Source organism: Podarcis melisellensis (genome assembly GCF_964234715.1).
Source record: "Podarcis melisellensis genome assembly, chromosome: 15".
In the NCBI taxonomy this organism is placed as follows: domain Eukaryota; kingdom Metazoa; phylum Chordata; class Lepidosauria; order Squamata; family Lacertidae; genus Podarcis; species Podarcis melisellensis.
The window spans coordinates 23,164,076-23,408,698 of record NC_138532.1 but is presented as its reverse complement, the minus strand read 5'-3'; the positions used below and the strand labels follow the sequence as shown (position 1 = coordinate 23,408,698).

Here is a 244,623-nt window from a genome sequence, read left to right as displayed (position 1 = left end):
TCTTCCTGCATGAGTTCAAATGTCAAGAGAGCATGGGAGACAGTCATACAGCAGTTGCACTTCAGAGCATGAATTTCTCTCATCACTATTCCGGTGGGGTGCTCCAATCAATGCATCCCTAGTTGGCAGGAGCATCCCAAATCAAGATATCTGCACGGATTCTAAGAGAAGTTAGCAAATGTTGAATGCAATTGCCTCAGTGATGAAAGGTCAACAAGGAAATTTTAGCATATTTGGAAGTGCGGTGTGAAGATCACTGGGCCAGTCAGTGCCTTTCAGTCTAACCTACCTCACAGGGGTGTTGTGGGAGTTTAAATGAGGAGGAAAACCACGGACAACACTTTGAACTTTTTGGAGAAAAAGATGGAATATATCTAAAATAAATAAACAGAAAATAGATTTTTTTCCCCCTCCAAAGAGCTCATGGGATTTGAACCTTGCTCTCTCCCAGGTCCAAATTGGCACTATAACCACTACACCACACTGCCTTTGCTGCTGCATGAAGTGTGGAAAGGTCTGGCACAGTACATACGCCCTCCACCAGAACCAGCTGGTTATCTCCCTGCCCAGCTTTCTCTGAGAGAGCCTGTCTTTATATCATCAGCTTCAGTTCCTGCCTGATTAAAAGAGGGCAGGAAGCTAATTCCTTGCTTATTGGAGGGTCGAGAAGCTATCTCATCACATCTGACTGGAAAGTCTCATAGATTTTAACTCCTGTCTCAGCCATCTCTGCATTGGTTCCCCTTTCAGGAGGATAATTCCCAGCCAGGCGCCTCGAGGACCGAGCCGCCTGTTTGATCTGAAGCTATTTAGGCCCTTTTAGTTGCGTCATAATCTTCACGAAACTTGGAACAATGCGCAAACTGAGCCTGGCTCCTTCCCTTTTGTGTTTTGCAACCACTTTGGAGCAGCCGCTAGATCTCTGCCCACCCCCCTTCCCCTCCATCCCTATATTAGGATTATGGCCATTAATTTTAGATTACAGGCGCAACAGCATCCAACTGGAGAGGACAAAAGGCGAGAGGAAAATAACATCTTAGATTGGGCCTGACTGCTGACTAATTAATGTGCATGGGCAGTCATCACATATGCTAAAAGCGACCTCCTCCTCCATTGCTAATCCTTCTGCAGTCAAAACACCACCATCCACACAGACTTTGGGGGGCGGGGAATTTGCAGAAGTGCAAAAGAACTTTTGAGGGGAAAACCCTCAGTTATGGTGAGGGAAACGCCCAATAAGCTGAGAAGGTAGCATTGATAGAATTGCAGACAAAACCCCTATAATGCAGGAATTTGTTGAGCAGGGGGTGAAATAAAATATCCTAGAGAAGGATATGGCTGGATGAAACCTTAAACAGAGCAATCTGAACTGCAGTTTTATTGCAAGTTGCCTTGTACAGGCAAAAAGGCCCCCCAGTGTAAAGAGAGCACAACTGGATCTGGCCAAAGGCCCATCTCATAGAATCATAGAATCATAGAGTTGGAAGAGACTACAAGGGCCATCGAGTCCAACCCCCTGCCAAGCAGGAAACGCCATCAGAGCACTCCTGACATATGGTTGTCAAGCCTCTGCTTAATGACCTCCAAAGAAGGAGACTCCACCACACTCCTTGGCAGCAAATTCCACTGTCGAACAGCTCTTACTGTCAGGAAGTTCTTCCTAATGTTTAGGTGGAATCTTCTTTCTTGTAGTTTGGAACTATTGCTCTGTGTCCGCTTCTCTGGAGCAGCAGAAAACAACTTTTCTCCTTCCTCTATGTGACATCCTTTTATATATTTGAACATGGCTATCATATCACCCCTTAACCTCCTCTTCTCCAGGCTAAACATGCCCAGCTCCCTTAGCCGTTCCTCATAAGGCATCATTTCCAGGCCTTTGACCATTTTGGTTGCCCTCCTCTGGACACGTTCCAGTTTGCCAGTGTCCTTCTTGAACTGTGGTGCCCAGAACTGGACACAGTACTCCAGGTGAGGTCTGACCAGAGTAGAATAAAGTGGCACTATTACTTCCCTTGATCTAGATGCTATACTCCTATTGATGCAGCCCAGAACTGCATTGGCTTTTTTAGCTGCCACATCACACTGTTGGCTCATGTCAAGTTTGTGGTCAACCAAGACTCCTAGATCCTTTTCGCATGTACTGCTCTCAAGCCAGGTGTCACCCATCTTGTATTTGTGCCTCTCATATTTTTTGCCCAAGTGCAATACTTTACATTTCTCCCTGTTAAAATTCATCTTGTTTGTTTTGGCCCAGTTCTCTAATCTGTCTAGGTTGTTTTGAAGTGTGATCCTGTCCTCTGGGGTGTTAGCCACCCCTCCCAGTTTGGTGTCATCTGCAAATTTGATCAGGATGCCCTTGAGTCCATCATCCAAGTCGTTGATAAAGATGTTGAATAAGACCGGGCCCAAGACAGAACCCTGTGGCACCCCACTAGTCACTCATCTAGTCTTGCATCCTGTCCTCACAGTTGCGGGGAGCCCACAAGCAAGATTTGAGGGCAACAGCGCTCTCCCCATTTGTTGATTCCCTGCAACACGTATTCAGAGATATATAGATTCCACAACAGAGGCACAATATCGCCATCACAGCTTCTAGCCATTGATAGCCCTGTCTCCCCCATCCATTTGTCTAATCCTCTTTCAAAGTCATCCAAGTTGGTAGTCATCTTGCAGCAGTGAATTCCATAGGTTAACTAGATAAATAAATCCCAGGGACGCTGGTGGCACTGTGGTCTAAACCAGTGTTTCCCAACCTTGTGCCTCCAGATGTTTTTGGCCTACAACTCCCATCATCCCTAGCTAGCAAGACCAGTGGTCAGGGATGATGGGAATTGTAGTTCAAAAACAGCTGGAGGCACAAGGTTGGGAAACACTGGTCTAAACCACAGAGCCTAGGGCTTGCCGATCAGAAGGTTGGCGGTTCGAATCCCTGCCACGGGTTGAGCTCCCATTGCTCGGTCCCACTCCTGCCCACCTAGCAGTTCGAAAGCACATCAAAGTGCAAGTAGATAAATAGGTACCATTCTGGCGGGAAGGTAAACAGCATTTCTATGCGCTGCTCTGGTTCGCCAGAAGCGGCTTAGTCATGCTGGCCACAACATGACCCAGAAGCTGTCTGCGGACAAACGCCGGCTCCCTCAGCCTATAGAGCGAGATGAGCGCGCAACCCCAGAGTTGTCTGCAACTGGACCTAACGGTCAGGGGTACCTTTACCTTTACCTATGTAAATAAATACTTTTTAAAAGAACTTCTTTTGTCCTGTCTCTTCTAACATTCAGCTTCATTAGCTGTCCCCGAGTTTTAGGAGGAAAACTTTTTCTATCCACTTCCTCCACCCCATTGTATACACCTCTGTTAGGTCACCTCTTACTTATTTTCTAACCTAAAAGGCCACAAAAGTTGCAACTTTTCCTCAGAGCTGATTTGCTCCATCCCCTCGGTATCTCAGTTGTGCCAATTCAGTGACCTTGCTGCCCTCCCATCCCCTCTTCTGCTATATTGCCAGGTGTCAGTTAACAGAGTGAAGAGCCTGGCTTCCCAGCTGGGTAGGTGATGGTTTTGTGTTGCTTCTTTTCCACCCTGTGTTGCAGCCCTGGTGAAATGGCTGCTAGCGGGAGACATTTGGGAGTATATAAATGACATGGCGAATAATCATGTACCCTGCCTTGAGCTCCTTAGAAGAAAGATGAATTAAATAAAATGGACTGTCCATGATTCGTAGGGGCAAATGCAAAATATGTCCCCTGGGAGCTTTCTCGTACAATTTCTAATTGCAGTCCCTACCCCTCCGCTGCTCATTTATCGGGGAATGAATTAGATGCTTAATGCAGTCAATATCTAGCCTCTTGCCCCATCAGATCAGAAGAAAAATCCTTGCTATGTACAGTGGTACCTCGGGTTAAGTACTTAATTTGTTCCGGAGGTCCATTCTTAACCTGAAACTGTTCTTAACCTGAAACACCAATTTAGCTAATGGGGCCTCCTGCTGCCGCCGCGCCGCCAGAGCATGATTTCTGTTCTTATCCTGAAGCAAAGTTCTTAACCTGAGGCACTATTTCTGGGTTAGCGGAGTCTGTAACCTGAAACGTCTGTAACCTGAAGCGTCTGTAACCTGAAGCGTATGTAACCTGAGGTACCACTGTATTGCTTTTTTTTCCTTTTACTGATATGAGATGAGCGGGATAGGCAGCACAGGTAAACATTTTTTTCTACTGTGATTCCTAAACTCTGGAACTCCCTGCCCTTGGAGAGCCACCAAGCTATTTCTCAACTGCCTTCACTGGCAGGGAAAACATCCTAACCAATGGGCTATCGCCATTGCTGCATTTCTCTACCAGCATCCCAAAGGACTTCCCCATTTCTCTTCAATGGAAGGAAGAGCTGTTATTTGTCCATGCGTCATGAGATGCAACTAGTCTGTTGAAGTGCACTATTCTTGAGCGCACTCGAGTACACTTTGAGTTCAGAAAGGTAGTGTCTGCGCGCACAAATTTGAACTCAGACGTCTGCAGTTCTGTTCCAACATTCTGACCACCATGACCCCACGCTTCCTCTGGCTTCTGGTCCCGATTGTTAATGCACCTCTGTCCTGATAACCACTACATCACATGGGCTTTGTTCAGATGAAGTGTGTGTGTTTCTACAAAGAAGAAAATGCAGCATACAAATCAGAAAATTAAAAGAATATGTAAGTACTCCTTAAGGAGGGCCTGTTGAGGGAAAAGTTATGATGAGCCACTCGCTGTGGATGGAAGTCAGACAACGCAAAACACAACATACGCATATACACAAAACACAGGTCTCCGTGAAATGGCACAAGAACTACCAGGCTTGCTGGGATCATTTCCCATGTGCAGTGAAATGCTTTCCTTTCCCATTTTTCTTCATCCAGTATAAATGAGTTCCTCTGGGATGTGGACTGCCTTGCAGGAAAGGGAGAAGGTAAGCCTGTGGTTGAAAAAATGGGTGCTTCAGAGCTTCCCATCCATGGCCAAGAGGCAAACTACCGTATTTTTCGCTCCATAAGACACACCAGACCACAAGACGCACCTAGTTTTTGGAGGAGGAAAACAAGAAAAAAAATATTCTGAATCTCAGAAGCCAGAACAGCAAGAGGGATCACTGTGCAGTGAAAGCAGCAATCCCTCTTGCTGTTCTGGTTCTGTGATAGCTGCGCAGCTCACATTCGCTCCATAAGACGCATACACATTTCCCCTTACTTTTTAGGAGGGAAAAAGTGAGTCTTATAGAGCAAAAAATACGGTATTTCTTGAAAGCAAAACAGCCGATGGGAGAATGCATGTAAACGTACTGTATATAAAGTAATTGATTCTAAAATGAAACTGGACACCTGTAAGAAAGACCCTGAGATACCCAGGCAAATTGCACGCTAGCTGTTCGCGTTGAGATGTTTGTACTAACTGTATCCCCCCCCTTGCTTTAAAGGGTGGAAAAAAGACCCTGACAGATCAACTTTTCCCTGCTCTTGAGAGAGGGAAGAGGTTGCTTTCGAATTTCTGCTGCTTAAGTATGATTTATTAATAATAAGCCCTTTAATTAGCAGACAAATGGGTTCTAAGAAGGCAAAGGGGGGCGGAATATGCTCCTCGCTTTCCTTGTCCGCGCTTATTCCTGATTGATTTCCCAACAATACCTAATTCTATTATTCAAAGTGATTTCCCCGCGGGTGGCAGTTTATTTCTGTCATCAAATATCTGATGAAATCTTTAGGCATGAAATATTACGCCTAGTAGCAACAAATCGCATATCGTGCTAACAAGTCACAAGCTAGCCGGAGTTGGCGTTAGAGTGTAATTTGAAAGCGAGTGAAGTGATAATGCCATGTGCACTGCTTTTGTGAGCATGCATTAATGTGTCTTTGACTCGGCTGCCCATTGACAGCAAATTGACTTCTGCTAATAGAGTGCAGGAGGGGACAAGGCACTTGGAGGGGGGGGGGGAGCTGGAGCTGGGGTGGATTGATGCAGCAAATAAAGAATATTGACCGGCAAACCACAGTGCCTTGGTAGCCTTTAATCTACGATTGCCCTTGATGGGAATGTTTTAATGCAACTTTAGCATCAATTGCATTTGCAGGCCGATGGCCTGCCTGCTGGGTAGCGCTGGGCAAACGGGAGAGCTCAGAGTGTGTGGCCGCTTCAGAGCTCATGGCTATCGATCGCTCGGGGCTCAGGAGCCTGAGTTATAATTATTTCATTAAGCTGCTTAATGGTTATCAAATATGAACCCTTCCATAGCTCTGCTGAGGAAACGTAGGGAGTTGAAGTTTCCTCACTAATCCAGGGGGATCTCGTTTTAGGAAACTGACAGATGCTTGCAAAGCATCTTGTTCCCTCCTAAAAAAGTAGGAAAAAAATAATATTTTGCAGGGATCAGCCCAAAGCAAAACCGAAAGTGCTGTATTCTCTTCCCATCACACCCAATAACATACTGGAATCATCATGCCAGTCTGTTTTCCCATCATTGCCTCTTTGGCTTCATGTATCAGTGTAAAATTCTGGCCTATAAAAAGTACAACCAATAGAGATTCAGTGGGAGCCTTCTGTGTGTTCCCTGTGGAACAGCCCTTCCTTCAGATGTCAAGGAGATAAAGTACTAGAGTACATAACTTTTAGAAGACATCTGAAGGCAGCCCTGTATCAGGAACTTTTTAATATTTGATGTTTTACTATGTTTTTATATATGCTGTAAGCCGCCCAGATTGGCGGGGCCAGATGGATGGGGTATAAATATTATTATTATTATTATTATTATTATTATTATTATTATTATTACTATTATTATTATTAAATGCCTGCAGAAAACTTGTCTATAATGGTTAATTGATGCCTGTTCTTAATTTTTAAATGGTTTATATTGTATGCTTTTATTGCTGAAAACCACCTTGAGATATATATATTAGGACACAGCAGTATACAAATATTTTTATAAATAAAATATTCATTTAGGACTCAGTTGAGCCAAGGGTTTTTTCTCCCACTATCAGGTGTTAAAATTGCAGCTGCAATGCCAAAAAGAGATCTGTTTATTACCATTTTTGAGAATCGCCACAGTGCTTCTCTCGTTTATGTTCTGAGTTTCCCGCTGAAGTGCTACATACTGTACCTTTTGTATCTTATGGCCTTTGGGTCCCATTGTTTACTTTCATTTATGTCTATGCGTCTGTATTGCACGTAAACCCACTGAGACTAGCACTGCACGCATTCGATGAAATGGTTCTAGTCCAGTGGTTCCCAAACCTTTTCTCCCACAGACCCCTCAAAAACTACCGACGGTATTGGCAGTCCACCTAACAATTTCTCTGCCCGTTGTGGTGATTGCAATGCACTGTGCTAGATGTTGTGTGATTTTTAATTGTATTTATGCAGGCACATTGTGAACCACCACTTGAACGAAGCTCATGGACCACAGTTTGGGAATCCTTTGTTATTTAGTCGTTTAGTCATGTCCGACTCTTCATGACCCCATGGGGCAGAGCACACCAGACACTTCTGTCTTCCACTGCCTCCCACAGTTTGGTCAACTCATTCTGGTAGCTTCGAGAACACTGTCCAACCATCTCGTCCTCCGTTGTCCCCTTCTCCTTGTGCCCTCCATCTTTCCCAGCATCAGGGTCTTTTCCAGGGAGTCTTGTCTTATCATGGGCACCCTTACTTTACTCCAATTATCTTTGACCTTTTCATACCTAGGACCTACTTTTAACCCAAACATGCATCAGGGGACCCAAGATCTCTTAATCTTTTACCATACATCTGCATGGCAGTAGTGCTCCTATTGCAACCCACTTTGGATCAGGCCATGACATTATCATCATCATCAGCCTTCCTCCCATCTGACTGCATGCCCCACTCATTCTTGGCAGCTCCCAACAAAATATTAAAAGCACAGTAAGGCATCAAACACCAAAAACTTCCCTGAATAGGGCTGCCTTCAGATGTCTTCTAAAAGTCAAGGAGTTGCTTATCTGTTTGACATCTGAGAGGAGGGCATTCCACAGGGTGGGTGCCACTACCGAGAAGGCCTTCTGCCTGGTTCCCTGTAGCTTCACATCTCGCAGTGAAACGCCAGAAGGCCCTCGGCGCTGGACCTCAGTGCCCAGGCTGAACAATAGGGGTGGTGATGCTCCTTCAGGTCCTGACCCACCAGCTGAAGACCAGCACATCTACTGTATGGAAACCTATGCACAGAAATGTTGTTGCACCAGCCTAACACAGTTGTCTCTCTGGAAGGTCTGGCTTCCAAAGCTCTCCTGCCTGACCATTCACTTTTTGCCACCACACACAGGCCTCCTTGCCCCTTGGACCTACTTCCAAACACAGCCTCATCCCTTTCCTGTCTCATGTTAGCTCCCATGTCAACCCCCTTATCCTCACATCCCTGTGTCTCTCAGCTCTCCTCCTGCTTTGTCCCCTTTCTTTCTCCTCAGGTTCTCTGCCTGCAATCTGACAGCCCCTTAAGATGTACAACAGGGAAATCAACTCCCTTTCAAAACAAACAAGCAAGCACACACCTGCCAGGACTTTAGTACAAGCTACCTGCCGAGTCCTAGAAGCCGTTTGCCACGAAACCAGTCAGGGCCAGTCCAAGACATTATGCCGCCTGAGGCAAAGGACAAAATGGTGTCTTTCCATTCCATACACTGAAGCAGACCAGGACTTCCTTTACGGCTGAAGATGGTATTGCATCTTCCACCACTCCTAAGGGCAGCAAGCTGGGTTAGGAGGATATAGGGAAGGCCATGGGGGCACACCCAGTGTTGCCCTTCAACGCTTCACTGCCATTCCCCACTTCCTGCATATACTGCTCAAGGCAATTGCCTCATTCTGTCTAATAGCAGGGCCAGCCCTGCAGCCTGTAAATGTAGTCAGCCTTATTTATAATAATTTCCCAATCAAAACAGAGCTTCATGGCTTCCTTATCACGAACAGCAGATGAAGGGACAAACATGTGCCTGGGCTGTATGCAGTGAAGGCTGTTCTCATTGGGGCAAGGGGGGCACTGCCCTACTAACCTCTCTCTGCCTTCAGTCAGCCCCCACCTACATGCCTGTCTTCTTACAACCAGGGGGATAATCCTGCCTCTCAACTTCTTCCTCCTCAGTCTCAGATTTGCCCTTGCAGAACTCTGCAGGGAGGTAGGTGGGGACAAAACAATGATTTATTTATTTATTGCATCACTTACAGTTGGCCTCCCTGCCTTCCACCCTACCTATTTTATTATTATTATTATTATTATTATTATTATTATTATTATTATTATACCTGTCCTTTACCTTTATGTCCCAGGGCGGGTTACAAGAACCTCCATTGACTGTACCACTTTTGATTACAGGGTGGCTCTCAAATTTAGTTTTATTTATTTGCATATAGGTTCTTGAGAGCTACTAGGCCTTAGGAAATAGCTGGGTTTGTTTCCATGGCAGCCCTTGGATGGAGCCAAAGAAGCAATCCGTATACACAATAATGATGTATGATGAACACGTTTACATCCCAGACTAAGTCTTCATTCCCCCTCCCCAAGTGAATCCAGAAAACTTTCCATGTCCACAAACACTCAGGTTATATCACATCAACACTGCACAGCATCCCATGTTCAGATGGCGAGGGCGGCATTTGTATTCAAGCTTTGCTTGGAAGCCAATGTATTCATTTTCACCTTTATGTTTTTAAAACCCCGGACACTTCAGGAAGGCTCAGCCCCTAATTTTAACAACCTGATTCCTAGTTTTTTCCCCTGGCTAGGTAATGCAGCTCAGTAGACTCCTTTATCAGTATTCTCAACTGCCTTCCAACAGATGCTCATTTTCTGTTGCCTCAACCCACGCTGACCTCATTTTCTGTCGCAGAGCAGCCAAGGAGATGGTCAAAATTAGTTATATTAGTGGCTCCTGATACACTCCGTTTATTTGTGAGGCGACAAATATTTCAGCCATTAGGATCTTTCCGTCTCTTATCAGCTTAAATGCACTCACTTATATTCCAAATCACTTCCTAATTTAAAAGCCTATTTGTCTAGATTGTCAAAGGCGTAGGAAAAGGAGCGGGGAGGGGGAAAAGGAATAAATAAATAAATAAATAAAACCCCGCAGAAACCCGCCAAGCACTTACACTCTGATAGGGCTGTACTCTTACGCGCAAAGTCCTAATCACTTAGTGTGCAGCAGAAGCATGTCACAATCCCAGAGATGGAAATGCGATCCCCTTGCTGAATATGCAGCCTCAGAGGTCCTGGTTTTGGGAGGGGAAGGGGGAGGCGGCTTGCTGTGCCTCCCATCTGAGCAACGAGGGTAAAGGCCAAAGTCTGCACATGCTCCTGTTTTGATGCTTTAGCATTAATCCCGAAGTGTGGAAAGTCTACCTTTCTGAAGGGCGGGGGGGGGGGGGACTGTGGCTCAGTGGGAAAGGACATACACAATGCAGTTGTTACAGAGTCTTCTCGGGTTTTCTCAGTTTCCTCTCAAATCCCCTCACCTCATCAAACCCCCCTCCCCTTTTTCAGATGGTTGCCGCTAAGGTCACATTCACAACATACATTTAAAGCACTGTGGTGCCACTTTAAACAGTCATAGATTCCCCCAAAGAATGCGGGGAGCTGGAGTTTATTAAGGGTCCTTAGAGTTGTGAGGAGGCCCCCATTCCCTTCAATGTGCTACAAGAAGAAGAAGAGGAGGAGGAGGAGGAGGAGAAACCAGAGGCTTTTCTCCTGGGCATGGTCAGCCAATCGGTGACAAAGAAGGACAGAACTTTTTTTATGTATGCTACAACAGCAGCAAGAATACTTATTGCAAAGTATTGGAAGACACAAGATCTATCCACCCGGGAAGAATGGCAGATGAAGGTGATGGACTACATGGAACTGGCGGAAATGACTGGCAGAATCCAAGACCAGGGAGAAGAGTCGGTGGAAGAAGATTGGAAGAAATTTAGAGTTTATTTACAGAAACATTGTAAAATTAAGGAATGTTAGAAGGATGTTGGAATGAAGTTACGTGGTTTTAGCAGAAATGTTATAAAGGATTAAGTAAAAATAGATTGTTAATTGGTGAGAATGTAAAGTTACATTATATTAAGATAAATTATTAGGATAAAAATGTGGTATCATAGTGCTTTAAATGCATGTTGTGAGTGTGCACTGCGTCGGTTTACACACACACACACACACACACACACACACACACACTCTTAGTGTATATGAATGTGCATGCATCTTATAGAGTCATAGAATAGTAGAGTTGGAAGGGACCCTGAGGATGATTTAGTCCAACCCTCTGCAATGGGGATCGAACCTGCAACCTTGGCATTATCAGCACCATGCTCTATCCAACTGAGCTGCAAGCTTTAACCCAGCAGGAGCCAGATGCAAACCATAGCTTAGACACTGTGGGGGGGTGCTCTGTCCTCCTCCACTCCCTTCTCCCAGTTAACTTCTGTCTCCATGCCCACTTCCCTGTGATACCACCAGGGCTTGCACCCTGAAATATCAGAGTCCAGGATGCTCTTGACCTGGCAACCTTGGTTTCGCAACCTGTTTTTAAAGACTGTGTCAGACTAAAATGTGACACAGGCTCTTAACTTAGCCCTGCAGTTTTAAGCAAATAAGAGATGTGATTTGTAAGAGACAAAAGGCAAGAGAAGCATTTGTTTAAACAAAAATCAATTTCTGTCTCCTTCTTTTTGTGTGTGTGCTGTATTTTGTTTTCTTGTGTCACCATTTTTTTAAATTTTGGCTAGGGACCTCTAAAGTTGGAACTAGCCCGGGCCTGTCTTGACCTCTGAGAGGGCCTGTGGGAACTCAAGAAAATGTTCATATTTGATGGGACATAAGGACAGATGACCAGAGATCTAATTTACAGGGGATTTATTGAGAGGGAGCTGTGCTGAACAAACCAGATGACTGCTACAATCCTCATCTCAAGGTACATGTCATTTTAAAGCCCTCAGCAGAGCCTAACAGGGTTCTCCCTACCTGAGCAGTCTTGAGGCCTGGGAACATGTTCTTAAAAAGAAACAGATTAGGATCTCAAGATTCTGCAGAAGTCATGGGATTCAGTGATGATACCAGCATAGGTTCCCAGACCCTTTGTTCATGTTGCTTAAATGAAGTGATAACGAATAAATGCTCGAGGCTGATCAATCCTGTTAAACAACTGGGCAAGTGGCTCTATGCATAAAATCAATAAGAGGGCAGTTCCCCTCCAGTGTTATCACTATCGACCAAAGGCAAGGCCCACCTGGACATTTAGCCAGTTACTGGAGACCAGCACAGAGGTCAAGATCATAATTTGGCAGCTATGGAATTACTGAAGGCTTATTTTTATGACTTACGTTATAAGAAGTGCACTGAAGGATCCCGTGATGTGGCAAAATGACTCGCTCTCGAGGCTCTCATATAACTTCCAGATAACAAGGACTGATACTGCTGAGGAGATCAGAGACCTTCCTGGCTGTCAGTCCTGGAAGACCTGCTTCCTGCCTTGCTGGCCTTTTCCCACCTGGCTTAACTGATTTCAGCTACAAAAGTTGAGGCAGCTGAACATACTCTTGGTAGGGGATGTGAGATATGCCAGGGAAAAGAGGAGCTGGGTTGAGCAGGGAGGACCCTGGGCAAGATACTGGGCAAGGAGGGATTTGCTGTGGGGGTGGGATGCGTCCAGGGAGATGGGGGCATTTGGCAGCCTCCCAGCTGGCTCCAGCCACCAGCCGGCAGCCGGGCAAACTTTGGTTCCCAGAACAGCATCAATCAGCGACACAAGCCTCTGAAACGTTCAGAAGCTGTGCATGCTCTTATCAGCAGAGTGAATAAATCCTCACAACAGAAGTGGCGGACAGAGACATGTGTAAGCATTATTTACAGGCATTTATTCGGCATAGTTCAGGAACAAAGGAAAAACATGTCTGCTTCCCTTCATGTCCAGCAAAACAGCAATCTAGCAAAAGCAATATATAAACGGAAGTTCCCAGCAAGCTGGTGCTGGAAGTAAACAGGCATGTGACACACAGCAGTCATGCCTGTTCCTTTTAAGGTGGAACGGAACTATATCCTAACAGCAGGCAAGGTAAGGTACACATGGCACAGGCCATTAGTGACTGTGTCATGTGCCAGGCCCTCCTCCAACTGGGGGGATTGCAGCTGTCCTATCAGCCAGCCCCCAGGTCTGTGGTTGCTGTTGCTAAATGCCAGGTCGGCTCTGAGTACCACCTCCCACATCCATTATCTGTTTATGGATGAGGAGGCTGATTGGGTTTGTATTACTGAGTCTTGGGTGGGGAAGCATGACAGAGTTGGTCTCTAGCTGTGCCCACCTGGGTACTCAGTACAGCATCAGGACAGACGAGGGTCCAGGTGTCAGGCGGCAGAGGATCCAACCCCCACGGCAGGGCAGCAGGAATGGATAAGACAAGGAAAAGTTCTTACCAACTGTTCTTTATTCAATATTCACAGAGAAAAGCTTCGAAATGCTGCCTTTGGAATAATGGTGTTGCCCCGAGTAAGTCTCATGCATAACAGCTACAGGCGCTGAAAAGTGCCCTCTGCCTTTGAGCTCTTTGCTCTCCTACTTTCAATGCTTGCCGGGTTCGGGGTGTGTGTGTGTCTGGAATGCTTTCTAAAGACACTGTGTCTGTCAACTGTTGCCCCCCTAGTGCTTCTTCTTCTTCCTCCTCCTCCTCCTCTCCTATTATTTCCCACTATTTCCCCCTCATCTGCCTCTGAACTGTGATCTCAAACCCCTGTTGTAATTCTGAACTGTCTTCTTCTTCTCTGGAAGGGTCAGGCTGGGGAGGCATTCTCCACCATTCCTCCTCTGCCCAGTCCCTGACACTGGGAGAAGGGGTTGCTGTGGTCTATAGAATTTTTTTCTCTCTCTTTCTCTCTCCTTCCCTTCTTACCTCTCCCCTCCCTCTCCCCCCTCTCTTTCCCAGGCTCTCTGTCCAGTTGAGTGAGGGTCCTGAGTGTGTGTTCCTGGCTTTGGGCAATTGGGACAAATTAGGGATTCTGCTGGTTTACTGCCTACCTCACTGCCCAGCCGTTTCATTGCCTGAGCTGACAGAGCTGGTCTTGGAGGCTGTGTTGAGGAGTCCCAGACTGCAAGCTTTGGGAGACTTCAACATCCATATCCTCCCACATTTCTCCGATGAAAATAGGGACGTCCCATTCTATAATGCTAATTTTACTATTTATACCCCACACATCTTACTGGGTTGCCCAGCCACTCTGGGCGGCTACCAATATTTATAAAAAAAAAATAATAAAACCTTAAGCATGAAAAAAACCTTCCCTATACAGGATTGCCTTCAAATGGCCCGCGGGTCAGTTAACTCCATACCCTCCAACATTTCTCCAATGAAAAAAGGGATGTCCTAAGGAAAAGTGGGCCATTCTGGGATCAAATCAGAAACTGGGATGGCTTCTCTAAATCAGGGACATCTCTGGAAAATAGGGGCACTTGGAGGGTCTGCAACATCCATGCCAAGGCTGTGGTGTGGTTCAGGACTTCATGGCTGCCATGATGACTATAGGGCTGCCCAGTATGTCATCCACCCAATGCACATTGCACACTAGCTGCCAGTTAGTTTCTGGGCCCAATTCAAAGTGCTGGTTTTGACCTATAAAGCCTTAAGAAACTCGGGGCCGCAGTACTTCAAGGCCCACCTCTCCACATATGAACCAATGCGGACCCTGCAATCATCACCTGAAGTCCTTCTTTGTGTGCCACCTCCATGAGAGTTTCAGTGGGAGGCAACACAAGAATGGCTCCCCATTTGTGGCATGGCTGTCCCTAGAGAAGCTTGCCTAGTGCCTGCATTGCATTGCCTGCATTCAGGGCCATCTTATCCATAGGCACTAGGGGTGCAGGGAACCTGGGCGCTGGACTCTCAGGGGTGCCAGGCCAAGAGTCCGGGGCCCAAGAGTTGAGTCTGGGGAAGAGCCCGACTATCGGTTGGAGTGCTGCGGCAGGCTCTTCTGCTGAGGGTGGCTCTGTGCCATGAGTTCGGGGGCGAGCCAGCAAGCCAGCAAGATGCTGAGGCTGCCAGCCGGCTCCGCTCTCCTACGTGCCTGGGACTGGGCAACCTGGGGGGGGGGGGCGCCAGGTGGAACTTTGCACCCCAGCACCACATATGCTTAAGACAGCCCTGCCTGCATTGCATATCTTTAGGTGCCAGGTGAAAACATTTCTCTATAACTAGGCCTTTTAAATGTTCTTATGGGAGAGGAAGTTATTGGTTTGTTTTTGTTTCATATGTATTTTTTGTTCTTATTTTGTGTTTTTATGTTGTGAACTGCCCTGTCATCTTCAGATGAAGGGCGGCATGCAAGTTTACCTTAATAATAATAATAATAATAATAATAATAATAATTTGCTAGCTGAAGGTGATTGCTTAATGGCATCCAGTGGCTAGTGGCTACTAGCCATCTAATTAGTTTGGTGATTTGAATGTAGGCAGTGAAGCAGGTAGAAGCCTCAGTTTTGCTGCTGCCTTGGGAAAAGGAACTTTGGGCTTTTTGGAGCCACTGAAGACTAACAAAGACCGCAGTCAAAAGTCCACTAGCCTTCAAAGTCTCTCTCTCTCTCTCAAACTTGCTCGGTATTCAAACTGCTTAAGGGACCTTTCTGGGATCTACCATTCTCGCATCAATTATATTTAATGACTTACCATGTCACCCAAAAAATTAAAAATAAAATGGAGCACGCTTCATAGTATTTGTCAAGTTTCAGCATTTGGCTCGTGAAAACGCTGGGAGTTCAGCTGCTGATGGAAATGTATTGATTTTTGTCCCCATATTGAATGTTTCAGAAAGAAAGGAAGACGAGGGGGGAAAATGCAACTCCCCTGGTTCCAATTAAAATCACCTGTTAACTTTAAAAAGTCCCTTTTAAAAAGGGTTTAAAAGATTTTCATTTAATTGATTCCCATGTAAAATGCCCTTTACAATTACCACCACAAACTAGTCGGTACCTGCTGGGTAAAATCCTATTTGAGATGTTGATCAAGACTTCCACACTTACCACTTTTCATACTGAGTTTTAAATTCCTTATTGATAGCTTGCATCTGTCAGCAACAGATATTTTTAGTGAGTTGCAAAGAAAAAAGAAAAGAAAAAGGAGAAAGAAAAGCTTTTAAAAGATTGGAATGGCTTTATTTTGATTGTGGTTGCAAGTGTTAGCTAAGCTGTGAAAGGCCTGAGACATACAGACCGCTGGGCACACACCTTAAACTACAGGGGTGAAATGGTTTGATTCTCCTGCACCCTCATCCAGCCCCCCAAGTTCTTCTGGGATGACGTTTCCATCTCAGTGAATGCTACAGTACAATTGTGCACGGTGGAGCCAAACACGCACCACAGCCATGATTTCAAAGCATTTCTGCTATTTTGAACTGTGTGCACATAACTCCCATGTTGGCTAAAGAAAATTTGAATCTGTGGCTGAAAGTCAAGGGTCCTGCATCCTTTTCCAGGACACTCCATTTACCCATCCCAACTGGTTTCCTATCCATCTTCCAACAGACACTCAGCTTTTTCCAGCATCCTTAGGAAAAACACTGGGCTGTTTGGAGGGAAGAGTTTACCCCTTCATTTCCCCTGTTTTCTGCTCTCTCTCTCTCTCTCTCTCTGCTTCTGGAAACCTGAGATTGCTGAGATCTGCCTCTTTTTTCTAAATAACCCCATTTTGACTATGCAAACATCATCACCCAGTACCAGAGTTCTCTATTTGTATGTTGAATGTGCTTGCAATCAGGTAACTTTTGAAGGTCTGCTTCAGACCCTGGTCACTTCCAGCCACCTAGCGCTAACCTAAATTGTGGAAACTTAGGCTAGGGACCCTTTCAGTGTAGGATCTTTCCCCACCCAACCCAAGAATCGAAGGTGGCGATACAGTTATTTTTACCTGTAGAGTAATGTATATACAGTGGTAACTCAGGTTACATACACTTCAGGTTACATACGCTTCAGGTTACAGATTCTGCTAACCCAGAAATATTACCTCGGGTTAAGAACTTTGCTTCAGGATGAGAACAGAAATTGTCCTCCAGTGGTGCAGCAGCAGCGGGAAGCCCCATTAGCTAAAGTGGTGCTTCAGGTTAAGAACAGTTTCAGGTTAAGAACAGACCTCCATACCTTCTTAACCCGAGGTATGACTGTAGTCAGAATTTTGGGTTGGTTTTTTTTAATCCTTATGCTTACTATCTGTAGTTAAACAGCTTTCATAGCCCATCATAAACCTGCAAGAGCTGTTTGAACAGAGACAGTAAGTGGAAGGAAATTTCCTGCCCTTTTGATCTCCTTAAAACAAACCTTTAAAAAACCATATGTATGTATGCATGCATGTATGTATGTCTTTTTTTGCCCACAAGGCACACTGCAGAGCACCATGGCTATGAGATCCCAGTCTCCCTCCAGCTGAATTTGTCCAGAGGCATCAATACATATAAATTAGCATATGCAAATGTCATGCTGATTTTCTTCACAGGCCTATGTCCCTGAGTCCTTCAAGTGCCTAGCAACCTCCTGGCTGTGATAAACCCCTCCACATCAGCATTTGTTCCCAGTATTTGCAAAAGAAACGAGAAAAGTTGCTTAATTTGAGTTTAGTGGCAACCAACTGTTGCTGACGTGAAGCAGTCACGTTTCTGGACAATGACATTTTTGAGCTTTCTTTCTTTCTTTCTTTCTTTCTTTCTTTCTTTCAAAAAATCCTCACGGATTAGACTGCTCATTTGCTAAGGTTGAAAACATTTGGCCTGCATGGAAACGGCAACAGACAAGACCCTCTGATCCTCTTCTTTCTTGTTCATTTAGGGGTGAAAAATTACCAGCAAGAACTCAATTAACCTCATATTCTGCTTAGCCTGGTTTGAACCACGAGCCACCTAAGCCAATACTTTTGCTCCATTGTTCTGACAATAGTGGCATCTGTTTTATTATGAGTGCCTAATTAATTCAAGCATTGGCACTTTTAATAGGTTAACATTGTCGGGACTTCCGGGTCGGCGCCATCGCCGAATGGCGGGCTCCCTCCGAGCTCCGGAGGGAGCCTGCTCGGCAGGGGCTGGGTCCTACCGCACCGGCGATGCGGGGACCCTCAAAAACCACGGCCAGAGTGAGGCCGTGGACATGGAGACTCGGCTGGCACCGTTAGCGCCCTCCCGGCTCGTGAAGGAGCCTTTTTAAAGGCTACGGATCGGGCGCCGGGGAGAAGCGTGGTGCTTTGAGTTCTCTGCTATCCCTGCCGAGTGCAGCCGCATGCCATCCGGCGGAGAGCGCTGACTTCTTCTATTGAAAATTTGGACCTAAAAGAAGAACCCGTGAGTAATTGGATTATGGATTAAAAAAGAGGGATAAATTTTTAAAATCTGGAGCGAACGGGGGAGGTGGAAAAAAGGAAGTCAGCCTACCCCTTAATTGTAGAAGAGCCAAAACAAAGGACTTAACGACTAAGATCGAGCGTATCTCTATCTTCATGAATTAGCAACTTTGCGAGGGAAATTTATAAGACTGTGCTGGAGGAGAAAAGTGGAATTTGTATTAAAAAAACAACCCCCCCCCCCGGAATCCCTGGAGTGATCCGCGAAACTACCTGGGGAAGAGCATCGGGAGTTTTGACAGCTGTCAAAGGCTGTCAAAACGGAAGAATAAAGCAGGGACTTTGCTTTGAGGACTTTGCCGGATACATTTGTTTTAAATTGTATACAAATTGTTTCAAATAAGGATTTACAAACTATTTGGACTAATGGATTTGATCTGGAAGGGAACTTAGTTACTGCGATCCACCTAGAGGAGCTGAGCGACATTGCATGTGTTTTTCTTAGGAAACCTGAACAGTTGTAACTTTTAATCTCTTGGGAACTGCAGAAATGGAACATTGTTTTGTCTACAGAGGGCTACAAACTACAGGAAACAATGGATTCTTTAGTTGGAAAACGAAAGGGACATGACATAATGTTTTGCTTCTGAATAACAAGCCTCTGCAGAAAATAAGAAGGTCATGGAAAAAGAACATTTTTGCGGGAAAACAGGGAAACAGAAGGAGGAGAGAGAATGACAAGAATATGGAAACATCATGAACTGGACAGAATTGGGAACATTTGGGACATCCAGATTTGACAAGCTTATGGAAATTAAATGGGAGTTTCTTACTCCTGGATATAAAAATCTGGATAGAAAAAATGGGCCCCTTTTTGAGACAGACTCCTTCCAAGATTGGACATTTGTAATTAAATATGACTGGCAAACTACTAGAGGGATATGGATTAAGCGGGTAGGAACTTCAGGAAGACATTAGGATGAAGGGATAGAAGGAACACAACAGAGAAAGGGGGGAGGGAAATTTGGAATCCAAAGGTTGTAATCTTTATATCTTTTTTTCTTTTTTTATAAAATTTTGAAAGGGGGAACTCGTGGAAGGGAAAAAATCGATCTTAGGGGATGGGAATTTGGAAAAATTGGGTTATTGATGTTAAGTGAGTCATGGGATAAAAACTTGTTGAATTTAATTGCTTATTCGGAAGATTTGGAACGCAATTGGGGGCGGGAAGGGGAAGTCCTGGCTTTGGTTTTGGAAGAAAGTGTATGAATTGGATCTAATTTGTTTTTAATTTGGAAAATCTTAATAAAAATTATATTAAAAAAAATAATAATAGGTTAACATTGTCTTTTGGGGTGAATTCCACCAAAAAGGGGAAAAGAGGGTGTCTCTCAATTCTTTATTTGGGGCATATTCCCACAGTTTGTCCTCATTCCAATGAGATTCTGTAGTAACAAGCAGACTGCAAATGTGGGGTTTTTTAATAATAAAAAAATGACTTTCCTCCAGAAATACAAGTAATACTCCACACACAAAATTACCATGTGCATATCCAATGTCTGTCCTACTCAGAACAAATTTATTGAAATTGATTGGCTTGATTAATTTGGGATATATTATTTTCAGTGGTTCTACTCTAAATAGAACTCAGTTGGATGCAACCTAAATTATACAAAATACATATTTCAGTGGTTAATAAATAGATTCCTACCATAGGGTTGCCATATTTCAAAAGGTAAAAACCAGGACACCCCAAAATTGTTGAGGTTTTTTTTTAGGAAACCACCGAAGGTTGTTGAACTTTTTTAAGACAAACTCAAAAGTTGCTAAACTTCTTTTTACAAGAAAGATCCAGGACAAAGCTCTGCTCTTGGAAATTCCCCCTGGAATACATAAAGCTTCTATTCTTTTCTCCTTTTCTTCTCATATTGATCCGCCAGTCACATATTGACCATTTCTTTTCCTTTATAATGTTTCCATGATCTGTCTGTTTCAGTAAGACACCCGTATAATTTGGCTCTGTATTTGTTATATAGGAAGATAACACTAGCTAGCTCTGTTCCTCCACATGCAAAAATGGGTAGAGATCACCCCAGATGACAATTTAATAGGCATTGGTTTTAGAAATCTATTATTATTATTATTATTATTATTATTATTATTATTATTATCATTATTAAAAAATAATCCAGTCTTTCCGACTCCAAATACAAATATCTTCTGCTATCCAACAAGGAAGAAATAAACTTTATTTTTTAAAAATATTTTTATTAAGCAATTTCAACATAACAAATTATCAAATCATATAATCACATACATTATTTCCCTCCCTCCCCCCACCAGCGACTTCCCTCAGCTCCTCTCTCTGATTTCTCTGCACATATTATTCCCTGCATGTTATAAAATTATACATCTCCTTGCATGGTCTATCTATCATGTTATCAACCAATAAATTTGTGTATGTTTATTCAAAACCTGCCAAGGAGTCCAGTTCATTTTGTTGTCTTTTTAGATAATTTGTAAAAAGTTCCCTTTCTTTCTTAAAATCACAGTTGTCCTTGTCCCACAGTTTGTATGTCAGTTTAGCCAGTTCTGCATAACTCATCAATTTTTCTTGCCCCTGTTCTTTCGTTGGGGTTTCTTCATTCTTCCATCCTTGTGCTATCAAGACTCTTGCCGCTGTTGTAGCATACATAAATAAATTCTTTGTTTTTCCTGGTAAGTCTTGTCCTAGAATCCCTAACAGAAATGCTTCTTCTTTTTTTTACAAATGTCATTTTAAACTTTTTTTCCCAATGCATTATATATCGTTTCCCAGAATTTTTAAACTTCTCTACATTCAGGAAGCAATAAACGCAAGAAAGCCCTGAGCCCTGAGTTAGAAACTCTCTTCAGAATGAGTTTCAGAATGAGGGTGCATTCCTTTTAAGGTAACCTACTGAGGACCACTTGCCAGTGGTGGCAGGGATCAGAGACAAAAGTAGGTGGAACAGCAAACATGAAATGTATCTTAGTACAGTAGGCTGCCTTCTATGCACACTAGCTCACTCCTCTGTATCACCCTCCTAGGCAAGTGGGAGGCATCTTGAGAGTTCAGGGGCACATTCCAAAAACATTGGTGTGTGTTTTTTTGTGGGATGCCATCCACTGGGAGCAGTCAAGTACAACATTCCTTGTAATGCTAGAGAAGACATGTGAGGGAAAGTTTGGTCCAGCCAGTCGAAAGCTCCTGTTCCTCCTGGCTGGAGCATCTTTCCTTTTGTATGTGATAGAAAGTGGCGTTACTTAACCTGTCCAGGTAACAAAAGGACGAGTCACGCAGCACCCACCCCCCTGTTTTTCGCTTCCTTCTTCGTCTGACCAGCTTCCAGCTAGGACTGCTCTGCTAGCTCTCAGCTAGCAGAAGCACTGGGATTATTCCCCCATATGGGGTAGATCCACATGTACATATTTGTAACTAAGTCTGCCTTCAGGAATCCAACTGTGAACTGATGTAAGTAAACCTTTTTTATGGTCTTTGATTAAGATTGTGGCGTCTTTATTCTTTTAAGAGGGATTCAAGGGAACTTACCAGGAACATACAATTCAATCTGAGACAGATTGAATTGTATAATAGTCGAAGGCTCACACGAGCCTGCAACCAGCTATCTGCTGTGCATGTTAAAATGGGAATGTAAACTCTGCTAAGTAAAGGAACTTGCTAGCGCAAGTTAGGAAGGATATTAATAAACAATATATCATGTCCTCCCACCCTGAACATTCCCACATTTTTGAAGCGGAGCCAGTGAGGGGGGTGACCTGGGGAGACAGAGAGGCTTGGACAGCTGCATTTGGTACCCAGTCCTAAGGTTCTCCATTCCTAACTTAGAGGCATCCTGTCTCTGCAGAGATATTTGTTATCACTAATAGACGTTAATATCCTCCACTGACTGTACTTCATACTGTTCAGAAAGCCTTATATATTGTTGCTGGGTCTTGTGACAGTGAGTTCCGTGAGTCAATTAAGCAAGTTCAGATTAGCTCTTGGATGCACTGAACAGACTGCAGTATTTACATTTCAGTTAAACATATCTCAGGGATCTGAAAAATATTGTTTAATTTGCATGAAGAAGCTGGTCATCATGTTTTGTAAAAAAGGTTGTATAAACTTAGCAAAATATTTGCTTCTAGTCTGAAAAAACCATATGCTTTCTTTTTAAAAGAGCAAAAGTGTGACTCAGCATTTCAATTTTCTAGACTGGATGCAGGAATGTTAATAGGGCAATTAAGGAGATAATTTTCTGTATCACTTCGTTGCCAAATATTTGCATGCCTGGAATATGGATCGATCAATCACATTGCTTAGTTATTAAGCCATTTTATAATATTGCATTATTTAGAGCTGTATTCTGCATTTCTGACTAGAATTCATTCATTGCAGTGATATATTTTCATTTAGCATTGTTTGTGACTCAGAAATAGTGCACTTAATTTTTGTTTTTATGTTTTTAATCAAATCCAAGATGGAGGAGAAAGAAAATAATTAATATTTCCCTGACTTTGCTGATTACTAATAGAAAGTGAAGCAGGACAATCACCCCTTACTGTGCTTCCATATCTTCTCTCTCTCTCTCTCTCTCTCTCTCTCTCTCTCTCTCTCTCTCTCTCTCTCTCTCTCTCTCTCTCACACACACACACACACACACACACACACACAGACAAACTATCACTGCACAGCCCCCATTGGTGGATCTGCAGTGCCTCCTCACAATCTTGGATTTGCATGAAGTCAGGGTGGGGAAAGTGTGCAAAAGGGAAGACAGGTTTAAAAATGGCAGGCACAAACAACAGAAGACGTTTGAATAAAAGAAACTAAGAGGGGGAAAGTGGTCAGGGACGGGCTTTGGCCTTTCAAATTTCAGCAGTGCCCTGTGCAAGTCCAAAATTGGCACTCCTCCCCATCTCTTGTCTTCCGTTCTGCTCAATTCTCTATGCTATAGTTGCAATAATAATAATAATAATAATAATAATAATAATAATAATAATATATTTATATTCTGCCCACCTGGCTGGGCTTCCCTAGCCCATAGCTGTCAACGTTTCCTGTTTTTTAAAGGGAAATTTCCTTATTCTGAATAGGATTCCTCACAAGAAAAGGGAAAAGTTGACAGCTATGCCCCAGCCACTCTGGGCTGCTTCCAACAAAATCCTAAAATACAGTAATCCATCAAACATTAAAAGGTTCCCTAAACAGGGCTGCCTTCAGATGTCTTCTAAAAGTCTGGTAGTTGTTGTTCTCTTTGACATCTGGTGGGAGGGCGTTCCACAGGGCAGGTGCCACTACCGAGAAGGCCCTCTGCCTAGTTCCCTGTAACCTCACTTCTCGCAGTGAGGGAACTGCCAGAAGGCCTTCGGCGCTGGACCTCAGTGTCCGGGCAGAACGATGGGGGTGGAGATGCTCCTTCAGGTATACTGGGAAGATGAAACAAGATAAGACTTGCAGGACAATATGGTTAAAAGTGCTGTAGAAATGTTGAATAATAATAATAGACTTCAGTGAGACCATAAATATCAACACAATTGATTTGTGGGTTTGGGTTTAAACAGAAAAATGAACTGCCCACCAAGGTGAGGACTACTGGGGAGGGAACAAGGTCCTCTCAGAAAAGCCTTAAGTCTGATATGTGTGTTGTGGGCGAAGCAGAGTAGATTGAAAAGCGCCAGAAGACAGTGCCACATGCAACTCTTAACGATAGAAGGAAGCATTTGTGTTCGGCAGTCCATTACTGGAAATGCATATTGACGTTTTGTTTTGATGCACTCAAAAGGGTCTTCGCATCCTGCCAGAGGTCAGTTATTTGTAGGTGTTATTAAAAAGTTGTTACCCTGATTGGAATAAATACTTAAATATGAAATAAATAAAAACAAAACGAAGGCTGTGGGCCTTAATGGATGGATGCAAGGAAGGGCTGAAGAGCGCGTAAGTAAACTCAGGCGTCCACTCTTGTCTACTGCATTAGATAGTCACAGCGACTGCCCCCCCTCTGCACTTTCCAATCACAACAGCTAAATTAGAAAAGATGGTCGCCGTTAATTCCCCCAAACAATCACTTAATGGGAGCCGCATTATTCCATGAAATAGGCGAATGGCGTACTGATCCATTTTATGGGCCATCAATAAGCGAAACCTTGCCTGCTTTTAAGATTAAGCCAAAAAGAGACATGGTAAAGTGTGTGTTGCCGGGGGTGGGGGTGGGGGGAGGAGATGGAAGGAAAGTGGAAAGCAGGGAGGGGGAAGGGAAGGAGTATTTATCTTTACACAAAATTTGTGCGCCAGCAAAGTGCAGGCAGTGAGAGGAATTTCAATTATTTAATCAGAAGGAAAATGGAAGCGCCTTTAAGTGTTGTGATTGGAGCCAGAGAAATCTAATGTGGGCTGACACCGAATATGAGGGAAATGGGAAAGAAATTAAAGCTGCTCCTACTTAAATCATGGGGCTACAAATGATAAATTAGTTTCTCGATGCTTTCATTTAAGTGTTTAAGTGGAAGGTTTTATTCTTAATGTAGTGTTGTCACACGAAATAAAGCCCTTATCCGCCTCTGGGGCTGGCTGCTTTTCTCTCTCCCTCCTTCTCTCTCTCTCTCTCTCTCTCTCTCTCTCTCTCTCTCTCTCTCTCTCTCCACACACACACACATACATACACACACTTTCCCCTCTGTGTTTGCTTGATTTGGAAGCCAGCGGGGAGCTGGGGTGGGGGGCGCAGTTGAAGAGCCACAGTAACATTTAGTATTCTTTTGTCGAAGCAACCCCTGCAATATGCTTTCACCGCACGCTCATTAAGGTAATAGATGAATAATGACTATTAAAATGCACTAGGCTAAATGAATTTAATGTGTGGGTTGGGAAGGAGGGGGGAGTTATTGAGGAGCACATGGGCAAAGCTCATTTGGAGACGATACGATATGCATTTCTAAATCAGAGCTGTGTTTTTAGGAGGTGCGCGTACAGAAAAATAAAATCCAGGCAGGATGGGCCTGTATGTTCAACCTGGTAGGGGAAACGTGTTGCAGTGTGTGAATTAAATTAAAGTTTTGTGTGAAAAACCCTTTGGTACACATGTTTCACAGTTTCTACTTTTTACACTCGCTTAGCCAATTGATCGATCAATCACCCATCTTTGTTTAGTTACAGGGCTGAACGGACTTTAACAAGTGGCACACCTCTAGTGAAACAGCCTGTGCATTTGACATACAAGCAGTAAAAGTATTCCAATAGAGTTTTTAGGCTACCCTTCAGAGGGGGGGAAAACCACATTGAGTTAAATGATCTGACTTCCAATGTCCAGTGAATAACTATGGAAGGACCATAATTCAGTGGCAGAGCACGTTCCTTGCTTGCAGAAGGCTGGTGATTCAACCCCTGGCATCTTCAGTTAGGACTGGGTGAGACCCCAGCCTGACTCCTTAGAGACCCACTGCCAGTCAGTGTAGGCAACACTGAATTAAGACCAATGACCTGACCAATAAGGCAGCTTTCCACTGCTGGTTGATCTGCTGGTGTCAGATGAGAACCATTAGTGTTGCGGGGGGGGGGGTCCACTTTCTCAACCAGGCCCTGGCGTTAAGTAGAACCTTTGAGAGGATGTCATTTCAATCGGGAAAATTGTGGAGGGGAAAGGGTTAACTCAAAGACACTTCCCTATTCAAGGTGAATTCCCACCTGTGGCTGCATCTCCTGGGTCAAACATGGGTCACTGCCCCAAATCAAGAAAAACAACAGTTCCCTCCCCCTTTTCTTTTACAACTCTCTTACAAAACGCTGCAGTCTCATTGTTTGCTGAGACCTGGGCAAGAGAGAGTCTCTCAGTTTAACATATGGAGTATGTTGAAGTGATATTGGCTAAGATCAGAGGCCGTATTTTTAAATGTCATGCAAGGTAATATTCCCGCCTTCCTCCCCATCTGGAGTACCTCCTCTTTGGAAATGTACAAAATGGCATTTGCCAAATGTAATCTCCAGTTTAAAAGCAGCATTTGAAGATCCATTTACCTGATGCAGAGGAGAAACCTGCCTTTCCACCCCGAAGACCTGTCATCCACTTCTGGAGTGCTTAAAACTGAGTGCCCAGATATGGAGCAAGTTGAAACAGTCAAGAAGCAATCTAAAACAAAAACAAAAACAAAAAGCCATGTGGGTAATGCAGGTTACTTAGATCTTTCTAAAATACATGCCTCCTGTAGCCTGCCCCCCCCCCATTTCATTCTGAAGGTCATGGTACAGAAAAGTCCAGCTAATGGAACCTATATTTTGCTTTGATCCTCAAAATAAAGCTCACTCTTTTTCTTTTTTAAAGTAGCCTTGGTGCAGCCTAGATGGAGAAAACCAGATACCAAAGAGAGCTTTAATTGTTTGTTTGCTGATAAAAGAGCATCCCTTTCCCATTTTGGTGGGGAATAAATTGGTTAAAATTGCATAAAGCCTTGACCAGTTCTTTGTGACTGTGCATTATGATGGATAGATTGCAAAACAGTTTAATGCCCTTGAAAAATCACATAAAGGAGAAGAGAGCCATGATCCAAAGGCTCTGGGCATGCCCAGTAGGAGTTCTGCCTCCTCTGTCTTGAACAGCCAGCTATCATGCCATAGAATAAGCTGTTTTTTGAAAGTCTCCTATGTGGGAAAAGATGGTAATAGCACAGTCTTAGTCCACAACTGAGTCCATGCCAGTTGAGTAGGCAGGATGAAGCAGTTGTTTATGGGTTTTTATTTATGCATTTTCACAGACTTAATACATACATCTTGCAGTTTCTTTTTCTAATCTCATGTCAAAAGACTTCCACATTCACCCCATCATGGTTCCTTATTTATTCGGGTTTGTTTGTTTGCATAGCCTTTTAGTACCATTTAGATAAATAGGTACTGCTCCGGCGGGAAGGTAAATAGCATTTCCATGCGCTGCTCTGGTTCGCCAGAAGCAGCTTAGTCATGCTGGCCACATGACCCGGAAGCTGTCTGCGGACAAACGCCAGCTCCCTCGGCCAGTAAAACGAGATGAGCGCCGCAACCCCAGAGTCGTCCGCGACTGGACTTAATGGTCAGGGGTCCCTTTACCTTTTTGTGGGTTTTTAAAACTGCATTTCCTCCAAGGAGCTCAACATGGCTTATGTGCTTCTCTTCCTCCCCATTTTATCCTCACAACAACCCTGTGAGGTAGGTTGGACTAAGAAACTGTGGCTGGCCCAGAGTCACCCAGGGAGATTCATGGCTGTGTGGGGATCTGAACCCTGGTCTCCCGGGTCTTAGTCCAAAACGCTAACCATTACACCACCCTGGCTTTCAGATGTTCCATTGGCTTATCTGTGGCATATCTGCAACCCAGGGTAAATGTGACAGAAGGGCTAGTCTGTCCCAACTTTGATATAACTGTGCACGGATATCTAATGTGTGCATAGAATTACAGTGGTACCTTGGGTTAAGTACTTAATTCATTCTGGAGGTCCGTTCTTAACCTGAAACTGTTCTGAACCTGTTGCACCACTTTAGCTAATGGGGCCTCCTGCTGCTGCCACGCTGCTGGAGCACAATTTCTGTTCTCATCCTGAAGCAAAGTTCTTAACCCAAGGTACTATTTCTGGGTTAGCAGAGTCTGTAACCTGAAGCGTATGTAACCCGAGGTACCACTGTATGGGTAACTGTTTTGCTGTTCCACTCATCAAAATACTTGGAATTTAAGTCATTCAGAGATAACATTCTGAATCCTTTTTTTTAGCAGGAGATGGGATGGTGATTTTTTTCTTATATTTTAAAAGAAACTTGACCTTTTTGGTGGTGTTGTTTGGGCAGTGGATGGAGAAGAGAGAGCATGTCCTCTCTGGTTCTAACATCACACCCAGAAACTTCGGTAATAGAGCAAATACTTGGCTGTTGGTGAACTTGGTCAAACCACTTGAACTCTCTGTGTGCTTTCATTTCTTCCATTATATGAGGGAGGAGGATAATTCAATTTCTTCCTCTCATTTGAAAAGCATTTTGAGATCTTGAGTGCATTGATTTATTACATCACCCTGTTTGTGGACAACGTCTAATGTTTCTTTTACTCAGAGTACAAATTGAGCAGCAGTGACGGGAGGAGATATGTGGAAATGTAAGAAGACCTGAATTATTGTGTTGACACGAAGGTTGAAAGCAATCGCTCTTTCACACATTGCATATTACTAAGCCTGAGTTTGCTTCTGCACACAAACTAGAACCTCATGACTGCCCTGAGTGCTCATGCAATGCTCATAATGAGTGCCTGAAGAAGTGAATTGGAATGATTAGGAAATGTGTTTTATGTGAGTTACATCCACACATTACATGTTGTGGATATGCCTGAAATGCCATAGGAATGCTCCCCCGACCTGCAACATGTGAATGTAAAATGTCTGCAAGGTTCACAGAGGCTTATTAATTACTTACTGGGTTCCTGAGCCTGAAAAGCATTGCAGTCCCCAACAGCAACCTATGAAGATAGCCAGGTCCAATATGGCAAATCACTTGAGGTAAGTGCAGAGGAACTTGTTGTGCAAAGTAGATTAAAGATTTGACAGTGCTCTGATACAGAAAAATGTCAGAAAGAAAAGAAAGTATTTTTCTCCCCCACTCTTTGCATTGAGGATTAGAAAGGAATCAATTGGCTTATAATGCACTTCTAGAGCTTCTGATGTCATGTCCTGACCACAAGTGGAATGGGTAAGGGAAGATTTTTAAAGTTTTGTTTTGTTTATTGTTACATTCCCTGTTGTCTTTGTCCATGAAGTGAGAGCTGGACCATAAAGAAGGCTGATCGCTGAAGAATGAATGCTTTTGAATTATGGTGCTGGAGGAGACTCTTGAGAGTCCCATGGACTGCAAGAAAATCAAACCTATCCATTCTTAAGGAAATCAGCCCTGAGTGCTCACTGGAAGGAAGCTGAGACTCCAATACTTTGGCCATCTCATGATAAGAGAAGACTCCCTGGAAAACACCCTGATGTTGGGAAAGATGGAGGGCACAAGGAGAAGGGGACGACAGAGGACGAGATGGTTGGATAGTGTTCTCGAAGCTACCAGCATGAGTTTGACCAAACTGCGGGAGGCAGTGGAAGACAGAAGTGCCTGGCGTGCTCTGGTCCATGGGGTCACAAAGAGTCGGACATGACTAAACGACTAAACAACAACAACATTATTACATTTCAAACACACCTTTCTCCAAGGACCTCAGGGTGGTGTGCATGGTTCTCCCCCTCCCTTTCAACCTCACAACAACCCTGTGAGGTAGGCCAGGCTGCAAGACTGTGACTGACCCAAGCATCGCCCAGTAAACTTCCAGGCAAGTGGAAATTTGGACCCTGGTCTCCCAGGTCCTAGTCCAACTCCCACAGCAGTACTACTTAAACTATCTGATGTGGTGAATTGGCAAGTCTCTCCCCCCCCCCCCCAGTGTGCCATTGTCCAGTACCGTATTTGGTCTCTGAAATGTGGGAATGTTGAGGATAGTAGGAGAGGATATATTGATTAAATATTATCCTTCCTCACTCACACTAGTGAGCTAGTAGCAGAGCACATTCCCTTGTACATTGCAGGAAGCTAGTTGATGGATTCGTGAGAATCATTTCAATTAAGTGATTCAGTCTGGCTTGTCCAGATTGGCTTGTTCCTGGTAAATCCCCTTTAGTTCCCTCTTGAAAACAATAATGGCACAGAAGTCTTCTTTTAAAAGGAATGATAAGGTTTACTTACATTCAGTTCACAGGCAGGCTTTAGCTTGTAGTTACAGTTACAGAGAAAAGCGTGGGTTCATCCTCTGTGAGGGATGAGCCCATGTGCTGCTGGCTGAGAGACAACAGACAGCAAAAGAGCAGTAGCAAAAGAGAGGAAGATGGCTGCCTGACTAGACCCTTTATAGGGTCTGCTAGGGTCACGCCCATCTACCTGGTCACAAAAAGTGGGAGGATGCTCCAGACCAGGTGTGACAGGAAGTACTCCTGGCTGGAGCAACATTCCCCTGTGTGTCCACTCTGGGCAAACAGGAAATGTTGTATTTGACTGTTTCAGTGATGTTACATCCCACATGAAGCATCCCACCCAATCTGGGCTGTGGTGGAGTTGCCGTGGACCAGTCATATAGGACCAAGCAGAGACCCAAAGGCTAACATCTTGCTCCAGCAAGTTCCAGAATCCAGCTGAGCCTATCAGATTCTCCTTCCATCTATCCACCTTTGAGGTGCAGAGAACTTAAAAAAAGGGAGCAATCTCTCCTGGTCACTTGCACATTATCACCCTCCTGGTGTTTCCAGATGGGTTCATTGGCATCTTTGATGAGCACAGAAAGGAGATCGCAAGACTCTCTGTGGAAGCTGCAGTACTGTAGTTCCTCAGGGGGTTCAGATGTTTGGATTCTAGTTGTTGGGTTGGGGGGAGTCTGTCTACTATATCCTGGGTCAGTACCATGGCCAGCTCCACTGCAGTCTGAGGTGTCCAACCACAAAGGACTGCTATGTAATGATGGCTTGAAGGTATATAAAGTATCTTGTGATTGCATTATTTGACCTTTCGCTCTTTTTTCTGCTCCTGGTATCTTACTGTTAGATCTCTTTATGATGAACTGTTGAATGAATCACTTAATTTAGTCTCCATTTTATATTGACAACAATCCTGTAAGGTAGGCTAAACTGAGGGATAGTTACTGACTTAGGGTCACCCGGTCAGAGATTAGAAAATGGAGGGTCAATGACTCTGGCACAGACAAAACTTCAGACACTCCTTCCCAAGAAACAGACATCTTATCAAAACCTGGGCTAATGTTCAGTTCCTTAAGGACTTGAGGCTCAGGACCACAGCACAAATTTGCATAGCATTTGCATATGCTAATAAATGCATAGTTGGGTCTCTGAGCAAATTAAGACAGTGGGTGTTTAGTGCCTCACAGGTCCTGTGCTTTGCAGCTCTGTAAGATAAATAAAACTTTGTTTTAATAATGGGTGAGGAGATCTGGAGCCAGTGCAAAAGACTTCAGGTTCAAACTTCCAATGTCACCCTCTAATATAGCCCCTGTACCCCAAATTCCTCATTCTGGCTCATTTAAAGCACCGTGCTATTACTTTAAATAGTCATGGCTTCCCCCAAAGAATTCTGGGAGCTGTAGTTTGTTCAGGGTGCTGAAAGTTGCTAGGAGACCCCAATTCCCCTGCCAGAACTCCCATTTTCAGAGTTCCTCGTGATGAAGGATTGATTGTTAAACCTCTTTTGGAGGGGAGAAAACAGGGTCTCCTAACAACTCTCTTTGAAGCGGTGTTATTGTGCTTTAAACGTATGGTGTGCATGAGGCCTGGAAGAGCGACATGGGACACTAGGGGGCTATCGAGTGCTGTCAGAGTGTGCAGCTGGAAGGCAGAGAGAAGATCCCTGCAGCTAGCAGCTGTGAATGAGGTTAGAGGTGTTGTTAGTGACCACAGCAGTCTTTAAGGCAGAGGTCAGCAACAGAGCACCGACAGGTGCCAATGTGCCCATCCGGTACTTCTCATGGCACCCACAAAAGGTATCAGAAAACATTCCTTCCAAAGTAGAAACCAAAGAGTCAAAAGAAAAGACACCTGTCTAAGATGTAATGGGAGGGAGCATTCCAAAGGGCAGGTGCCAAAACACCAAAGACCCAAATCCTATATTGTGCATAACAGACCTCCTGATAAGGCACTATCTCCATCTGGTACACAGGCTGAGACCCTACCTGCCCACAGACTGTCTCACCAGAGTGGTGCATGCTCTAGTTATTGCCCGCTTGGACTACAGCAATGTGCTCCACGTGGGGCTACCTTTGAAGGTGATCTGGAAACTACAACTAATCCAGAATGTGACAGCCAGACTGGTGACTGGGAGTGGGTGCCGACGCCATATTACACTGGTCTTTAAAGACCTACATTGGCTCCCAGTACATTTCCAAGCACATTTCCAAGTGTTGGTGATGACTTTTAAAGCCCTAAACAGCCTTGGTACTGTATACCTGAAGGAGCATCTCCACCACCATCATTCAGCCCAGATGCTGAGGTCCAGTGCCGAGGGCCTTCTGGCAGTTTCTTCACTGCAAGAAGCAAAGTTACAGGGAACCAGGCAGAGGGCCTTCTCACAGTAGTGGCACCCGCCCTGTGGAATGCCCTCCCATCAGATGTCACGGAAATAAATAACTACCTGACTTTTAGAAGACTTCTGAAGGCAGCCTTGTTTAGGGAAGTTTTTTTTAAATAGCTTTTATTTTGCTTAAACAGGTACATATAAATATAAACAACCAAAAATTACAAAGGAATTGTACAAAGGGAAGTTTTTTAATGCTTGAAGTTTCATTCTGTTTTTAGTTTTCTGTTGGGAGCCGCCCAAAGTGGCTGGGTATAAATAAAATGATGATGATGATGATGATGATGATGATGATGATGATAAAATCATCATCATCATCTGCAGGAGGAACTCACCTGCAGAGCACAATGATCAACTGGGTATATATGGGATGGAAAAATCTTTCAGGTATTCTGGTCCCAGATCATATAAGCAGGGGTGTCCAGCTTCCAAGAGACTGTGATCTACTCCCGCTATAATTAAACTGGCAATGATCTACCCATTGGATTGACTGGAGTTGTTGAGCTAGGACATGATCAGCCAAAGTGGGGTGGGGGGGTGGGCTGGGCATCAGGGTCCCATGATCAGGGCCTTGCAGAGCCAGGCGGAGGCCCGGGCCAGGTAGATAATATGCCCCCCTTTTTTTACGCTGGGGATAACTGAAGTCTTATAAAGTAAGTGTGTGTGTATAATATAATATAATATAATATAATATAATATAATATAATATAATATAATATAATATAATATAATATAATATAATATAATAATATAATATAATATAATATAATATAATATAATATAATATAATATAATGTATATATAAATAAGCCACCTTTGCACCTCTGCATTCGCCCCAGTGCATCCCCTCTGATTGTGAATATGCTGACCGAGGCCCGGGCCAAGTGGCCTATATGGCCCCCCCTCTGTCTGGGCCTGCCCACGATTGATGAGGATCGACCAGGAACATCCAGCGATTGACAGGTAGATTGTGACTGACCTGTTGGACACCCCTGTTCTAAAGTATGAATGAGGATCCTGTGGTCCCATCAGCCCCAGACATCATGTTCAATTGTTAGAGATTGTACTCCAAAACTATTGGAGGACCACATGTTCCCCATCCCTATTCTAAAGAAAGTGCAGGTAGATACCCACTGCTTTAGACCTTTGGAGTTGCAATGGATGACTTTTAAATATATATATATACCGGTATCTTTCATTGCACCAGCATGTAACCCATCCCAGCACAGATGCAGGGCACAATGCCAAACGGAGGCAGAGAACAAAAGCTGGAGAAAACCTGGAGAAGAGTTGCAATCATCTACCGAAGTTGAGAACAATAACATGATTCTGTACGTCATTGAATGGAAGCTGGGAGGGTGCAAACTAAAAGCCCCGAGATGTGAATGAAGATGCGGGATGATGGCAAGATGACCTGAATGAAGGAAAATTAACCAAGTTAATGGGCTATGGCAACAATAGAATGGATCTATAAGAGAAGGGGGGATTAGTCGGGATCTCAGCGCACACAGATGGGGTTTGGTTTAATAATTACACTGGTCTCCAGGGTACAACTGAGACCCACATGCATACCATGGTTGCTCCGGGATAATTAGTATGTGACCAAGTGAAGAAGAAACTTAATTGAAAAACAGGATTCCAGGGAAACATCTGAGCTTCCCAATTCTGCCTCGACCAGCATCCTGTCTGGGGTGAACAATGAGGCACGTGTGACACAGTGAGGGTGGCCAGGTGATCTTGCCGCAACAGCAAGCATTTGGTATGGACAGTTCCCTTTCTTAGAAAGCCTTGAAAGAGCTCTGCCTTCCTTACCATCTGATTTTCCGTGAAGCACCACCAGACAATATTCCTGATAATGTCGACGTTAGCCCCCCTCCAAGGAAGGGAAAAGTATAATTAAGGATTGGCCAAGTGGCATCAATGGCAAAGGACAATTAGTGCAGTTGAGCAGGAAAGGCAAGTGCCACCACTTATTTTGTTGATCCTGACACACTTTTAGTTATTTATTTATTGATTCCACTTATATCCCATTTTTATTCCCAGAAGCTCAAGGTGGTGTCAGTGGTTCTCTACCTCCTCAATATATCTCCACAACAACCCTGTGAGGTAAGTTAGGCTGAGAGTGAGAGGCCAGCTCAAAGTGAGTTTCATGACCCAGTGGGGATTTGAACCCTGATCTCCCAGGTCCTAGTCCAAGCATAGGCAAACTAGGCAAACAGGTCCTAGTCCAGGCATAGGCAAACCCTCCAGATGTTTTGAGACTACAATTCCCATCACCCCTGACCACTGGTCCTGCTAGCTAGGGATCATGGGAGTTGTAGTCCCAAAACATCTGGAGGGCCGAGTTTGAGGAAGCCTGATTTAGAGCATTTGTGCTCCATTTTTCAGCTAAAAAAAACCTCCCAGAGTACCTAGCATGCAATCAAGTAAAACAAGGCAGTTCTCTCCCAAAAGCTAACAAACTTAAAAAGGGAAAGAAAAAAGGTCATGACACTCAAGGGGAAAGAGACGGGGAGGGAAGAGGGGAAAAACAAACTCAGGCACTGGTTCTTGAACAGCTGTTCTTATAATAACCAGCTGGTGCTGTTCAAAAGCAGGAGGTGGCTGGTGGAGCTGATCTTTTGGCCAAGCTGGTAGAATGAGCTCTGCATGAGCATGAGTGGCAAAAGGTTAAGGAACCACTTCAATTTGAAAAATCCCAGTTTCTTTATTACGGGAGTGGGGATCCTTTGGTTTAAGGCTGGTATGGAGAACCTCAGGTCTGGGTGCCCTTATCTGGCCCTTAGGATTCTCCCCTGGCCACACCCCACACTAGCCACACCCCCTTGGCCTAGGACACGCCCCTTCCCACCCCTGCTTTGCTGAGTGCTTTTGCCTGGGAGAAATGTGTCCTTGAAGTCTCTGATACTTCTTGCTTTCTTACCTGGATGGAGGATCTACAGAGCAGTGTGCGAGTGCTTTATAATCTGAAAAAAGAAGTTCTGAGCATCTCCCCATATATTATTATTGTCTTCTTGAACTAATCTTCACAAGGAGGACCAGAATCATGATTCTTATTTAAAGGGAAAGTGTGATTCTCGGGGGGGGGGGGGAGGAATATTGACACAACAGTGCTACAAAGGCTTACTTTTAAAAAATCAACAGGCCTGTGATACAAGCTCTTTCCCGTTCTCCCAACGCCTCCACTTTTCTGCTTCCCAGGCTACAAAAAAGGAAGTTATTCCTTTCCTTTCCCCCTTTTCTGGACAGGGGGTTGATCTTTGAGCACTCTGCCTTGTTCCTTTTAACCTTAGTCCTTCTGCTGTACATGCTTTCTCCTGCCCCACCCCCACCCCCTCCCCTCCCCTCCAGCTTCTCTCCTGCAACCCTCTAGGATTTGCTGAAGTCCCATTTCTTTAATCTTCGAATCTTCTTTGAAAAAGAAATATCGCTGATAGCTAAAAGAGGAGCTCCCTCCCTCCCTGAGAAGTAATTGCATTAGATGAAATGGGGAGGCAAGCCGCTTAGCTCTCTCTCCCTACCATGGCTGGCTCCATTAATAAGTTGGGTTTGTAAGCCTGTTCCATCACTATTAATTCATTTGCCTCCCCCGTTTGCTCCTAAGAGAACACTTGTTAGCCTGTTGGCTTTCTAACACATTGAGCCCAAATCCTAAAGTGATGGAGGAGCTAGTTTTTCAGGGAAGGGGCAAAGCATGGAAGAACTCTTCTCCTATTTGTTCTGTGGGCACAGGTGCCTATACAATTCCACCCCAAATGAGACCAACTCTCTGTGCATGGGTGGGTGGATAAAATACTTAACCATTTGTAATATTCAAAATATTGGTGCCTTCATCCTATTGTACTGCAATGTATTTGCTTTTGAATTTTATGGGTTTAGATACTGTCATGATAGCCAAGTTGTTTGCTAGTTTTTGTTGTTTTCTGAAAAATAAGGGGGGGAATTTATACACGGTCTTTTTTTATAACCATTATCCATTATAATTTGTATGTCTGGTTTATCGGTGGCACTTTTCATGACAGAATTTGCTCAGAAGTAGACCTATAATGTATGACTGTATCTAACACTCTCTGTCCACTAGTGCAGCGACTCTTTCACTAGCAGGTGAGTGGGTTTTAATGTGCAGTCTGTGGAATCCAGTGCAACAGTGACTCCACTCCCATTGTTCAGCCGGACACTGAGGTCCAGCTCCGAGGGCCTTCTGGCGGTTCCCTCATTGTGAGAAGTGAGGTTACAGGGAACCGGGCATAGGGCCTTCTCAGTAGTGGCACCCGCCCTGTGGAACACCCTCTCATCAGATGTCAAGGAAATAAACAACTATCTGATGTTTAGAAGACATCTGAAGGCAAGCCTGTTTAGGGAAGTTTTAATGTTTGGTGTTTTATCGTGTTTTTAATATTCTGTTGTGAGCCACCCAGAGTGGCTGGGGAAACCCAGCCAGATGGGCAGGATATAAATAATAAATTGTTGTTGTTGTTGTTGTTGTTACAGTATGCAGAATCTATTGCACAACAAATTACCAGTAACCTGCTTATTCATTGCCTTGCATAATAATATTTGACTGGCACAAAACATTTCACCAGTGGAGAAAGTATGCTGCTAAGCGATGTTAGCTTAGCTCTATACTTGATACAACCCATAATCTGTCTAGGACACTGTCACCTGCACACTACTAAACCATGTCCCCAGATTTCAGCTACTTACCATTTATAATTTCCTTTCAGTACACTTAAAGCACCTGTGACCAAAAATCCCTAAGAAATCTATTGATTTTTGCCCCAATCAATGTTAATATATTGGGGGGGGGGAATCCCATGTGCTTTGTCAAACAAACAAAAAATGAATCAGAGAAGCAGACATATGTGGCCTTATTTGGACACAACACACATGTCATTTGGGACATTGGATGCATGGATTTGCCTTAGGACAGTAAAATGTACCCCCCCAAAAAAAATCTATGTCAGTTTCTTTGTTCCCAAGAAGGGTTAACTAAATGTAATAATATCCAATTGCAAGGTGTTGTGCCTGATTAAATAATATTAAGTCAAAGTGAGTTCTTATATCTCAGGAGGAAATATCAACCATAGTCGTAAAACTCACTGATACATGGAGTCATATAATTCCAGAGCAGGAAGGGAACCTTAAGAGTTCGTCTCATTCAACCTCTGCTCGGTACAACCACCACACCTGTCAAAGATGGTTGTCCACTGTCTACTGAAATGCCTCCATTGGAGGCCCATCATCTCCTGAGGTAGTCTGCTCCACTGACACACGGTGAGGGCAGGTTTGAGCATCCCCATTGGGTGGAAGAGCATCTGCTTTGCATGCAGAAGGTCCCAGGTAAGGTCCAACCCCATCATCTCCAAGTAGGGCTGGAAGAAAACCCTGCCTGAAATTCTGGACAGCTCCTACCAGTCCATGCAGACAACACTGGACCAATGGTCTGGCTCAGTTTAAGGCAGCTTTCTATGTACGTAAACAACTCTTACCATTAGGAGGGTCTTCTTATCGTTTAGCCAACATTTGCTTCCTCACAATATCTGCTCATTAGTTCTAGAGAAGCATAGAACAAGTCTGCTCACTTTTCTATGAGTCAGCCCTTCAGATACTTGAAGGCTGTCATCGTGTCTCCCCTTAAACTTATTTTGCCAGGTGAAACATGCACAGTCGTCCCCCCCCCCATCCTTTTCCATGGGACTTGGTTTTCTGACCCCTCACCAGCCTGGCTGTTCTTTGTACATGCTCCAGTTTGTAAACAACCTTCTCAAAAGGTGGTCTGAGAACTGGACAGATTATTCCAGGTCTGTATATGTGTACAGAGGAAGGCATTGTCTCAGTGATAAACATGGAAGAGGCAACTACTATTAAAACCAAGGGGAGTATTACAACTAGGTCTGACTAGGGCAGGCACCCCCAAACTCAGCCCTCCAGATGTTTTGGGACTACAATTCCCATCATCCCTGACCACTGGTCTGTTAGCTAGGGATGATGGGAGTTGTAGTCCCAAAAACACGTGGAGGGCCGAGTTTGGGGATGCCTCAACTAGGGGAACTGTTCCCCCTCCAGATGTTGCTGAACCAGAAATCCCATCAACCCCAGCAAGCATGGCCGGTGGCTGGAGATGATGGGAGTTGTAGTTCAGCAGCATCTGGTGTACCAAAGTTCCTCCACACTTGTCCTGGGGACTAGGACCAATATATATTCTGGAGCTGAAATCCAAAAAGAGCTGCTTTAGGTGTCTCCAAAGGGTGTGTTTTGCTGTATTTATTTTACAGATAGATATCAAGTCCTTCCTCCAAAATGACTTGAGCATGCCCAGTGGGGTTTTCTTCATCTGCTGAACAGCAGACAAACCTATATGCAACCCCTTTCAGTGGAGGGTAGTGCATTAGGGCAAATGGGGCACTGCCCCACCAACCTCAGCCTGCCCTCAGCCACCCCCACCCCCATCTGAAACCACAGAGCCTAGGACCTGCCGATCAGAAGGTCGGCAGTTCCAATCCCCGCGATGGGGTGAGCTCCTGTTGCTCGGTCCCTGCTCCTGACAACCTAGCAGTTCAAAAGCACATCAAAGTGCAAGTAGATAAATAGGTACCACTCCGGCGGGAAGGTAAATGGCATTTCCGTGCACTGTTCTGGTTCATCAGAAGCGGCTTAGTCGTGCTGGCCACATGACCCAGAAGCTGTACGCCGGCTCCCTCGGCCAATAAAGCGAGATGAGCCCCACAACCCCAGAATTGGCCACGACTGGACCTAATGGTCAGGGATCCCTTTACTTTTACCTTTACCATTAGGGCAAATGTGGCACTGCCCCACCAAACTCAGCCTGCCCTCAGCCACCACCACCCCATCTGCCTGTCTTCTGACTTACAACCAGTCCAAGGAGTAGCCAAGCCTAACAGGTTCCTCCTCTTTGGCCTCAAGTGTTTCCTTTTGTGGAACTCAGCAGGGAGCAGGGATGTGTGTGTGTGTGGAACAGGAATTTGTCAGCTCTGTTCTGTCTCTCCCTCCTGTTAGGGTCCCTGCCTTGTGCTCTACCTGTTCCAATGGGCACCAACCACTAGTGACCCCATCTAAAATGAAAAGATGCACCTAGCCAGTTCGGTGGAGCCATGATGAGCATCCCAGGAAGGATGCACACCCAGATGATTTCTACTGCATCATCTTCCACAAACAGCAGCTCTCACTTGTTGGACCAGGGGAGACTGACTTTCTCACAAGCTTCTGGGCCCTCTTGTTTTTCTTTAGTTTTCGTTGCAGCAAAAGGAACCTTAACAATCCAATAAAGCAGAGTGATGAAGTGATCTCTGAAACACTGAGACATGCTGCGGCCGTTATCTTCCTGAGGCCATTTTCATTATCCAGCAGACAAACATGTGGGAGTTAGGGTAACATTAACTCATGTTCTCTGAGTTGCAGGTTCATTAAACTATCATGATTGCCGTTTCTATTATTTTCGGGGTTTTGCCATTTATTTACCATTTACAAGCTCATCCATATGTATGGCATGGTTTACACTTCCTGGAGAACTGTACTTTTCAGCCTAATTGATTCTGGTAATTAATTTGTTCTACCTGCTAGATCAGATGGAGCTGCTGTCTGTGCGCCCAAGGATTACCACTTGTCTTTCTAACATCCCTCCTAATTATCTAATAGCATGGGTTGCGAGAATTCTGGCTCTATTAAAACATTTTGACTATTAACAGCCCCTGACTGGAATTGTGATGACAACTCGATTTTGACAAATTAGAGCTTAAAATCAGGAGATGAAGGAGGAGTGCCTTCTTTTAATTTCCCCGAATTTAACATCAATAATTAGAGCAATTTTCTGAGATGCGAGCCGAAATTATCTCGGCTATGATGTGGTGTATCACCCTAATTTTAGCAAATTGACTCTGGGGAAATGAATGTTACGGATAAGGAGGGGGTAAAAAAACAACATAACAAGCAGAGGGAGAGGCGAGGAAAAGCAGGCGAAGGTAACAAGGGGTGAGACATAAGATTAGAAGGCAAATGAGCTGGCGGAAAATCCCAACAGGATAATGTCTGGGAGGGGAAGAAAAAAGAAGTCAGAAAGAAAGATGTGATGGGGGGGGGGGGGGAAATTGATGGCCCTGCAATAATGCAACTTCGCAGGGAAGGAGAAGAGGGGAGGGAAGCTTCGGCTAGAAGTTCCTTGTTTTGCTCTGAACATTTTTGGCTTAAAAAACACCTATTGCTCACAACCATTGTTGGAACACATCAGGGCAGTAGAACTAATGGAGCACAGCAGAGTAGACCTCACAGTTTACCTCCCTGCTCAGTTATGCTGCCCCCAAACAAATTATATTGGTCTTGCCTACCTCACAGAGCTGCTGTGCAAAGAGATTTAAATTGTGGTGGTTATCAGAATCACCACTAATTGATTGATTGATTGATTGATTGACTTCTAAACCACAATCTCAGGGTGATTTATACACAAGAGTATTAAAAACAGTTAAAAACAGCAAATACCGTACTTTCCCATGTATAAGACAGGGGTTTTTTTTACTCAAAAATAATGTTTAAAAACACGGCTCATCTTATACACAGATAGTGAATGAAGGGGGGGGATTTGGGAATTTGAGACCCCCAAAATACACAGGGGCGTCTTATACATGGAAAATTATGGTACATTTAAAACAAGACTAAAATGTGAACATGGGGGTACTCGTGGTAAAGACACATTTAGCCAGCTAGGAAATCATGTCAGAACAAAAAGAAAACTTCAATTGTTTCTAGAAAGTGTAGGTAGCTTGTTGGATCTTGACAGGAATGGTTTCCCACAGAACAGGGGCAGCCGTCCTTAAAGCCCTGCTCTGAGTGACTGTGGAGCGGACTTCTTAGATCTTTGGAACTCATAGGAGAAACTCTCCTGCAGACCACAGTGATCTATTGGGTTTATAAGGGGCAAGGCAGTCTCTCAAGTAAGCATCTCCAAAACAGTGGCGTAGCGTGGGGGGTGCAGGGGGGGCCGGCCGCACCGGGTGCAACATCTGGGGGTTAGGGGGCACAAATCCACGGGTTAGGGGGTGCAAATTACTTGCCTTGTCCCGGGTGCTGACAACCCACGCTATGCCACTGCTCCAAAATATGGCCGTCAGGTCTCTGCTTCAAAACCTTCAGCAAGGGAGCATGGGCGTAGCCATGGGGGACAAGAGGGGCAGCTGACCCTCCCCACAATCAAGCAAATAAATAAAAAATATTTAACTAAAAGTAGAAATAATCAGAATATTTGAAACTGAAATGCTCAATGAGCTATCAATGGACTATGCTTACTGAGTATGCACACAAAAAACTGCATCGGGAAAAAGGAGGAATTTGAGAAGGAAATGCTGGTTTCCCCCCAGCAAATCCAGCAAAACTTGTTTTAGCTTAGATTTTTTTTAAAAAAAAAAGATGGAAAAAGGTGTGTTCTTTATAATTTTGCAAAATGTGTTCTTTATAATTTTGCAAAATATACTTGTTAACCACATGAAAGGTACCTGATGCTTTTTTTAAAAAAATCTTCTTAGCTTTCAAACAACTGAAGATTTTGACATATTTTGACTTGGAGTCAAAAGAAAGTGATTTAAAACAACTGTTCTAGAGACATTTCATTCTGAATCTGCTAGACAGAGCCAGACAGAGGATGATGAGAGGTGGGTGTCTCACCTCCCCAACACAAATCCTGGCTACGCCCATGCAAGGGAGAGCTCAGCCCCGTCCCCCCGCCAAGGGAATTGATTCCATTGTCAATTGTTAAATTCTTCTTACCATCAAGAAGATTCTACTAAGGTTCCATCATGGAGGAGATAGGGCTATATCAGTGGCTTCTAACCTTGATAGCTATGTTCTACCTCCACTGTCACAGGCAAGATGTTTCTGAATGCCAGATAATGGAAACCACAGGAGGGGGAAATGCTCTCTTGTGCTCATGATGTCCTGCTTGCAGGCTTCCCGCAGAGATCTGTTAGGTCACTGGGAGAACAGGATGCTGAACTAGATGTGCCATTGGCCTGATCCAGCAGGTCCTTCTTATGTTCTTAAAATTTACTGACTTAGAACCTAAGCCCAATAGATTGAGTCCTTCCCACTAGGACATCAGAGAATAAATCTTTGCCCTCTTCTGTGTTCTGAGAGTGCTGTCATGTCCCCATATGATATCATCTTCTCTTTGCTAAACATACCCAGTTCCCTCAACCATTCCTTCTAGGTTCCCTCCCCACTCACTACCCCCAGTATCCCTGAGCATTTTTGATGCATTCCTTTGACCCATTCTCAGTTTCCCTACATTTTGGAACCTGGAACCGGATACAGTGTTCCGGATGAGCCCTGACTAGTGCAGAATAAAGTGGAGAAACAAAGTTAAGACTGAAAGACCTCCTAAATGTACATGCAGTCAGAGGCTGTTTGAACATCATTGGCTGAAAGCCACTCCTTTAAACTCATTTCCAGTTTCCATCAGATGCCATTTGGACATTTCTGTTGTTGTTAGATACATCAACCACTTGGATGTCTTCTTGTTTTTGCTGGGAGATTAAGGTGTGGTTAGGTTACTCCTGTTGAAACCAATGGAACATAGAACCTGATTCTGGGTAAGTGAAGTCAGAAGTGATCCCCACTGGATTTAGCAAGGTTTGCTCCCGGCGAACTATGCATGGGATCACAGTTTTAGGCCTTAGGAATTTAGGACTTTGGCCAACCAGGTCTCTTCTACTGCTACCAACACTGTTAATGATACATTCTTAAGCACCCTTAGTAGGAAGCAAGTCCTATTGCATTTGTGGGCAAATGTGCATAGGATTGGGCTGTTAGTGGCTTGGGACATTGTCCTAACCTAAACCATCATATAATCCCTCTCTGTGCCAATGCAAACATGCAACTGTATCTCAGACAACCTGCACTTCTTTTTCACACAGAGGGATTCTTTCAGTTGTGATTTCTGATCATTTCTACCACACTTTATTGGTTTCAAGCATCTATATACAGCTTCATGCCATACTTTCCAAGGCTCACTTTTAAAATGTACAAAGCGTACTGCGGTCCTCAACTTGTTGGTTCTGGCTCTCACAGATGGAGAACTGAGACTGGGAGATTGTAGGGCCACCCCCCTCAGGCTCTGCAGCTGAGCTATCATTCCACCTCCTATTTTCCCAAGCCATCCCTCAAACCAAAGAGCCACGCGGTCGACCAGGGATGCTCAAATAACCACCTTGAATTTGACACTGAAAGTACTTCTGTGTCTGAGAAAAAGAGTATGTGTTGTCCTGCATGATGATCACACATGCCTCGATTGCAGTGCATGTGCTCATGAAGTGGCCACAGCAGGGGGCAGCTATGGCCAATTGTGGCTTCTTGTTGCACCCAGGAAGAAAACATTGCTGGCAGTCTAGAAAGTACACCGTGCCTGCATTTTCCATGGGAAGGTGTGGTGGCGCAGGGGGTAGGAGGGGCCTATCCCTCTGTATCCCCTGTCCCAAAGTGGACACCAATCCCTTCCCACGCCATCCCTTGGCGCTCCTGCTCACTGCCCCGCAAGCAGCGTCCCCTGCGCTCTTTTCAGCACCACGGACAGCGTCTCCCCCCCGTCGCTTACATTCGCCACTCCTGTGGGTGACATCGGGCAAAGCCGGTTTTTCCCTCCGCCCTGCTAACCCGCGATTGGCTCGCTGGAGATCCCCCTTCGGAGCGGCCCTCAAAGGCGCAAATCCTCTCCCTCCCCCCCACCCCCAGCTTCCGAAAGCCCTTGAAGGATCCACCTTGCTCTTCTCTCTTGGCTCCCTCCAAACCGTGAAGGGAGGAGGAGGAAGAAGAAGGCGACTGAGAGAGAACCCTACTCCTGGTTGGCTTCAAAAGCAACAAAAAGACCCAGAGAGACAGAGGACAAGAGCCAGGGAGTTCTTTTTGCGCCCCCCAGCCCGGATCCGCGTCTCCAGAAGCGGGGAGATGAACCTCAACTTCACCTCGCACGCGGTGGCCCACTCGGTGTCTTCCCACAGGCCAACTTCCTTCTTCATCGAGGACATCCTGCTCCACAAGCCCAAGCCCCTTCGGGAAGTGGCCCCCGAGCACTTCCACAGCCCCCTGGCCTCTCGGGTCCCTCTGCTGGACTATGGGTACCCCCTGATGCCCCCGCCGACCATCCTGGCGCCTCACCCGCACCACCCGCTCCATAAGCCGGATCACCACCACCCTTATTTCTTGACCACTTCGGGTAAGCGCTCCTTCGCCGTCGCCTCGCTGCCTTTGGCTTGAGGAACCGCGCGAGTCTCTGTCGTGTGCGTTGCCTGGTACCCAAACTCGTGCCGGTGTGTGTCCGGTGCCACAGGTTGGCTATTGTTGGTGGGTGGGCTTTTTTCGGGGAGGGGAGGCTTTAAAAAGGAGAGGAAGCTGCCCGCTTTGCTGTCCAAGAAAAGGCAAAGCAAAAGTCCAGTCAAGTCTATCTAGCCGCGCTGCTGATGCGAACGGTTTAGTCGAGAACTCCCCAAATCCGATTTCATCCAGGTGGTTACCAAACTTTCTTCTTTACGCACAAAATGATAAGATGCGGGTTGAGGCTTTTAAAAAATTCAGAGCAGCGAGGGCATCTTCCGTCCCTGCTCTCTTTGATGAATCATAGAAGCGGGGAAAGGGCGCTGGAAGTTTGGGAATCAGCCCCTTGACGCAGAGATCCTCCGCTTGCGTCGCGGGCACGAAAATCCCTCAGTCTATATGAGTTTCAGTTCGTCCTTAAAAGAATCGGAAGCCTTTGGAAGTAAAGTCCTCTTGGTCTTCCAAGGTTTCTGACTTCCGATGCTCAAAAATAAATCAAGCCAAACCTTAATAACTTTTCAGCAATGTCACGATTGAATCTGAAATTCTAAAATAAAACGCGGTAGGGAACTTCTTTCCCACTGAATACAAATAAATAAATGAACTCACGCGGTTGCTGTTTTCCTTCAGACTTTTAAAGGGGGTTCTCTTGAAGAGGAAGAGAAGACAGATTGATATTTTGTGGAGCGACCAGTGGTTGAAATTATAATTTAACCATGAATCATTCTCAGTTTGTAAACGAAACCGAAAACGAATATTGGATTTATCTTCGAACCGAATTCATCCCACTATTTAGACTCCAGTATTTAGAATCCGTGAAAAACAAGACGCTAATTAATTTAGAATAGAGCCGGAACCAATTGTCATTTTGACCAAAAGAAAAAGCATCAACCCGTTATCTTTTAGAATGTATAAGACTTGCATATTTACAAAGGGATAGAAAAGGGAAAGGGAAGAAAAGGCAAAATATCAGACGAAAACTTAAAATTTATTTAATTAGAAATTATAAGTAATATTAGGGAACGTTGCTTGAAATTGCACAGGATTGTAACCCTGGGAAGCTTTTCGAGAGTTGCCAAGCGCACAAGAATGTTTCCTTGAGATGGTTTGATTCAATCCCGTTTTTTCTGTCATGAAAATGCAAAATCAAACAAATATAAAATAAAATTTTAAAAAGTCGATGAAGGAAAACATCTTGGAAATACGAAAACAGTAGTCATGAAAAGAAACACACGAACCTTGCAGCTTGTCTATGAGGAATGTAAACGACACTTAAGGGTTATACGATGTATCGCATACAGAAATAATGAGCCGCAGTGAGCGCATGTTTTTAAAGGCTTCAACGAAATCAGATGCATAGGTGTCGACTCCCTGCGGCCCTGGGTGCGCGAGCACCCACAAAATTCCCCATGAAGGGGCCGCGCACCCACAAATTTTGTCGCCAGGGCCATGCACGCTGCAGGGCACCCACGACCCCGGGTACCCACGGTCGCGGCCAAGCTGGCATTCCTGATCAGATGTGAAGTCAGGCTGGCGGGTGCAGACGGTCACTCTTCCACATTCTGCTCCCACCCGCAGATCCACCTGAGAGGTGATCAAATAAAATCCTCCTTAGGACTCAGCAGGATGATAGGGAAATAACTCTGTTTTGCTGGCCACCAGGGTGAACTGACACCCGGTAAAAGAGTCTTCTGCAATGCATCCACTCTGGGACGTGGAATTACAGGGCGTTTCTTTTTAAATGACGAACTTTTGCAGAGTCTTAAAAGCCAGAAAACAAAGGAGAAAAACGAGGGTGGAAGCAGAAAGGGGCAATAGCTGCGGAGTTGGTCACAAATACTTAATGACCCATTTGGACTCACATTTGCATTTGGGAGATTAGGTGGAGGCTAGATCAACTCTAGGAAACCTTAGCAATGAAAGATGTCAGAGGAAGCGGTTGATGCTGATGCTTAATGGCCTCCGGACTTGCAGGCTCACTTTATTTTCCCAGGAAGGCAGAAATTCAGCAGGAAAAGCTCTTCCCGCCGCTGTGCTGGGGGAGGGGAAAGCTTCACCGACAGATTTTCTGTCTGTTACGCAGCAAAGTCACAGGAGCTCTGCCATGGCTAAAGAAAAGTCCTCCTGAAATCCCCCACCAGCCCAACTGATGTAGTGGCTGACAACGAAGAAGTCCTGAGTTCAAATTCTACATGCGGGGTGAGGGTTAGGACTGCTGGCAGGATCCTGGCAGGGACACGCACGCAATTTGCTTCTAATGCAACCTACTGCTTGTCCACTCAGAAGTCGGTCCTATTGACTTCAATCTACGAAAGCGTGTAAATGTGTGAGGTTGTAGTCTTTTAGCTCTGCCTCTGAAGCCACCGCTGCACTGAGCTGTTTTGGTCGGTAGACCTTTAGCAGAGACTGTTCGTTCCTTTACCCTGGAAGAAAGGGGAGGGGAGCTTTGTGTCTTCCGGGGAACTGGGGTAAGGGTGGGTGGGCTGGAAGAAGAACGTCCCACTTCTGTCATGATCGACGGGGGAGATTTTGGAACGGGGCGCAGGAACTGGCTCAGGTGCTGAGCTAAGAAGACACCACCTCCCAGTTCCTTGAAAAAGCGCCCCGCAGCGTCCAGAGTCCAAGCACTCCAAACCACGGAATGAGTTGCTCCGGGGCTCTTCAACCACCGTTTGTTTCTCTTAGAAACCCGCCCCAATTTTGAACCGTGCTCACTCACGTGCGTAAAAGAGAGGTTTGGGAACAGAAAAGCAGACCTCGCGCTTAATCCGTTTTAATTAATCCGGGCCAAATGGCAGAGGATTTTCTACCCTTTCGGGTGGCTGCCTGAATTCAAAGAAAGTGGAGTGCGGGGGTGGGAGGGAGATGAGGCCCAGGACTGGGTGGGAAATGACACGTATTAAAACGAAGTTTAGTGAATAGGGGAAATAATAGGTAAATAGCCCCTGTCCAAAGATTAAGTGGGGAATATAGAATTCGGGAGCTCAGTGCTACTCCTAAGAGGCAGTGTGGTGGTGCTAGGTGTTGGGAATGGCAAAACAACAACAACAACAACAACAGCCCTACTCTGGCGGTTGCAATGCTACCTTTGTGGCCGCGGCTTCCCCATCCCCGGGTGCGTTCACATAAAGGAGGCCGCACGGTGGTTTGCAGTCGATTTACTGTTGAGGCCTCTCGGCGAATAGGCGCTGCGATGGCTACATGGAGCTTCCGCGGGCAGGGGCAGTCTACCTCTGTTTGGCGGAGACCATGGCGCCTCCACTTCCAGTGCCTGGACTTCTTAGAGGGCATTAGCCTGGGACTCCACGGACCTTTATCTCCCCCCTCCCACCAAGAATCCATATATATCGATCTCTCCTAAAGGTGGGCTGTGGGTTGTCGGTGGGGCGCCTGGCAGGCCCGCCACGGATCCGCTCGTGTCTTCCTTGCAGGGGTGCCGGTGCCCGCTCTCTTCCAGCCTCACCCGCACGCCGAGCTGCCAGGCAAGCACTGCCGCCGTCGGAAGGCCCGCACCGTCTTCTCGGACTCGCAGCTCTCCGGCCTGGAGAAGCGCTTCGAGATCCAGCGCTACCTTTCCACTCCCGAGCGCGTCGAACTGGCCACAGCGCTCAGCCTCTCGGAGACCCAGGTAGGGCCGGGCTGGAAGGATGCGGAGGAACGAAGCGCGGTGGGTGGGTGATTGGGTGCAGTCAGGCACCCCACAAAAGACCCCGGCCCCCAATGGGGGGGGGGGAGAAAGCAGCTGTCTTAAAGGGGAGTGAGCCCCGGAACGTTTTCCTCCCTCCCTCGAGAGCCTTGGGATGCCGGGTGACCGAGGCTGCGGTCCTCCTGCCTACGGCCTTACTCGGGAGTCGGTCCCATGGAGGACACGGGGGGGGGGGCTTACTTCTCAGGAAACATGCGCAGGATGTTGCTTGCAGCTGTCATAAGTCCTGGCTCAGTGTGTTGAGAGCCTTTCTGTGTGGTGGAGGCGAAAGGAAGAATTCAGGCGGCACAGAACGAATTTAAACAGTATCAGTAAAGCAAAATGGTCGTGTCGAATTACTTTTAATTGATTTGAGTTCTCGTCCTTTGAGTAACAGCCCCGGCCCACGGGGCAGTTTATGATATTTCAGTAAAACCAGAACAGTAAAATAGTAGTAGTGGTAGTAGTAGTAGAATTATTATTATTATTATTAATAATAATAATAATAATAATAATAATAATAATAATAATAATAATATATTGTAGAGTTGGAAGGGATCCCGAGGGTCATCTAGTCCAACCCCCTACAATGCAGGAATAATAATAATAATAATAATAATAATAATAATAATATAATATGATGCAATTGGGACAGAATTTAAAATCATAAATCAGCCCTCCCATAAGTTCACCAGAGAGATGTCGCAAGTGAAGTGACCCAGAATTAGCACAGAAGCTCAAAAGACCTGCCCTGAGGACCCTTCAGTTTGCATGCCAATAATGGGAGGGCAACGGTGAAGCTAGTGGGGCATGGAGATGAGCCGATGAAGTTTTGCTACAAAGTCGTGCAATGAAGCTAGCTTGTGCATGTTTACTCGGAAGCAAGCCTTAAGAATCCCAGTAGGATTTACTAGCAAATTAAGCCTACCTGGGATTGCAGCCTTAGGTTTCCTTTCCCTTGCGCAACTCCATGCACGCTTTACCTGGGAGTAAACCCCCGCTGAATTTATTTGGGAATAAAGAATGAGGCACCCAATATGAAACCCACGGTGAATGGGGGGGGGCAGTTTTTCTCTCCCCATTGCGAAATCGCGCGCCCGCGCCCGCCCGCCCGTGTGTATGTCTCTCTCTGTCTGTGTGTGCAAGTGAAAGAGAAGGATGAGCTGACATTGCGGGGTGTTGAACAAGCCCCCCTTACACAACCTCAGTTTCCCACCTGTCTAAGGCGCCCGCTTCTTCTCGGGAGTTATGGGCAGAACACTCTGCAAGCTTCCGTGAACCTTGGAGCGGCCACATGCTGTGTTTAATGGCAGGTGAGCGCTAGGATCCCCGTGAAACAGTCTAAGAAACCCAAAGAAAACTGGGCTCCTAAATAGTTGTCCTACGTGTTCACAATGCAGATGTGGACACACGGAGGCATTTCAAGTCCTCCCCGGACTTTCCACTTGCCCTAGAAAATGTAAACCGGTTCCGAATCCGGATCATCATTTCCCCGCTTTCTTTTTCTTTCAAACAAGGGAACTTTTGTTTGTCCGCTTGGCAAATGTGCCTTTCCCATTCGGTCCCCTCCCTTCCACCCCTTTCCAGTGCCATCCCACCCCCTCCGCAGGGATGGCGTTTGGGAGGAAGGAGTTCCGAATATCTCTTCCTTCTGACGTGCGCCCGAGCCAACCCTCGCCGCTTCTCCTTACAGGTGAAAACGTGGTTCCAGAACCGTCGGATGAAGCACAAAAAGCAGCTGCGGAAGAGCCAGGACGACCCCAAGGCCCCCGGCGCGGAGGACAGCGCGGAGCAGGGGGCCAGCAGCGAGCCGGAGCTGGCGCCGCCAGACAAAACGGCGCCCGGCGCTTCTTCGGCCTCCTCCTCGGCCGAGCCCCGCAAGGGCGGCCACCCGCCGCCCTTCCTGCTAGAGGAGACCGAGGACGAGGTGGACATAATCGAAGGGGCGGAGCTTTGTGGCCCCCAGCACCTCATCTAGGGCGAGCTCGGACTCCGGGACTCAGCCAAGATGGGCTGGGGTGGGACTGGCCCGACGCGGGGAGGAGTGGGGTGGGCGTCCGCTGCTAAGAGACTCCTGGGTCCACTTGAGGACAGGTGGCCGATGGATCTGACCCCAGACTCTGATCCGAGAAGACCAAACCCCGGACAGATGTGAGAGAACCCCACTGACCCATTCATCCATCTTCCTCCTCCTCCCCTCCTTTTTAGGACTGGGAATCTCCACCAACATTTCCCCGCCCCGTCGAGTTAGGCAAAGGTTGTGGGAACGGGGAGGAGGAAACTGAGCGAGGCTCAGAATCCGGATCAGATCCATCCAGGTGATCTTCTCAGCTGGAGGAGGGATTTGGACCATGGCATTTTTAAACAGCTGTATTTTTGCGCGCGGGGCTGAGTGGATTCCATCCCCCGCCCCACCCCCAATTCCTACGGTAAATGCAGAAATTAAATTGAAGTCGGGGGAATGAATGGCAGTTTCTCTGAATGCAAATATAAACCATGAACTCTTCGATCTCTGTTACGTGGAAGATGCAAAGAAGGTAACGTCACGTCAGTAAGGCCATTTAATAATACGCGTGAAAAACATATCGTTTCCAGGAAATTTAATTCTCAGAATGCTTGAGATTCTATCTCCAAACAGCCCGATCCTATGGCGCGTGTTTGCTCAGAAGTAAATCTTTCCGCCTCCACTAAGACTTGTTCCCAGTGAGCGTATACAGGGTTGCAAACTTAGTAAGACCGTTGCAAGTAAAGGCCACGATCCAAGCAAAGTTAGAAGCACTTTGCAGTCCCATTAGTTTCAAAATGGGAGTTAAAGCGCGCACTTAGATATTTCTCCTTGGGATAAATGGACTCTTAGGGTGCTTAATTATAAAGGGATTGTGTCTGAAATTTATTCCATGCTGTACATAGGATTTTTTTAAAAAGTCATTTTCTCTAGAAAGTTGGGCGTCTGCTCTCAGAAAGATTGCTATAATACAAATATAGCTATGGAGTTTTAAAAATGTGGACAAATTTAGCACTGGAAATTTTAAGAGACAAAAGTCAGAATTAGGCATTTGCCTTCAAACGCTGTACTGAAAGGCGTGGAGCGGGGGGAAGTTACCTCTACAGAAAGGTAAGGAGTTTTCTTACCTGAAAAAAGGTAAGATTTGTACTTTGCTAGGCTGGATGACCTCTGGAATGTTGTTGTCGCTGTGGACATTCTGCAAGGGCAAGGAGGCTGGACTAAATGACCTCTGAGGTCTTCTCCAGCTCTGAGATCCTAATGAAAAACAATATCCTCCCAAAGTATCCAGGAGGATTGATGGCTTGAAGAAGCCACTAAATAAAATCCATTCCAAAGAAGGGGAAGACAGATGAACCCGCAAAGATTCTCAAGCTATTTAAGAGTCTGGCTGTGTGGAAATTCTATCCTATCCGCCTTCTGCTGCTGCAAAACAACAGTCTGACGGGTCTTTAAAAATTGCAATCCTATGCCCACTTCCTTGGGACACTGTTACTTGGGAGGGAAGCGCCGTTGGGTTCAACGGGAGGGACTTCTGAGCAAACACGCACAGGACGGCCGGGGGATGCGTGTCCTTAAAAGAGCAGACAGTCGTGGGTATGTCTACTCAGAAGTAAGCCCTACTGATTTCAGGCCAGTTTGCACAGAATCGCGCAATTCGGTGCGTGCTCATCCTCCAGAAGTAAGGCCTGTGGCATCCCATGTTACTCACCCAATAAGTGCGCGCAGGACTGAAGCCACAAACCCTGTTGTTCTTTGTAACGTGCCTGAGAGCACTCTCAGAAGAATCTCACCTCTTGAAGAAGAAAAAACTCACCCTGTGTAACGCAAAAGCTCTCAAGCGCATGACATTGTTGTTTTCCTGTCCTTATTAAACGCCCGCCCCCCCCCCCCAATAAACAGCTTTAAAGGTGGTTAGAAAAGAAGTCTGGTTGCAAGGACAAAGCAGAGCGCAGCGCCTTCCAAGAAAACTTTTTTTGGGGGGGGCGTAATTGACCAATTTGCAATTGGGAAGAGTAAGGAACTATGTGTGTGAGAGACAGAGAGACACCCCTTCTCTTAATTTCATCCTGCTATCCCCTATAACCGTGTCCAAATTCCAGTTAATTTCCTGCTTATTCTCTTCCACTAAGCTTTCTCCCACCGCCATTTGAACAAGCCACACATTCCTCATACCATGTTAGAAAAGAAAACCTCCCTAGAATCGAACCCTTAAAAAAGACCCTGGTGATGGCTGTCTGCTGCCTGTAAGGAAAGGATTTTCACGTTCAGTTACACCGTAGGACTAAAATTCCCTTCGGGTCTAGTTTACTTAGATCTTGCCTAAGCCTTCTGCAGAACGGGAGCATTTCGGGGTGCGTTTGGAAGAGAAACACAGCCCTTGTCTACTTTGCTATGTGGAGGGACCCCTGAAGTCAAACTTCCCGCCCCTCGGAGCCTGTGGCCAGATTACAGCTTTGATCCTGTGTTTCGCTCGCCACTGTTTCCTTGTCCCTTTGGCCTTTCGAGGTCCCGATTTTTCATCCCCACGGTCTGATCCTTTCTCGAGTTCTCCCCAGCCAACATCGGACTTGTTCACTCATGTATACAAAAGTTAAATGCTTGAAATAATGTATGTTTCCCCCGTTTTTGTGGGTTTGGAGAATATTAGCGAAAATATACTACTACTACTACTACTACTAAAAATATAATTTTTACAAATCGCACGTAGGGAAACAAAATAAACATTCGAAGAATGGGTATTGTCATCTTGCGACTCTCTTGCGGTAACGAAAACAACCCAGATAAAAGATTCATCCATGCATATTTACTCCGAAGTAAGACCCTCGTGCTACGTTCGAGGAGACGGTCTTACTCCCAAGTAAGTGGTTGCAGTAGCCTTAATGGGTTTATGTGTAAGGAAGGATGGGGTTTATTTTCCCTATCTCTCCGTCCTCTCCAAAGTTAGCTCCCCGCCAGGATCTTGGAGAGCTGTTCCCGCCACAGCAAAACGGGCCATTCCCTCTTACTTCACCCCATAGAGTGAAATGGGAGCTCTGAGGCTGCCTGCGAATCATGCAAGACTTGATTGAATTCCTCACTGAAATCACTGGGTCTTGCTTCTGGGCAAAGGATCAGTTTGCAGATGTGGCATTCAGGATAAAGGGTTTTTTAAAAAAAAAATTAAAGAAAAGTGGGGTAGTGATTCTGAAATTATAAAATATTTGTATCACGTCAAAAGGAGTAGTGCAAGACCGAATAGGTAGCCTGCCTTTGCTGATTCGTGCTGCTGATTCAAATCAGCCTTTTTAAAAACCTATGGTTAGATAGTTCCAGAGAAATAACCCTGCTCTTTTGGAAGGAAGGACAAGAGAAAAGTTGAAAGAAAGAAAGAAAGAAAGAAAGAAAGAAAGAAAGAAAGAAAGAAAGAAAGAAAGAAAGAAAGAAAGCAAGCAAGCAGTGGTGTAGCGTGGGGAGTGCAGGGGGGGCGGCCACACCGGGCGAAACATCTGGGGGGGCGCGCTCGCACTCGCAGCTCTCTGCCCCTACTAAAATTCACAGGTTAGGGGGCGCATATTACTTGCCTTGCCCCGGGTGCTGACAACCCACGCTACGCCACTGGAAGGAAGGAAGGAAGGAAGGAAGGAAGGAAGGAAGGAAGAAGGAAGGAAACATCTCAGTCATTTTAACAGCTATGCTAATCTTATGACAAAATCAGTAATTCAAACGGGCATTCCCCTTTGCCCAGTTAAGGACTGCAACCCAATCAATTGATTACAAACATTCACCATGTAATCTTATATATGTCTATTCAGAACTAAATCTCACAGAGTTCAAAGGGACCCACTCTCAGGTAAAGGGGCACATGAGTACAACCTTACTTGACTAAAATGGGGCCCTGATATATTGGCCAGATTTATTTATTTTTTAAATGTATTTTAATGCCAATACATGGGGAAAGAGAGGATAGCCAGCACTGTCTTGGCAGAGGCACCACCCACTTCTCACACCCAGGATGGGAATATTTCCTTTATGGGGGACCTGTGGCTTGCTGTATGTTCTTAGACTACAACCACAATCAGCTCTGCCCATTGGCCATGCTGGCTGAGGCTGATAGGAGCTAGAGTCCTATGTGCCTGCAGCAAGACAGATGTGTACCATCTGAAAACGAGCAAAGTACAGTGGTACCTCAGGTTACATATGCTTCAGGTTACAGACTCCGCTATCCCAGAAATAGTACCTCAGGTTAAGAACTTTGCTTCAGGATGAGAACAGAAATGGTGCTCCGGCAGCGCGGCAGCAGCAGGAGGCCCCATTAGCTAAAGTGGTGCTTCAGGTTAAGTACAGTTTCAGGTTAAGAACAGACCTCCGGAACACATTAAGTACTTAACCCAAGGTACCACTGTATGTTTCTTGATTCAGAACTACTGTGTTTACTCATATGAAAGTGTAAGCAAATGTAATCAGCAGCTTGATCAACTAATCAAATTAAACCCATATGATTACCGATAATCGACGGACATAACTTGAAGCGGGGGGGGGGGGCTGCCCTACTTCAGTCAAAGAAACCTAGGGATGCATAGATAGGTGGATGCTTGTGGGGGTAGAGGGATTAAAATCGCACACTCCAAATGAATCAGACTGGAATGTCTCCAAAGTACTATGTATTTATTTATTTTCCAAAATTTATATGTCACTGACTCTAGAACAACAGTCTAAAATAGTCATTAAAATTCCAATAAAAAAGCAAAACATAAGAAACAAGTTACATTTGAAAACATGAAATGAAATCAGTATGGCAATTTTAAAACACTTACACTTCCTAAAACCACGTTGGCAAAATTACATGCCAAAATTCTATGGCTAGAACAAAGTGTTTTGCAGAGACCAAAACCAATACACTGAAGGCACCTGCTTAAGGAAAATCTTTAAAAATGTAGTTTAAACACCAACAATTGGGAAACACTGGCCTGCAAGTGCTTCAAGTGGTGAACAGCCTTTATCAAAGGTGTCACGGGCTTTGAAGGCACTCAAACTCAGGACGCTAGGGAGAAAAGTGCTAAGAGGAAGGCACGCTTGACAAGCCCTCACCATGATCAACTGCTGCCCAGAAACCTATGTCCCCACTGTGGAAGGACGTGTGGATCCAGAATTGGCCTCCACAGTCACTTAGGGACTCACTGTTAAGACCGTGTTTATGGAAAACAATCTTACTCAGCTACGAGTGATCGCCCAAGAAGATGTTAAACATACAACATTTTAGGAATTTCTAAAATGACCCTGTAAGGTAGGCCAGTACGTTTGCCCCCATATTACAGGTGGTGTATGTTTGTGTGCACTTACTTTGCAAGTATTGCGTAAACAGCAGGGCTGAGTTTTGCTTCAGAGACTTCTTCTTAATAGTGCTGTGCCACTGACAGCTCCTTTTAGTGGGTCCAGTTGTGGGAATGTTCAGTGTCGCAGGAGAGGATATATTGTTTATTAATATCCTTCCTAACTTGTGCTAGCAAGTTTCTTTACTTAGCAGAGTTTACATTCCCCTTTTACATGCACAGCAGATAGCTGGTTGCAGGCTCGTGTGAGCTTCTCACTATTATACAATTCAGTCTGTCTCAGACTGAATTGTACGTTCCTAGTAAGTTCCCTTGAATCCCTCTTAAAAGAATAAAGACGCCACAATCTTAATCAAAGTTAATAAAAGAAGTTTACTTACATCAGTTCACAGTTGGATTCCTGAAGGCAGACTTAGTTTCAAATATGTACATGTGGATCTACCCCATATGGGGGGATAATCCCAGTGTTTCTGCTAGCTGAGAGCTAGCAGAGCAGTCCGAGCTAGAATCTGGTCAGACGAAGGAGGAGGTCAAAAAGGGAGGTGTGCTGCGTGACTTTTGTTACCTGGACAGGTTTTGTCACACCCACCTTCTATCACACGCAAAAGGAAGGATGCTCCAGGCAGGAGGAATGGAAGTTTCAACTGGCTGGACCAAACATTCCCTCGCATGTCTCCTCTAGCATTACAAGGAATGTTGTACTTGACTGCCTCTCATGGATCACATCTCATACCACTAAGATGGGTTGAGGGTAGGCTCCACTTCTTCAAATCACTTCACCCCTGAGCACAGTTCTTGATTTGTATCTATTGAAACGGGCTCAAGGCTTACACTGTTAGATGCAACCAAATGCTGAAAGACCAGGGGCTCCGGCTGCGTGGTGAAGTGATCACACATTGGCTACCCCATTCTCTCTGAGGAGAAACAACCCACCCCCTTGACAGAAATCCAGTTTTCATTTGAGCCTCATCTCAACCCCCTTGTGAATGGGCTGGTGAACTTGCTGTAAAGATAAATGATGGTGGATTTCAAGCTTTCTGTCATCATGGAACAAACTCAGTTTGCCACAGGGACAACCCCCCTCTGGTCAAATGCTGCAGGAACACTGCTGATAGCCTAGTGCACACACTCAGTTCATAAACAGTTCTGGCCAAACCTCTGTTTGAACTGAGGCTACATACAAATGACCCACAAATTAGAATTGTGGGTTCCAGGCTTAGTCATCCTTTGGCTCATTGAGATCAATGGAACCCTAACAAGTACAGTATGACTAGGGCTGTACCCATAACCATGTCTGCTCAGAAAACAAGCCCTATCTAATTCAATGAGGCTTACTCCCAGGTAAGCAGAGTTAGGACTGCAGCCTAAAGCTTCATACATAGAATGCTTTTAGGGCACTTGGGTTTGCCTAAAGAATTCTGGGAACTCTAATTTGCCCTTCACAGGGGTACAATTCCCAGCACCCTTAAACTACAACTCCCAGGATTCTTTGGGGGGAAGTCAGGTGTTTTGAATGTACGACGTGCACACAACCAATGTCTTGATTCAGCTCTATGGTTTCCCCCACTTCTGAGTCTGGCTCTCCCCCCCCCCCTCACTTCACATCTTTGCCCTATATCTGACAGATGTACTGGCCAGCCATTTGAACATACCGGTAGATCTTGTTCATCTGATCTGCACTTGCCCCTGTGCTTCAGACAAACTGCCTGCCTTTAAAGAAATATTTCCAAGGAATGAATGCATCTGTATCCAATCAAACATGCACGGGTCTCTTAATCCTTAATAAGAGTACAACAATGTTGTCTAAATGCTGAAAAACTGCTCGTTAATACAGAAAAAAGCCACACTGATATGAACGTTCAAAAAGGGCTTGTGGTGAGTTCATTGCGTCACTGGTTCTAGCCAACTGATGCTGTGCACAGACAGGTTCTGCTGAAAACATGCATAACTGTCCCTACTCAAGCTTGATGCGCAAGAGGACTGGTGATTGTACATTTGAACACACAGCAGTGGGTGCATTTCCACATTGACTCCATCCGTCAAGTGCTGTACATAATGTAGAACATGATGTGCATTTCTCTGCAGCTATTCAATTGGTCTGACATGGTCGCTTGTGTGCTGTGATGGATAATTTCACTGAGTTACTCAAGATCTGTTTCTGAGGAACCCCTCAAGGTTCTCTGGAGCACAGTTTGAAAAACAACGTCTGCTGATTAATGCAAGCTTGAAGGTTAAACCATAAAGACTGTGCCTTTTAACCAAGGGACACTCCTTTTCCTGACTGCACAGAAAGAAAATATTGTTGAGCTGGAAGTTTAAAAGGGCAGTCTGACCTGTTCTTTTGGATAACAAACTAAATTGAGCGCCCTCCACATTTCATTCTAATGACAGGATAGCAAAAAGCTATCGTTCCGAAACGGGGGATCATGTTGTCTAGGATATAATATAAACACAGTCATTAAATATGGTTAGGAAGGTAAAATATTTGTATTCCAGAGTAGTGTACCTCTTGACACAAAGACAACACTTTATTTCTAATTTTACAACCCTCTTTTAAAAATCAAAATCCTCAAAGTGGTTGACAACCTAAGTAAAAACAAGCATTTCCCCTTACTTGCTAGCATTTGCATTAAATCACTTCTGCTTGTCCTCTTCTTGTGACCATTTACTTATTAATTTTATTTTTCTCATGCTAGCCTGGCTAATATTCCTGTAAGACAGGAATCAATATTGTGACCTTTTACTTATTAATTTTATTTTTCTCATGCCAGCCTGGCTAATATTCCTGTAAGACAGGGATCAGTGTTGTGACCTTCTACTTATTAATTTTGTTTTTCTCATGCCAGCCTGACTAATATTCCTGTAAGACAGGGGTCACTGGGGAACCTTTGACCCTCCAGATGTTGCCATACTCCAACTCCCATCAGCCCAAGACAGCACAGCCAATGGTCAGGGATGATGTAAGCTGTCGTCCAGAAACATCTGGAAGACCACAGATTCCCTACCCTTGCTCTAATGCACTGTTTCCCAAACTTGGGTCTCCAGCTGTTGTTGAAACACAATTCCTATCATCTCTAGCTTAGCAGGACCAGTGGTCCGGGATGCTGGAAACTGTAGTCCAAAAACATCTGGAGACCCAAGTTTGGGAAACCATGGAGGCTTAGAGTCCAAGCATGCTTACTTGAGAGTAAGCCCCATTGATCACCATGGGACTTACATGCACTGTGCATCTTTCTCAAGCTGGGGGCATGGTTACTTCCCAAGAACTCCTGGAATTTCAAAGCAACCCCATACAAGGAAGACATTACAGACATGCATTGACTGGCAAAGGTATTGCAAGGCCTCCCTGTCTTTTAATCACTGCTGTAAATAATAATAAAAAAGCAACAGCCGCTAAATGTCTGGCCTCAAAGGATTCAAAAAAGAGAAGTCAGCACTTTTCAATGACCCTTTGGTAAGTTTTAGCCACTCAACCTTTAGGGGACATTCACAACATAGGAAACTACCACCATGTCAGACCACCTAGGTCCATACAGCTCAGTAGGTCAACACCGACTGGCAGCAGCTCTCCAGGATTTCAGGCAGCTGTACCTAGAGACACCATTTGCATAGACTACTCTATGCTCCACTACCCAGCAATGGCTCTCTTCCCTTTTCCAACCATCCCGGCCAACAACAATGTTGTTGAAATGTTGAAATGTTGTTGTTGTTGTTTAGTCGTGTCCGACTCTTCGTGACCCCATGGACCAGAGCATGCCAGGCACTCCTGTCTTCTACTGCCTCCTGCAGTTTGGTCAAACTCATGCTAGTAGCTTCGAGAACACTATCCAACCATCTCGTCCAACAATTGAAATACCACCCTGCAAAGAGAATAAGCTAAATATCTTAAGATTGAGATGGAGTTCTTCAAGGGAATTGAAAAGGAAAGTATAAATATCTTCATTGATTGCCCAAGTTCACTGTTAAAAGAAGTGACAGAGCATTGTTAAAAGTTAAAGTGCTGTGTGTGTGTTTAGGGGATTAATGGGTACAATTTAGGAGTTTAATGGGTACAATTTGAATGTCCCTAAAAGCTGAGGTTGTACCTGCCTTTTTCAATGGCGTCCTCATTTCCAGGTGATGTGGAAGATGTAAGGAAGGCACAGACAGTACAGAAGGTGATCAATTAAGACATTAAGCATTTCCTAACACATGGCCTCATTTGCATTTTATCCTAATAACAAGGCCATCAGCTCATTTTCAAGGGAGCACGGGCTACTTCAGCTAAATCCTTGGATCAAAGCAAAAATGCCCGCTTGCATTTTCTAATCGGAAAAGGGAATGCTAATTTAGAGCCCTTAATGTGTGGTGGTAAGAGACTCCTTCAATTAACCAAATTCTATGGGCTCAGGAAAAAAATAATAATACTAATAAAAAATAGATACAAAGAGAGTCAGACTGGAAAGGCAGAAATGCTTATTAAATCAAAGAGGTCCAGCATTCATTACCTCCAGCATCTGGGGCCAAACACTAGGCGTGCAGCTCATCAAAGCAGTGTGTGTGTGTAATGGGTTAAATTGAGAATATAATCTAATTAAAATATTAGATGCGAGTAAATAGTTCTTTGATATCCCTCTGAAGCTTTCATTAAAAAATAGGTTCTCAAGCTTTGTATTTAGGGGGATTATCACATCTAATCAGAGAAACAAGTTTTGGGCCCTACTAAGAGATGCTTCAAAGTGTCGAGGTCCCCAGGTCCACCCCAATAACTCACACATCACACAGAATTTTTGTTTAAGATTTTTGTTTTTTTTTATAAATATTTTATTAGGTTTTTAATAAACAAATTTCCACTTTCAAATACATACTTCCATGAATCCAATGGACTTCCCCCATCTCCCGAGCACTGCATTCCCTGTATAACCAAAACCTCAGCAATTTGTTGACTTGTTTTGTACATAACAATATATCTTCCATTTTATCGTGTTATCTGATGTAAACATTTCGATACAATTGCATTAATTTTTAATTTCCACACAATAAAAATATTTCGTTACCTCACTTCTGTCTTATAGTGTCTTATTTATCAATTCAGAAATTTGCCGATACTGAAGCTATACCTTCCTAGAAAGGAGCATTTTTTAACATTCATACAACTTATAATGCTTTTTCAAATAGTCCTTAAAATTTTTCCAAACTTCCTCCGTTTCTTCTTCTCCCGAGTCTCGAATTCTGCCAGTCATTTCAGCCAACTCCATATAGTCCATCAGCTGCGTCTGCCATTCTTCCAATGTGGGTAGATTTTGTGTCTTCCAGTGCTTTGCCAACAGAATCCTCGCTGCCGTAGTAGCGTACATAAAGAAAATTCTATCTTTCTTGACCATCCTCTGGTCTACCATGCCCAGAAGGAAGGCCTCCGGTTTCTTAGGTAAGGTGAATCTCAGCACCTTTTTTAGTTCATTATGTATCATTTCCCAGAAGGCCTTCACTTTCGGGCAGGTCCACCAGAGGTGTAAAAATGTCCCTTCCTCTTCCTTACATTTCCAGCATTTATTGTCAGACAGGTGATATATCTTTGCAAGCTTGACTGGGGTCATGTACCACCGGTATATCATTTTCATAATGTTTTCCTTCAAGGCAGTACATGCCGTGAATTTCATTCCGGTGTTCCATAACCTTTCCCAGTCTTCAAACATAATGTTATGCCCCAAATCCTGTGCCCACTTTATCATAGAGGATTTGACAATCTCATCCTGTGTGTTCCATTTAAGCAGCAAGTTATACATTCTCGAAATTAGCTTGGATTTTGGCTCAAGCAACTCTGTTTCTAGTTTCGATTTTTCCTCCTGAAAACCCACTTTTTTGTCTGCTTTAAAAACTTCCTGAATTTGAGCATAATGCAACCAATCTCGCACCTTGTTTTTTAACTTTTCCATACTCTGTAACCTCCATTTATCTCCAATTTTTTCAATTATTTCCCAATATTTAGGCCAGTGGGCCTCCATATTGAGTCTTTTACGTGCTTTGGCCTCCATCGGTGAGAGCCACCTCGGAGTTTTACTCTCCAATAAGTCTTTATATTTTGACCAGACCATGAAAATTGCCCTTCTGACAATATGGTTTTTGAACAATTTATGAACTTTAACCTTGTCATACCACAAATATGCATGCCACCCAAAAGCATTATCAAATCCCTCCAGGTCAAGGACATCGGTGTTCTCCAATAAGATCCAATCCTTCAACCAGCAGAGGGCTGCGGCTTCGTAATATAACCTCAAGTCCGGCAGGGCAAACCCCCCTCTTTCTTTCGCATCTGTTAGTATTTTAAACTTTATTCGGGGCTTTTTGCCCTGCCAGACAAATTTGGATAAATCCCTCTGCCATTTTCCAAAACATTCCACCTTATCCACGACCTGGAGGGACTGAAACAAAAATAGCATTTTCGGCAATACATTCATCTTTATGGCAGCTATTCTGCCCAACAAGGAAAGTTTTAATCTTGACCATGTTTCCAGATCTCTTTTTATCTCTGACCAACATTTCTCATAGTTGTCCTTAAATAAATTCAAATTTTTGGAGGTCAAATGGACCCCTAGGTACTTTACTTTTTTAACCACATTTAGTTCTGTTTCTTTTCTGAACTCCTCTATTTCAGTAGTTGTCAAGTTTTTTGCTAAAACTTTAGTTTTTTGTTTATTCAGCTTGAATCCCGCCACCCGACCAAAATCAGAAATTAATTCTAACGCTCTTTTAGTACTAGAGGCTGGCTCCTGTAATGTTAATACCAAGTCGTCTGCGAAAGCTTTCAGTTTATATTGTTTCTCTCCGACCACAATTCCCTGTGTCAACTGGTCGTTTCTGATCATGTTCAGTAGCACCTCCAGAACTGAAATAAACAGCAGAGGAGATAGAGGGCACCCCTGTCGTGTCCCTTTTTCAATTTTAAACTCCTCTGTCACCACGTTGTTTACTATCAATTTGGCCTTTTGTTCTGAATAAATTGCTTCTATTCCATTTTCAAACCCCCGCCCTACTCCCATCCTTTCCAAATTTTTCTTCATAAACAGCCAAGAAATGTTGTCAAAGGCCTTCTCCGCATCAATAAAAATCAACACCGCTCTTGTGTTTGAATTAATCTGTAAAAACTCCAAAATGTCAATGATGTTTCTTGTGTTGTCAAATAAATGCCTACCAGGGAGAAAGCCTGCTTGGTCCTTATGAATAACTTCATTTAAGACTTTCTTAAACCTACTTGCCAAAATGTCTGCAAAAATTTTATAATCCACATTTAGGAGTGAGATAGGACGGTAGTTTTTAAGTTGAGTTTTTTCAGATTCTAGTTTTGGGATCAACGTGATGAAGGCTTCTTTCCACGTTTCCGGTGCCTTCCTCCCCTCCATAATCTGATTGCAAACTTCCAGCAATGGTTGTGTCAATGAGTCCTTCAGTACCTTATAATATTTGGAAGTAAGCCCATCAGGTCCCGGAGATTTGCCCAGTTGGAGGTTCTGAATGGCGCATTCAATTTCTTGGGTTGTAATATTACAGTTCAGGGTTGCTCTCATTTCCTGGGGTATTTTTTGTAATCCATTAGTTATAACAAATTGGTCCACCTCTAAGCTTTTTTGTGGCCTTTGAGAATAGAGTTCTTTAAAATATTTCTGGAAGGACCTTCTGATTTCTTCGGGTTTCTGAACCATTCTCCCTTCTATCTCTAGATTTGTAACTGTGTTAAGTTTTTGTCTCTTTTTCAACTGCCAGGCTAACAATTTTCCACATTTGTTTGCAGATTCAAAGGATCTTTGTTTCATTTGTTTAATTTTCCATTCCACCTCTTGATTTATCAGTTTCGAATATTGTGCCTGGAAAAACTTCACTTCTCTCAATACTTCCTTCGATTTGGGCCTGGATCTCAGTTTTCTCTCTCCTTCTCTTATTTTCTCCAAGATCTTCTCCTTCTTTTCATTCCAGAGTCTTTTTTTAATCGTGTTCTGTTGTATTAGAAACCCTCTTATCACTGCTTTGCTTGCGTCCCAGATTATTCTTTTTTCCACATTTGTCTTTAAGTTTATTTCAAAATAGTCCTTTAAAACTTTTTGGGCCTTCTTAACAATCTCCTGATCTCTTAACAAGGCGTCATTCATTCTCCATCTGAACGATCCGGTTGTATTTAGTCTCAATTCCATTCTCAAGGCGTTGTGGTCGGAGCAGGTTTTTGGGCAGATTTCCACTTTTCTGGTCTTAGGTGCCAGCCCTCTAGTTATCCATATTTGGTCGATTCGCGTCCATGTCATATGGGCCTCAGAAAAGAAAGTTCCTTCTTTCCCTAGAGGGTTCTTGATCCTCCATATGTCGATCAAATCCAAATTGTCAGTCATTTCAAAAAAGGTTTTTGGAAGTCTGCCATCTTTCGTTATATTAGCACTTTGTGACTTATCCATATTCACTGAGGCGACACCGTTCATATCTCCCAACATGATAATGTTGTTATAGTCCAAATAGTCCAGCATAATCTCATGCAGCTTCTTAAAAAATTCCGATTTTCCATCATTTGGGGCGTAGATTCCTAGGATTAAAAACTTTTCTCCTTGTGTCTGGATTTCAATTGCCAAAATTCTGCCCTGTTCGTCTTTAAATACAAATTTTGGGGACAAGTTCTCCTTTGCATAGATCACCACTCCTCTTTTCTTAACTTTATCCGTTGAAATAAATTCTTGGCCTAACCTTTTATTAATTAGCACTTTTCTATGGAGTCTTGTCACATGTGTTTCTTGCAGGCAAATAATGTCCAATTGTTCTTTTTTCAAAATATGAAATACTTTTCTGCGTTTTTCTGGAGAATTCCCGCCATTTATATTCCAGCTAAGAAGCTGTAGAGACATCCCGGTCTACTTCTTGGATATCACAGTTGGGTATCTAATTTGTCTTCCTTTTCCGGAAGCTGTGGTGCCGGGCCGCCTCCAGATGGTGTGGTTCCTGGTGGTAATCCCGGTGGTGGAGGCCAAGAATCTGCGGCTCTCTTTTGGAGGTCCTCCTCGTTGTCGTGTAGGAACTTCTGGTGGTCTTCTGGCGTTTTGATTCTTACCTTCTTTCCTTTATAGGTAAATGACAGACCTTGAGGAAATTCCCACCTGTATGGGATTGCGTTGTATCTTAACAATTTGGCCAAGTCTGTATATGTGGCTCTAAGGTCCAACAAATATTTAGGAATATCTCTGTAAATTTCTGCCCTTTTACCTTCGACTTCCAGGGATTTTTTAAAGTGTTGGCCTAATATCTTGTCTCTTTCCTCTCTTGTTCTCAAACAAACCAAACAGTCTCTGGACTTATCTTTTTTAACCGATCTTCCCAGTCTGAAGGCCGTCACGATCTTGAAGTCTTTATCTTCTTCAACCCCCCAAAATTTAGAAAACAGCTCCGTCAAGAATTTCTCTAGGTTGCCCTGTTCCAACTCTGGGACAGCCCTCAGCCTAAGATTACATTCCTTACTTTTCAGTTCCACCATTGACAGGTAGGCTTGCTGTTCTCCTACCTGTCTTCTCAGAGGTCTTACTTCCCCTTTGATCTCTTCCACCTTCTTGCACGCTTGCTCAGCTTTTTGATTGGCTTCCGCAGCTAATTTGTAGTTCTCCGCCGTAGCTCCTTGCAGTTTCTCAATAGCCTGGGTGTGCTGCGAAACCTGATCTGTTAACTTGCTGATAGTAGATGTAGCTCTATCAATTTTAGATGACTGATCGTCCACCTTCTTATTCAAAAGTGCCAATTGTTCCAAAATTTGTTTCAAGACTGGATCAGTTCCTCCAGCTGCCATTTCTTCTGTAGCAGGCGTTTCAACTTCCTCCTCCTGCGCCGTCAACACAGTAGGCACCGAGGATCTACGATGGTGAATCAAGGTTGTTTGGACCAGCTGCCCAGCTCTCTTGTCTTTTTTCTTTTCTTTAACTTCCTCAGCTAAAGCTTCCTTAGCTTTAGCTGCTCTTGTTTTCGCTGGGCCACTCATTCCCCAGCTGCTGTTCAAGGTCAAATAGTCTTTCAGTCCATGAGAAAGGCAAGTCCAGATTATAAACAATTAAACCACAAAAAATCCCAATAAGATACAGTTCCCAGGCTACTATGTCTCCGCAAATCCACTAGGGGGGGGTTTTCAAAGGAAAGAAAGTTTCTTTTCCACCATCAAAGCTCCTATTTCGACTGAAATCCCCAAGTTCAGAAAGGAGGATTTCAGAGAGTTCTGTTTCGAATTAGTGCCACAAGGTAACAGAGAGGTTTCAATAACAGTATTAAAGCGATAGTGTATCCATCAGTGCAACAGTTTATGTTAAAAGAAAAGTTTCTGCAGCCTGACAGTACTCATTTGCAACACTGGCAGTCCAATAACTCGGTTGTCCCCTTCAATTCCACGTCTCTTCACAATAGGAGGAAGATTTTCTAACACACTGGACTAAAACATTTATTTCTTCACCCTTTTTCGATTTCTAAAAACACACAGTCTATTAATGCCCCTTCTTATTTCTTTCAAAGTCTCTTTTTAACACTTCAGCCCGCATCGGGTTCTTTGCTTTGCTCCGATTAGCAGGACCGGAAGGCGGACTTCCTGTTACTCGCCTCCCGTTTTCAGCCAAAATAGACAAATTTAAGTTGATCCTTAATCAGTTCTTTGGTACCCCTTACTCACGGGTAAATTGCAGCCAATCTCGATGTTTTTCAAGAAGAAAGGTCGGCGCTCATCAGCAACAGCAGCGCGGCTTCACTTCCGCGAAAAGAGCGATGAACTCACAGCGCCGCTCCCCCGTTCACGATCCGGAGCCTCTTACGAGGTCCCTTCCTCGCTTCTGGGGGGGCTTCTGGCACCCGCCGAGTCCCACGGCCACAGGCTCGCTCTGCCTGCGGTTTATCTGGATGGGTCTCCGCTTCGCCGTAGCGGAAAACCCTTTTTCGCGGAGCCCCTCTTCACTGGGTAAAGAGGACCGCCATTGCTGTTTTGCGCCGCCTCCGGAAGTCTTTGTTTAAGATTTTTGGCATAATTTTGGCCACAACTTTATTAAAATACAAATTTGTGAGTGGTTGCTTAGGCATTGGTTGTGACTATCTGCCCCCACCATGGGGGACAGACTGACATTCCGCACGATGTGAAAGTAAGAATGGGGGAATACACTTGGGGGTTACGCGGAGCAGGGAACTTGCCCTCACCCCAAATGCAACCAGGAGCTCATTGCTATGGCCCGAGCCCCCTTGACAGAGTGGACAAGCAATAGTTAGCCCCCAATTCCTTTAACGGAATCCCTTGCAGCAGCAGCATTAGAGGGGCAGGCACAGCCAATCCATGCCCCTCAACCAACCAAACCATAAACCAATGCCTAACCGCAACCTTACAAGTTGTGATGATTTGCTATGCAGTAGGCAAAAACCAAATGGCCCCAGCCAATCAGCCAGATGGACAAAATTCCTACCAGGCCCCCGCTCCAAAGCAGATGACCCCATGACAGGCATAGCAAGGTCAAAGCGAACAACCCTATTCTAGGGAGGGAGGGATGGGCAATCCGCTGCACGGGCGATAAGAGGAAGCCCTAGCCTTGTGCAAGGAGTTTTAGTATTTCTGGCTGCAGGGGCGCTGACTTATAAAAAATATTGGGGGGGCCCATACCGACTTATAAAAAATATTGGGGGGGCCCAAGACCTCCAAACCGCTGCTGCTGGGGGAACGAAAGGGGTGAACCCCGGGCAGCCCCGACCTTAAGTGAACCTGTGAGGGCCCGCCCTTTGCGGCAGCCGATTGGCTGCCGCCGTGGGCGGTGAATATTAATGATGTATCATTTTTGTGCTTCATGCTGTGGCCACAGACATGTGATCTGATGGTGAATTTGGGGTGACCCAATGCAAAAATCCTGAGAATCCCTGTGGATCCATGCTTTGTAACCACGTTTTTGCACCATTGCAGCCCCAGGCAACAGTGGGTGTGTGATTTTGGGGGGGGGGGGCAGGCTGTAGCCATGGACATGCTATGTGCTCTGATGGTGAATTTGGGGTGACCCAATGCAAAGATCCTGAGGATCCCTGTGGATCCATGCTTTTTAACCACATTTTTGCACCACTGCAGCCCCAGGCAACAGTGGGTGCGTGATTTTGGGGGGGCAGGCTGTAGCCATGGACATGCTATGTGATCTGTTGGTGAATTTGGGGTGACCCAATGCAAAGATCCTGAGGATCCATGTGGATCCATGCATTTTAACCACATTTTAAGTGGGGAGGGAAGGAAAAACACTGAACGGACAAGGAGCACGAGAGGGGTGTGCAGAGAAGCAGCTGGCTAAGAATGCAGGAGAGGGGTATAACGGCAGGGAGGAAAGGAAGGCAAAAGTTTTCCCTCACCTACCCACCCAAGCCAGCCAGCTCGCGCGCTCTCTTCTCTCTCTCTCCCTCCTGCATGTTTTCAGCAGCACTCTGCTTTCCCCTCTCCTTGCCTGGAGGGGAGGGGCTTTCCCTGCTCTTTGTTCCGTTTGAGCAAACACAGCAAGGAAACAGAGGAGGGTGGGCAGTAAGACCCTGAGGCAGAATGCAGGAAAGCAGCCGCTTCCTCTTTTCAGGTTTCCCTTCTCGGACGCGCGGTTTTCGGCTCCAGGGACCACACATTCGCTCTATAACATGCACAGACATTTCCCCTTCCCTTTTAGAAGAAAAAAATCTGCGTGTTATATAGGGAAAAATATGGTAATAATTTTCTTAAATTATTGGGGGGGCTCTGCCCCCCCAAACGAATTTTTGAGGGGGCTCGGGCCCCCTCAGGCCCCATGGAGTTGGTGCCTATGTCTGGCTGTCAATCAATAAATGGCAACATTAACTTCTTCCCAACAAGGGAAGCCCCAATCGCATCAGTGGCCAACGATCAGTTAGCTCGCCCCCAACTTTGGAGTGTCTTGGCGGCCCCCACCGCAACACGTGCTCTCCATGAAGGAGAACACGCTTTGTTAAAAAAAGGCCACTCTGCATCTCAGCTTCACAAAAAGAAAATCAGAGCTGTTTACAACAATTGCACAATGAAGACCACATGCAAATTTACAGATCACCTGCTGTTACAGGAAATATGTGGTCTGGGTAAGTCTGGCAGCACAGAAAGGTTTTCAGCAAACATTTAAAGGTTAATGTAGAAGATGCCTGCTGGATCTCCTTAGGAAGAGCATTCCACAGGACTGGTCCAAATGACACTGTTCACTATGCACCAGACCCCTAGAATTTGCCATGGCTTCTGAGTATTCACTTGAGGTTCTGTCAGACAGCCTTTGCATTGTGCATTCATGATGATTTGTGCTCAGGATGGTATCGGGGTGGTGTTATTCATTTCCACTTTCAATACTATTTGTGCCTGCAAGCATTTTGGAGTGGATATGCTGCTCCATTTCCATACAGTGCATGTCCTATAGCTTCCCACTGAAATCCTGTAAATTTTCATACTGGGATTCCCCCCCCCCCTTGATTTTTCTTTTGTTGTGCTATCATGCAAGAGTTGCCCCTCCAGACAGCAATATTGTGGATAAGCTTGGGGAAGCATTACAGAACCCCTACTAAAGTGGAAGGATGTGTGGACTAGATACAGTATGAATCCACCACTGGTGTGCTATTTTTGTGTCAGTGATATGCTGGAGAGTATTTCTTCCTTCCTTCCATATGATGGTATACTGCTTAACTCTAAGGCAGTCTCCAAGCCATTTTCAAAATAAAAAGCACAATGTGGATACACACACACACACACACACACACACACAATACACAATGAAACTGGAAAAAACGTTGATTTGGGAATCGTTTCACACTGTGTAGAATAAGGGCTAAGGAAGCCATATTGCTCACTTTGATTCCTAAATGTAATTTGTGGAGTCCTAGAAGGCACAGAAGGGTGACATTTCCATGCCACTGTTTCTGCAAAATGAACGCCCAAGTAACTGAAACCATGATTTAGTTCAGTACAGGCAGCCCCCATTTACGTGCATTCAATATGTGCACATATGTGTCATACCGAACCCTGAAGTGACCTGGAAATGTCATAAAGATGTCACTGAAACATTACTAAAAGGGTGGAATGGGATGTTTGCAGACTTTTTCATGGGTTCAGATATACGTGATTTCACCAACAGGTGAGCAGGGCAGGATTTAGGTTTGATGAGGCCCTAAGCTACTGAAGGTAATGGGGCCCTTTATATGTCCAGCTGTCCTTTGTCAACAACAAATTGTCACTGTTTTTTTGTGTTGAATCTATGCTATATGGTAATTCATAGACCTCATAGGTATCTAAAGCCACTTGCACATAACAAATAGGAGCCTACACAACACAAAACACTATTGCTGTATGTAGGTTTTATTTTATTTACGGTATTTTTTATCTTATATTTTGGAAATGTACATCCAGTTTTTTTCCCCTTTAGATTTTTTGGGGGGCCCTAAGCTATAGCTTGTATATGTAAATCTGGCTCTGCGCGTGAGGTGCCTTGTGATGTAACCCCCACATAAACAGGGCTAGGCTGGGTGGGCTGCCTGTAGTTCACTAAGGTTTTAGTAGTTCAAGTTCACGATCAAGTGTCATCTGCGACCCTTGGGGTAGGCACCAAAATTACACCTTAGCATAACTGTTGCTTTGCAGTTTTTCTTCAAAACAAGCCACCCCAGAGCATTTCCAAAGGTACTTCAAGTCAGCTTGAGCATTTGGCAGCATTTCAACACACATCATTAGCACAAAATCATATATTTACTTTAGCTGACTTCTGCCTGACTGGAAAATAACAGTGTTCATACCACTCCCCCCCCCAAAAAAAAAACCCCCACAACCCCTCACCAACCTGGAGTGGCCCTAGGTGTAATATGACATTGGCCCAGCAAAGGATTTGGCAAGGAAATAGTAAAAGGGGGAAAGGTGGTGTAAATAAATTAAGACAGTTCTAGAACATTACCTATCCAACTCTTTAATTAGCAACAATAAAATCTGACATAAAAAATAAAATAAAAACAAGGGAGGGAGGGTGAATAAGGAGAGAAAAATACTTCACATCTTCAAAGTTCATTTTGTGATAGCAGAAACTCATAATTCAATGCCAGTCCTTGGGCATTTGGGGCGACCATCAAAAGAGCAGAGCAAAACGGTCCAGTTCTCTGCTGCTTCGGAAGGCCTGCAGTCCCTGTGACTTTGGGCTCAGTCTCATACAATATGAAGGGTTTTGAAAGCTGCAACGACTTGCTTCTCCTTTTCGTGCCTGTTCTGCAGGGATTCGAGAGATGAAATGGGAGGAAGATTCTCTCCGTTTAAGGTGCGTGCCAGGTTCTTTTCGTCCTTGGGCTCTTGTTCCGACGGCCTCGACACATATAGCTTGGGCTTGGGGATGGTCTTGGCGTACTCTAGGGCCTGAAGGAAGCAAATGAAAAAATGAATGAACACAGTAGGGGGAACACTGCGCTTCCCAGGAAAGGGCACAGTTACACATCCAGCATCTACTTCTCATCTGGCAGTGCCGGTGGCTGGGTTCCGTTTTCAAGTGGGAAGCCATAGGCTGGAGGAAGGATGCTTAACCCTCCCCCTGGCTTCTGTTTCCACACAATGACCCCTCACCCACCTCCCTCACACACTGTCCCTCCTCCCCAGCTGGGATTCCACATGCAAGTTTGGAATATGGGAGAAAAGTAACTAGGGTTGGGGAAATCTAAAAAATTGAGAAGTGGGTGGTTAAGGATGCTTTACCATGCCTGCCATCTTCCCAGCCACTGGTCTGCTGAAATCACCTTCATGCTGCTTAAAGGGAGAAGCAGCAGGTGAACAGAGATAACCATTCATTAAGTGGTAATTTACCATGTGAACTGCATGTTTTACAGCACAGAGAGCCTCTGTGGGCATGTCCAAGTGGCAGTTTATCGACTTGGCGTTCCTCATGCGTAAAAGCTTTGCTTAGTGCCTGCACCACACCGTCTTTGCATCAAAAGGCCACCTCGAACCGTCTCCCCACTTAATCTGGATTCAAAGTTTCCAGTGGAAAATCCATTATGTAAATAAAATCCTAGAGAAATGGCAAAAGTGGATTGAGCTGAGGTGCGAGAAGTGGGATGGCCTTTTGATGAGAATGGTGTTGCATGGATGATGCAAAAAACGCACAAACCACTTGCATGTGATGCATGAGCAATAAACTGCAACATGGAAGCATCCTATATGCTGTTGACTCAAGGAAAGGGGCTGAGCCATCCAGTGCCTCTTATCCCTCTACTTGCTGAGTTTTTCTTTCTGGGAGCTGACTCACCTTCTGCCTGGACAGGGCCGATTTGTTGTCGTGTCTCGGCTGCGGTTTCCGAGCGCTCGAGATGTTCTTCATGTTGTGTTCCTTAACCTGCTTGGCATATTCCTTCTGTTGCTTCATCTTTTCGGACTGTCAGGAGACAAATGGCAGTAGTGGAAGGACTGTTTAACAAGTCCTGGGCGGATACTGTACGGATGCGGTGTGATGGTCGGTGATAAATTTAGAGACGAGAGCAGGGACTGTTGTTGGACTCCCAACTCCCCCGCCAAGCATGGCCAATGGTCTGGGATGATGGGAGCTGTGGTTCAGAAATATCTGGAGGGCACTGTGTCAGCTGCTTCTGGAAGAAGATAGAGTGCTGGACTTCTTAATCCCAGGAGTACAAAGATCAGTGGGTGGTATTTGTCAAAGCATGGTCTCTCGCCCTAGCCTACATCACAGGAATGTTGTGAAGATGAAATGGGGTTTATGCCACCACAAACATCTTGAGGAACACACAGGATACAAACATGACTAATGACTTAAATTATCTTCTGTTATCTTTTGTGTTTCTGATTACGTGGTCAGCTCACCCAGCTTACTTTGAGGGTGTGGATAGGACACTTAAAGAGAAATCACTGAGAGTTTAGCTCACCTTTGGCTTCATAAATGACATGACATGGATATTCTATCAAGTTGAACAGGACTATTAGCGACCATTCCTGCCCCTCCTCTCATGCTCCAGGCAGGTTGTTCATTTTTTATGTTTTCAAAACAACAGAAACAGTTATGCAGTGGTACCTCCGGTTACGAACTTAATCCATTCTGGAGATCCATTTGTAACCCAAAACCGCTCATAACATGAGGCGCGCTTTCGCTAAGGCTGCCTCCCGCTGCTGCCATGCTGCTGGCGTGCGACTTCCACTTGCATCCCAGGGAAAAGGTCGCAACTGGGAGCATCTACTTCCGGGTTAGTGGAGCTCATAACCCACAGCGTTCGCAAGGGGGAAGGTACATAACACGAGGTTCCACTGTATATCCATCTGCCTTATTTCAACAATGGAGACAAGTTCAAACTCAAGTTTATTTATGCATTCAATTTTTATAGCTACCCATCAATAAATAGCCCCTGGGTGGCTTACAAGCAATACAATATTAAAAATTTCAATATTTAACTACTGAAATTTATAGTAAGTGGGTGGGAATTTCCTTAGAAATGATTTTTCGTCTTAGACGTCACTCGTGCCATTCCAGTCATATGTGGCGATGGATTAACCACTGGTCTGGAGAAGCACGTGCTTAAATCTTTAAATCTTTATTTTATGGTTTAATATATATTTTTATTTAAAAAATCATATTGGGGCGGGCATATCACCTTTTCAGTGCTCAGGGCTAACAACAACAACAACAATAACAACAACCACCACAACAAAAAATATTACAAACACGATAAAACATCATTGTGGCCCTAGTCATACCAGAATGGCACGTTATGCTTGACACATAATTTTATGGAGAAACAAAACCTCATGGTTTCACAAAGGCTGTATGTGTAGCTATGGATCTCTGCATTTATTCCCATTTCAGCTGTCCAATCTGCTTCATTTCACACACAAGGCCAAAGGAATCAAAGCAGCTTTTAAAGTACTCTGGACTGGTGCTGTCTGCTGAATTATTTCCCCCACTGCAACACCCCGCGGTGCTCTCCTAGACTGCAAATGCTATCTGACTGTTGCCTTATCAGTAGGGTGGAAGGGCAGCCAGGATTATGTTCTCCCATCTATCTGCTCAGAGCATCTTGCAAAATCATCCACGGTAAAGGGGGAGAAAAGAGGCTTCTTTCAGGCCCTTTCTTGGATGATTGGCTCCATCTTCTTCTTTGGTCCAGCAACACCTGATGTTTCTTAACAGGGCCTAATGTGCATTCAGCTACTCTACGGCTGCATTTGCTCTGCTGTGTTTACTTTCATTTTCCTCCCTTCTGCAATAAAGCCAGGCCATCTGAATTCGCAAGGGCAGCTCAATTGCATTAAAGTAATGCACACTTGAACCAGCCGGAAGAGAATAAACTTGGGTGTACTTATCTGCAATTGGAATTCTCCGCAGGTGAGTATCGACTAATGGATACCTTGGCCAAAGGGCAAAGAAAACGGCAGATTGAAAATATGATCTATTTTGAATGCGCCTGGGTTTGGAGGACGCAGTGTCTGCCCCTGCCCCCACCTCTGTTTCTCTGGGTCAGGAAGAACAAACAGAACCACAGGGATGGATGGGAGCAGATCATCTAGTCTAGATTCCCTCAGGCCGCCCCCACCAAGATGTTTTGGGGACTCCAGTCCGCATCAGCCCCAGACATAATTGCCATTGATGAGGGGTTGACGGGAGTCCAAGTCTCCACACCATTCCTGACTTAAAAAACCTCCACTGCCCCCAATTTCAAATTCATTGTCCCTTAGGGATGCTGCTACATAACACAAAGAATTCATTTGGGGAACAGCCCCACACCACAAATTTGTGTACCATTTGCAGGTGCTAATTTAAAGGTATAGATGCCTCCAGGAAAATGAAGACAGTGGGGGTGGGCTGGGGTCTCACCAGGACTGTGCTTCCTTGGGGGGGGGGGAGGGAAAGGGACAGAAGGCTCAGGCACCTTAGGCTACCCCCATCCCAATTTTTCTGATTGTAAGTTGATTTAACTGATTTTAATACTGCGTTTTTACATTGTTGTGACTTGCCCTAGGAGCTAGTGGTGAAGGGCAGGTAACAAATCTAATAAATTAACAAATCAATTAAAAATATAGTAGTATCAGTAACAACAACAACATCAACAACAGCCTGTATCCAAAGCAGCACTGGTGGAGTTCTGCTGGCCCAGTAGCATTTGTGTTTCCTTTCGTCCCTCCAGAGCCGATTTTGGAAGCACACCAGAGGCTTCAGGGGAGAGGAGAGGTCCATTCTGATAGTGTACATCACTTGTTCTAGTGGAAGGGGAGCATTGGATACCGCCCAATATTAAATATATTAATATTAACAACAATAATATTGCACCTGTTGTTGTGCCCACTGCAGGGCAGTTGCAAGATGTGCAAACTATTTTTTAATTTTTTTAATTGCCATGCATGCTGCTTACTTTCTCTTTGATGGTTTCATAGTCCGGTCCAAGGCCTCCAAGCTTGAGGTCCATCTTCATGTAGCCTTTTGTCCTGGAACCCTAAGCAGAGAGTTGGGATGTTGGGATGAAGTTTTGCTTTCTGAGCAAAAGACAAAGACCTCCACCATTCATTATTAGAAGACTTATTTAACCAGGACTGCAAGGATCAATAATGACCACAGGAAGAGCAGGAAAAACAACAACAACAACTGGAGAGGGGCCTTGAAGATATTCCTCATGACATTCAAACTCGTGAAACTGTGGCTGGTTCAAACTCAAGTTAGTGAACAAGTGAGCACCTGAAATTTTGCTTTGATCCTGGTTTGCTTTCACTAACTAGAGTATAAACAAGCCACAGTTCCTTGAGTTTGGGAACATCAAGAGAAACTGTGGTTTGTTCAGGACTGGAATAAAGCTTTTGATTTCCTCTGGCATGCACAAGAGGAGGACAAGGAATGACACATGAGCTCCTTGCGATAACTTGCTCCTGTATGGGAAACAGTGGCTTCCTGTGACAACTCAGCTGAGCCAAAGACAACCCAAGCGTTGACAGGAAGGCTCTGAATTTGCTGCACAGGCCCAATTGCAAACTTAGGAACTGCAATAGGAATGGGGATCTTACTTTTAGGTTTTCCGGTGAACGTGTCTGGGCTCTCACTTGCCCCACACAGCTTTAACTGCCGAGATACAAATTTTCTGTTTGCTCTGAAGCATCCAGCAAAATAACCCCAGAGAATTTGGCTGTGAGAGGCTGGGGAAAAGGAAGACTTGGGCCAGAAGCTTGATAAGGAAAACTAGAATTAGAAACTGATAACCCTTTCTGTCAAGGATCATTTTCACAACTTGGTGTTGTTGTGGCTGTCTTTGAGAAAAATGTAAACATTTCCAGCAAGCAAGCAAAGAGAACTTCTCAAAAGCTGGGGGCCAGGTTGTATTATAAATGGCAACCCTCTGTGAAATTCTTCAGAAGCCTGTGTGCCTGTGTGTTAAGACCGTTATCCAAAAAAGGGAACAAAAGATGATAGTCTGGATATGGAGGAAGAGAAAGGGAAGGAAATCTGCCCTACAGTTATGGTTCTAATCCAGCTAACCCCCTTCTTAGGGGCAGTGAAGCAGCAATCCACAAAGAGCCATCTGAGTCATCACTCATGGACAATTATTTCAGCTTAGCCTGTCTGCTCTGGGGCCAGAAGCCAGCTTCTTAAACATTACAATTTGTCATGGGTGCATGAGGACATTTTTCAAAATCGTCCTGTCCCAGTTTCAGGATGTAATTGTTACTGCATGGAGTCTGGACATGCTGTTGAGAAAAGGAACCACAAAATCAAAGCTGTAGTGAACTGGGACCCTGGTTAAGTTTGTTGTGAGAATATCTGAGCTTCAGGAATCCTGTAGCATCCGATGGGTTTCGGTTTATTTTCCTTGGGAAGCGGGGTGAGTATATTGAGGAGCAAAATGGTCATGGCAAGGGTAATGGTTCCCTCTCGGACTTGCAGCCTGGCTTCCTGCTGATGTATATAAATGGTTGTGTTTGAAACCATTTTACGGATGCAACAGCTTAAAGGTGAAACTGCCCCCTGCATCCTTCCGTATGACAGATCTCATAACGCGGCGGCAGGAAGAAGTGGCAAATGGATTGGTAAGCACAGTGGTTTCCAAAGTTTTTTGGGGCCGCTGTCCCTTTGCGTCCATAAACTCCTCCTCAGTGCCTTCCCCTAAGGAAGATACTAACTCAAAATTCAAAACAGTAATAATTTCTAATTAAAACTACCGTAGATTCTGGTGTATAAGATGACTTTTTAACCCCGGAAAAGAGGTTAAAAAGTCAGGGGTCGTCTTATACGCCGGGAGCATGCTTTGGAAGCAGCAGCAGTGGGCAGTGGCCTCCATGCCGGGAGGAAGCTGCCTGGCAAAGCTGCCCAGCAATGCTAAGCTGGCTTCACTGGGCAGCTTCCTCCTGGTGCGGAGCTGCCCAGCGTATTAGGCAACTGGGCTTATAAGACGAACCCCCAAGTTGGCAGTCGTCTAATACGCCCAGTCGCCTAATATGCCGGAATCTACGGTATTTAGCTTTATTAAACAAACAAACAAACAAACAAACAACTGGTGTGCTTGCTCTGGTCAAACCAGCTTCTCAAAGCTTGATAGTCATTTATACATCCTGTGCCCCGCTAGGTAACTGCCTGCCCCCCCCCCCCCGGTGCTACCATCTACTTAGGGAACCACTGATTAATTTATTTTTGGTAAGACATTATTAAAGCTTTTTTTTTTTTTTTTGGTAATGCAATAAGACAAAAGAAAGTAATCTAAATTAAAACAAAAACGGAGAAACAAAGAGAAAAGGAAACACACAATCCTCTCTTAAAGGTGGGAACCACTGATTTAGAAGGAGGTGATCAGGGTCTTTTTCATTGTTGCTCAAGGAACTGAGAGGCAGAATTCCTTGATAACTAAACACCAGGAGACCACAGGCCTGCTTCCACCCACCCCTGCTCTGCTTGATGCTCTTCCTAGCTTACCTTCCTGTTCTCCTTCCTCTCCTTCTGTTTTTCCACCTGAATCAAGTAGCCTTCGGAATTGCTGCGGCTCAGAATGGGCTGACGGGTCTGTTCACATCTCTCCATGTTGAGTTGCGAGTCACTCTCTCCCCTCTGTATAATGGGAGGAAACATGGCCGTGAACTGGCTCACAGCGAGGTGATCATCTGCCAGCTGAGAGATTTCTCGGTGATGCCGCTCTGCCGCCTGGATGAGCCGGGTGGCTGGGGAAAGGGCTCTTACAGGGGTGTGAGCAAGTGGATGGGACAGCCTCAAGGAAGAAGAGCAGGAAAAGGGAAGCAAAAGGAAACAAAGTAAAAAGGAAGACCATGGAAAACAGCAGCGGGGTGAGAATCATTTTTAGACCTATCTAGGTGGTCATATAGGGAGGTGGGTGGTGCTGTGGTCTAAACCACAGAACCTAGGGCTTGCTGATCAGAAGGTCGGCGGTTTGAATCCCCGTGATGGGGTGAGCTCCCATTGTTTGGTCCCAGCTCCTGCCCACCTAGCAGTTTGAAAGCACGTCAAGTGCAAGTAGATAAATAGGTACCGCTCTGGTGGGAAGGTAAACGGTGTTTCCATGCGCTGCTCTGGTTCACCAGAAGTGGATTAGTCATGCTGGCCACATGACCCATAAAAAACTGTCTGTGGATGAGCGCCGCAACCCCAGAGTAGTCCGCGACAGGACCTAATGGTCAGGGGTACCTTTACCTTTACCTAGGTAGTCATATGCATTGGGAGTTGGGTAAGGTATAGCAACAGTACCACCCTATTCTGCCTTTGTCAGACCCCGTGCAGAGTACCTTGTCTAGTTCTGGGCACCACAGATTAAGAAATATATTGACAAGCTGGAACGTGGGCAGAGGAGGGCAACCAAGATGACCAAGGATCTGGAAACCAAGCCTTATGAGGAACAGTTGAGGGACTTGGGTATGTTTCGCCTGGAAAAGAGGAGTCTAAGAGAAGATTTGATAACCATCTTCAACAATTTAAAGGCCCGTCATATGGAAGATGGAGTAAGATTGTTTTCTGCTGCTCCAGATGGTAGAATCTGAACCGATGGCTTCAACTGCAAGAAAGGAGATTCCAACAGAACTTCCTGACAGTAAGAGCTGTTTGACAGTGAAACAGACTTCTTTAGAAGGTGGTGGACTCTCCTTCAATGGAGATTTTAAGACAGAGGTTGGATGGCCACCTGTCATGGATGCTTCAGTTAAGATTCCTGCACTGAAGGAGGTTGGACAAGGTGACCTCTGGGGTCCCTTCCAACTCTAGGATTCTATGATTCCATGATATATATTGCAGTGGAGTGTGGAAATAAGCAGTCTGTTAAGACGACAGCTGGTTGGAAAAACAAACAAACTGCTATGAGTTGGGAGGTCATTTCAGAACCTGCAATCCTGTATTTGGTGGGGTAGAATGTATAAGAGCAAACTTGCCAAACCAGTTCCTTTGTCAAGGTGACGGCTTTGGCTGGCTAGTTAAGTACCATGTGATAGCACAACCAAACAAGTTTCTCTGTGCCATAAAACAAATGAGTGAGCCTTCCCCACTACCCCACTCACCTGGCTGCTAAGTGGGAGAACAAAGCCTGTGTGTCTGTGTGTGTGTGTGAAAGAGAGATGAAGATGCATGCTGAATGCTAGAAGCAGCACAACAAAATATATTTTTTTAAGAAAAAAGCTCTTACAGTGGATGAGAGGTTGTATTGTATAGGTAATTGTATAGGTAAAAACAATTGTATAGGTAAAAACATGGGCAATACGGCGGAAAAGTTAGTATCTGTTATGTGCTAATTGGGGACCACAGTCCGTATTCATGGCAATTTCAGGCACAAATCAAGAGAAAATGAGCAAATACTAGCTATATATCCAGAGCTGTCTTTCCCATTGGTGTTAGGGGTTCGTTGCGCCAGGACGCCGGCCTCTCAGGGGCGCCCTAGCGCGTGGGGGAGCTGCTCGGCTTTGCCAGCAGTCTCCCCTTTCCCCGCGTGCCCGCCAGCTGCACCCCACCAACTATATGGCTGGCGGGCATGCAGCTTCCTTCCCAAGACTCCGCAGGAGGAGAGCGACCCCTGCAGAGGCTTAGGGTGGAAGCTTCCCTCCCAAGCCTCTGCATCTGCTAAAGACTGCCCTGCTCCCTGTCGTGGTCCTCCTCCTGCTTCCTGGCAAAAGGTGGCGCACAGCCTTCCCGGGCTGCCTTCTCGGGTGCCCCACGCATGTCTGCCAGCACATTTTCCTGCTTAATCGCCGCTGCCACGGCAGGGATCGGGGCGGTGGGGGAGGCAGAGGACATTTTCTACCACCCCATCCCTTGTTTTGGAGTTCCCGGGGGGGGGGGGGCGCCAGAGGCATCTTTGCACCATTGGGCCAGATATGCTTAAGACAGCCCTGTATATATCTACAATGCTCCCCTGACTCTCTGACTCTTTTAATAATATTGATTATCCTGCATCCTTACTCTGAGTTACCAGAAACATAGCTGCCAAGGGTCTTCTTTGTATAAATCTGTCTGGGGTTCCAAGACAAAACTTCTCCGTTTACAGGCTGTTGAAGATTAGCATTGTAGGCATCTGAAAAGCTCTTGTGCCCTACGAGGTTCCAACACTTGCCATGTCTGGCGGTAGACCGAGGCTCTGAAACTGTACGCCTATAGGGATACTGGTGGTGGGACCCAGAAGCTTTTTCAGGATCACATCGGTACTTCTTCTTTTCACCAGTACATGGTGAAGGAAACCCTGTGAAGTTCTGGTAGGAGCTTGGCTGAAGAGGATTCCTAGCAAAGGTCAAGTTCATGGAATTTTGCTTGCCATCCCGATGAACAACATTGGCCGAGTCTGGAGAGAACGGGCTGTCCTGACCAGACCTCTTGGCAGCTGAAGGAGCGGCAAATGGATTTGGATGCAACCTGTGATGCAACGGATGTCTGGCGTCCTGCTCCAAATCAAGCACTTCTCTATAAGAGCTGGAATCTGCACAAGCATTCTCAAATTCTAACAGATTGTGACATCCACCATACTGGCTTCTTAGTTCTACTTGGGCTCCTAATGGATGCTGGAGGGAGCTTTCTTTTGGGGATGCAGCTTGGCTCGGGTCTGTTCTGCCCGTCTCGGGCCACTGGTATGGGTGAGCCTAAAACAAGCAAACAAAGTTATCGTGAAACTCAATATATATTGCATTCATGAAGAATCATGTTTTGAAAATGCTGGCAAGCAACACAAGCGACGCTTCTTTATTATGACATCTTTATCCCAGCCTCTCCAAGGGAGGGATTGCGATGTGGGTTAGGCTTAGAGAGCATGACTGACCCAGTGAAAACGCCACAGCATAGTGGGTATTTGGAACCCAGTGCTAGTCCAACACACTAACTGCTATACCATGCAGGCTACCACACTATATGCAACAGCTGCCCTAAACCTGGATGGCGATGGGTCCTTTTTGTGCATGTACCTATCAAATAAAATTTGATACCAATGTTTTGTAGTGGAGAGAGTTTTGGAATTGAGTCAGGGAGACCCGGGTCCAAATTTCTAGTCAGCCGAGAGGCAGGTTGGATGGCTTTAGGACAATCTACCATCTCTCAGGTTGTAGTGATGAAATGGGAGAAGCTCTTGAAGAGGATAAGCGAATAAAAAGAAATAGAATACAAATACAGTGGTACCTCAGGTTAAGTGCTTAATGAGTTCCGGAGGTCCGTTCTTAACCTGAAGCACCACTTTAGATAATGGGGTCTCCTGCTGCTGCCGCGTCACCGGAGCACGAATTTTGTTTTCATCCTGAAGCAAAGTTCTTAACCCGAGGTACTATTTCTGGGTTAGTGGAGTTTGTAACCTGAAGCGCCTGTAACCCGAGGTACCACTGTAGACAAAGACTCATATAAAACCATGCCTACCCACTGGGATATGGGCAAAGTGGCTGTAATTGAATCCAAACAGGAATGAGGGGAAGGCTCATAGACCTTGTGACTGAGGTAGATAGGGAGAGTGGAACTCTATGACCTTAAACAAAGTTGAGGTGCTCAAGGACTCATTGCTTTGAAACATCAGGTCATGAGCAGGCTTGCCAACTTTACTAGTGCCTGTTAAAATTTGGAATTGTGATAATACTGATGAACCCTCTCACCCTAATATTCCTTGGTGCCTCAATCTTCAAAAGAGTTAGCATCATAGCTTGTCAAGAATGCATGCTTTGCTCATGACCTTGGCTGCATTCAATCCAGAGTCAAAATGAAGGCATTCGCCTTCCCTCCAAGTACCATGTAAACAAGCTTTAACCACTGTGTATACCTCAAGTATTACACAAGTAGTAAGCAATCAATGCCCAGGATCTCCAAGATGTTTTTATTTGAAGACCGTAATGTCCTCTGTGGGACATACCAGGAGAGGCGATCCCGTAGGTGTGAGGGTCCTAGGCTGTATAGGGCTTTAAAGGATAAAACCAGTATCTTAAACCTGATCCTGTACTCCACCGTGAGCCAGTGCAGCTGGTATAGCACTGGGTGAATGTGCTCCTGTGGCAAGGACCCCATGAAGAGTCTCACCGCAGCATTCTGCACCCACTGGAGTTTCTGGGATACTCTCAAGGGCAGCCCCACATAGAGCGAGTTACAATAATCCAGTTTGGAGGTGACCGTTGCGTGGATCACAGTGGCTAGGTCAGGGTGACCTAGCAGTTGTAAAACTGACAGATGGTCAGTGCCATGTTAAAAGGCAAATCTTTTTTTCTGGGAGATTTTTTATTAAAGTTTTTCATCATACAATAAAATAGGAGCTACAAAAAATGCAAATAGAAAAAGTAAAGTACAGACTCCTCTTAGTAATTCTTAGCCCTTACCAGCCACATCCACACATACTAAATGACACAAATGTGATCATCTAAAAATAAAGAAGGAAGCTGCTTCAGAACTTTTCATTTTGCTCATATGCAAATTTAATCAGAGGAACATAGGAATCTGCCTTATAGTAAGTGAGACCAGTGGTCCACGCAGCTCAATATTGTCCACACTGACTGGCAGCCTTTCCCTGCCCTCCCCTGAGATCCCACTGGTTGAATCTGGGGCTTTCTGCACACAAAGCGAATGCCTTACCACTTAGCTACAACCTGCCCTGGTATAACTGATGAGCCAAAGTTCCTTTAATTCTCCAACAGCCCTACCAGCAGTGGCGTAGCGTGGGGGGTGCAGGGGGGGCCGGCCGCACTGGGCGCAACATCTGGGGGGGTGCGGAAGAGACTCGAGTGCTAAAATCCACGGGTTAGGGGGCGCAAATTACTTGCCTTGCCCCGGGTGCTGACAACCCACGCTACACCACTGCCTACCAAAGAGATGTAACACTTGTGTTTAGAAAAGGCAGCAAGTTGAAGCAAATCGAGAACTGACCTGAGGCATCGGGAAGAGGGCATGCTGCTTCTGCCACTGTGCCATGAAAATTAATGTGTGCTCTGTGTGTTCTTCATGCAAACGTCTATATTGGAATAGTTTGAATCATACCAGCATTTGTACCTTCTCTGCCAAAGGCAGGATGCCTCTGAATATCAGCCTGCTGCACTCCCGCCCAGTTTTCAGGTTCCCCACAGGCATCTGATTGGCCACCAAGGGGACAGGATGCTGGCCTAGATGGGCCATTGGCCTGATCCCGCAAGCTCACCTTGTGTTCCTATCTTAAGCTCACCTTTTCCCCCCTAGGGGTAGAACTGCCTGATCTGGCCTTTGGGGGAATGGACTTCTGTTCTGTGCCCACATGAAACATTGCTTTAGGTTCGGGCTGATGAGGGCAAAAGTTCAATCGGCTGCTTCTGGGCTTGTCCAAGGTGTTTTGCTCCTCCATGTAAAGGACAGGATGGCACCTTCCCCCGTTTCCGTGTACAAAAGCCAACCAGGCTGATTGGCAGATGAAGATGATGGACTTTTCGGAGCTAGCTGACCTGACTGGAAGAATCCGTGGACCAGAAAGAAGAGGAGTTCCAAGAGGACTGGAGGAAATTTAAGGACCATTTGAATAAATATTGTAACATAAAAAATTAGAAATTACTTGAAAGAAAACAAATAGGCCTAGGATTAAATTAAGTTATAATTAAATAAATGGGATTTAGAATGTTAAGAAAAGTGAATAAGATGGACTATAATTGGAAATTGTTTTAGTTTAATAATGATATTGGAAAGCTGTTACTTTTAACTACAGGGAAACTCAGAAGGGAGGGACTTGAGGAAGTCAACTAAGATGCTTAAAAGGTTGGATTTGTGAAGAATTAAGTTTGTTGTTATTGTTTATCTGTTTATTGTTTTCCCCCCTTTTTCCTTTTTTCTGTTTTTGTATACCACTCTGCTTTGTGGTTTTTGCTACCATTGTGGAAAATCTAAAAGAAATTATATATATATATATATATATATATATATATATATATATATATATATATATGATCTCCAACCAGGCTGGCAGGTGAATCTGACTTTGACAGTGGCAATAAAATAAAAGAGGGCCTCATTCAAGGGCAACAGGCAAGCGAAGGTAGACCGCAGGCAGGCTATGTAGCACACAAACAGTTCTCTTCACTCGCCGCCCCCTCTGCAACTGCCACCTGAGGCGCCTGACTCACTTTGCCTAATGGCAGCGCTGACCCTGGCTGAGTCGATGTCTGAATAGGAGCTAAGAGGTCTCCCTCGCCATTTTAAAGAACCATCAAACTCAAAATGGATTGCGGGGGGAAAAGTTAAAGCTTCATCAAGTTCCAGTTAAGGCCTCAGGTGCCACTCCTCATGAGGTGAGACGCTGGACTCCCCAGAGGTAACGCACAAAGCCCTTCTCAATCCATTTAATCTTTGTCCGCACTGAACTCCTCCATTTCATCCTCCAGCCTCCCCAGGGTTCCTTTGTGTCCAACACTTGCATTGGAGACAGAGTGTATGCACTCAGAATAACTGCTTAATGGTGGGTATTAAGTCACATATAGAGCAGAATGTTTTAGTGAAAGCTTTAGCACTAGGGAATCCCAGCTCCTGGTGACAAGACGATAACCTGTTAGCCAGACCTTTTCTCTAGTGATTAGTGTTTATATGCAGAGCCAAATCTTGCTTATAGCCCTACAGTCTCGGTGTGAGACGGAGGCAAGCGGTGAGCTGGCCATCGCTTTCCTGCTTGGGTGCATTGAGCAGCGTTGTAAAAAGAAAAAAGGGGGGGAAATTAAAAATTCACTTTTCAGCAAAGGAAAACTTGCATCGCTTTACTGTCGCAGCGTAACATTCCTCCTTGGCTTGTCTCTAAAGAGCGGGCAGCTGGAAACTCAAAACAGTATGTTCAAGAGGTTACAGCATAATCTCAAGCACACAATCCAACTAAAAAAAAAGAAAGAGAGAGAAATAGCCTTTCTCAAAGCCATCATATGAGGAGAGTCTTTGCCAGATACAGCTATACGTACAAGGGCTCTTGAAATGCTGTTTTAAAAAATGTGGACAGATTAGGGGCAGAGCTCCCCTATACAATACCACTTGCCCCTATTGTATCCATCAGAACACGCACAGACCCTCCAAGTGTCCCTATTTTCCAGGGGCAAAACAACAACAGCAACGACAACAACAACAACAACATGTCCCTATTTTCATTGGAGAAATGTTGGAGGGTATGCACTCTGAAGAGACTTTCATGGGTGGAACTGACCTAGTTGAAAAGTACTGAATTTGAATGTTGATTCAAGAGTCAACAATTGCATGACCGCCTCTTCCCTACCTGGTCCCCGAGATCATTTTCTGAGACCCTCCTTTGTGTGCCTCCTCCTTAAGAGGTCTGGAGGGTGGCAAAATGAGAACGGGCCTTCTCTGCAGTGGCTCCCTGTCTATGGAATGCTCTCCCCAGAGAAGTTCTCCAGGCGCCTTCATTAGACACCTTTAGGCGGCAGGCAAAAAAAGTTCCTTTTTAACCAGGCCTTTGGTTGATCTTGACCCGGAAGCTGTATGCCAGCTCCCTCGGCCAATAAAGCGAGATGAGCGCTGCAACCCCAGAGTTGGCCACGACTGGACCTAATGGTCAGGGGTCCCTTTACCTTTTTGGTTGATCTTATTGACATCCAACACCCTTTTAAAATGTGGCTTTTTTGGGGGGGGGGTTATTGGGCGGCTTCCAACAAAGACCAAAAATACACTAAAATGTCACACATTAAAAACTTCCCTGAACATCTCAACTAAAGCATCCATGACAGATGACCAATCCTGTGATAGCTCTCCTTCACATACGTATTCAACATTTGCCCAAATATATGCATTTTTATACACGTTGTTTGGTTGGAGAACAGTGTTACAAAATTCAGTGAAGGGTGAATTGCGGAGGATAGCAGAGTTTCAGTCTGGGTATGGCTTCAGAAAGCGAGAATGATGCGGGTTTACCTCTGAAAGAGAACTGAACTGAATTTCTCCTCCACCTCTGATCTTAACTCCCTGCTTCCAAGGCTCTGTGCTGCATCTGCAAATTGGCCACTTAACAGTGGTAGTGATGAAGTCTGGGGCAGGCAGATGGATCTGTTGGAATTCTTGCCCGTCTTGAGGTATGTGCCTATCTGTTCAGGCACCGGCTGAATTCCTTAGACCTCCCTCCGGCGACTCCCGGCAGGAATAAACATACGCGAGGTCCGTTCCGGCGATTTTCCTCAGGCTGTGAGGAAAACACACCAACTGCTCCTCTCTCCCCTCTTGTGTCCCCAGGGAGGGGAAAGAAGCAGACAGAAATCTATTTACATCTTTTATTCCTGTCTTTTACTTCAGTACAGAGAAAACATGTCTGCACTCATCAGCAGTTAGAATAAACTCCACCCAAGTACTTCCAGCACAGGTCATATGACAAACCCACTGAGCTAACATCCGGTGCTCAGTATAGAATGGACTGCCCCTTTATTCCCATGGCAACAGTCACAAACTTCCTGTTTGGCTTTCCAGCCACAAGCAGCAGACTTGGCTGCTATAGCCTTTGCTTGCTGTCGCATTGCTGCTTTAGAATAACATACTCCCCCTAAAGTATCAATGCGTGCTGCGAGCAAAGCGTCATCCAGAGAAGAAAACAAACAGTTGTTATACTTATAACATTCCCCTGTTGTTTCAGTTCCACCCTTGGAACTACCCGCCACTGGTTTTACCAATGTACCTCTCTGGTTGTGTGACTTCCAAGGAATGAGTGCTTCTGCATTACCTTGGTTAGCAACTCTCTGTTGTGCCTTTGTCTCTGACTCAGACACAGCTTCAATTTGACCTTGGTCGTTTACAACAGCAACACATAAGTTAGCAAACTCTTGTGAATACCTCTTGGGTGGTACACCCTTCGTTGCTCTCTCAGACCTACGTAAGAGGTGCTGCTCTTCTTTGCTTTCTGGTTCAGCCTTTGGACTCTCTGGAGAACCAGTACTAAGCTTAATCAGTGGTTCATCCTCCTCTTCTGAGGGTCTAGTCATTATCTGAGATTTCCTCTCAATGACTGTGACAACTGAGCTGTCTGAGCTATCGCTGTCATCATCAGTACTACTGAACTCAATAAGATCAAACTCATCATCATCATCATCATCATCATCATCATCATTACCTGTGGGAAATGTGTGAACAATCACTCTCTCCTGTTCAGGAGCACTCTCTAGAAATTTTGTGAGAATCACCTTTCCAGATTCAGACAAAATTACTCTGTAGAGACCCTTTTCATAACCCACAAAAATGCCTCTGGCATTCTTTACTCCACCTGGAGCTTCTGTTCTCACATGAGACCCAAAAACCTTGAAATGGGCAACAGAAGGTTTTCTGTGGAACAGTTTCTCAAAAGGAGAACATCCCAACTCTTTTGAAAACTTTCTCAACCACGTGTAACAGAATGACATTAGCGACTCAGCCCAGTACTCATGTGGCAGATGTGAACTAAGCAATTGCGCTTCCATTCCCTTTTGCAATTCTTTGTTCACCCTACTACAGACACATTTGTTCCAAGCTTCTTCAGAACTAGCAATTTTGTGTCTTATCCCTTTCTTCTTCAGGAACCTCTGGAACTCCTGTAAAAGAAAAATTGGCTTCTCATCTGTGCAAAGACAATCTATGTCAGCATCATGCATGTTTTTAACCTTGTCACAAAACTCTTTAAACCTTTCTAAGGCTTCTTTCGGTCTCTCCAAAAGATAAAGCCAGACAAAACCTGTAAAAGAATCAACACATATTAGGTAATACTTTGCATTGCCTCTAGAAGGTGCTAAAGGACCAATCACATCAGCATACACCCGCTGAAATGCCTTGTCGACCCTCGAGGTCACCTTCTTGGTGTTCTTCTTGGCTACACCTGTAAAAGAGACCATGTTAGAATCACAAGAATTACATTCCATGTAATCACTTTGATCAAAAGTCAACAAATACAGTCCATCTTTCTCTTTGGCAGAAAGATACAACTCTCCATCTTTGTAGATCTCACAGTTCTCATCATCATAGGACAGTTTTAGTCCCTTCTTGGCAATCTGTGAAACGCTGAGCAGATTAAACTTCAACTCTGGAACCAAATAAACATTGCTTATAGTCAAGTTCAGACTTTTAAGATACACAGTCCCAATTCCGGTCGCTTCCAGCTCTTGACCGTCGGCTAGTTGCACCACGAAGCTTTGCTTCTCAAACGTAGAAAATAGTCCTCTGTGTCGACACATATGCTGCGTGCATCCGGTGTCTAGGATAAAGAAGTTTCCCACCTCTGGTGTGGCTTTTAGCGACATCAAAGCCTTTGCAGTCTTTGCCTTTGGCTTGGTGTGACCTTTGTCTGACGCCTCCGACTTTGTGGAGCTGGCCTTGGCTCCTCTGTTCTTACGTGGCTTCTTGCAGTACCGCTGAAGATGCCCAATCTGGTCACAATTGTAGCATCGGACAACGTTTAAAGCTACGGCGTTTTCTCCAGTAGCAACAGCAGTAGGGGCGTTAGAACTCCGTTCTTTGCTCCCCTTGTCCTTGACTTCCAGGGCGGCAAGTCTGTCATGTTCACAAAGAACCACGGCAAAGACCCTCTCCGAAGTCAAATCATTCGCTGGGAGGGACCCCAGCTGACTGGCAACCGTTTTGTAAGTCCGATTCAAGCTGTTGATCACCATGAAGCAAAACACTTCCTCCTGCAGACGGAAGTTGCGTTCCACCATCTGTTGACGCAGAAATTTCATTTCCGTCAGGTGCGCTTGAACATCTCCATCAGGCGCAAGCCTCAGGTTGGTCAGCTTCTCAAAATACAGCAACGCTGAAGAACCTGCATCTCTCTGATGTGTCCTTCTCAGCGTGTCCCAAACATGTTTCGCGTGGTCTAAATCTTGTATGTGGATCAGCTCCGAATCTGACACGCACAGAATTATAGCAGTTCTGGCCTTTACATCCTGTGACGCCCAAGCACGCGTTGGTGCTGCTGGAATGGGGTTCTCAATCACCCCAAACAGTCTCTGATTCTGCAGCAGGGCCTTCATCTTAATAGACCAAGATGCATAATTGTCACTGGTCAAAAGGGGCGGAGAAGGCAAAGCTCCCTTCTTTGCATCCATTTTGAGTCCTTGCATTGACTCTCAATCACAAGCCTCTAAAATCCAATAGCTGGCTTGTTTACACTCTGTGCCACCTGGCAGCTCTGAACGCTAGCTGCTTCGGAAAGTCCCTTTCCAACAGTTCGTTTGATTGGGCCTAAGACATAACAAAAACTTTGTTTTTGCCTCTCCGAGGCAAAAACCTGACTTGTCCAGCCCTCTCGTGAAACTGGCCTTCGTTGCTAAGCAACAACATTCCTTTTCCTTGGACAGGAAACCACAGGAATGTTTGGAATGCGGTTTTTCTTTTGACTGGAGCTGTCTTTCCCATCTACTGCTCCCCGTGAAGCAGAGAATGAATCAATCTGCATTCACACTTCTAAGCCCGAAAATCTCATACCTGGGCTCCGTTGCTTGGTTTTCAGATTCTTCTGGTCAGCTTCTGGCTGCAGAGAATCAGCCTTCTCACCTCAGGCTTCCATGGAGGCCACTTCTTGATGCAGAGGTCGATGAAAACAGCAACCGGCGTCTGCTACCACTGTTGGAATTCTTGCCCGTCTTGAGGTATGTGCCTATCTGTTCAGGCACCGGCTGAATTCCTTAGACCTCCCTCCGGCGACTCCCGGCAGGAATAAACATACGCGAGGTCCGTTCCGGCGATTTTCCTCAGGCTGTGAGGAAAACACACCAACTGCTCCTCTCTCCCCTCTTGTGTCCCCAGGGAGGGGAAAGAAGCAGACAGAAATCTATTTACATCTTTTATTCCTGTCTTTTACTTCAGTACAGAGAAAACATGTCTGCACTCATCAGCAGTTAGAATAAACTCCACCCAAGTACTTCCAGCACAGGTCATATGACAAACCCACTGAGCTAACATCCGGTGCTCAGTATAGAATGGACTGCCCCTTTATTCCCATGGCAACAGTCACAAACTTCCTGTTTGGCTTTCCAGCCACAAGCAGCAGACTTGGCTGCTATAGCCTTTGCTTGCTGTCGCATTGCTGCTTTAGAATAACAGGATCCTGATCCCTGCGCCATCTCCATGCTGGCACAGTGCAGAGGTGGATTCAGGGGAGCACAACTGGGTTGGTTGCACTGGGCACGGAGTCTCAGAGGTGCCACAGGGGGATGCCACAACTGTGATGTAGAATGGAGGGAGAGCGGCAGTGGGGCACTGAAATTTGAGACCCCCAAGGTCCACCGCTGCACAGTGATCAGGCCATAGCTGTCAACTTTCAGATTTGAAAATAAGGGATCAGCAGCCTCGAAAATAAGGGATCAGCAGCCTCACCTGTCCCAGGGACAGTCTATGGGATATCTCACAATCCGGGATAGCAGCAGGAAGGAGCTGGAAACGGCGTTGGAATAAGGGAATTTCCCACAAAAAACGGGAAGGTTGACAGCTATGGATCAGGCCCGGACTGTGTCTGATGCTGGCCAGTGCCAGTTGTGAGACCAGCTCAGGACCCATCGGATTCTGAGCTGGTACAGTCCCATACTAAGAACCCTCCATTTCAGGGCCTTCTGCCCGACTCCATTGGCAGAGGTACTGCAAGCATGCCTCCTGCCCGTTCAAAAGTCAGCTGAGCTGGCAGAAGCAAGGGAAGGGATACTGTAAGGGGAAAGTGGTACAGCATCTGCTTTGCATGTAGAAACTCATAGGCAGAAGTTATACGTGCTTCATTTATTTTTCGCTACCGCTGATTTCAATCATATTTTGAAAATTTCCCAAACCGTTTTTTTTTAAAAAATAACTTTTACCAATAATTTTTAATGTTTTCTTTTATATTGTTGTAAACTGCTTAGAGGTTTGTTTGATTTTTACAATCAGACAATATCTACATTTTGTTAAAAATAAAATAAACAGGTCTGGGAGAGACTCCTATCTGAAACCCTAAAAAGCAGTTGCTGGCCAGTGTAGACAATACTGAGCTGAATGGCCAATGGGCTTGGCTCAGTATAAAGGAGCTTCCTATTTTCCTATCCTGCCTCACAGCCCAGAATAAGGGGGTGGGGTGGATTTCAACCTAAGAAGCAGCCCTTGTTTGCCCCCTTCTCCCTCCCGAGTCGCTTTTCCTTTTATGTCATGACTTTTAGGTTGTAAGCCTGAGGGTCGAGGCTATTTCATCAGTGACATCTCTAAGCCTTTTTTTTTTTTTTTTGCTGAAGAACAGTATGAAGATGCTTTAAACAAACAAACAACGAATGGGGAACAGCCCCTTCTCTCCCCCCCTTGTGAGGTGGTTTGGGCCACAATCTGTTTATCTACAGCATGAGTTGGCTGCTCCTTTAAACATGCCCCTAATTATTAATCTTGCAAATCCTTACTCCTCTTTCAATTGCAAGCATTACCACTGCATTTCTCTTTTATTTTAAGAGCACGAGACCAAATGAGCCCTTTAAGCCTCGTATTGTTCCAATCCCTTTTTGCATTACACTCTAAGGAGGAGGCTAAATTAATTACAGTCCCCTGCCCCCCACCTCTCATTTAGGTCCTGCCTGAACTGTAGCTGTACAGTAATTAACGTGTTTGTGTCTGGATAAATAAGGAAGCTAGGTACAGCAAAACGCCCTTCCATGGTGCTGTCCTGAGAGAGTTCCATCCTCCAGGTGTTGTCGGACTACAACCGCTGTTAACCCCTGACCCCTGGGCCAGGCTGGCTGGGGGCTGATGGGAGTTGCAGTTCGGCAATATCTGGAGGGTGCCCTGTTGGCTATTCCTGATATAAAGCATGCTCAGTGAGGTCCCGCTATGGGTAGAAATAATGTGCTGAGCAAACATAGCATGCAGCTGAGAATGACCCAAAAGGAGCAATGGCGCAGCCATTGGTGGCCTGACCCCATTTGCCTTTGCTGCTCCAGGAAGGCAGATAGCACTTTGCAGCTGGGTAGCCATATCAAACCAAGGGAAATTCAGAACCATAACTTTCAGGAGTCTTCAGCTCATGTAATTAATCCTCTCGCTGAGTCACATTGATCCAAGTACTAATTAATGGCTGAGCCTATCAGCCCTCACAGCACCACAGGGCAGTTTAAAAATATTGAGAAGCCACCCGGAGACGGACAGATTTTTGCTACTGGGAGAAAAAATGTTTTGGTAGCGCCATAAGCCGCACAGTGCGCCGGGCAGGTAAGAGCATGCTTCTGCATTATCTCTTTGAAAGAAGAACAGGACAGAACTTCGACCCACTCTCCTTCCTTCTTCTTCTTCTTTTTTTTTGGAAGCGAACTGTTCTATTAATGCCAATCAAATTGAGAAAATGATCAAATGAAATTGCATTTTGAGCATCATAAGCTGTGTAATGTCTATTCTGTTAAATTGAGGCCCGTAATTGCTTCTCTGCTGAAAAGATACAACAAAGGCAGCAATCATGAGATGTCATTATCCCGGACTAGAAAACCGGCCTTTGCAGGGAGGACTTCAAAGGCTTGTGGTTCTCGAATTGCATTTGGCTGCTATTGTTGGAGCGCAGGCAATCTTGATTAGGTGTTTACACGGAGGTAAGGCACAGTGCACAGAGAGTCTGAGTGCCTTGGTCTAGAGCCATTAAAAAATCGTACATTATGTTCCTCGCTTTGAAGTAAGGGGTTTACAGGGAGGAAAAGAAACTCGGTATGAGCACAGCTCAGCTAGATAGGCCCCGCTACTTCGCTCTCGTGCTCAAAGAAACTCATCATCGTGTTCTTAGGGAATCAGGCAGCACTGCAAAAGAAGTTGATGCTTTAGAAAATACGATCTGAACGAGGGAAACATTCACTTCAGCCCAGATTTGTACAGCCTGGCGCAGATGTATACCCATTTAACAACAACGGGAGTAGCAACAATAATTATAATTAGCATTTATATAGCTTTCCCCGCTAACTGTTCCAAGATAACCTAATCTTAAGGCTGCTTTGCACATTACATTCTTTTAGATGTGCATCTTTCAGGTGGACACTCAAGGTCAAATTACATGTGGTTTAATGTTGTGTTTATCTGCCCCCTCTCCGATGTAAATAGCAGCTGATGAAAGCCCAGATTTGGAGCAGAAGATGGATTAACCCTTTCCTCCCAGCAGGTCCAAAAGCAAGCAAGCAAACAAAAAACGTGGCCCCCGCTCTGCAGCTGCAATTAACAAATTAAATAAGTTCCCATGAGTGTTGCCTTGGAAATAAGCCCCCAAACGCTACTAAGGGTAGGATATAATGTTGCGCCATGACAAACATTCCACCTGTGCAAGCATTTTGGCTTGCCAGTCAGGACAATTCCACCCTCTTCTCCCTGTGCGCTGCTCTGGACACTCTCCCGACTCCCCCTAAAGCCAATTTTGGGGGTGCTAAGGCAGAGGAAAGCCCAATTGCACAAGCGGAAGTCCTTGCGTATGGCCTCTGCTTGATGGGGCTTGTTAGGAGAATCCTGCCCAACCCCCCCCCCCCAAAATTGGTTCTAGTCTGCTAAGAGGCTAAATAGCCTTTGTTTTCAGGCTGGATGCAGAGGAGATGATGCGCAGGCTATTAACTTCTTAGAAGGCTAGTAAAATAAATTAATGCTAGCCTTTTACCAAGTTGGCTGAGGAGGGACCAAGCAATTTATATGTTCTCTGCTAGCTATGCTCACTTTTCCATACGGAGTTCCAAGAGAGTGGTTAGAGGCAAAGATGTGTTAGTGCTATTGGAAGTCTCCCTCTCAATGCAAATGGTAGGAGCTGAAGGCGGGTGGAGTTGTCTACTACAGTGGTCAGCAAACATTTTCAGAAGGGGGCTGGTCCACTGTCCCTCAGACCTTGTGGGGGGCTGGACTATATTTTGGCGAAAAAAATGAACAAATTCCTATGTCCCACAAATAATCCAGAGATGCATTTTAATTAAAAGGACACATTCTACTCATGTAAAAACACGCTGATTCCCAGACCGTTTGCAGGCCATATTTAGAAGGCAATTGGGCCGGATCAGGCCCCCGGGCCTTAGTCTGCCTACCCATGGTCTACTATTTATAGTGTTCACAAAGGCAAGACCACAGACAACATCCATGGGACCCATAAACACTGAAAGAGAGAGTCAGTGCTGTTAATAGAAAGATCAGTGCAAAATATTTCAGCAAAATAGTACATAAAAATGCACCTGAAACTGAGTCGGGAAGAAAAATGTGTGAAATAGACTCATATTGTAGCCAGATTACAATGAAAGAGGTTGAAAATACAAAATTCCCTTGTGAAGCTAATCTAAGATTTTATTTTAATTGTTTACATGTGTATTTATATTGTTTCATAAGGTAATACTTTTCTTAAGGGACACATAAGCTGCCAAGCATGAGAAATCCCTTATTTTTAAGTTGACTTCGACAAACCGGTGAATCAAGATACAATCTGGAGATCTCGTCAACTGCTCTGCAGTAAATTCTTCTTATATGGGTTCCGCTGACTTTGTCTGTGGTGTGAGGGCTGACACAGAAACATGCCAAAGGAAAGCTCATTCTTTTAACTGCTACCTTTCACCGGCAAACAACAAGTGTATTTCCTTAGAGTGGGTTTTGCTCAAACTCTGTGCCAATTAAGGTGGTATTATGTTATGCCAAGGTTTAATTTTCAGAGGCTAACAGCGTTAATCGCTTTGACATGCCAAGAAACATAGCTCCATTGAGTTGATTGCTAAATACGTACAAACCACAAAGTATTCAAGTGAAATCTGTTGGTGGATAATTTCTCTCTTCCCACACCACACTTATCATCATTCCACATTGCCAGTTATTTACTTCTGGGTGCTTTTCCCTCTGCATTAGATCAATAATTCAATTAACCCAGAAGAATTCAACCTACTCTTCCACCTACTCTGGAAGTATTTTAACCAAGAACTATTGAGAATGGGTGTAGGATTATTATTATTATTATTTATTACAAATAGTTATAATGCAAAAGGAAGTGGGAAAGGAAGAAAGAAACCATAGCAATTTCACACCCTAATTCAATGATGGAGAACCTGTGGCCCTCCAGATAGAGCGACTACAACTCCCTTCAGCCTCAGCCAACATGGCCAGTGGCCCGGGATCATGGGAGTTGTAGTCCAGAATCACCCACCCTGTCCTAATGCTTCATAAGCATAAAGAAACATTTGCACGCTTACTTGGCAGTATGGCTTACTGAATTCTGTGAGACTTACTTTCAAGTAAGCATGCATAGGATGGGGCCATGGGAGACCAAATTACAAATGAAGTGGTCCCTGGGTTTGAATCCTGCCTCTGTCGTGAATTCACTAGGTGCCCTCAGGCAAGTCATTCTCTTAGCCTCAGCTTCTCCCATCTGCAAAATGCCAATATTAGTAAGGTGCACCAATGAGAGCAAAAATAGTGGTGTTCCTAATGTGGGTCCTTCTTGCTATGGGAGATTATTCAGAAAAAGCGTTTTGTACATTTGAAATTTGCTGCATAATTGCTAAAGCTGCAGCCCTAAAGAGACTGAACCATATATCATTATAATCACTTTTCACATTGCAAAAATAAAGACCTGCTATACTGGAAACAGTGGCACATTCTTAAAGAAAAGATGGCGCTTAAAGTTAAAATCTGTGGGGTGGCATGACTTTAGGCTACAGCACACATATTCCCAATTCTGCAGCAGTGGCAAATATAGAAAAATCAACATATCAACACATCCTTTATCTTCCTTCATTCAAAGTGAGCAATATTTGCCCAGATGAATTCCATATGCAAAATCTGCATGTCCAAATACAGTGGTACCTCGGGTTGCATATGCTTCAGGTTACAGACTCCCCTAACCCAGAAATATTACTGTACCTCGGGTTAAGAACTTTGCTTCAGGATGAGAACAGAAATTGTGCTCCGGCAGCGCAGCGGCAGCGGGAGGCCCCATTAGCTAAAGTGGTGCTTCAGGTTAAGAACAGTTTCATGTTAAGAACAGACCTCCGGAACGAATTAAGTTCTTAACCCGAGGTACCACTGTATTGCTGTCAGGGAAAGGAATTGCCAGGACTCCAACTATCATTAAAGCATTCATTCAGTGCCCCCTAGTGTGTGAAGAAGTTTATGTCAAGTTCTGGAGATTAGGGCTGATGTAATGCAGAGCATCCTTCATGGAAATGTCTGATTTGGGAGTGGGTAGGGGTGGAAGCATCGTCTGTGAAAAGGATTCCATTTTGTCTAGATTGTAGCTTGATTTATCAAATCCTTTTCACAGTCAATGCATGTTTTTTATATGCAAGCATATCTACGCCATCTGCCACATAAATCAAAACTGTGCCATCCTATACACGTCTACTCAAGAGCAAGTCGCAATGAGTTCAACCGGATTTACTCCCAGGTTACCCCCGTCTCAAAAATATGTTCATAACCCTGCACCCCATCTGGTGGAAGTCCTGGTACTAATTTATTTATTGTATTTCTGTCTCACGTTTCTCCCAAGCTGGGACTCCAGGAGGCTTACAACATTCTAAAAACATTGTTTGAAACCCAGCCAGATGGGCAGGGTACAAATATATCATCATTATTATTATTATTATTATTATTATTATTATTATTATTATTATTTATCATCATCATCATCATTATTATTAAATACAAAGTGATAAAAATAAGCTGCTTAATGGGGCAACTTCATGGAACGCAAACCCTCATTTTATTGGATGGTTTGCAAGTATTGCATTGCACACAGTACAAACCAATAAAATAAAATCTGAGACATGAAGTGTTTTGAACACACTGACATGTAAATAATTGCTAAGTGCTGTCAGAATGCTCTGAGCAGAGGTCATCCACCTACCTCTCCTTCGTGGTCTTCCCTTTGCTTTTTACCATGGCGCTGAAGATAAGAATTGTTCTCTTGGATCGCTAGTCCCAAAGTGAGCTTGTTCTTTTCGACAAAGTCCTTCTCAGGCCTTGGCTTAAACTCTTTCATCTGAGTAGAAGAACTGTCGCTGTGTATACTAGAACAGCTGTTGTAATGGCAAAGAACTACTACTTCCTGTTCCTTGTACAAACCACAAGATCCATTGCTGACCTTTGCAGGCTGATCGCAAGAGTTCAAGAGCTCCCTGTCAAACACAGGTGGTCTGTTTTGTGGTCTTTCCTGGTGCTGACGATGCCTGTATACAAATCTGAACTGGGAAGGGCTGCCATTTGAATCGAGGGAGAGAATGGGCAAGTCTTCGTCTTCCTCTGGGGGAGAGCCATCTAATTCGACAAAGCCTACTGCCTTTTTATTATTCTTCCAGTTGGGATTATATCTCAGCTCTGAATACCTGTCCACTGTTTCCTTTTCGTTACTAAAAGGAACAAACAAAAAGGAAGTTTTGATCAAGAAAAGCATCATTTTCAAAGGCTTCTTATTTTACAATCCCAGTCATGGGCCCTAACTATTACAGTGGTACCTTGGGTTACATACGCTTCAGGTTACATAAGCTTTAGGTTACAGACTCCACTAGCCCAGAAATAGTACCTTGGGTTAAGAACTTTGCTTCAGGATGAGAACAGAAATTGTGCTCTGGCGGCATGGCAGCAGTGGGAGGCCCCATTAGCTAAAGTGGTGCTTCAGGTTAAGAACAGAGCTCCGGAACGAATTAAGTACTTAACCCACTGTATAAGAATTTTAAGGTTCAGGTGCAAGGAATATACCTGGGTGTTTTAGAGCTTACATTGGCAGGTTATGGTTTTTGTGACAACCAGAAAGCAACTTATCTACAGTCACTTGAAACAATTGCTCCATTTTTGTTAAACAGCAGACAGTGACCAGCAGACACTAAAAATTCACTTATTAGACGGCACCGGTGGTCTGTGTACATCTCAAATCAAGTTCTCTGGCAGCTGGTCTCCAGTACCTTATGTCCTGTGCAGCTAGTACTGCTTTGAAGTTTTTAGGAAAGGAGACAGAAACTTAAGAAAGCTCTGCTGGATAAGGAAAGCTCTGCTGGATCAAGCCAACCATTGATGTAGAGCACAACCACCCTGGCTAGCAGCCTTTGATTTCCTTCCAAGTTGGTGACCATCACTACCTCTTGTGAAGAGAATTCCAAATTTTAATCATGTGCTGTGTGAAGCTGTATACTTTCTTTTGACTGTTCTGAAACTTAAACACAAATTTAAAAAAATCCATATTACTGAGCGAGGGTGAGAAAAGGCTTTTGTATGGTCACACAAGTTCATGGCAGAGGTAAAATTTGAATCAGGAGCTTTCAGTGTCTGTTACCCAGGGATGTAGCCAGAGTTGGTCATACTCAGAGCAGACTCTCTGACACTAATCAGAGATGTGGCATGGACAATGCAGAAGAGCTGAAGGCTGCTACTGAAGCTTCCTGGTCTTCCATAACACCTCAGCAGTGCCACAGGCTGATAGCATCCATGCCACGCTGCATTGAGGCAGTAAAAGATAAAGGGACCCTTGACCATTAGGTCCAGTCGTGTCCAACTCTGGGGTTGCGGCGCTCATCTTGCTTTATTGGCCAAGGGAGCTGGCGTACAGCTTCCGGGTCATGTGGCCAGCATGACTAAGCTGCTTCTGGCAAACCAGAGCAGTGCACAGAAACACTGTTTACTTCCCACCAGAGAGGTACCTATTTATCTACTTGCACTTTGAAGTGCTTTCGAACTGCTAGGTGGGCAGGAGTGATTGATGCAAAAGGGGCCCAAACCAAGTACTAAGTACATGTGCATGCTTCTACTTCTCAGAGGTCCAATATTTCTCTATTCGCAGTCCTTGTTTTGTTGATTTCATTTAATATTCTAATTTTCTGAGATTGTTAATTCAGGGTTTTCATCAGCTATACGCCATGATCATCACAATTATAACAAATAAAAGCTTGACATATCTCGCTTTGCATGTCATGAGTCTATCTCATATATTAGTTTCACCTTTTAAGTTGAATTACTGAAATAAATGAACTTTTCCACGATGTTCTAATTTTCCGAGTTTCACCTGTATGTGGCACTGGCTTTCCAAATAAGAACCTGGGGTGGTGGATGTGAGACAATTTTTCAAACTGAAATGGGAGCTGGATGTCTTTCAGGAGGGAGTAAAATCAAAGCTACTTTGGCCAATGTCTATACAGGCCAAAAGCTTAACCCTAGGATCAACTGCAATCAGGACTGGTGCCAAGGATTGGCATGGATGGGCCTCTGTCAAGGGTCCACATCTCAACAGGCAGCCCGTGACAGAAGCCTCCCCTGGGTCTGCTCCTCTTTTTCACCATTACAACCTGAACGCCATTTGTCATTCAACCTTTTGCTCTGGCAACCACTAGGAGGAGGAGCTGCCACTTCCTGCTTGCTCAGTGGCTCCCCCTACCTGGGAAGCAAGTAGGTGGCAATGGGAGTGAGGAAGTAAACTCACTGAGGGTGGCCCATGGAGAGTGTCTAGCTTGGCCAGGAGCCCTCGAAAGCCTGGAGACACCAACCATGTACAGTGGTACCTCGGGTTAAGTACTTAATTCGTTCTGGAGGTCCGTACTTAACCTGAAACTGTTCTTAACCTGAAGCACCGCTTTAGCTAATGGGGCCTCTTGCTGCCGCCGCACCGCTGAAGCCCGATTTCTGTTCTTATCCTGAAGCAAAGTTCTTAACCTGAAGCACTATTTCTAGGTTAGTGGAGTCTGTAACCTGAAGCGTATGTAACCTGAAGCGTATGTAACCCGAGGTACCACTGTAAATTATCCAGTGAACTGTAAATTATCCAGTGAGAGCTAGTGTGGTGTAGTGATTAAGAGCGGTAGTCTCATAATCTGGGGAACCAGGTTCGCGTCTCCGCTCCTCCACATGCAGCTGCTGGGTGACCTTGGGCCAGCCACACTTCTTTGAAGTCTCTCAGCCCCACTCATCTCACAGAGTGTTTGTTGTGGGGGAGGAAGGGAAAGGAGAATGTTAGCCGCTTTGAGACTCCTTCGGGTAGTGATAAAGCGGGATATCAAATCCAAAATCCAAACTTCAGCCATAGGAGCCAATTCCACACAATATTTCAGAGGGATGGGCCCCTCCAAAGTTGATGGGGATTGCCATTCAAATTGTGTGTGCACTGTGTCATGTCATCAATTATGTGGGGCGGGGCTTCCCTGCCCCCCCATATTTTATTCAAGTTGGCACCCCTGACTTCAGCTAATGCCTGCAGCTGGCTAGGCTAGGGACCGGAACACATTATTAATGTCCCTGCAGGTTTATCTGGAGGGTGGTCCAAAACCAGCCATGATTATTCATGAATGCAAATGATATGCACACAGGAGAGCTTTTCTGAAGTGGCATAAGCCCAGAAATATGTCACACTGGGCTTAAAACAATGGAAATGCTTCTAACAACAGAGTATGATCCTTGCCAAGGCTCATTGTACTGAAATCCAAGAGCATGAGTTCTGCTGCGCCTGCTGTCTAGGGTCAACCTGGTGAATCCAAACGGGGGTGAATAGATTCATCTTCAAAACAAGACAAAAAGAGGGTCTCTGTCTCTGCCGCTCTCTCTCTCAGTAATCCTGTGCCCTGCTTTCTCTGCTGAATAAGGGTTATATGGACTCTCTCTGGAACAACAGATGTAGGGGTTCCACTTCAAATTCCGAGCTCAGAATAGAGGCAAATAGGAAGCATCGCAGGCACAGGGAATGATATTTGTCTCCATTAATGGACTCCATCTGAGCACGTACTGCGATAATTTGGAAGAACATCACATCAAATTTCCATTGAATGAAGAGCTTTGTGCTCTGTCAGAATCCCCCTCCCCACAAAGGCTGGAGCATGTTTCCTACACAATTAACATCCTTTCCCACTTGCAATAAAATGTTCAATAACTAGCCACTTTGCCCATTGAGGAGGTGCATGAAAGCGCACTGTTAATAATTTAACCCTCTTTCCTTTTTGCCATGTTTGTTTCTAAGCGGAGCATGAAAATGGATTGTGTTTATCGTTTTTTGATTCAGGCTTAATTTAATCCTTTTAAACAACAATTATTTTGCATTTACGCAGCATTAAGCCTTCAGTGTACGCAACAAATCCAATTTCTATTTGCACAGAATGGGGAAGTTAATGCACCTCTCAAAGTAAGCAGGGAAAACAAATAACCACTCTGGAATTTTTTAATTTGGCATTTATGCAGTTATTGAATAAAAAAGGCAACTATTTCATTGGCACATCCTCAAAAGTCCTTTAAAATTTATAGAGCCTTCTAGCATAAGCAGATACATTTAAAAATGTGATTGAAGGACTGTATACACACTTGAAACCAATAGAATTTATGCCCATTTTACAGCTGGTAACTTGCCAGTGAGTGCAAGTAGTCTTGTAAGCAGACTGTTTGCATTGCCCAGCCAAGAGATGACCAGAATGTGATTTAAAAATATAAAGGAGGGCAGCACAAGTCTTCAGGCCAGAGAAATAAAATAAGAATGTTGTATGTATTTGCAGAACAAGTTTCCAATACAGCAGGGTCTTTGTCAAGCACAGCTAAAAATCAATTCAATACATCATGCAAACAAATGTATTATGGGAAAGAAACTCAGGATCCTCCTTGTGTTGTTGAAATTCAACTCAACTCCCATCAGCCCTAGACAGAATGGCTAATAGTCAGGGATGATGGGAGTTGTAGTCCAACAACATCTGGAAGGCCACAGGTTAGGGACCCCTGTGATAAAAATTGTGACACGCTGTGTTGTTTAGGCTACAATCCTCTACATGCTTACCTGGGAGGAAGACTTATCATTGACTTCAATAAAAATTCTTATGTCATAGGACTGCACTGTTAAAAGCATTGTTTTGAAGATACCACTGTGATCTTAACGTTAACAAATATGTAGAACAATATTCTTAAAAAAATATTTAAATCTCACTGTTCTATTAGTATCTACAGTTACTGGATTATGATAAGAAATAAGTGTGTCAACTCTGTTTCTATTACAGTCGTACCTTGGATCCTGAATGCCTTGGTACTTGGACGTTTTGGCTCCCGAATGCCGCAAACTGTTCCTGTTTGCAAACGTTATTTGGAACCCAAACATCTGACAGGACTTCCACAGCTTCCGATTGGTTGCAGGAGCTTTGTGCAGCCAATTGGAAGCCGCGTTTTGGTTTCCACATGTTTTGGAAGTTGAACGGACTTCCAGAATGGATTCCATTCGACTTGCAAGGTACGACTATATTTGATAACACAAGAGAATGTTCTACTTAGAACATATTGGTCACTAGAAGAAAGTGGAATGCTTCTGCAAACAAATACAGCAATTTTCTTCAGCACTTTTAATTTCCTGGAAGTATTTGTATACCACTGTTCAGGTTCCTAGGCTGATCCCCCTTAAAATAAAATGTGAATAAAATAAACAAAAAATCAAGTTCATATGTAAAACAAAGGACCAGGTAAATGAAAACTGGCAGATTAAAGGTAATCAAAACTTTGAGGTTCATCTCTATGGGTGCTCTTAGACCATCACTATTTTTGTGTGGAATTTAGTCACATGCCAGCAAAATTCAGGCTGTGCAATTAAAGCTGATTTGGAGCTCTTGCGCAACAAATTCTCTTTCCCCTCCCCAAACTGGACCTTTTATGAAGAAGAGAAGTGACAGAAAATTGTACTGGAAAATATAGCATAACATTTGCTTGACTGCATTGCCTAACTTTGATCCTGCAAATAAATCAGGATCAATGCACAATAAATAGATGATATAATCTAATTTCCCCGCAAACTTTGAGCAAACAAACCAGGCTAAATGTTCAACGAACAGTAATCAAGAAGCAATCTTTGATTTTTCACTTCTGCATGTAAACAGAATTGCATGCAAGCAGTAGAATTATCTCCACCACTTAGCAAGACAACAACAACCAGCTTACCAAGAAATCACATGTATACCGTGATAACTTATTACCTGGTAAATGACCGTCTTGTCATTCACTCTGATTAAAATCAGGCTCAGACAAATAAAGGAGAATAGGTATCAGCAGCCACTAGCCATGAAAGCTAAATGGAACATCCATATAAAAACAGAGTATACCTCAGGAGACACGAGGGTTGCTACCTTCATGGTCTGCAGGATACAGGTCAATACCGGATACAGGTCTCTGGACTAGACAGATCTTTGCCTGATCCAGTAGGGCTCATTTTAGGCTTGTCCTTATATTTTTAACGTGTCCTGACCGAAAACAGAAGTGCAGGAATGCCTGTATATTAAAATGCAAATGCTTTACCTTGCATGGCTGCAGTTTTCCTTTCCAGAACCGCTTCTGCTTGGAACTTGTGTTTCTTCTCCATCAGAGACTTCTCCTCCACTTAGACATTTTTCCTCCAGGCTGTCTTCATCTAAGCTGTTTTCGTCTAAGCTGTCTTCTTCCAGCTCATCACCAGACTGGCCCACCAGCTCTTCACTTTTGTGGATCCGCTTCTGAAGTTCAAGCTGATACTGAATCTCCTGAGCAAGGCTTTCAGAATCAGAGTCACTCTGTGACAATCCTTCAGATGCCGTTTCCAAAAAGGAGTAATGGACGTGCGGCCGAACTAAACCATTTTGGGATAATGGGCTCTTTGCGTTCATGGTGCAGGGGGAAAAAAAAGTTCAGAATGAGCAGAAAAATCCACTTCACGTGTGTGACCCTTCTGTAAAACAAAGTAAGCAATATCCTAATTATTGCTGTCTGCCCTGTTTCTGAGATGGCTTACAATTATATGGAAAAGAGGTGTGTGTGTGTGTGTGTGTGTGGACCACACGATCCCCAAAGAACATTTCAACTCTTCAAATTTCCAATGAAAGAAAAGCCAGCATTTAAAAATAAGTAAGTTTAGCATTTTCAATATTTTACTTTGAAAGCTCAGAACCCCCTGGAATCCTCAAGGCTAAAAACACACACCCAAGAATAGACATTTTTAATTTTTAAAAAATGTTTTCAAGCTTAAATGTGGAAGGTCTGAAAATCTGAAAGTTGCTTGAAAAATGATCAAGCCTTCTAATGCAACTTGCAATAACAATTAAATAATTGTGTATATTCAAGTCATGTAAACACTGCATATAAAAAAGGGCATTAGAGTCTTGATCTGTGTTTTATGTTTGCAACAATGGGCCTGTTTTTGTAGGCAAAGACTCCTCAGCAATCCCAATGGCCTTAAGCACAAGTGATCAAATGTTACTATTGCTTTATCTAAGGCTGTGTATAACCTCCTCTGCATCCATTACACGTTCCATCACTGGTTTTGGAAGCATCATACACGGCAGGGGTGCCATCTCACCCTCAGGATTGTGGGTGCTCATCACCATATGTGCAGGTGTGTGCGGGTGATGTCTCATGTCCACGGTGTTGTAGCGACGGTGGCTCCTCTCCCTCCTCTTCCTCTCTGCAGCCACAGAGGCACCCTTTTCTGCGGGGAGGGACTTGGGCTCAGAAAAGGGTGCCTTGCTTGCTGGCTGTAGAGGGCGAAGCTGAACCGCTTCTGTCTCGGAGGCAGCGCCACTGCTGCCTGCCAGCTTTTTCCATTGACTTTGTGGGTGCCCGGCCCCCAAAATTATATGATTGTGGGTGCCCAAGCACCCATGGCCCCCTGGAATTGGCTCCTACTGTACACGTCTTAGCCACAATCCATGTCTATCCCGCATCTATCCTGTTGTTCCTTGTGAAATTCTGCCTTCTGATGCATCTCCCCCCAAACCAGCTTCAATTTGAATTGAGAAAAGAATGACCTAGCTGCACTTTAAGCTAGTAATCTGCAAACAGCCGAAGGCTGGCACACCTAGGCCTATGTATGTAATCCCCATTCTGCAACATAGGAGTTTGTATTCCTGCATAAGGACCACTCTGTACTTTCTGGAGTATAAACAAAAGGAAAGCAGTATGTGGTTCTGACCACATTCCTCTCTTATTCGATGGGGGGCGGGGAAGCAATACCATTAGATCAGAAGCAGCCGTGCAAATTGATCATCCTAAGGCAGGAGTAGGCAACCTAAGGCCTGTGAGCCGGATGTGGACCAATCGCCTTCTCAATCCGGCCCACTGATGGTCCGGGAAGCAGCGTGTTTTTACATGTGTAGAACGTGTGCTTTTATTTAAAATGCATCTCTGGGTTATTTGTGGGGCATAGTAATTCGTTCATCCCCCCCCCCCTAAATATATATATATAGTCCAACCCACCACATGCTCTGAGGGACGGTGGACCGGCCCACAGCTGAAAAAGGTTGCTGACCCCTGTTGTAAGGTCTCCTTGCCTGGAAAAAGGGTACTGAAGATCTATTTGGTCTCAGGGCACAACACAAATGGAATAAAGAAGACATCACATACGTGGGGTCAGGATGAGAGGGGGTAGTCTATAGCCAAGCCTTTGCTTCTTGCAATCAATTAGGCAGCTGGTATCATAAGTTATAACAACACAGTAATAAATAGATATCAGTATATTTAAATATGTTGTTATAATTAACTGCATGCCTTAAGCACACCAGTCTTCCAGGGCAGCTAACGTAACAAGGCAAAACAGCAACAGCCCAATGCAAAGCCACTACTGCAAAACCATAAGTACAGACAAACTTTTATACACACATCTTTCTCCCTGTGGATCTGTGATAAACCCTTTGAGTCAAACTGGCCCCTCCAAACTTGGAGGGGTGGGTGTCTTCTGAGCCGCTCATCGCCCTCCTCCCACCTCTAGGTTCATTTTATAGCTGCATGACTGGCAGAAATTCAACCGGGGAAGCGTTTTCCGCCACTGCATCCAGGAGAAGCTGCTTCACCTGTTGGACTCTCTGCACCTCCAGCAGCTGGCCAAAGGGAGCAGGACTTCGGAAGAGGTGCAGCTCTTGTTCCCCACTGGCATCATGCTGAAAAATGCCCACCCCCTTTCCTTCCTGTCTCCTCTCAAGTGATACCTGCCTACTTCACCCCACCCCACCCGAACCCCTTTCCCTTTCTGCTCCCCAACTACCTTTCAGCCGCGACGCCGCAGGCTATTCACAGAGCTACTCTCCGCAGCTCCCGCTGCGCCACTAGCGCCACGTCTCCATAGCAACGGTACACAGATCTTCGCCGCCCCGCCCTCTCTGCTCTTTCTGGGAAGCTACCAATCCTCCGTAACGGGGGGGGGTGTGTGAGAGACCAACGTGGTCGGGGCGGAATGGTACCTTCCGGGCCAAGATTGCGGAGGACGCTGAGGATGCTCAGCTGACTATTGGGCGACTTTTTTTCTCTGCGGATCAAGATAAGCTGATGGCAGCGGAGAATTTTAAACACCTGGCAACTGTAAATTGAAATAAGCACCCACGATGATGCATTCTATGTTTTAAATTGGATAGTTTTTAATTTTCGTCTGCTTGTGTTTATATATGTATGCGTTTTGTGCACAAACCCTTATAGTTGGCAGCGGATACAGATATCTGTCTTGACAGAAATGGAAATGGCAGGAGCGGTTCCCTTTCCTCTCTCACAATAGGGAAGAGCCTCGTTTAAAGCCCGCGTGGTGCAGGGCAGACTGGGCTAGTCCAAGGTATTTTGCTGCCTGAGGCAGAACAGCAAACGGCGCCCCTTTTCCAAGTCAAGGTGTGTTCCCAACCCAGATTCTTTTAGCACCTGAGAACAGAAAACCCTGCAAGTGCCTCTCGTTGGGGTTAAAAAGAAAATAGCAATACATTAAATAGCTTAGCAGTTTTTGCCCTTTCATGACACCCAATGTCAGCTACCTTTGTCACCCATCTCATTCTGCCTAACAATAGTGCTGGCCCCAAAGGCAACGAACAGCTTTTGTAGTGGGCTGTTTCCCGCCACAACCCATTGGGCTTGGAGGGGGAGTGACTGGCCCAAGGTCACCCAGGGCTTCCAACAAGTTCAAACTATAGTCGGACACCAGATAAGTCACTTCAGGTCAACCCTCTAGGTTGTTTCAGTCTTCCCATCGGCAATATGGGGACAATTACTGTAAGCTGTACCACATTGTTGGGAGGGTTTACTGGGAAAATGTGTGAACTGCTTTATATGCTCCAAAGTGCTAAGTATTTTATTTATTGAGATGCTGGCTGAATCATAACATATACAAGTTGCAGATTCTCAACAGCTTTTGCAGTATGGTTGTCTTTTTATTTACAACACAATTAGCCCTGTTGAAAATGTTGATTTTGAAATGTTTTTCACAGAAGGGTAAATATTTAGCCACAGGCTAAATAAAGTGAATGCCGTCCTGCGCCATTGTACATAGTCCAATACTGTCAGTAGGGAGTGACGCTCACAGGTCAGTTTCCTTAACGGAAGGCACATGTTTTTCAAAGACTGATGAATCTTGACTCCCCTCTGAATTCTTCATTGTCCTCGTGCACGATCCTCCAATTACATATTTCTTACTGATCTTCCAAGGGATAACTGCATAAAAAAATAAAACAAATATGTATTGCTCTTGCCCATCACACAGAGTGCTTATTTTGCCGTGTAATATGACATGAAGTTATCTCTGTCAGCCATTACTGAAATCAGAACCTATTCATGTATTTCAAAGCAATCTGGGACCTAAAATTGTATTTATTATTATTTCTTGCAGTTACATCTCACCTTTTTCTCTGAGCAGCTCAAGGTGGTGGACAAGGTTCTCTCCATCCTCATTTAATTCTTGCAACAACAACCTTGTAAGGTAGATTAGACTGGTCCAAGGTCACCCGGTCAGTTTATTGGCTCTGTTGGGGTTTTGAACCCTGGTCTCCCATGTCCCAGTCCAACACTGTGACCACTACACTGACCTTGCCACATGGGTTGTCAGGTGCCAATGACCTTTTCACATCAGTAAGATTCCCTCCCTTGAGAATGCCATTTCGTCCCCTCTCTTTTGTTGCCTTCAGATGAACCTTCCGCTCTTTTTTATTCTTTTAAACTTTTGTTGATTTTACTGATGGCTGTACTGATGTTGTTTTAAAAATACAGTCGTACCTTGGAAGTCGAACGGAATCCTTTCTGGAAGTCCATTTGACTTCCAAAACATTCGGAAACCAAAGCGCGGCTTCTGATTGGCTGCAGGAAGCTCCTTCAGCCAATCGGAAGCCGCGGAAGCAGTGCCGGACATTCGGCTTCTGAAAATTGTTCGAAAACCGGAACACTCACTTCCAGGTTTCGATTGTTTGGGAGCCGATTTGTTTGGGAGCCAAGGCGTTCAGGATCCAAGGTACAACTGTATTGGAATTTATTTCATCATATCATTTATTCCATCTCCCTTTTAAATTATAACCGCTTTTTGTAAAGACTTTCTTTGTGTCCTTTCTGGACATAGGCCTTGAATTGTGGGGTTAGTGGTACAACTTTGTTTTCATGGATAAAATCCAGATTCATTGCTTTGGAACTGTTGTATAAACCGAGAACAAAAATACGGTTAGACTTTAATCCCTAGTTGATCCGTCAGCTATTACCTTGGTTGCATTTCTTAATTCAAATAATTCCCTCTACCCCCATCCACGCAAACACAAAAATTTCCATGCTTACCATTTCTGTTCTTCTCCAGCCCATGGTTGTCTTCATTTGGCCGAGATTTGTTACTTTCAAGCGTCTGATCCGAAACTTCAGTTTCTACATAGGTGACATTTGGAAAGGAAAATAATGAGCAGCAGCAGTGTGTGTGTGTGTGTGTGTGACATTTCTTCACAAAGAGGCAGGGGTCAATTGCAATCTGAAGCCCCACTGAATTCATTGGGATTTACTCCCAGGTAAGTGTGCATAAAGGGAAGCGGGTGGCACTGTGGGTTAAACCACAGAGCCTAGGGCTTGCCGATCAGAAGGTCAGTGGTTCAAATCCCCGTGACAGGGTGAGCTCCCATTGCTCAGTCCCTGCTCCTGCCAACCTAGCAGTTCAAAAGCACAAAGTGCAAGTAGATAAATACGATAGGTACCACTGTGGCGGGAAGGTAAACGGTGTTTCCGTGCACTGCTCTGGTTTCGCCAGAAGTGGCTTAGTCATGCTGGCCACATGACCCGGAAGCTGTACGCCAGCTCCCTCGGCCAATAAAGCAAGATGAGTGCCGCAACCCCAGAGTCGTCTGCAACAGGACCTAATGTTCAGGGGTCCCTTTACCTTTACCTTTACCTTAAGTGTGCATAATGACAGTCCTACCCCCTGCACTGCTTTTGGGAGGGGAGGGGTTGTCAAAGCATCCAAAGTGCACACTCTGTTCATTTGTTTGTCCTCTCTAACCTTTCTTCCATTCTCTGTGAGCCTTCCACAGTTTCACCACAAAAAGCAGGACAATGATGAAGAGAGCAGAAAGTAACACCGTCACAAGGATGGGAAGCAAAAGGCTCGCTCGTTTCACGATTCCTTCATGTGTAATATTTGTTCCTGTTAACAAAAATAAAAATAAAAATGTGAGTTTTCGTGCCTTTGGTACATTGTCCTCTGAGTGTTGCAGAAACATCATATTTCTGTAACAGCCAGCCATGGTTCCTTTAGGGGCAATGTCTGATGGATCCCCACCAGCAAATGAGTTAACAACAGTGCATTGGGTTGGTTGCAAAGTTTCTCTTCAGCTGGTAGAACGAGTTTTTGGTCACTTCCAGATGACCCGTCTATTGAGTGTTTCCAAAAAGTTGAGCATTCATTCCAGATGTTGGACTACAACTCCCATAATTCCTGACCATTGGCCATGCTGGATTGGGTGATGGGAACCGGAGTCCAAAACATATGTAGGGCACCACACTGGCTACCTGTACATCAGGATGTTAACCTTTCACTAACTTACCAATTGTGCTCTGAGAATTCAGAGTTGCTGTGTCAGAACCTGTATACGGTGTTTGTGTAGTAGAATTTCCTTCAGTCACATTGGATATTTTATCTGATTCTGCTGAATTGAAAAAAAAAGAAGGTTTATTCCTTTCACATCCTGAGAGGAGTGAATATAGTAATGCTGAAATTATAGTGAATATCTTGAAATAATCTGTATATTTAAGGATTAGCAGCAGAAGTTAATTCCATTTGGAAATGATTATTTTAATATTATTTCAGCATACCTTTTGTGGCATAAGAATTCAGGGTTGCTGCTCCTCCAGTTGGAGACAGAGTTGGTATACTAAGGTTTTCTTCTGTCGCATTTAATATTTTTTCTGAGCCTGGAGAAAATGAAAAGAGAAGGGTTGTTCCTTTAATTCCCAAGCAAAAATTTAAGAACTCATAAAGAATCCTACTAGCTCAGCCTCAGACCTATGCTCCAGCTAAGTCAGCATGCTGTTACCATGATGGCCACTGGATGCCTCTGGACATAATAGAATTGTAGAGTTGCAAGGGTCCATGAGAATCACCTACTCTACCCCCCTGCAATGCAGGAAACGTTTGCCTAACATGGGGCTCAAACCCACAACCCAGAGATTAAGAGCCTCATGGCCACAAGCAGGTCATAAAGGCTTCTCCTGCTGTTGCTTTGTGCTGGTATACTGCCTCTGAACTGGGAGGTTCTATTTAAACCATCTGAACAAATAGGCACCAATAGCTTCAGCCTCCATGAATTTGCCTAATCCACTTTTCAAGACATCTAGACTGCTAACTATCACCACATCTAAAAGCAACGAACTACCCAATATTCTGCATCAAGCAAAATGTAAAATGCTGCAATACTGATATTCCAGGAGATGAAGTAAGCTGCATGTGGTTGGGTTATCATCGGAAATCAACTTCATTTTTTAACGTCAGGAAATAATTGTTAAACTGCTTCATCATACCATTGGTAGCAATAGAATTCAGAGTTGCTGCTGCAGCGCTTGTGTGTGGTGTTTGTGTCCCAGGGCTTCCTTCTGTAATATTTAATGCTTTGCCTGGCCCTGTTGAAATAATAAAAAAGAATTTTTAAAAAGTCTTCTTCCCCCTTTTCTTACCCCAAGACCATGGGGGGGGGGGCTGGTGCCCATTGGGACTGGTTGGGCAGAAGGCTGGGAGGCTGACAGCAGGGGGAGCCAGAGTTAATGACAGTCACAGCAAACCCATTCTAGCTTTGTCCCAAACCTCCTCCTTACTGAGTTTTATATGGTCAGTAGTGAGACTAAGGGCTCCTCCACACTGCCTCTCATTCCACTGCTTCCCCCCAGGGAAAAGCGCTCTTTAGTGCTCAGTCGGAGCAAACAGCAATTCAGGTTTTCTCTGATTTAGCACTAAGGTGTGGGCTTTTCCTATGAAAGGAGGGAGGCAAGGGGAAAACCACTCAGACTTGTGCTTTTTAGACTTGGGACAAGAAGAAGAGTGGGTGAATCCTAAGGAGGAGGAAGTGGACGTCCAGTGCCACCCTCTAGACTGGTTGAATCATTTGAAATCCTAATAACATCTCTGAATGAGTTTTCAAAACAACAATTCACAGTGTGAAAACAACCCAGGGAGCCCTTTGCTGCAACCTGGTTTCATAAGGAATGCAGAGATTTCAAAGCACACATCTGGAATATCTTCCACCCACACCGTAAGGAAGAAGCCACCGCCCAGAATATTTCAGGTCCCAAAACTTACTGCAGCACCTTATTTTTTAAAAAGACGAAGATCTGAACATACCAACAAACAACAGGAACAACTCCACTACATATGCCATAACCTCAAACGATAAAAGGAGATTCTGGCCCTTAGTTTCTGGGGCATTTAACACTAATGACTTATCCTCTCCACCTGTTCCACCTAATGGTTGGTACCACTACTTTTCAAGTGTCTTGCATGAGGATCATTCCAATGGGACAGCTTGTTATCATTCTATGCAAATTGATGCCCCCAAGTGGCCCCCAGTTTCATCAGATGAAATAAAAATCTTAATAGGCCAGCAACAGAAAGTCACTGGCCCAGATGGCATAGGTCCCAATGTTCTTGAACTAGACCCTGACTGGTGGGCTCCCTTGCTGGCCAACCTATTCACAAGGGTAGATAGGACTGGACTTTTTATGCCAGAGGCAGGGACAGGCGTAATCATCATTCCAATATACAAAAAGGAAGAGCGCACATTACCATCCAACTACGGACCAATAAGCCTCCTCTCCATAGTGGGGAAGCTATGTGCTAAACATCTTCTGGGAAAGCTTACCCAGGGGATGATTGATTGATTGATTGATTGATTAACTGGTTGCAAATAAGAAGTCAGGTAGTTGGGGGCAGACTGAAGTTGGTGGGGCACCCTAACAGACCAGCCTCCACTGTGCAGGATGAATGTCAGAAAAGCCCTGACAGATCAGATCAGAAGTTCCACCTAAGCCAGCACCCTCTTTTGCACAGTGACGCACTGGGCCCTCCATGAGGACCACAGGCAAAGCTTGAAGAAGCAATGGCCTCCTCCTCCTCCTTTTTTTCCCATTGGCTAATGCAGCCATCGACAGACCTATCCCCTTCAAATTGCCCAATGCCCTTTGAAAGCCACCAGTTCCCTCTAATAATGAACACAAGTAGTGAGCGCCTACAGGATTAGGACTAAAATGGAGCCATGGGAAAAGGAGTTGGCTGTATCAGCATGCTCTGGAGAACCCCGACATTTGCAGAAGTATAAAAAGCAAAGTTTAAAAAACCAAGCTCTCAAAATAAAACAGCTCATTGCAGACTGAACAGATCCAATTGTCCATGTACAGTGGTACTTCAGTTCTCAAACGTAATCTGTTCCGGAAGACTGTTAAATTTCCGAAACGTTTGAAAACCAAGGCGCAAAGGGCTGGCTGCAAGTTCAATTGAGAAAATTGAAAAACATGCAGCGGAAGCCGTTCAACTTCCGAAAATGGAAAATGGAAGCATTTACTTCTGGGTTTTCAGCGTTCGAAAACCGAAACATTCGGCTTCCAAGATGCCCAAAAACCAAGGTACCACTGCATTGGATTTGGGTGGGAAGGCAGGAAGTAGCATTGGATGACGAGAATGTAGTGAGTACATCACACCCCACAAAAATGGCGGCGGCGTATTTTACCTTTATAATGGGGAAGGTTTTCTGGAGTTATCGTACTAACTGCAAGTGTTGTTGGGGCGAAGTCTGTGGTAGGCTCTGGAAAAGAGAAACATAATCGTTCAGAATTTTCCTCATTTCCTCCATGTATGGTTGTGGTGCATATATTGTCGGATTCCCAACTGCCACTAGCATGGTCATGATGGGAGCTGCAGTCCAACAAAGTCTGGAGGGACGCAGATTCCCCATCCCTGATCCACGGCATCAGAGCACCAACTGTACCTCCAATGGTGAAGGACACAGAACAAGGCCACCCCTCTTCTGCTCTCACATAATATTCAAACTCAGGGTCATTTATAGAACTCACTTTCACAAGAAATGGCAAGGGCACTTTCGTTGCCTTTAAAAGAGGGTTAGCAGAGATTAGGAATGGCAGAACCTTCACTAGCTATTCTGCACAATAGCTAAATGGAGACTCTAGTTTCGCTGGTTGTCTAGCTCCTTGCACCTAGGCTAGGGAGCAAAAATGGAAGAAGGGCTATTTTCTTCACAACTTCCTGGAGGTATCCTGGAGGTTTCTGGTTGGCTACAGAAAGAAATAGAATGCTGGAAAAGTTGGGCCTTTGGTTTGAGATTCAGCTGAGCTATTATTACGCTCTCATGTTCTTCTGTTCTTAGTAAGCAACGAGGTTAGCATGGGGCCTGGCAAAATTCTGCCCTGGTTTTACTAATCTAGATTAATAGAATTGTAGAATTGGAAGTGATCCCAAGCACCATCTAGTCCAATAGTAGGAATATGCAGCTGTCCCGTATGGGGATCGAACCTGCAAGTTGGGCATTATCAGCACCCTGCTCTAACCAACTAAGCTAACTTGTGGCCATAATGTGGCAGCCCTTCCTTTTTAAAGCAGACTGCCACAATCTGTGCTATTGATTTGCCATTGAATGTATTTTGATGTGAAGAAGACAGAATTTGTGCCTTCTCTCCTCTCGGTATTGCTCTGTCTTGAACGCTGATGGCACAGAGCCACCTCAGCAACACTGTGCACATTTGGCACTTACCATTGTGCCCAAGGTGTAAATTTGCTGTTAAATTTCCTCCTCGGAGAGCTTTGTGACGAATAACACAAGTAACACCAGACTTCTGGGTGTAGGTGTGGACTGTGAGGGTGCTAGTTGAATTCCATTTCTTCTCTTCCTGCTGGTGTTTAGTATCACCTAAAATGCATTTGGGAATACAAGGAAGGAAATAATTCCTATGAATGGTTTTAAGAAAAGGAATGGCAAACAATTAAAACTTTTGGAACTTTAGTTGACAGCTGGAGACCTGCCAATTCTATGTTTTCCTTTCTCCCTCCAACTCTTTCCTGTTGCCTTTTCTCCCCCTCCTTCTTCTCTAAGAACACTCCTGTCTCCAAGCTTGCTTTATTTGGACCCCTTTATTATTTGATCCCTCCTTTGCTGGGTTCTTCTCGCATTGCCCTTTCGGAGAATCACCATAAAGAAATCAATCACTGCCAGAAAGCCCTTTCAAACTGGCCATTTTCTCTGTAACAGGCAGGCAAGCCAGTCACTCTGAGAGTCCCTGGTCCTGACTGGACTGCCTCAAAATCCCTTATAGTGCCTTACCATATTGATCTATTCAGAATGAATGCGACATTTGAAATTCTAAACCTGTCTCAGGCATGGTATCTAGAACAAGGATGGGGAACATTCTTCAGCCCAAGGGTCACAGTCCCTTGTGGGTATCCCATGCGGGGCAGCATCACAGTAGTGTGTAGGGGCAGTGCCAAAAGTGGGGGAACCAATTGGTACACAGTAGGCTACGTTCCGGCTGTGCAAAAGCTGGCATTATCCAGAGTTTCAAGGACATATTCCATCCAGGCAGAAGCATCAGGAAAAACAGGAAGAACTGTTTGACAGTGGAATGTTCTCCCTCAGAAGGTTGTGGACTCTCCTTCCTTAGAGGTTTTTAAGCAGAGGTTGGATGGCCATCTGCCATGGATGCTTTAGCTGAGATTTCTGCATTGCAGGGGGTGGGTGGGCTAGGTGATCCTTGAGGTCCCTTCTAACTCTGCAATTCCACGATGTCAGGGAACTGCCATCGGAGCTAGAGGCGGAGGCAATGCTCCAAAGCGATACTGGAGAAGGGCCCAGCAGGGAGAGAGGCAGCTCATCGGCTGGGGAAGGAAATCAGTGTAACACCAGGGATAAAGGGGGGCAGATGGGGGAATCGGCGAGGGGGCTCCAGGACTCCTTGCCGGAGACCAGCGGGGAGAGCACGGGTCCTCCGCTGCCCACACCCACCCTGCGCAGAAGACTTCTGCGCAGGGAGAGTAGGCGGAGACTTGGCGTCAAAGAACTTCTTTGCTGGAAGAGGTTCAAGAAACGCCCACTGACGGATTCTGCTAGCGACTGAAACAGCCACGAAGTGAAGGGCTGTCCAGACAGAAAAGGTTTAACCAGGCAACCTAGCCAGGAGTGGCGGCAACTTATGCATGAGCAACCCCTATAACCATTACACACGGTTCTATGATTCACTCAGGAGAGGGGTGGTGTGAAGTGTGCCCAGGGACAGTGCATGGCCTGAGGGAGTGCTGAGGGCCAGACACAGATGCCTACACAACCACATTTGGCTTCAAATCTACAGGATCGTTATCCTTGATCTGGATTTTTAATTTCAACACAAACTCTACCAGCATTTGCTTTTAAAAAAATTATGAAGACCTGGGAGGAAAGCCTTTAAAAATGTATTTGGAAGAGAAAGGGAAACCAGAAAGGGGGAAAAGATTCCGGCATTGCAGAGGGTTGGATTAGATGACCCTTGTGGTCCCGTCCAAATCTACAGTTCTATGATTAGTGTATCTGAATGCAGTTATTAAAAGGTGATTTTATGGAATAAAATTTGGTTATTGTGCATGCCAATGACAAACCTAGACAGCATCTTAAAAAGCAGAGACATCACTTTGCCAACGAAGGTCTGTATAGTTAAAGCTATGGTTTTCCCAGTAGTGATGTATGGAAGTGAGAGCTGGACCATAAAGAAGGCTGATCGCCGAAGAATTGATGCTTTTGAATTATGGTGTTGGAGGAGACTCTTGAGAGTCCCATGGACTGCAAGAAGATCAAACCTATCCATTCTTAAGGAAATCAGCCCTGAGTGCTCACTGGAAGGACAGATCGTGAAGCTGAGCCTCCAATACTTTGGCCACCTCATGAGAAGAGAAGACTCCCTGGAAAAGACCCTGATGTTAGGAAAGATGGAGGGCACAAGGAGAAGGGGACAACAGAGGACGACATGGTTGGATAGTGTTCTCGAAGCTACCAGCATGAGTTTGACCAAACTGTGGGAGGCAGTGGAAGACAGGAGTGCCTGGCGTGCTCTGGTCCATGGGGTCATGAAGAGTCGGACACGACTAAACGACTAAACAACAACATTGTGCATGCAAATTTGCTTCAGTGAGACAAGGGCCAACCCATCATTCCTGACCAATGGAACCATCTGGTTCTAGAACAGCTTTTAAAAGACAAAATACACTGCACAAAGAAAGCAAGAGGAAAGCAAGTTCATACCAAAGAGTTCCATCCCATTGTCCAGCAGCCACGTAATTTGAGGAGAGGGTTTAGCACCCCAGGTGGAGCACCTTAACACCATCTTTTCCTCTTGATCATGAACTCTGACCCTTGTTGCTTCCAGCAGAGGTCTGGAAGGAGCAGCTGTAAGAAGACAGAATCAGATTTGAAGGTGACAGTCTCCCCACCACAACTTCATTATGGCAAAGAATGAAGGGTTTGCTTCAAATTTTTCAACATCTGCAGATAAGAGATGTTTTCCTAGTGAACAAGCCAAGGATCACGTCAACAACAAGCCATGGTTTCTGGCTGGCTGGCAATCCTGATTATGAGGGTGCAACAAACCATAACCCCCAGCAACAGAAAGCCAAGCTTAATTTCAGCTTCCTGGTTGGTTTCTTAATTGCCATTGTAAGAGAACTAGGGAGGCATTCATGGTGAGTTCTGACACCTCTTTTTCTAGAAAAATAGCACTGCTTAGAGGTTTTCTGAAAACTGTGTTATTTAGACAGGCCTTTGAAGTGTGAATTTTCTTTCAACCAAGCCAAATTTATGGGTTTTTATACTGATGTTTTCTAGATGCTTTTCATACCATTGCAACTTGCATGTGCAGCCACACTGCCTTGTTGCATTTCTTATGAATGTGAGCTGTATAAACATTTAAACAAAGAAACAAATACATTTTAAACTTTTTGCTATTACTTTTAATTTGGCTGTTTTAACCTTTCTTTATCTCTTACTGTTAATTTCAATTAGCTTTTGATGTTTTCAGTTGCTTTTTAACGGATAATATCAATATTCCTTGTAAACTGGTTTCACTACAAACAAGTGGCATACAATTTTTGTTAAATAAATGAAATGCTCCTCATGCAAAATGAACTGGGATCAGCCAGCGACTCTGGCATCTTTGGAAGTGCAAATGCAGCCTCTGGTTTTCAGCTCCTGTCTTTGATCCCAGGATAGACAACGAGTTCGTGGCTCCTGCTCAGCAGCTGTTGGAGGTTCCACTCTGACATCACCCTTCCCATCACTGTGTCATCCACTGAAAGCCTGGAGGCTCACCTAAGACATTGACGTTCACCTGCTTCCTTCCGGTTGGCACCATGTAGTGGAGGCATGTATAGACTCCTTCATCGCGCACCGTGACGTTGGAGAGACGGACAGAGAAGTCAGCTGCTGAATGATGGACAAGTGTATACCTTGGATCTCTTATGCCTGCAAGAGAGATAAACAATGGGGGCAAGTCAGTAAAAGATTGCATAGCAGTGCATTAGTGTTATGTACTGAGTTGAATAGGATCCAAAAGGCTGATTGGTCCTAGAACAATAGGATTCAGAATGCAGCAGTCTGACTGGTCCTAGAACAATAGGGTACAGAATGCAGCAGTTTGATTGGTCCTAGAACAATGCAGCAGTATGATTGGGAACAATAGGATTCAGAATGCGGCAGTCTGACTGGTCCTAGAACAATAGGGTACAGAATGCAGCAGTCTGATTGGTCCTAGAACAATGCAGCAGTCTGATTGGTCCGCAGGAGCCACCCAATACAGCTCCAGGTGGAAGTGAATCCGCAACCTATTGGCCTACAGGAGAATCCCAGAATTAGCCAATCACGTGCGGCCCATTGTGTAAATAATGTATATAAAGCAGGTATTTTGGGGAAACTTTCATTCCACACTACTATGAGCTGAATAAAGAGCATGAAAGCCGCACTCTACTCTGAGTATATTTCAATTAGGTTCTGCCTCATTCTGAAGGGGAGTAATGGGCTGTGTTGCAGGGATAAGGGGGAAGAGAGAAGCATGCCTCCACTTTTAATCCAGGAAACCCTGTGCCCCAAGAAACAAAAGTATAGGCAAAACACTCCTGTAAAGTGGCATCTTTAAAGACCTACCTATTGATTGATTGATTGATTGATTGTGTTTACATCCCACCTTTTCCTCCAAGGTGCTCAAGGTGGTAGACATGGTTCTCCCTCTCCTCATTTAATCCTCAAAACAACCCTGTAAGGTAGGCTAAGCCAGGCGGCAGTGACTGGCGCAAGGTGAGCTTCATGGCCAAGTGGGAATCTGAACCCTGCTCTCCCAGGTCCTAGTTCAGCACTCTAACCACTGCACCACACTTGTGGCACATGTTAGAGCCCACCTGAACGAACCGACTGTTGGAAAGAGTGGTGGGCTTTTTTCCGTTCCTTTTTCAAATGTAGGGGCGGCATAATAAACCCGTTGGAAGGAATTGCTGTATTCACACATCCTAACCACTGCAAAGGGGGCCTTCATTGCACTGACTTCCTGCAGGGGTGTGGCTGTGAGTGAACCTGTCAAAGCTGAGTTGTGTTGGTGTGTGTGACTCATATCGCTGTTCCTTGGGAAATCTTACTTGTTTCCTATTTCCGGTGGAAATGTTATGGGGTCCCTGCCTTCCCCCAGCACCTACCTCGCTGGGTGTTCCTGAAGAAAATCACAAACCCACGTGGGTTCTTCCACTCCACAGCAGATCCGATATCCCCAGCCACAGCGCAGCGTAGATCCAGATTTTCCCCCTCCACTACAGTTATGTTTTCAATGGGAGCTTCTTGAAAAGACCCTGCAAAAGGAAATGGATTTGTGAAGGGTTGCTCCGAGCCGAAAGCTCACCTTGGAACAAGATAGAACAGCCCTCTCCTGTTTTAAAGAGCTGATATTTCAGTTCGGTCACACACCTTGTGTTTATTTTCCACATCTGTGCCCACAGCACAATGGCAAACTCGGGTGGTGAGTGCCACCAGCACTATAGCCAAACTGGGCCAAATGATGTGCTCAGGGGGGATTCTGAGGTTAAGTGCAATGAAAAGAAAAAAAAAACCACCCAAGAACCACCACCACAATTACAGTGCAGTAAGGGGAGAGAGCCTGTACATTTGCCACAGAAAAATGAGTTGCAGCTGGAAAACAAAAAAACCCAAAATGAGTGGTGAGCCCTATGTTGCAATTCACCATTTCAAGCCCTCTGTGACAAAGGTACACAACTTAGGTTGGGTTAGATAAAGAAGCATGCTTTATTTGTACTGAATTAGCCAGGCTATCTCCTTACCAACGAGCATCAGTTCTGCATTGTCTGGGTTAAGTCTGATTCTCAACCTGATTTATCTCACACGGTTGTGGTGACTACTAAAGGAGGCTGCCTTGAGGGATATGATTTCTGACAGAGAAACAAGTAGGACTGCAACAAAATGTTGCAGCGTTGAATGTTCCTGTTCTGAGTTCTAACCTTCTATGCTCCTTCCAGAGGATACTCCTCCTGTCCTCTCCCTACCCCAGGCATTCACTCCATTTATGTGCCACCTCCAGGCAATTTTCTTAGACAGGAAAATGCAAAATACAATTAAAATGCAAGCCCTTAAGACAATAAATAAATAAACAAACAAACCACACAGCAGAAACTTAGCATGAAACTTAGCAGCTCAAACCATTAGCTAGTGTCCCATGAGCAGAGCAGACCACAAACCTTGCTCAATTCCTCACTGGACTGTTTTGTGTGTGTGTGTGTGGGGGAGTTTCTTACCATTATTATGTTTTTTCTTTCTCTCAAGATTGCTTGTGCTTCTGCAAACCTTGGTGCTTTCCCCAAGATTGCTGATACCTCCCCCGCTTTGTGAGGAAGGGACTGTTTTGGATGCATAAGGATTGCCGCTCATATAATGAAATTGTTAGGGTACATGAGAACCTTGAAGCTCTGACTTTAAAGGAAAACATTGCAAAGTTCACTGTATCAAGGCAGAGAAAGCTGTGCTTGTGGTTTTCTATGGGGCCTTTCTATAACTTCACTGCTTCCTGCCACTAGCATCAGTGGGGGCAAAAATATATGCATTCAAAAGCTTGAAACTAAAAGAGAAAGGAAGTTTATGTGTGAGTGTGCACAGCCCAGATTCATTTGTACAAAAAACCCCAAAACTTTCCCATGTGAGGCATTAGAAAATCCAGGGTTACGACAGGCAACCCTAAGAGCTGTGTACAGTATATGGCCTAGACCATCAGGGCACCATCAGTCTTCAGCTGGTGGGTTTGAATGAACCTGCAGCTTGGTCATAGCTTGATCAAAAGTGAATCGCAGCAGTACTACCATACCAATGCATGGTAAAAAAACTTGAGAAGTGAGGCCCCCAAGGTTTGCTTGGGTTCAAGGCAGATCCTGAAACTGAAAAATTGAGGACTTCTGGTCTAGGTGGTGGTTGCACATTCTCAGTCCAGAGTGCAGGGAATGCATGCTAAACCCACTTGAATGGCACCCAGCTGCACCTCAGCCTCATACGCAACATCATTAAACACGGGCTAAATGCAGCACACCATCTTCAACAGGACTCACCTAAAGCTGACCGCCCCTCACATAGCTTATCTATAAGTTCCAGTTAACACCCATGTAGTCATGTTTTTGTCTTTGTAGAAACACCCAGAGCAATGACAAACCTAGACAGCATCTTAAAAAGCAGAGACATCACCTTGCCAACAAAGGTCCATATCATTAAAGCTATGGTTTTCCCAATAGTGATGTATGGAAGTGAGAGCTGGACCATAAAGAAGGCTGATCACTGAAGAATTGATGCTTTTGAATTATGGTGCTGGAGGAGACTCTTGAGAGTCCCATGGACTGCAAGAAGATCAAACCTATCCATTCTTAAGGAAATCAGCCCTGAGTGCTCACTGGAAGGACAGATTGTGAAGCTGAGGCTCCAATACTTTGGCCACCTCATGAGAAGAGAAGACTCCCTGGAAAAGACCCTGATGTTGGGAAAGATTGAGGGCACAAGGAGAAGAGGACGACAGAGGAAAGTGTTGGAAAGTGTTCTCGAAGCTACCAGCATGAGTTTGACCAAACTGTGAGAGGCAGTGGAAGACAGGGATGCCTGGTGTGCTCTGGTCCATGGGGTCACAACGAGTCGGACACGACTAAACGACTAAACAACAACAACAACAGAAACATCCAGAGCTGCTTCACAGCCCATTCCCCACCCCAAACAGAGCTAGGTTCTGCATAGGCTTGGGAGAATAAGAGGTGGCAGTTGTTGGTTCGGCTCCCCAATTGGAAGCCTTTTGGTGATGCCTGGATCCTGTCCTCACACATCCAGCCATACCAGACTTACTGGAAAGACAATGCCTTCCCACCCCATTTCCTGAAAGGAGTGTGGTTTGCCAAGCTTTCCAGTCTGGGGATCTAGTGTTTCCCTGTACAAGCTAATAAGAGGATAAAGCAAGGCTATGAAGGGGAAGGTAGAGATGGCTTCTAATGAGCAGTCCAGGCCCACAGTGAGGGAGGCAAGCGAGGGGCTATCCCAGCATGGCCTCGCCTGGTGCTCTTCTCTGCAGGCATCAGCGGGATACGCCTGGCAAGGGCCATGTCGGCTGACTGGGCTCCTCCCTGTGCAGGTGGGCAGGTGCGGCAGTGCAATCCTGTTTGGCTCCGATGAGGGTGGGAGCGCTCCAGTGGCATCAGCAGCTGGCCTGCCCTGGGTACCAGCAACCCACGCTATGCCACTACAGGCAGGTGAGGCCAGGCTGAGATTGGTGGGGCAGTGGAATGGATTTTGTATTTATAAGATCTAACAGAGGTGCTGTTTGTAAGGAGGGAAAAACGGTCAGCTGGAAGAACAGTTTAACAGCAAGTGAAGGATGACAAGTGGACACTAAATAAAAATGATGCAGTTATGGGAGGAAATGATCATTGTTTGCAACAGGAGCGGGAAACCTGATTTGAAGAAATTGTATTGAAGTAATTCGGTTTGATTTGTAGTCATTTGGAAAATTAATAAAAATAATAATTTGAGATTGGTGGGGCAGTGCACCATTTGCCCTGATGCACCAGACTCTGCTGCTCAAATTATCTGTGGGTAAAGGTGGGTGTAGGGATGTGGGTGGTGCTGTGGGTTAAACCACCGAGCCCAGGACTTGCAGATCAGAAGGTTGGTGGTTCGAATCCCCGTGACGGGGTGAGCTCCCGTTGCTCGGTCCCTGCTCCTGCCACCTAGCAGTTTGAAAGCACATCAAAGTGCAAGTAGATAAATAGGTACCACTCCGGCGGGAAGGTAAATGTCATTTCTGTGAGCTGCTCTGGTTTGCCAGAAGTGGCTTAGTCCTGCTGGCCACATGACCCGGAAGCTGTACGCCGGCTCCCTCGGCCAATCAAGCGAGATGAGCGCCGCAACCCCAGAGTTGGTCACGACTGGACCTAATTGTCAAGGGTCCCTTTACCTTTTTTAAAGGTGTGTATAGGTCTGAAAAAGTTGAAGTGTGTCACCCTAGACCATTTCCCAGAATCTTCTGGGTGTCCTGGTGCAGGGATGGCTCTCCCTGAACTTGGCAAGTTTGAACATCACCCAAATGAGCTCAGAGAGCCAGAGGTGGTTAGAGCACTGGACTAGGACCTGGGAGACCAGGGCTGACTCCCCACCCACTGGATGACCGTGGGCCAGCCTCTCGCTCTCAGCCTACCTCGCAGGGTTTTTGTGAGGATAAAATGGGGAGAACTACGTACATCACTTTGAGCTGCCCAGAGGAAAAGTGGGATACAAATGCAGTAAATAATGATAAATAACTGTTGTGACCTACCTTGTAGCAGCTGCAGCAGCAAAGCCAGCTCAAAGAGTGCCAGGACGAGGGACATGTTGAGTCGGTGCCTCCTTCAACAGCAGCCCCCAAGTTGCTACCGAAGAAACTTCCTCTTTGCTTCTGAAGTCAGGGGCCTGCAGCTGGCTCCTCCTTTTCAACAGGCTACCAAGTGCATGTGCCATGACCTCAGCAGTGACAGGATCTGCCCCCTTTCCTCTCTCCCTTCACATCTTTCAGACGGGGGACACTTTCCTCTGCGGCTGAAGTCAAGAAAACTTGTAGCCACTTGTTAGGCTGCTCTAAAATTAACTTTCTATGTGGGCAGTGCTGACATCAGACACCTCTGCTGATTCCTCTCTGAAGCCCAACATGTACTTCATCTTTCCTTGCTGCTTCATATATGGAAAAGGCAAAACCATCTGACGCAATTTCCAGTTCAGGTTGTTCATTAAGGTGGTTGTGCATACTTGTGTTTATTTACCAAGCTGTGTTGGCCCGCTGGGATTCCCCGCCCCCCCAAGCTGCTTTATCAGAACTCCATATGGTAGGGTATCCCACAGAAAAGGGATGGCGAGAAATTTGGTTTGGATTTTCACAGGAACCCCTCTCGTTTGCACTTCCTGAAATAACATGTGAATCGAAGAAAAAGCACTGTCCTTTGAAACCCACGCTTCTCCAAATTTTGTGGTGCAGTTCCTCAGCCAAAAAGGGTGAGCAAAAATGCATCTAGTAAGAGGAAGCATGCATAAAAATGCACATGTTCATGAAAATAACACACAAACAAAAACATCATACGAAACGACTTGTAAAATGTGTAGGAGACAAAACTATGTACAAGAGGAAATGCATACTATCCTGATTACAAATTTTCATCATTATATTTTTAAATGCATAATGCTGCAGAAATGTGACGAACAAGACAGGAGAAAAAGGGAAACCAAGAGAAACGGAAAGGAATAGATGCATTTGGCCATCCCAAGTTATGTAATGAAATACACTGGAGAGACAGTGTGGTGTAGTGGTTAGTGTCAAACTAGGACCTGGCAGAGCAGAGTTCCAATCTCCAGCCAGCCATGAAACTCTCTTGGTGACTTTGGCCAGTCACCAACTCAGGGTTGTTGTGAGGATAAAAATGGGGAGGAATAGAACCATGCACACCACTTTGAGCTCCTTGGAAGAAAGGTAGGATATGAAACATCATGTATAAATGACTAATGCCCAGCTTGTCTTGATCCTGCTACCAGTCAACACTATTGGCTGACTCACAGCAAAATCCTGAACATGTTTACACAGAAGTAAAGTCCTACAGAGCTCAAGAGTGCTTTACTTTCACCTTTCAAATCCGTTCTCAAAAATTGAATGTAACTGTTAAAAAACCCACCCTCCCCTCCCCCTTCTATTTTTCATGTTGAAAGCTTTGCAGTGTCCAAATAAAGGTATGGAGAACTGAGAAGGATGCACAATGGACAGAAGACGTACTTTCCCTGCCTCAGTTTTCTTCCTCAACACAATTTCACATGTTTTGTTTAAAAAGGATGGGCAGCAATTGAACATGAGAATGAGGTGTGGGGAACAGAAAAAGGAACCAAAATTGCCTTTAAAAAAGTTAAAAGCTTCATTTAAAAATGCCCTAGAACTTTCAGATATATATATAATGTTAGGGTGCCCTCAACAGCTAGCGAAACACAGGTGGGGCGGATAAAAGCGGGCTTTACACTCCCGTATACGCACTTAAGATTGCAACTCCATAGTTATCCATAGATATTATGAGAGGGGTTGAAGAATGTGTCTGTGTCTTACACTTCCATCTTTTCCACAAAAATGTATCAAGCCCCCCTTAGTTTTAAGAACATAAAAGAGCAGCCCTCTTAGATCAGGACAAAGATTAATCTAGTCCAGCATCCTGTTCTCACAGGACTCCACCAGACCCCATATGGGAAGCCAGAAAGAAGGGCCTGAATGCAACAACACTCTCCTCACTTGTGATTCCCAGGCAAATGTCATTCTGAGGCACACTGCCTCCAACGTTTCTCTAAATTGGAAGGTTTAGGGGAGTTTTTAATATTTAATGCTGTACTGTTTTTAACATTTGATTGGGAGCCGCCCAGAGTGGCTGGGGAAACTCAGCCAGATGGGCGGGGTATAAATTATTATTATTATTATTATTATTATTATTATTATTATTATTATTATTATTCCAGTGCTTCTATTTTTCCTTGCAGGGAAGGTTCTGTTCCACCTTTTGTCAACACACTCCCCCCCTTTTCTGCAATCTTCCTGCCACCTGCTCCAAAACAGAAATTTGGTGGGAGAACACAACACTTTTGCAGAAGAAACAGCATGATTCAACACTTTCAAGCTTTGTGATTGTGAGAAACTCAGACGGAATACTTTTTATTATTAGTGAAATCAATAATTTTCTAGTGGCAAAAACATGGAAGATGAGCAGTAACACAAAACGTAAGCAGCAATTTTCCCTCTTCTTCTTGTTTTTTTTTAAAGCATCCTAATGAAATCTTCTGGAGGAGGCAAAAGGTTTTCCCTTGGTATTGTAAAGCGCTTCTATAATTGGAAGTGTATTGCCTTATTAGCACCAATTCCTCTTATGCAAAATCTTTCTCCACTCTGAAAATACTGGAAGTGCCAGTGGTATGGGGGTTATTTTTTTTAGAAACCCAACATCTGAGAAGGAAAAGAAAAACCTTTAACATCCCAAAATATACTTTTGTACTGTACAATAGTCTTCCTCCCTCTTTGTCCATTTTCTGGAATAGAATTGGCTTTTTAAAATACACACTCTTCTGCTTCCTTTCCCAGAAGTAAATCCTATGATTTTCAGAAGTGCCTACTCTCAAGTTAAGTGTGCATAGGGCTGCAACCTAAAAGGCCAAGAGAGCAAAAATGTGCACTGATCCAATCATTCCACAGGGGATGGGTCTCGTTTGATGTTATCAATAACATTCCGACAAGACCAGGGAACAAAATGTTCCAATCGTGGCAGCATCTTGATGCATTTTGGACCATTGTATGCTGTTCAAACATACTTTTGTACAGTACATAATTAAGAGTTAACGACTCGCAAGCTATCAGTGCAAAGAACAACAACTGCCCCACCCTGGCAAACTATCCCGCCCCCAGAATGAAATATACACCAGTAACCAACATTTTGGTCATGATTGTCATTCAGTTCATTAAAACTCTTCCTCAGAAAGCAGGTCTGAAGAAGCCACAAACCAATTCATCCTCAGAATGTCTGTACATAGCAAAAAATAGTTTAAATTACATATGCATATATAGATAGATATATATATGTATTCCCAAAAATACCAGCAGCTAATAACAACTGCAAACAACACAGTTTGCTTTCCTGCTGTCGTGTAACTTTTATCTCCCCGACTTTTCACTATACATCCCTGGTAAAAAATAATGCATTTGAGAATGTCCTGTGGCATTTTACATGTTAAATGTACACGTTGCGAGTTAAGGAAATATACATATTGCACTCAAACAGCATTCTGCCAACTCTAGTTTCAGTTTAGCACCTTCTGTTCACTCTTTGAAAAAGCTCCCTATGGGAGCGGATTCTGTCCTGTATGTAAGATCAAATGCGACTTGAATTAATCCCAGCTGAAGCTGGCTGTGTGGCAAGGCTGTTGGCTGATTGGTCTGCCACTCATTCAGATCACCCAATCAGTATACACGGAGGGTGTTTTTTTCTTTTTTTAAAAAAGCAAGTATTCATGGGTAGCAAGCTGAGGGAATGAAAGAAAGCAAACAGCTTTGTTAAAAAAGATCAGCAAATGTAGGGGGCACCTGTGGCCTTTCGGATGGGAGCTATGACTGACTATAACTTTCATTATTCCTGAGCACTGGCCGTGTTGGGCAGAGCTAATGAGAACTGTGGTCCCAGTTGACACCAGGTTGGGAAAGTCTGCTTTAGATTATCGTAGGAATGGAGATCTTGGGGCTCAGGGATGAAGCAAGTTGCAGTCTAAAACTACCAGAGCCCTACAGTTTCTCCACCATTGCCTTGAGCCACCTGCATCACAGAAGGTTTTCAATGACATCAGTTGTTCCTCAAAGAAATAATTTGGTCAACAAATCTCAATGACACACCCGTCACCTCAGGATAACACTCCAGGTAGCATTTGCCAAACAGAGCTTTGTTACTCAGTTTTTCCCCTATGCACTTGGATTTGTCTTCCAGGAGAACTTATGGTAATATTACCTCATGTAAGCAGCAGGCCTATTTCACAGAGTTTCTGGTTCCCATAATGTTTTGGGTGCTCCTCAGAGATCACTGCATGTGGTAATCACATTACGAGGTGTAGCTACATGCTTGTCAAAGCTCCAGGTTTGAGGGGATCCTTTAAGGTGCACTCTGGTAGGCCCCCTGCTGGAGTTACCTGGCAATGGCAGCAAATGAGGGCAGTGGCTGTAATGGTCCAATAGCTTTCCGGCAACCTACTGGGTGTCTGGAAGCCACCATTTTAATTTCCCATAATGCCTTGGAATGCTTCTACAATGGGAGAATTGTGGGACATAAAAATGGTGGCCCAGAACTGGGCAAAAAAAGGTCTAATGGTTTCCCATGGCAGGTGTCAGTAGTGGGCTTCCCAAGGTTGCCAAGTGGTGCCACTGGGCTTGAGGACATGTACACAACAGCTCCCTCTTCCACACTTGCCAGGGTACATCTGACGAAACCAATGACCAACTCAGATTAATGTGATTTGCTGACTTGACTAAAGCACCCCAGTGGTCCTTTTGAAGACAGAGCTCACTTACCAAGAGTGTTTTCTTACACAGCAAGTTTGGGAGTGCAAACTTCACAATCATATAGGCTACGGTAATGTGAGAGTGTGCCCTGAGCAATAACGAAAACAACAAACTGGTTGTTTGTTGTTAAAAACTGGTTGTCTGCTAGGGTGGCCCTTTGTTCCTGCTTTATGGAGTGTAGTCTTCTGTTTGAAGGGCTGTCCGGTCTAAATCCAGTTTAATGATAAAGAATGCTAAGAAGGGAGAGCAGCTGAGGGGCCTTGAAGTTGCCCATCTACTGATAGCACCAGGACAGCAGATGGAGGAGGCACCCAGATCCCCTGGTCACAGTCTTCCCCACCATAGTGAGATGTACTTAATTTCTATTTCTCAATGTGCATCTATACACATAAATAAACAGATGCAAAGATTATGCAAATCAGTGCCCACTTTTGTCCTCTCTCCATTCTTGGGGGGGGGGGCATGCATTTCTACTTTTTTGGGGCTCTACGAGTCCGAAAGGTGGCTTCTCTGGAATGGCGCGGCATTTGGATTTGGGCCTGTTACAGAAAGGAATCATCATATTGCAAGTAAAAAATGCAAATGGATGAGAGGCATGCCCTTAACAGCCCTTGTCCAAGGGACTGGTCATCGTGCAAAAGATAAGGAAACATGGAAATAATCTGTAAACATGGGAAGTTGTCAGTTCCATTAGGGGGAATGCCAACAGAGTTCGCACCACCAGCCTTGGCCGGCACTGCTGAGCATGCATGTTTGTCACAAGAGACACTTTGCCTGTGTGAGAAAGCCATCAATGTTTAAACACCAGAGATGAAACTTCCATATGACCTCTAAACATGATGCTCAAAACAGAAGGCTGCCTTGTTGAGAGTCACCAAGAACTGGGAGACCAAAGCGGTGTGAGAATGAGCCCTTCCTCATAACAGTTCTGTCCCCACCAAGATCCCTTGGGCTCAATTCAAAGATATCTGAAATATTTACAATGCTCCAATGGTGGCAGTAAACTAGCTATGCTATGTTGTTGTTGTTGTTGTTGTTTTCAAAAAAGATCCTCCGATTGCACAAATTCCCCGTCAGACACCCCACGTTAAAAAAGCGAGCACAATGGATACTTGGCTCTTTGCGGTCACCCTGTATCAGTGGTGGTTTCTCCACACAGGTTTCTGAATCTATTCTGATATTTTCAGGTCTGCTGAACTCTCAACAGATCTACTGAAATGTATACTGATCTACAGATTGTCAGGAAAAATCCACACCTTCAAACAAGACAGGTGTTTGGGCTTTTAACATGAATTCCACAATGGAGAATCCATAAACCCTGCAGAAGTTGCTCCTTCAAGCCAGGCAACTCAGTGGATTAAAAGCAGAGTCAAATTGGCAGCTGTGTTTAGCAAACGGCAGGATGGTCCACTTGGCCTCCTCTGCCAGAATATTTTGTATTGTCTGCAGAATCAAGTTGCTAGCCAATGAAGCTTTTTCCGAGGGTTCCTGGGTGGTCTGTTTCAGACTCAGTCCAGTCCTTTGACTGGTCTGGCCAATCTGAAAGACCTGATTAGGAGATGGAGGGGTTTAGTGAGCCGAGCCAAAAGCAATCAATAAATTACCGTATTTTTTGCTCTATAAGACTCACTTTTTCCCTCCTAAAAAGTAAGGGGAAATGTGTGTGCGTCTTATGGAGCGAATGCAGGCTGCGCAGCTATCCCAGAAGCCAGAACAGTGAGAGGGATTGCTGCTTTCACTGCACAGCGATCCCTCTTGCTGTTCTGGCTTCAGAGATTCAGAATATTTTTTTCCTTGTTTTCCTCCTCCAAAAACTAGGTGCGTCTTGTGGTCTGGTGCGTCTTATAGAGCGAAAAATACGGTAGTAGTTCTCTGGACTGGCAAAGTAAGTGGATCTCCTCAGCTTCTCACACCCATCTGAAGTTCTCTCACTGTCTCTTGTGTTGGGGGTGGGGGAAGGGAAATTGTGTGCAGCTTTCCTCCAAGAATGCAAAAAGCAAAACTATTTTTGCCGATTCGATATTGGGCATTAAGTGTGTGAACAGCATGCTCTCCAAGGCTTTGAGGGACAAGGTCAAATTCTCTGCAAGGTCGCCAAATTACAAGAGAGCTGCTCTGATCCTCGCCTGCCAGATCTCATAATGCCAATGTTGAGGGGCTTGTTCGTGCAAGTGCTGTGCTCAAAAGGAAAAGCAGGGCCTGACCATCTGTGGAAACAGAAAACTTATACCTACATTCATTATAATAAGCCACCGTTGGCTGAGTGGGACACCAGTCTAGCAATTTTGCATTCGGTGCAGGAGGAAGAACACAGTGTGCGAGACAGGCCTAAGGTGCAAAACCAGGAATACCTTAAGGGCATTTACAACAAAGTTTTACCTGCCTGAAGATGAAGTAGAGGAGCTTCTGGCCCAAATGAAGAAGATGTTGTAATGTGGTTTGGGCAGTTTAAGAACAGAAACTGAGCACATTCTACCCTTAAGTAATTTGTGCGCACACACTTTCCTTGACAGTGCCTGTCATTCAAATGCTTAAGAAACACCTAATGTGTCCCGCTTTCACCCCATTTTCCAAGTACACATCATCAGCTTTCCAACTACACATTTTTCATTCAACTGCACATTTTTTTTAAAACACACACACAAAAACCAAACCCCTGAGGCACATAATTCTACACTAGTTCTGATTGGGGGAGCCATTCCATTTCCTTCTGTCACATGTTTTGGGGGGAATCTTGTGGAATGCAGATGTGGCACATAGAATAACTTAGCAAAATATGGTGTGGGGTGTACTTTACCCGAAATGGCTCAGAATGAAATGGCAAAGGTCAATCCTGTGAAAAATTAAAAATCTAACAAACAACAAAACAGAGAGGTCCACAATTTAGAACACAGTCCTAATTGTCACTAATGTTACACAGAAGGCAGTGAAAACTGGTTCTCCTCCCTGGAGCTTAATTCATTTTTTTTCTAAAAAAAATTATATATTAAAGCTCAGTAGCTTACGTCACAAAGACATTTCTGCTGGACAGAAGCCTGAAGAGAGAATGAGAGAGTGTTTGAGTACACACATATTGTTCCACAATCCAAGCATACGTCTATATTGAGCTATTTTTCTAGACGGACGAATGCCACTCTGTGGAAGATATGCTAGAGTGTTATTTTTTTAAAATCCATCTAAAAGGTTATGAATAATTTTCTCCATCATCAGTAATTAGAAGGGGGAGAGGGGGAAGAGTTCTAATACATGAGACATTCTCCAGTCTTTTGAAAGGCCAGCTCTTTGGTCGCCCTTTCTTATTCTTGTAGCAAAGTTTCTCTCCAGTTAAAGCCGCCGGTTGGTCCATGAGTGAGAGGGAGGATGGGTGGGTCAGTGAGTTGCCAGAGACCCGTCTCTCCAAGTTCTTCACAGCAACAGAAACCCAAGTATGGAATCTGCGGTTCATAAAAGAGATGGATTAAAAACCAGAAGGAGTGGGAGAGAGGAGAGGGGAACTACAGTAGAATAATTATTATAGTGCAGCCTTTCTCAACCTGTGGGTTGAACTACAACTCCCATCACCCCTAGCTAGCAAGGCCAGAGCTCAGGGATGATGGGAGTTGTAGTCAAACAACATCTGGGGACCCACAGGTTGAGAACCACTGTATGCAGCACGGAATTAGCACTCAATTCCGTATTATTTGCAAACAGATTCTTTTTCTGGAAGCAAATAACTCAGAAATGAGCATTAAACTTGCAGAAGTGTCTTTTATGCCATGCAGAAGCTCAAATATACATATACAGCTAGGGAAAAAGTCACAAAAATGGAACAGAGCCATTAATTCGCTGGCTTTCTGGAGCTCAGACAACAGGATACGATGATCTTTGTACAGTCGTACCTTGGATCTCAAACGCCTTGGCTCCCAAACAAATCGGCTCCCGAATGATCAAAACCTAGAAGTGTGTGTTCCGGTTTTCAAACGTTCTTTTGGAAGCCGGATGTCTGACAGGGTTTCCACAGCTTCTGATTGGCTGCAGGAGCTTCCTGCAGCCAATCGGAAGCTGCACTTTGGTTTCTGAACGCTTTGGAAGTCGAACAAACTTCCGGAATGGATTCTGTTTGACTTCCAGAGTACAACTGTACTTGGAAGATTTTTCACTTGGGGGCAACAGAGGGCCCACCTCGCTATACATCTAAAGATCTTTCCATGACTGGTGGGTTCCCATTACCTTTCTGACCATCTGTACAAAGTCCTTGGAATTCTGAGGAGACAGTCCTTGCAGCTGGCAAGTACAAGCTTCCAGGGAGGATGCATGGGCCACTATCAAAATGTTATTCCCTGCAGGGAGAGAACATAAAGAAATTGACACATCACAGCCACCTGCTTGTGATGAAGTTCATAATGCAAAACCAACCTCAGGAGCCTGTGATTTCGAGTGGGGAAGTGGTGGGAAGGGTAGAGTGCTTAACCCTCCCCCCTTCCGACTATTTTCACTCCTTGAAATCACCTTCTAAATGGGGTTCCGAATTGGACAAGGAGCCCCCGTGAGCCAAGGGTGCTTCCTGCTTTCAGAGGTTGACCCTCTCACTAGTGGAGGGTTGTAAGTAAAGGGGGGGTCGTGTATCTGAGGGGGCAGGGCTTCCTCCCCACACCTCCTCACATGACCTCCACTCAGTTATGTGCTTCTGCAGTGGTGTGCCACCAACCTGGGTGGCCATCGTGTCTAGTAGGCAAATTTATGGAGGAGAAAGCTCTTGATGGCTACTAGACACGATGGCTATGCTCTGCCTCCACATTCAGGGTTCTAGTTACAGGTAGGTAGCCGTGTTGGTCTGCTGTAGTCGAAACAAAATTTAAAAATCCTTCCAGTAGCACCTTAGGTAAAGGGACCCCTGACCATTAGGTCCAGTCATGGCTGACTCTGGGGTTGCGGCGCTCATCTCGCTTTATTGGCCGAGGGAGCTGGCGTACAGCTTCCGGGTCATGTGGCCAGCATGACTAAGCTGCTTCTGGTGAACCAGAGCAGTGCACGGAAATGCCGTTTACCTTCCTGCCTATTTATCTACTTGAAGTTTGACATGCTTTCGAACTGCTAGGTTGGCAGGAGCAGGGATCGAGCAACGGGAGCTCACCCCGTTGCGGGGATTCGAACCGCCGACCTTCTGATCGGCAAGTCCTAGGCTCTGTGGTTTAACCCACAGCACCACCCGTGTCCCATTTCGTGCATGCACACAAAAGCTCATACCAATAACAAACTTAGTTGGTCTCTAAGGTGCTACTGGAAGGATCTTTTTTATTTGTTTTGTCCATATTCAGAGGCAGCAATGCTTCTGAATACCAGTTGCTGGATGTCATAGGAGGGGAGAATGCTCTTGTGCTTGGGTCCTGAGTGTATCTGGCAAGCATCTGGTTAGCCACTGTGAAAACTGGATGCTGGACGAAATGGGTCACTGGCCTGATCCAGCATGACTCTTCTGTTCTTAAATGTGTGAAGGGCAAAAAGGCCTGAGCAGGGCTAGCAAAAAGGCCAATTTACACATGAACATTCATCATTAGGTAGCTGCAAAAATGCTCTTGGGATTTTAATACAGACAATTGGGTTCCTCAACAAAATGCTGCTGCGATTCCATTCTATTCTATTCCATTCCATGTCCCTTTTCAATTTCCCCAGTCTGCCAGTCAGGGAGCATTCCATGCTCAGTCATCACTGGGCTAGCTTTTTTTTGGTCCCTTTGAATTTTTCTTATGATGTATATATATATATTTGGTACTACTACAAATCTTGCTGTTCACCAAAGGCAGCTTATTGTTGTGCATGAATGCTGCAATTTGGTTACATGAGCAATGATGCTCTGACCATTGGAATTAGATAGAATGAATCTCTCACTCCACCTCTCACTCCACACTCCCTGCTGCTTTCTGTGGTTTAGCTGCACGATCCTTTCAACCTCCCTTAGATGTATACGTGACACTACAAAGCGACTTCTTGAGGATGCAATTCTGTACACCCCTGGCTTGGGAGTTAGCCCAACTTAACTAAGCAAATCCATGACTGCAAGGTGGGGTTTTTACTTGCCTTTGGCTTTGCATTCACTTAGGATCTCTTTTGTTACTTGGTAGCTTCTGCTGATGTATGTATCGTATGACTCTGAAATGCCTAATTTGCTCACCGGTATATGAGGTCTGTGGACAGAAAAATAGAAGTGTAGAAGAAAAGCAGGAACGGGAGAGGAGAAGCAGCAGAAGAGGAGGCGGTCCACCTGTAATAATGCCTTGTGGTGTTGGGGAAGGCCAGGATCCAACCTTCCACCTCCGCATGAATTCAACAAACCCAACGCCAATCGCAGGGATCCTCCCATTCAGCCTCCACTTCTTCAAATGCAAGATGGTTGGGATGAGAAGAAAAGCTAGAAGGAAGCCGAACTCTTTGCCAGAATAAAAATGGCTAGGCTTCTACCATGTGTTCATGGAGTGCAAACAAACACACACACACGACACACACACAGTGGAACGGTCTCCCTCGGAAGGTGGTGGACTCTCCTTCCTTGGAGGTTTTTAAGCAGAGGTTGGATGGCCATCTGTCATGGGTGCGTTAGCTGAGTTTCCTACATTGCAGGGGGTTGGACTAGATGACCCGGGGGTCTCTTCCAGCTCCATGATTCTATGTTCCTATTTTAAAAATGTATCTGTGGTCTAAAACATTTTACATAAATATATCTAGCATTCTACAGTTCAACATGGCTACTAGTCACGGCGGCTATGCTCTTCCATCACAGATGGAATCAGTCATGCTTCTGAATACCAGTTATCAATGCCAGTTATCAATTAATACCAGTTATCATCTGAAGGCAGCCCTGTTTAGGGAAGTTTTTTAATGTTTGATCACATTCTTCTTCTTCTTTTCCCCCAAATAGCCACAAACTACAGCTCATAACTCATCTGGCTCCTAACACGAGGAGCTTGCTCTCCGCCTTTTACTTTAGGCATCATGCCTCTCCCCTCCTCTTGCAAAACATCTGTCTGGCTCCCTAACCCTCCATCTTCATTCTCCAGATGCAGAGATGCTTACAGAGCACCACCTTCCACGCTTCAATTCAGCTCCCTGCCAGTCGCCTCTTTCCTGCCGTAAATCCCATTGGCCTGAGTAGGCTGCTGATGAAATGCACCACGGATGAGTTGGTTGGGCTTTTCAGCGTGCAGAACCATTACCCTCAACCTTTTGCCCTCCTCCAGAAGTTTTGAACTACAGAGGAAACCGCCCTATACTCCGACAGATTATTGGCCGACCATGCCAGCACTATGTCTACCCTGACTGGCAGTGGCTTGTCAGGATTTCAGATGGGAGCTTGTCCATCCCTACTTGGGAGATGCCCAGGATTGAACTGTGGATCTTCTTCATTCAAAGCATGCACTCTGCTACCACTGAGCCACGATCCTTTCCCATCAAAAGGGGAGAAATTCTCCAGATCACCTCTCATCAACCCCCGCCAGAATGGGCCATGGTCTGGGATGATGGGAGATGTAGCCCAAAACATTTGGAAGGCATTATTCTGGGTAAGGGTGGGGTAGAGGAACACAAGCTCCCTGTGTTCCAGCTTCACAAGGTCCCAAACAAACAAAAAATGCACCACATTGGCTTCTCTTACCTATAAGTTGTATCCACACTCAAACTGGCTGCCGCTAAGTCCACTGGAGGTATCCAGGCAGGCAGGGAGCTCCCAGCGACCCATTTCGTCCACTCGAATAAGCCCGGCTCTACACGAATCTTCAGATTATTTTCCTGCTGCAAGCCTGGGAGTTGAAGAGTAAAAAATAGGGCGCTCTGAATAAGAAACACATTACAAGTCTGGGACAGGGACATAAATAGGACACTCCAAGGCATTTTCTCATTCCTGATTTTGCAAATATTTTGAGAGCCCTTAACTAAAAGTCCACTATTTTTCATCCCCTTTGGGGGATGGAGTATCAGAAGCTGCAGGTATGCAAAGTAACCGTAGGTTTTGTCCCGCTATGGGTTTTTTGGGGGGAGGGAATTTTCATTCCAGGACATCTGTGCCTCCCCTTGCATATAAAGGAAGGAAGGAAGGAAGGAAGGAAGGAAGGAAGGAAGGAAGGAAGGAAGGAAGACAATATGAACAAAGCATGAAGGCAGCCCTGTATCAGGAAGTTTTTAATGTCTGATGTTTTAGTATGCTCTTATATATATATGCCTGGAGTGGCTGGGGACACCCAACTGGATGAGTGGGGTATAAATAATATAAATAATAAAAATATGATTATTATTTAATCCAGCTACCTTGTTGCCATCTTCTTACCTTTCAAAATATAGTGTGCAGTCTGTACGCAGCGCAGTGACGGGGAACAGTAGATGTGGTGGATGACTGTGTTACTTTCAAGGAGGGCCTCACCTGTTTGAAGACACATGCTCAAAATGAGAGTGCATTCAGACCTGGAGAATATTGCATCAGTTTTCCTGATTATAATGCTACAGATTCTTTCTTTCCAACTATCCCACCTTCTTTCTCCCAAACTCAAGGTGGTGTACATAGTTTTCTTCCTTCCCATTTTACCCTCACAACAACCCTGTGGAATAGGTTAGGTCGAGAGGTCATGCAGTGAGCTTCATGGCAAGAGTGGGGATTTGAACCTTGTTCTCCCAGCTCCTACTCCAGCTCTCTAACCACTACACCATACTGTCCTGGCTCCTGCTTGCTGGTTTCCTATGGCCATCTGGCTGGCCACTGTGAGAACAGGAGGCTGGATGAGATGGGCCATCAGCTTGACCCAGCAGGCTCGTCTTTTGTTCATCTATTCTTAGCCTGCTATTATTATTAGTGCTCTGGGTCAGTTTGCTCCTGATCAATAGTCGTTTCCTGTTTAAAGCAGGGCTTTTGCTGCTGGGGCCACAGCAGTTCCTTCGATATCTGGCAGATAACCATTTCAGTCTTGAAACAAACACAGCAGTTTGGTGGCGAAGCAAGACTCATTTTCCACCTGCAGGGGGCAGCCGCATTGCACTTTCCAACTCTTAGGATTCTGGTAGAAAAAACTGGCAGATTTCACTGTGACTTCCCATCTGCTTTAAGTAAAGAATCTTGCACTCTGTATGAATACAGGGCAGATATTATTTGAGCATCCCAGTTGATCTGTTCTGCTGTAAGCTGGGAACACTTCTGGCTGCAATTGTCCTCTTCCGGCAGCCCACTGAAACTAACAAAACAATGGGGTGGGCTTCAGGGAGACTATCCATTCATTATTTTAAGGAATGCTTGTGTTTAGAGAACGCTTAATAAAATAGGAAAATAGTTTGTCCGTATATTGCTGTTGTTGCAATCAGTTATTTCTCTTATAAGAAAGAAGCTCATCCTTTGCACACAGAAGGTCCAAAGTTGAATTCCCAGCACTGACAGTTAAAAAATATTAGGTAGTGGGTTAGAATAATGGAGCTGGAAGGGTCCCCCGGGTCATCTAGTCCAATCCCCTGCAATGTATGAATCTCAGCTAAAACATCCATGACAGATGGCCATCCAACCCCTGCTTAAAAACCTCCAAGGAAGGAGAGTCCACACCTTCCAAGGGAGTCGGGTCTGTGTCAGGACTATGCCAGAGATGACAATAATGAACTAAATGGACAGACTTGTCTAGTCTGGTATAAGGCAACTTTGTACTTTTGGTCAATTAAATCAATTGATTCATCCTCTCTCAATCTAAGGCAGGGCACTCCAACACATGCTTGAGGGCTTCTTTGGAGGCCCTTGGAAACATTTGATGCCCCCTGCAGCCCTTGCCCTGCCTGCCCAAAGCCCAGCGGAGGTGCTGGGCTTTGGGAAGGAGGGATGATGGTTCTGACATGGTCCTGGAGTCCTCCTACCTCCTTCCCAAAGCCTAGTTTGCACTTTCCCAGCTTCGGGAAGGAGGTGGCAGGGCTCTAGGACCCTGCCAGAGCCTCACGCCTCCATCCCAAAGCCTGGTGCCTCGCTTAGCTGCCTTTGGGAACATGGGAAAGGGGTGCAAAATCTTGGTCTTGTACCTCATCCTGCACGACAAGGCAGTGTATGGCTCTCTTGGTATGAAAAGTAGGACCGTCCTGATCCAAGCCATAAGGATTCCTAACTGGTGCCAAATCTACCGCCTTGATTTTTCTCCCCACAACTTCTGATTGCCAACCCACAGATAAAGGAGAGGTCCTCTAGCAACATGAAGACTCCCTAGCAGGCCAGTTTAGAGGGACATGGCTGGAGCCTACCACCTTCCTACCTTCTCAAGAGACTCCCTCCTGAACACACACCCTCCTATTGCAAATGCAGCACAACTTATATCAACATCATGCCACTTAAATCAAACATTTCTAGACAGGAACATTTCTTTCTGCATCTAATTATTACCCTGACCTTTGACACCTGAGATGCACATTTTCAGGGTATCACCCTCTTCCTGAAACTGTAATCGGTTTTAACTGTTTTATAAGACTGAATTTTAAATGGTCGTAACCTGATGGTGAAAGGCGGAACAATGAATTTAATAATAATGATACCAGAGCAACAATTCTATTGTGATCACAATAAGGTCCTGAGGCTTCTACACACAGAGATGGGTAACTGGACTGCCCACAGTTTGCTGGGTGAGAAAGCAGGCAACTCTCAGGGTTGTGAGTGATAATCACAGCCAACAATTCCACACGTGCTAAAATAATGCTTTGTCCCCTGCTGTATGACTAGGTGTCGAATGTCTTGCTTCCCCGAGATATTTTGCACGGAAGAAGCAAGGAGCCGGCCTTCTCACGCAGTGCTTGGAGAATCTCAGCATTGGGAAGCTTCCCCAGCGACTCGTTCATTTCTCAAACAGGCACTCAAATCGATGTGTCACTACAGCAGCTCATGGATTTGCAGCCAAATGTGTTTTCGCTGCTGAGCTGACAGTTATGTGCAAATAGAGATCACAGCTTAAGTCGTCACCTCCAAAGTTACCCCGACAATGGCTGCTGCTCGTCTCGCACAGGAACTGGCACAAATGGCAGCACAGAAGGGCAGCAGGGCCACCAGGCAAGCCTTGGAAACTGCTGCGCTCATGCAGAATGTAGGAAAATTGCAACAGCTCCCTGTCTAAACCAGCCTTCGCCAACCTGGTGCCCTCTAAATATGCTTGACTACGTGCTGGCTGGGGCTGAGGGGTTTGAAGCCCAAAACCTCTTTAGAGCACCAGGGTTGCAAAGCCCGGCTTAAACCAACCAACCAAAGAGACTTGCAACAATCCTAGGCTCAAGGTCCATTCAGGGGCGTAGCTAGCTGCTCCGGAACCAGAGTGGTGGGGGCGGGGCAAGCTGCCCATGTGGGCGGGGCGATTCACCCATGGGGCTGCGATGGTAATCCGCGCACAGGGGTGCCGCAGAGACCCACCCATGGGGGGTGTGCCATTGCAAGCTGCCCACGGAGTCCGCCTGGCGGACACAAGCCCCACGCTGCTATTTCAGGCAGTGCGGGGCCGCGAGTCACCGTGTCACTCCCAGGAGAGACAGATGGCTTGGGTGGGCTGCAGGCCAGGCCCCGCGGTAAGTGCCGCCCCCCACGGTATGCCATTTTGTCACCCCCTCAAGGATGACACCCAGGGCGGACTGCACACCCCGCATACACCCTTCCTACGCCCCTGGGTCCATTCTCCCAATGGCTGCTGCTGCTGAATAAGATTAACCTTTGGCAGGAATAGTCGTGTTTTCCACCTCTTTCTCTTCTCTCCCCTTCACCACACTTGGAGTATTTGGTTCAGAGCCAATACAAAATTGGTTCCCTGCCAGTTAATGACTTACAACAATAGACAGGGTGCCCAAGTGCAAACGATGTCAGTGTAAAGGAAATAATTTCTCTGAACATAAGAGCATGTGGAGAGCCTCATCTAGTTCTTACAGTGGCCAACCAGATGCCTGTGGGAAACCTGCAGGGGACCAAAGCACAAGAGCCCTCTCCTCTCCTGTGGTTTCCAGCAATTGCTTTTTCAGAACCATTATTGCCTCTGGCAGCAGAGACAGAGCATAGCCGTTGTGGCTCGTAGCCACTGATAGCCCTTCTCCTCCATGACTTTGCCCAATCCTCTTTTAAATCCATCCACATTATTGGCCATCACTGCCTCCTGTGGCAGTGAGTTCCACAGTTTAACTATACGTTGTGTAAAGAACTTCAGCTTGTATAGCAAGCTGCACCAGCTGAAATCCCAGCTTCCGCTGCTAGTGCATCTAGATGCAAAAATAAAGGGCAGGTCTCCTGCACTTTTAATAGAAGAGGGCATTTCACCAAATGTAGTTTGTCATCTAAGCTGAAATTCTCTTTTTTTAAAAAGTCTTTTATCTTCTCTTGGTATTTCTTCACCTATTAAACCTAAAAGAAAGACTTTTTATGTATGCAATGGCAGCGGCAGCAAGAATGCGACTAGCCCAAAAATGGAAAGAAGAACCACCACCAACAAAGGAAGACTGGCAGACAAAACTGATGGAATATGCAGAAATGGCGAAACTGACGGGGAAGATCAGAAACCAAGAGGATCAAGTGTTTGCTAGAGACTGGAGTAAATTTGTAGTTTACTTAAAAACCCCCACTGTAAACAGTTAAAATCATTGGTAGTGTAATGACATTTGTAATGTGAAATTGATTATGATAATCAGAGATATAGAATAGCTGGACAAAGCATAAGATGCAGAAAACTTAACCTTTTAATATAACAACCAATGGGAGGGAGGGGAGGGAGTCTGAAGGTTCAGAGAACCTTGTAATCTTATGTTTGAATTGGTTAGAGATAAAGTGTATAAAAATGTGAAAATCTAATTTAAAAAATATTTTTTAAAAATGAAATTCTCTTTTTTTACAAAGCTGTTAAAAGTGCAGGAGTCCCCCCCCCTTTTGCACCCAGGCACACTAGCAGTCAAGCACAACTAACGGGGTGGTCCTCCAGATCTTGTTGGGTCTCCACTCCTAGTCGGCATGGCCGACAGCCAGGGATAATGGGAGTCATAGTGCAGCACCACCTGCAAGGCGCCACACTGGCTACCCCAGGAGTAGAGGATCATGGGAAGAGGTGAGCAGGAGGGACACGGTGAGGAATGGGGGTTTTCTTTCACTGAGACTGAAATCTGAACCAGAAGAAGAATTGGGAGGTTGTAATTTGAGGTGAGCATTATCAGCCCTTGAGGCTCATATTTCTTAACCTAGAAAATCTAGACTCTGAGACATCTCTGATTTCCAGCTCATAATGGCTTCTTTGCAGTGGGCCTCATGCACTTTAATTCAAGGTGATGGCAAGTAGGAAAAGCCACCCCTCGATTGGTACCTCTCGTCCTCTAATGCCCAAGAGTAGTTTTGGAAGAGTTGCAAGTCAGAGCGAGCAGGCCTGGTTTTATTATTATTACTATCGTGATCAATGTGCTACAGCTGCTCATGTTGTGGCTGGATGTTTGACAGACAAGGATCCGTTAAGAGAGCAAGAGACACTAGAACCCAAAACTCTCAAGGAGACAAGTTATAAGTACCCATATAAAAAGGTAAAGGACCCCTGATAGTTAAGTCCAGTCGCAGACGACTCTGGGGTTGCGGCTCTCATCTCACTTTACAGGCTGAGGGAGCCAACGTTTGTCCACAGACAGTTTTTCCGAGTCATGTGGCCAGCATGACTAAGCCGCTTCTGGCAAAACCAGAGCAGCACACAGAAACGCCGTTTACCTTCCCACCGGAGCGGTACCTATTTATCTACTTGCACTTTGACGTGCTTTCGAACTGCTAGGTTGGCAGGAGCTGGGACCGAGCAACAGGAGCTCACCCCGTCACAGGGATTTGAACCGCCAACCTTCTGATCGTCAAGTCCTAGGCTCAGTGGTTTAGACCACAGCGCCACCTCTAATAGAAAAAGAAAAATACTGTTCCCCAAGTGGGGAGCTTACCCACAAGCCGTGCTTGAGTGCAGCCAAACACTGTGATGGGGGCATCCTTTTCATAATCCCTGAAACCACCACTCCGTTGAGGTAGGCTGTGAGGCATATTCAGGTTTGTCCGCATGTACCTTCCTGTCAGGAGACACAGAGAGCAAGGAGGCAAAAATTTAGGTGATTCCCCCAAGTGTATGCCCTTCAGGTAAAGGTAAAGGTACCCCTGCCCGTACGGGCCAGTCGTGTCCAACTCTAGGGTTGTGCGCCCATCTCACTTAAGAGGCCGGGGGCCAGTGCTGTCCGGAGACACTTCCGGGTCACGTGGCCAGCGTGACTATGCGGCATCTGGCGAGCCAACACCAGCGCAGCACACAGAACGCCGTTTACCTTCCCGCTATAAAGCGGTACCTATTTATCTACTTGCACTTAGGGGTGCTTTCGAACTGCTAGGTGGGCAGGAGCTGGGACCGAAAGACAGGAGCTCACCCCGCTGCGGGGATTCGAACTGCTGACCATGCGATCAGCAAGTCCTAGGCACTGAGGTTTTACCCACAGCGCCACCCACATCCTATGTCCTTCAGGTAGCAGTTCTCAAATTGTAATGTGAGTTCCCCCAGCCATCCAAGAGAGGCAACAAAACATTTGGAAGATTGTGTGATGTTCCAGAGAGGGAGAAGATCCTGCAGAAGGGAGTCCTAAGGTGTTTACTTGAGGGCAGCTAGATCCCCACCCCAATACAGTTCCTCCTGAGAGTGAGAGAATGTCAATAGGTCTTGTTGTTCCCAAGCAGAGCTGCTCTCTATGCATTTGAAGTGTGCAGAGGTCAAAAGCCCTATGCATCAGCCACTTGGGTTGGGGGGCAACTGAAAAGCAAACACCCTACTCTACAACTTTAAAAGAAAAAAATATGGGTGTGGGGAATGGAGGCAGTGTGCATCCCTTGAACTTGTAATGGAATCTACCAGACGGTAGATTCTGAAGACGAAGATTGGTCTGACTGGATCTGTGGAGTCCACTTTGACATTTCAGTAGTGCAGGAGGAGTTTGGATTTGATATCCTGCTTTATCACTACCCCAAGGAGTTTCATAGCGGCTAACAATCTCCTTTCCCTTCCTCCCCCACAACAAACACTCTGTGAGGTGAGTGAGGCTGAGAGACTTCAGAGAAGTGTGACTAGCCCAAGGTCCAGTGGCGTAGCGTGGGCTGTCAGCACCCGGGGCAAGGCAAGTAATTTGTGCCCCCTAACCCGTGGATTTGCGCCCCCTAACCCGTGGATTTGCGCCCCCTAACCCTAACCCCCAGATGTTGCGCCCGGTGCGGCTGGCACCCCCTGCACCCCCCACGCTACGCCACGGCCAAGGTCACCCAGCAGCTGCATGTGGAGGAGCGGGGAAGCAAACCCGGTTCACCAGATTATGAATCCTCCTCTATTCCCAGTGAACTAATGTCTGCTCTGATGGCATTGGATGTCTCCCAATAAAAAAAGTAAAACACTGTGATAGAAACAAACTCACCTTTGGCATCAAAACACTGTGAGAGCCAGTATTTTCCAAACACAACGTCCATCCTTTCGCCATGTCGGCAAACGAAAAGGCACCTCTTCTGTGGCCCAGGTGAGTTGGCGATCCTTAAGGGCTGAGGATGAGGTTAAAAAAGCAACACCTTAGTATAATAAATAACCAGCCTTCCTTTCCCCCCTTCTGGTGTTTCAGCCTGCCTTGGCGGCAGGTAAAGGTGCAGATGAACCTTACCTGCATGCTCTGGCAGAAGATTGTGAGGGGCCCAGTATCCCCTGGTCCTTGGTCTTCCTGCAACCTTCGATCCATCACTCCGTCAGTGAACATCAGGAGGGAGGGGGACGAAGTGGCGTTCAGAATGGAATATGACCTGCCAAAACAGGCACAGGTAGTTTGTGGATGCTGACGCACATTTCATTTATTTAATGGTGTACAGCCCACTTTCCCCCATAATAAAGTATGTACAAGGCATCTGGGCAGGCTCTGAGTGAGATGATCAGCCAGGATTTCTGGGTTGCAGTTTACTAATTTCTTTTTTTCTTTTCTTTTGGAAATAATTTTTATTAAATATTTTCTTGAATTACAAAAGAATGCGCAATCTCTCTCTCTCTCTCTCTCTCTCTCTCTCTCTCTCTCTTTGAGATCATAGAGTCTCTGAGTTATGTTCAACGTTAGACAATTCTCTATCTAGTACAGGATTGAAGGGAAAGAGAGGTGGGAGGAGAGAGTGGCTGGTAAATTTACGTATTATTTTTTTCCGTTTTTCAAAATTGGTTTATGTGTGAAGTTTTTGTGGCAGCGTCACTTGAGCAGGTTCTCTTTCTATTCGTTCACTGGTTTACATTGGCAGTGAGAGAAGACCCATTTAAATGAATGAACCATCGTTAGATAGGTGCATGAATGTCAAAGGACTGAATCTGACTAGGGAGATATAAATAAATATAGTAATCATAATCATAGTCAATAATTGATGCCCTAACCAAAAATGACTTGTTCCTCCCTCATCCGTGAGTCAGCTTGAGCTTCCCTACCACATGCTGTGTCCTTCTAGTGGCAGATTCATCCACAATAAAAGCCCTTGCCACCCATGCAAGCAGGATCAGACCTCTTACCCATGGAACACCCATGTGCCACACTCATCTGCTTTGGTGATGTAATTCTCGGGCAGCAGCCCAGAGCACCCTGTTGCCAGCGAAGTGCCGTAAATCCAGCCTTCGCTGGTGGTGACTTGCTCCACGGGAGACATGAAGATGAAGTCCCCTGGGACCAGCTCCAGCTCGTCATCGTTCTGCGGGGTGTATGGGTAGATCACCTGGAGGGTCTGCAAGGGGTGGAGAAGGAGAAGGCCTTAAGCCAACGGTGAATGAGCAGAAGAACATCAGAAACTGCCTTGTTGCAAGTCATTGGTCTATCCAGCTCATATTGCCCACAATGCCTAGAAGTGGACCTCCAGATTTTCAGAAAGGGGACATCTGCAGCCCAACCTGGAGATGTTCGGGACTGAACTAGGAGACTTTGTTTATGAAGAGCACATGCTAAGCAATGGCTCCTCCCCAACCAACCAACCAAAAATAAATCTCTTTCCCCAGTAGCAACTGCCCTCCCTATCCTAGTGCTCCTACATCTTATGTGGATAGGCACTGGGTTGAGACAGAACAGACCTCATGATCTGGATTAAACCCTTGGAGCCACAACTTGCCTGTGCCTACTTTATATTAAAGCAGACATGGATTCTCCTGCAAGAACAACTCCCACCCAAAGAGCCCACCCTCGCTGCATGTTTGGAATCAAACGCAGCAACCGCCTTCATTTCCCCTAAGGGGAACAAGGAGTCCCACGCTTACCTCATGATTGGCAAATCTAATATCCCGGGAGAATATTGCAGCCACCCAGTCGCAGCCCAGCTTGACGTCTATGCTCTGAGCTAACTTCTCGAGCGTCGGCAAGTGGCTGGCTTGGAAGTGATAGGCCAGGGTGACATGGAGTTGCTTCTTGTGAGGTTCCACGTGGACATCTGCAAATTGGAAATCTGTGGTCAGTTGGGAGCCACTGGGACGATGGGTGAATTGGATATCAGCCAGGATAGCCTAGCTCAGAGCTGGCAAGTCAGGTGCTTCTGGGATGTTTTTGTTGTCTTTTCAACACCTACTGAAGACATTCCTTATATTTTTAATATAAAAAATAAGCCTTGTAAGAGATGATTAAGGCCCCATCTGCACTATGCATTTAGCACAATATCATGCCCCCTCAAACACAGTCATGGCTACCCCACAAGGAATCCTGGGAAGTGTTATCTGCTGGGAGTTTTCTGGAAACTTCCATTCCCCCCACAGACCTGAGAGGCCAGATTCCTACTCGGCCATGAAGTTCAGGGGGTGACTTTGGGCTACTGACTGCTTCTCAGTCTACCCCCACCTCACAGGGTTGTTGTGGGGATTCGATAGATAAATAAAAATCTCTCTACACAGGGGACTATGGGAATGGTAATTCTGTGTGCAATTCACCAGCATTTTAGCGCAAATCTCTCCTAATGTACACATTTGCACATCCCCCCCCCCAGCATACACATTTTGCAAAGCAATTTTCCCTAATAGTGAATATGAAATACAAAAATGCATTCTAATATATATATATATGCATTTTTATGTATATTTTAGCCTGTGCATATCTGGATGCATGGCTTGACTGAAGAGCTGCGTTGCAAAATTTCAGGAATGTGCAAATTCCAAAGCATGGCTGAGTTTCGGTCTGTCTGTTGTTTCAGAAGGTGCAAATGAGAAAACTTTGCCTTTTAATGCAAACTGAACGGCCCTTCTCCCCCATCTCTTGCCCATCAACGAAAGGGTTTTGTTTACAGGCATCTTGAGAAACCAGAGGATGCAGGAAGCACCAGCATTGCAAGCACAGAACAAACACGCATCTGTCAGAAAGGTTAAAGAACTGCCGAAATGTCAGCTTCCTTCTCAGGAGATAATGAATCAGAGGAAGTATAGATTCTGTTTTTCTTTTGAAGCCATGAGAGTGGGAGGGCTGAGGCAGAACACAGTGGGGCACCTCTCTCTTAGCTCAAGAACGAAAGTTCAGATCTCCAGGAGCTCAAAAAAAGAAAAGGAAAAAGGGTCTGTTCTCTCGGGACTGTCTCCTGATATTTTGCATCGCAAAGTGTTGGAAAATAGGAGCCACACAAGGCACATCCAGAGACTGGAAGCCCCATTGTACAATCTGTTTATTTTTTGGATTGTGAGTATTATTTATTTTTGTGTAGCTGAAGCAATTACAGAAATGCAAAAAAAGCCAAAAAAATACAGTGCATAAAGCAGAATATATACATATAACACAGTTAAAATATCTTGTGCTCCTAGATAATCTCAGCACATGCAGAAACGTCACTGCATGTAAAGCACCCTAGGCAATCTACAGTGCAAATGAACTACCAGAAGTGGAGGAAGTGGAGGGGGGGTGGATCTAGCAGAGGGCTCCAGCAAGTGAGCCGAACTGCATATTGAAAACATGGTGAAGGTGGGAATAATGGCAAACGGGTCATATGTCAGAAAGATAAAAAGCCCTTTACTTGTGTTATGAAGGGCATATTATACAGCATGGAGTCTGGAGCCTCTGTAACTAAAAGACTGCCCCCCACTACAAGAAGCTGCCCTCCACCAGAAGGCCTTGCACCTTCAGAAAGTTAGGCAAGCACTTCCAAAGACAGGGCCTTTTTTGTGGTGGCATTCTGGTGGTCAGACTTTATTCCAATACCTCACCTGGCACCAGCGTTGCTACAGTGTTCTAGGACAGCATGAGGACAGCAGCAAAGTCAGGACAGTGTAGTAGAGGACTGGTATATTGCTGTCAGGAGGCCGGGTCTGCAGTTCTGCCCCTCCCTACCAGCCACTCTTGCAACAAACTGAGTTTAAAGACCTGGATATGTAAAACATTTCAGCCTAGTGCAGAAAGATCATAAGTGTGAGCAACCAGCTTACAGAACTAAGAATGTTCTTTGAGTGGGTGCCAACACAGAAAAGGCCCCGCTCTCTGTTCACTACTCATCTGCTCTTAACAGATGGGTGGACCCAGGAGAGACGTCTCACCGACTGATCTTAGAAGCAGGTGGTGGGAAACTTTAGTCTTCCAGATGTTGCTGAACTACAACTCCCATCAGCCCCAGCAACTATGCTTAATGGCCAGGGGTGGTGGGAATTGTAGTTCAGCGACTTCTGGAGGGTTAAAAGTGCCCCACACCAGTCTTAAGAGCATGGAGAGGTTCTTATGGGAGCAAGAAGTCCTTGAGATACCTTGGCCCCAAACTTTACAGGGGCTTTCCCAACTTTGTTTACTACTCTGGGAGGCTTTTTAAATCATAAATGCAAAGAAGTCTAAAAGGTGGAACAGAAACATCTTGCATTAAAAAAAAAAGATAAAAGATAATAGTTAAAGAAGTTGCATTCTGTCCTGAGCACCCACCGGCTTTAGAAGTAGCTTCCATAGCAAAGTCCGCGGCAAATTTCTTGAGGACCTCGGCGCTGTCCTCCTTGACAAAGAGCCCAATGAAGTTGGACGAGGTGTAGAGCTCCAGGGGCAAAGGGACGGGGAACTTGCACCGCCACCGGGTCACAGTAGCATGGAGAGCTTCACAGAGTGCCTCGACTTTGCTGTCTTCGCACTGCCAAGAGACTGTGGTCAGTTTAGAGGCTATGATCCGATGCACCATGAGCACTGGAAACGTGTACCTTTTGAACCCCCAAATCAGTTGGATTGTCCCAAGATTCTGCAGCCCAAGGGTAGCCAACACCGTTTCCTCCAGATGTTGTTGGACTAGGGCTCCTGTTACCCTTGCCTTATTTCCCCACATGTCTTTCAGTTAGCAACCCACTCACTGCATCGCCACGGCATGCAAACCAAAATGCAGTGGTCTACCAGGTGAAGTTTCCATAGCTGTTACTTTCATACTGACACCCAGACGTGCATGAGCACAAAACCAAAAAAAAGTATAAAGTTCAGAGAACTTTATCTAGGTTGTGTTTTTCAATATTTCCTGTAGGTGGAAGAGAATTAAGAGATGCACAGAGAAGCCAGAGAAGCCCTGCCCATTTCTTATAGAGATGAAAAGTGTCCTTTCTTGGTGGAAAGTCAGATGGCAGCTCAGTGTGGACACTCCATGGACTAACCAATTGCTGTCGCAAGCAACTGGAGTCTTCAAAAGTTGAATGTTCCACTTTGGCCAAGAACTGCCAGCTACTTTGTAAACTGGACAGTAGCATCATCTCAGAAAGCCTGCCTTAAGCAGTTTGGTACAACTTATAGTAGCTATAAGAACATAAGGAGAGCCTGCTGGATCAGGCCAGGGGCCCATCTAGTCCACCGTCCTGTTCTCACAGTGGCCAAGCAGATGCCTGCGAGAAACCCTCAAGAAGACGCAGGGACACCCTGCAAAGAAATCAGGAGGAATACTCATTGTTGTATAAGCTCCTTGGGAAGATCAAAGTGAAGACCAGGCATGGTCTAACCTCCTCAGAAGCTTTGTGTAAGTCAGTGAGGACGAGTGCTCCACAAACAGGACATCTGGAAGCACTTTGGCCAACAGATCAATGCAGGCTGAGTGGCTTCATCCCTTCACAGCATCACGGGTCAGTTTCGCCCTTAGAATTCAACCAAATGCAGAAGAGGATGGAGACAGCAAAGAAGGGGAAAGGACCAACTCACCATAAAGAACTGGCAGAGCGTGATGTGGGGGAAGATATTGTGAGCTTTGTTCTTCCCGCACAGCTGCTTCGACTGCTGCCAGAAGTCGGAGAGCTTCTGCGCTAAGGGGCCGGTGGGACGCAGGTAGAGGACGTACTCCCGAGGCAGGGGGTCATCGAGAAAGGGGTCGCATACGTGTGAAAACAGCCTGTAAGGGAAAACAGGGGAAAATGAACAGCCGTTGCAAGAGAGGAGAAGAGAACAAACAAGTCTGGCAAATGAATGCAGTCAGAAAAGATGACCAATACAGAGTCCGTAATGCAAAAAATATCAGTTGGGAGCGAGAAAGAAACAGTCAAGAATCTAAGAGTCTTGCATGCATTCCTGGGAAGAAAGGAGGATGCTTTATGCAAGGTCAGACTAAGGATCCATTTAAAGGGAAAGCTGTCTGCGGACAAACACTGGCTTCCTTGGCCTGAAAAGCGAGATGAGCACCACAACCCCACAGTCGCCTTTGAATGGACTTCACTGTCCAGGGGTTCCTTACCTTTAAAAAAATAATAATATATGGATCCATTTACTTTAGTTTTGGCCACACTGGCTTGCTGCAATGACTCTCCAGGATTTCAGTCATGTAAGTTAGCAAAAGCTTTATGGGATATGATGTATAATGAGTTGAAAAAAATGCTGAAGATAACTTTGTGATAAAACCAAAAGCTTTTCTTCTAGGTATAACTGGTGGAGAGGTATCCAATGAACAGAAAAAAACTGTTTATGTACACTACCACAGCTGTCCAAATGATTTATGCCCAAAGATGGAAAGAACAAACAGTTCCAACAAAAGAGGATTGGCAACTAAAATTGATGGAGTACATAGAAATGACAAAGCTTACCGGAAGAATAAGAAATCAAGATGAGAGACTTTTTAAAAGCAGAATGGGGAAAATTTATTGATTATTTGAAGATACATTATAAACAAATTAAAACATTAGCAGGGTTGATATAAACATGTGCGGTAAGAGATAATTAAAGGGGAAGACGAAGGAAAATTAGTAAATAGGTTTGAATTGGATATGCAGTAATAAAAAGATATAAATTAAATAACCACAGAAAGGAGGGGAGGGAAGTTGTGGGAAATGCAAATTAAATTTGTAAAGGTTCTGTTTTTCTCGTTAAACGTGGTAAAATGTGAAAATGAAAAATAAAATTAATTTTTTTGAAAGGATTTCAGGCAGGGAATTAAACCTGGGACCTTCAGCCTGCAAAGGAAATGCTCAACCACTGAGCTCCAGCCCTTCATAGAGCACCAGAGCTCTCCAGATTCTTTGTCCTGAGGACAGCTCTTGGTGATATTTCAGAAGTTCTCCTTGCCAGCTTTCTAGAACAGATTTCAGGGGGTGCAGTGGGAAATGTGGTGGTGGTTCAGGAGCTCTGGGTTGTGGGTGAAAATCTCCCATACCCAGATGGAAGCTCTGCCCACGGCTGTTTGGTTGCAGCTCTTGATGTGGGGGCAGGCCATGCGCCTCCATGTATGGAAACAGCATTCCAATTGCCATGACTGACAGCGCTGCAGTGCAAGGACAGCACACCATATGCTCCCCAGTGTGCGTGTTTACAAGGGACAGGACACCCCCCGCCCCCAGTTTCTGGAACATGACCCCAGGAAAATGCCATCTCCTAGTCTGTCCCTCCTTTTTGCCCTTGTGAAATGCCTTGTGAAAACCTGGTTACAGTGAGATCTAGGCTGCATCAACAGAAGTATACTGTCCAGATTGAGGGACGTAATGGGACTACTCTATTCTGCCTTGGTCAGGCCCACACCTGGAGAGCTGCGTCCAGTTCTGGGCACCACAAATTAAGAAGGATATTGACAAGCTGGAACGTGTGCAGAGGAGGGTGACCAAGTTTGCACCGGGAGCTCCTGTAGTTCAGCAGCAGAGCATGCAGGGCACTCCAGGATCAACCCCCAGCATTGCCAGGCAGGATGGGGTGGGGAAAAAGAAAACAAAAGGGCCCCTTCTGGAGACACTGGATAACTGCTGATGGTCAGTGTGGGCAATGATGAAGCCCACAGTCTGATACAAGGCATCTTAAAGGTAAAGGGACCCCTGACCATTAGGTCCAGTCATGGCTGACTCTGGGGTTGTGGCACTCATCTCGTTTGATCGGCCAAGGGAGCCGGCATACAGCTTCCGGGTCATGTGGCAAGCATGACGAAGCCAGTTCTGGCAAACAAGAGCAGTGCACGGAAATGCCATTTACCTTCCCGCCAGAGTGGTACCTATTTATCTACTTGCACTTTGACGTGCTTTCGAACTGCTAGGTGGGCAGGAGCAGGGACCGAGCAACGGGAGCTCACCCCGTCACAGGGATTTGAACCGCCGACCTTCTGATCGGCAAGCCGTAGGCTCTGTGGTTTAACCCACAGTGCCACCCACGTCCCTTGATGTGCACTCCTATTCCACGTACTTTCTCCTGATACGGATATCAAAAATTAAATTTTGCAAGAGTGTAGAAGGTCATAATTCATACCAACCAGTCACAAGCCGCCTGGACGCTTCGGCCTCCTGTAGACGCCAGAGCTTTCTGCCTGCAGGAAAGGAAGGAAGGAAAGAAAGAAAGAAAGACCCGCTGTCAGCGCTCTCGGCTAGCACTAGATGGCAATCGCAGGGTGAAGTTGCTGCCGTTCCTTTGAACAAGTTAGCAATGGCTAGGGGTGAAAGTTTGCCACCCTGATCCATTTCTTGCACCGAGATTCTCCCTCGGATTATTTAAAATTTACCACCTTCAACCTATTTTCATTCCCCGATAAAGTAGAAGGGGGGAAAAAGACATTTACGCTGCTTTCAACGGAATGTCCACTCTCCCTTGGAAACTTTCGCTTGCACTGAGATTCCTGACTGATTAACTGGGGAAGGCGAGTCCAGAAAGACTGAGAAACAGCTCATGTAGAAGTCTGCAGCTGCAGTTTAATGACAGCACAGAGTTTTCGCTGGCTGGACTGTCACAACGCCAGCAACTCTTACGGGAGGGGTAAGGGTAAAAAGGCAGCAGCGGGTGGCATGTGGAGAACTCTGAGACCAATTTCCAGCTTCCCAATTATTTTCCAGCTGCTGACTTTCTCTAAAAACAAAAATGGCCTTTGTTTTTGTTTTTTTGCAGTCAACACCGCAGGCTGTTTCAGAACTATTTTGCTGGCTGGTAATAGCAGCCATTTACTCTTTTATAGAGTCTCGCCTGAAGCCTGAACTACTGCGGTTGATTTATAAGCCCACCTTTCCTTGAAGGAGCTCAAGGTGGTGTGCATTGTCATATTCCAACCACCGCCCCTGCAATTTGTATCCTTGCAAGAGTGAAACAAATATCTCAAATTCCTGCTCAGCCATAGGTGGCCTTAAGGACCAACACTCTCTCAGCCTAAGCTAGATCACAGGGTTGTTGTGAAGTTAAAATGAGACAAAGGCAATAACTGCACATACTGCATAAAAAGTATAACAACAAAGAAGAAAACAGCCCCAAACACTTCTATTTAATTTAAGGAAGAAAAAACTGCAGAAGATCACGGATTGAATTCAAGTAGGTTCTCCTCAGAGTAGGCTCCCTGAAATTAATGAACCCACCACACATGGTACTTCTATTTTGCATCTAGTTGGGTCCTCAGTGACGGCACCGTGGTGCGAACACAAAGGCAACATTCACACCACGCATTTAAAGTGCTATGACGCCACTTTAAGCAGGTATGGCTTCCCCCCAACAAATCCTGAGAAGTGTAGTTTGTTCAGGGTCCTGACAGCTGTTAGGAGACCCCTCCCCATCCCCCACCCCACCCCATTCCAGAGCTGCAATTCTCCAAGTGGTTTAAGAGTCAAATCCCTCTTCCCAGGCAACTCTGAGTGTTGCAGCTCTGTGATGGTAGCAGGGGTCTCCTAAGAACTTTCAGCACCCTTAGAAAAACTACAGCTCCCTGGGTGATTTGGGGGAAGCTGTGACTGTTCAAAGTGTTATCATACTGCTTGAAATTTATGGTGAGAAGGTGGGCAATCTCTCTTTCTCTCCAATGCAGCACACCCCCTCTAAGATTTGCAAGATATAGGCCTCTTCTTAGCCTCCACACTGATGTCCTTTGCATTTATTTATTCATAAGATCTTTCCATATCTCCACACATACCCCCTTTTTTATAGCTTACACATATGTAAGGCAAACCCCACCCACTCTCTCCAGCAAACAATGTTCCCTCTCTCTCAAGTTATCTGTGGCATCGAGCATCTATTTGCATTAAAAAGTTATTTCCGCCAAAGACCTTCCTGGCTTTAGCATATGCCAGTAATAGCATCACTAGGAGGAAACTAAGGGGAGTCAGGTAGGAGTTGGCTGGTTATTCTTTTTGACAGCCACCAGCCACTAACTGGCTCCCTCCAGTCTCCCGGCACTGAGTGGTACATGACAGAGCAGGAAAGACCTGCCACCTCAACCCACCCACACTTTTTGATGACTCACTCCATTGAAAAAGAGAAAATTCCTTGGGGAAACCCTGCCTTGCGCTCCCTGCTTTCCAGAGCAGTGGGAACATGCGATGGGTAGCAGTTTACTAAGCCTGCTTTCTTGCCAGGAAACACTATGGGAGCTAGGTAGCGCCTATTTTTATTGTTTATTAAATTTATATTGCACTCTTCCTCCGAGGATCACAGGGCGGTTCACTGTACGAAACCACAAAAATACATAACAATACAAACAAACCAATAATCCCCACCCCTCACCGAAACCACACAAAGTTTAAAAGGCCATAAATTGTTTAAGTAACCAAAGGTCTGGGAGAAGAGGGTTTTTTTCTTTTTGCCTGGCACCCAAAGATATGTAATGATATATTTTCCAATACCTGTGTCATTATCAGATACCCAAACTCTTGTTTAGGCTTTTTTTGCCTTCAAAATAGTACACACACACACACACACACACACACACACACAAAACAGCAGATACATGAAGATACAGTCATGGTTCCCCTCCCCTCCCCACAATTCTGGGAGCTGTTGTTTTGTTGGGGCGCTGAGAGTTCCTAAGAGACTCTTGCTCCCCTCCCAGAGTGGTTTTGACATTCAACTCCTCTTACAGGGAACTCTGGAAGGGGAATGGGGGTCTCTCCTAAAATCTCTCAGCACCCTTAACAAACTACAACTCCCAAACTCTTTGCAGGAAACCATGGCTGTTTAAAGTAGCAACATAGTTCTTTAAATGCATGGTGTGAATGTGGCCGCTCTCTGTTTTTAATTTTCTTAACATTGAATACAGTGGTACCTTGGGTTACAGACGCTTCAGGTTACAGACTCCGCTAACCCAGAAATAATACCTCAGGTTAAGAACTTTGCTTCAGGATGAGAACAGAAATCGTGCTCCGGCGGTGTGGTGGCAGCGGGAGGCCCCATTAGCTAAAGTGGTGCTTCAGGTTAAGAACAGTTTCAGGTTAAGAATGGACCTCCGGAACGAATTAAGTTCTTAACCAGAGGTACCACTGTATATCCAACCATTTCATACACCAGGTTTGCTTTTGCTGGTTTGGAATAATTTATTTTATTTTCAGCTCAATCTTTCCCCCCATCACTTCTTTGGTATGTTGGGAGTTAAGGGATACAGGAAACACTGACTCCTTGCTCAACAAAAGCTGTAATGCAGTTCGCATCATTGATATGAGAGAGAGAGAGAGAGAGAGAGAGATGGCTTCACTTGAGGCTTTTTGGCCCTAACCAATACTTGGGTGGGAGGCAACCTGCATACTTTGATCTCCCTGGAGAAAAGGGCAAGGCACACCAACAAACCCTCTGGCATTGGGCACCCCCCCATTCCTTGCAAACCCACTTGCTCCTAAGGCAGATGCCAGACGCTTCCAGCTCTCTGCATAAACCTCCAATGGAAAAAGCACATCCCCCTCGCACTATGTAATGTTCACGGCCACATAAAGGTTTTAGCTTCCCATACAGTCCATTATGGAGAGTAAGCAGTAACCGCAAAGGATGTCCATTCAATCCAGAGGTGCATGTCAATAAATGTGAAGGTATAATGGCGACATTTCCATTTACTTGAGAGGAAGCTATTGCAATAGGAAATGAGGCATTAGCTCTTAAGAAAAGCAACCAGACTGAATAGCTTCTCTGAATAAGTGGCATGACTCTTTACTGGAATGGTTATTAAGTCTATTAGAATAACATGAATGAATGTGTGTGTGTATATATACACATAGACACATACACACATGCATAAGTACGCAAAGTTGTAGAATTTCTCATGTTATTTCCCCTAATGGACGCACACTTTCCCTTTTATATATGCATTATTATATACATATTTTGTTTGGAGAACTGCATTTCCAAATCTGGAGAAGTAGCACATTTTGAAGGATAACTTCTTTTTGGGCTATATATTGCTTGGGTTGGGGGGGGGAGGACGTGAAGTCCTCCAAATGTTGATAGACTACAACTCCCATCATTCCTTGCCAGTGGCCATGCTGACTGGGTCTGATGGGAGTTGGAGTCCAAAATATCTGGAAGGCATCAGGTTGGGGAAAGCCAGAGGAGACTAACTTAGTTAATAACTAAAGCAATAAAAACATAAGAAGAGCCCTGCTGGATAAAGCAAATTAAGTAGTTAACCAGATGCCTTTGGAAGCAGTGAGCAAAAGAGCCCTCTTCCCTCCTGTGTTTTCCAGCAACTGGTATGGAGAAGAATGACTCCATCTGCCTCAATCTGTGGTGGAAAAACATAGCTATTGTGACTGGAGAACCCACTCACGGTTTTTAACTCCATGGATTTGTCTAATCAACTTAAGTTTCAATAGGTCTAATCTAAGCACGACTGAATCTGGATCCAACCTGCTATGTGTGGTGATGGATGCCTTTTTAATTTTTGTTTGCATTTTATTGTTTTCAAATATCCATAAAGAAAACAACAACAACCAACTCTCCCACCCGCCCCTGACAGAACCACTGAGTTTCAGCACATCTATCATTTCAAGTCATTCCATGAAATAAAAGTACTGTTCCACAAGTCACCATGTGCCGCCGGAGGCCTATAAGAACATAAGCAGAGCCTGCTGGATCAGGCCAATGGCCTATCTAGTTCTGCATCCTGTTCTCACTGTGGCCAACTGGACGCATTTGGAAAACGCACAAGCACGATTCAAGCACAAGAGCTCTTTCCCCTCCTACGGTTTCCAGCAACTGGTATTAAGAAACCTTGCTTCCTCCGACCACAGAGGCAGAGTTTAGCCCTCACGACTAGCAGCCACTGATAGCTTTCTCCTCCATGAGTTTGTCTAATCCTCTTTTAAAGCCACCCAGTTTGGTGTTCCTCACTGGTTCCCACAGGAATGAATTCCATAGTTTAACTACCTTCTTGTTTCTGTCCTGAATTTGCCGACATTAAGCTTCATTGGGTGTATTCTATCATGTCACCTTTTACTCGCCTTTTCTCTAAATGAGAAAGCCCCAAATGTGACCAGCTTTCCTCATAAGCGTGTCATTCCAGCCCCTTGATCACTTTGGTTGCCCTTTTCTGAACATTTTCAAATTCTATGGTAACCTATAGGTAAAGGTAAAGGGACCCCTGACTCATCTCGCTTTACTGGCCGCGGGAGCGGCGTACAGCTTCCAGGTCATGTGGCCAGCATGACTAAGCCTCTTCTGGTGAACCAGAGCAGTGCACAGAAATGCTGTTTACCTTCCCACCAGAGCGGTACCTATTAATCTACTTGCAATTTGACGTGCTTTTGAACTGCTAGGTTGGCAGGAGCAGGGCCGAGCAATGGGAGCTCACCCTGTCCCGGGGATTTGAACCACCGACCTTCTGATCGGCAAGCACTAGGCTCTGTGGTTTAACCCACAGCGCCACCCGCATCCCATGGTTGCCTATAGTCATGTTCTATTGATGCTGCATATAAAATAAAGTTACGCCAAGCTGAATGAGAAGCATTAGATCTCTTGCCCAGTTCTCAGGAACATACGTTGTCAACTTGTCCCCTGATATTAAATCCCAGAGTTGTGAAATACAGACTTCAAATAGATCTGGATGTAAAGTCCTCCAAAGTCTTGCACTGGTAAGCCTTGCCACAGTCATTAGCTAAGCAATAAGATCTTTACGAGAAAGGTCTTGAGCAATAGCTGTGTGGTACAATAAAAGTTTGGGGCCTGAGTGTGCTTTGCAGGCACTCACCCCAGCATATCAAAAACCCTTGTCCATGGTTCTGTAGATGCTGTCAGCCTGCACGAAACTGGCTTGTACATGAGGCACTGTAAACATCACATGCCATGCCAGTAAGGAGGATTGCCCCAAAGGCATTCCTATGCATCTCTGGACCATGTCCAAACATAGCAGCCAGTGTGGTGTAGTGGTTAGAGTGTTGGACTAGGATCCGGGAGACCAGGGTTCAAATCCCTGCTTGGCCATGAAGCTCACTGGGTGACCTTGAGTCAGTCAATGCCAATCAGCCTAACCTACACACACAGGGTTGTTGTGGGGATTAAACAAGGAGGGGGAGAACCGTATATGCTGCCTTGAGCTCCTTGGAGGAAAAGGTGGGATATAAATACAACAAAGAAATCAATAAACAAACAAGCTGTGAAAGGCTGAATTTTACACACTCTAGAAAAGGCTGAATTTTACACACTCTAGAACAGCGGTTCTCAACCTGTGGGTCCCCAGATGTTGTTGGACTACAACTCCCATCATCCCTGAGCTCTGGCCTTGCTAACTAGGGATGATGGGAGTTGTAGTTCAACAACATCTGGGGACCCACAGGTTGAGAAAGGCTGCTCTAGAAACTGCATTTAATGGTGTTGTGGTTTGCCTTATGATGGAAGGCACTTGAGTTCCCTACTCAGCCATGAAAGGAATTGGGTGACCTGGGGTAGTTTCCCTCTCTCCCCCTCTCTTTCAGCCTAGCTGAGGATCTACTGAAGGGTAGAAGAACAGCCACATACACTGCCTTGGAGGAAAAGCACAATAAATTAGGCTTTGTTCCCAGGATATGGTCTGAAGACGCACGGGGTATATTGCACAAGGATTTCTGCTTGCACAATGGGACCATCTCCTCCCCCTGTGCGCAACCTGTATCCTCCCCTACAACTGTTCCAGAGGGTTGGGGGAATTCATGGAACAGAGTTAGAGGGCGCATGGAAGGAGGAAGAGGGGGAGAATGTTTCATTGTGCAAGCAGAACTCCTTATGCTAACAGAACAGTCATGTGCCACTACAATGCCTGCAATCCATGATGTCACAACTTTGCTGCAGTTAAGCTGGTCTGGGGTTTAGTAGGTGCCTGAGTGGGAGACCATGTGGTGCTGCTTTGAAGATAGGTGGGACAGATCATGGAAGTGGAATGGGGAAGTGTTTCCTCTTGCAGCTTTCAGAGGCTACTGCCCTCTTTCTATCTTTTAAAAAAATATTTTTAAAAACAAGATTGGCAAATACAGCAAACAAAAAAAATCACACTAAAATACATAATAAGAATGCCACAGATGCAAGAAGAGTAAAAAATACAAGATAAAAAAGAAGCTAAAGAAAGAATGAATAGTGTAAGACATATCCCATGGTGGGATACAAAGTTCGTATTTATACAAAATATATCAAGTGTTCATAAACACTGCCATGAAAAAACCCCATATTTAATAGGAATGCACCAACCATGAGATTGTAAATCACAAACAGTCCCCAAACAGATGCAAAATCTGAGAGGTCTGCATGGCCCCTGGTGGCTCAGTTTTTCAGAGATTGAAATAAACCACAGAAGGCGCCCCTTTCATTCTTGAGCAATCACAAAACGACTGGTGATGAGCAGATATATAACTAATCGTTGACAAATAAGATCAGCATTAGCACCCGCCACAAATGGGTAGAAGTCGTAACTTGGGGTCTAACGTGACCTATTTCAAGACGCACAAACCCACACGCAATACAAGAAAGAGAAAAAAACAAACAGACATGGAGCTCACTTCTTTGCCAAAGATGCTCCAGCAGCAAGGCACAAGCTGGAGAAGCAATGGAAAGAGAGAGAGAGAGAGATATGTTGGGGGAGGGCTATAGGATACGTTGACTCTGCTGGGCGCTCAATATTTCGGTTACGTAACCTCTTGCAGGCTGAAGATCGCTGTGTCTGCTGCAGAGGCTCCCTGTCTCCTCCGCACATGTGTGCCAGCCTTTAATCTCCTGCTTGGCTGGCTCCTTAAATCAAAAGCGTGGATGGGAAGCACAGCGGTCTCATTTAAAGGATAAAAAATGCAATGGGAAAGATAACCAGAAAAATGTGCTGTCTGGTTTGCCCCGCCGCCCACCCCCCTCTCAAAGGGGTCTGTTGCTGCTGCCTGACATGAGATCATTAACCCACATGGCCTTGAGGAAAAGGCAGGGGACATTCTAAGAATACAGATAATCAGAAGTTTGGATAAAACTAGAAGGCTGCCTTGAGAGCTTCAAGGACACGGAATTACAGGGGCAAGTGAAATGCACCATCAATTAGCACAGAGATGGATAAACTCACTCCCCTTCCCCCAGCTCAGGTCTCAGAAGTGCCGATTTGCTACAGACCACATGGAATCCATGTGGGTCATGGCACAGGGGCTGTTCCAAGGGGGACAGCAGCCATTTGGGCTCCCTGTGTGAGGCACATGCTGACTTCTTTAAAATGATCTCAGCATGTTTTTTTAAACCAACATTAATATGGCATATATTATATATATATATGTATATTTGAATTCACAGACTGCATTGTTAGGAGCAAACTTATAAACAGAAGACAGAATATGCTGAGGGGCTCCTCACTTCCATTGCAGGGATGTAAGGCAAAGAAGGGGCAACTAGGATGGTGCTGTTTTCGTAATTAAAATAAAACGAAAGGAAAATAAAGAAAGGAGAGAGTGGGAATGCAGTTGGAGGTTTCAAATACACTTGCAAGCGCACCATCTGGAGCTGCAGTGATAGCCAGGAAAGGAAATGGCTGTCGTGTTGATTTGAAATAAATAAGTTTCTCTCCCCATGTTGGAAGACAAATAGGATATGCACACACCCTGCTCCCCTCCTGTTTTCTATGCAAAAGCGGGAGGGAGGCTGGAATCAAAACCTCTCTTTCTGTTCTCTGAAGCCACAAATGGTGGGAAGTTCTCAAAAAAATTCTCATTAAGGTCTCTTTTGGGTCACAGGTAGTGCAGGGCACTTGCTCACTCTTGAGTAAGATGAACAATGGATCAATCATCTGCTTCATAGTTAAAACCATAAGAGGAACCCCGCTGGATGAGGCCAATGCTCCACCTAGTCCAACATCCTGTTCTCAAAGTGGCCCACCGTATACCTGTGGGAAACCTGTAAGCAGGACCTGAGCAGAAGAGCACTCTGCCCTTCTGTGGCTTCCTGCAGTTGATACTCACAAGCGACTATGGAGGAGACCATGACAGATCAGGCTCCTCCCAGACCAACTCCTGCCACATTCCCCCAGCTGGACCAGACCAATGACACACCCAATACAACAGCCTGTGGCCAAGCAGATGAACAATAGGAAGCTCCAAAGAAGGACCATTTCAGTTCTGTTTCAGATATCTCCAGTCAAGATTGTAATTTCTTTTCTCTTTAAAAAAACTTCTTCACTACAAACACATCACATCAACCCAACAAGGGACACGTTTCGTCCTAAAAATGGTGGTGTTAAGATTTTCTCCCCTCTCATTTTAAAAATGGTTGTTTGGGGGCTGGTACTGGTTGCCCAACAAGCCAGAGACCTGCCGTTCTGGGGAACTTGGTTGCACGACACTCTCCCTGGGTCATTCTCCCAAATTATAAGCAGAGATCTTGACACACTGTATGGCTGCACCAAGCAGCAGCCCTGTGGCTGCAGTGAGGTCTGAACCATCCTGCCCAACACGTTTCTGAGACTCTACCTTCAGTTCATACAAGGAGGAAGAGGCTGCCATGGCTTAAAGGGGAAGGTGCTGGTGGCGATAAAAAGAGACAGCTCACATTTCATCCACACATCACTTTAAACCAGGCCCATCCAACTCCCAAGAGACTGTGATCTACTCCCAGTATATATGTATAAAAAACTGGCAGTGATCTGTCATTGAGGATTGACCAGACTTGTTGAGCTTTTTTTGGGGGGGGGGGTTGAGCAAAGCTGTTTTTAAGGGGGGATGACATAAAGCGCTCCACTAAAACTCCATCGCTAACACAGCGCTAAAGCCAACCATCGTATTCCCAATTGCCAACATGAAACGCCAAACACCACCCACTTGATGCAACAGAGGGACAGAGAGATGGGGGCATTCATGGAATCCCTCAATTGATAAGGATCCCGCGATCGACCAGGATCACCTGGGGATCTACCTGTCGATCGTGGTCGACCGGTTGAACATGTCTGCCTTGGGTAAGGCAAACCATGGTTTAAATGCAGCAGGATGGTACACACTGCTGAAACCATGGGGCCTGGGCTCCAGCCTTGCTATTAGCTGCAGTGAACCTCAGAAAACCAGTTGCTGGGAATTGCAGCAGGGCAGTGTGTTGGTTGTGCTCATGTCCTGCTTGTGGTCTCCCCACAGGGATCTGGTTGGCCAACCTGAGAACAGGAAGCTGGACGAGATGGCCACTGGCCTGATCCTGCAGCCTCTTCTTTATTTATGAGTTAAGCCATGGTTTGGTTTAGTGCAGGGGTCCCATGGACCCCCGCCATCCACTCAGTCAGCTCCCGTGCGCTGCGCTAAACCAGTGTGGAGCAAAGTGGGGACTGCCTTCTGCGACATTGGCCAGCTTCCCATTCGCTGCAGGCAGCTCCTGCAGCGAATGGGAAGCTGTGCACGCCTCCTCCACACCGGAAAGAGCGCCGGAAATAATGTTTGCGCATGCGTGCATGCACACGCGCGCGCACACTCCGGCCCACCATGGCATCTGCCGGACCGTAAACCAGCCCAAGCCACAAAAACTTTGCTGACCCCTGGTTTAGTGCAATGCCCAAACCTGGGTTTGTATGAGCCTAAGCATGAGCCTAGGTTCAGGTGTAATGCTTAGCTCATCCATAGCTAAGCTCCCAGCAGCAGGAGCAGGGGAGGAGTGCAATGCCCACAATTTCAGCTGGGTGCACAACCACGCACCTTTAAACCATTGTTTGGTTTAGTTATTGTTTAAAGTGCCATGCGAACAAGGCCTTTAAATGTCTTGGCACTATGGACTGTGAATGGCAGGTGTGAGTGCTTAAGCAGAGGCCCACTCATTCAAGAACATGCATATCCTGCCTCCCCAACCATTTGATGCCATTTACAAAACACTCTTAACATTCATAAAAGTAAAAGGGGGGCAGTGGAAGCTGGGAGAGAAAAGGCATATTTCGGGTTATAATGACAGCTCAGATTGCAACAGCTTGCCTAAACAAAGAGCCAAACTGCAAGGGTGCAGAAAGGGGGTGTGGGGAAGAGATCTCTTATCTTTTCCTCTTACACCACAAATGTGGGGGTGGAGTGATTTTGAAAGGGAAAATCCCAAGCTTCTGCCATTCCTCTTTACAGCCTCCAGTGCCTGTTTATTCAGTTCGTGCCTTTTTGTATCACCATCATATTGTACTGAGTTGTATCCTGCCTCTTCCCCAGACAAGGACTCAAGACAGCTTACACAAATTAAAACAACACAGATGAAAACGCAAGATAGCTAAAAACGTAAAAAGACAATAGTTTAAAAGTAATCAAACTATAATAGAATTAAAACAATACAGTGGTACCTCGGGTTAAGAACTTAATTCATTCCGGAGGTCTGTTCTTAACCTGAATCTGTTCTTAACCTCAAGCACCACTTTAGCTAATGGGGCCTCCCGCTGCCGCCGCGCCACCAGAGCACAATTTCTGTTCTCATCCTGAAGCAAAGTTTTTAACCTGACGTACTATTTCTGGGTTAGCAGAATCTGTAACCTGAAGAGTCTGTAACTGAAGCGTCTTGTAACCCGAGGTACCACTGTATAAGAAACAGATCTATTAATATACAGGTAGTAAAAACAGCACAGCGCTATTTAAAAGCCCATTTAAAAGCAAAAACAAACAAACCAGTCCCCAAAGTCCTCTTGGAATAAAATAGGCGTCACCTACCAGAAGAAGGATAATGAGGAGGAAGCCAGTTCAGCTTCTCTACAGAGAGAATTTCAAAGTCTGGGAGCAGCCACCAAGAAGTGAGCCTTTAAATTTATTGTTTAAAGGGGGTGGGGTTAAGCTGCCATATCTCTTCTGGAATCTGAATCTACGGTCCTGGGGGTGCTATGGAAGAGACCCTGTTTCTTCACACCATCATCCTGATCTCCCTGGATGATGGAGTTCTGAACATCTACCTGATGTCTCCATTAGATACAGTGGGGTGTTCAAGCAAAGAGCAGCAGCATCTAGTCACATCAGCTGGTCATGTAAACTCATGCACACCATGCACAGTTGGTGCATATGATTCTCTCACTGCTTAAACTGAGATACTGTTTTGTACCGTGTTTATAGCAAAGCATGGAGTTTCAGCTGGAGATATAAAACCGGAGGATTAAAAACAAAGGATCAGTGCACTCTGCCTGAAAGCAGAAGACCAGAGTGGAATTTGGGTGAGAGAAGCCCCTGCTGATGAGCCACTCCCAACAGATGGTAGAGGGAGAAGGATCATGCCCACAGGCCTGATCCCAACACCTCTGCCCCACTGGATATGCAGTATTGCAGACCGCATGGAAGCCCCCATCCCAGAGGTGCCATCTTCTTAAGGGGATTGAGGGGGCCCATGTGGGCCAAAACTGCCTCAGCCCCTAGGAGATGGTGCACCTGCCCCATCCACAGAGGCTCTCTTCAGCAAACATGCAGATGTGGTACCCAATAGATTCAAGAGACACAAGAAGGCCTCATCTACACAGCCCCCAAGAGATTACAGAACTCGTCTTAATCAAAAGAATTCCAGTCAAAATCCTTGACACTGATGTGCAGTCAGAATGAGTCTAGGGTGACCACATTTGGTAAAAATGTCCCAGAGGGAAGTTAGAGATGGGCTGCTGAAAAGGCAAAGCCGAGAGACTGGGTGGGTGGGAAAGGGAAGTGTTCACACAGCAAGAAGGAAGTAGAAGATCTGAGGAATGAGGAAGGAAGGTAATTGTACAAATGTTGCTATGTCCAAGGGTAATACATGGTTTGTCCTGGTGGAACCTTTCAACTTCATGGTGCTTTTGGTTCCCCCAGATCTCCTATTCATGAAGCTGTCATCTGCGCATGCCTGCCCATCTAAGCATGTGCAACGACTGAACAGCACCATTTGAATTGACATGGACTGTGGCTAATGTGGTATTGAACGTGGCTTCGAAAAGTAGAAGTGGGAGAACTCTGGATGCAGAGGAAGCAGTAATGGGAACAAACCCTGACTTAGGACGCTCTTGGGTGACCTTGCGGATGAAGCTACCTTAATGCCAAGGCAGCCCACCTGTTCATACGGTTCAGGAATGGGGAACCTGTGGTCCTCCAGTTGGTGGTGGACTCCAACTCCCATCAGCCCTGGCTAGCATGACCAAGAGTCAGGAACTTGTAGTCCAATGCCACCAGGAGAGCCACAAGTCCTCCATCTCTGATCCAGTTGCTCCTGGAAGCAGGCCTCTGGGGTCTCTGGTAGATGTCCTCTTAACCAAGACCACTGTAGCTGGAGATGACAACGAGTGGCCCCAGGGTCACACACACCACCACACCAGCACTGCAGCCCCTCCCCAGGAGAGACTCTCTCAGAATGTGCAAGCTAACAGCAGGCCAGCCAGGCCGGCATATGGAACAGAGCACTTTGAAGCAATGGTGGTGCAGGAAGTGGTCTGGGGATGATTCAGTGTCGAGCCTAATTCTTACCCTGACTCACAGCTGAATCGTTTGCCCCTGTTATAAAGATTCAAGGTGGGGGGCAGAATCAGGAACTATCTTGCTAGGAGGAAGTTCTGTTCTCTGGAAGAGTCACAAAAGCAAGGCCAAAATGATTACACATCATGCTTTTCTGGAACTTATTTAAAGGACTTGGCATCACAGCAGGGATGGGGAGCCTGTGGTCCTCCAGATACTGCTGTGAAATGAGGCACATGGTCACTCTAACAGTCAGCCAGCCAAGATCCAAAGGATGGACAAGGATAAGGAGAAGGATAAGGAGAAGGAGAAGAAGAGGAGGAGGAGGAGGAGGAGGAGGAGTAGTTTGGATTTGATATCCCGCTTTACAGACCCGAAGGAGTCTCCTTTCCCTTCCTCCCCCACAACGAACACTCTGTGAGGTGAGTGAGGTTGAGAGACTTCAGAGAAGTGTGACTAGCCCAAGGTCACCCAGCAGCTGCATGTGGAGGAGCAGAGATGCAAACCCGGTTCACCAGATTACGAGTCTACCGCTCTTAACCACTACACCACACTGGCTCTCCACACCACACTGGAGGTACAGACTAAGGTCTGCATGGTTCTTGCCCAGCAGATGAGTTGCTCAGGACTAAAGATCCAACACTGAGGGTTGGGTATTTATATGACTTAAGCTATGTACGAATTCCTGTTTTCATCTGACGCACTGCCACCACTGGTTTCGGAAACAGTGAACACAAAACATTAGCCACAATCCATATTGAACCTACCATTTCTCATGAAATACAGTATCTTGGTGTGTTTTCCTCACCCAAACCAGCTTCGATCTGAATTGGTGTCACCTTTGATCCTGTAATCAGCTGATGGAGTGCTATAGGTCAGATGGGACCAGATGCCTTTTGTACAATCAGCATTTGTGCGGGTGACTTTTCAAAAGGAAATTGCAGGGACGCACTCCCCCTTCCAATCAGGAATGCAGTGGGGAGAAAGTGATGGCACAATCCTAAACCTGGGACTTACTCACAGGTAAGTGTGCACAGGTTAAACAACCTCAATGCAAAGACAGAAGTCTTTTGACAAGAGGGCACTTGCTTGCTAGGCTTAAACACACATGGGATTGTCAACTTAGAGTTGCTTTTTGAAATTAGAAGTGAAAGGGAGCAGAGATGCTCATAAAACTAAATTGTGTTCCCAGTGCCATAGAAACTCTCACAGAGCAACAGCATAGACTCAACCCCACCAGGCACATGGTAGTTAGTGGAACAGCCATGCTTAAGCCATTCAGACCAGACTGAATTCTAAGTGTGTCTTTATCACAAGAAGGCATGTGAGGAGAAGTCACTCGTTTTGCATTTTAATGCAAACCACCCTAAATCCACACTTCCCGAATCATTTCACAAGTTGAAAGGCAGCTATCCTTCAAAACTTCGCACTCCTCTGAATTTTGCAATGCAGTTCCCTAAGCAAAATGAGGGGAAAGACTGCAGAAAATAGAGGCACTGTACATTATTGAATAACAGCAAAAGAATGATGTTAGGGAAAACTGGGGGGTGTATTAAAGGAGAAATGCACACAAAACTATGCAGGAATTGTCATGTATTTTTTTAAAAAAGATGCAAACTATGCAGAAATGGGGATGACCTGAATTAAACATTGGAAAAATGAGGAACTGAAATTGACATCCATCCATCTCAAATTGCAAGATGAGTGTGGACATTCAGTCCTTAGCTGTACTAGGCAGATCAACTGGCCATAGTTGCAAACAGCTCAAACTTGCAGACAATAAGGGAGGGCAGACCTGCACGATATATTTAAATTCAGGTAGGTAGCCGTGTTGGTCTGATGCATATATATTGGCCAGTAGCACTTTAGAGACCAACTAAATTTGTTCTTGGTATAAGCTTTTGTGTGCATGCACACATCTTCAGATACCATGCACACGAAAGCTTATACCAAGAACAAACTTAGTTGGTCTCTAAGGTGATACTGGACAATATATATATCGACCATATATTTAAAGTACATTCAGTGCGTATCTAAAGCACATGATTTCCCCAAAGATTGCTGTGAACTGTAGTTTCCCCCTCACAGAGCCCCAGTTCCTAGCACAGGTAACAAACTACACTTCCCAGGACTGAGCTTCTGCACTCATCTGTTATTAACATTCCATATAGTTTTAATTGTATGGTTTTATGTACTGTCATTGTAAACAGCTTTGGGGGGTTCTCCCCCCCCCCCACGAAAAGTGGCAGATAGACATTTTTTATAAATAAATAAAAGGAATAAGAATCTTTCAATGAGAGATGGGTGACTGTCAATTTCAGTTCCTCATCCCTCTCCCCCAATCATAAATTGATGTGCAGATCAGGCTTCCTGCAGAAAACCAGAGATTTCCCAAATATACTGCATGCCACTTAATTCACAGTTCTGCATCCTACAGTCCTCCTACTTGGGCCGTATTTATACAAGTCCTTTCACACTTAATATGATTTCACTTCCCACCAATAATGCTGCAAATGAATTATATATTTTAAGAAAGAAAGCTGTGGGGGAATCTAAAAGGAAAGGAAAGAAAGGAGAACAGGAGGTGAACCTTGGAGCAAAGATTGCCATAAGAAAGGTCATTGAGCGATGCATTCGCAGCCAAGTGCTTTTCTGGTCTCATTAAAACCAGGAGGCGAGACTTAAATTGGGAAGGATGTGCTAATTGCTTACTCACGTGCCATCTTGTTGATATGAGAAGGGATGACTCACCCAGTAGTAAGGACTGTTCCAGGAGTCAGCAAAAAGCAGACAAAGTCAAGCTCTGATTCAGAAGCAGGTTCTTCATTCACCAAGAGCATGGGTAGGCAAACTAAGGCCCGGGGCCTGGATCCGGCCCAATTGCCTTCTAAATCAGGCCCATGGACGGTCCAGGAACCAGTGTGTTTTTACATGAGTAGAATGTGTCCTTTTATTTAAAATGCATCTCTGGGGTATTTGTGGGGCCTGCCTGGTGTTTTTACATGAGCAGAATGTGTCCTTTTTATTTAAAATGCATCTCTGGGGTATTTGTGGGGCATAGGAATTTGTTCATCCCCCCCCCAAATAGTTCACCAAGTTCTGAGGGACAGTGGACCGGCCCCCTGTTGAAAAAGTTTGCTGACCCCTGACCAAGAGGGCTTGGATGAAATAATGGACAACAGAACCTCATCCATATGAATGTGAAGGCTTTAAGGAGGGCAAATCCAGAAGCAACTCACCCTCTGGGTCAGAACCACACTGCTAGCCTCCTGGTGTGCTTGCGCCGAACTGATCTCCGCACCACCTTACCCCCCCTTCCCGATAAGCGACAGCAACCCACCTGCTGGGATGCTAGCTAGCAGCTTCACCCCATCCAGAGAGCATCTTCTTGCACCATCCTAACTGCAAGGGGATGCAGGTGGCGCTGTGGTCTAAACCACTGAGCCTCTTGGGCTTGCCAACTGGAAGGTCGGCGGTTCAAATCCCCGCGATGGGGTGAGCTCCCGTTGCTCGGTCCCAGCTCCTGCCAACCTAGCAGTTTGAAAGCACGTCAAAGTGCAAGTAGATAAATAGGTACCGCTTCAGTGGGAAGGTAAACGGCGTTTCCGTGCACTGCTCTGGTTTCGCCAGAAGCAGCTTAAGTCAGGCTGGCCACATGACCCGGAAAAACTATCTGCGGACAAACGTCGGCTCCCTTGGCCTGTAAAGCGAGATGAGCACCGCAATCCCAGAGTCATTTGTGACTGGACTTAACTGTCAGGGGTCTTTTACCTTTACCTTTCTAACTGCATCCACAGAAGGGGGTGGAGCAGGCAAATGGCTGTGCCAGCCTGGAGCTGGCAGAGTGATCAGGCCCAGTGCTGTCACACTGACAGTGGTGGTGCTGATTTTGGATGCAATGGATCCAGGGCCAGTCCAGCCCCTCAGCTCGCTGCCCTGTAATGCTCAGTTTTGGAGCATCTGCCACCCACATTCAGCAGCCAGAAAGGAGAGCTTTATACCAGCAGGGTGATACTGGCATCATTCCACAGGTGTAAAGTAACTCATTATTGTTAACTATACAGCCTTGGTCCTGTATACCTGAAGGAGCGTCTCCACCCCCATCGTTCAGCCCGGACACTGAGGGCCTTCTGGCGGTTCCCTCATTGCGTAAAGTGAGGTTGCAGGGAACCAGACACAGGGCCTTCTCGGTGGTGGCACCCACCCTGTGGAATACCCTCCCTTCAGATGTGAAGGAAATAAGCAGCTATCCTATCTTTAAAAGACATCTGAAGGCAGCCCTGTTCAGGGAAGTTTTTAATATTTAACGCTGTACTGTTTTTAACATTTGATTGAGAGCCACCCAGAGTGGCTGGGGAAACTCTGCCAGATGGGTGGGGTATAAATAATAAATTATTATTATTATTATTATTATTATTATTATTATTATTATTATTATTATAACTAAATGAGATGCCTGCCGTTACAATACTGAAACAGTTAAAATAAGTTACAGTGCAAAGAACTGAGGGGATCTTAAAATATTTCTCTCTCTCAGGTGTTTCTCAGCATACCATGCAACTACAAAATGAAGGTGCCAGACACAGCTCTGTGGGGTGGAAATTCCACAGCCTGGGGGGCTGTCCTAATAATGCGTTGAAAAGAAGTATTTGATTCCTTCAATTCATTTCCTAATTTCAATAGATTTGTATCCTACTTTGCTATACAAAGCAGCTCGTTGAAATTAGAAGCAGTAAAATGCAACACACCCACTCACCCCCATGATATCCAAACACAGAAACAAACACAGCATTGATAGATTATTATTTTAAAAATCCAGCTACAGAGGCCAAATGCTTGCTGTAAAAAGCAGGTCGTAACTGCCTGCCTGCCTGCCTGCCTGCCTGCCATCCAACCAACCAACCAACCAACCAACCAACCAACCATCAAAGAAGGAACCTGGGAGGCATCTGCACATGCTCTGTGGCCACCACAAAAAAGGCCCTGTCCGTTTGCACCCATCTAACGCAGCTTTTTCCAACCGAGTGCCCTCAGGTTATTTTGGACCACGACTGCCAACAGCCCCATAAAGGGTTCTAATGTGGATCTTAATGCTCAGGCATGTTCAGATAAGACATTTCTTAAGGTCCTTTGCACCTATCCATTTTTAGTAACTTATTTATTGCTTTTTGCAGCTCACTGCAGGATTGAGCTACAAATTTGTATTTGGCAAATAAACCTTGGGCATTACGGGGGGCTATGCAATTGCCACACATCCCCTCTCCTTTTCAGAATAAAATATGTGAATCAATGAAGCAGTGTGCATGCTGCAGGAGCGAAGCAATTAATGCAGACATTTCCACAGAAATAGTTTCATTTTTACTTTTTTTAAGGAAAGAGAGATAAGCCCTCAAATGGCAGGGTATGCAATAACGCATTCTGAAACAAGCATGTTTTTTAAAAAACAAAAAGCAGTACCTTTAGGGATACAGGCACAGGGAGATGTAATTTGGTTGCCATAGTACACTTCCTTTTTGCTCTGGAACAGAGGATGATGGCAGAAAGGTTTTTCCGTCTAAAATTATTCATGATGCAGACGGCTTTATGGTGCAAATCAGAACTTGTTTGCATGTAGCCTTGAGATATCACCACCTACAGCTCTCTAAGAAGTGTAATTTCTTCCTTGTGTGGAAATGCAGGCTCTGAGGAAATACACACAGAGTCCTGTGCTATGCCTACTCATTTCCTGTACACGCAAACCAAGGTTTCTAATCTATAGGTATTTGGATCAGATAAGTGCAGGTATTTTGGCTCAGTTTACACACAGTTCTAAGTCAAACCATGGCTCAGTGTGAAGCAGGAAATAAACCAACCATGGTTTAGTGCAGACAAGGAAATGTCTGGGCTCCTGAAGAAGAGATCACAGCTGCATTGCTCCTCTCTGGTTATTTTGCTGCAGGGCTGTGCTGAGATAAACCATGCCTAGCTTAGTCTGTCATCTGAACCTTGGCTCATGAGTTAGCTCTCTCAAACAAAACAGGAGTTGAGAACCATAGATGAAACCTTGGTTTGTCTGGTTTGTCTGAAGAGAACATGGACTATGAGCCTAGTGGCTTAGTTCAGTGTGACACAGCAGCAGAACAACCAGGGAGGAGAAATGTGGCCCTGAGAAAACTCCAGCAGAACAAACTTTTGCTTGTGCACACTAAACAATGGTTTGGTTTCATGTGGGTAAGAATCAATTAGAAGGAGAGAGATCATGAATATCTTAGCATAGCCAACCCTCAGGTTATGAGTGCTGTGAGTTGTTAGGAGACCCTTCCAGAGCTACAATTCCCAGCACCCTTACCAAACTATAGTTCCCGTGACTCTTCAGGGGAAGCCACAACTCTGATGTAAGAGCATTTTACATGTATGGTGTGCATGTGCCCAATATCCTCTGCAACCATCTCAAGAGTCAAAATATTTAAGTCAACGAACGGTAGTAAACACATGCAAACTGAATCAACGAAAAGGTTTCTCCTCCTACCAAATAGGCTTTTAAAAGTTATTATTATTTAAAGTTTGCTTCTTCTTTTTTTAGATGCAAACTAGAGAAGCCAACTCAACAGGGTCAAAAGCTGGAGAAGGAGGAGAAGGAAGCATTTGCATTGTATGCACGGAAACCTGTTGCTTTGGAGAAACTTGTGTGGTGGAGATAAGAATGCTTGCTTGACGCGATAAATCTGGAGGACTGTCTCAAATTTGGCATGAAGCAGCAGGAAGGCAGCGCCGGTGGAGAGGAGAAAACAAGAGCCCCATTCAGGGTGCCACTCAACACCATATCCTTAAACAAGATTCATGTCCTTCCCAAACGTTCTGCCAACAAACGCACCTCTTCTTCCCTGGCAGTAAATCTGTTTGGAGTGCCCAGGTGGCAGACAGTAAGCGCTGGTGATGTTAACCCAACTAATTACTGCCAACATTATTTCATCGGCACTTTGAGCCCAGCCTTGCACATGCAAGTGCACGACATTCAGCAGGGCTGCTGGGCCAGCGGAATTTCGAATTTGCAAGGCGTTATCGGTGAGGATGAACTTTAAGAATGGGGCCATCAGCAGTTCCATATTTAAAGAGGTGGTGGCAGCAGGAATCTAGTCTATTCGAGGATACTTTGGAGTTAACGTCGAAGCGCTGGATCTGAAAGCAGAGTCTGGGAGGTAGATGGCGAAGAAACCTCCCTATAGCCAAGCAGGCTCAAGTCCAGTCAATGCCTGAAGGGGACTCCACCAAGAAATCCTATTCAAGTGAACCTTTGATTTGTGCCAGGAAATCCTAAATACTAACCTTCCCTAACCTGGGGCTCTCTGGATGTTTTGGGGAACAACTCCCGCCACCCCCAAACAGCAGGACCAATGGTTAAGTGTGATGGGAGATGTCCAAAACATCTGGAAGGATCCAGGTTCGGAAAAGCTATTCTATACCAAGGAAGATTTATTCTTGAAATACAGATCCTCATGTAGCCCCTTAGAACATTATCCTGGAATGCAAGGAGTGTGTTCAGCCTCATTTGCAGAAAAGCAAAATCCCCACAACCCTAAACATCTCCACGAAGGCTGGGCATGCTTAGCAGGCGCAATGAGCATTTGAAATTTGCCAGGCGCATTTTGCACTGGGGGTCCTTGGATCTTGACTGTTTTCACAGACTATCAACACATTCTGTAGAATTCTTTCTGTTATATTCTATCTGCACAAGCAGAACAAATTTCAGGAACCAAAAAAAACTGTGCCGAAAAATGGGACTTTAGAGCTGTCTGGCCCCCAAACGGCAACAAGGCATTCTGTTTTGGCAACTGAAACCATGGCTCCTTAAACCAGGGTTACAGTTGCCAAAATGGTGTGAAGGCTATATTTTTCAGTACGGCATTTTGGTTCTTGAAATTCATTCCAATTGTGCAGATAGAACAGAATTCTACAGGATGCGTTGAAAGCAGTCAAGATCCAAGGATCTCCAGGCAAGCAGCTCCAGATGGTGGAAGCGTCAGGTGCCATCCTGGCTCCTGAGCATCTTCACTTGGTCGCAAGTGAATGATAGACAGGTGCAAAATGTGCCTGGCACCTGGTGAATTTTGAATGCTGCTCCCAGCCCTGCTCCCAGAGGTTCATCCCACACGTGAGCTTTGCACAGTCAGGGACACTGCAATGTGGGGCACCTGATCACATGATCCCAAGCTGCCTGCCAATTCAGTTAAACAGTTGAGAAAAGGTTCGGTACAAGACAAGGTTTAGACTGGTGCAAGTCACTTCATGGCTGCATCTTTCTTAGGACTGAGGATCCTGCACTCGCAGTGTGAGATTCCAAAATTTGCACCACTGAAGAAACAATCCATTTCCTCTCATCTAAGTCCACATTCGACATTCAGCAATGGAAATAAACATGTCTCAAGGAAAGGAAGGGGGTGGGAAACCAAAGGAAAAACAAGCTTCTGTTAAATTTCATCACTTCCGTAATAAACAAAACATTATTCTCTTTCAGTCTTTGCTTGGGCGCCAAGTTCTGCTTTTGCAACACAATAGCTACATTGTTCTTCTAAACCGGCAGCCTGGTATGTATTTTGGTTACGGCAGCTCTTTGTCGTGCCATTCTCCAGTGACAATTATTTTAGTGTATCGTTAACTCATTACGAGAGCTGCTTTGGCCGGGTACAATACCTCTGGATAGGAACGTAGGGCAGTATCTGATGTTCTCTGTCTGCTAGCACAAGAGTGGGTGAGTTTGAACGTAGCACAACAGAGGAGTCCAGTGCAACAGATGTGCTTGTGAAAACTCGCTGCACAACAGATCGTGCAATCTACTGCACAACAGCGAACCGCTTATGCATTCTCTTCTGCAACAACGTCCTCTTGGCGCAAAACCATTTTGCCAATGAAATAAGCATAACCCTAAGTGACTTTCACTTGGTGCTGCACTGGATCTTAATGGAGCTACAACGGATATTGTGTACCTTAAAAAGCAGTTCAGTTCATAATGCATATTTTCAAGTGCTGAGTTTAATAATATTTTGAATTCCTTTTAAGCCAATTCGTTTTTAACAACCAAGAGGTTTTTGTTAACCCTCTGCCTTTGTCTCCCTGCTTACTTAGCAGTGCCTGTTGCGGGGAAAGGCAGGGAGGCCAACAGTAGGTGGCGCCAGAGCTAATGACAGGCAGAAGAGCCAACTAACTCTACTTTTGTCCCCATCCACTTCCTCCCTGCTGAGTTCTATAAGGACAACACTGAGACAGATAGGACTCAGATAACAAGTACTGCACGCTGGACTGGAGGTAAGAATGAATGTGGGCTGGTTGATGGAAGACTGACCTTGGTGGGGCAAGGCCCCATTTACCCTAATGGACTATCTATAGAAGAAATGATTCTCTCTCTCTCTTTCTGTGTGTGAGAATGTGAGTGAGAGAGAAAGAGAGAGAGAGACTGAGTGCATGTGTGAGAGACACCCCCCCATAAAAAAGCTGTAACAAAAAAACCAAACCAAACAAATGACAAAGCAAAGGCCTCTCTGTAAGCAGCAACTTTGGCTCCCGTCCACCTCCCACACACAGCTGGAAATAACTTAGTTTCAGTAATTTACCCAAATACATGTATATTGCAATTAAGCACTGAACAGACTAAGAAGGGGCAGCGCTCCAAAACCTGGGACAGCTTGTCAACCGGTTTTCTTTCTTTCTTTTCTTTGTCTTTTAATTCCTCCAGGTTCATAGCAACTGTGAAGGTTTCATCTTTGTTGGCGCCTCTCAATCATCCCACAGACTGGACTGGGTTCAGAAGAGCAAGACGGACACAGCCCAAAGACTGAGCAGTGGGAGAGGCTGCCGGCAGCTACAACTCCCATCATCACTGACCATCCTTGCTGGGGGATGATGGGAGCAACATCTGAAGGGCCACATGTTCTCCACCTCTACAAATGGGAATTATTGGAAAGTGGTAGATCACACATGTTTTGCATGCAGGACGACACAGGTTCAGTCCTTGATATCTCCAGGGTGTGGGTGTGTGTATAATTTAAAGGCTCAGATAGCAAATATTGCAAAATGATTCTGTCCCAGATCCCGGATAATTGATGCCAGTTCAGGGTAGACAAATTTTGAGCTAGATGGACAATATAAGAAGCATTTTCTTATGTCCCTTTACACATTTAAGCTACTTTATTCTAAGGCAGGATACAGCTAAATGTTCTCTAGGGTCCCTTTTGGTGTGGACAGTGATGGATGCCGTCAGAATGGCTCAGTGGTAGAGCAATCTCCTTCTCCTGGAGAAGATGAAGTGGGAGGATCACAGTTATTGATCCCCAGCCCTCTACCAATTGCAGCTTCCCTGTGATAAGGAAGCGGCCCTAGGAACCTGGAAGAGTGTGTGTTTTGTTTAGCATCCTAGACGGCTTTTGGAGCTTATAAAAACCTAGGCAAGCACTGAGGAGTGGGACCCCAAGGGTGATGATGCCAGGGGGACACAGCCAGAGGACCCTGCTACTTGGGCAAGACTCTTTGGCAAAGGGTAAGGCTGTGAGGAAGGGTGGTTTGTCGCCCATTTTTCTGACATCGTTCTTCACTGTGACCACTTAAGGCAATGAACCTTCATTTGAACTCAGCACCTATGAATATCAATCCATACTGAACTGGTTTGCATCTCCTAAACCAACAAGTAGGCCTTCCTTTGGAATGTGGACACCTCAGAATTTCGCAACACAGCTAAAAAGATTATCGAAGTGTGTTAAAAAAATATTTTTTAAAGATAACATGCATTTAGGAATCTGTGCACTGAGATAAAAATGCATACAGTGGTACCTCTGGTTACGTACTTACTTTGCTCTGGAGGTCCGTTCTTAACCTGAAACTGTTCTTAACCTGAAGCATCACTTTAGCTAATGGGGCCTCCCGCTGCAGCTGTGCCACCGCCACACAATTTCTGTTCTCATCCTGAAGTTCTTAACCCGAGGTACTATTTCTAGGTTAGTGGAGTCTGTAACCTGAAGTGTATTTAACCCGAGGTACCACTGTATTTAAATTTGTTTTCTGTGACAAAATACATTATCTATGTGTATTTTTTTATTATTATTTATTGCATTGATATCCCACCTCTTTCTCCAAGGAACTCATACATGGTTCTCCCCCTCATATAATCCTCACAATAACCCTGTGAGGTAGGTTAAGCTGAGAAAGTTCACTCAGTCAGCTTCATGGCTGAGTGAGGATTTGAACCCTGGTCTCCTAGGTCCTAGTCTGATACTCTTAAACGCTACACCCCACTGGCTCACTTGGGGGAAAAGAAACAGAATGGACTTAGCATCAAACACATACAAAATGGACGTGGGCCAAAGACTGACTGATTTGCCCATTCCAAGCATAGGTACAGTCCAGCCTCACTTCTTTCCCAGTTCATACAAACCAGACCCATCACAGAAGGTCCTCAGGGGGAGGTTTGCTAAAGCACGCACCATCTGCTCCTGCAATTTAGTGAACAACAAAAGCCACCCAATCTTTTAAAGACCATTTTCCCTCTTTGATAAACACACATGCTAATTATAGCCTCCTTCCCTTGAGGCTGACAATTACCAATGACACAAAATAACCCCCAATGACAGGCAACTGCTGCTGCTCATTATCAAGGGGTTCTAAGCCACATTTCCTTTCTTCCTTTGACGGCTTCGCTGGCCAAAAATATATATACAGGCACTGCCACACTGAATCAATTCATTTCTGGGGCGAACCAATCTTGTTATGGGTGGAATGGAGAAACCAGCCCCAACACATTCTCAAATAGTACTAGAGCTTAGGATCTTCCGATGAAACTGGTTGGGAGGTTGGGTGCCTATTCGCCCTTCTTTATAGAGGACAGTCCTCTGTTTGAATGGTCATCTAGTCTATGTTAAGTCTAATAATAAGATGGAAGAAATGGAGAGGTTTAGAAATTGCCCATTGATGGCCAGCACCTGCATAGAGGAATGAGGAGACCTGCAGGTCAACTGTTCCTAGTACTCACCATTATGGGGAGAATGAACATAAGAACATAACAGCAGCCCTGTTGGGTCAGGTCAATGGCCCATCTAGTCCAGGATCCTGTTCTCATAGTTGCCAGCCAGATGCCCCTAATAGGAAACCATCCATCAGGATCTGAGCACAAGAGAACTCTCCCCTCCAGCGGTCTCTAGGAACTGGTTTTCAGAAGCATTCCTGCCTCCATTTGCGGAGGCGAAGCAGAACTTTCACGGCTAGCAGCCAATGAGAGCCTTCTTCTCCATGGCAATAGCCTTCTTCTCCAGGTATTATATCTCTATTTGAATAGCTATTTCTAAAGTTGTATCTATGCGTCCAAATTAACATTAGGAGGAAGGGTCATTGCGAAGGCTTGGAGCATCTGCTGTGCCTGCACATTCAATCCCTGGCACCTCCAGGCAGGGCTCGGAGAGAAACTTCTCTGAAATCCTGGAGCACCACTGCCAGCCAGTGTAGATAGAGCTGAGCTAGATGAAACAACGGTCTGACTTATTTTAAGGCAACATCTTATGTTCAAATGTAAAGGTAAAGGTAAAGGGACCCCTGACCTGACCATTAGGTCCAGTCGTGACCGACTCTGGGGTTGCAGCACTCATCTCGCTTTATTGGCCGAGGGAACCGGTGTACGGCTTCCGGGTCATGTGGCCAGCATGACTAAGCCACTTCTGGTGAACCAGAGCAGCACACGGAAACTCCATTTACCTTCTCGCCGGAGTGGTACCTATTTATCTACTTGCACTTTGACATGCTTTCGAACTGCTAGGTTGGCAGGAGCAGGGACCGAGCAACAGGAGCTCACCCCATTGTGGTGATTCGAACCACCAACCTTCTGATCGGCAAGCCCTAGGCTCTGTGGTTTAACCCACGGCACCACCCACATCCCTTCAATGTTCAAATGTAACTGATGCCAATCTTACACAAATCTGTGTCCCCTTTGTTTGGTGAAGTCCATGAGGACAGCACACAATTTACCTATGCATGTTGCTGCCACGTGATGTGGGCATGGACATTGGGAGCTTTAAAAGATAATTCAGCAAGTTCATGGAGGGGGGAAATCCCTATAGCTGCTCCTCCCCCCAATGATGTCTGCATGCACTGCTATGGGTTTGGGGGCAGCATGACACTGACTGCTACTCGCTGGAGATTCAGGGCAGGTTAGGGATCATTACGCCCAACTTGTGGGCATCCCAGAAACATCTGGTTGGCCACTGTAGGAACAGGATGCTGGACCCGATAGGCCTTTGCTTGGATCCAGCAAGGTCCTTCTTACTAATGGCATGCAGTCAGTGGACTAGCGGGACTAGGCTATTCCCCTAAATGTTCCCAGTAAAGCAGAGTATTAAAGTATTAAAGCCTGAGGCCTCCTTCCAAAAGCTTGGGAAGCTTCTGCTCAGCTTAGGATGCTCACATGCCCCCCACATTGCCCTCACGAGATGGCACCTCTGGCCCTAACTGTTCCCTATGAAAATATTCACTGCACGCCACTGACTTCTTATGTTTTTATGTCAACCTCCAAGATGGTTGTATGAATGGAAGGATTTAAAATGTACTTTTTTTAGAACATGTAACTGTTTTAGAGTGTTTTTGCTTTGTTTTTAAATTGTATCTATGTTTGCCCCTTTAGGCTGCTTAGAGATGAAGGGTAGGATATAAATTCAATAATAATAATAATAATAATAATAATAATAATAATAATAATAATATAATAATAATAATAATAATAATAATAATAAATGGGTTAACACCTCTGCTGCAAATTGCTGGGAAAGAGCATAAATCAACCCTGTCTCTGTAGCAACACCAACCTTTCAGCTCCTTATTTTACTCCCTGCACCACATAAACAGCCCTGGGCCTCTACACAGAAGTGTTTGGCTGCAAGGCAAGCCAGCCAGGATATTAATGCTGATTCTGAATAATCTGCACATTAAATGCAGGGATCTGGGCACACCCCACTGGAAAACACTCAGATGGGTGGGGGAAGGAGCCTAAAGCTCTAATTAGCAAGCCCAGAAAGCTCTAATTAACAACCCCAGATGTAAACCTATCTGGCTAGAAGATAAGGTTGTGTACACTTCCTGCGAATTCAAGGAGCCACAAAGCACATAACAAATATTTATTGGTGCAATTAATCTTTGGGGAAAAAACGAGAGTGGGGTTATCAAAGACAGGAAGATCACTCCCTGCACTGTGTTGGTTTCTTTTGCACAGCAACCATATTTGCACATGGAGTGATCAAGATTCGGCAAATCTTTTGGATGCCGAAGGTCCCAGGTTCAATCCTCTACATCTCCTAGTAGGGATTGGAAGAGAGATGGGGGAGGAATCTGCCAAAATCACATTCCTAAGCAGACTCACATGACTTAATCCAGGCAGATTGCTACCCAGATTGAATCATGGGACCAGTTCAGTACATACAGCCCTGGGGATTCCTTTGGGAGAGGGTCCGAAGGCTGCAGCAGAACTGCCTCTGCTTCTTGGAAATATATTTTATTTGAACACACATTTGTTTTCAGGATTTCCCATTAAAAGTCCTTGCAGGGATGGGATGGGGCAGATTTAGTTCTGCCTCCTTGCAGAACTGGGATGGATTGGACAAATAAAATTAGCTATCCTGTCTTGGTATAGTGCAACTTCCTATGCTGCTATCTGGCCTGCCAAGCAATTCAAACATTACGCTATCTACCTTTTACATGGCAAAGTTTAGATGTGCATATCAGTGAAACCTCAAAAAGGATGCCCTTTGAACACTGAAAAAAGCCCAAGTAGCTTACAATTTAAATAAACAAAAAAGGCAGACCATTTTTGGAAGGAAAGCTCACCTTAAATATGTTCATTTTGCCTGCCATTATAAAAGCACACCAGAAAACCTCCCCTACACAAATGCACCCAAAACTAATTAATATTGCTGCCACGGATTAATCGGCAACATTTTAGTACATTATTCTACCAGTTTAAATGTTTGTGGTCTTCCTGAGCCAGGCTGGGGTTGTGGGTGGATCTCCATCTTTGACTCACTCAGATGAAGGCAAGAAATCCTTTGCACCAGAATTCTTCCTCCCTCAAATGTCAACTGAAATATGGGCCAGTCGCTTTCAGGAGAACTTCGCTGAAAAGGGCAAAAGAGGAAGCGGGGCAGACAGTCAGCGCTGACTACTGCTCTCCTAACCAGGAAAGAGAGTGTCACACCAAAAAACAGGTGAGTCAAAACCTACACATGCAGGAGTGGTCTACCTCTGACATGGAAGGCCCTCCCTTGTCTCCATTATCACCCATCTGTGGTCCTCTGAAGGCCATCTATCTGGTAACTCGCGGGCAGGGAAGACTACTCAAGTAGATGGGGTCCTGACCCAACCCAGGCATCTCCTTGTGCTCTTTTAAGCACCATCTCTGCCCAATTAGGCACAGAAGGGTCCAGAGAACAAGTTCCACCTGTGGAACCAGAGTAGGAGCTGTCACAGCCAGACACCAGTGGGAAACCTGCAAGCAAAACCCAAGCACAAGAGCCCTCTCCCCTCCTGCAATTTCTAGAAACTGGTAAAGGTAAAGGGACACCTGACAATTAAGTCCAGTCGCGAACGACTCTGGGGTTGCGGCGCTCATCTCGCTTTAAAGGCCGAGGGAGCTGGTGTTTGTCCGCTTCCACAGACAGTTTTTCTGGGTCATGTGGCCAGCATGACGAAGCCGCTTCTGGCAAAACTAGAGCAGTGCACGGAAACGCTATTTACCTTCCTGCCGGAGCAGTACCTATCTATCTACTTGCACTTTGATGTGCTTTCAAACTGCTAGGTTGGCAGGAGCTGGGACTGAGCAACAGGAGTTCACTCCATTGTGGGGATTTGAACCGCCAACCTTTTGATCGGCAAGCCCAAGCGGCACAGTGGTAATCAAAAACATTACTGCCTCTGACCATGGAGACTGAGCATAGCCCTTGTAGCTAGTAGTGATTTGCAGACTTCTCCTCCACAAATTTGTCCAATCCTCTTTTAAAGTCATCCACGTTGGTGGCCACCACTGCCTTTTGGGGCGAGCAAGTTTGCAGTGTAAATGAGTACTACTACTACTACTACTAATAATAATAATTTATTATTTATACCCCACCCATCTGGCTGGGTTTCCCCAGCCACTCTGGGTGGCTTTCAACAGAATATTAAAATACAATTGTCTATTAAACATTAAAAGCTTCCCTAAACAGGGCTGCCTTCATATGTCTTCTAAAAGTGTGGTAGTTGTTTTTCTCTTTGACATCTGGTGGGAGGGCGTTCCATAGGGCGGGTGCCACTACCGAGAAGGCCCTCTGCCTGGTTCCCTGTAACTTGGCTTCTCACAGTGAGGGAACCGCCAGAAGGCCCTCAACACTGGACCTCAGTGTCCGGGCAGAACGATGGGGGTGGAGACGTTCCTTCAACTACTTTCTTGTATCTGTCCCAAACCTTTCAACATTTTGCTTCATTGGATGTCCATAGGCTTCCTGTGTTGTGAGAGAGGGAGATAAACTTCTCTAGATCCACTTTCACCATGCCAAGCTTATTTTTTTATATATAAACTTCTTTTGTGTCACCTTTTATTTGCCTTTTCTCTGAACTAAGAAGTCCCAAATGCTGCAACCTTTCCTCATTGGGGAGTCACTCCATTTCTTTGATCGTTTTGGTTTCTCCTCTTTGAACATTAATGCAGATCTAAATTATCTTGGACAGAGGTAGATGCCAAGTAGTTTGTAGGTATTAACCAGTCCTATTGGGACAAAGAGACGGCAATAGCTGCTCCCCTATGAACTTAATTCATTTTAAAGAAAATGTGTATATTCCATCCCACAGTTCCAAAATAAAAATATAATAAATAATAATAATAATAAGCAAACAAACCTTAGTAAAAGAGCTGGCAGCTAATGAACTGTTTGTGATGATAATGAAAAATGAATGCTGCACTATCAATTTTCCAAAAGTCACAAGAGTCAGCAATGATGGACCTTAGCAAATGACCTTCAGTAAGAATTTGCTCTTTTCAAATCTATACTGACAAACCAGCCAAGGTCCATCACAGTTTCCGCTGGCCTACTCACATCCATTGTACGAGAGGCTAAATTTGGATCTCTGGTGGATTCAAGACTCTTTCGTTTCATTTCCTCCCCTCGTTTCTGCTCGACAAGGGACTGCTTTGGTATGCACCCTGCATCCTGTTCTTTAGAAAAATCTCCCCAATTTCTGTTATTTGTTTGCTGTACTATTTACAGTAGCAATCATCTGCTCAGTGGCAACTCCCTTTTGCTAGGGTGCAGGCAGTGACCCTCCAGATATTGTGGAACTCCCAACTTCCATCAGTCCTGGCCAGCAAGGCCCATAGCCAGGGATGATGAGAGGCATCTAGAGGTCTCTCCATCCAAGTTTCTCAGGCCAAGTTGGGGAAGCCAGTGAGTAAAATGGTATCTCATCACATGAAGCATGCAGCAGGAAGCTGGCAGGTTAAGTTAGGCTCAATGAATTTATGCATTGCTTCTCACAAAAAAGCGATTAATAATGAGAATAGAGTGCAATTAAAAATACCATACATAAACTATAAACATAGTTAGAATAAAAGCATGCCCAGAAAACAAATGTCTGGGGCTGCCTGACACCATAGTGATGACAAAGGCCTCCTCCACACTGTATATTGAAGCAGTAACAGCTGTTACCTGCATTATTAAACTCCAGTTCCCAGGATTCTTTGGGGGAAGTCCTGACTGCTTAAAGTGGTAGGATACTGCCAAAGTTGGTGCCCAGTGGGAGAATATTCCTCAGACAAGGAGCTATTACAGAAAGTACTACTTGAAATGTGCAATGCCTTGAGATATTTCTCAAAGCCCTGTAGAGGAGATTCTGCCCGCCATTAGTGGATTTCAGACACACTTCCTTTGACGTCACATTCCCCCACTACTCACAAGGCAGGCTGATGGGGGAAAACATGGAATCATGCACTGGAATACATAGAGTTGGGCTGCGTTTGTGCCGGGGCCCCATCACTGGGTGGAGACTCTATACTAGCTTCCTGGAAGGCAGATCCCTCTTCCTTAGTGGGAGGGAGATGAGGAGGGGTAAGACAGCAGGGAGGTCGATGAAGTTCAAATGCACTGGCAGGAGTGCCAAACTGGCTCCACAACAACCTCCACACCACCTCATCCTTCCCCAGTGGTGCGTAGGCTTGGGGTTGGCAGCAAGGTGCCTGTCTCCAGCATCCTAGAGTCGCCCAATCAGCAGGAAAGAAGAGCTTTTGAACCACTGCAAAGAAGTATTTTCACCTTTTTCTGCTGACAGCAGCCAATCAGAGTGAAAAGAGGCGAGTCAGCCAACGAGGATCACTCTGGAGAAGGCACTTGGGAGGCATACCAAGTTGTCCTGTATTCTCCAAAGCTAAGTTTTGGGAGACATTGAAAACACAAGGCGCTCCAGTTTCAAGAGAATGGTGCATATGCTTCGTTACATAAACAGCACTGCACAGACAACATAACCTACGACGATACCAGGTCACTCCAAAACACCCACCCATCTACGTGCACAGAAAACAGCAGGTGAAAGGCAACACATGGAGATCTGCATAGATCATTGCAATACATCCCCAGTTGTGATGATGATATAATCATACAATGACTGCATTATTAGAATGCGGTATAAACTTAGAAAGGGGCATGGCTGAGAGGGTGTGTGGCTGCGACTGTCACGAAGGGGCCCTGCACTTCTGAATTTGCCGCTACACTACTGTGCCCTCCTGATACACAATGGCGATCCAACTGCCAGGAAGCCAGCACAGTGGCTCCATCCCAGCTGGCAAGCTGCTTCTGGACCAGAGAGCCATGAAAGGGCAGAAGGGACACACCTGGCCCACAGCCAGACAGCATTCACTCAGAGGTACAGCATCTAAGATCTAGCACCTCTCTGCCCATGGCTGTACACAGAACAGTCGGCATGGTGGAACTGGATTATTTACAACAAATCGTTGCCTAATAAACCTAGTCCTCTAGGCAATGCAACACAGAAATCTAATAATACAATAAAACATCAAAAGTTAACACCTGCACACAAAGGCCTCTGTCAACGCACAAAGAGGGCGACATTAATCCTGCAAGGATAAAAATAAAACGCTTCTTTCAAGCTTCTGTGATTCTGCAAATGAGTTATATAATTTGGGGCAGTTGCCGAGATACAGAGATAAATGAATAAATCACACTTATTTATTTAGCATTGCTGTCCTGCCTTTCTGCCGCCAGAACACCACTTGAAGCTGTGTGTACAAGCTACAAACAAAATAAAAACATATCTTTTAACGTTTAGAAACACACACACACACGAGTAAAGCTCAAAATGCAGCGGGGGTGAAGGCGGTGCCAACTGATGGAATCCACAGTCGCAGGATGTGGTGATGGCAACTAGTCTCAATGGCTGGGCCAATCAATGGAAGAGGCAGAGATGCTCATCAGCAGCTGTTAGTCACAGTGACTATGTAGGACTCCTAAATATAAAACGTCAGGAAACAACTTTGAGGCAGGACAATGGTGTCCAAACCTTGCCTCTCAGAAGCATCTGGCTTGGCCACTGGGAAGCGAAATGCTGGATGAGAAGATGGACCCTTTCCATCTAGGTCCAGCAGGGCTTTTCCTATCTTCTTAAAACACCATTTGCACCATATTACTGTCAATAACTGAGATCATCTGGGGAAGCACTGTTAGTGGTCTGCCACGACTCAGATTAATCAATGAGAAGTCGTGTCTTCAGTGCTTTGGGCCCACCTTTGTGGAACTCCCAGATACTAGAAGTCAGACCGGCACTGTCCCTGCTAAATTTCAGGTGCCTGGTTTAAAACCGTTTTTATTTCAGGAGGCTTTTGCATCATGAATGCTTCCCTTGAAAATGTTCCTGTGCTCTACATTTACATTTCTGAGGTTTCATTTAGGTTCTAAATTTTGTATAGCATAGACTTTTGACTGTAGCCAGCTGCTTTGAGACCTAGACGGCTAAAAGTGGGATTTACATTTCAATCAATCCATCAGCATGAAACCAAATCAAGGAACCTTCCGTCAGCACTAAAATCCCTCTTCCTCTGGCTGCTAAAAACCAAAGAGAGATAACTTATGGTAATTCAGGCAGAGTGAGCATCACCACATAGCTACATCCCTGTGCATTTAATAGGGGTGATCACTAAAGGCAAGGATCCCTGTGGTTGAGTAGAAAGGCAGCAAATGGAGGTCAGGGAGATGCAGGAGGGAGGGTAATGGAGATGGGAAGGTTTCTCTCTCTTAAGCAGTCTACTTCACCTGTCTTAATGGCTCGCTGCCTCTTCCTTTACTAATGCAATTACATGCAACCTAATCAACCAGTTTTACAAGCGGAAAAACCCAACAATCACTCAAACATTTTTTAGAAAACCATTTTAAAGGAAATAGATTGCACGAGAAGCACAATATTCAGCACAAGCTGCTAATTTTCGTTATCTGTTCCAATGTGAATAGCGCATAAAACGCGTCACTCCCCACAGACACACACAAAATCACCGCTACTTCTGGACTTCGGTAGAACTTCGGGTCATTTTTATTACTTCAAGCTGCAGATGCTTCCTGCAATCTGCAATTCGGAGCTCAGGGAACAAAATCACTGATCAAGCACCCGTTTTCTCCATCAAGTTGTCACAAAAGCAACAGAGGCTTGCAGAACCTGAAATGCTGAAGGTGTCCACTTTGGTACAACAGACCAGCAGCACAACTTACAATGTTATGAGTTCTTACAAATTCTCAATTATCTCAATGGTAGCCTCTTGCTTGCAAAAAGATCTCCAGCTTCACAAAGGAGAGCACTTCCATCTCATTGTTTATGAAACAAGGAAATGCTACTGGTGTTTTCATTTTAGAGGACACAGGGCAAAAGGCAGGGTACTGTCCAGGACAAAGTGGGTGGATATTTACATCATGGGCCTGGCTACCTGCTTGATTATTGGGATGCCCAGGTGCAGAAAAGGAACTTTCAGCAAATGCTAGGGCTGGGTGATACAACGGCCAAAACTGGTTTGAAGTCCATACCGTGAAATTGGTTTCCTAATTTTTGACCTGGCAATATATTGCAAATCATGGTGTGTGTGTGCTATGCAAAAATCACAATATGGGAAAAACAGTGAAGCCAGGCAACGCCTCTCTCGATTTCTGCAGCCCCTGATAACTTTGTTTGCTCAGTTCTCGCCTGCCTCATGCAGGGGCAGCAAATCACAATAGAAGGCACCAGCAAGAATCACGATGAAGGGAAAAACCATGAATAATAATAATTTATTATTTATACCCCGCCCATCTGGCTGCGCTTCCCCAGCCACTCTGTGTGGCTTCCAGAAAAATATTAGAATACTGTAATACATCAAACATTAAAAGCTTCCCTAAACAGGGCTGCCTTCAGATGTCTTCTAGAAGTCTGGTAGTTGTTGTTCTCTTTGACATCTGATGGGAGGGTGTTCCCACTATTGGCTGGCATTGAAGCCAACCAATGCTTCTACATAGCTCCATTCTTATTTCAGACATTGTGATATATCAGTATATCACAATGTTTAACTGGCGATATAACATGATGTTGAAAACCAGGTATCACCCAGCCCCAGCACATGCTGTAGTCAGATGCACTAGAGGGCATTGTAAGTGGGAATGCTGAGGATGAGATCAGGAGGATGAGTTTTCAGGAACAACCCAGAGGTAGCAACAGAAAAGGAAGTCATCAGTCAGTTTCAAAACCTGGCACGCTCCTAACTTGTGAAAAGGGCTGGGTGAACCTGTCAATTTCAGTTTCTCTGTATTTCTCATTTCCCCCAGTCTTAAGTTCAGTCGGCCACATTCCAAATTAGATTCCTTTTCTATTTTAAGTCCTCATGAAAGTTCACCAGCAGTTTAATGCAAACTTTTCCTAACACACTCGTTTTGGTAGGCGATTTCCATTAACACGCATATATTTTCTTGCAAAGCATATTTTCCCAATTCTAATACCTTTGATATCATTATTTTCGCTTACATATGCATTTTTATGCACGCTTTACCCTAACAGATGCATTTTTGTGCTCATTACTTGACTGGAGAACTGCACTGCAAAATTCGGGAGATGTGCAAATTTCAAAAGATGTGTTTCAGGTTGCGTATTGTTTTGGAAAGTGTGAATTAGGTAGGTTTGCTTTTAAATGTGAGCCAAACTGAGTTCCTCCCACATGAATGAAATCCAGAAAGCCTGGATGTGCTGCAAGCTCCTTCTGCTACCCAAAGGGGCTTCTTCGCTGGAAAATAAGGAGTGTATCCAATGCAGCACTGGGGAGCACATTCCTTTAGTACAAGGATTTGTGCTTGAGCAACAGAACCTCCCCCTGCATGCCCCTAAAACCTGTTTTGGCAGCTTCTCCAGAACAGATTGGGAAGGGTGCAAGGCATGCAGAGGGGAAGTTCTGTTGTGCAAACAAAAATCCACACACTATTGCAACGAGTGCATCGAGTACCTTCCTGAAGTTTGGCAAGTCAACTGAAACAAACCTCCCACTCCATGCTGAGGATTAAGAAGGCCTGATGCAGTTGGAGAATCGCTGACAAAGGGAGCTAGAGGGGAGGGGTGTGTACCCCTGGATGTATCCTGGGCTGCCAAACCCGGAAAAGAGGCTGTGACTAAGACCTGAGAGGTGTAGCAACATCCTCTGCCAACCCTTTTCTCCTACCCTTGCTATGTCACTCTGCCTCCCAGAGGTGGCTGTACTGCGCACAGAGTCTGTAATTTGTAAATCATTCTGGTCTGTAGCACCCTCTAATACGCAAGATATTCTTGGAAACACTCCCTCACCCTGTAATCTGTGGTCAGGAGGACACATTAGAGGTCAGCCCAAGCCTGCAATGTTGTAAGACAAATTGGGCTTGTAAAACCAGAACCTCCCCACACATTCCTTCAGTTGTATCAATCACTAAATACTACTTAGGATCACCCTTTATGTACCGTTCCAAAAGAGAAAATGCATCATCATCATTTTCAGAAAAAGAAAAAGAGGATCCAGATTTGTATATGTGAAATTTATGTGTAATAGATGCAAATTTAGAAATAATGACTATAATTTCAAAGGGAAACGCAATGTAACTCGCCAAAGGGGTGAAGACAGTCCAGCTGTGTCTGCTTGGGAAAATGCGTATTTTAGGTAAAATGACACACAGGAGTGTGTCTGTTAGGAGAGATGAACTGCTGACCAGCTTTTGTGAGGACCTAAAATAAATAAAATGAATTTGCAAGTTGATTTGAAAATGTGGTGAGCTGAGCTTCAGAATGCAAAAATGAGAAATGAGAAATGAAAACTGACCAAGTCATCCACCTCTGCCCCCTGAACACACCCCACTCACAAAGCAAAGGGCCCCTTTTGCTGGTAAATAATCACACAGAGATTGTCATCTCTTGTGCAGCTGACTAGGAATCCTTTAACACTCTCCGGCTCAGAGACATCTGGCCACGTTTCTTGGAGATTCATGCGATGTGACACTCGTTGGAAGGTCAGTGGAAAAAAACTGTCAGACAGGAAGTCAGCCTGTCAGTGTCAGCACACCAGGCACTGTGTGAGAAGCAACAGGAGCACGCCGCAAGCCCTGGTCTCAAACCACCAGGCATTTGCCAATCAGGACTATGTGATGCCAAAGGACAAAACTCGCAATGCAAAAAACACACACTCTTGAAACATTCTTCAGCTGGGCCTTTTATTACAGCGGGGGTCTCCTTCCTTGCCAAGAAAAAAAATGCAAGGCTTATCAGACAGGCAAAGCAGGCATTGCCACCGCACAGAAACAGTGGACAATGCTCAGTCTTGCTGGAGTATCATGTTTTCATTTCATGCATCCGTATCTCTCATCTGTGTGGCTGAGTCTACAGTTCCTGCAGGACATGAGAAAAGCCCTGCTGCATCAGACCAAAGGCCCATCTGGGCCAAGGTCCTGTTTCCCACAGTGGCCATCAGAATCCCTCTGGGGAAACCCACAGCCAGAACATGAGCGCAACAGAACTCTCCCATTGTTGCGCTCCAGCAAATGACAGTCAGTGACACATTGGCTCTGAACCTGAAGGTCCCATCTATCTGTCGTCCCATCTATCTAAACCTCTCATGGTCTTCCACCACCAATTTGTCCTAACCTCTCTTAAAGCCATCTTGGCTGGTTTCCATCACCACAGCTTGCGGCAATGAGTCCCACAGATTAAGGTGTTGTATGAAGAATACGTTGTCTTGCCTGTCCTGAATCTTTTGCTAGTTGGCTGCACCGGGTGGCCCAGACTCTTTGAATGAGGGACCACTATCTCCACACTGTGCATGGTTTTATAAACCACAACCACGGCCCCCTTCCTTTAATCAGCCAAGCAACAAATGGTTAAGCAAATTCATGGTGGAGAAAGCTATCAGTGGCTACCAGCCCCAATGGCCACGCTCTTCCTCCATAGTCAAGAGGCAGAATGCTGCTGAATGCAAGTTGCTGGGAATCACAGATGGGAAGGGAACTGCTCCTGCACTCAGACCTTGCCTTCAGACTTTCTGCAGGCATCTGGTCCACCACTGTGAGAACAGGATCCCTTGGACCAATCTGGTAGGCTCTTCTTTACATCCTTGCATAGAGGGCAAGACTAGATTTCATAGGGTAGATCTTGGTTGCACATGAGGACAAACTTTTAAAAGGAACTTTTTGACAATGGATGGAACAATGGATGGGGGTGAATTTGCTTTTGCTGGATGGCTTCAGAGAGGAAAGCAGGCAGCTGTCTGCTGAGGTTGTTCCATCTCTGGGTTTGCCATCTCAAGCAGAAGCTTGTTCCAGGTGACCTACAAAGCCCCTTCCCCCATTGCAAGGCTGCCTGCCTCAGATGGGGGTCACATGGCAGCCTAGCCAAATGCAGAAAGTGGTCCCTGAAGCATCCAGAAAGTCCTATGCAGGCAGAGAGTCGTCTCTAGACTAAAAGAGCAGTTGTAAAAAAAATGTCTAGGTTGACATAATGTATGTGACACACAGTGAGCGTGTGTGTTTCTATTAAGAACATTTGAAAGACAGCTAATTTCCGGAGGATGGGTCAATTACAGTTCCTTATGTGGAACGACACCTTCTCAGCCCCCGAATGAACGACTCCAAATGGTAACTTCCCTTGCCAGTGTTTTCTTCCCCATACAGCTGCTATTGCAATTGCTGAATCTTTGTTCGATTGCAACATTTGATTCTCCCAGCCCTTCAGCTCTCCCCCTCTTTGGGCTCATTTCCAAACCAGATGCGCAGCACTCCTCAGCCACTGCCACAGAAGAGGGATAGAGAAAAAAGCGGATCTCAGATCCTGCTCTCCAGGCCAGTACCTACAGCAAGCAGACAGGTAATGATGCTAGTCTAGAAGTGATGGGCAAAAGTGAAAAGGCTGCTTTTGCAACAAAACAGATCCGACAGCCTTGCTTAAGGAGTGGGCAGGAAAAGTGGCAGAGTGACATTTACAACTCCTTTTGCAACCCGGTCCTAAAAAGAATTTCCTACTGAGTTAACTGGGAAAGTTCTTTCAGGTGTACAAAGTAATATAAATCACAATAATTATACGTGTTTGTAATGTTCAAAGCACTTGGCTCTTTTGCGTATGCCAGCGTTGTAAAGGAGGACAGCATTATTCTGCAGGTAAGGTATCAAGGCTAAGAAGAACAGCTTGAATAAAGGCCACTTTTAATAATGTCATTAGTCCTTCCTTTGAGGAAAAGGGTGAACAGGATTAAAATTGTGACCCCACCACAGTTCTGATCTGAATCAGAGGGGCCTACGCCTTGTGTGACTTTATTTTGGAGGAAGTTGCACTGCAAAGAGTGCACAGGATTGCAATGGCAGCAGTTCAAGGTGCTATTTCAAGTTCACACATTTTTACACATGATTGTTCCTAATTGTAGAACAGAGGAGAGAGTGTGCGCACATGTGGGGAAGCTACTTTAAAACAGAAAACCAAGAGAGCTCGCAGAGGGGACAGATTTGTTTTTCTTTTCTTTTGTTTTTAAAGAAACAAGGAGCGCAGTCTCTCAAATATTTATTGCAAGCTACTTAGGAGACCAAATATGACTCACTTGTCTTTGTATAATAAATGGCACAGAGAGCCATTCTAGACCCCCAAGCCCAATTCTTCTTTAATGCTAAGTTTAATTTCGGCCGTCTTGTTTGTAGAAGGCTCCGGAGGCTTTTGCAAAACAACAGGACTTTGTGTTTGTGTCTATTCCTCCCAAGATCACCCCAATCTCCTAGGAGAACACCTGACAAAAGGCATGTTTGGCCTCCCACCCAGCTGCCCGCTTTCTCCTTTCACGCCAGACATTCTCAACATTTTCTTACTGAGGAAGAAAAGGCGCCCTGTTGCCTTCAAGGCTTCTGTCGGTTTGTGGATTTTGCAGAACAAGCAACTGCCGATGTTTAGCACACCAATACCTTGATGATGACGATGATTCATGAAACTTGAATCCCTCCCTTCCTCCCAAAAGTAGTACAGGGCTGCAGGCACCTCAGGGATAAAACAATACAATTAAAAATAAAAAACGTACTTAAACCAATTAGGGGTGTAGTCAATCCTACTCCTACTTAAGAGTAGACCTGTTGACATTAATGGAGATGATTAACCTAGGTCCATTAATTTAAATAGGTCTGTAGAATAGAACTTAGCTGGGTACAACCCTTAAAAACAATCACAAACTCTTAAAGTTAATAATTTTCAAGGTCACTGGGGCAGTATTTTGCAGCCATCAAATGCTTGGGTGGAATCATAGAATTGCAGAGTTGGAAGGGAACCCCAAGGATCTAGTCCAAGGTTACTTCATCACTGTACTCTCATAGATTCCCAGATATTCTACATTTACTCATCTGCTGAAACAGAGGCAAAAAGGCAAATTGAAGGAACTCAAAAGGCACAATCCAGGTCCAGTAGTAGAGCTAAAAGCCCCTCTCAGCAACCTTTTTCTCTGCCAGCACTAGGAAAACACAAGCCCATTCTCTTGTCCATGATATTTCTGGATGGTACATAAGGTTCTTTTAAAAAAAATAAAATAATGCACATTCCTTTTTTAAAAATGAAATAGTCATATGGTCCTAGTCCTCACTGTGGCAGGAGGAAGTGGAATATGGTCAACATGTGCTGAAGACCTAGGAGGAAAATGAAAGAAACCCCTCTGCTGTCTGGCAATGGTGTGACTTGCCCACAGAAGGGCCACTTGGATTTTGCTGCCTGAGGCAGCTACCTCAGTCTGCCTCATGGACAGGCCGGTCACATAGTCCAGTAACATCCAAAGGGTCACAGGTTTCTGATCCCTGCCATAGGGCACTGACCAGTCATCAGATTAGGTCCTCATCTTGCATGAGGTCTGCAGAGATGATTTTGAGCACTGGTGCTGGACTTCAGAGTTGCCACCTCTGGGCAATTCCAAGATGGCAGCCAAGTGGTTCTCAGAGGACTAGCCTGTGAGACTTTCTTACCACCACCATAAACAAACTATCCTTGCTTCCTTTAAAAAAAAACCACACACCCAGAAAATCATAAAATGAGTGAAACTTCATAGCTGAGTACAAGCCAGACTCTTGCTGGCATAGAAGTGGGAGATCAATACAAAATCTTTTTTCAGAATTACACAGAGGCGGTGAGAGAGTCAAAGCTTAGAGGTGAATGAGGAATTAAAGACAGCTCTAGAGAAGTTCAGAACTTAAAACAGTGGAGGTGGAAGGAAGTTAAAAGCCACTGGATCCAAGCCCAGCTCTGACACAGGACTACCGTAAGACTGAGCAACCGGTTATCATTTAAGGGGAGGCAGGAGATCAGGGCCAAGGAATAGAGTGAAGAACACATCACAGCACACTTGATCCAGGTAGAATAGTGTCCAGGCAAAAAGCCCAAACAGGATGCTTTTTTAAAACAGCCTTTCTGGTCTAGGTCACTGCTGTCCAGTTATTATGTGGAGCAGCAAAAGGAGATCAAATCACCTTTGGACGAATGCATCACCTGCCCATGAGCTACCCAGGCCCAATTCAGACATTAGCAGAGGGGTTGGCAACACGGCACCCATGGGTGTAATGTTGCCCTTGAGTATTTCCCTAGCGACTGTGAACCCCACCCACTGCCACTTACTCACTGCCTTTTTGTCCATGAATTAGTGACCTTTCTCATCCCTTGAGAAGTGCATATCGCTAAAGGAGGAAGTTATTAGTTAGCTAATTAATAGTATTTATAACCCGCCCTTCACCCGAGGGTCCCTGGGCGGGATTACACTCTTCCCCACTTCCTGTTTCAGCTCAGTGTGCTTTCCAAGGCTCAAATTAAATTCTACTGGCTCCTATTCCCACCCCATGCCCAATCACTTGAGAAAACTGGTGTATGTGTGTGTGCACACTTCTGTGTCTTGTGGTAGACAGGGACTGATCTGTGGGAGGAGGAAGCCAGAGGGATGTGGAAAGAAAAACCCTTGCTCAAAAATCCAAATGTGCCCATAGGCCTACAAAAGGCTGGTGGCCTCCTGAGTTAATGCTACTGTACAAAACCCTAAATGGCTTGGGAATCAAGGGCTAAAAGGAGCACCTCCACCTGTATCTTGCGACCTGTCATTTGGAAGGTCCTGATGGTAGTTCCATCTGTAGGACTAGTATGAAGAACAGGGACTTCTTGGGGGCAGCACCTTGGTTATGGCATACCTCCTGAGGGAAATCAGGCAGTCCACCTTTTCACCTACAACCAGTAAGCACACAATGACTGCAAAATTTATTTATCCAGGAGCTTGGTCAAGAGTTTTAGGACTTCTTACACTTCTGGATTTGACCTTTTGTCTGTAGTATGTTGCAATGCAGCTGTATATAAAAAGATGATTCATGCAAATCATTCTAGGCTCCCTTTGGGAGTAAGGGCGAGTTATAAAATATAAATAAATAACAATAAAATTACATAGGAGGCCCCAGTGGCCAGTCTAGGTGGGCAAAGCCAATCCAGTGCTTGCGATTACATCACTGCTCTGTCCTGCAGTACTCTGACTCGCCAGATGGATGGATCTGTACACAAAAGCAAGGGTTCCTGGAAACTCTACATTTCACCCCACAAGTCCCACCACGTATCAGCTTACCTAGTCCAGATCATATTGTGATATAGACAGAGAACATGACATAGAAGCTCAAAACAACCCAAGCAAGGCAACCAAACAACAAGCAGCAGGATAGGAAAAAGCATCCTGGGATCATTGAATAGCCTGGAACATTCAAGACCAAGCCAAACCCCTTTAACAGAGGCCCGATTCACACATTTATGCACATTGCGTGATTTCGCCACTTTCCACAACCAACAAGTGAGCACTGAGAATGTAAGAGAAGCCCTGCAGTTGGATCAGCCCCAAAGCCCATCTAGACCAATACCTGGCTTTCATAGTGGCCACCCAAATGACCCCACAACTGCAGTTTTCCCACCTGAAAGCCCCAGAAACTAGCATTTCTTGAAGACGGAACATAAATCACTGTGGCGAAGCTATTGATACTGGCTCCATCGCAAAGCATTGCATTTGAGGATGATGGAAGACAGTGTGAATATTCTACCTGGGGGTGTTGTGTCTTGTGCTAGTGAGAGCATTTTGCTCATGCTGGTCGGTTGAAGATATGCCTCAAAGCACATGGGAAACATCGGCTGAGATGAGGAGTCAAAAAGGGTAGGCTGAACAAGATTTGCAGAAGTTATGGAAGCAACTTCGTGCCCTTCCCCTCTCCCTCTCACAGCTAGCAAAACCATAATCATGTAAGAAGCGTGCTTAAGTTATGCAAGTCACAAAAGCCAAGTGTCCCGTCCCCCCCCCCCCACAATAGGCTTTGGGTTGCCATGGAGCTCAGCATAGTACACACAGTCTTGGTTCCATCCAAGAGGCACAGAAGTGCGATGGGAGTCAACTCTTGATTACGGGTGGGAAAGGAAGAGCTGGAATTCACAACTGTAAGAGATGCTACATTTTTTTTAAGAAAAGAGTCCTCTATAAAGTCATAGGGCCATACCTCTTTCACAAGCGCACAACAGCAGCAGCACAACAGACTGAAGCGCAAGACACTTGCACACCTCTGTGACAATGTCTGGAGGGTGGGGGGAGGATTGGGAAACCTTGCTTGGGTACACAGAGGTGATCCTCTCTGAACCCAACAAGCTGAGAAAAAAGATTACATCCAATTGTTCTCTCCATATAGACCAGCTCTAGGAAAAGCATATTGCAGTTTACTTTAATTGTTCATATCTAGATAGCATCTGGGTAGGGAAACTAGCCTCCCTTAACCTGGGGGTGTTTGGAAGCCTGCTAAATCTCCTTGGCTATCCCCTCCTGCAAAAAAGCAACTCACATTTGGCTTCTAATTATAAATGCCTTTGCTTCATTAGCTTTCTGCAGTCTCATCAGCACATTAATTAACTTCTTCCCCAATGTGACCTCATTGGAACACCTCCTATTGTGAAAAGCAGTATTTTAAGGTGAGAGACGGGACACTTGCTCCAAACACCTTATTTGTAGTTGTGACAACCCAATTGGCTTCCATTTCAGATCTTCAAACACCAAGGCATAGAAGCAGATATAGCTGTGCACTCTCAGTTGAAATTTGAATCCAGATATAGCCAGGGTGTTCAAATATGGATAAGTACCAGCCATGCAAATTGTAATCCCACATCTCTGCAGTGAGCAATGGCAGGCCACTGTATTCCCATCTGAGCCCATAGCCCTTCCTTTCTCAGCCAAAGCAATTTGCAAGTGCTGCATTTCAGCAGTAGATCTCAGCATCTATATCTGGCTCTTCATCACTGACATACATAAAGATAAGGAAGTAGGGCAGTGGGTGGGGTGAGGTTGCTGAAACACATCTCACAACCATGGGGGTACAAAGGAAGGGGTGTTGCTGGGGTGAGGGGTGTTCATGGGGCACAGACTCTGAACTCTCCCCCCTGGTATCTCTGGGTAGGTAATGAATTCAGGAGGTATTGAATTTAGAGAGTGGGTGGGTGCGATTGGGACATTACTTTATGGAAATCAATTACTATAAGATGACCTTATCTAGAGATGATTTGAGGGGGTAGTGAATGAGGGCGTAATTAAAGAGAAATTGAACAGCTATATAATCTGTTGGGAAATTAATCGGGGGTAAAGTGAACTGAAGAGGAACTGGTTTGGAGTGATTTGGGGGTGGGGGGCAATTTGCAAATGCATTGAGTTGAGATTATTTGGATGGGAAATTAGCTGGCCTGTGACATTCAAGCACACCTATGCATATAAAATATAGTATATGGTAACATCACACATTTTCATTTTCATTTATGTAAGAGGTGCAGAATCTTTTAAATACCCAGCAATGCAACACCATTCCCCTTCACACTGCCCCATCCAAAGGCCATTCAGTAGTGCTGCATAGCCAGGGGCCATGGAAGAAGAAATTTTGGCTGCAACAAAACTAGCCAAGTGCTGAGAGATGCTTGATATTTTGTTATGCCTTCCATAGGGCTGAGTCTGGGGAAAAAATGATAGCACTTGAGGGGGGGGGGAATCCAAGCCTGCACTGAGCCATGGTGTTCCATTGATGATTTAAAAATAGACCCACATTTAATATGCTGGTTAGAAAAAGTGAAGCCTGTGTGTGCGTTAGTTCAATGATAGATTGACTATAGAAGGAAAAGCTAAGCAGATCAAAACTGCCATGACCGACCTGGCCCAACACCTTCCTAGTTCAATTTCATCCTAAATCTAATAATCCCACATATCAGACATACTGTCCAACACATATATGGAGAGAGATTGCTTAAGGAAAGCACAAGCTCTAGGATTACAAAGCTTTATGTTTCTGAATAATCTAGTTTGAACGACTTCCGACACACATGACACTCATTGCTTCCCCAGTTATTAAAGTCACTGGAACAACGGCACATGTGATAATGATTTCAAAGCCATCAAGTTGGTCATTTCTTTAAGGATGCTTTTTGCTGTGCTCCTGCACTTTTGACAGCAGCCCTAGCATGCAAATAGCAAAGCAAAGCTTTGATTGATATGGAGGTGAGTGTTGCAACAAGCTTTAACTGCTTGCATTTCTGTGTGTCGGTCTGCTGGTTAAAGGTGCTGGATTATTACATAGTTGTAGCCATGTAGGAGGCTGCCACTAGTAGCCACAATGACTGTGTTTTACCTGCCAGAGAAAGCATGCTACTGAATACCAGTTGCTGGGAATCTCAGAGGGATGTTGTCCTCACATTTGGGCATCTGACTGCCCCCTGTGAGAAGATACTGGACTTGATAGACTATTGGCCTGATCCAGTAGGCTCTCATTACATTCTTATGCCTCGTCAGAGCATTGGTCCACCTAGCTTAGGAAAGAATCACAGAATTCTAGAGGGAGAAGGGTTATCTAGTCCAACATTCTGCAGCACAGTGATGACAGCATGGTCTACTGGGTTGGTAGACATGGTGCCCTCCATCTGTGTGTTGTTGGACTCCAACTCCCAACAGCCCCAGGCCTCACAGCCAAAGGCAAGGATGATAGGATCTGTGCTGTGACTTGGGTACCAGGCAGCTTCCTTTGTGGACTGTGTCTGGATAGATATCTCTCCCCACCAATGATCATTTTCAGAATATGGGTGGGGGGCAACATCTGTTAGCCAGGCAGCATCCACCAGAGTCGTGGGCCTGCTGTCTCCAAGAACAGCCCACAGCTCTCAGTGGGAGTGCATCTGCATTGAACACAGAAGGGCCCAGTGCCAATCCTCAGCATTGGAACTGAGAGACACCCTTGTGATGGCCTGAGACTGGTGGCAGTTGCCCAAGGTCCTCGGTCCTGAAAGTGGTGAATCAGTGGGTCCGACTGCGTGCACAAAGAAAGCTTCCTATATTCCTCTTGGGGACTCTTTCCTCCATTCCTGAGAAGATGAAGAAGCCAGAGTCTGGAAGATGCCCTACCTGTCTGCTTCCCAGATGCCAAGCTCTGCCAGATACCCTGGAGAACAATGGCTTTACTACAAGGAGGAGGCTGGATGCGGCCACCTTCCTGGAACTAGCAGCCTTCGCAAGCTGTTGTTTAGAAGCCAAGGGCTTCACCAGAAAAATAAGAGGAAGGCAGGGACTCAAGCGTCCGCTGGGCGATTCCGTTCCTCCTTTAAACTGGGAGAGAAGGAAGGAGGCAGCACTCTCGCCATCGTCTGCATCGCCGCTGAAGCTGCTGGCTAGCGCCTTCGGATGAAACGTGCCGTCTACCTCCCCGCACCCGCCCCACCAATAAATGCACATGACACTGCAGTGCGTGTGTATGTGTGTATGTATGCGAGGGTGCGCGCGCCAGGCAGATCGGCCTCTCTGCCTACTCGCTGCAGAGCAGGATCGAGGAGCCCGATGCACAAATGCAAACGCGCGCGAGAGAGAGCGCGCAGCACCCGCTTTAAACCCCCCTGGACGCGCGTCCCACAAGACAGCTCCGGCAAGATGTCAGCGGCGCTCCTGCACGCGCGGCAGCGCGGACACGCCGTCCCGGAGCGGCCTCGCTTCTCCCGCCATCGCATCGGCGCACACGTTGGGGCAACAAACCACACAGGCTGCCAAATCGCTGCCATTCATCCTCCTCCTCTTTTCCTCTGCATTCCTCTCCGGGTGGAAATGCAGATCCGATTTTGGAAAGCAATCAATCCATTAATTAATTAATTAGCGTGGCTCCGCCTTCTCGGTTCTCTCGGAGGAAAAGGGATGACTCAACCACTCTTTCCCCCAGACGCACAAAACAACAGATCGGGATTTTTTTTTCTTAAAACAATAAATAATGGGGTGATACCGTGCGGCGCCCCCTCCAACCCACCCGCCGCTGGTGTTTTCTAAATTATTATTATTCCGGCCTAACTCACGCTCTGGCTTTGGGGAAACCCATGGAGAGGAGGATATCCAGGGAAGAGCCGTGCTTGATGGTCCCCGTGCGCGGCTGCCTGTTCCTCCGGGGGGTGACTTTGCTGTACAGGTCTTCCTTCGCGGCCATGGTGCGCGGCGTGGCGGGCTGGTGCCGAGCGATCATCCGACCATCGCGAACACACACAGGGCAGGCGGACTGGTGGATTCAGCGGCAAGAGCAGCAGCAGCAGCAGCAGCTCCTCCTCAAAGAGGCTCCACGCGAGGAGTGGCGCGCCTGGCGCTGCGCGTAAAAGAAAAGGCTTCTCGGCTCCCGGGGCGGCGGCGGCGACTTCCTGGGTCGCCGGCGAGCTTTCTTGCCGAAGTCACTCGGCCGCCTCTCGCCGCTCGGGCTGCTTTTGCAAAGGTGCTGCGCGCCGCTGACGCCTCCCGCCCTGCCCGCCCCTCCCCTCGGCCGCACGTGCGCCCCAAACGAGAGCCATCCAATCGGCGCGCGGCCTCCGCCGCCTTCCGGAAGAGGCTGGCCCCCTCCCCTTTTGTTTTCCTTTCGCAATCAGGGATTTCTGAATGGATCAAAGAGGAGCACCAAAATAATAATCCGGGCATGGGCAGGCGCGAGCGAGCGCGCGCTCTCCCCGCCGCTCTCTCTCGTCTTCTCCCTCCCCCGCACCTCTTGCCAACAAAGCCCCGCCCCCTCTTTTAAAGAGGCAGCCGCAGCCCCTGTCACAGAAACAGGCGCGTCCAAGAACATGGGAAGTCTTGCTGAGGCTGAGCTTCCGCTTTCTGCAAGAGGGGAACTGGACCTCCGAGATCCGGAACCTCTTGCTGATACTAGTATCCCGCCTGCATCCACAATACGTGGAGGAAAGAGGCACGATTGGCAATATTCATTCATTTGGGATGTTGGTCCTTCTTCTCAGCCCCAGCTCCCCATCTGTCAGAGAGACCAGGGTGCTGGGGGGTGACTAGTGCTTTGCCCCATAGTTGGACCCATTAAGAACCAAGGCAGCCCCTTTTCGCATAGCCCTGTCCCGAGTGAATGCCTTTAAATGCCCTTGGGTCAGGGTTTTTTAAAACCGATCAGCGTCCACGCAGAGAGAGGAGATGCTTTTCGAACTTTCCGTGGTTTTTGTGTTCTATGTGAGAACAACTAAAGCCAATTCTGAGGCCGCCCCTCGCCTCGTTGTGCGTATGTGGTGCTGGCTGAACACACCACGCACACATGCATTTAAGCGTCTCCATCCTACGCGGTAGGAAAGTCGAGACGTTTTCACAGATGCTGAGCTCCTTCTCTGCGATCTAACGAAAATGACCAGGCTGGAATAAAGCTCAACGCACATGGAGAGCCTGTTCAGTTTCAGCGATGCCGACTCCTACCGACCCCCACCATCAATGAACACGGAGGAGAGCCGTGTGAATTTCAGCAATGCTGACTCTTCACAGTATTTTTCTCCCCAGAGTTTGTCAGGTTCACTGGAGAGCGGTGTGGAAGCTGCGAAGGAAATGGGAGGTTGGCCCTGAAGGTTGCAGGTGGGTTTCATCTCAGCGTGGCCAAGAACTTGGGACAGACACATAGGAAAGGGGAGTTTGGGGGGATTTTCTCCTGCACTGTTGGGGAAAAGGTAAATTTGGGGTGCAATTGTGATCATGAACATTCACTGAAGTGCCTTTCCAGTACTGAATTAGAATGCTTTCAAAAAGGGGTGGGGAATCTGTGGCCTGCCAGATGTTTGTTTGTTGATGAATTTCTCATCTGCACTTTCATGAAAATAAAGCAATGTAAGTACAAGTTTTTAGGATAAAATCAACAAAAGGTCCATGAAAAATCATTAAAAACATCAGTAAATACCAATTGGTTTTTTTAAAGAGAGAGAGAGAAAGAAAGAAAGAAAGAAAGAAAGAAAGAAAGAAAGAAAGAAAGAAAGAATCATGCTATAAATGCATGTCTAAATAAATAAAATAAATCAAAAGATGTCAGATAGAATGGAGGTATGGATCCTGATGAACTTCTACTGGCAGGGAGTTCCACAGGGCAGGGCATGCCACACTAAAGACTCCAAGGCCAGCTGACCCTCAGGGTGTGAGAAACCATCAGAAGTGCCCCTTCTGAGAATTCCAGCAATTGAGGTGGCACCAGGAATCAGGGAGTCCCTGAGGTATTGGAGGCCCAAGTTGTTTAAGTCTTTGTTCATTAACTCAACTACCTTTAACCTGGCCCAGTTAATGGAGAACTGCTCCCATCATCCCTGACCATGCTGGCTGAGGCTGATGGGAGTCCAACAACAGCTGGTGGGCCAAACGTAGCCACCTCTGCTTCAACCAATGCACCTATGATTTCAGTCTTAAGTGTTCAGCTACCTAACATTGTTTTCCTGCTATGGTGGAATCTACACAGAATTTTCTTCTCCAGGCCAGGGATGAGGGCTAAAGTGATTATTTGTTCCTGTATCTGGAGTTCCCAGTTCCTTCTTTGGTTTGAAGGTGATGATGCAACCTAAATACAGTCATACCTCAGGTTAAATACGCTTCGAGTTGAGCGCGTTCGAGTTGCGCTCCTTGGCAACCCAGAAGTAACAGAGCGTGCTACTTCCGGGTTTTGCTGCTTGCGCATGCGCAGACGCTCAAAATGACGTCACGCACATGCGCAGAAGCAGGGAAAAGCGACGCACGCGTGCGCAGGCATGCCATCGCTAGTTACGTTTACCTCTAGATGTGAACGGGGCTCCGGAACGGATCCCGTTTGTATCTAGAGGTACCACTGTATGGAATTGGGAGGATGAAGCCCTCAACTTACACAGGGGTTAAGCTCCAAGGATTGCTCCTAAAGCCAAAATCACATAGAGTCAAAACCCATTGGATTCAATGGCAGGTGGGATTGCGAAAGTCATTTTCCCTGGAATCCACCCCCTCCCCTATATATTTTACTACACACCTAAATCTGAATGTGCATAAGTTAAATGCATGCAGTTTTCAGGCTTACTGTGTTCTCCACCACCAAACCAGCTTTGTTCATGCACAGTCATGTGTTCAACACCACTGGAAGAGGATCTGGCCCAAGAGGTTGCTGTAGCATATTGCTTTCAAGCAAAGTGGCCCCAGGAATCCCACTGATTTTTATATATATATATATATATATATATATATATATGCTTTCGTAGATTTTCACGGGTACAGGAATGCAGGTTTTGGTGTCCTCGGGTGTCTTCCCGTGCCTAGACACCCCAACTTTCACACGGGAAGACACCCGAGGACACCAAAACCTGCATATATATATATATATATATTCCAATAATAAAGGATTTGAATATGTCTCTGCTGCAAAAAAAAACCTTAGGATGACCACAAGCCATATTTCCATATCCACAAGCCCCCAACGCTATCTGACCACGCTTGACTGCTAAATCTTATCTTTATGGCAATTACACTGTGCCCTCCCCAATAAGGAGGTGGAGAATAACTGTTATCAATGGAAGGAGTGATTCATACATCACCAGATCCACTGATCTGATGAAGTCTGATTAGTTGGATTCCACTTTTGAGATGCCTTGCTTACTCACTTGGTATATAATGCCTCGGCTCACTCATCCCCCCTCACCGCAAACTTGAGTGGGCTGAAACCATGAGCCCATCCCAATTATTGAGGGAGACATGTTATACTGAAACTTTCCTGTGCTGTAGTTTTGATGGGACTTATTTGCTTGGCTAACACAGGAAACTTGCATACAAAAACATAAGAGCCTGTTGGATCAGGCCCAAGGCCCATCTAGTCCTGTATTGTGTTCTCACAGTTGCCAACTAGATGCCCGTGGGAAACCTTCAAGCAGGATTTGAACACAAGGGCACTCACCCCTCCTGCAGGTTCCAGCAGCTGCTTTTCAAAAGCATCACTGCCCCTGAGCATGGAGGCAAAGCATAGGCAGTGTGGCTAGTAGCTATTGATGGCCTTCCCCTCCATGAATTTGTCCAATCGTCTTTTAAAACCATCCAAGTTGATGACTGTCACTGCCTCCTGTGTGCATGAGTTCCATAGATTAACTATGAACTGTGCAAAGGAGCACACCTTTTTGTTTGTCCTGAATCTTCCAACATTCTGCTTCATTGAATGTCCATGAGCTGGCTTCACACACACACATTTTCAGGCTCTGGCTCTGTGGTGAGTCAGTATGGACTTTGACTTTGCAATTCCAAGTTATCAGACTTCTCCTTTCCAAAGCAACACCTGTGCGTTCCACAGTTTAACTGTGTGAATAAGTACCGTATTTTTCGACCTATAAGATGCACCAGACCATAAGACGCACCTAGTTTTGGAGGAGGAAAACAAGAAAATAATATTCTGAATCTCAGAAGCCCTCTTGCTGTTCTGGCTTCTGGGATAGCCGTGGGAAGCCTCTTCAGGGCAGGGGGAGAAGAGGCTTCACACAGCTATCCCAGAAGCCAGAACAGCAAGAGGGACTGCTGCGCAGCGATCCCTCTTGCTGTTCTGGCTTCTGGGATAGCTGTGCAGCCTGTATCCGCTCCATAAGTTGCACACACATTTCCCCTTACTTTTGGGGAGGGAAAAAGTGAGTCTTATTGAGCAAAAAATACGGTACTTTATTTTATCTGTCCTGAATTTTCAGATGGGTAGGATTTGGGGTGTGTGTGTGAGAGGCAGGCACAAGGAAACAAACAGGGTAATGTGCATCAGTCAAAGATATTCCTCTCTGTGGTGTGTACAGCAACCTAAAAATGCAACTTAAAACACAGCAGAGGAAAACAACTTTACTGCCTCGTCTTTTGAGCTGCATGTGGGAACTGGACATGCCGTGTGATGACACCAAGCCTGCTCTTAGCTTTTCTGAATATTTGCAAGAGCAAGAGACAGACCTGTGGTAGCTTCCCGCCCCCCCCCACCCAGAACTTAATTCTGCTTCCTTTTGCCCCATATGAAGCCTTCTATAGGCTAACAATAGCAATAGCATTGTGAAATAAGAACAAAGAGGAGGAAATGCAAAGGGTTTTCGTGGCTCAGCTCTGGGTTGCTGCCCACAGAAAAGGACTCCAGTGTTTCCAGGAAATGCTCTTGCAAGAGTTTACTTGTTTCAAACCATGTTGCAAAATTGAACAACGGTGGCCAGGATCCAAAAAGCTACTTGAAAGCACTTGCTTTTGCAAGTCTGCTTTCAGAAGCCAGCCTCACTATTCAGGCTGTGATCCTACTTGAACTCTAGAACTCTCTTCTAAGAAGAAATGTCTAGGACTGGGTTGCATGTTAACTTTTTTATTGTTTCTTATCTCCCTTGCATAAGCACTTATCTCAGCAAAGCAAATCCTGCCATTCAAGCAGGCAATCAAAAGCTGTCAGGCAACATTCCTGGAACTGACATCAACATACCTTTGCTTACTTCTCGGGAACATCTGGGATGTTGCAAAGATACCAGAGTAATATGTGCTGTCATGGCTCATGAAGATAGCTTGCTTTCTCGTAATGTGTCCATGTGACCACAGCCGGTCCACCTGTGAGGCAAGTTGAGGCATCTGCTTCAGTCTTCAGGATCCACAGGGGCAGCAGATCCTGATGTAGGTCTTTATTACCTCCTTTGTTACTGATGCAGATCTTCACTCACCCCTTCTTGGGTTGGCCCTGTTTGTGTCAACAAGGACACCAGATGTTTAGAAGGTAAAAGACAAAGGACCACTGGACGGTTAAGTCTCATCTAATTCAAATATGGGGTGTGGCGCTCATCTCCACTTTCAGGCCGAGGGAGCCAGCGTTTGTCCACAGACAGCTTTCTGGGTCATGTGGCCAGCATGACTAAACCGCTTTTGATGCAACGGAACACTGTGATGGAAGCCAGAGTGCACGGAAACGCTGTTTACCTTCTCGCCACAGCAGTACCCATTTATCTACTCCCACTGGTATGCTTTCGAACTGCTAGGTTGGCAGAAGCTGGGACAGAGCAACAGGAGCTTACCGCATTGTGTGGATTCGAACTGCCGACATAGCTATTGGCAAGCCCAAGAGGCTCAGTGGTTGAGACCACAGCGCCATGCGCTGTGTTCAGAACACAATATTGGCTAAGGATTTTCATGTGGTGCATGGTGAAAATGACCAGTTTATTCTGAAGAGAAAGCAATTTCATGTTCTTTAAAAAAAAATCTGAGGACCACTCCATACACAATACCTTCCCCTCCCCAGATATGTGTACCTGAGATAAGTGTGTATCTAAAAAGGTGAACATGGGAAGCGCACTTTTCCAGTATCACACAAGGTACATATATTGGCGACCAGGGTGGGCTGGATCTTAGTATCATAGAATCATAGAACTGTAGGGTTGTAAGGGACCCAAACCCCTTTCAATGCAGGGGTCATAACTAAAGAATCCTTGATAGATGGCCACTCCATCTCTGTTTACAAATCTCCAATGAAGGAGAGCCCATCACCTTCTGTCTGGAGGCACCCACAGTACTACTCTGATTCAAGGTTATAATTTCAGAGTTGCTGTAGGGTTCCCTCCCCCCCCAGAGATGCATTTCTCATGGGCAAAAGTCTTCTTCTGTGGCCTCCTCTTGCTGCTGCTGCTGTTATATTGAGGTTGTCTTCCTCCCCCTTTCTTTGATCTGCTGGTTTTTGGCGTCTTGAGGAGGGGGAGACTTAACTATGCAGCTGTTTTTGTTTTTACTACTGTTTGCTTTTTATCCTGCGGTTTTGATGGGGACCAGAGCTTATTGCTGCAATATGATTTCATTTTGCTGCTCTAAGCTCCTCTGGTTTCTTCTTTTGAAGAAAAGTAGGCTATTTGCATTTCTTACGATAAACAATTACTCGGAGCTACTAACAACCCAAGTCTGCACACATCCAAGGAATTCTGGGACGCTGCAGTCATATCCCCTTTCTGATGCTCACTTAATCGTTCCCAGATCACCAGTGTCTTTATGAGCCACACTCATGACCTTCAGTGCTGCTGTGTATTTATCTCATCCCACCTTTCCCCACACTCCCTTGTCCGTGTGAGCCAGAGATCATCATCTTGTGAGCCAGAGGCTGGTAGTGGGAAATCGGGTATTTTTCTGTTATAACTCCCAGATCTATGGAATGTTCTCTCCAGGGAGACCCTCCTGGTGCCAGCTTTGCCATTGTTTCGGTGCCCGGCAAAGCCCTTTTTGTTTTCTGGGCATTTGGACATTATCAAGTGGATGTTTTTAATTTGACAATGTTTTTCAACATGCATTTTTAGTATTGCACATTTACTCTAGCTCAGGGGTCGGCAAGGCTTACCTGGCATGGGCCGGATCACTCCCACAGAGACGCTCCGTGGGCCGGACTGGTGCAGCATGACACCAGAAATCGCATCTGCGCATGCCCAGACGCTGAAAATCACACCTGCACAGAAGTGATTTCCGGCACCTGGGCATGCACAGAAGAGATTTCTGGCACCACGGACATGCTCAGAAACAATTTCCGGCACCTGGGCATGTGCAGAAGTGACTTTTGGAGCCACGGAAGAGAGTTCCTGCACTGTGCTGCGCTGGTTTAGCGCAGTGCCTGGGGACTTGCCTAGTGGGTGGCTTGGTTTGGGGGCAGCTCATGGGCTGGTTAAATGGCCTCCATGGGCTGCTTCCAGCTCATGGGCCTTAGGTTGCTGACCCCTGCTCTAGCTGTAAATAACTTCATAGTTCTTTCAGATCACAACCCACGTGTGTGCAAACGTGGCGCTGTGGGTTGCGGATGCTGTGGGTTGTGAATGTGCCTCTGGCACAGATCACGTTCACAACCCGAGCGTCCACTGTACTTTCGTTCTACAGAAGTCAGTAATTTTCTTTCAAGATCAAATCAATATTATTTTGATCCATTGTTGCAGGGCCCCTAAAAGGTATGGGGCCCATAGGCCAGTGCCTACTTTGCCTATTTGGAAATCCAGCACCACCAACCATGTTCCTGTGGGAAACCCACAAGCAGGACCTCAGCACGATCCACTTGATGGTGGGGAAACCCCCCAAGCCTATGGAGCTCAACAGAGAAGATATTAAAATGATTGCAAGGTTGAAGAGATCCAAAGGACCTATGAAGAATAAGGAGAGGTGATAGACTGCAAGGCTATTTCATGCTGGAGGCACTGAGTTATGGATTTCTTCATAGTAAAAATAATAATACAATAAACAATGGTGTACTGCTGTAACTCACTAGAAAAGCATTTACTTAGCATGCAGAATGTCCTAGGTTCAGTCTCCAGCATCTGCAGAAACTTTAGAGAGCTGCTGCCAGTCAGTGCAGACACTGCTGAGTTAGATAGACCAGTGACCTGACTCAGTATAAGGCAGCTTCCTATGTTACCTAGCCAATAATAGCCTAACCTAACCTAAGAGCATCTCCATCTCCATCATTTAGCCTAGACACTGAAATTCAACTCTGAGGGTCTTCTGGCAGTTCCCTCACTGTGAGAAGTGAAGTTACATGGAACCAGGCTTAGGGCCTGCTTGGCCAGTTGCAATTTCCCCTTCAATGAATTACTGTGTGTTGAGGTTATTTTCCCCCTGTGTGCATTCTGCCCTTCCTTTAAGCAGCATGCAGGAAAGTTCCCAGTGGTCCGTCTCAGACAGGAACACAAAACCAGGTTAGCAGCTGTGATGGAGCCACATTGGACCAGCTCAGCCAATTCTGTGTGTTTACATTCTTGTTGGTTAGCTAAGTTTCAGCTGGAAAGCTGGCTGTTCTTCAAAATGGTGAGATGATCTTTCAGGTGATTATCAGGAGGAATCTTGAGGCTATCATAAGGTTGCCATATTTCAAAAAACTTGCCTAAGATCCAGGACATAACACCACCTTTCAGAAATTCCCCCAGACATCAATTCTGCTTTTGAAATCCTGGTAATGTCCGAGAAAACCTGGACATATGGCAGCCCTAGGCTATCAATACATAATAACAATATTTCCTCTTCAAGTCCTGGAGTTTGCTCTGGTGTTCAATAAAGACATTACCTGTTTTTAATAATAATAATAAAATGTCTGAGGATTTGCTATGTACATATAAAGTGACATCTTCCCACAACCAATTTCCATTCTTATAAGTGAATGAGCTGGGGGGAAAAATGTGACTTGTGCAAGGATGCTTGGGATGAGACAATGGATGAACCAAACTTTGAAGCTCAGTCAACCAAGCACACAACTGAGCATAAAACAGCTCCTAAAACAGTTCCACTGTCTACTTAGCTGTTTCAGAGTGCTGGTTATGACCTACTAAGTCCTGTGCAACTTGGATCCCAGCTATCTGGAGGACTGTATCTCCTGATATGAGCCTGCCTGGACTTTGAGATCTTTGTGGGAGATCTTCTCTCATTCCTGTCCCCCTTGCAGCATGTTTTTTGGGGGAGGGGACAAGGGAGAGGGCTTTCTCAGTGGCTTCTCCCAAAACTGCTTCCTAGTGAAGCTAGATTGGCTTCTTCGTTGTCCTTCCACTGTTGCATTCTACCTTCATTTTATAGTAAGCTACTTTGTTATTTTTAATAGAAAATGTGGGGGTGATATGTTCCAGTATGGTGTAGTGTTAGAGCAGGCATCCCCAAACTCGGCCCTCCAGATGTTTTGGGACTACAATTCCCATCATCCCTGACCACTGGTCCTGTTAGCTAGGGATGATGGGAGTTGTAGTCCCAAAAATATCTGGAGGGCCTACATAAAATGTCTACACCATACATTTTAAGGCACATCCAATGCATATTTAAAGCAAATAACCTTCCTAAAGAATCATGAGAACTGTTGTTTGAGCAAACTCGTGTGCTTTTGATATGCACTGGATTGTGCTTTAACTGCATCTTGAGATAGAATTTCTCTGCCATCTTGTGGAGAGGAGAGTTGGTGCACTCAGCATCGCTAGAACATGAAGCAAAGGAAGAATTCTCAGTGATAGGCGCTGCTGACATTTTATACAGGGGAGCAGATTTGCTAGACAGGGGTCAGCACACTTTTTCAGCAGGGGGCCAGTCCACTGTCCCTCAGACCTTGTGGGGGCCCGGACTATATTTTGGTGAAAAAAATGAACGAATTCCTATGCCCCACAAATAACCCAGAGATGCATTTTAAATAAAAGGGCACATTCTACTCATGTAAAAGCATGCTGATTCCCAGATCATCTGTGGGCCGAATTTAGAAGGTGATTGGGCCGGATCCGCCCCTTGGGCCTTAAGTTTGCCTACCCATGTGCTAGAAGGTACACAGATTATATAAACCAGGAGACTCAAGCTTGATTTCTAAAGCTGGAGAAATAACTGCTGCTGTTTTGGCTTATGTGTTTTTTAAAGCTTCAGGAAAAATACAAAACTGGTTTAAGATGCCATTGATGCTACATTTATTCCACTTTCATCCCCCCTCCTCTAAGGAGCTCATGATGCCTCTAAACTTTTTAACTTAATGACAGCCTCCTCACATGCCTGTGAGTCTGATCTTGAGGACAGCAGCATTCTCAGCTGGGACCTTTTCCTCATCTTGCACACTGAGCCAGACTCTCTTAACTTTCCACCATTTGCTTAATGATAGCGAACCTGCCAATTGTTTAATTTTCAAAGGCCAGGATCATCAGCAACTGACAAAAGCATCTCCCTGGGGAAGGAGACCCACATCCTTGGGGCCATCACCAAGAAGACCCTCTCGCAAGCCCTATCTCCCCCACCCCAATCAGGAAGAGCTTTGTATCCAAGTAAGAAATGTTTAAAAATAGATGGACTTGCTACTTTTCTAAGTGGCGGCTTCTGCCCTGAGGCCAATTGCAGGTTTAGGGGTGGGGGTTGGACCACAGAATGGAAAAAAAATATTAACTGGCCCCTCATCATATGGTGCAGTCCTAATTCATCTTGGGCCTTCTTGCATCTTCCACTTATCTTTTAAAAGAAGCAGCTGCGTATTTGCAATTTTCAGGCATGGGTTCACCATCTAGTTTGTCCCAGAAGTTCTCTCTGAAACCAGACAGGGAGAAATAAGCATAGGAACCCACTTTTCACGTGAACAGAATGGTAGCAATTTCAAGTTCACATTTATTGGGGCAGTTGGAAGGCAGGGGAACTCAATAGGATAAAGGAAAGAACATCCAGTGGCGGTGCTGAGCCCCATCGACGGCATTAAGCATTCGTATCCATGGTGCTGGATGAATCTCCAGAGCCTGTGCCTCAGACGATCGACATGGGAAACATAAGGCCAGCCTGATAAAGGGCCTATTGTGAGCTCCAAATTCTTGCGCCCCCAAAGAAAAAAGAAAACAAGATGTTTTAGTCGTCCCCTGGGGAGAGCAACCGTCTGACGGGATGAAGGCCACGCAGTCACTTCTCCAGGGGGTACCATGAAAGGCGTTTGTTCATACAATGGGGTAACTTCTATTGGTTTGCTACACCCACCCCCCTAAAACTTTACTTGCAGTGGTTTTTATTTTCCTGCACAGAGAGAACTAGATCCTGGAAGGGAAAACAAGCTCCAAATTTGGGTGCAATGCACCTGCATTTTTTGGGGGGGGCATAAAACATTTATGTGCTGTTTTCCCAAAATGCTTTACATGGATTGAATGGGGGAGGTGAAGGGAAGCTGCCAAAGTATGAAAAATAACCTCCAAATGTTTTGCTGGTTTTCAACAGCTAGAAACACCACCAGCCCATCAAGATGAACAAACAAGACAGGGAAGGCTTGCAGATCTTAACCAAAAAAGTGGAAAAGAAGAGAATCTTCTAACGCAGGGGTTGGGTGGGTCTATGGCTCTCTCCAGATGTTGATGAACAACAACTCCTATCATTGCTGACCATTGGCCATGGGGCTGATGGGAACTGGAGTCCAACAACATTCAAAAGGCACCAGGTTATCCCTCCCCTGCTTTAGGGCATCAACAGGCCCACCAACTGAACCAATCTGGCTTCCTCCAAAGAACCTTTGGAATAGGAGATTGGTGATCATGCTGCGATTTCAGTCTCTTCAATCTCTAGCTTTCCTCACAGATTTGCAGACCTCTCTGGGGCTAATTAGCCACTTCCTGTTGGAATTCTGCCACGGTCAGAGGAATGTGCCACAGCGCAGGCACCGGCAGATATTCCTTGGCGACCTCCCCGCTGCTACTCCCGGCAGATAAGCAGCTAGGTCTCGGCGATTCTTCCCAGAAGTGTGAGAAGAACACACCGTTCTTCCTCTCTCCCCTTTGGTGTCCCCCAGGGAGGGGAAAGAAGCAGACAGAAACCTATTTACATCTTTATTTCTGTCTCTTATATCAGTACAGAGAAAACATGTCTGCACTCCATAGCAGTAAGAATAAACTCCACCCATGTACTTCCAGTACGGGTCATATGACACACACACACACTGAGCTAACATCCGGTGCTCAGTACAGAATGGACTGCCCCTTAGTTTCCATGGCAACAGTCACAAACATCCTGTCTGGCTTTCCAGCCACAAGCAGCTGCCTTAGCTGCTAGAGCCTTTGCTTGCTGCAGCATTGGTGCTTTAAGATAACATACTCCCCCTAAAGTATCAATGCGTGCTGCGAGCAAGGCATCATCCAGAGAAGAAAAGAAACAGTTGTTATACTTATAACATTCCCCTGTTGTTTCAGTTCCACCCTTGGAGCTACCCGCCACTGGTTTTACCAATGTACCTCTCTGGTTGTGTGACTTCCAAGGAATGAGTGCTTCTGCATTACCTTGGTTAACAACTCTCTGTTGTGCCTTTGTCTCTGACTCAGACACAGCTTCAATTTGTCCTTTGTCGTTTACAACAGCAACACATGCAATAGCTAGGTTTGCAAACTCCTTTGAATACCTCTTTGGTGGTACACCCTTCGTTGATCTCTCAGACCTACGTAAGAGGTGCTGCTCTTCTCTGCTTTCTGGTTCAACCTTTGGACTCTCTGGAGAACCAGTACTAAGCTTAATCAGTGGTTCATCCTCCTCTTCTGAGGGTCTGGTCATTATTTGAGATTTCCTCTCAATGACTGTGACAACTGAGCTGTCTGAGCTATCGCTGTCATCATCAGTACTACTGAACTCAATAAGATCAAACTCATCATCATCATCATCAGAATCATCTCCAGTGGGAAATGTGTGAACAATCACTCTCTCCTGTTCAGGAGCACTCTCTAGAAATTTTGTGAGAATCACCTGACCAGATTCAGACAAAATTACTCTGTAGAGACCCTTTTCATAACCCACAAAAATGCCTCTGGCATTCTTTACCCCACCTGGAGCTTCTGTCCTCACATGAGACCCAAACACCTTGAAATGGGCAACTGAAGGTTTTCTCTGGAATAGTTTCTCAAAAGGAGAACATCCCAACTCTTTTGAAACCTTTCTCAACCACGTGTAACAAAATGACATTAGCGATTCAGCCCAGTACTCATGTGGCAGATGTGAACTTAGCAATTGCGCCTGCATTCCCTTTTGCAATTCTTTGTTCACCCTAACACAAACACATCTTTTCCAAGCTTCTTCGGAGCTAGCAATTTTGTGTCTTATCCCTTTCTTCTTCAGGAACCTCTGGAAATCCTGTGAAAGAAAAAGCGGCATCTCATCTGTACAAAGACAAGCAATATTAGCATCATGCATATTTTTAACCTTGTCACAAAACTCTTTAAACCTTTCTAAGGCTTCTTTTGGTTTCTGCAAAACATAAATCCAGACATAATTTGTGAAAGAATCCACACACACAAGGTAATATTTTGCATTGCCTCTAGATGGTGCTAGAGGACCAATCACATCAGCATACACCTGCTGAAATGTTCTGTCGACCCTCGAGGTCACCTTCTTGGTGTTCTCCTTGGTCAGACCTGCAAAAGAGATCACGTTAGAATCACAAGAATTACATTCCATGTAATCACTTTGATCAAAAGTCAACAAATACAGTCCATCTTTCTCTTTGGCAGAAAGATACAGCTCTCCATCTTTGTAGATCTCACAGTTATCATCATAGGACAGTTTTAGTCCCTTCTTGGCAATCTGTGAAGCGCTGAGCAGATTGAACTTCAATTCTGGAACCAAATAAACATTGCTTATAGTCAAGTTCAGACTTTCAAGATACACAGTCCCAATTCCGGTGGCTTCCAGCTCTTGACCATTGGCCTGTTGTACAGCGAAGCTTTGCTTCTTAAACGTAGAAAATAAATCCCTGCATGCTGTCATGTGAACCGTTGCTCCAGTGTCTATGACAAAGAAATTCCCCGCTTCTGGTGTGGCTTTTAGCGACATCAAAGCCTTTGCAGTCTTTGCCTTTGAGATGGTGTGACCTTTGTCTGACGCCTCAGACTTTGTGGAGCTTCCCTTGGCTCCTTTGTGCTGACGCGGCTTCCTACAGTTCCGCTGAAGATGCCCAGTCTGTCCACAATTGTAACACCGGACAACGTTTAACGCCACAGCATTTTCTCCAGTAGCAACAGCAGTGGGGGTGTCAGAACTCCGTTCTTGTCTCCCTCTGTCCTTGACCTCCAGGGCAGCAAGTCTATCATGTTCATTAAGCACAACTGCATAGACCCTCTCCGAAGTTAACTGAGCCGCCGGTAGCGAACCAAGCTGACTGGCAACGGATTTGTAAGTCCGATTCAGGCTGTTTATCACCATGAAGCAAAACACTTCCTCCTGCAAACGGAAATTGCGTTCCACCATCTGTTGACGCAGATATTTCAACTCTAACAAGATAGCAGGCTTCCCTCTTGCCATTTTCAGGAGCAGCTGGCTCTGTGCACAGCTCCCCTTGGTGGTGAACCTTTGAACTAAAAGTGGTCCCTTCCCTGTGAAGTACTTCCAAGTTTTGGACTGATTCTGCCCACCCAGGTTGGTCATTGGATCTTTCTGGGCAGTAAGGAGTATTAAAGCCTTCTTGTTTCAGTCGAGTCTTGCTAGAGCAACATAGGTTTGGTGTGTTCCTGTATCACAGTCTGCCCTTCAGTCTTGACTTCTGCCTTGATCATAAGAAAACCTCTAAGCAGCTTACAAAAAATATAACATAAAGCAATGGAAGTACAGTGGTACCTCTGGATGCATACGGGATCCGTTCCAGAGCCCTGTTCGCATCCAGAAGCGAACACAAACTGTGTCCGTGCATCTGCGCATGTGCGAGTGGAGAAACCCAGAAGTAATGTGCTTCCAAGCATGCGTGTGATGTCATTTTGACCATCTGCGCATGCACGAGTGGAGAAACCCAGAAGTAATGTGCTCCGTTACTTCCAGGTCGCAGCAGCGGCAACCCGAAAATATTTATCTTGAAGCTACTTTAACCTGAGGTATGACTGTATAGATTTAAAAGGTAAAGGTAAAGGGACCCCTCACCATTAGGTCCAGTCGTGACCGACTCTGGGGTTGCGGCGCTCATCTCGCTTTACTGGCCGAGGGAGCCGGCATACAGCTTCCGGGTCATGTGGTCAGCATGACTAAGCCACTTCTGGAGAACCAGAGCAGTGCACAGAAACGCCATTTACCTTCCCGCCGGAGCGGTACCTATTTATCTACTTGCACTTTGACGTACTTTTGAACTGCTAGGTTGGCAGGAGCAGGGACTGAGCAACGGGAGTTCACCCTGTCACAGGGATTCGAACCGCCAACCTTCTGATCAGCAAGTCCTAGGCTCTGTGGTTTAACTCACACCGCCACCTGCGCCCCTGCGTGTATAGATTTAAGAAGCAGTTAAATGCAGGCATTTAAAAAATATTGGAAATATTATTAAAACCAACAGTAGCTAAAAAGAAACAAATGTCTGGATAGGCTTGCCTAAACAACAACAACAAAACCGTGAAAGCAGCTGCCTGGTGTCAATAGGCAGGGAGTTCCAAAGTGTAGGTGGGGCAGCACTAAAAATATAACTATGAGGATTATATGGCAACTGTAACAAAGCTAGTTCCACCTAGTTCCGCTAGGTGATTCTGCAGGCAAACTGGTTCCAAGCTATTAAGGGTCTTATATACTAAGAGCAACACCTGGAAACCAGTGTAGATCTCAGGGCTTCATTCCTCTTAGCAACCATGCTGCAGCATTCTGCACCCCCTGCAGCCTCCGGATCAAGTGCAAGGGATGCCCCACAAACAGTGCATTGCAGTAATCCAGCCTCGACCAATTTGCCCCTCCCTAGCCTTGTGAGCAAGAAAGAAGCCAGACACCTCCCAGCCAGTGCTTCAGGCAAGAGACAGGTGGAGGTGCATGCCTGATCTGTCACAGCACTCTTTCTGCTCCCTCCCTCATCACCTTCTCTTCCTTTTTTCTTGCTTGCAAAGAAACAAACAAAGAGGAAGTGTTTGACATGGTATTTAAAAACAAGGCCTGCCTCCTGGGCGTTGCTGACAGCTGCGGTAGGAATATGGGAGAGAAATTATGATTCCTTAATTATAGTGCACTGTATTTCTTCATTTCTTAGCTGTCTTTCAGCACACCCCTTTTCCATCACTAATGCCTGTGTTTTGGCGGCTGTGCAATGATGCTTACTTTGGTGGTCCGAGCATCACCAGCATTAAGATTTTAGCCAGTGGTGATGAGATGCAAAGCAGACTTCTCACTGGCCAATCAAATTGGAGGCTTTCCATGCCCCTTAATAGACACCCAGGTTTGATGCAGCAACCATCGAGACGCCAAGTGCATTATTATTCTTTGCAACAACTTGCAGTGCAATCCTAATCATGTCTACTCAGAAGTAAATCCCAGCAAATTTAATGGACTTTACTCCCAGCTAAGTGAGGTTAGGATTGCAACCTAAGAGCTGCTTGCAAATTAAAGGAGAAATTCAGGGTATAGGCTGAGTGGCTCTTTCGAAACCCACTGTGTTTTCAACGAATCTACGCTTGTGGCCTGACACACATGTGCTCAGATCACTTGATTGAACACACATGTCCATAACTCAGTGCCTCCAGCATGAAATAGCCTTGCAGTCTATCACCTCTCCTTATTCTTCATAGGTCCTTTGGATCTCTTCAACCTTGCAATCATTTTAATATCTTCTCTGTTGAGCTCCATAGGCTTGGGGGATTTCCCCACCATCAAGTGGATCATGCTGAGGTCCTGCTTGTGGGTTTCCCACAGGAACATGGTTGGTGGTGCTGGATTTCCAAATAGGCAAAGTAGGCACTGGCCTATGGGCCCCATGCCTTTTAGGGGCCCCATACCTTTTAGGGGCCCTGCAACAATGGATCAAAATAATATTGATTTGATCTTGAAAGAAAATTACTGACTTCTGTAGAATGAAAGTACAGTGGACGCTCGGGTTGTGAACGTGATCTGTGCCAGAGGCACATTCACAACCCGCAGCATCCGCAACCCACAGCGCCACGTTTGCACACGCGTGGGTTGCGATCTGGCGCTTCTGCACATGCGCAAAGCATTATTTAGTGTTTCTGCGCATGCGCGAGCACCGAAACCTGGAAGTAACCCATTCTGGTACTTCCAGGTTTCGGTGCGTCCATATCCCGAAAACGCGCAACCTGAAGCGTCTGTAACCCAAGGTATGACTGTATTAATTTTACTGCATGCAGTGGACTTAAAGCAAATGTGATGAAAATGATGTATAGGTGGTATTTAACACCAACTAAACTTGCTAAAATGTATAGGACAAGAACTAAGGAGTGCTGGAAATGTAAAGGAAAAGAAGGGAGTTTTTCTCACATGTGGTGGACTTGTAAAGAGGTAAAAGCTTACTGGGAAATGATACATAATGAGTTTTTTAAAAGTATAAAAATACTTTTGTTAAAAAAACGGAAGCATTTTTACTGGGCATAGTTGGGGAAGAGATACCAAAGGGAGATTAAAAAAAAAAACAACCCACCTATTTATGTATGCAACAACTGCAGTAAGAATTCTTTCAGCCCAAAAATGTAAACAAGAAGAAATACCAATGAAAGAAGAGTGGCAGATGAAGATGATGGAGTTTGTGGAACTGGGGAAGCTGATGGAGAAAATCCGAAACCAGTGTGATCAAGCATTCCAAAAAGACTGGAGTTCCGTTCTTAACCTGAAATTTATACAATAAATTTATACAATAAATATTCCAAAATTTATACAATATTTGAAGGACCATTGTAAGCAATTAACTAGCAGGGTTGTAAGAAGACTTGTAATGATAACTGTTCTTACCTTTTTACATTTACTTAAAAATGGTGATATTCTGAATGAGTGAAACGTAAATTTGAAAAATGTATAAATGCTACGATATAAAGATTAACTCTGGAAACCAAGAGGCAGGAGGGAGGGAAGTCGATAAGCTCGTAAGAGCAAAAGAAGTTAAGTGGATAACGAGAATGTGTATAAATACTGTTGTAATGGTTCTAGGGGCTGCTCGTGCGTAAGTTGCCGCCAGGTCCCATGCTCAATCCCTGGCATTTCCAGGTGCGGCTGGGAAGGACTCACATTCAAAACCCAGGAGAACCTCTGCCAGTGAGTGCAGACAGTACTGGCAGCTGGATGGAACAAGTGCTTTGATGCAATAGAAGGCACCTACCTGGGACACAGGTGGCACTGTGGTCTAAACCACAGAGCCTAGGGCTTGCTGATCAGAAGGTTGGCAGTTCGAACCCCTGCGACGGGGTGAGCTCCTGTTGCTCGGTCCCTTCTCCTGCCAACCTAGCAGTTCGAAAGCACGTCAAAGTGCAAGTAGATAAATAGGTACCACTCTGGTGGGAAGGTAAACAGCGTTTCCGTGTGCTGCTCTGGTTCGCCAGAAGTGGCTTAGTTATGCTGGCCACATGACCCGGAAGCTGTACGCCAGCTCCCTCGGCCAATAAAGCAAGATGAGCGCCACAATCCCAGAGTCGGCCATGACTGGACCTAATGGTCAGGTCAGGGGTCCCTTTACCTTTACCTTACCTGTGTACCTAAGACCATTTTGTTCCTATAAATAGCAAAGTTGCTGGGGGAACTTTATCACTTCAGATCCCTGGTGTGCAATCCTGGGAACTATAGTTTGCTACAGGTGCTGAGAGCTGCTAGAAGACCCCTCCCCCCAAAAGAAAACTAAAATCCCCAGAGTTTCCTCAGAAGAGGGATTGCTTGTCAAACCACTCTGTAAATTGTACTTCAGTGTGGGAAACAGTGGCCTGCAAACAATTCTCAGAAGCATTTATAAACTACAGCTCCCAGGATTCTGTGGAGGAAGCCATAGCTGTTTTAAGTGGTATGATTCTGGATAGGGAAAACAAAAAGAACTGAAGCTCCAATTTGGGCTGCTGTCTTAGAACTCTGGCCACTAGGTGCCACTATTGCATTGCATTTGTGGGTTGTGCTGCACGGGATTTTCACACTAGAACATTTCCGAGGCTTCAGAAGGATGTGAAGGGCTCCGAACTCTGCAAACTGGCAAACAAACAAACAAATCTGCAGCTGTTCAGAGTCTTTGGTCCCACTTGTTAGGGGTCTTTCTCTCTTTTCTTCATTGCGTGGTCCCAGCCAATCAGGGATCACAGACTGAAAGTGATGATGTCATGGCATGATGTAGCCAAGCAAATTTTGGTTTTCTGTTGACATCGCTGAGGGCAAATGAAGCCTTCTGTTGCCCGCATTCTGAATGTGAAGAAGATGGAAGACATTGCAACTGCCAAGGCTATCAGGCCAAGGCTTTTTGTCCTGTATACCTGAAGGAGCGTCTCCACCGTCATCGTTCTGCTCGGACACTGAGGTCCAGCGCCGAGGGCCTTCTGGCTGTTCCCTTGCTGTGAGAAGTGAGGTTACAGGGAACCAGGCAGAGGGCCTTCTTGGTAGTGGCGCCTGCCCTGTGGAATGCCCTCCCAGCAGATGTCAAGGCAATAAACAATTATTTTACTTTTAAAAACAACTGAAGGCGGCCCTGTTTGGGGAAGTTTTTAATGTCTGACGCTGTATTGTTTTTAATATTCGGTTGGAAGCTGCCCAGAGTGGCTGGGGAAACCGAGCCAGATGGGCGGGGTATAAACAAACAAACAATTATTATTATTATTATTATTATTATTATTATTATTATTATTATTATTGCTGCAATGTGCTGGTGGTGGCTCCCAGCACAATGACCAGCAAAACGCTGGCCCTGTAGCAAGTAGGTATGCATGAATAGTTGTGGCGGTTAAGTTCGTAACCGGAGGTACCACTATATATCCTATTTTCCTGGAGAGAGATGCTAAGAGCAGTATCCAATGCTCTTGTTCCATTATCACTAGCAGGGCTTTTTTTCAGCCGGAACTTACCAGAACTCAGTTTTGGTGCATCTTTTTCTAGAAAAACAGCACTGATCACTAGGTTTCATGCTTGCAAAGCATCCTTCCCCAGATCTGCTCCAGAGGTTGAAGGAACCCCCAAATCAAAGTTCTGCTGTGCAAGCAGAAATCCTTGGAGTCATGGAATGAGTTACTTAAACACAAATCTCTAGTTTTCTTTTTAAAGCTTTAAACATTAATATAACATTATGGCGAAATGGAAAGAGAGGAATAGACTCAACTGAACTCAGTGTGCCCAGCGATGCTAACAGAGAACTTCCTTACTTGTTTCTGAAAGTGAGATTATAGCTATGAGCTGGCATTAAGTCTGAAAATGTGAATACAAACTAAATTTCACCAACAAGCTGGTTAAGAATGCAAGAGGGGCACTGCTTGATCTGAGGGCACATCTAGTCCAGCACCTTGCTCTCACAGATTTCCTACAGGAAGTCCACAAGCACTACATGAGGGCAACAGCAACACTCTCCCCACACGTGCTCTCCGGCAACCAGTATTCAGAGACTTACCTTCTCTGTCAGTGGAGGTAGAACATAGCCCCCATGACAAGTAGCTACTGATAACATGATCCTTCATAAAATTGTCTACTCCTCCTCTGAAGCCACCCAAGTTGGTGGCCATCACTGCCTCCTTTGGGAGCAGGGTCCATAGCTTGGTATGTGCTGCTTGAAGAATTCCTTCCTTCGGTCCTACCTGAATCTTCCTACACTAAGCTTTGTTGGGTGTCCCTGAGTATTATGAGAGAAGGTGAGAAACACCTCTTTTTCCACTTTCTCCACACCACGTATATTTTACACACATCAACAATGTCTTTTTTTAAAGTTGCTATTCCCTCCCCCCCCCCCCCAAAAATGAAAAAGCCCCAAATGTTGTAGCCGGTCCTCGTTGGGGAGTTGCTCCAGCCCCTTGATCATTTGGGCTGCCCTTTGCAGCACCTTTGCGATATGGTTTCCATACTGGATGTCTTGGGGAGAAATGAGCTCTTCCTCTCGGTTCCGGCTTTGTCTGGTTGTACTTCAGACGGAGTTAATTTGTACCAGCGGGCAGCCCCCGGCATCTGTTTCCAATGCCAGGACCGGGGATTGGAATGTATGACATAAGACTAGCTGAATGCTCCTAAGCAGGTGCAGGGTGGGCTTCCCCTCACCGCTGAGGAACAACAGAAAACCCCCACATATATGAGTTCATAGGAAAGAGCTCTTTCATTAGAGCATGGCTTTCTCTTCCTCTAGAAACACACCTTCTGTCCCAAGAGCTGGGGACAGAATTCCTCCAAGGAACTCAAGGTGGTATACATGATTCTCCCACTCCCCATTTTACCTTCACAACAATCCTGCAAGGTAGGTTAGGCAGAGAGATGATGACTGGCCCAAGGTTGCCCAGTGAGTGCATCTCCTTCTCCCCACCAGACCTGCTCCCTCCTCCTATGCCACCCAGATGAATCCAGGTGGTAGAGGAGCCAACTCTTAGGGGCCAAGGTCCCTTCAGGCCCCCCAAAGTTCATAGGCATTGCCTTTCAACTGGTGTGTATGCACTGCGTCTTGTGATCAATTATGAGGGGTGGGGTTTACCTATCCTCTCTTCAAATTTCATTCAGGTTGGCACCCCTGCTGAGTGGACCCTGTCTAATCCAGGGTGTTCTGGGGCTTCCTCAGTCCAATACAGCCCAATTCCAGGTTCACCCAAGCTGGCCCAGTTTGGATTGGGCTCTGGCCAGGTCCTGCGCACAGCCCTGGCTTTAAGATGCTTTGAGAATTCTTTGATGAAGCAGTATACAAATTTTGGTACTTACATCAATAAATAAATGGGTAATGTTACTGCCTTCAGGATTTATATGGGTGCATCTCAGGCAGCATCTGAAATTCCAAAGGGAATGTGATATTTGATGAAATTTTGAAGCAGGGAGTCTTGACATAAGAATTTAGTGTGCTTGGTATACAGTCGTACCTTGGAAGTTGAACGGAATCCATTCCGGGAGTCCGTTTGACTTCCAAAACATTCGGAAACCTAGGCGCGGCTTTTGATTGGCTGCAGGAAGGTCCTGCAGCCAATCGGAAGCTATGTTGGACGTTCGGGTTCCAAAGAACGTTCGCAAACCCAACACTCACTTCCAGCGTTCGGGAACCAAAACATTCAACTCGCAAGGCGTCCGGGATCCAAGTTACGACTGTACTTGAACCGATTGCAACATGTTAGACGGTCTTCAGACTTGAGGGTGTCTCTGCATTTCTCCTCATTTTATCCCACGGTGAACCACAGGTGCATTTGCCCTCTAGGTACGTGGACCTCCAGACTTTAGAAAGACCTTTCTTGAAATGGAGGCACAACTGACATGTTGACCCTTTCCGGATCACCCGGGGCATGTGCCGTGATTAGTAAGAGTGTGGGAGTTTAAAAATAACCTGTGGAGGAGGCGCTTTAATGAGCAATTATCATTCCTTTCCATTGACTTCTGTGGCATGGATCTCTGTGTGCCTTGTCTTCCTCAAAAGAGAGAAAGAGAAACCTCGCCAGATGTTAGACTAAGCGACTCGTTAGGTTCCGGAATATTCTTCCTACTGGTGCACTGAACCATTGTCAACTATTAAAATAATTGGGCTCTGAATATTCTGACCTGATAATGTGCGAGAATCTTGGCAGGCTTTGCTGCGGACTGCGATTGTGGAAGAGGAGGAGGGGCTGGGAGCCTTTGCGGGAACAAAGAAACACAACATTCTGTATGCAAAAGCTCACCTCCAACTTAATCCTAAGGGGGGCGGATCATGTGGCCTGAGAAATTGGGCCTCAAAGGAAGGAGAGGAGGGGGAGAGAACCCCTGACTTTTGTATTTCAACATCCTGAACTGTTCCTCTTTAAGGAAGCTTTTCCCACCCCCTTCACACACAGGCAATGTTCTTCTCCCAAAAGAAGTAGCATTTTAGAAATCACTGGCAACGAGGCCGAAGGTGACCACCACAACACCAAGAGATGAGAAGTGTAAGGAGTTCTCCAGCACACATTCTGGCAATGGGGGTGGGGCAGTCTCCCCTCCTGCTCAGCCCAGGATGAAGTGGATTGAAGAAGAAAAACCCCCACAAAGCACTACACTGGGAAATTAGGTGGCAAGGATACTCTCCTTGTGGGTGGCTCTCCCCCGTTTTGTCACATTGATCAAACTCAATGAATTGCATCGCCTCTGTTTTCCTTTCGTCTTTTGGTGTCCCTCGGTTGGAGCTCATTAAGCTCCGAGGGGCTGCACTGGGGGACTAGCACGTCTAGGAGTTTTGACTTTGATCTGAAGAAGCCGGAGAAGAAAAGGACGGAAATTGTAGTGGACTGTGTGGAGTGGCTTGATTAGAAGGCCCAAACTGATATGTATATATAATTCCACCTGGTTTGGAGGGAATGGGCTCTTTGGAAGAAGCTCTGTAACAAAACAGCTTTGTAGCTGTGTGTTCCCATTGCCCCTCATTATTATCCTGCTCTTGGATGGCTGAAATGAACCTTGAACTCCAAGGGTCCTTTGAGGAAGAGATAGATGGGCTCCAAGAAGTCAACAAATAATTTCCCAGGCAGTCCATTTCTCCATGCCCTCTCTAATACGACCCTTTTAAGCTGATGTGTTTCAGCATAAGCTTTTGGTGTTTTGCTGCTGGCCGTGGGGGAACATTGAAAAGAATCCACTCAATATGCCTCTGGGGCAATCCTATGGCAAAAATCTGTCAGGATCAGGAGGCAGCAGATGTCCAGCTCAGCTTGCTGATTCCTGGGATGAACCAAAGATGCCCTGGCATAACTCCCTGTTGCAGCCGGCTGAACCTAAGCTGGGCTGAGCCAAGGCCAGTGCAAGTCTCTAAAGGGGTATTCTGGGTGTATGGCAGGGCCAAAACCAAAGGGGGTGGGGTTGAGACGGGATCCTCAGCCCAGACAGCTTGGTCGTGTGCCCAGCATAGAACACTACAGTGGTACCTTGGGTTACATACTCTTCAGGTTACATACACTTCAGGTTACAGACTCCGCTAACCCAGAAATAGTACCTGGGGTTAAGAACTTTGCTTCAGGATGAGAACAGAAATCGTGCTCCGGCGGCGCGGTGGCAGCGGGAGGCTCCATTAGCTAAAGTGGTGCTTCAGGTTAAGAACAGTTTCAGATTAAGAACGGACCTCCGGAACAAATTAAGTACTTAACCCGAGGTACCACTGTATTTAAAAAACTTGATTTCCCTCTGCCAGGCTTATGCTGTGCAACAAGAGCAACTGAATATGGTTTGGATCTGGGGTAACTTTATACAGTGGTACCTCGGGTTAAGTACTGAATTCGTTCCGGAGGTCCATACTTAACCTGAAACTGTTCTTAACCTGAAGCACCACTTTAGCTAATGGGGCCTCCTGCTGCTGCCATGCCGTCAGAGCACGATTTCTGTTCTAATCCTGAAGCAAAGTTCTTAACCTGAAGCACTATTTCTGGGTTAGCGGAGTCTGTAACCTCAAGCGTATGTAATCTGAAGCGTATGTAACCCGAGGTACCACTGTACTGACTTAACGCACACCAGCTTATTCAATGCCAGCTTCTTGTGCATAGGATTGCTTGCTAAACCTAACACACCCCAAAACTCTGCAGCTAAAAACATTAAAACTTGATTGAACACAGCAAGGGGGGGGGGGAGAGGCAGGACTTGGTATGAAAACTAAAGCATCCAATAGATTGTAATTCACAGGTTTTTGAAGAACAGGAAGGCATTCACTTGGTGCCCAAAAAATCATGGCATAAGTGCCAGGTGAGCCTTTTTTCTTTTGGTAAGTTGCTTTGTTTATGGTTTTAAACACCAGTGTAAATGCCTAGGTACTGTAGGTGACTACCTGGGAGTCATGTGTTGCTGCCTTAGGCTTTATGATGGAAGGAATAAATGAATTAGATGGCTTTAGATAGGCTGAAAAAGAAGGGCACCCCACCCCTACTCTGGCATTTATGAACCACTGTAACAAATTGACTCTCGGTCATTTGTCCCGCCTGTGAGTCTGAACACACAAAAACAATCACAATAGGGTTTTTTTCCCTTTTCAATGAAGTCACTTCATCAAATTCTTCCAATTCTTCTCATTTCTCTCTCTCTCCCTGTCTCTCTCCTGCACCAATATTCTTTCTGTGGTAAACTCCTTTGCTAGAGTATCACACATTGTTGTTGGAGTTGCGGGGGTTTCTTGTGATAGGGAGTGATTTTTATTTTATTTTTTGCAATAAGAAACACATGACATGGTCCCAAATCAAAGGTGCTGCACACATTTGCTTTTCAGGAAGTCGCCTGTATTATGTTTTGATGAAGCAGACCCCCTGGAAGGGAGAGGAGAATCTTTGAAAAGGAGTGAATGTGCAAAAATCTTTGAAAAGGAGTGAATGTGCACAAAGCATATTCACTGTTTGTCAGATGCAGTTGTTAAAACAAGGTTACTTCTGCAACTTGAACAGGAAGGTTGCAATTGGGATTGCACAGGAAATTCCCAGGATTTAGGGGAAGCTGTAAGGGAAGATTGTGTATTTTCAAGAGATATAGTTTCATTTTCATTGTCATGTGGTCACTTGTACACTGCTTAGAAGCAATTGTAATTCAGTGGTATATAAGTTGTTGAAACAAACACTAAATCTACTATCCGTTTTGGAAAGTGGTCTGTTTGTCTGTCTTGTATAGGTTCTGCTTCTCGAGATATCATTAGGCAAGAGGGTTCACAAGGTGAGTGCAGCAGTTTTCACTGTTGTTGGGATACCAGTCGCCATTTTGAATCAAGATGGCGGATGAAAATGCCACTGGCCCAAAGTCACCCCAGTGAGCTCCATGGTGGCGTGAGGATTTGAACTCTGGTCTCCCAGGCCTTGGTCCAACACCCTAACCACACTGAGAAATAGCCCGCCTCCATCTGCCTGCTATCTCACTTACAACAAATCCAAGGGGTGGCACTGCCTGATAGCTCCTTCCTCCTCCTTACTCTCAGTGTTGCCCTTGTAGAGTTCAGCAAGGAGGAGGATGGAGAAGAAGACTAGTATTTGGTCGGCTCCCTCTGTTACTGGCTTGGGCTCCATTCACTGCGGGTTTCCCTGCCTTACACCCTCCCAGCCTCAATGGGCACCAGCTGCTCCTGTAGAGTGGGTGTGCATATCCTAGATATCAAGGCAGAGATGAGCTTATTCCAAAAAGAACTGCCAGTTTTTTATTCACTGTGCTATGCCAGCAACAGTTCCTCCTACTCAAAAGGCCCTCTTCCTTTGCTGTTTTTTTTTTTTTGCTCCATCACTGCCCAGTTTCCCAATTACTAGCTTTTAAATCTCCCCTCCCCCTCTTTCCTTTACTCCTTTGCAATTAGATAAGTTTTAAACTCACTCTCCTCTCCCTTGCACAGATACACTGTGCTCTACAGCCATTGCAAAGAAAATGAATGGTCTTGCTGGCTTTTGGGAAATGCTTCGTGATTCCATCACACTTGGACACATGGGCATAGCCAGGATTTTTTTTCCGTGAGGGGGTGTCAGGCTTTTTGTTGGGGGGCAGGCCTTTTGCTGGGAGGGGGCAGAAGCTCAGTCAGCTAGGTACAGTCATACCTTGTGCTGCGTTAGGTTCATGTTGCGTCCTTTCGGCTTGCGAACGTGCCAAACCCGGAAGTGTATACTTTCGGGTTTCGCTGTGCGTGTGCACGCAGAAGCGTTCTGTGCACTTTGCGCATGCGCAGAAGCTCTCTATTGTGCCAAGCACAGAAGCAGAAGCAGCGCTCTAATTACAGACTTTTTGGGGTGCGAACGGCATCCCGGAACGGATCAAGTCCGTAACTAGAGGTACCACTGTATTTTTATTTAGGGGAGCAGCTGCTCCTCCTTGCCTCCCTCGACTATGCCCATGCCTGGACAATGCCCAGACCCTTCTGAAAAGAGATGCCTAGGTGTACAGCCCTAAAACAGACCCTCCCTTGCCACCACAAGGACAGGGTATGGTGTGCCAATCTCCCTTATCTCCATCACTGTGCTCCAGACCAAAAAGCTTTGTTGAACCAGATTTTGTCCCACTTCTTGTGAAATTGAATGATCCAGGCAGCTATATATAGTGAGTGGGGGGAAAACCAGGGCATTGTGGAACTGTGAAAGTAGGCCAGTGGGCGTCAGGAAACAAGAACGATAAAAACAGGAGCATGTCATGATGCAAGGGGTCCACAAGGAGGATATCCAAGCCCAGGAATACTCTTCTCACAGAACAGCAGTGGATCAGAATGAATAGGGTCGAAAGGCTGGTTGGTAACATGCTCCCATGGGTTTAGGGTTCTGGGGAAAAGGCTGTAGCGCAGTGGAAGGGCTTCTGCTTTCGGTGGGGAAGCACTGGCTGGCAGTGGCTCCGCAGGAGTTCAAGCAAGGAGTCTTTTCCAGCCCTACCTGGAGATGCCAGGGATCAAGCCTTAGACCTTTACATGCAAAGCCAATGCTTTTCCATTGAGCCACAGTCCCACTTAATTTAAGAGAGGTGACAAAGCAGAGTGGATGGCAGAGTATTAGACCTGAATCTGAAAACCTGGATTCAAATCCCACTTGGGAAGAAAGCTTGAGTTTCTTTGGCAGGAGGGCAGGGCAGAGGACACTGGCAAAGGAAAGGGGTATAGTGGGTGTGGTCTGCCTCGGGTGTCATCCCTGAGAGGGGTGACATCACCATGTTGCCCCCCTGGAACGCTCGATGTGGGCGACGCCCCCCTGGGATGCTCACCCTGCCCAACGGGCAGCTCGCCCTGCTCCTGGGTGCACGGGATGTGCACCACTCTGGGTGCCCGGGATGTGCACCACTCTGGGTGCCAGAGCAGCTAGCTCTGCCTCTGCCAGAGGACAGTAAAGGTAAAGGTAAAGGGACCCCTGACCATTAGGTCCAGTTGTGACTGACTCTGGGGTTGTGGTGCTCATCTCACTTTATTGCCTGAGGGAGCCGGCGTACAGCTTCCGGGTCATGTGGCCAGCATGACTAAGCCACTTCTGGAGAACCGGAGCATGGAAAAGCCATTTACCTTCCCGCCGGAGTGGTACCTATTTATCTACTTGTACTTTGACGTGCTTTCGAACTGCTAGGTTAGCAGGAGCAGGGACCGAGCAACGGGAGCTCACCCTGTCACGGGGATTCGAACTGCCGACCTTCTGATCGGCAAGTCCTAGGCTCTGTGGTTTAACCCACAGTGCCACCCGCATACGTAATTTTATTTGCATGAGGTTTCGAATCAGTTTTCCTTGACAAGCCCCATCTGCCCCGTACTTCCCTCTACAGCACACACAGAAATCACCTTCTTAACGGTAGGACCAACTGTTGGTCTCATCCGCTCAATCCGCCAGAGCCTGTCTTTGAATGCAGGACATGTTCCTAACTCACCGAGAGTCTGAGACCCATTAGCTGCCCTCACCTGCTTTAGCTGGCTGGTCAAAGGCTGCTGTCACATGCCAACAGCTTCTACATGCCACAGGTGACAGCTGAGTGCAGCAGAGGGGGATCAGTGGTGGATTAACTACCCAGAAGGAACTTGATGTGTCCTCTATCAGTGGTATTGCCCCTCCCCTAACACTTCATAACAAAATTAGTCATTAATATATATATAAAACATTAAAAAAGACATAGCCAAACAGAACAATTCCCACATAAATCACAAGAAGATCTGAAATAAAGATACCAATCTTCCTCATCAGCAACAACTTCCCCTGCTAACAAAACACACCAGCCCCAAAGTCTGATCAGCAGCCTCAGCTTTTGTAGATTAAGTCAACCAGGGCTCCCACCCTCTCAGGCCAGGTGCAAAACACTTGCAAAGCAGGGAGTAGTTCTTCCAGGACTTACAGCCAAGATGGTCAGTAAGGTAGGAAATGGTTTTTTTTAATGAATAAATAAAAATAGCACTAAGTGGCCTTGGATCAGTTGCCACCTCTCAGGGGTTAACTTTGTGTGTGTGTGTGTTTATTTCAGCTGTAGCCAAACACAACCATTGTGTTTATGTGGTGGGACAGGGAGTATGGTTTTGAAGATCTGTCCTCATGTTTTGTTTGTTCCACAAGTATAATCTACCTCGCAGGGTGGTTGTGAAAATAAAATGAGATATATTCCTGGTACCCCACACATAATAAATAACACCAAGAAACTCACTGGGTTCAGATAATTGTCTACAAGTGCATAAATATTAGAAGACCAAGCCCACTTAATTACTTAATTTCTATTTTGTTTGGCTGTAAATCTTAATTTTTATGTGAGTTCACTTTCTCCATTAAACAAGATACTATGAGCAGAAGGAAAAGTTTAAATAAATGCATTGTTTTCCTTTTCTTTTTTTGATGTCCCCCCCCCTTTTTGTTGAGCTTTAGGTTCAAGTTACACAACGTGAGAGTTTATGTTGAGTTAACTTTGCTAATAGAAGCTATGAAAAAAATACTGCATATCCCAACTAGACATTTAATAAAGAGTTTTATAATACCAGGGAAACTCTTGCTATCCCAGCAATGCTAACGCCTTGTGGACTATATTGCAGATATTATGATCTAGAACAGGGTTGACAAATGTGTGGTTCTGGACTTCAACACTCACAGGTTCCCCACTTCTGATCTACACCAGTCTTTCCCAACCTGATTCTCTCTAATTGGTTTGGACTTCAGCTCCCTTTAGCCCTTTCTGGCATGTGCAATGTTAAGGGATGATGGGAACTGTAGTTCAACAACACCTGAAGAGCACCGGGTTGGGGGAAGGCTGATCTGGACTCTGCCTGAGTTAACAGATGTTCCATGTAGGCTTGACATCATCATCATTATCATCATTAATTTTATTTATATCCCACCCACTCTGGGTGGCTTACATCATATCTAAAAACATAATAAAAACATTAAGCATTATAAACCTTCCAATACAGAGCTGCTTTCAAATGTCTTCTAAATGTTGTGTAATTCTTTATCTCCTTGACATCTGGTGGGAGGGCGTTCCACAGGGAGGGCATCACTACCAAGAAGGTCCTCGGCCTGGTTTCCTGTAACTTCACTTCTCACAGTGAGGGAACCAGCAGAAGACCCTCGGAGGAGGACCTCAGTGTCCGGGCTGAACGCTGGGGGTGGAGATGCTCCTTCAGGTATACTGGGCCGAGGCTGTTTAGGACTTTAAAGGCCAGCACCAACACTTTGAATTCTGCTCAGAAAGGTACTGGGAGCCAGTGAAGATCCTTTAGGACCCGTGTTATATAGTCTAGCTGCTGCATTCTGGATTAGTTGCAGTTTCTGAGTCATCTTCACAGGTAGTCCCACGTAGAACACATTGCTATAGTCCAAGCAGGAGGTAACCAGGGCATGCACCACTCTGTCGAGACAGTCTGCAGGCAGGTAGGGTCTCAGCCTGCATAGCAAATGGAGCTGGTAGACATCTTTGAGTCCAAAATGACTCCCAGGCTGTGCACCTGGTCTTTCAGGGGCACGGTTAACCTGTTCAGGACCAGCGAGTCCCCCACACCTACCTGCCCCCTGCCCCCTGCCCCCTGCCTCCCAAGAACAGTACTTCTGTCTTGTCAGGATTCAACCTCAATCTGTTAGCCACCATCGATCTGCCAACTGCTTTTAGATGCTCAAACAGGACCTTGACTGCCCTCACTGGTTCTGATCTGAAGGAGAGGTAGAGCTGGGAATCATCTGCATACTGGTGGACACCCAGCCCAAACTCCCTGATGATCTCTCCCAGTGGCTTCATGTAGATGTTAAAAAGCATGGGGGAGAGGATGGAGCCATGAGGCACCCCACAAGTGAGAGCCCAACACCACTTTCTGGACATGGTCCAGGAGGAAGTAGCAGATCCACTGCATAATAGTGCCCCCAGTTCCCATGAAAATAACTGTTTCATTCTGTAATGTAAATCAATAACAACAGCAGGTTTTAAAAAATCAAGACAGTTGCTCAGTGTTGAATTAACAGCCATTCTAAATAAATGTTCTTGGTTTTTTATTATAGTTTCACTAACTACAATAGGTTTCCACTAGCTTGCTTTTTCTAACTTTCATATATCAATATTGGGACGTGGCTCTGAATTAGCTAGGTTCCATGACGTCATGATTTTGGTGTCTAAAACCAGGTGTAGCCGAACTCCGGCCCTCCAGATGTTTGGGACTACAATTCCCATCATTCCTGACCACTGGTCCCGTTAGCTAGGGATGATGGGAGTTGTAGTCCCAAACATCTGGAGGGCCGGAGTTTGCCTATGTCTGTCTAAAACAGTCTCCCTCTCCTGTGCTTAATGCTGTGCTGCTGTAGCCTGCACAATCAGCATCTCACCTGCACTTTTAAATCACAGTTCCTGCAACCAACAAGAGCTCATCATTCTCCCTAGGGCTCTCATTGGTTATTGGAGCAGCTGAGGGTACGGGGCAGAAGAGGTTTACAGACAGCTGATTGGCTTACAGAAACCCTGTCTGGAGGGCTAGGCTTACTGTAGATCTGAAAGAATGGCAAGGAGGTAATTTTAACAAGCCCCTCTCTGCATAATAATAATAATAATAATAATAATAATAATAATAATAATAATTATTTTATATTCCACCCATCTGGCTGGGTTTCCCAAGCCACTCTGGGCGGCTTCCAACAAAATATTAAAATACAATACACTATTAAACATTAATAGCTTCCCTAAACAGGGCTGCCTTCAGATGTCTTCTAAAAGTCTGGTAGTTGTTTTTCTCTTTGACCTCTAGTGGGAGGGCGTTCCACAGAGTGGGTGCCACTACTGAGAAGGCCCTCTTCCTGTTTCCCTGTAACTTGGCTTCTCACAGCGAGGGAACCACCAGAAGGCCCTTGGCAGTGGACTGCAGTGTCCGGGCAGAACGATGGGGGTGGAGACGCTCTTTCAGATATACTGGACCGAGGCCGTTTAGGACTTTAAAGGTCAGCACCAACACTTTGAATTGTGCTTGGAAATGTACTGGGAGCCAATGTAGGTCTTTCAAGACCCTTATGTGGTCTCAGCTGCTGCTCCCAGTTACCAGTCTGGCTGCCACATTCTGGATTAGTTGTAGTTTCCAGATCACCTTCAAAGGTAGCCCCACATAGAGCACATTGCAGTAGTCCAAGTGGGAGATAACTAAAGCATACACCACTCTGGCAGGACAGTCTGCTGACAGGTAGGGTCTCAGCCTGTGTACCAGACAAAATAGTGCTCTCTCTCTCTGCTGCTAACAAAGAAAACTGAGACTCACTCATAATGTCTTATGAAACAGACTTGAATGGCAACATTAGGTTTGAGCACACGTATAATGGGTCAGACAAAGAGGGGAGACTTTTGCTTCAAGAATCCAAGGCATAATTTTGCTTGCTAGGATAAGTATCCCCCAAATGGTTTAGTATGCAGCCCTTTCTCATAGAATCATGTTTACACATAAGGAAACAAGCACACCTGAAAGCATTCAGAGGCTCAGAAATTGGAAGATTGTATCTAGGGTCCAACTGATATTTTATTTGAGGACTGGGCTGGATATGAAGAAGTGGCTTAGGAAGCCCACTCATTTTGGATGGGTATTGGATTTCTGAATTAATTCACTAACAAAATCCAGGCCCCAAAGAACTGTGCAGCTAGGTCATTGTGGCCTTCCAGATGTTAGAAGGCCTTCAGTTTTCTCGCCCCTGACCTAGGTCCAACATACCCACAATGAGGCTTTGTGGCTGACTTTGGGCATATCTAATATAAGGTGAGAGATTTTACTTTCTTGGGCTCCATGATCACTGCAGATGGTGCCAGCAGTCACGAAATTAAAAGATGCCTGTTCCTTGGGAGAAAGGTGATGGCAAACCTAGACAGCATCTTAAAAAGCAGAGACATCACCTTGCCAACAAAGGTCCGTATAGTTAAAGCCATGGTTTTCCCAGTAGTGATGTATGGAAGTGAGAGCTGGACCATAAAGAAGACTGATCACCGAAGAATTGATGCTTTTGAATTATGGTGCTGAAGGAGACTCTTGAGAGTCCCATGGACTGCAAGAAGATGAAACACATCCATTCTTAAGGAAATCAGCCCTGAGTGCTCACTGGAAGGACAGATCATGAAGCTGAGGCTCCAATACTTTGGCCACCTCATGAGAAGAGAAGACTCCCTGGAAAAGACCCTGATGTTGGGAAAGATGGAGGGCACAAGGAGAAGGGGACGACAGAGGACGAGATGGTTGGACAGTGTTCTTGAAGCCACAAACATGAGTCTGACCAAACTGCGGGAGGCAGTGGAAGATAGGAGTGCCTGGCGTGCTCTGGTCCATGGGGTCACGAAGAGTCGGACACGACTAAACGACTAAACAACAACAATATAAGGTTACCAGATTTTTTTCAATGAATCTGGGGACACTTTTCAACTTCCTACAAAATAGATGGATTTCGTCAGGTGAATGATTTGTAAATCCGGGGACTGTCCCCGGAAAGCGGGGACATCTGGTAACCTTAATCTAATAGTCCTTCAGATTCTGTTCAACATCTCTACCCCTTCTCAGTTGCAACATTATCCTCTCTCCCATGGAATAATGACAACACTTTGTGGGAGGTTGTCTACATAACTTCAGTTTGGGCAACGGAGGCAGTCCAAAAGTGACTTTCCTACAAGCACTGGAGTGGGTCACACAGTGTGCTTGAATTATAGAGGGAAAAATGGGTGGGAGGGCTAAAAGAAATATGTCAACTCAATGCATTCCCCTCAGTGTCAGCCAAATCACACCCACCCACATCCTTCTAAGGAAGAGCAGCTAAAAGGGCCATCACAAAACACAAGGCAGGTGTGTCTAACCTGCAAGGCCACAGCTTAGCCACTATTTACATTAAATGTTGGGCCCAGTAGCATAGTGGCAAAGTACAGGGGGTCTTCATGAAAATTACAGCCACACCCCTTCTAAGATTATATAATAATCTTATATTTCTTTAACAGTAATAGTAATAATAGTAGTAATAATATTAATGGACGTATTGCAATGATCAGTGCTGAGCTCCATGTGTTGACTTTCAGCTAGATCTACTGTTTTCTATGCACGTACATAGGCCTATGATTTGGAGTGCTCCAGTTTCTTAAGCTGTGCTTTCCTTGAAGTTTCATTGTGTGTAACAGAACTTGCACGCCATTCTTTTGAAAAGGAAGCACCTTATGTTTTCAGTGTTCCTCAGTGCTTAGCTCTGGAGCATAAAGAACAGCTCCTCAGTTTTCTACCCATGTTTCTTCTTCAGAGTGACCCTAGGAGCCAGTCCCCAGTGGCCGACTCGCCTCCTTTCATTCTGATTGGCTCTGATCAGCACAATGGATGAGAAGACTTTTCAGTGACTGATCATTTGGCCCTAGGATGCAGGAGACAGGGACCCTGCAGCAGAAATAGGAACGGCTCTTCAACCCTCCCCATGACTCTGAACCATTCTGCCTTTAGTTAGGCCTTCAGCAATTTCCACGCTGGACCCATGGCTGGGCAGGGATTTCAATTCATTCCATGCTTGATATACAATTCCTTGACTGCACAGGGTTAGTCTGCTTATTGATTTCTACTGTGCCTTTATAGCCCTAAATGTTCTCTGTGCCCTTTGTATTGACAGTAAAGGAGGACATTAAAAAGCTAGACACTATCCACTTGTAAAAGATACATTTAAACACTGCCTGGTCTTATTGATCATTAGGACTGGATGAGGAACTTTAGGACCTCCAGATAATGGAGGACTCCAACTCCCATCAGCCCTTGCCAGCATGGTCAGTGTTCAAGAAAAATGGGAGCTGTAGACCAGCAATATCTGGCAGGCCACAGGTAGTCCCCATCCCTGCTTTTTGATGAGTCTAGAACAGAGGATGTAGCAGTTAGTTGCTCTGGAATAATGAGGCATCAATCTTGCATTTGTGTGTCTGTGTGGACACCCTCATGTCCTGCTAGCAGGGGTTCCTTTGCCCGATGAACTTCATCCAACAGTGTGGGGCTCACACACACACACACCCCTACTGCAGCAAGCTAGGGACCTGGAAAGGAGAACCTCACAAAGGTCTTTATGCTCCCACAAAGGGCGTCACAATGCAGAAGAGTAAAGGAGCTCTCTCAAGGAACCTTCTGCTCCCATTGACAGTTTCATAGCAGCCTTGCCTGGTTTATACTGCCTCGTCTACCAGAATAAGGAGGGGAGGTGGGTGGAAGGAAGGAAAAGCACCAATTGCTTGTCCTACAAAAATGATTTGTTAGAGAAGTACAGCAAGAGCTGAGCTGAGGGTTGGAGATGAAGTGTGTGTGTGTGTGTGTGTGTGTGTGTGTGTGTGTGGAGAAGCGAGCCTTGGAATGGATTCAAGAATGACTGATGAGCCTGGCTGGACATTTCACCCGCCTGGAGGAGGAGAGTGGGAGGTTAGCTTCTGCAGTGCCATTTATGCTTTTTAAAAAAATTCCGTCCTTGAATGCAAAATCGATTGCCAATAGATAACGCGATAAAACGAATGGAGCGTGCATATCTTTCTCTCTGTCTCTTTTTCCTTCTCTCTCTCTCTCTCTCTCTCTCTCTCTTGCACCCCAAACAAAGGATAGTGAGATTTATACAGGAAACAATGAATGGGCTTTACTCCCTCCCCACCCCCCCTCTCATGCATTCATCCTTTATTAGAGGACAGAAAGAAAGAAAGAAAGAAAGAAAGAAAGAAAGAAAGAAAGAAAGAAAGAAAGAAAGAAAGAATCTGGGCAAAGGAGATGAATTAAAACGGTGACCTTGAACAGCGATAGCTGCCTCCCTTGAGTTGAGAAGGATTCAAGTTCAGGCTCTCAGTCTGTGGGGGGAACGGGGAACAGACAGACAGGCAGACAGTAGGATCCCAGAATTGTTCCTGCCTCCTTGCAAATAACATTGTGCATAATCCCGGGCGATGTCCTCCCTTCATCTCTTCTTTCTTCACCTTCATCCTTTTCCTTCACTACTTCTCTCCACATGCCCCCCCAATCCTCCTCCTCCTTCTCTGCAGCTCAAGCTCCCTACCTCCCCCCCCCACATACTTTAGCCTTTCCTTTCATCTCTGGAATGACCTGGAATGACCTTTTGCCTGGCTTTAGACGTGACTCAACTGATAATAGTGAATACTTTGGGGCCCCCAAGTGATGGAAAGTCTGAGCACGTAGTGGAGGGGTGAGGAGGAGAAGGAGGAGGAGACAATCTTCTTTTTAAAAAATGCATTTCTAAAGTTTTAAAAAAGAAAACACAAACTCAAACATACACCACTAACCACTGACTGTTTCCTCCAAGGCTGCTATGAATGACACCTCATGCTACCTGGAGAAATGCTTCCGAAAGAATCCTCAGCTATTCGGTTTGTTTAGCTGTAGGAAGATACTTACTTCCAACAAAAGTTTGTGTGCGTTGGGAAGAAAATTCTACATGGCCTGCACATCAGGACTCTGCTCAAGCATTTTATTTTGCAAAACTATCAGTTGCACTTTGAACATTGGATTCATTTAAATAAATCTGCATGTCACCCAATCCTTAGTTGAAGGCCACTCTTCTTTTCCTGGAGATCATTTTTGTTTATAAAATTGGAATGTGGGGTCTATTTCTGGAAGGAGAGACTGTACCTGATACTGTTCTTCTTCTATCTCCTATTCTGGTACAGTGGTACCTCGGGTTGCATACGCTTCAGGTTACATACGTTTCAGGTTACAGACTCCGCTAACCCAGAAATAGTACCTGGGGTTAAGAACTTTGCTTCAAGATGAGAACAGAAATCGTGCTCCACTGGCGCGGCGGCAGCGGGAGGCCCCATTAGCTAAAGTGGTGCTTCAGGTTAAGAACAGTTTCAGGTTAAGAATGGACCTCTGGAACGAATTAAGTACTTTACCCGAGGTACCACTGTAATGCCCTGGCAACAAGGATGCCCTAATTTTAAAGCACTACAAATAATATTTCACCTCTGCTGTTAATAAATGACAGGGTTAGGCTGGGATCCTACACACACTTAGCTGGGGGTAAGTCCCACTGAACCTAACAGGCGATCATTCATTCATTCATTCATTCATTCATTCATTTCACCTTTTCCACCAAGGGGCTCAAGGTGCTGTATATGGCTCACCCCTCCTCACTGAATCCCCACAACAACCCTTCAAGGTAGGTTCGGTTGAGAAGCAGTGACTGGCCTAAGGTCACCCAGTGAGCTTCATGGCTGAGTGGCGATTTGAACCCTGACCTCCCAGCTTCTACTCTGGCACTGTAACCACTACACCACACTGGCTCTCTGAGTAAGACCCATGTAGGACTGATTCAATTTGTTAATTCAGACTATATGTTCAACCTACACTCAGGGTTTGCAACGTCACCTTAGGCCCAATTCAAATGTCATTGTGATGGGATGATGGCTGCTTAAAAGCTTCCCTACGTGGCTGAGGTTCTAGAGCAGAGCTGTGATGCCTGTACGGATGTAACTGGGTCTCAGAGCACTTGCCTGGGATGCACAAGGTGCCAGGTTCAATCCTGGGCATCTCCAGGTAGGGTTGGGAGAACCCCCCTGTCAGAAACCCTGGAAAGAGGCTGCCAATAAGGAAATGGTGCAGTCACTACTGAGCTAGATGGACTTCAATGGTTGGCTTCCGTATAAGCAGTGGCAGACGTTGAGCTCTCAAGTTTCAGTGGCACAATGTGTGATGCTAAAAACATGCACCCCCTTGACTCTCATGCTCCATTCCACAGCACTGTTGTGCTGTAGCTGCACTAGTCTCACTACCCAAAGACCGCCTCCAGTATACGACAGCTTCCTGTGTCCTGGAAATGGTTTCCTGCTCAGCTCAGCAGAATCTCCTGAGGTGTCTCCAAACACAAAGGTCTCAGGGAGGGAGGAGACCACCATGGGAATATCACACGGAGCGACAAGATTATCTGAAGCTTTTCGGATGGAAGTAGATAGGGGTGGAAACCACCTCAGCAGCTAATGTAAAATGGTTAGACTGCACCTGCTATTGTGATCTTCATCATATGCAAAGAATCAGAGAGCTGAAGAGGGGCTCGGAGGCCACCGAATCAGCGGTGGCTGATGCCCAAACCACAGGAGGGGAGAGTATCTGGGTGGTCACTGTGAGAACAGGATGCTGGACTAGATAGGCCATTGGCCTGATTCAGCAGGCTCATCTTATGTTAACATACATACATACATACATACATACATACATACATAATACACGATGCCTTTATAATGTTTATCTTTTCTTCCTTATGATCTTTCAATCAACTTGTTAAATTTTCATTTGCCTTGTCATTTCTGTTGTTAATAATGCAAAAACTGCCGCCTAACCCTTTGATGCACAAGCACAGGCTACCATACTACCATAATTAGTGTGTTATGTCCAGTACCTTGACAGAGAAACTGCCAGTCAAAGGGGACCAGGCATTGGAAACCTGTGGCCCTCTAAATGTTGCTGAACTAGTACTCCCATCACGAAACTAGGCTTTATTTCACCCGGGTTGTGAATGTTTGACACTGACCATAGGTGACTCTTCACATTCACTGGTCAATCTCTATATTTTTCTAACATTCTTCGGATACATGCGCCATTCTCAGTGTTTCCATATTTTGGTTACAGAAGATGGCATAACATTTATTAAGGGCATTCAGTAAATAAATGGTGCATTCTGCCATCATTTCTGGAATAACTTAAAATGCTTTCTTCCAAAGCCTTTGTAACACAGAGACATCTTGGATACATTTTTTTTTTAATCTTTTGAATAACAGTGTGCTAATACTCATGGAGCATTTCACCCCTGAAAAGAGGTTCAAGCTCTGCTCTTATTAATTACCTAGGTTTCCATCTCTTCCTTCTAGAAGACACTCACTAAACCGACTCAAGTGGATTAAAATTGCCGCAGTGGGTGAAGGACAAGGCACATCAGGGTTTATTGCCTGAAAGGCTGAAGTGATGATTGTATATTCCCAAGCTCGTTAAATTGTTCGCTGTCTGTATGCCTGCCACTAAATGGAAAGCGCTAGCTGGCGAGTCTTATTGAATACAGGACACCCACATATTTAGGCCTGCATACATGGTGCTGAATGCAGCTCACCATCCTTGCAGTGTGCCTTGCCCACTTCTCAGTGACCTCCCTCCCCCCCACCAGTGCTTCAAGAGCGGCAAATATAAGCATTTTCTCAATCCCTTGATGGGCCACCACATGCCTCTTATTGTGCAGTATTTGGCTGGGAATGTGGCTCTCAGATGTGGCTCCTGTACACCTGATGGTGGACCTGATGGCGGTGGAGAGAGGTGAAGTAGCCTGCAAGAGCATTCTTCCCAGTTGCTCCAACCTTGGAGCAAGCATAGGCTCAGGAGCTTGGATATGGGGTCACCTGCCAACTCTGCCCAAAGGAGAAAAGCAGTCACACAAATTGGAAGACCAGTTTACACAAACCAGAGAACTCTTATCATGATTGGGGGGGGGGGGGAAGAATCCCAGAACAGCACTTCTGCTGATAGAACAATCATATTAGTGCCATGTTGAAGCCCACTCCCAAAATTTTATCGAAGCCCTGCTTGAGAGTAGGCCCATTGAAATCAATACGTCTAAGTTAGCCATGTCCATTTATTTTCAGTGCCTCTATTTTGACCCATTAGTTGGATACAACCTTAAATTCTGGCTTTTTCTGACAAGGCTTATTCTGATCTATGGCAGACCAATAGAATTTTCTGGGTCCAGCAAATTGGGGTCTCCATCCCACCTGCAATGTATTGACAAGAACGGCAGATTATGTGCATGTTAAAACTAAGACAAGTCTTTGGCAGTGTCTAACATGACTTCTTCCCCACCTCCACCTCACTACAGAAGGACAAATCTGTCAATGTTGGTTTCTCTCCATCTCTCATTTGTCCATTCTTAAATTCGCATTTCCATATTGGGGTGCGTGTGTTAAAAAAAATAAAAATCCAATACCTTTTTAAGTGCTATACATATCTTTGTAGTCAACTTTCCCATAGCAAGCAATTTCTCCATATCCAATGCATATTATACATTATAATATTATATATACTGTATTACACACACACACACACACACACACACACACAAACACACACATTTGTATGCACACATTTCCCCAATCCATGAGCACATTTTCTTCATTGGAGAACTGCATTGTGAAATTGGCATCAAGTGAATTTCGAAGGGTAGCTGCGTTTCAGTTCAGTTTTGGTAGGGAAAGTGCAAAATTAGAGAAGTTCACATCATTCAAATGTGAACAGAACTGAATGTCTTTCCCATCCCTAATCCACATACCAGCCTTTCCTTCTCCACCCTGCTATTGCAGGTTGCAAATTGCAATGGCTGGACACTGGAGTCTCACCAGGAAGGTGCATTGCAGTAATCCAAGCCCCCCCCACCCATCAGAATTTTAAAAACAATTGTATTTTCAAAAAGTGGGGAGGGGTGGGTGGATGTAAAGACAGGCAAATCTGACAATTATGGTTTCTCTTCCCTCAATCTTAAGCTCAGTTCTCTACATTTCCATACCAATTTGCAACTTTTTTAAAAATAAAATGTTCCCATGAAAATTCCCCAGCATTTTGGGCTGAATTTCTTTCCATCCCTAGGCAGATATTATGGGGGCCCAGCATGACAGACATGGGGCTCGGGCCCTCTAGGCACCCCCTAACCAAGCCCTGCAAAAGAGAATTTTTGGGTGCTGCTATGAAACAGCACCTTCCCTTGACGATTTGCCCAGCTCTGAGCATGAAGGGTTGAGGGAAGTGGGTTGGTATGTTTAGCTGGGAAAAGAAGAGACTGAGAGGAGATATGATAAGGTAAAGGTAAAGGTAAAGGTACCCCTGCCCGTACGGGCCAGTCTTGACAGACTCTGGGGTTGTGCGCCCATCTCACTTAAGAGGCCAGGGGCCAGCGCTGTCCGGAGACACTTCCGGGTCACATGGCCAGTGTGACATCGCTGCTCTGGTGAGCCAGAGCTGCACACGGAAACGCCGTTTACCTTCCCGCTGGTAAGCGGTCCCTATTTATCTACTTGCACCCGGAGGTGCTTTCGAACTGCTAGGTTGGCAGGCGCTGGGACCGAGCAGCGGGAGCGCACCCCGCAGCAGGGATTCGAACCGCCGACCTTTCGATCAGCAAGTCCTAGGCGCTGAGGCTTTAACCCACAGCGCCACCTGTGTCCCACGGAGATAGTGATAGCCACCTTCAAATATCTCAAGGGCTGTCTCATGTTTTCTCCTGCTCCAGAGGGTAGCACCCACAATAGCTTCAAGTTACAAGAAAGGAGATTCCGACTAAACATCAGGAAGAACTTTCTGACGGTAAGAGCTGCCAGACAGTGGAATGGACTCCCTCAGGATGTGGTGGACTCCCCTACATTGGAGGTTTTTAAGCAGATGTTAAGTGGCCATCTGTCGTGCAAGATTCCTGGATTGTAGGAGCTTGGGCTGGATGAGCCTCTGGGCCACTTGTAACTCTACAAGTCTATCCTTCTATAATTCTATGACTTCCCAGACTCACTTGCTTATAAGCAGACATTGGCCATCTGTCATGGGTGATCTAGTTGAGATTCCGGCATTTCAGTGTGGTCTGCTCAGTGATCCTTGGGATCCCTTCCAACTCTACAATTCTATCTTTTCTAGAAGTGCTGAACAATGTTTTCATTTGGGCTGGGATTTTAATGCTGGGGGTAACATAATTATGAGTTGGTTTGACTTCAGATACTGTATTATTGGTTTTTAATAGGCATCTTGTGGTTTGCTTGTTTAATTAAGCCTTTAAAAGTCACCCTCTTGTGATGGGTTAGGTGGTCTATTTCCCCAGTCTCCTGGGGTGGCGAAGGGTCACACTGCGTAAGGAATGCTTCCTCAGACAAAAAAAACCCCTTCAACATCCTCACTTTTAATCATCTCTGGAGCATTTATTCATTTATTTATTTATTTGTTATGTATTTATTAGTTTTCTTGCTCACTTTCCCTCCAAGAAGCTCAAGGTGGCTGCACACATGGTCCCCCCCCTCCTATTTTATCCTTACAACAACACTGTGAGGTAGGTTAGGCTAAGGGACAGTGATTGGCCTGAACTTTGTGACTGAGTGTGGATTTCAACTCTGGTGTCCCAAGCCTCCTAGACCTTCCAATTGTCCCTATTTTCTAGGAACAGTGCCAGATTTGCAGAAACCACCCCAGTTTCTGATTTGATCTTGGAATGTTCCTCTTTTCCTTAGGACACCCTTATTTCCATCAGATAAATGTTGGAGGGTGTGGCCTCCTAGTCCTACACTCTAACCCAGGCTTCTTCAACCTCGTCCCTCCATATGTTTTTGGCCTACAACTCCCATGATCCCTAGCTAGCAGGACAAGTGGTCAGGGATGATGGGAACTGTAGTCTCAAAACACCTGGAGGGCCGAGTTTGAGGAAGCCTGCTCTAACCCTTATACCACATGGCACATATTACTGTCAGGCTTTGGCGACTCGGCTCCCCCCCCCCGACTATAGATAAGCAGGACAAAGCGAAAAGAGTCATTTACTGTTTAAAGAGTCTTTAATGATCACAGCAAAAGAACAAAGCAGCCATTCTCAAAATGACGGTGTTCCCAATTAAGGTTTCCACCCATTTCCCCCCTAGTCACTTCTGCCTCTTGCAACCTGATCTCGCAACCACTGTGCTTTTTGTGTAGCCACCTTATCTGCTCTACGTGACCTTGGACTGATAGGCTGGACACTTTCTAGCAAGAGAGAGTCTGTTAGCTCTCCCTCTTCCAGTTCTTCTTTACTTTGCTGTTCACCCCCCAGTTCATCCCAGCTGTTGACTTCAGAACTATGCCCCTCTGCAAACCACTGTTCCAAATCTATACCACTCAACTACTCCTGGGCAGCTTCAGGATCCTGGTCAGGAGCAAGGGGGAAGGAGGCTCCCACCATTCCTCATCAGAGCAGTACTCCTCAACCTGGTCTCTGACATCTATGTAGGATGTGCACATAAACTGAAGCTTCACTTGTAGGAATCTCTTTGAAAGGAGAAAAGGTGAAACATAGTTGCTGCCTGAATCATCACCCTTGCATCCTTGAGGGCTCCCAGACCTAAAACTGCATCATCACAAGGGGGCAGTGGCCTGTTGTGAAAAACAGATAGAATTGGAGTGCCAGTTCTGGCTTCCCAGTGCTTTGAGGCCATGTGATGGCACCATATGGCAAGACTGGCATGTTTGATGGTGCCCTGCTGCTTGTCTGCGATGAGCAAAAAACACAAGGAAAACAGGTTTTATCTCGTCTGGGCAAAAACGATCCTGTCAAGGCTTTGGCGAAATCTCTAGGCAAAACAGTTCCTTTCGACTGGGATCTGTTTAATTCACAAACTGGGCAAAGGGGTGGGGAGTCTAAGGAAAGGATGTGGCATTTGGGGCTTAGAGAAAAGGTGAATAAGAGGGGAAATGATAGACGCAGATAAAATGATGTATGGCATGGAGGTAATGGATCAAGAAACATTTTCTCCATTTCTCCTAAGACTAGATCTTGTGGCCATCCAATGAAGCTGAATGCTGGGAGACAGATAAAAGAAAGTCCTTCAGACAGCTCATAGATAAACTATGGGACTCACTCCCACAGGAGGCAACGATGACGAGTGACTCGGATAGCTTTAAAATAAAGATAGACAAATTCATAGAGGAGAAGGCTCTCGGTGGATACCAGTCAGGATGGTTATGCTGTGCATCCATGTTTGGAGACAGGAATGCTTCTGAATGTCCATTGTTGGAAACCACAAGAGAAGAGAGTGTTCTTGTATTTGGGTCCTGCTTGAGGGTTTCCCACAGGCATTTGGGTGGCTACTGGGAGAACAGGATGCTGGACCAGATGGGCCATTGGCCACAGCCATCAGACTGTTACGGATTGGAGAGACACATGGAAAGCAGAGAGAGAGAGAGAGAGAGAGAGAGAGAGAGAGAGAGAGAGAGAGAGAGAGAGAGAGAGAGAGAGAGTTTAGCCCTCCTTCCTCACCACATACCTTGGTCTTATTAGAAAACTCCTGGCTTTATGTACTGTATTTTCCCGTGTATAAGATGATGCTTTTTGCTAAAAAAAAGAGAAGACAAAAATTGGGTGTTGTCTTATACACTGATAGTGAATGCGATTAATGGCAGCAGCAAGCAGGAGATTGGCAACGGCGATTGGGCGGGTGATTGGTGGCACTGGCAAGGCCTGCTGGCAATTGGCTGTGGCTGTGACAAATTGGGTCAGCAATTGGCAGCTGTAGTGAGGTAGGCAGGTGATTGGAGGCTGCGGCAAGTGGGCAGGTGGGCTGTTGGTGGCGGCGAGTGGGCAGACAATTGGCAGCTGCAGTGAGGTGTGTGATCGGCAGTGGCTGTGGAAAGCGATTGGCAGCAGCGGGCAGGTGGGTGAGCAATTGGTGGAAGTGACCTCCCCCACCTCACCCCCCAAAAAGCTAAACAACTTAATTTCTTAATTTTGGGTTTAAAAAAATAGGGGGTGTCTTATACATGGGGGTGTCTTATACACAAAAAATACAGTATGTTGGGGAAAACTGGATTGGATTTACTTCCTTTGGGTCTAGTTTTTCCCCTTCAGGTTGTCCACAAGGCAGGCCAATGCGTGCTTTTGTTTTAATTGCTTATTGCGCCTGACAGGGACTTAAGGCAGCTTACAGCTAGAATTCTATTTCATTCCATTTATCTGTTGAAAGTGTTGTACACGATCCCTTCCCTTGCACATTTTTTTCTTCACAACAATCCTGTGAGGTAGGTTAGGCTGAGAGGTTGTAATTGGCTCAAGGTCACAAGTGTACATCGAATGCGGGAGAAGCTTCCTGTTGTGGAATAAAATGTCCCTATTTTCATCTGAGAAATGTTGGAGGGTATCCAGTCATGGCTTCCCTCAAACAATCCTGGGAGCTATAGTTTGTCAAGGGTGCTGAAAGTTGTTAAATGACACTCCCCTCACAGTGCTACATTTCTACCAATTGTGGGACCCACAGAAATTCAACACGTACAGCTTCACCCAGCATGAAGGTGCAGCGATAGGGGCTCTTTCACCTATTTATTTACTGTCTTTCATACAGCTGTTGAAAGTGGCTAATATCCTTTTGCTACTTCCTGACAGCATTCATTCCCTCAGGCACACAAACTCACTTGCTGCTTTCATCTGGGGACCACAATTCCCATGATTCTCCTGGGTGGTCACGATCTCCCTTGGGCGTGATTTAAAATAACAATAAATCATAGAGCAAAGTTCCCTTTCCCACTCAATATCTTAAAGATATCAAAATGCCTTTTGGCTTGTTATAGCTTATATAGTGAAGCCAAAAATATTATTATAGACTTATTTATCAATGCATTACACAGCTTAGGTCATTTTAAAAAAGTGTTTTAATGTGAGAAACGATAACCTGGGTGAAGCTTTTAAAAACGATCCTTCTGAAGCAGTTTTGAATTAATTAACATAATTCATGCAAATGTTTTCTATTGCTTTTTGCTTTGCAACTTGCCTCCCCTAACACATAAAACAGGGCCCCCCAAACTCTTCCTTTCTTAAGACGCAGAATAAAAAGTGGCGACACACATCCCAATCCTCTGGCTGTTCACGTAATGTTTATAGAGAAAATAAAAACTGAGGATCCCAAATGTGCTGGCCAGCTTGAACTGTTTCCCTTGTCCCCCACCCCCCTAAACACACACACACACACACACATTGGAAGGCAGATGTACTATTATATCCGACAGAAACTTTCTTCCAGATATTGTTAGGGATGGAGTCATTCCTTGGAGCACAATACACACCACAATGCTCTCCTGGCAGATGACTGCAAAGCAGAAAGGAAACTTTGCCAAGTGCAGTATGGAAG

The 244,623-nt window shown here is 45.4% G+C and overlaps 4 protein-coding genes and 1 long non-coding RNA gene across 8 annotated transcripts; 1 reads left to right on the top strand and 4 right to left on the bottom strand.

The window, feature by feature from the left end:
• Positions 1-44,356: 44,356 nt before the first annotated feature.
• On the top strand, positions 44,357-50,435 carry BSX (brain specific homeobox; the record flags this gene model as incomplete). The annotated part of the gene is made up of 3 exons (XM_081889456.1): positions 44,357-44,674; positions 48,204-48,400; positions 50,151-50,435. The coding sequence occupies exons 1-3, from the start codon at positions 44,407-44,409 to the stop codon at positions 50,433-50,435; spliced, it is 750 nt and encodes a 249-aa protein (XP_081745582.1). The 5' UTR covers positions 44,357-44,406.
• Positions 50,436-70,688: 20,253 nt separating this feature from the next.
• Positions 70,689-106,126, bottom strand: JHY (junctional cadherin complex regulator). 3 transcript variants are annotated; one of them, XM_081889811.1, is made up of 8 exons: positions 106,031-106,126; positions 103,318-103,723; positions 96,935-97,436; positions 80,149-80,819; positions 77,671-77,959; positions 75,131-75,211; positions 72,025-72,150; positions 70,689-71,141 (listed from the first exon to the last, which is right to left on the bottom strand). In XM_081889811.1, the coding sequence occupies exons 2-8, from the start codon at positions 103,659-103,661 to the stop codon at positions 70,938-70,940; spliced, it is 2,217 nt and encodes a 738-aa protein (XP_081745937.1). In that variant the 5' UTR covers positions 103,662-103,723; positions 106,031-106,126; the 3' UTR covers positions 70,689-70,937. The 3 variants fall into 3 exon arrangements, with proteins under 3 accessions (XP_081745937.1, XP_081745938.1, XP_081745939.1); XM_081889812.1 differs by lacking the exon at positions 106,031-106,126 and adding an exon at positions 105,840-105,959; XM_081889813.1 differs by lacking the exons at positions 70,689-71,141; positions 72,025-72,150 and adding an exon at positions 73,355-74,054.
• A 1,074-nt stretch (positions 106,127-107,200) lies between these two features.
• Positions 107,201-123,472, bottom strand: CRTAM (cytotoxic and regulatory T cell molecule). Of its 2 annotated transcripts, none has more exons than XM_081889931.1 (12): positions 123,106-123,472; positions 118,961-119,110; positions 117,588-117,740; positions 116,526-116,669; positions 114,015-114,170; positions 112,977-113,051; positions 110,782-110,880; positions 110,077-110,175; positions 109,809-109,907; positions 109,265-109,408; positions 108,559-108,642; positions 107,201-107,454 (listed from the first exon to the last, which is right to left on the bottom strand). In XM_081889931.1, the coding sequence occupies exons 1-12, from the start codon at positions 123,158-123,160 to the stop codon at positions 107,321-107,323; spliced, it is 1,392 nt and encodes a 463-aa protein (XP_081746057.1). In that variant the 5' UTR covers positions 123,161-123,472; the 3' UTR covers positions 107,201-107,320. The 2 variants fall into 2 exon arrangements, with proteins under 2 accessions (XP_081746057.1, XP_081746056.1); XM_081889930.1 differs by having other exon boundaries at positions 109,809-109,910; positions 123,106-123,471.
• Positions 123,473-125,469: 1,997 nt separating this feature from the next.
• On the bottom strand, positions 125,470-129,478 carry LOC309357478. The gene is made up of 2 exons (XR_014163144.1): positions 128,372-129,478; positions 125,470-128,249 (listed from the first exon to the last, which is right to left on the bottom strand). It is a non-coding gene; the product is annotated as an uncharacterized lncRNA (long non-coding RNA).
• Positions 129,479-130,857: 1,379 nt separating this feature from the next.
• On the bottom strand, positions 130,858-199,124 carry UBASH3B (ubiquitin associated and SH3 domain containing B). Its single transcript, XM_081889840.1, has 14 exons — positions 198,684-199,124; positions 151,502-151,555; positions 148,987-149,173; positions 147,748-147,946; positions 145,131-145,300; positions 144,399-144,607; positions 143,521-143,656; positions 143,284-143,404; positions 141,784-141,906; positions 136,178-136,270; positions 135,509-135,653; positions 133,939-134,045; positions 132,091-132,200; positions 130,858-131,315 (listed from the first exon to the last, which is right to left on the bottom strand). The coding sequence occupies exons 1-14, from the start codon at positions 198,845-198,847 to the stop codon at positions 131,178-131,180; spliced, it is 1,956 nt and encodes a 651-aa protein (XP_081745966.1). The 5' UTR covers positions 198,848-199,124; the 3' UTR covers positions 130,858-131,177.
• Between the last annotated feature and the right edge of the window lie 45,499 nt (positions 199,125-244,623).

Excerpts from the sequence above, each read along its gene's own strand:
- JHY (XM_081889811.1), bottom strand. The coding sequence starts at position 103,661 with ATGAACGCAAAGAGCCCATTATCCCAAAATGGTTTAGTTCGGCCGCAC. Across the intron at positions 80,820-96,934 it reads GGGAAGACCACGAAGGAGAG|GCTCACCCATACCAGTGGCC; the intron begins GTAGGTGGATGA and ends TGCTTGTTTTAG. Across the intron at positions 77,960-80,148 it reads TATGTTTCTGGTAACTCAGA|GCTGTCCCATCCACTTGCTC; the intron begins GTAAGGATGCAG and ends TTCTTCCTTGAG.
- CRTAM (XM_081889930.1), bottom strand. The coding sequence starts at position 123,160 with ATGTCCCTCGTCCTGGCACTCTTTGAGCTGGCTTTGCTGCTGCAGCTG. Across the intron at positions 114,171-116,525 it reads CAATGGGATGGAACTCTTTG|GTGATACTAAACACCAGCAG; the intron begins GTATGAACTTGC and ends AATGCATTTTAG. Across the intron at positions 109,409-109,808 it reads GAATTCTCAGAGCACAATTG|GAACAAATATTACACATGAA; the intron begins GTAAGTTAGTGA and ends TTTTGTTAACAG.
- UBASH3B (XM_081889840.1), bottom strand. The coding sequence starts at position 198,847 with ATGATCGCTCGGCACCAGCCCGCCACGCCGCGCACCATGGCCGCGAAG. Across the intron at positions 141,907-143,283 it reads ACAGTGTTTTGATGCCAAAG|GAAGGTACATGCGGACAAAC; the intron begins GTGAGTTTGTTT and ends GTCTCCTGACAG. Across the intron at positions 136,271-141,783 it reads CACTCAAGCACGGCTTGTGG|GTGAGGCCCTCCTTGAAAGT; the intron begins GTAAGCTCCCCA and ends GTCTTCAAACAG.